At 45.0% G+C, this 223530-nt stretch overlaps 3 protein-coding genes and 1 long non-coding RNA gene across 8 annotated transcripts; 2 read left to right on the top strand and 2 right to left on the bottom strand.

Moving 5' to 3' along the window:
• Positions 1-13884: 13884 nt before the first annotated feature.
• On the bottom strand, positions 13885-132272 carry LOC127574551 (transcription initiation factor TFIID subunit 4-like). Of its 3 annotated transcripts, none has more exons than XM_052023627.1 (15): positions 131700-132272; positions 123131-123285; positions 122928-123044; positions 121154-121270; positions 118295-118417; positions 116708-116797; positions 110918-111121; positions 108395-108530; positions 104709-104826; positions 90927-91096; positions 87003-87133; positions 80891-81016; positions 68388-68444; positions 63635-63754; positions 13885-14337 (listed from the first exon to the last, which is right to left on the bottom strand). In XM_052023627.1, the coding sequence occupies exons 1-15, from the start codon at positions 132070-132072 to the stop codon at positions 14173-14175; spliced, it is 2202 nt and encodes a 733-aa protein (XP_051879587.1). In that variant the 5' UTR covers positions 132073-132272; the 3' UTR covers positions 13885-14172. The 3 variants fall into 3 exon arrangements, with proteins under 3 accessions (XP_051879587.1, XP_051879589.1, XP_051879588.1); XM_052023628.1 differs by lacking the exon at positions 13885-14337 and adding an exon at positions 35250-35809; XM_052023629.1 differs by lacking the exons at positions 90927-91096; positions 104709-104826.
• Positions 132273-133235: 963 nt separating this feature from the next.
• On the top strand, positions 133236-149337 carry LOC127574563 (uncharacterized). The gene is made up of 3 exons (XR_007956923.1): positions 133236-133348; positions 141753-141844; positions 149007-149337. It is a non-coding gene; the product is annotated as an uncharacterized LOC127574563 (long non-coding RNA).
• Positions 135713-152762, bottom strand: LOC127574559 (proteasome subunit alpha type-7). Its single transcript, XM_052023654.1, has 7 exons — positions 152603-152762; positions 151194-151320; positions 147848-147972; positions 146553-146675; positions 143860-143979; positions 139144-139206; positions 135713-137672 (listed from the first exon to the last, which is right to left on the bottom strand). The coding sequence occupies exons 1-7, from the start codon at positions 152702-152704 to the stop codon at positions 137580-137582; spliced, it is 753 nt and encodes a 250-aa protein (XP_051879614.1). The 5' UTR covers positions 152705-152762; the 3' UTR covers positions 135713-137579.
• A 683-nt stretch (positions 152763-153445) lies between these two features.
• ss18 (SS18 subunit of BAF chromatin remodeling complex) lies at positions 153446-201506 on the top strand. Of its 3 annotated transcripts, XM_052023648.1 has the most exons (11): positions 153446-154038; positions 166605-166681; positions 167999-168083; positions 170280-170418; positions 173215-173430; positions 175156-175320; positions 176692-176793; positions 189406-189498; positions 190266-190385; positions 194300-194427; positions 200196-201506. In XM_052023648.1, the coding sequence occupies exons 1-11, from the start codon at positions 153970-153972 to the stop codon at positions 200205-200207; spliced, it is 1206 nt and encodes a 401-aa protein (XP_051879608.1). In that variant the 5' UTR covers positions 153446-153969; the 3' UTR covers positions 200208-201506. The 3 variants fall into 3 exon arrangements, with proteins under 3 accessions (XP_051879608.1, XP_051879610.1, XP_051879609.1); XM_052023649.1 differs by lacking the exon at positions 189406-189498 and having other exon boundaries at positions 153451-154038; XM_052023650.1 differs by lacking the exons at positions 176692-176793; positions 189406-189498 and having other exon boundaries at positions 153450-154038.
• The last annotated feature ends 22024 nt before the right edge of the window (positions 201507-223530 follow it).

The raw sequence follows: 223530 nt of genomic DNA, 5'->3' as shown, positions 1-223530 counted from the left end.
TCATTACAACAGTGCATCAAGGAAGTACAAGGTAAAACAATAACAGAATGCAGAATAAAGTGTTACAGTTACAGAGAAAGTGCAGTGCAGGCAGACAATAAGGTGCAAGGTCATAACGAGGTAGATTGTGAGGTCAAAAGTCCATCTTATTGTACCAGGGAACTGTTCAATAGCCTTATCACAGCAGGATAGAAGCTGTCCTTAAGCCTGGTAGGAGAGGGGAGAAGAGAGAATGTCTGGGGTGGGTGGGGTCTCTGATTATGTTGGCTGCTTTACCAAGGCAGCAAGAAGCGTAGACAGAGTCCATGGAGGGGAGGCTGGTTTCCGTGATGCGCTGGGCTGTGTCCACAGCTCTCTGCAGTTTCTTTCAGCCCCGGGCAGAGCAGTTGCCGTGCCAAGCTGTGATGCATCTGGATAGGATGTTTTCTGTCATGCATTGATTAAAAGTTGGTGAACGTTGACGGGAACATGCCAAATTTCTTTAGCCTCCTTAGGAAGTAGAGGTGCTGGTGAGCTTTTTTGGACCAGGACAAGGCTATTGGTGATGTTCACTCCTAAGAAGTTGAGGCTCTCAACCCTCTCGACCTCAGCACCTTTGATGTAAACATAATCTACCTATCACCTCCCAGCCTCTTTCCTCTCTTCTCCATCTGTCGATCACCCCTCCACATCTGGATCCACCTGTCACCTGCCAGCTCTTGCCCCTCCCCAAATATTTTTTTTTATTGGGACACCGATTAGCTAAACAAGAGTGAGTGTAAATTGATACAAGATGCTTAATTCCATCCTAAGGTACGCTATTGATATCAGGGACCTTGTTTTTGCAGCTGTTCTGGTGATGCTTGACTGTACTCTGGCCAAAGGGGAATCAGATGGGGTGGATGTCACACAAAATATCACTGACATCATCCAGGTCTCCGAGTTAAATGCTCGAGGCTAGTTGTTACATCATCTCTGCAGCTTGCATTTCTGATTTATTGAATTTAAGCTGTTGAAAATAAGTTTTAGAAAGGGATTATCGGATTGCATTACCTTTTGTCCTGGATCTTCTGATGGTGGGGAGCAGAGGTTATTTTGGAATTGGTGACACAAGAGACGGCAGATACTGGAATCTGGAGCAACACACAATCTGCTGGAGGAACTCAGCGGGTCAGGCAGCATCTGTGGAGGGAAATGGACTGTCGACGTTTCGGGTCGAGACCCTTCATCTGGACTGAAAGATAGAGGGGAGAGAGCCGGCATAAGGGGGTGAGGCAAGAGCTGGCAGGTGATGGGTGGATCCAGGTGGGGAGGGGTGACGGGCAGAGGGAGGAGGGGGGAGTGGGAGCAGCGACAGACCTGGGAGGTGAGAGGTGGGGGTGACAGGGGGCTGCAGATGGTGGGATCTGATAGGAGAGGAAGGTGGAGCATGGAACCAAATAAGGTTGGAATTCCTTGTTGGGGGTGGAGGGAACAAAGCTTAGACTGCTGCATTAAATGGTGGAGGAGTGTTGGCAGCCTGTTGGAGTTGGGTTGACTTCGGTAAAAGTGAATGTGCGGATTTGAGTACAGGCTGTGGTCAATATTCTGCTTGGGGTTAGCAACTGCAGTCGGATTTCTCGTCCATTGTCATGCCCTTCCATCTATGCAGTAACCAAGGCACAATGACACGTAGTGAGGGGGGGAGTCGTGATGTTAACATGACCATCCACTGATGGGATCGGGGACACTGCTGTTTTAAGGCATTTAGGTAATAGATAGCCCCAATGACTCATAGAACAGTACAGCCTGGGGCCCACAATGTCTGTTCTGAACACGATGCCGACTTAAACTAAATCTCTTCTGCCTGCACATGATCCACATCCCTCTATTCCCTGCATATTCATGTCTCTGTCTAACAGCCTCTTAAACCCCACTATCGTATCTGCCTCCACCACCACCACCCCTGGCAGCACGTTCCAGGCACCCAACACTCTGTGTAAAAAAAAACTTGCCCCACACATCTCCTTTAAACTTACCCCATCTCACCTTCAATGCATGTCCTCTAGTATTTGACTTTTCTACTGTGGGGAAAAAAGATTCTGTCTACCCTATCTATGCCTCTCGTAATCTTATAAACTTCTATCAGGACTCCCCTCAGCCTCCGATGTTCCAGAGAAAACCCAAATTTGTCCATGTTCAGATGTTTCCACTAGAGGGAGAGTCTAGTGGAGGATAGTACAATGGGTGTCTTTAATCAAAGTCCATGTCCATTAAGACTGGAGCTGACAGTAGGGATTATTGAAGGGATGATGGATTTTTTGGAGGAAAATGGAGGTAAATCCAGCTTCAGAGACCTAATCTGGGCTGAAACTGCCCATGCAGTGCTGAAGGAGTATAGCACTGTCTGAGATGTTGGGCTTCAGGTGAAGCCCAGGTCTCTTTGTCTCTCGAAGGTGAATGTAAAGATCCTGATAGCTGTTTTAATGCTATCCCCTGCTGTAAAAGAGAAAATTCGAGAAACACTCAGCAGGTCAGGCAGCGTCCGTGGAAAGAGAAACAAGAGCAAAAGTTTGAGATCGAAGAACTCTGACAGTTTATCTCTTGATCAACATTGCCAACCTCATACGATCCCGACTGCATTTTGACCAAAGGGGAATGTAATGGGGCAAAAGTTGTCTTAGAAAATCACTCTGAACCAGATGAGGTTAGTGATAATTGCTCAAGGCTAGCTGTGGCATTTTCTCTGCGGATAGCAGTTTCTGAGTTATTGACCTTCAGATGTTGAAAATATGTTTCAGAAAGTTGGTGTGCACAAGTTGGCTGGAGTGCTCCTGCGTGAGAGCTTCCTTTAACTGGCTTTGAATTGTTTTGTGATGACTCTTTCGTGAAAGGTGTAATCAGAAATATGCAGTCAATCTTTCTTCAATCTTTCTCATTGAGGAGTTTAAAAAGACCAATACCTTCCCAGTTAGCACAGTGTAGGAAGAAGCCACACTGTGTGTGCACAGAATCACCTTTAGACAAAGCATGTTTCCCACAAGTCAAAGTTCCTTCTATTTCATGTTGTTATGCTTTCCTGCGCATCACTTAGGGTTGGCTTGCTCGATCAACTGTTTGTTGCCATTGTCTTAGTTGGAACGACTGGCATCTGGTTTTCAATTGAATGCAACGACACAGGATAAAATCAGGAGATGCTGGAACACTTAGCAGGTTGAGCAGCATCTGCGGAGACAGAAACCGGGTTAAGATTTCAGATCAATGACCCTTCATCAGAGCCGGGCAAAGCTAGTAAACAAGAACATGTTAAGTAGCGGGGAGGGGTGGGTGAACAAAGACAATATCTGTGGTAGGACAGGACCAGGAGAGACACTGGTGGTGCTGGCTGAGAGAGGGTGCAATTCACAGCTTCCCCATCTGCAGGAGAGGGGGGAAAGTCGTGACACTGGGACTGAGAAATATAGCGAAACAAAGGACCGCGGATGCTGGAATCCAGATGAAAAACACGCTGATGCTGGAGGAACTCAGCAGGCCAGGCAGCGTCCGTGGAGAAAAGCGGGCGGTCAACACAGTCTAGGTGACCGTTTCGCAGAACACCTGCGCTCCGTCCGTAACCGCGACCTGCATCTCCCCGTCGCCGGTCACTTCGACTCCCCCTCCCACATTGTCACTGATACGTCAGTCTTCGGCCTCCTCCACCGCCAGGAGAATTCCAAGCGCAAACCAGAGGAACAGCAGCTCACTTTCCATCTTGGAACCTTGCAGCACTGCTCTGCTTTTCCCTCCTATATATTGGGCTTCCCCTTTTCCTATCTTCAGTCCTGACGAAGGGTCCTGACCAGAAACATTGACCGCCTGCTTTTCTCAACAGATGCTGCCTGGCCTACTGAGTTCCTCCAGCATCATCGTATTTCTCATCTGAGAGATACAGAGCCCACTGAAGATATAAGACATTTCATGTAACTATTTTAAAACACATTACTTAGGCCAGAGCTGGAGGTCTAGTCAACATACTTTCGGGAGGATGCTGTTACACTGGACAGAGTGCAGAGGAGATTCACCGAGACATTGCCTGGGATGGAGCGTTTCAGCTATGAGGGGAGACTGGAGAGTCTGGGTTTGTTTTCCTTGTTAGCAGAAGAGGCTGAGGGGGGACATAACACTGTACAAAGTTATGATGGGCATAGATTGTAATGAACCTTTGAGGTGTTTAAGATCAGACGAACCAGGTTTAGAGGGGATCTGAGGAAGAATTTTTTCACCCAGAGGGAGCCGTGGAATCTGAAACGCACTGCCAGAGGGATGGTGGAGGCAGAGGCGCTCACAACATCAGGAAGTATCTGAATGAACACTTGAATCACCAAGGCAGAGAAGGCTACAGACCAACTGCTGGTAAATGGGATTATTGTGGATGGGTACCTGATGGTCCGTGTGGATGTGGTGGGCAAGAGGGCTTCATCCTGCCTCGATGGCTCTGTGACTGTTGAGTCTAGGTTAGCCAGCATCAAGATTATAGAGCAGTACCGCACAGGAACAGGCCCTTCAGTCCACCATGTCTGTTCCAATGTAACTAATCCCATCTGCCTGCACGTGATCCCTATCCCTCCATTCTCAGCCTGTTCACGTGTGTCTAAATGCCTCTTAAACATTGCTATCATATCTCTTACACCACTTCCCCAGGCAGCCTGTGCCAGGCACCTCCCACTCTCTGTAAAAGAAAACTTGCCTCGTAAACCTCCTTTAAACTTTCCCCCTTGACCTTAAACCTAGGCCCTCTAGTATTTGACATTTCTACCCTGGGGAAAAAACTCTGAATATCTACCCTATCTACGTCTCTCATAATTTTATAAACCTCTATCAGGTCTCCCCTCAGCCTCTGCCGCTCCAGAGAAAACAACCCAAGTTTGTCCAACCTCTTCTTATAGATAATACTCTCTAATCTAGGCAAAATCCTGGTGAACCTCTTCTGCACCCACTCCAAAGCCTCCACATCCTTCCTGTAATGGGGTGACCAGAACTACACACAAATACTCCAAGTGCAGCCTAACCAAAGTCTTGGAGAAGAAAACTGTTAGCATTATAAGCTGAGAATTCATAAGAATTGGCTGTTCAGCAGATGGAGACCAGTTCGATCCACATTCACTATTCTTCCCCATAACCTTGCGATACTCTCTCCATTAGAAATCTTATCCACAGTTGAATTTGTTTCCAAAATATTAGGCAGCTTCAAATTTTACCTCCACCTCCAATGATTACAACCCCCACCTATTCTCAATGAAGTACCCAAATTTAGTTGTGAATGAACTATCGCAAGGTTAAGGTTAAGACCATCTGATGAGCAATGTGCCAAATGGCTGTCCCTGTCTTGTAATTTTATAAATACACATTTCATAAGCAGAAGGGTGGGATTTTATTTCTGCATTTGCATTGAGGAGGTGGAAGGCTGGGTTAGAAAGATTGCAGACAACACAAAGGTCGGTGCTGTGGATAGTGCGGAGGGCTGGCGAAGCTTACAGAGGGATATTGATAGATTGCAGAGTTGGGCTGAGAAGTGGCAGATGGAGTTCAATCCAGAGAAGTGTGAGTCGGTACACTTTGGAAGGACAAACTCCAAGGCGGAGTACAAGGTTAATGACAGGATTCTGGGCAGTGTGGAGGAGCAGAGGGATCTGGGGGTTCATATCCACAGGTCACTGAAAGTTGCCTCACAGGTGGATAGGGTAGTTAAGAAAACTTATGGGATGTTAGCTTTCATAAGTCGTGGGATCAAGTTTCAGAGCCGCAAAGTAATGGTGCAGCTCTCCAAAACTCTGGTTAGACCACACTTGGAGTACTGTGTCCAATTCTGGTTGCCTCATTATAGCACGGATGTGGAGGCGTTGGAAAGGGTGCAGAGATTTACCAGGATTCTGCCTGGATTAGAGAGTATGGATTATGAGGAGAGACTAAGGGAGCTAGGGCTTTACTCTTTGAAGAGGAGGAGGATGAGGGGAGACATGATAGAGGTATACAAAATATTAAGAGAATAGATAGAGTGGACAGCCAGCGCCTCTTTCCCAGGGCACTAATGCTTAATACAAGAGGGCATGGCTTTAAATGTGTGGGGGAGTTCAAGGGAGATGTCAGAGGGAGGTTTTTTACCCAGAGAGTGGCTGGTGCATGGAATGTGCTGCCTGGGGTGGTGGTGGAGGCAGGTACATTGGTCAAATTCAAGAGATTGTTAGATAAGCATATGGAGGAATTAAGATAGAGGGATATGTGGGAGGAACGGGTTAGATAGTCTTAGGTGTGGTTTAAAGGTCGGCGCAACATGGTGGGCCGAAGGGCCTGTATTGTGCTGTATTTGTTCTATGGTTCTATGTGGAATTTTTTTTAAGCAATGTCAGATAAAGAGGGGAGAAATTGATCTTTGTCTACTGGTCATTGTGTGAGAATAGTGACTGTTGGGTTGAAGTCAGTGGAACCAGATATTGCAGATTAGTCACATTGTACAGCACAGAAACAGGCCCTTCAGTCCACTATGTCCATCAATTCCTATTTATACTGGTCCTATGTATCAGCATTTGGTCTGTGGCCTTTGTAATTTCAAGTGCTCATCTAGATGCTTCTAAAATGTTGTATATTCAGGGCTAGAGGCAGTGGCTTTAAGATAAGATATCTTTATTGGTCACATGTATATCGAAACACACAGTGAAATGCATCCTTTGTGTAGAGTGTGCTGGGGGCAGCCCGCAAGTGTCGCCACTCTTCCAGCGCCAACATAGCATGCCCACAGCTTCCTAACCCGTATGTCTTTGGAATGTGGGAGGAAACCGGAGCACCCGGAGGAAACCCACACAGACACGGGGAGAACGTACAAACCCCTTACAGACAGCGGCAGGAATTGAACCCGGGTCGCTGGCGCTGTAATAGCGTTACGCTAACCGCTACACTACTGCGCCTGCTGCACCACTGTTCCTGTGATTTCTTTCTCCTGGTATTTGGAAGGGATGCTGTCGAATCTGTTTCCCCAGTGCAATGAGGTTGTGCCTTCCAAATCCCAACCACTCATTGTGCAGGGCTGACTCAGCCCAATGCACCAGTGCTTCTTTCTCAGTGGCCTTTAACCTGAGCCCTCTAGTCATCGAACCCTCCACTTCGCGGAAACGGTTTCGATGGCCAATTGCAAATGCTTCATGATTTTAAATCTCCCCTTAATCTCAACTGATCCAAGGTGAACAACCCCGGCTTCACAACCTTGGAGAGATATCTTCTTCAAAACCTTTGTGCACATAGATTTAATACTGGAAATGCAAGCATTAAGCATGATTGCACTGATAACCATGAAGTGTCGGAGCTCCTTCTTTGTAGTACATTGTGTTTTGTTTGAGGGTCCTGAAATACATGGGTGTTTAAGTTTATCAGCCTAGTGAACGGGAAGCAGGACTGAAAGAATGTTCTGTTACCTTGAGGCAAAGGATCTTTCTTAATAATGGAGTGTGTTTAAGGGACCATGTGACCTAATGCTGTTCCTATTTCCTTATGGTCCTGGACTACTATTGACCAATGCTTTAGCTCTATTAGGTGTAGTCTTGTCCAACAATATCAAAGAGGTAAGGAATGAGTCAATATCTATCGGGGCTCCAATTTCATATTCATACATACATTAAAATGTAACTCGGGGAAACAAATATATGATCTTTATTGTATTAAGTATAACATATCCTTTCATCCTGAAACTTAGGTTAATTAGAAAGCTGGCTCCAAAAACATCATAAGGGGATCTAAGGAGAGCTTTTTCACCCAGAGAGTGGTGAGTACACGGACTGCACTGCCTGAGAGAGTAGTGGAAACAGAGTCACTGACAGTATTTAAGAAGTATCTAGATGAACACTTGAATCACCCAGGTATAGAAGGCTGTGGGCCAAGTGCTGGAGGATGGGATTAATGCAACTGGGTGCCCACTGGTTGGTGTGGACATGCTGAGCTCAATGGCCTGTCTCCATGCTGTATGACTCTACGACTATAAACCATTCTTGCCACTGTTGGATTAACATCAAATGCTTAGTCTAGTACGTCATACAACATAGAACAGCACAGCACAGGAACAGGCCCTTCGGCCCACAATGTCTGTGCCAAACACGATGCCGGAATTAAATTAAGTCCCCTTCTGCCTGCATATGAATCCATATCCCTCCATTCCCTAACAGATTCTTAAACAATCGCTGTCGTACCTGCCTCCACCACCACCCCGGTCAGCCCGTTCCAGGCACCCCCCACTCTGTGCAAAAAAACTTGCCCACACATCCCTTAAACTTTCCCCCTCTCACCTTAAATACATGTCCTCCAGTATGGACATTTCTACCCTGGGAGAAAGATTCTGACTGTCTACCCTGTCTATTCCAGAGATTCACCACCTTTGGCTTCATAAATCTAAAACATTTTGCAGTGAATGGTGGCAATTATGGCATTCAATTTTGATTTTACAAGGATTTTTTTTAAGATAGATATCTATTCTTTCAGGAAATCAAAGGTTAGGAGATCAGACAGGAAAGTGAAATCCAATTGCAAGTCCACAAGTATAAAAGTGGAAAGTCACGTTACAGCTGTATAAAATGTTGGTTAGACCATTTTGGAGTATTATGAGCAGTTCTGGTTGCTACATTACAGGAAGGATGTGGAGGCTTTGGAGAGGGTGCAGAAGAGGTTCACTAGGATGCTGCCTGGATTAGAGGGTATTAGTTATAAGGAGAAGTTGGACAAACTTGGGTTGTTTTCTCTGAACGTCGGAGGCTGAGGGGAGACCTGATAGACGTTTATAAAATTATAAGATGCAAAGATAGGTAGACAGAGTCTTTTTCCCAGGGTGGAAATGCCAAATACTAGAGGGCGTAGCTTTAAGGTGAGAGGGGCAAAGTTTGGAGAAGATTTGTGTGTCAAGTTCTACTGTACTATGATCAAATCATCTGTTGTCTTACGGAATGGCAGGCAGAACTCAAGGGGCTGAATGATCTCCATCGGTTCCTACATCTTGTGTTCTCATGGCAGCAAAAAAAGAAAGGTGCAAGGCTTCTCCAGCCAAAGCACTCCAGTCGCTAATATCTGCCATTCCAGTTGTAAAATAACAGTGTGCAGACAGACTGCAGACAGAAAACTGTGGGTGTTGGAATTACTTCCAAGTTGATGCATAAAGTGTTTATGTAAATCTCTGACAGATTTTTTCTCTTCTAAACAAGACTAAAACACTATAATATCTACTCTATCAATTTTGGGTTTAAAAAGCAAGTGGGAGTATTTCATCATCAGTCAATAAAGCCTTCGTGCTGTCTGTCACCATTGACGTTAGTTGTAATGTGGGACTTGTTCTTGCTAAGCATTGGCATCAAACCAGGCCCTTTGTGAAGACTCTAATGATGTGTAACAAATTACTTTTCTGTCACAAACAATACATATTCTAAATAATTGTTTCAGTTGTTTGAAATGTTTGGGTAACTGCACCAGCACTGATTTTATATACATTGGGTCATAGAACAATAGGATACAGGCCCTTCGGCCCAACCAGTCCATGCCGACCACGGTGCCCACCCAGCTAGTCCCAATTTCCTGCGTTTGGCCCATATCCCTCCAAGCCCCGCCCCTCCATGTACCTATCCAAGTGCTTCTTAAATGATACTGTTGTACCTGCCTCACCCACTTCCCCTGGCAGCTGGTTCCATATACTCACCACCCTCTGCGTGAAAAAGTTACCCCTCAGGTCCCTTTTAAATCTTTCCCCTAAACCTATGCCCCTTAGTTTTGGACTTCCCTACCCTGGGGAAAAGACTTGTGACCATCCACCTTATCTATGCCTCTCATAATTTTAAACACTTCTATAAGGTTGTCTCTCACTTTCCTGCATTCCAAGGAATAAAGACCTAGCCTGCCCAACCTCTCCCTGTAACTCAGGCCCTCTAGTCCAGGCAACATCTTCTGTTGTTCATTAATCTTTTGCTGATCGGTTGTTTTTTCTGTCATCTCTGTTCATTTATGTGCCACATTAGTTATTCACTCTACCACTGGTGGCTGTGCCTTCCCCAGCTCTTGAATTCCCTCCCTAAACCTCTCCACCTCTCTCTTAAGATGTTCCTCAAAGTTGACATCTTGGATCAAGTTTGGTTCACCCGTCCTAACACAACAGAATCATCGCTACGCAGAAGGAGTCCATGTGGACCAATTCCTTCAGTCCCATTCCACAGCTCCCACCTCATTGTCCTACAAATTATTTCCCCTAACGTCGTCAACCTTTGCTGGCTCTTTGATTCCATTTTAACCATCTTTACAGGCAGAGATCTCTGCACCAGGACCACTTTTGATGGAAGACTTTTCCATCATGTCCCTCTCTGTTTGGTTGCCTATCTCTCTACCTGTGTCCCTGAGCCCTTGGACCACCCACAACCTCCCTCTCTAGACCTGCCCTGACCTTACCATTTCTATCAACCTTCACTACTCCCAGGAGAACAACCTCACCTTCTCCACAGGAACCTAGGGCAACTTTTTTTTACACAAAGGGTGGTATGTATGTGGAATGAGCTGCCAGAAGAAGTGGCTGACGGGTACAATAACAACTTTTAAAAGGCAGTTGGACAGGTACATAGATAGGAAAGGTTTAGAAGGTTATGGGCCAAACACTACAAGTGGGACTAACTTGGATGGGGCATCTTGGTCGGCATGGACCAGTTGGGCCAAAGGGCCTGTTTCCGTGCTGTGTGACTCTTTGGCTCTACTCCGTCTCCTTGGCCTCTGTGTGACTCATAGACACAGAAAATAGATGAGGCCATTCAGCCCTTCACATATGATCATGGCTAATCATCCAAATCCTGTCCCCTGTTCCTGTTCTCTCCCCAAATCCCTTGATCCCGCTAGAAAAATGTCTAACTCTTCTGTGAATGTAGTTAATGATTTGACTTCAAGTTCTCTTTGTGAGAGAGAATTCCATGGGTTCACAACTCTCTGGGAGAAGAAATTTCTCCTCATTTCCATCTTCAACGGCTTCTGCCTTATCCTTGGATTGTGACCCCTGGTCTCAGGGTCCCCGATCATGGGGAATGTCCTCCCTCCATCTATTCTGTCCACATTAGACCTCTGCATCAGCTGTTAGTCTGAAAGTCCTGCCAGGGTCTTGGAACAATTCTCCAGTACGAAAGAAGCTATACCAATGGAAGTTGTTGTTGTAATTGGGAACTCCAGGAATATTTCCAGGGTGTGATACTAATCGGTTGCAATCAATTCACAGTTTGTTACTTAGGACCTGGTTAGACCATAAGATATAGGAGCAATAGGCCATTCAGCCCATCGAGTCTGCTCTGCCATTCAATCACAGCAGATTGCTTTTTCAACCCTTCACCTTCCTTCTCCCCATCACCCTCAACCTCCTCACCAATCGAGAACCTATCAATCTCTCCCTTAAATACACCCAATGACTTGGCCTCCACAGCCCTCTGTGGCAACGAATTTCACAGATTCACCACCCTCTGGCTGAAGAAATTCCTCCTCATCTCAATTCTAAAGGGACGTCCCTTTATTGTCCCGGACTCTCGCACTAATGGAAACATCCTCTCCACGTCCACTCTATTCAGGCCAGCCCTATCCAATATGTTTGCAATATCATTTCTGACACTTCCCACTGCCTCGAGAAAGCAACCAACATAATCAAGGACCCCTCTCACCCCAGTCATTCTCTCTTCTGCCCCCTTCCTGTCAGGCAGAAGATCCAAAAGCTTGAGAGCATGTACTACCAGAATGCAGGATAAAGTGTCACAGTTACAGAGAAAGTGCAGTGCAGGTAGACAGATAAAGTGCAAAGGCCACAACGAGGTAGACTGTGAGATCAAGAGTTCATCTTAGCATATGAGAGGTCCATTCAAGAGTGGGATAACAGAGGGATAGAAGCTGTCCTTGATCCTGGTGGTACAAGTTTTTGTATCTTCTACTCAATGGGAGAGGAGAGAAGAGGGAATGACTGGGGTGGGTGGGGTCCCTGATTATATTGGCTGCTTTCCCGAGGCAGCAAGTCCACAGAGGGCAGGCTGGTATTTGTGAAATGCATTCATAACTCTCTGATATTTCCTGCAATCTTGGGCAGACTAGTTGCCATACCAAGCCGTGATGTATCTGGATAGGATGCATCCTATGGTGCATCTATCAAAATTAGTAAGAGTCATCGGTGACATGCCGAATTTCCTTAGTCTTCTGAGGAAGTAGAGTTACTGGTGAGCTTTCTTGGCCATAGCGTCCATGTGGCTGGACCAGGACAAATTGTTGGTGACATTTACACCTTACAATTTGAATCTCCACATCAGCACCATTGCTACAGGCATCAGTTCCTGTAGATTGCAGGAAGAATGAAACATGGCACCAGAAAGAGTCATAGAGCAATACAGCACGGAAACACGCCCTTCGGCCCAACCAGTCCATGCCGACCACAGTGCCCACCCAGCTAGTCCCAATTTCCTGTGCTCAGCCCATATCCTTCCAAGCCCCTCCCCTCCATGGGCTGAAGGGCCTGTTTCCATGCTGTATGATCTATGATCCCTCTTGCTATTCTTTCCCCTCAGCTTTACTTTCCTTTAATCGGAAGGACGAGGCCATTCAGCCCCTCAAGCCAGTTCTGCCATTCTACTGGATCAGAACTAATTTGCTCCAGATCCCTCACCCAGCTTCACTCCTCTGGTACAGGGCGGTTCGCTTCTCTCGAGGAAGGGGAGCCTTGACCTGGCAGGGATCATAGAGTCATAGCGTCATGCAGCATGGAAACAGGCCCTTCGGCCCAACTGGTCCATGCTGACCAAGATGCCCCATCCAAGCTAGTCCTGTTTGTCAGTGTTTGACCCATATCCCTCTAAACCTTTCCAATCTATGTACCTGTCCAAGTATCTTTTAAATCTTGTTATTGTACCTGCTTCAACCACTTCCTCTGGCAGCTCATTCCACACAGATACCACCCTTCCTGTAAAAAAGTTGCCCCTCAAGTTCCTATTAAATCTTTCCCCTCCTACCTTAAACCTGTGCCCTCTAGTTCTTGATTCCCCAACCCTGGGAAAAAGACTGAGTGCATTCACCCTATTAATGTCCCTCATGATTTCCTACACTCTAAGGAATAAAGTCCTAGCCTGTCCATCCTCTCCCTATAACTCAGTCCCTCAAGACCTGGCAGCGTCCTTGTAAATCTCCTCTGCACTCTTTCCAGTTCAATAACATCTTTCCTATAGCAGAGCAACCGAAACTGAACACAATACTCCGAGTGTGGCCTCACCAGCGTCCTGAACAGCCACACCATGACCTCCCAACTTTTATACTCAATGCCCTGACCGACGAAGGCCAGCGTGCCAAACGCCACCTTCACCACCCTGTCTACCTTTGACTCCACTTTCAGTGAACCATGTCCTTGTACTCCAAGGTCACTCTGTTCTACACCACTCCCCAGGACCTTGCCGTTCACTGTGAAAGTCCTACCTGGTTTTGACTTTCCAAAAGGCAATATCTTGCATTTATACAAACTAAACTCCATTTGCCATTCCTCAGCCCACTTACTCAGCTGATCAATATCCCCCTGTAGTTTTTGAGAACCATTTTCCATACACTTTCCAGTGGTTTGAGATGCTTGTTGTAGATAGTTCAGGTGTAAGAAGCATATAGAGGGCAGGGATCACTTCTGCTCAGTAGATCATGAATCTTGTACCTGGTTTGGATCTTGACTTGCAAACACTCTTTCTCTCAGTTGACCAGCAGGTGGACATTGAACGCAATGGTGAACTTCATCATTGATGTCTACCTTTGACAGTAGGTGACCCACTGGGTAAATTAATTGGTAAAATTGGTTTATTATTGTCACATGTACCGAGGTACAGTGAAAAACTTTGTTTTGCATGCCATCCATACAGATCATTTCATCACAACAGTACATTGAGGCAGTACAAGGGGAAACAATAACAGAATGCAGAATAAGGTGTTACAGTTATAGAGAACGTGCAGTGCAGGCAGACAATAAGGTGGAAGGGCCACGACGAGGTAGGTTGTGAGGTCAAGAATTCATCCTATTGTACGAGAAGTCTGTTCAACAGTCTTATAACACTGGGATAGAAACTGTCCTTGAGCCCGGTGGTACATGCTTTCGAGCTTTTGGATCTTCTATCCAATGGGATAGGGAAGAAGAGAGAACGTCCGGGGTGGGTGGGGTCTTTGATTACGTTGGCTGCTTTACCGAGGCAGTGAGAAGTGTAGACAGAGTCCATGGAGGGGAGGCTGGTTTCCGTGATGTGCTGAGCAGTGTCCAAAACTCTCTACGGTTTCTTGAGGTCTCGGGAAGAGCAGTTGCCGTACCAAGCTGTGATGCATCTGGATAGGATGCTTTCTACGGTGCATCTGTAAAAAATGGTGAGGGTCAAAGAGGACATGCTGAATTTCTTTAGCCTCCTGAGAAAGTAGAAGCGCTGGTGAGCTTTCTTGGCCGTGGCATCATCATGGTTGGACCAGGGCTATTGGTGATGTTCACTCCTAGGAACTTAAAGCTCTCAACCCTCTCGACCTCAGCACTGTTGATGTAAACAGAAGCCTGTGCACTGCCCCCCTTCCTGAAGTAAACGATGGAGGGGTCCATGTTTTCCAGAGTGTAGCCTTGAACCTTTATTGCCTGAGGGTTCCATCCTCTCCCACCCTCTCCTCCTACCCTTGATTCCCTGTAATCAAGCTCCTTCTGTCAATCTCAGCTTTAATAATATGCAATGACTCTTGGGTAGAGAATTCCCGATTCAGGACCATCTGAGAGAAGAAATTCCTCCGTCTGAATTGAGTGACGCCCTTATCCTGAAACAATGCCCCCCCGTTCTAACTACCCCCACCAGGGGAAACTTCCTATCGGCATTCATTCTGCCGACCCTCCTCCAAATGTTCAATAAAAACAGAAAATGCTTGGAATACTCAGTAGGCCAGACAGCATCTGTGTGTGTTGCTCCAGATTTGCAGCATCTGCAGCCTCTCTTGTGTCTCCAGATCAGTCGGTTCCTCGGAACCTTTCAGGTTTCAGTTTACCTTTCCTTCATCTAGACTCCAATGAGTCATGTCCAAATTTGCTCAACCTCTTCATCCAAAGAATTAACCTACTGAGCTTTCTCTGCACTGCACCCAACACATCCTTCCTTATATGGTCCATAAGCAAAGGTACAGGAGCAGCCTCACCACATCCTGTAAAGTTGCAGCAAGATTTCCCTGTTTTAGACTCCATCCCTCTGACAATGAAAGCCAACATCCCACTGGCTGGCCTAATGACCTGCTGCACTTGCAGGCTAATGGTTTGTGTCTCACATGCAAGGAGCCTCCGACTTCCTTGCACTCCAACTTTTGTAGCCTCGCTCCGTGTAAGTAATAATTTGCTTTTTCATTCTTCCTTTCAAAGTGGATAACCTCACATTTCCCACACTATACACCATCTGCCAACCTCATGCAACCAATCCATATCCCTCTGGGAGCTCTTTGTGTCCTCACAACTCACTGACACGGCTGCCTTTGTGTAGAACATAGAACATTACAGCACAGTACAGGCCCTTCGGCCCACGATGTTGTGCCGACATTTTATCCTGCTCTAAGATCTATCTAACCCTTCCCTCCCACATAGCCCTCCATTTTTCTATCATTCATGTGTCTACCTAAGAGTATCTTAAATGTCCTTAATGTATCTGCCTCCACAACCTCTGCCGGCAGTGCATTCCACGCACCCACCACTGTCTGTGTAAAAAACTTACCCCTGACATCCCCCTTATACCTTCCTCCAATCACCTTAAAATTATGTCCCCTCATGTTAGTCATTTTTTCCCTGGGAAAAAATCTCTGAATGTCCACTTGATCTATGCCTCTTATCATCTTGTACACCTCAATCAAGTCATCTCTCATCCTCCCTCACTCCAAAGAGAAAAGCCCTAGCTCACTCAACCTATCCTCAAAAGACATGCTCTCCAATCCAAGCAGCATCTTGGTAAATCTCCTCTGCACCCTCTCTAAAGCTTCCACATCCTTCCTATAATGAGGCGTCCAGAAATGAACACAATACTCCAAGTGTGGTCCGACCAGAGTTCTATAGAGCTGCAACATCACCTCGCGGCTCTTGAACTCAATACCCCGACTAATGAAGGCCAACACACCATGCGCCTTCTTAACAACTCTATCGACCTGCGTGGCAACCTTGAGGGATCTATGGACGTGGACCCCAAGAACTATCTGAAGCAAATCTAGCCACACTATACTCAGCCCCTTCATCCAACCTCTTGTACGATAAAACAAAATTTTGGCCTCATAAAGACCTTGCACCTTATTGTCTGCCTGCACTGCACTTTCTCTGTAACTGTAACACTTTATTCTGCGTTCTGCTATTGCTTTTCCCTTGTACTACCTCAATACACTGATGTTTTGGAATGATCTCTATGGATGGCATGCAAAGTTTTTCACTGTACTTCAGTACATGTTACAATAATAAACCAATTACCAATTACCTTAGTATAGATTGTCTATAGTTGGAGACTCCGCACTACCCCTGTGGCGCCCCACTAGCTACCGATTGACAGTTTGAGAATGGCTAATTTATCCCAACACACTGTATTCTATTATTTAGCCAATCCCCTAATCATGCCGATATATTACCCCCAATCCCACAAACTCTTATCTTGCACGGTAACAATTTATCAGATACATTATCAAATGTCTTCTGGGAATCCCAATACACTACATCTACCGGTTGCCCTTTAGTGACCCTCTTTGTTGGACCCTCAAGGATCCCAAGAAAAATATGATTTCTCTTTCATAAAACCACATTGACTCTGCTGAATTCTCTTTCGATTTTCTGATCCCAGACCTCGATACCAATCACTAATCACAGCTAGGCTTCAATTCTCAACTCCAAGCCTACACCAACCCTAAATCCTAATAACTATTCCAAGACAAGAGTTGGCTGAAGATCGCAGTACAGGTCCTTATCCAGATCACCAACGTACTCACTGGTCCTGATCCACATCATGAACCTGACCCCTGGTCCTGATCCAAATCACCAATATATTCACTGGTCCTGGTCCTGATCCAACCTTAGACCTTTATCCCGGAGACCAATCCAATTCAAGTACTGTGTGCAATTCTGGTTGCCCAGCTATAGGAAGCTTGTCTTTAAGCTGGAGAGGGTGCAGAATCGATTCACGAGGATGTTACCAGGACTAGAGGGCTTGACATATAAGGAGAGGCTGGCTAGGTTAGGACTTTTTTCTCTGGAGTGTAGGATGCTGAGGGGTGACCCTACCGAGGTTTATAAAGTCATGAGGGGCGTAGATAAGGTGGATAGTCACAATCTTATGAAGGGCGTCGATAAGGTGGATGGTCACAATGATAGAATTCACCCTGCAGATTGAGAGGGAGAAGCTAAACTTGGATGTATCAGTATTACAGTTGATAACTACAGAGGCATGAGAGAGGAGCTGGCCAAAGTTGATTGGTAGGGGACCCGAGCAGGGATGACGGGAGAGCAGCAGTGGTAGGAGCTTGTGGGAGTAATTCGGAAAACACAGGATCAGTTCATCCCAAAGAAGAAGAAGCTTCTAAAGGGAGGACGAGGCAACTGTGGCTGACAAGGGAAGTCAAAGACAGCATAAAGCAAAAGAGAGGGCTATACAATATTGCAGAAATTAGTGGGAAGCTGGAGGATTGGGAAGCTTTTAAAAACCAACAGAAGGGAATAAAAAAGCAATAAGGGGAGAAAAGATGAAATATGAAGGTAAGCGAGCCAATGATATAAAAGAGGATACCAAAAGTTTTTTCAGATATATAAAGAGTAAAAGAGAGGCAAGAATGGACATCGGACCGCTGGAAAACTATGCTGGAGCGGCAGTAATGGGGAACAAAGAAATGATGGACGAACTGAATAAGTATTTTGTGTCAGTCTTCACTGTGGGAAAACACCAGCGACATGCCAGAAATTCGAGAGAGTCAGGGGGCAGGAATGAGTGCAGTCACTATTACTAAGGAGAAGGTGCTTGGGAAACTGAAAGGTTTGAAAGCAGATAAGTCACCTGGACCGGATGGACTACACCCCAGGGTTCTGAAAGAGGCAGCTGAAGAGATTGTGGAGGCATTAGTGGTGATCTTTCAAGAATCACTGGAGTCAGGAATGGAAAATCACAAATGTCACTCCACTCTTTAAGAAGGGAGGGAGGCAAAAGGCAGGAAATTATAGCCCAGTTAGTCTGACTTCAGTGGTTGGGAAGATGTTAGAGTCCATTATCAAGGATGAGGTTTTGGGGTACTTGGAAGCACATGATAAAATAGGCCAAAGTCAGCATGGTTTTCTTAAGGGGAGATCTTGCCTAATAAATCTGTTGGAATTCTTTGAGGAAGTAACAGGCAGGATAGACAAAGGAGAGTCAGTGGACGTTGTTTACTTGGATGTTCAGAAGACCTTTGACAAGGTGCTGCACATGAAGCTGTTAAACAAGATCGGAGCCCATGGTGTTACAAGAAAGGTACAAGCATGGGTAAAAGATTTGCTAACTGTCAGAAGGCAAAGAGTGGGAATAAAGGGGGCCTTTTGTGGTTGGCTGTGGGTGACTAATGGTGTTCCGCAGGGGTCGGTGTTGGGGCCACTACGTTTCATGTTATATGTTAATGATCTGGATGATGGAATTGAGGGCTTTGTGGCCAAGTCTGCGGATGATTCAAAGATAGGTGGAGGGGCAGGTAGTGCTGAGGAAGCAGGGAGTCTGCAGAAGGGCTTGGACAGGTTGGGAGAATGGGCAAAGAAGTGGCAGTTGGAATACAGCGTAGGGAAGTGTACGGCCATGCACTTTGGCAGAAGGAATAAAGGCGTAGAATATTTTCTAAACGGGGAGCGAATTCAGAAATGGGAAGAGCAAAGGGACTTGGGAGTCCTAGTGTAGGATTCCCTAAAGGTTAACTTGCAGGTTGAGTCGGTAGTAAGGAAGGCAAATGCAATGTTAGCATTCATTTTGAGAGGACTAGAATATAAAAGCAAGGATGTAATGCTGAGGCTTTATAAGGCGTTGGTCAGACCACATTTGGAGTACTGTGAGCAGTTTTGGGCCCCATATCTAAGGAAGGATGTGCTGGCATTGGAGAGGGTCCAGAGGAGGTTTACAAGAATGATCCCAGGAATGAAAGGGTTCATGCATGTTTGATGTCTCTGGACCTGTACTCACTGGAGTTTAGAAGGATGAGGGGGGATCTCATTGAGACCTACCGAATATTGAAAGGCCTGGATAGAGTGGACGTGGAGAGGATGTTTCCAGTAGTGGGAGAGTCTAGGACCAGAGGGCACAGCCTCAGAATAAAGGGACATCCCTTTAGAACAGAAATGAGGAGGAATTTCTTTAGCCAGAAGGTGGTGAATCTGTGGAATTCGTTGCCACAGGCGGCTGTGGAGGCCAAGTAATTGGGTGTATTTAAATCGGAGGTTGATAGCTTCTTGATTAGTAAGGGCGTCAAAGGTTACGGGGAGAGGCAGGAGAATGGGGTTCAGAGGGAAAAATAAATGGGGCGGGTACAGTAGTGTAGCGGTTAGTGTAACGCTACTACAGTGCCAGAGACCTGGGTTCAATTCTGGACACTGTCTGTAGGGAGTTTGTACGTTCTCCCCGTGTCTATGTGGGTTTCCTTCGGGTGCTCCAGTTTCCTCCCACATTCCAAAGACGTACGGGTTAGGAAGTTGCGGGCGTGCTATGTTGGCACCGGAAGCGTGGCGACACTTGCGGGCTGCCCCCAGAACACTCTACGCAAAAGATGCATTTCACTCTGTGTTTCGATGTACTGGTGACTAATAAAGAAACCTTACATAAATCAGCCATGATCAAATGGCGGAGCAGACTTGAAGGGCTGAACGGCCTAATTCTGCTCCTATGTCTTATGGTCTTATCTTTTTCCCAGGATAGGGGCGTCTAAAACCAGAGGGCGCAGGTTTAAGGTGAGAGGGGAAAGATTTAAAGGAAACCTGAGGGGAAAATTGAAGGTGGTGGGTGTGTGGAACGAGCTGCCAGAGGAAGTGGTAGAGGCGGGTAAAATTACAATGTTTACAAGACATTTGGACAGGTACATGGATCGCAAATGTTTAGAGGGAAATGGGCCAAATGCAGGCAAGTGGGACTAGCTCACATAGACACCTTGGCTGGCATGGACGAGTTGGGCTGAAGGGCCTGATTCCATGCTACATAACTCTGTGACTCAATTCAAGGCCAGAATGGGCCCTTTCTGTCCGCCAGGTCCCTGCCCTGACCTAGCCTCTTGTCTTTGACCAGGTTGCCTTTGGCCCATGGCTATTCCTATCACGTGGCCAACATTATCAGCATTTCCAGGACTGTGAGACCATTTTCGATCAGCTGGCCTTGAATTGCAATGAAACAATGTCAATAAACCTTCCTCCAGTTGGTTCATTAACTAATTCATGGTTAATGCACTGTTGGCAGCCCAGCTCTGTGGTGGAATCTGGCCTCAGGGTCTAAAGATCACAGGGATCAAGATTTGTCCTGGAAAAACCTACAACGTACCCACCTTGAACTCCGCTTCCAAAAATGGATTCCATTGGCCTCAACATCTCTACCCCATGTGGGGATTAGCAATTACAACTCTCCTCCCACATTGCTTTGATCTCCAGAATACATTGTATAGACCTTACTGCACAACAACAACCATTCCACCATTTCAGCTCCAAACGAGTCTCCTCCCACCCTCTCTAATCCTCCCCCCTTTCACCAATCTCCCATTCCCCTCTCCCTCATGAGTTTATACACCTCTCAAACCCATTGGCACGGGAGGAGACCATTCAGCCCATTGTCCATTCAAGGCCAGAATGGGCTACCAATTGCTGGCCCTTTCTGTCTGCCAGGACCCTGTCCTGACAGGGATATGGACCATGTGCAGGCAGAAGGAATTAGTGTCGTTAGCTTATTAGTTTGGACAACATTGTGGGCCGAAGGGCCTGTTCCTGTGCTGTACTGTTTTATGTTCTATTCCAGCATCTGTGGCTCACCTCAACTCCCTGTAGGAACGAGCTCCACATTCTCTGAGGAGAGATATAGCTCCTTAATTTCAGATTGAATTTATTAGTGACTGTTTTATAACATAGCTTAGACTATATCATTAGGACATGACCAAGGAACAGGATTAAGCCACCTAACCCCTTGAACCTCTCCTGTTGCTCCAATTATCTCAATATGTCTCGTTAAGGTCACAGTACACAGCGGTAAATTGCAAGGGTCACAAAAGAGAATCAGAATCAGAATCAGGTTTATTATCACTGGCATATGACGTGAAACGTGTTGTTCTGTGGCAGCAGTACAGTGCAAAGACATAAAATTACTATAAGTCACAGAAGTAAATAAATTGTGCAAAAAAAAAGGAATAACGAGGTGGTGTTCATGGGTTCATGGACCGTTCAGAAATCTGATGGCGGAGGGGAAGAAGCTGTTCCTGAATCATTGAGTGTGGGTCTTCAGACTCCTGTACCTCCTCCCTGATGGTAGTAACGAGAAGAGGGCATGTCTCGGATGGTGAGGGTCCTTGGTGACAGATGCCACCTTCTTGAGGCACCGCATCTTGAAGATGTCCTTGGTGGTGGGGAGAGTTGTGCCCATGATGGAGCTGGCTGAGTCTACAGCCGTCTGCAGCCTCTTGCGATCCTGTGCATTTGGAGCCTCCATACCAGGCGGTGATGCAACCAGTCAGAATAGATTTTAAGGAGGAGAAAGGCAGTGATGTTTAAGGACGGACTACAAGAGAGAGACAGAAGAGGCTAAAAAGTGAGAGGCAAACATATCTAAAAAGCAGGACTTCTGATTCCCTCATCCAATCAAGCCTGACTATAGTCTCACCCTCAATGATCTGCCTGGTCCGTTTAATTTTCCTACTTACCTCTTGCAAGGAAAAGAACACCGAGATCACCGAGGTCAAAAGGGCACTGTACAAATAATAATTCTAATCTTTAGCCCCAAGGTGGGTAATAATAGTAAATGTTAAATGAATAGATTAGAAGAAATGGAAAGCCCGGAGATGTACACAGCAGAATGTTCTGCGGGGGAGGAGAATATCCACTTTAGAGAAACGAAATGGAGAAATCTATTCTGGCAAAACAATGCTGTGATCTCTGACCTTTAATCCCTTTCAAGTTAGTTTTAACCTGGGATAAAGTTCTGAGCAGCTAACAGATCAGAGCAAGACTCGAACAGACCGTCTTAATAGTATCTGCAGGAGGCGCTGCCTCAAGAAGGCAACATCCATCATCAAAGATCCCCACCATCTGGGCCATGCCATCTTCTCACAGCTCCCATCAGGCAGGAGGTACAGAAGCCTGAAGTCCCACACCACCAGGTTCAGGAACAGCTACTTCCCTTCAACCATTTGATTCTTGAACCAACCTGCATAACCTTAATCACTCCCTCAGTATAGCAACACTATGACCACTTTGATCACCTTGCACTAAAATGGACTTTTTTTTGTCCTAAGTGTGTTCTTTCTTGGAAAATGGTGCATAATTTATGTTTTTCTTGTGAATGCTGCTTATCTGATGCTATGTGCCTGTGATGCTGCTGCAAGTAAGTTTTTGATGCACCTGTGCACACATGGACTTGTGCATCTGACAATAAACTCGACTTTGACTCAGTCTTGAGAGCATTTGCGAAGAGTTTCAAATACTAGAGGACATGCACTTAAGATGGAGGGGAGGGGAGGGGAGTGGGTGGGAAGTTTAAAGGAGGTGTGCGGGGGCTTTTGTTTTTACACAGAGAGTGGTGAGTGCCTGGAATGTGCTGCCTGGGGTGGTGGTGGAGGCAGATACGGTAGGAAGGATGTGGAGGCTTTGGAGAGGGTGCAGAAGAGGTTCACCCAGGATGCTGCCTGGATTAGAAGGCATGAGCTATAAGGAAAGGTTGGACAAACTTGGGTTGTTTTCTCTGGAGCAGCGGAGGCTGAGGGGAGACCTGATAGAAGTTTATAAAATTATGAGAAGATTGATACGGTAGACAGTCGGAATCTTCTTCCTAGGGTGGAAATGTCAAATACTAGAGGACGTGCATATAAGGTGAAAGAGGGAAAGTTTAAAGGAGATGTGCGGGGCAAGTTTTTTACACAGAGAGCGGTGGGTGCCTGGAACGGGCTGCCAGGGGAGGTGGTGGAGGCAGATACGATAGTGGTGTTTAAGAGGCTGTTAGACACGTGAATGTGCGGAGACTGGAGGGATATGGGTTCTGTGCAGGCGGAAGGGATTTAGTTTAATTTGGCATCACGTTTGGCACAACATTGTGGGCCGAAGGGCCTGTTCCTGTGCTGTACTGTTCTATGTTCTATGTCCCATCTGCCTTGTTCTCAACCACTTCCACTGGAGGGACCTGCTGAAGAGACTTGAGCGCAGATGAAGATTCCCGTGTGTCGATCCTCACCACTGCTCCTCTCCTACCGTCCCCTTCTCTGGCTATGCCAGGATACTGACAATGTTACACATCAGGTCCCATGACCAACACCGGTGCCCTCACTAGAGGAGATGCATGGACAGTCACATGTTCTATAATGAACAACTCCTCTGCAACAAACTCCAGGATTCAACCTTGCAAAAGTGCAGAAGGTTCCACGTCAAACATTTCCATGATATGCCGATGTGTCCATAATGTTATACTGCAAGCTTTGAGACCTTAAACAGAAAAACTTGCTTTATTTAATTTCCATATTTTCTTATAAAATAGGCCATTCAGCCCATGGAGTCTGTGCCAGCTTACAGAACATTTCCATTCCCCCCTAATTTCTGCTGTAATCCATTCTCCCCAAATTCCCATCAATTCCCCCTCAGATTCTACCCCTCATCTATGCACAGGAGGGTGCAGAGGAGATTTACCAGGATGCTGCCTGGATTGGAGAGCATGTCTTATGAGGATAGGTTGAGTGAGCTAGGGCTTTTCTCTTTGGAGAGAAGGAGGATGAGAGGTAGCTTGATAGAGATGCACAAGATGATAAGAGGCATAGATCGAGTGGACAGTCAGAGACTTTTTCCCAAGGCGAAAATGGCTAACATGAGGGGACATAATTTTAAGGTGATTGGAGGAAGGTATAAGGGGGATGTCAGGGGTAAGTCTTTTACACAGAGAGTGGTGGGTGCGTGGAACACACTGCCGGCAGAGGTTGTGGGGGCAGATACATTAGGGACATTTAAGAGACTCTTAGATAGCCACATGAATGATAGAGAAATGGAGGGCTATGTGGGAGGGAAGGGTTAGATAGATCTTAGAGCAGGATAAAATGTCGGCACAACATCGTGGGCTGAAGGGCCTGTACTGTGCTGTAATGTTCTATGTTCACACTAGTGACAAATTGCAGCAGTCAATTAACCCACCAACCTGGGACGTGGGAGGAAACCGGAGCACCCGGGGGAAACCCACAAGGTCACAGGGAGAACGTGCAAACTCCACACAGACAGCACCGGAGGTTCGGATTGAATCCGGGTCCCTGGAGCCGTGAAGGTGTGGCTCTGCTAGCTTCCCCTAATTATATGTTTTGTTACTTTAAGAGATTAGCAGATGTTTACCACAGAGATTGATGCGGTTATTTGTCACACAATTTGGCAGAGAATGTAAGTGGTGTGATTAGCGAGTTTGCGGATGACATCAAACTTGGTGGCATGGTGGACGGTGAAGGACGTTGTCCAAGGTTACCACACGATCCTGATCAACTCAGAAAAATGTGAAGTGATGAATTTTGGGAAGTTAAACCAGGGCAGGACTTACAGAATTAATGGCAGGGCCCTGGGGAGTGTTGCAGAACAGAGAGACTCAGGGGTACAAGTACAAAGTTCCCTGAAAGTGGCAAGAGAGTTTGATGGGGTGGTAAAGAAAGTATTTGACACGTTGGTCAGGGCACTGAGTAACCAGAATCAGATTTATTTTCAGTCTTATCATGTGCAATTTGTTGTTTTGCGGCAGCAGTACAGTGCAGGGACAATAAATTACTATAAATAGTGCAAAAAAAAATCAAATAACGAGGTAGTGTTCATGGACCATTCAGAAATCTGATGGCGGAGGGGAAGAAGCTGTTCCTGAATAGTTGAGTGTGGGTCTTCAGGCTCCTGTACCTCCTCCCCGATGGTAGTAACGAGAAGAGGGCATGTCCTAGATGGTGAGTACAATAGTTGGGATATCATGTTATAGCTGTACAAGACATTGGTGAGACAACACTCGGAGAACTGTGTGCAGTTCTGGTTGCCCAGCTAGAGGAAGGATGTGATTAATATAGGAAGGGTGCAGGAAAGATTCACAAGGATGTTACCGGGACTGGAGGGCTTGAGTTATAAGGAGAGACCGGATAGGCCGGGACTGTTTTCCCTGGAGCAAAGGATGTTTAGGGGTGACCTCATAGCATAGATAAAGTGAAAGGTCAGTCTTTTTCCCAGGGTAGGGGAGTCCTCAATCCCTATGGCCTGACTCCCTATCCTGCCTTTCCTGCATATATTCCAGTGTTTCAGGAATGAAGGTTAACAGCACCTCTCCAGAGTGAGTGGGGCTGAAGAGCTGTACACCACAGGAAACAAGCACTGTGACTCTACATCCCCCAGTTGCCAAGGTGGGACTTTTGGATTGGGTTTCTTCACATTATATGCTCTTTTGTACCATCTATTTATTTAGTGATTTATAGCAATTTTGTGTCTTTGCACTGCAAAACAACAAATTTCACATGCAGAAAAGATTCATAAGGATGTTGCCAGAACCTGAGGGACTGAGTTATAGGGAGAGGTTGAACAGGCTCGGACTTTATGCGTAGGAGACTAAGAGGTGTATAAAATTATGAGGGGCATAGATGGGTGAATGCACACACTTTTTCCCAAGGTTGGGGAATCGAGAACTAGAGGGCATAGGTTTAAGGTGGAGGGGGAAGGATTTAATAGGAGCCTGAGGGGCAACTTTTTTTTTACAGAAAGGGTGGTCCGTCAATGGAACGAGCTGCGAGAGGAAGTGGTCGAGGCAGGTGCAATAACATCTTTTAAAAAGACACTTGGACAGGTCCATGGATTGGAAAGGTTTAGAAGGTTATGGACCAAACACTGGCAAATGGGACTAGCTTGGATGGGACACCTTGGTTGGCATAGACCAGTTGGGCCAAAGGGCCTGTTTCCGTGCTGTATAAATATGACTCTGTCAGTGATAATAAATCTGATACTGATTCTTGGGAATTACCTTGGGTGGGATCCTGGACACAGGTTTTACTGGGGACCAACATTTTTCAGAGAGTGGGTTCCCTCCATCCTTGTAAACTTCTCAAATGTGCTCAGGGCAGTGGCAGTCTGGAACCTGTCTGGGGGCCTGAAAACCAAGAATAATGGCTGCTGTCAAAATTCTCTGATCTGACCTCATGCTGTTAAATGAATTGCAAGTTCCAGCACTCCCACTGCTGTTGCACCGTAATGAGAAGTGATCCAGCTGTGTTTGACTTCACTTTGGGACTTAAATGTCCGAAGATTTTTCTTCTTTGCAAAGTTGTTATTTTTAGACTCAACCTTGACATTTATGATGTAACAGAGAAATAAAGCATCAATTCCTAGGCCTAATCATAAAAAGGATCTCAGACTATTTCTTTGGGCCCTGTATCTAAGGATCTGCTGGCCCTGGAGAAGTTCAGAGGGGGTTTACAAGAATGATCAAAGGAATGGAAGGCTTAACATATGAAGAGTATTTGATGTCTCTGGGCCTGTACTCGATGGAGTTCAGAAGGATGAGAGCGGATCTCATTGAAACCTCCCGGATACTGAGAGGCCTGGATAGGGCAGACGTGGAGAGGATGTTTCTATCAGTGGGAGAGTCCAGGATCTGAGGACACAGCCTCAGAAATAAAAGGAGGTCCCTTTAGAACTGAGGAAGAATTTCTTCAGCCAGAGGGTGGTGAATCTGTGGAATTTTCTGCCTCAGAGGACTGTGGAGGCCAAGTCATTGGGCATATTTAAGGCAGAGATTGACAGGTTTTTGATTGGTAAGGGGGTTAAGGATTACAGGGAAAATGGGGCTTGGAAAAATAATCAGCCAAGATTGAATGATGGAGCAGACTTGTTGGTCCAAATGGCCTAATTCTGCTCCCATATCTCATGGTTTTAGCTCATCTATGTGCTTCTGGGACCAAAGAGGTGAGTTGATAAAAGTTTAAAACCAAAACTGTAATTGCAGGGAATCTGAAATTAAAACAGAAAATACTGGAAACACTCAACTGGTTGGGCAGCATCTGTGGAGAGAGAAACAATTGTTCAGGTCAAAGACCCTTTGTCAGCTGTGTTCTAAATTGAGTTACCACTGATGGAAAGATCGAGGACGACAAAATGTTAAGGTGATTGGCAAAAGGATCAAAGAGACAAGACTTTCACAAAGATGAGAGATTCATCTGCCTAAAAACCAGCCAGCAAGGTAAGATTAAGATATCTTTATTAGTCACATGTACATCGAAACACAGTGAAATGCATCTTTTGCATAGAATGTTCTGGGGGCAGCCCGCAAGTGTCGCCACACTTCTGGCGCCAACATAGCACGCCCACAACTTCCTAACCCGTACGTCTTTGGAATGTGGGAGGAAACCGTAGCACCCGGAGGAAACTCACGCAGTCATGGGGAGAACGTGCAAAATCCTTACAGACAGCGGCCAGAATTGAAGCCGGGTTGCTGGCGCTGTAATAGTGTTACGCTAACCACTGCACTACCATGCCTGAGCTGGGTAGGAACCAATTCAACTGTGGCTTCTTGCAAAAAGGAATTGGACGAGCATGTGAACTACCAGGGAAGAGTGGAGTTTTCAGAGTTTACACAGGTTAGATGTGCTGAAAGACTTTGTCCTGGAAAGGAACATGGATGTGGAAGGTCACATGGCAAATTGTTTGGAAGTGTGACTACAGACCATGGAGACGTGCACAACTACTCAGTTCCAAGTTTTACTTGTTTTGCTTTAGAATAATATTTCACCTAAATGGTGCCTGTAGACATTAGTATGGGATGGGGCAGGGGGTGGAGTGTACTTATGATGCCTCCAGATTGGTGGCTTAGGCAACAGCTTTGTGAGTGTTCCAGTATCTGCTTCTGAAGGCCAGAGGTGTGCACCATAGGAGCTTTCTCTTTGTTTGGACAGAATACCCACCACCTCCATGGGTTGTGCAGAGTGGTTCAGAACTGCCCGTAACCCACATGGAAAAGACCTTGGTTCTTGGGATTTTTAAAAACTGATTAATTCTTGGAGCTACCACCGGGCAGGAGGTACAGAAGCCTGAAGTCCCACACCACCAGGTTCCGGAACAGCTACTTTCCCTCAACCATTCGGTTCTTGAACCAACCGGCACAACCCTAATCACTACAGTTTAGCAACACTATGACCACTTTGCACTAAAATGGACTTTGTTTTGTTCTAATTGTGTCCTTTCTTGTAAAAGTTGGGTATAATTTGTTTAGAACATAGAACAGCACAGTACAGGCCCTTCAGCCCAATGTTGTGCCGACCTATATAAACCTTATCCACATGCTATCTATCCCCCTCTACTTCACCTCCCATAACCCTCTATTTTTCTTTCATCCATGTTCCTATCTAATAGTCTTTTAAATGACATCATATCAGCCCCCACCAGCCCCAGCAGTGCATTCCAGGCACCCACCACTCTCTGTGTAAAAAACACTTACCTCTGACATCTCCCCTGAACTTTCCTCCACGCACCTTAAACTGATGACCTTTAGTATTAGCCATTGCTGCCCTGGGGAAAAGGTGCTGGCTGTCCACTATGTCTATGCCCCTTATAATCTTGTACACCTCTATCAAGTCTCCTCTCATCCTCCGTCTCTGCAAAGAGAAAAGCCCTAACTTGCTCAGCCTCTCCTCATAAGACATGCTCTCCAATCCAGGCAGCAGTCTTGTAAATCTCCTCTGCACCCTCTCAAAAGCTTCCACATCCTTCCTATAGTGTGGCAACCAGAACTGAACGCAATATTCCAGATGTGGTCTAACCAGGGTCTTATAGAGCTGCATCAGTACCTCTCGGCTCTTGAACTCAATCCCCCAGCTAATGAAGGTCAGCACACCATATGCCTTTTTAACTACCCTATCAAGTTGTGCTGCAACTTTGAGGGATTTATGTACTTGGACCCCAAGATCTATGTTCCTCCACACTGCTAAGAATCCTGTCATTAACCATGTACTCTGCCTTCAAGTTAGATCTTCCAAAGTGCATCACTTCATACTTCTCCAGATTGAACTCCATCTGCCACTTCTCTGCCCAGCTCTGCATCCTGTCTAAATCCCATTGCAACCTACAACAACCCTCTGTGCTATCTACACCACCAACCTTTGTGTCATCTGCAAACTTACCAACCCACCCTTCCACTTCTTCATCCAAGTCATTTATAAAAAATCACTAAGAGCAGGGGTCCCAGAACAGATCCCTGTGGAACACTAGTAGTCACCCACCTAGAACCATAGAACACTACAGCACAGAAAACAGGCCATTTGGCCCTTCTAGTCTGTGCCGAAACTTTATTCCGCTAGTCCCATTGCTAGACCTCCAGGTCAAATACTTGCCTTCAACAACCACCCTCTGCCTTCTGTGGACAAGCCAATTCTGAATCCACTCAACCAATTTTCCATAGATCCCATACCTCATGACCTTCTGGATGAGCCTTCCGTGGGGAACCTTGTCAAATGCCGTGCTAAAATCCATATATACTGTACATCTGTGATACTATTCCTGATTAGTAATGCCACCCACCCTCCCCTTCCACCTCCCTCCCTCTCTTTTGAGAGATCTAAACCCCAGAACCTCAAGCAGCCACTCCTGCCCTTACATCAGCCAAGTCTCTGTAATGGCCATAACATCGTAATTCCATCCATCGTGATCCATTACCCTTATTCTGAACACTTCTCGCATTAAATACATTGCAGCCCATCTAATTGACTGCATTTCTGCCCGTCCCCTGCCTGTCTTTCCTCACCTTCTCTGTACACGTCTCATCTACTTCTACACCAACTGACCCATCAACGAATCTAACACTCTGGTTCCCATCCCCCTGCCAACCTCGTTTAAATCCCCCCCAACAGCTCTAGCAAACCTGCCCGCAAGGACATTGGTCCTTCTCAAGTGTAACCTGTCCCTTCTGTACAGGTCACATCTACCCCAGAAGAGATCCCAGTGATCCACAAATCTGAACCCCTGCCCCCTTCACCAACTCTTCAGCCACTCATTAGTCTGCCATATCCTCCTATTCTTTCCCTCCCTGGCACGTGGCACAGGCAGCAATCCAGAGATTACTATGCTTGAGGTCCTGCTTTTTAGCTTCCTTCCCAACTCCCAAAACTCATTCTTCAGGACCTCACCCCTTATGCACCACAACTTCTGGCTCCTTCCCCTCCCCCCGATCCGAGATATCCCTGACCCTGGCACCTGGGAGACAACAAACCACGCAGGAGTCTTGTTCTTGTCCACAGAATCTCCTGTCTGTCTCCTTAACCAAAGAATCCCCTATCACCATCGCACTCCTCTCTCCCCCTTCCTTTCTGAGCCACAGAGCCAGACTCCGCTCAAGAGACCCTGCTGCTGTGGCTCTCCACCAAGTGAAACACCCACCAGGGTATCCCATACTGACCGCCTATTCCTTCTTCCTCCCCTAACAGTCACCCAACTACCTACATCGCACACCCTAGATGTAACTGCCTCCTGGTAACTCCTGTCTATCATCTCCTCAGCTTCCCCAATGATCCAGAGTTCATCCAGCTCGCTCCCTAACACGGTCTGTAAGGAGCTGCAGCTGGACACACTTCCTGCAGGTGTGGTCCTCAGGGGCACTGGGGGTCTCCTTGACTTCCCACATCTTACAGGAGGAGCCAACTTCTGCCCTGACTGCCATTCCCACTGTTCTGTACAAAGAAAATTACAAATAATAAAGAATGAGAACCTACCAGAAGCCTCCACTCACCTAGTCCACCTCTTTAGCCGAAGCCTCAGCTCCCTGCTCTAATACTGTCCACTCACACAATGGCTGCTCCATTTCTTTTTACTGGCAGCTGCCGCCTAATTATCCAATTAACTAATCAACAGGTCGATTAACTCACCACAGCAACAATGACAGGCCCACCTTTTCAAACTGCTTCCCACTCTCATTCTAGTTCTCACAGTACTTACCACAGCAAACGAGACTTCCCACTCCTGTGCTCACATTACTCACCACAGTAATTCATATTTCTCTTGTGAATGCTGCTTATCTGATGCTGTGTGTCTGTGATGCTGTTATGAAACAGATTCGAGGTCTTGAAGGACAAGGACTCTGAACAGTCTTGGAGTTAAATGATTTATGAAGACAAACACGGGAAAAGGTAAAGGGGCAACACACACACACGTGCACTGGTGATAGCGAGCGTGGGGAAATCATAACAAGGGTGAGATGCACACACGACAAACTGGGTACAAACGATCAAGGAAAAACAATATGATGCCTGCCACCCCTCAACTCAGTGCTGGCATAGCTCTACGCTACTGGGAATATTAACTTAGGACGCTCCTAACCCTGTGCAAGTGCACTCTTACCAATGGTCTCTCCAGCGTTGTTTCACGATTCCTCGGAGCAATCAAAAGAGGCAGAACCAAGCACACGTGGCACTCTTTATAGTGCTGGAGGGTCCGGTCCAGGTGGTTCAAAAAAGGCCAATGGCCCGAGGCCAGGTACAAAGGTGCTAAAGGGACCAATGGTCAGGTGTGCACTGATGGGTGGGGTGGAGCCAAACCTTGAGTGGCAGTGGTGTGTCTTTCGACCAGGTAATGGGCAGTGCTGTCACCTGACAGCCACGACCCTCCACAATACAGATGCTACTGCAGGTTTTTCATTGCACTTGTGCGCACACATGTATTTGTGCATCTGACGATAAACTCAACTTTGACTTTAAGAGGTCCCCTAAGCTGCCTTTGAAGATGAGCACAAGAGCTTTGAAGAGGCTGCATGGTAGCAGGAGATGGAGGAGGTAGGGAGGCTCGTTGAACTGGTTTTCAGAGGGTGACAACAGTCGGAATGGGCTGCCCCCAGATTCTACCACTCATCTACACACTAAGGCCAATTTACTAACTTGCACATTTTTGGGATGTGGGAGGAAACCAGAGCACCTGGGGGAAAGCTCAGCCAGTCATAAGGGGAACATACAAACTCCACCCCGACAGCACCTGAGGTCAGGATTGAACCTAGGTTGCTAAAGCAGTGACCAACAGCTCTGCTAGCTGCACTACTGTGCAAATTAATTGGTAAAAGCATCTTTGGAGGCCATTTCAATAAAAAGAATACAAGTGCCATCATATTCATCTGCATTTTTATGATTTTTAACTTTGATGTGCAAAACCATATACAACATACTTAACATTCTTCCAAATGCTCAACAGAGGATACTTTAATATAGGCACATCAAAACAAAAATGTCATACAAAATGGGTACAAAGCTCCAACACAGTTACCAAAAAAAATGCATCTTATATACAGATTACTTAATAAAAAATGTTTTCACAGCCTGTGCATCAGCCTATATACAAATGAAAGAACCTGATATCACTCGATGCACATGGGTCAAAAATTCTCTTTTAATATATACACTGTATTTATATATTTTTGTCTTGCATTGTGTGTTACTATTTACACCTGGGTCCAATACCAAGCTCTGTCAGGTTCAAGGAGTTGTGTGCTGTACAAAACACAGACAATATTATGTTGTCCAACACTCACCTTCTTCCTAACCCCAAGTGTTCAAATTAACCACTTCACACAAGGCTGCCTGTCCTTGTTATAGGAAACTAAGTCAGTTCGCTTTATATATTACTCAAAATGGCATCAAAATTATACTTTTATTGCAGAATACCCCCAGGAGCTTTTTAAATATATAATATCCACCAACTCGACAGAAAACCCTCAGAACACTGCCAAAGTAGGCAGAAAATGCTTTGAACGTCTGGTTACCAGCAGGTTTCAATGTGATTGCTGCAGCTATTTCTTTTGTCAAGTTCACTTGAAGGGAGTTTAGGTAGCAAGGAAAAGGAAGTGTACAAGGAACAGAAGTCAATATGGATAACACACAGGGTAATCTTTAAATCCTCAAATGATTGTGTTCCACAAACATTTCTGTGGGTGGAGTTGGGCTGTGGGAGAGGAGGGCAGGCACAGGGGAAGGTCACACCTGAAGAGGTCCCAAGATGGTCAAGATACTTGAGATACATTCACCATGACACCCACCTACAAAGGCTTCTTCTCCTTGGTGTACCACTCTGGTGCAGTGTTTTAACAACACTTCCTTCCCCCATCAGGAGATACTCTGCATTATTAATAACACTGGGAATTTGAATTCTCCCAAACAAACTGACAAGCTAAGATCACAAAAAAAACCAGCACACACTGATGGGTCCCACAAGTGGTGCAGACTTCCAGTGATTATAAGCAGGAATATCCCATGTTTCTGCCTCTCTGATGCAGCAATTCCTTCTTTGTTCACCCACCGAACTTGGGACACAGTTTTAAGTATATGCCACTTTCTGATGTTTGGAGAGTCCCATTCATTTTGCTACGCCTCATTTTTAACCAACAGGTTTGGAATTGAGCACAGCAGGACCTCACTGGCCAGTGGGACGTTAACACGATGTTAGGGCAATGGAGGCAATCAGTTCCCGCAAGCAATTAAGGCAACTGTTTACAGTGTTCCTTGGCATTTCCAAACATGGCAAGGACAAGTCTTCAACCACCTGCTCAGGGAAATACAAATCCTTCAATCTTTAGAATGGCTGCCAAACATCCCAGAATTTCCTGTTTGAGAGAAGGAAACCCCACTGAATTCCTTCCTCAGCAGGGATCTCACAAAGAATTGCGGTAAAGCTATACTTAGGACTTTTCATTAAGTAGTCCACAAAATCTCAGCCCAACACAAACTCTTATCTCACACTGCACCACTCACACCCTGGAGATATCTAAAAGCATTTCATCCTGCAGTCACTGATGTTATGTGATCACTGATGTTCCTTATACACAAGGTCCTGCCATAAATATCCACATCAATGTACCTTCTCAGTCAAGCAATGTGTGAGTGAAAAATAGTCAGTGGCTTGTGTACTTTTAACAGCCAGCTGGAGAAGCATTACCTCATATCTACAACCCGACTGACTCCATCAGTAACACAGCTTCAGATCGCATGCTTAACTCCCAGTGTTGGATTCCATCTGCACACTTCTGAGAACCAGATGTTGCAGCAAACACATACCTAGAATCTACAACAGACCAAGCCCTCACTTCTGATCTGCCCCTAGAGGAACTGGCAATGAGACAGACGATAAAGCTAGAATTCTCTGCACAAGTCCAGAGGCAGTAGGTGTTCTGATCCAACAAGTTCACATGTGCTTTTATCTTCACCACCAGAGCCTAGCACCCGACTTGACCCCAAAGGGACCCATCAGAAAATTACAGGTTCAGGATGGGTGTACATTCTTGGGCCCAGCACGTAATAAATAAATGCACTAATTAAAAGCATTTCGGCAAGTCTGTGTGTACAAAGGTCTCTCGAAATTTCTTCCAGCTTCATTAGAATTACACAAATGAAAGGCCAAAAGCCTGAGAGGGTCTCCAAGTGCATCTCAGATATCTATAGTGATGGATAGGTTGAGGATGGGAAAAATGGACTATTTCTTGGGCTAAGATTGAGCAGCGTTTTGGTTCTAAACTGGAGCAGACTGCTAATCACCACTGCAGAAGTACCTGGCGTTGGTGTTAACCTTTCCATCATAATCGCTGATCTAATTCAGAGCGAAGGATGTGATTATTTTTGAGGGAGGGGGGTGGTGGTGATGGGGGAGAGAATTCAGCACGATTGACAAGTTGCTCAGGCTGAGACATTTAATCTAATGATGTTCAGCAGTGGCCACCACTGACTTGGCTCATTCTGGGAGGAAACAGGTGGATTAAAGAAAGCAATTCTTTAAAATTTCTTGGCTCTCCTGAAAGGTTAAACTCCACTTCTTGGAAGATAAAGTTGTAACCGAGACCCTGAGAAAGGAATAAACACAAGAACAGCTGCAGGTAAGTGATGCCATGTTTGTCGCTGATAGAGGAAAAAAAAAGCAACAGGTTTAACAAGTCATGGAAAATTAACCAGTTTGAACCTGACAAACTATATTCGCCACAGAGACTCAACTCTCAAACAGGGGTGTGACAATGTCAGCGCAAAGAAACAGATTGTTTAAACTCAAACCTCAAAAGAGTTGCTAATCTATCCTGTTAAATGAGGAACAAATACCACAGCAGATGTATTTAATGAAAAAAATGCACGCCATTTACATTTTACAGTATCAGAAGGGAGTGTTAACTTAGAGATGGATCAGATTTTTTTTATTTTTAATTATACAACCTTGAAGCATCTATAACATCCTGGTTTTCCACATCTTTGAACTGGAGGGAATTCATTTTCACAAGTGATACTGGAAGTTCAACTGAATCCAGTTTTTGCCTTTAAGAATTTTAACAAAACAAAAATTGTACCCGTCAGTTTTGTTTTTTTTAAAAAAAAGTCTCAAGAGTAAACAAGGACGATAGGGTCCCGAGTCTTGCTTCCTGAAACAATGCATCAGTTACCACCACTGTCTATGCAACCAGTTTTCTTCAGGTCCTGTGCACGGATCCAGTTCATACCACTTATTTCATTTGAGATAGGCTCGGTACAGGAGCAGGGAATGATTGGTTGCTCGGTCCTGCTCCAAGCAGAGGAGGAGATCCCTGAGATTGACTCGTGTTACTCTCTGTCGCAGGAAGGATGGGGGTCGTGTAACACCAAGTGCATTCCCACCACTGCTTAATCCCTGCAAAAGGGAGGGGAAAAAGAGAAAAGTTTTTGAAATAATTTACACTTGAAGACTAAACTCTGCAGCCCATGTCCCAACACCAAGTTTTGTTCACCCATTGCCACCACGTTCCCAAACTCCTCCTCAATCTTAAAGTTCCAACCTTAGTTTGTCATTTCACCCATGGCCTCATCCCTTCGCATCTCTTCTATCCTAACTCCAAGGTCTTTGCAGGCCTTCTCATTATTCTCAAATTTGTGCCCATGCCTTCAGCTCAGAGTTAACAACCACGTGTCTTTATGTTGGCAGGGACATCAAGCCCAACCCAATCTTCCCTGAGGACCAATGTTTTCCAAACCTGACCTGGAGATGTTTGCAATAAAGTGCAATGGATGACTCATGCTACTGCTAGTTATTGATCAAGAGGATACCAAGCACATTGCCCTGACTTGGGTCAAATATCAAGATGGGGCCACACCGACCTTAAATATTCCACTCAAGCTTACACCTGACCTAGCTAGTCAGGCTTGGCACCATCCTGTAACAGCACTGAGCTTCCTGGAGCAACTGCATCAATCCATGACAGCACTGAACTAAACAAGCATCAAAATGCAACATCACAGAGTTACTCATCAACCTGGGTGACTGTAGTGAAGCACCCTCAGTTCCAGTGAACTGAGTTCAATGTTGACCTCGGGTGCTGTCTGTGCGGAGTTTGCATGTTCTCCCTGTGACCATGTGGGTTTCCCCTGGGTGCTCCGGTTTCTTCCCACGTCCCAAGATGTGCGGTTTGGTTAGATTTGGTCACTGTAAAATGCCTGTAGTGTGTCAGTGAGTAAAACGTGGGAGTTGTCAATAGGAATGTGGGGGAGAACAAAATAGGATTAGTGTAAACAAGTGCTTGGGCTGAAGGGCCCTGTTTCCCTGCCATGTGGCACTGTGAAACAAGCTGAACTCCAATCAGTGCAGCCGCTCAGTGAACCAGCTTCTCCAAAGCAGTTGAACTCCAGGACGCAGAGTGCGGACTGGATCAGGCCAAAGGATTGAAGTTCTTCACCAAGGGATGTGTACCGAGGAAAAGGGCCAAGAGACACTCCTCTGATTTGATTTAATGGGACATTATAAATGGTTCAAATATAAAGGGTTGCTATTTAAGCAGTCTTAAAATTGCAATCACAGCAGTTCCTTGGATTGAAACATCAAACCACATAAAGGGCCTTATCCAGCTGTGGGGTGCAAACGATACAATTCAAGCTGTGCCCTAAAATTTGAAATCTTGATTCTCATCAATTCACAAAAATCATCTCTCAAACTTCAAAGGCTAAAGATGTCCCGTGCAGTGGGAAGCTGCACAGATCTAATGTTCCTGAAAACCTTCATGCATTTTTGATCCAGAAAACACATGTGCATCAAGTGGTACAAGTATCCACAGCCAGGTTTTAAGTATGTAAATTAGCACACTTTACAACCAAAACTCAGAGAACCAGTGCTCATCAACCAACTACTAAGCTGTAGGCTATAGCTGTACTGTTAATTCGATATGGGATACTGCATAGTGTTTGCATTTTGGTAGACTTAATTGAAAGCTAGAATGGTCCACTTCATTCACTAGACCAAAGTCTATGGGTCAGTGGCTGTTGGATTGGGAAGTGGTGTCAGAAGTCCGACTTCTGGACTATAAAACTGAAAAGAGGGCATGCATTTAAGGTGAGGGGGGCAAGTTCAAAGGAGATGTGTGAGGCAAAAAAAAGACTAATGAGAGCCCGGAATGCACTGCCAGGGGTGGTTTGGAGGCAAAATAGAAGAGAGGCATTTAAAAGGCTTAGATAGAACAGAGAACAGTATAGCACAGTACGGGCCCTTCGGCCCGCGATGTTGTGCCCAGCTATATGAACACCTCCCTCCATGATCAAATCTAACCCTTCCCTCCTACACAGCCCATAACCCTCCACTTTTCTTACTTCCATGTGCCTGTCTAAGAGCCTTTTAAATGTCCCCATTGTATCAGCCTCCACAACCACCCCCGGCAGTATGTTCCAGGCACCCACCACTCTGTGTAAAGAACCTACCTCTGACATCTCCTGAACATTCCTCCTCTGACCTTAAATGGATGTCCTCTGGTTTTGGCCTTTGCTGCCCTGGGGAAGAGGTGCTGGCTGCCCACTCTATGCCCCTCATAATCTTATACACCTCTATCAAGCCGCCTCGCATCTTGCATCGCTCCAAAGAGAAAAGCCCTCGCTCGCTCAACCTTTCCTCACAAGACATGTTTTCTAATCCAAGCAGCATCCTGGTAAATCTCCTCTGTACCCTCTCTAAGGCTTCCACATCCTGCCTACAGTGACGTGACCAGAACTGCACACAATATTCCAAGTGTAGTCTAACCAGAGTTCTATAGAGCTGTAACATTACCTCATGGCACTTGAACTCAATCCCCCAACTAAAGGCCAGCACACCATACACCCTCTTAACCAATTGTGCTGCAACTTTGAGGGATCTATGGACTTGGAACCCCAAGACTCCTCTTTTCCTGCACACTCAGAATCCTGCCATTAACCTTGTACTCTGCCTTCATGATCATTCTTCCAAAGTGTATCACTTCACACTTTTCCTAATTGAATTCCATCAGCCACTTCTCTGCCCCACTCTGCATCCTCTCTATGTCCTGTTGTAACCTACAACAACCTTCTACATGATCCACAACCCGTCCAACTTTCATGGCACCCGCAAACTCACCCACACTTCCTCACCCAAGTCATTTATAAAAAGCAAAATCACAATGAGCAGGGGTCCCAGAACAGATCCCTGTAGAACGCCACTCGTCACTGACCTCCAGGCAGAATACTCTCCATCTACTACCACCCTCTGCCTTCTGTGGGCAAGCCAATCCGAATCCACAGAGCCAAGTCTCCATGGATCCCATGCCTCATGACTCTGTGGAGGAGCATACCATGGGGAACCTTGTCAAATGCTTTAATAAAGTCCATACACAACACATCCACCGCTCTTCCTTCGTCTATTTGTTTTGTCACTTTCTTGAAAAATTCAGTTAGGCTCGTGAGGCACGACCTGTCACTCACAAAGCCACGCTGACTATCCCGAATAAGACTTGTGTTTCTCCAAATGCTTGTAAATCTTGTCCCTAAGAATCCTCTCCAATAGCTTGCCCACCACTGACGCGAGACTGACTGGTCTATAATTCCCAGGATTACCCCTATTACCTTTCTTGAACATTGAACATTAATGTTCAGAGAATGAGGGATATGGGCATTGCTGCTGCAAAACAACTAACATCATAAGTCAGTGATCATAAATCTTATTCTGATTGTGTAGTCAGAAGGGATTAGTTTAGTTAGGAGTTTAATTACTAGTTTAATTAGTTCGGCACAACATCGTGGGCCAAAGGGCCTATTCCCATGCTGTACTGCTCTGTGTGCTATGAAAACATTGTTCCAAGCCCCTCAAACAACAGAGGACATCACAAACATCACAAGGCTAGTGTTATCGGCACACACAGACACACACGTACACCTGTGTACATGTAATACCAAGCGAGCCAGAATACAAAACCACACATTAAAGGTTAAAGTTCTGTCGGGGGTGGTGGGGAATGACATGGCTAACTAGAAAGCAGTCAAAAGAAAATTGCGCTCTGTACAACAGTCAGTGCAGGGTTGAAAAGGAGGTCAATCTAACAGGATGGAGTGGAGAGCCCGGGGCAATGTTATAAATGAAACACAACCATTGGGGATTTTCTGTGACCCATCAGCACTGTCCTTTAACAATTCACAGTCACTGCTTGAATAAGAGGGAACTGACAGTAGTGCTTCTTCTAAATGCAGCCATTAAACCTGGTAATAATTTCTCTCCGGGTAAGGGGAAGACAATGATACACTAGTCTATCACATGAACCACTTTAGCAGTCAAAAATAAAGACCATCTTTTAAGATTTCTTTCATGAAAACATAAGAAATAGGAGCAGGAGTAGGCCATGTGGCCCGTCGAGCATGCTCCGCCATTCAATGAGATCATGGCTGATCTGGCTGTGGACTCAGCTGCCTTTTCCCCATAACCCTCAATTCCCCTACCATGCAAAAATCTTAAATATATTTAATGAAGTAGCTCTACTGCTTCCCTGGGCAGAGAATTCCACAGATTCACTACTCTCTGGGAAAAGCAGTTCCTCCTCATCTCCATCCTAAATCTACTCTCCCGAATCTTGAGGCTATGTCCCATAGTTCTAGTCTCACCTACCAGTGGAAACAACCTTCCTGCCTCTATCTTATCTATCCCTTTCATAATTTGATATGTTGCTCCAAGATCCCCTCTTAATCTTCTGAATTCCAGTGAGTAAAGTCCCAGGGAGGTTCTGTTAATACTAATATTCAGCCATCATGTACAACTGATACTTGACCCTGATGAGGTGGCTACAGAAATCCAAACTCTGAAGACATTCCCTTAAATTATCACTGCACTTGTCCTTCACTAGGGACCCTCACCACCCGGGACATGCCCTCTTCTCGTTACCACCATCGGGGAGGAGGTACAGGAGCCTGAAGACCCACACTCAATGATTCAGGAACAGCTTCTTCCCTTCTGCCATAAGATTTCTGAACAGGCCATGAACACTACTTCATTATTTTTTTTTGCACCATACCATATTTTGCAATTTACAGTAATTTCGTCTTTGCACTGTACTGCTGCCTCCAAACAACAAATTTCACGTCTTACAAATCAGTGATAATAAACCCGATTCTGATAGTGTCCAGGAACTGCTGTGTTAATAGAATCAGTAATTTTAGCACAGAAGGAAGTCATGTAGTTCACTAAAGTCCATATTTGCTCAATGCAAGAGCAATGTAGCTCGCTCTGGTCCCCGAGCCCTCTCCCCAGAGCTCTGAAAATTCTTTTCTTTCAGATAATTATCCAGCTCCCTACTGAACAATGCAATTGAATCCACAACTCCTACCCTCCTGGCAGTGCATTCCAGTCCCGAAGCAATCACTGCAGGAATTACCGCACTGCTGAATAAGTTCAATGCAGTATAGAGAAGGGAACCTCGTAACCACAGACCAGTCCATTTAACCTCTGAGGTGGGGAAGAAACAAGCAGGGACAGAAGTAGCAGCCATTTGGATTAGAGTCAGGGTCATAGTTTTCCAGCATGGAAACAAGCCCTTCGGCCCAACTTGCTGATCTGAACTAGTGCCATTTGCCTGTGTTTGGCCCAAATCCCTTTAAGTCTTTCCTATCCATGTACTTGTCCAAAAGTCTTTTAAGCATTGAAATTGTACCTGCCTCAACCACTTCCTCTGACAGCTTGTTCCATATACCCACCACAGGTGTGGAAAACCTTGCCCTTTATGTCCCTGTTAAATATTTCCCCTCTCACAATCCTATGCCCTCTGGTTTTAGATGTCCCAACCCTAGGAAAAAGATTGTGACATTCAGCCTTCTTGAATTTACAAACATCTATAATGTCACCCTTCAGACTCACAAGCAGCAGTTTGATTAAAAAAAGAAAGCATGGATTTTGCTAAAGGCAAATCAGGTTAACTAAACTGATTTTTTTTTCGTAGTAATGAAGGTTAATGAGAGAAATGCAGTTGATATAATGCATGCAGACTTCCAAAGGCATTTGATAAAATGCCACACAACAGGCTTTTCAGTAGTGTCATGGGTGAAAAAGGATCTGTAAGCAACAGAAATAGAAAATTGGCCAAGTAACAGTGATGGGTTGTTTTCACACTGGAGAGCAATGTACAGTGGGGTTCCCCAGGCGCCAGTAATAGACCCACTGCTCCCCTCAATATACATTAGTGAATTGTGTGTACCAGACACAATTTCCAAACTTGGAGGCAGAATAAACCCAGTGCAGGATGGATGGCTGTATGTTGCTGGAATGGATGGGTAAATAGATGAATTTTAACGGTGAGAAATGAAGTTTTGAGTTTTGGCAGGGAGGATAAGAGGCAATATTGGAACTGGTAAATTTATATTTATCATTGTCACATGTACCAAGGTACAGTGAAAAACTTGTCTTGCACACCATCCATACAGATCAATTCATTACAAAGTGCATTGAGGTAGTACAAGGGAAAACAATAACAGAATGCAGAATAAAGTGTTACAGTTACAGAGAAAGTGCAGTGCAGGCAGACAATAAGGTGCAAGGTCATAACAAGGTAGATTGTGATGTCAAGAGTCCATCTTATCTTACTAGGGAACTGTTCAATAGTTTTATAAAGTGGGACAGAAGCTGTCCTTGAGCCTGGTGGTACGTGCTTTCAAGCTTTTATCTTCTGCCCGATGGGAGGCAAAATTCTACAGTGTTTTCAAGAACAGTTATGGGGCATAGTTTGAGAAGTGGAAGGTGGAGGAAGTGGCTTAAAAAGAATATGGGTTCCTGGGCTCTATATAAAAAGGAGGAAAGTGCAAGAGCAAGGAAGCTTTTTATGCACCACTTGGCTATAACTGAAGTATCGAGTCCATTTCTGGGCATCTCACTTTAGGACAATGTCTGAGGGAGGGTGTGGATGAGATTTACTAGAATGATTCTAAGGATGAGAGACTTTGTTGAGAGACTGGAGAAGCTATGGTTGTTCCCTTGGAAAAGAACTTGGAATGGTAGTATTGGATAGAGAAATTTTAAATTTAAGATATGGATAGAGCTGATAAAGAAAATTTTTTCCTACTGGCAGCAGGGTCAAGAACCGGGGACATGGACATGCCCTTTGTTCAATTTGTTTCATTCCAGGATAGGGTGGAGATGAAGACTGAATGGCACAGAAGGCAGTGGCACTGCCTGCTCAGGGAGGGTGCTGAAGGCCTGTTAATTGTAGCGGATGTTTATGGAGGAGATGCAAACAGATGGAGAAGAACGAGAATGGAGGGAAGATGGAACCATGTGATGTAGAAAACTGCAGTTGCTGCAAGACTAAAACTACTGGAGATATTCAACAGGTCTTGCGGCGTCTGTGGAGAGGAAAGACAATGCAGGTTGATGACCTTTCATCAAAACCAGCTAATTTTGACTAACTGTAAAGGCTGGTTATTGAATTCAGTGTCAAGTCCCAAGGGTTGTAATGAATCCAGTTGGAAGATGGAACAGTGCAAGAGGCCAAAGCTAGCAGTCAGAGCGAAAGTGGTTTGGAGGGTTAAAGTGACAGATAACTGGGAAGCAGTCACACAACCTGCATTTGGTTTCTCTAATGCAGAGGAGATCATCAGACACCAAATGCTGCAGTGCAGATTGGAAGAAAATTCGGTCATTCGCAAGAGGGAGAGGGGCCCTGATGAAGCTTAAAGGATCCTGAGTGCTTTTGTTAGGGTGGATGTTGAGAGGATGTTTCCTTTTGTGGTAAAATCTCAAATGAGGGATCACTGTCTAAAAATAGGGATCCCCCATTTCAGACAGACAAGACAATTCTCCGAGGGTTGCGCAGGTTTTGGAATCCTTTCTTAGAGTCATTGAATATTCTTAAGGCAGAGATAGCTAGACAGATTCTTGATAAGGGTGGGTACATGGGTATGCAGAGATGACACTAATCAGCTGGGACCTTAAATGGCAGGGTAGGTTCAAGGAGCTGAGTGACCTACTCCTGTTCTATAGGATCCCCTGAATTCCAGCAAATATAGTCCCAGGTGACTCAATCTGTCCTCATAGGCTAACCCCCTCATCTCCAGAATCAAGTTGGTGAACCTCCTCTGCACCGCCTCCAAAGCCAGTACATCTTTCCTCAAGTAAGGAGACGAGAACTGCACGCAGTACTCCAGGTGCAGCCTCACCAGTACCCTGTACAGTTGCAATAAACCAACCATTTGCAGATCATGCACAAGCACTCCCGAGTCCCTCTGCACAACAGCATGCTGCAATCTTTCACCATTTAACTAATAATCTGATCTTCTATTTTTCCTTCCAAAGTGGATGACCTTGCATTTACCAACATTGTACTCCATCTGCCAGACCCTTGCCCACTCACTTAACCTATCTATATCTCTCTGTAGACTCTCTGCATCCTCTGCTACATCTATTTCTTGGTTTATTGCCTGTGCCACTATAATGTTATTATTTGGTGGCCGACAGACAACTCCCACCAGTTACTTTTTCCCCTTTACTCAGACACGGTAGTGTAGCGGTTAGTGTAACGCTATTACAGTGCCAGCGATCTAGGTTCAATTCCAGCCATCGTCTGTAAGGAGTTTGTACTTTCTCCCCGTAACTGTGGGGGTTTCCTCCGGGTTCTCCAGTTTCCTCCCACATTTTAAAGACGTACCGGTTAGGAAGTTGTGGGCATGATATGTTGGCGCCGCAAGTGTGGCGACACTTGCGGGCTGCCCCCAGAACACTCTACACAAAAGATGTATTTCACTGTGTGTTTCGATGTACTGACTGATAAAGATGTCTTGTCTTTTCTTGTCCTAATTTGTATCTATGTTAAACTGCATTCAACATTTTATCCATCCACACAAAGAAAATCAAGGGGAATAAATTAGAACATTACCTCAACACAGAACACTAGAAATGGGAATCACTGGTTTATCTTCATCCACTGGGTGGGCATTGGCAAAGGAACAGGACAGATGTTCAAGAAACTACAACATGGAATCCAGGCTAACAAACAATTGAGCACTGACCACATCATGCAGTTATCATACAGTATCCACCTTGGACTGGACTTACAAGGCTTGTTCAATTAGCTAAATGTCCCAGACAAGAAAATCAATTTTTTGTAGCAAACCTATCCTTTGGGCAAACTGGAATCCATTAAACAGCAAAAAGTTGGAATATTCTCAGTTACCTCGAGATCCAGCCGTGAAAATGACTTTGCAGTCTCCCCAACACCCAAAAGAAATCAATAAGATACCTTTATTAGTCACATGTATAGTAAAATACATATTCTGCGTAGAATGTTCTGGGGGCAGCCCGCAAGTGTCACCACGCTTCCGGCACCAACATAGCATGCCCACAACTTCCTAATTCATACGTCTTCGGAATGTGGGAGGAAACCAGAGCACCTGGAGGAAACCCACGCCGACACGGGAAGAATGTACAAACTCCTTACAGACAGTGGCGGGAATTGAACCCAGGCCGCTGGCGCTGTAATAGCGTTACACTAACCGCTACACTACTGTGCCTGCCCAATAGCCACTGACAGGAGATGCAAGCCCTATACTCAATTAATTTTATACTTGTGTTTTTTCATGTAAAGCTCCAGCTATTTGCTATACGGCTATTTGGAAATCCCACACTACTGGGATCATTGGAGAATTTATTATAGTATTATGTAACATCTAAGAAAGTGAATTCAAAGTGTTGAGGTATTAATAGGAATAACACCCAATAGTGAAGGAAACCTGCCAGTCTGGCGTGTAAATTATTCGAGTTTTACTGTAAATGGGTGTTTCAGGAGATTTCAGCCCATTGGATCAATAGCTTGCATTAGAACAATCTCAATCATTCCCCTGCAAATAATTCACCCTCAAGTGAATCTTATAAAGCACAGAGATAGGAAGACTGATGGGTTTCAGGTGCTTTAATTAGTCATTACATCTTTCTGCATTTCTGAATAAAAGGTCCAATTTTCACCAAGTTTTCCTTATACCTCTGTAGCCATTGGTCTTCAAAACATGGTTTCAATAAAGTGGAGGAAGATAAATTGTTAAATTGTACAAGGATTAAACAAATTAATAAATGACATTTAATGCGCAGGGATTAAGGATTACCAGAAATTACTATGTTCAGGCCAACGTCTAATCACATCCCAAGCTCAAGGCTTCAGGGAACGTGGGAAGGAGAGTGCAGTTGTAGATATTACTATTTGCGTTCTGCAAGCTAGGAATAACACTTGCACAAGGAATCGGCACGTTCCTCTGGTAAAGGCAAACTTTTGCCAGAGGACAATAAGAGCACAGAAATAGGGCAATGTTGGTGCTTCAAGTTTCCTCTCAATCTCTTACATTTATCGAAAACCACTTCCATTACACTTGTTTTTGTCCTTTACCATCTCTTCAACACTCCTGTGCTGTTTATTTGGTTTATAATTCTATACAAAGTCTATTTTAGGATGTCAATCCCTCGAGGCTCATTGCCAAACTGCTGAAGTAGACGGTGAACAGAACCCCGAAGGCACCAGTACCCAAAGATCGAGAAACCACCCTCAATAACTTTCTTCACGTCCAATCTTTAAAATCTAGCTTGCTGTGTGCTCAAAGTACCTTTTGATTTTTCTCCCTGTAACTACTTGGGTGACACCCTGGCAAAAAAACTTCCTTAGTCATTGTTCACCACATCTACAGAGTTTCCCTTCAGCCACCAGCTCGTAAGGGAACCTTCGGATTGTCAAGTTTAGACTTCCTTTCTGTGATCCATGTAGGATACTTCAGATCATCTTTTCTTGGTACTTTGTCATTTTACTTTTGTAGGTTCCAAAACATTTAGCTCATGCTGGTCATGCACAATCCAATTAGTGTTAAGTAATTATGAACTCTTGGTTGCAAGGCAGTTGCCAATAGTGCACACTCTTCCAAGTCACTCCCATGTACTCCACATGCCACTTGTCATGTCAGAAAAGACCAGATACAACTGCCAGTGAGAATACAATGACTACCTGCAATTGGATGCACCCACTCAGTTAACAAAAACAAACTAAGGCTCTCAACAGAAGCCATCAACAAGAAAAAATATTGACACCAAGATACGAGTTTAGGACAGAAGACCAAACGCCTGGTTGAGAAGCATCTTAAATGAGGAGAAGGGATGGCAAAGTGGAGAGATTTTTTGAGATAGTTTCTGAAATTGCATGCCAAACAACTGAACACATGGCTGCCAATGGAGGATTGATTTAAACAAGAGACAAGAATTTTGATTGGGAAAAAAAAATCAGTGGCTAAACAAATGCTGGATAGGTTTGTGCATCCTCGACTTGCAGATATTCAAAAGCAGATTTATTATCCTTACTTATTATGTTGTGAAATTTGTTTTGCAGCAGCAGTACAGTGCAAGACAAAAATTACTACAAGTTACCAAAGATAAAATAGTGCAGAAGAGGTGTTCATGGACCGTTCATTTCCATTGTTTTAATAGCATGACAACAAACTCAACCCTGAAATCTAAGCTCTTCATTAATATCATAGCAATAAAGATTCAGATTAGTTCAGTATTGTGGGGGATGCAGGGGAAAACATTCACTTGAAATTACTCTGGCACTTGAACACTTTCATTACACCTTTACAACAAATACCAGCTCAAGTTTGTTGCATGGGCACAAGTTGAAATGTCTGAAAACTCCAGTACTAAAGCCCAGAGTTGCTCAGACCTGAACAAGCCAATTTGAGGGAGTGAGAGACTGGCTAAAAGCTGATATAATAGAGCAATTATATACTATACTTACCTAGTTTTTCATTAACATGTGCTATTCACTCCCTGTGCAACATTCCAGTCTCTAGACACAGTAAAGAAATTTCTCCCTTGCAATTGAACAGCACCTTTCGTAACCTCCCCATGTCCAAAAGCTTTTCACAACCAATTAAGCAATTGTAAGCACAGACACAAGCAGCTAATTTACACTTTGCAAGTTCCCACAAAGTGCACTGGTTTAGGCACCAGGGGTACAGTCATGTAGTGGGCAAGTTTCTGGACTACAGAGACACAAGAGACTGCAGATGCTGGAATCTGGAGCAACATACAAAGCACTGGAGGAACTCAGCGGGTCAGGCAGGGTTATTGTTTTTTACCCTGTACTACCTCAATGCATTGTGTAATGAATTGATCTGTATGAACAGTATGTATGCAAGACAAGTTTTTCATGGTACCTTGGTACAAGTGACAATAATAAACCAATACCAATCTGTGGAGGCAAATGGACAGTTGACATTTTGGGTCAAGACCCTTCGTTTGGACTGAAAGATAGAGGGGAGATATCTAGTACAAAAAGATGGAGGGAAGGGGTGGAGCAAGAACTAGCAGATGATAGGTGGATCCAGGTGAGGGAGGGGGGCACTAGTTTCTGGACTAGTTTTCAGAGTTCTGGACCACCATTTCAGGGACCGGAGTCTACATTCTGCCATGGAAACAGGAATTTCAATTCAAGTAACAAGAAATTAAAACTCTAGCCTTTTAAATAATAATCAAACTGTTGGTTATCATTAAAATTCAAAAACATATGATCCACTTGTGTCCTCAAGGGCAGTAATTCTGTCTGTATACAACCTGCAAGTTCAGAACTACTAATGCAGTCAATTCTTAATTGCTCCACACGTCAGAGCAAACAGAGATTGGACAATAGGTGCCGGCATTGCCCGAGACTTCCACATCCCATGAAGAAAAAAAACAAGTCCCCTGTTTTCCTTCCAAATCACATCATGGGATCTTTGAAACTGAACAGTAATAACAAACTATGTATTAGTTTAACTACTCATGCAATGATGCTAACAAAATTGTAAGCATCTTGAAAACTAACACTGAGCAGATGCTCTGAGCTCAAATCTGAAGGATTCAAAAATCACACTTACAAACTTCATCTCCAGAGATTATTAAATTGGAATATTAAACAGTTCCTTGAAACAACCACAACTTCCGTACTAGGATGGAAAATGGGAAAGGTCTGATGAACAGAAATTCAGGGAATCGCCCTTATATTCTTGAACAGTAGCACCTCTAAATACACATAACCAAAAGAGATTCCTGCAAATGTTTAAAATATTTCAGGATTTGCAGGATGATAAATAACAGGAGCTCCACCACCGACCGAGATTTTAAAAAAATAAACCTTAAAGTAAATGCTATGCAACACAGTTTTCCACTGAGGAATTCTCCCATTAAAGTATACATTAATGATGAATATTCAACTAAGCTTCAAGAATAATTCTCAAAATTACTGAAAGCTTCATCTAGCATTCTGAAACAGAATAATTGGATAAATTTATGGTTGATCCATTTCTAAATACAACAGCAAGTAACATTGTGCTGTAGCTGGCCGGACACAAATTCTACACCTGTGGGAACCCACACTGAATACTAAACACCTCTATCTGCTAGTCAGCAGAAGGTAACATTGCCCATCCCAGAGATCCAAGACAGGGGGAAAACAAAGCAGGAATTCATTCAGCAGAACCACTCCCATCTATCCAAAGCCAAGGTCAGCCCCTTTATTTACACACTATTTAATTAGAATGGTTGCTAATTGATTCAACAAAACCATAGCAATAGGCAGTCACCAACTCCTCCCTCCTGGCCACCAAAACTCCAATAATCACCAGAGAACCAGAGAGCACGTGGAGACACAAGAGACTGTCGATGCTGGAATCTTGGCACGTGGAGTCTTGGTTGGGGTGGGAGTGTCGTGTTGTTGCAGAACAAACTCTTAATTATCTTTGAAACTCCACAAAAAGGATACTGTGGAGGCTCAGTTGAACAATTATAGAACAACAGACCCTCAAGGTTTACCATGTCTATGCTGAACATGATGACAAATTAAACTAAATCTCTTCTGCCTGCACATGATCCATATCCCTCCATTCCCTGCATGTTCATCTGTTTATCTAACAGCCACCATCGTATCTGCTTCCACTACCCCTGGCAGTTGTTTGAGGCATTCGTGTGTAAAAAAAATTGCCCTGCACATCTCCTTTAAACTTTCCCCCTCTCACCTTAAATGCATGCCCTCTAGTATTTGACATTTTCAGCCTGGGAAAAAGATTCTGACTGTCTACCCTATGCCTCTCAATTTTATAAACCTCTATCAGGTCTCCCCTCAGCCTCCGACACTCCAGAGAAAACAACCCAAGTTTGTCCAACCTCTCCTTATTGCTAATACTCTCCAATCCAGGCAGCATCCTGGTGAACCTCTTCTGCACCCTTTCCAAAGCCTTCACAGCCTTCCTGTAATGGGGCAACAAGAACGGGACACAGTACTCCCAAGTACAGCCTAACCAGTTTTATATAGTCTAAAATAAAATTTTGCAGACATTTTGGGAGAGCAGTCAGTAGCTGATGAGTTAAAATCCCCCCAGACTTTATCCCAAGTCTTCCCATGTGTGGCAAGGAACAACAACTGATCATTACTCAAGCACAATATAGGAGTTAAAATCTTGGCTGTGCTTTCTGCCTCTATTCTTCACCAGTGATGCCAATTAAGACAGCCTTCTTTATAAATGCAAGCTTCAATCATCTTTTAAACTGGTTAGCTTCACTGTCATGTAAATTGATAGATCTGTAACACTGAAATACCAAGGACTTCAAAAGCTAGCTGACAAAGTCAAGGGAGCTAACAGCACAAGTAGTACTTTGAACACCACATGATGAAAAAAATAAAAAGGACAATTTGAAGCCTCTATGGGTCAACCTCAATTCTATATCTTCCTTATCAGAATTTGAGATAATTACTTAGCAGGAACATGGGAACAGGGGAGGACATTCAGCCCCTTGAGCTTGTTCTGCCAATTAGATCACAGCAGATATGTTAGTCATCAAGCTATGTGTCTATTAATAACCCAATAAAAAGGACCATGGTACCATCAACCCCCATCACCCATAGAAAATAGTGGGAAATTTAAGCCTTCCCTTGAGAAAAGTGGTGCCCAATTTCACATAGGAATTACTGAGTTAACTTTCAGATAATGCTCCCAGTGGTCAATTCCCAGGAGGAAGCAACTTAATCCTATTTCTTACATCAGTTAATCTTGCAAATTCAAATACCAATCATCAAGCCTCAGTAACCTGTCAAGTTAGACTTTTAAACTGAACACACACCACGTTGTCTTTCAAAGTCAGTATTTCTTTAGTTTCAGATAATTAAGGCTCATGACATGATCCTCGAAAATTAATCACTTCCCACGTTTTGAGATCTACCTCTCGGAAAGGTATTCACCAGGCCTAGGTGACATTCACCATCGCAGCCTTCGGTCAATTAAGGAAATGGGAGTTTGAAGATCAAGATCTCAAACCTGGCACAAAGCTCAGTCTATGGGGCAGCAGTAATTTCTACCTTAGACCTGGATATCTACAGCAGGCACCTCAAGGCACTGCAAAAAACCTCTCCAATTCACTGGAAAGGTAGTAATCTCTGCCAGGGTAACATCATAGGCATCAAGGCTCTACTTGCACCTGTTAGCATGTTGGCCAGGCCATGTTATTTACATATGTTACTTAGGGCAGGCACGGTAGTGTAGCTGTTAGTGTAATGCTTTACAGCACCAGTGACCTGGGTTCAAATCTGGCCACTGTCTGTAAGGAGTTTGTACATTCTCCCCATGTCTGCGTGGGTCTCCTCCGGGTGCTCCGGTTTCCTTCCACATTTCAAAGACATACGGGTTAGGAAGTTGTGGGCATGCTATGCTGGTGCCAGAGGCGTGGCAACACTTGCAGGCTGCCTCCAGAACACTACGCAGAAAGATGTATTTCACTGTGTGTTTTGATGTACGTGTGACTAATAAAGATACCTTAGCTTACATGCTCAAATGCAGACTAACAAATCATTCACTAGTCTGATCCATCAAGGGAACAGACTACCAGATGGGTAGAGAAAAAGATTCAAGGATTTTCTCAAAGCATTCTTGGAAAAAATGCACCATTCCTTCCAACCCTTGAGGACTGGAGACACAAGAGACTGCAAATGCTGTAATCTGGAGTAAAAACAAACAAACTGCTGAAGGAACTCAGTGGGTCAGGCAGCATCTGTGGAGGGGGGGGGGGGGGGAAAGAGGGATAGTCCACATTTTGGGTTGACACCTCTTGGGAATTCTTTGTGTATAACTGCACAAAGTAGAGAATGAGCATTTGGAATGGTATTGAGAACCTCGAGTCCATGCACTGGGAGCACAGAAGCCCTGCATAAATAGGAGTGCACAATCTCATGAACTATCCACCCACATCCACCCTTGGCCACCTCCTGCCCCAAATGCAGAGGAAGCAAATCATCCTTGATCCTGACAGACTGTGTGTAGTTCAGCAACAACTGAGGCACTGATTTTGGATGCCGAACCCTTGAGGAAAAAGGCATCAGTCATTGTTGTTTGCGCACAAGGTCCAGAAAGCAATCACAAGTTCGATCACCCTGTCATTGGCATCAGAGCTGAAAGCACTTCAGTTTGGGAAAGTTAAATCCCCTCCTGCCATCTTTAAGATATTATCCAAAACCTTCTTCCCAAGCTAGCTTTTGGTCACCTTTCTCCTCGTGTCAAACACTCCCGCCTTAGGATATTTTTCCTCATTAAGAAAGTCATAATACAAATGCAAAATCGTTAACTACAATAAAGTATTGAGAGGCTCCTGGTCAACTCAATTCTATGAATGTCATCAACCAATGTCCAACAAAGGAAGATAGATTAGATTGTACCAAGTGTGAAATGGGATCCTTATTGCACAGAAGGGTGCCACTTCAGTTCATGCACGCTCTCTGTAGTGTAATCTGTTTTATCCCATTCCCTCATAGTACTGATGTCACACACTCTCCTCAACACGATTAGGGAATCATTTATACAACACTCAAACCGGCAAAAGTTTCACATTTGATGATAAAATGCGAGAGGACTGCAGCAGTGGTAAACGATACTCAACAGCAGCAGGTGAATACAAGATTACTGGAGTACATTCCACTGCCAATTTTCTAAACCTAGCCCTTCACTAACAAAGACAGTCCTGTTCAAAGTCTGTAAGCTATTTCTTTTGTTGGCATGACAGCAAGCTACAGAAAGATGCAAGGCAAGGTGACTGGCACATCAGCATTGCCTACATAACAGACTCATGTTACAAAGAGCAGATGACAGGAATACCATGGATACACTTGAAGGGAAGCCAAACAAAGGAGGGAGAATTAGGATAGGTGGATGGGAACGGATAAAGATAGCCTTTCCCTTTTCCTTTTATACATCAATGCCAGCATTTATTGTGCATCCTGGTTTACCCTTGATCTGAGGCAGCAGTTAAACCTTGGCCACATTTCTGGTTTTTGAATCACAAAGGCCAGACTAGGCAAGGATAGCAGATTTCTCTCCCTGAAGGAAACAAGATTTTTTTTAAAATGACAATACAGGAGTTCCCCCCTTTACCATTAGGGAGATCAGTCAGAGTTTTGCATCACAGAAATTGGTCCTTCGTCCAATCATGTCCATGCTGTTTGTTGTACCCAACTACATTAATCCCATTTGCCCACATTAGGTTTGTAGCTTCCCATGCCTTGGCTACTCAAGGGTTTGGCCAGATGTCTCAAGGTGGTAGGGATTGTGAATGTACCTTCCTCTATCACATCCTCTGGCAGTGGGTTACAGATACCAACCACTCTGAAAGCATTCTTGTTATTAAAAAGTCTTAACATTTGAATTTAAAATTCTCCTCTGCCACGGTGGGAATCAAACCATTATCTTCCGACAAACTCAAATAGAAAATACAACATCACAGTGTATAGTAAGCTAGTGCTATAAATACAATGTAATAGATTTTAATATTGTGTTAAGAGCAAGTGAAAAGTACATTCCCCACAAGGAGATAAAAAACAAAGTAGCCGACTACTTAGTTTTTTTTGTTAATGTTCACCTATTGGTTATTAAATACATGATATATCACCAAGCCCCGATTGCCAGCAATTTTATTAAAGATGTTATTACACTGCAGGGGAAGCTGCAGTAATTTGCTCTTATTGAACATCAAAGGTAGAAGAACTACCTTGTGGAATTTACCCTTCATCATTGTATAACAGCTTGCAAATAACCAGACAAGCAACAAAATATTTTAGGGCTAATTTTAAAATATTAAGAGGGTTATAAATGCCAAATTGTGTGTGTTAAATTCCCATTCTGGAAAACCATCAAGGAATTTAATCATTAAAAAGGTGAGCACTAGTTATGAAAGCTGGATGGAAGTGACCCATAAATGCAGTCAGTTATTCTCCATCTTAATGTGGCACAATTTAGAATTTATGAAACAGTATCTGGTTGGTCAAAGGTTGATTCCAGTACATTTTGGAATGCAAGAAAAATCTACAAATCAAGTACAATTACCATGAAAAGAACTGAAAACAATTTAAATTAAAATGATTATGGTCTTGATTTATATCTAAACTATTCATGCATTAGACAGAGGTAAGTGAAGTAACTAAGATCCCCTTTGTGCAGAGTCCCAGTGCTTAGTGTGTGAAGCATGAAAGGTAACATGTCCAGAGTATATTACAACATGGCCACATTTGTAATTTTATTTCAATGGTTGATATTTTATAACCTCTTTTCCTTCAGCACATTAAATCAGAAGCGTATAGATCTCCAGCAAGAAAGTCAACTTGGAATCAGAGTCACGATATGTTGGAAAACAGGTGTTTTTCCAAAAGTATGAACAACTGGAAGATGCAAGTGACCCAACACCATTCATTTGATAAATGTTTAACAGATATAGACTGGTAAAGTGCCAAAAATCTCATTAACAGAAAAGCATAAATATTGCATCCACACAAGATCACACTTAACCGCCACACACAGGCTTCTTAGAAGCAAGAAGTCATTCACGACCATGCCATTTGCAGCAACTTGCTTTATGCAGCTAACTAAACACCAGATATTAACATGGTATTAACCTTTACCTGTACTCTTAGGCACAGAAGCATGCCAAGGAAAAGAACAGGTGCAGGGGGAAGAGACACAAGAACGAAGCACCAAACCTTGGCCAGGAAGTTGGCTTTGAGGAACTCTAGGACAATGGCAAGAGAAGACTATAGGAAAGACTTCAGGTTTTCCAATGTGGTCTTGGTAAGAATGTCACCAGTTAGGATAACAGGCTTTCTACATGTGAACCAATCTGTGTTAGCATTAGTTTCAGGAGTATTGCATTTGAGGAATGGTTATCAGTGGGGATAGGGCTGTTGCCTCACAGCTCCAAGGACATTGGTTCGATCACAACCTCTCATGACATCGACAGAGTCTGCATTTTCTCCGTGACCTTGTGGGTTTCTCCTCTGTATTCAAGTTTCCACATCACAAAGGGTGCTGGAAGGTTAATTGGTCACTGCAAATTACCCCTTACTGTAGCTAAGTAGGAAAGAACACAGGAAGTGTTGATGGGCATGTGAAAGAATAATATCAGGGATACAGGGAAATAAGCATCAATGGGACTAATAGGGATTGTTCTGCTAGGAGCTAGGAATAGACTGGATGGGCCAAAATGGCTTCCTTCTATATTGCAGTAAGAAAGAGGTAGTGGTGGGGAGTAGGGAAATTGTTTCTTTTAAATACTAGAGTGTAAAGTTAGAATTTATGCAATTGGGTATTAGCAGACTTAAGAGAACAGGAGTGCAGATTAAAGAGAGGGAAAAAAATGAACAAACTGTACAATCTATTACAGCTGTGACAGGATGCTCCCAAAAGCAAATGAACAATGAAGTGTGGTCACTGCTGCAAAGAATGGAAATTTAACAGTCAACTGGCACACAGCAAGGTCAAAATACAGCAGTGAAGGAAAAACTGGCCACGTTTGAGAGTTAAATATTGTGCAGCAAAAGGAAACCACCCTTGTTCTTCATTTTCTTACATTTGAACAGTAACTGCTTTTCCAAAGTACCTCGTTGGCTGTTAAGCGCTTTACAAATGTCCCCAAGTTGTTTGACACACAAAGAAATGAAAGTTTTTGTCAAAGAGTGCCACGAGACCATTTAATGGAATCCCTAAAAGATGTCATAAAGAAACAACTGGTAGAAGAAAACACAATAGTCAGCATGGATTTCAAAAGGGAAGGTCACACTTGGCCAGTATTACCACATTCTTTGAACAGAGATCAAGGGTGATACAATAGAGGGATTTCTATTAGACCCTGGACATGGTATTAAGTCGCAGATTCATGACAAAGCTCAGGAGTTGGAATCAGGGGACCAATAGCAAATGGATATAAAGCCGATTACAAAACAGAACACAGTAGGTATTGAAGGACAGTATCTCAGTGACAAAAGCAGGCAGCTGGAGTTCCACAAGAAAGGAAAGCTTTTACCAAGATGCTGCCTGGATTAGAGGGTGTGTGCTATGAGGAGAGGTTGGACAAACTTGGGCTGTTCTCTCTGGAGTGGGGAGACCTGATAGAGGTTTATAAGATTATGAAACAATGACATTAATCTCAACTGACTTTGAGGTGGCTGGATGTTCTTAGGAAAGTGAATGCAGTGATGAACTGGCAAAGCCTACTCTGGAAGAGAGCAACTTATTTATTTTGCATATTATGATATAGGAGGCCATTTGGCCCAACATGCCCATGTTGCTCTTTAGAGCAATCTATTCTCTCTGCTGCCATTAACTCCCGAGCCTTCTACCATTCACTACACCATTAGGGGTAATTTACAGTAACCAATTAACTTTCAAACCAATATTTCTTTGAGAGGAAATCAGAGTTAGAACAGGAATAACGGTCAAATACCAGTCAATAATGAATAATGAAAGATGTGGAACAAAGACCCGATTTGTATACAAAATACAAGATATTGAATTTGAATTCTTGTTGCAAAAGGCAGAAAAGAAATGAGATAGTGATTGAATTATTGATCCTCAAAAGCATTCTCTTCAACAAAAAACCAGTAAGAAATCTAATTGGGATGGGAGGTCATTTTAAAACAAGTTATTCTAACCTCGATGACATCTTTGCTAAGGTAATGGTGATTATTATCCAGCAACCTTGCTTTCAAAAGCACTCTGTTCCCACAACACCAACTACCCCATCTGCCAATCAGGATAAAAATAATTCCAAGATTTAGGTCCCATTTTATGGAAAGAAAATAGACCGTTGGAACTAAATGGTTTTCCCTTTGGATTTTGAAAAAAGCTGGAGAGGGGTGGGGGGGGGGGGGGGGGGGGGTGGGGAGAGAGAAGATGATCGAGGTCTTTTGAATGCCGAGGGGCACGGATAATGGAGATGTAAGCAGGTTATTTAATTTGGACTGAGCGCGCAGAACGAGAGGACGAATATAAAATTAGTTGGCCTTGGGCAAGAGAAGAGATTAGAAAAAAAATATTTTTCCCACAGAGCAGTGGAAATGTGGAACAGACCGCTGGCAAAAGCAGTTAATGGTTTCTCGATTAACTCTTTCACAATGAAGAGAATTTGCAGAAGGTTCAGTATCGATTGGAACTTGAGAGGGGATCAAATGACTTGTGGCGTGAAGTTCCCCCCACATTGATGATGCACCCAAGGGTGATGATATTGGAAGCAATGCCATTTCAAAATGTCGAAAATTCACAGAAGATATCCCAGCAGTATGCCATGCACTCAAGAGCTGTGGATCAAATATAACAACTACTTCATCTCCAAGGGTTAGATAAAGAGTGACACTAGCAGGTAGATTTTTAAAAAGCAAGCTTCCAGTTTGTAATGAGTAGAGTTGCCAATTCTGCAGGAATCTCCTTGTCTTTCCAGAAATTAACCACAAAACATCCTTGACAAGACTGCAAGAAGGGGGAGTAGGGGGAGGGAGACATCGAGGTGGACATCACGTAGGCAGAAAGGATTAGCTTAGTTAAGTGTTTAATTGGTTCAGCACGACATCGTGGGCCAAAGGGGCTGTTCCTGTGTTGTACTGTTCTGTGTTCTATGTGATCACTCGTGATGAAAGTTCCAGCAATAGGTCCAATGAGAGTTGGCAAACATTTGGATTCAGATTAATATTTGAATATTAATTGCTGGTCATGGAGCTGAAAGTAAAGAACTCCACTAACCATCATAGTCCAACCGGTCAATGGACCAAAGAGTAGATGGAGGACTAAATCTGTGTAAACTAGCCCTCAAATTCTCAAGAGCTAGCACAGAGTATAAGAATCCAAGAGAGTCATGAGCTGAAACACAGTGAGTGCTAGTTGGAAGAAACATTAGGCACTAGTAATTCATGTGGAAATTGGAACAGAAACTGCTGTAAATAAATCAGCAGGCAACCAGCATCTAGAGTGCAAGAGAGATTTTTGATTCATGATCAATAGGTGCTACAAAGCAAGCAGCCAGGCTAGTCCTGGAGAGCAAGGCAACATACAAGGTGATTGGTGTCTCTCTGCATGAGGTAGCAGCAAACCAGTGCTGAAGGAGTTGGGAAATACATTACTAACCCAAGTCGGGCAAGCATGAATTATACAAAATTACAACAGCCCGGAATGTTTTCAACCGACTCCTCTTCAGTTGCCTGACCCAGAGAAGGAAGAAGGTGTTAAACAAATAGAAGTCCTTGGGAAACGCCACTGAGTTGGCTACAGTCCAAGATGTATCAAATATTCCACCTGTGGAAGGAATGGACTAAATGACTTTTGATCTATCCTTCACATGAAGCAGCAGCTGGTGTTGAATATACCACAGCACAAGGCAAATTTATTTAAAATGAATCTCAGTAGTTATTTAAACAGCCAAGAAAAGAGAAACATATTGCAATTGGATTTGTGTGACCTGATTCTTTTTCTTGTATGTTCTCAATGTTAACATAAAACTTGTTTTCAAAAAAAAGGAACAAGGTACACCAATTTAGTTATTTTTAGCAAAATGCTGTACAAAACTGGTCAGAAATAGAGTGGGAAATGGAACACAAGACTAAAAAAAATTACACAAGAGGTCAAGTATAAAATGAAAGATTTCAATCACACAGAAGGAACCCTCCTTTGATTTTGTTTGCCAATCTATTAAGTCTCATTCAAGATGTTTTATCTTGAAATAAACTTGACAATTTCAAAGTACTGTTTTAAGAGATTCTGGTCAATGTAAGACAGACCCAACCATGAAAATATTGACATATAAGACACACTTCAAGTAACACTATTGAGGAAGATCACTTGAATAACTGCAAGTTCTCAAAATATTTAGGGCAGTGAACCAGTTACATTCTCAGAGAGGTCTGCAAAGCAAATTATAACCAATGCAATCCCAACATGAACAATTGATTTCTGAAACACTTCTACTGCCATTATTCCTTCAGGAAAGGCTTATTCAGGATGAGCCAATGACAAGACTGGAAAAGAGGAATCAATTCCTAAATATCACATCAACTCAAAATTTTATTCCCATCTGAAACATACATTGTATAATGTGAAGACCAGTGTGTTGAGAAGTCAATGATGGAACGGGCCTATCCTAGATTGGGGACAGTGCAATCTGAAGGGGTTAACTAATATATTGTTGTGCAGGCTCCTTTACAGAAGAGTGATATTAACATGATACTCAGATAGTCTTTTTCTCCTCGGGGTGGAAATGTCAAATACTAGAGGGCAGAGCTTTCAGGTGGAGGGTGGGGGTGTGTGTGAAGTTTAAGAGATTTGTGAGGCAAGTGTTTTTTTTTAAATATACACAAAGAGTGGTAGGTACCTGGAATACACTGCCAGGGATAGTGGTAGAAACAGACACAATAATGGCATTTAAGAGCATTAGAAAGGTATATGAACAGGCAGGGAATGGTGGGACATGCATCACGTGCAGACAGATCGAATTAGTTTAATTTGGCATCATGGTCAGCATAGACATCGTGGGCCGAAGGTCCTGTTCCAGGTTCCAATAAAACAAAATGCTGGAAGCACTTGGGTGAAGGGTTGATCAGATGAAGGGTCCCTGATGAAATGTTAATGGTTTCTCTTACCACAGATGCTGCCTGACCTGCTGACTATTTCCAGCATACTCTATTTTTATGTTCGGATATCTGATTTTTTTTTCCATTTGCTTAACATGAACAATTATTAAGAAGTGAAGAAGTTCAATCCAAGGCAAGGGTCTGAGATATAAAGAAATGAAACGATGAGGGAAAGACCAATTCATCCATGATAGATTGGAGAACTTCATTAACAAGGTATTACTGTGGAGAGACAATAGCTAACAATTAAGGAAAGCAGTAGTTATACTTTCCTTCCTGAAGGAATAATATAAAAGAAAAGCAACCCAATCTTGGCTTTCAGGAAAGTTAAGGGCTGTCTCTTTGGAAGGGATGGGGAGAAATGAGGCTGTGGTGCAGCGAGTAGAGCAACTGCCTGACAGTGCCAGAGACTCAGGTTCAATCCTAACCTCAGGGACAGTGCGGGACAAATTTGCATGCTTACTCTGTATGGGTTTCCTCTCTCATCCCAAAGATGTGCAGGTTGGTTTGTTAATTGGTTGCTGTGAATTGCCCCTAGTGTGTAGGTGGGTGGTAGATTCTGGGGGGGGGGGGGGGGTGGATTTGATGAGAAGGTGGACAGAATAAAATGGGATTAGTGTAGGGTGAGTGTAAGTGGGTGGTTGATAAACACTGTGGGCTGAAGGGCCCGTTTCTGTGCTGTCTCTCTCTATATTAGATGCAAAGAGGAAGCATTGCAAGGTTACTGAAAAAAAGGATCGAGAGCTTTTAAGAATTCAGCAAAAAGGTCCAAGTTTGAGAGGGAAAACAAGACGAGAGCAAACTTTCAAAAAGACCGTAAAAGTGGACTGCAAAAGCTTCTATATGTAAAAAGAAAAAGATTAAAGACAAATATAGGCCCCTTACAGTTAGAATGAGAATTTATAACGGGGAAGAAATAACTGAGGAATTAAAGAAATACAGACTTTGACCAAGGAAAAAGACATAAATACATCCCAGAAACAGTAGAAAACCAAGAACAATGAAAAAGAGGAATTGAAGGAAATTAGTATTAGTGGAAAAAGAAAGTGCTGGTGAAATGAATGGAACTGAAAGCTGATAAATCCCCAGGGCCTGATAATCTGCATCCCAGAGGACTAAATGAGGTAGCCATAGAAATTAATGGATTCACTGGTTGGCATTTTAAATATAGAATAAAGTTCTATAGATTATGAAGCAGTTCCTGAGAGGAGAATGGCAAATGTAACTTTGCTATTTAAAAAAGCAGAATGAGGAAAATCCAGTGAACAACAGATTGGTCAGCTGAATGTTAGTAGGGGAAATGCTAGGGTCTATTTAAGACTGATAACTGAATACTTGGCACGGGGGCTGGGGGGGGAGCTCGCAATAGAATTAGACAAAGTGAACGCACATTTACGAAACAGAAAATCATGTTCAACAGACCTACTGGAGCTCAGAATCTAACTGGTAGAAAGGATGAAAACTAGTGGATGTGGTGTACTTGGATTGTCAGAAGAGCTTTAATAAAGTCCCACATAAGAGGATAGTGGGCAAAATTAAAACACATGGGATTAGGAATAAAATACTTGCATGGATGGAAAGTTGGTCGACATGACAGGAAGCAGCGGAAAAAAGCAACTTTTTAGGTGGCAGGCAGTGGCTCATGGGGTACTGTAGGGATCAAGGTTTGGGCCCCAACTACTCACAATATACCAAGACAGCTGATGACACAAAAATGGGCAGGATTGAGAACTGGGAGGACAACACAAGAGACTTTAGTGAGAATCAGATGGGTTGAGGAGTGGGCAAAAACATGGCACATCAATGAACATGGATAAATGCTGAATACAATATAAGTTATGAGAGATTGGGAAATGCTGACTCAGAAGGGACCTGGGTGTCCTTGTACACCAATTAAAGCAAACATGCAGCTGCAGCAAGTAGTTCAGATATTGGTATGTTGGCCTTCATTGCAAAAGATTTTGCAAGTGCAAGGATGTCTTGTTACACTTATATTGGGCTTCAGCGAGATCACACCTGGAATACCATGGGCAGTTTTGGTTTTATCCCAAGGACATACCTTCCAGAGAGGGAATGCAGCAAAGGTTCACCAGACCGATTCCTGGGACAGCAGGACTGTCATGAGGAGATACTGAGTCAACATAGCCTGTATTCACTCGTTTAGAAGAATGACAAGGAACCTCATTGAACCACACAGAATTCTGACTGGGCTAGATAGACTGGATGCAGGGAAGGTCCGACATAGGTGACTGGTCCAAAAAAACTAGGACCATGAGGAGCCAGTGCAAGTTAATAAATTAGACCCCAAATTGGCTTGGCGATAGGAGACAGAGGGCAATGGGAGAGGGTTGTTTTTGTGATTGGATGCCAGTGACTAATGGAGTTCAACAGGGATCAGAGCTGGGACCCTTGCTATTTATAATATAGTCAAATAATTTGGACGTGGATGTAGAAGGCATAATAAGCAAGTTTGCAGATGACATGAACATTGATGTTGTTGATAGTGTGGAGGCTAGCCTTGGGCTATAGGGCACCATTGATGAGTTGGTGAAATGGGCCAAGAAATGGCAGATGGAGTTTAATCTAGATGAATGTGAGGTGATGTACTTTGGGAACACTAATGAGGCTAGGACATGCACCATGAATGGTAGGGTCCTAGGGTGTATTGAGTATCAGAGGGACCTTGGTGTACAAGTCCAAAAATTCTTGAAGGTGGCAGCGTGGTTAAGGCGACATTTGGGATACCACCCTTCATTAGTTGGGGTACTGAACACAAGAGCAGGAAGTTTGTGCTCCAACTTTATAAAACCTTGGTCAGAACTCAGCTAAAGCCTGCAGTTCTGGTCACCACACTGTAGGAAAGAGGCAAGAGTGCTGGAGAAGTTGCCTGGAATGTAGTGTTTTAGTTATGAGGAGAGACTGGTGAGGCTAGGCCTGTTTTCCATAGAGCGGAGGTTAGGAGGGGACATGATTAGGTACATCAAAGTACGACGGGTACAGATAGGATAGACTACAGGAAACTATTCTCTCCCCCCACCTACCCACATCAGAGAGATAGAAGAGGGAATCTGAGGGGGACCTTCATTACCCAGAGAGTGGTGTGTACCTGGAATCCAATGCCTGAGAAAATGATGGAAGCAGAGTCACTGAGAGCATTCAAGTGTCCAGATGAGCATTTGAATTGCCTGACACAAAAGGCTATGAACCAAATGGTGGGAGATGGGTTTAGTAATGGGTGGGTGCTCACTGGTCAGCATGGACATGGTGGGCCAAATGGCCTGTTTCCATGCTGTACAACTATGACTAAGATGTTTACCCTATATAAGTAATTAGAACAAGTGGTCAGTCTCAGGCTATGGGCAAGACATTTAACACAGACAAAAAGTTTCTTCAGAAAGAGATCAGAAACGTGGTATTGGGATAAATAAGGAGCCGTGATCTTATTGAATGTGGGAAACAGGGTTGAGGGGCCAAACCACCAAGTTTTCAAATATCTTAGATTAAGCAAATTCAACCAGAAGTTTGAGTGTTCTACAAGTCAAGAATTAAAAAGTAAATTGTTCAATTGTAAGAATATGGCAAGTAAGCTGACCTTGGCTGAACTCAAGTTGTTAGGTTATTCTATTCCATCTAAAAGGCACTAACATGGCAAAAATGTCCCAAACCAAATTCAATGCTCAAGCTCAGGCAACTGCTCTGCCTGTGACTGTAAGAAACTGCAGAGAGCTGTGGACACAGCTCAGCACATCACAAAAACCAGCCTCACGGACTGTTTACTCGCTGCCTCGATAAAGCAGGTAACAAAGACCCCACCCACCCCAGATATTCTCTCTTCTCCCCTCTCTCACCGGGCAGAAAATACCACCAGGCTCAAAGACAGCTTCTATCCCACTGTCATAAGACTATTAAATGGTCCCCAAGTAAGCTAAAATGGACTTTTGACCTCACAATCTACCTTGTCATGACCTTTCACCTTATTGACTGCCTGCACTACACTTTCTCTGTAGCTGTTACACTTTATTCTGCATTGTTTTCCCTTTTACTACCTCAGTGCACTGTGTAATGAAGTGATCTGTATGGATGGCATGCAAAAAAGTTTTTCACTGTACCTCAGTGCATGTGACAATAATAAACCAATTTACCAATTAGGTGGGAGACAGATACCAAACAGGGATTAGAAATAGTGACAGCTGACAGAGGGTATGGCATGAAGGTAAACCAAAGATTTTAAATGGCAAGGGGTGTAGCGTGGTGAAAAAAACAGGGTGCCAAATTCTATTCTGTACCTCACTTCCTGTTCCGAGACTCGGTGAATCAGGAGTTTTTCTTTTCCTTGGTCCGATGGCTGCTAGTGCTGCGAGATTCGCTTCCCGCTGTGCCAGCTGTGCAAGTTCCAATTGTTGCATCTGGTCAAAAAGACAAGAATTGTGATTTACTAATCAGAAATTGTCAGCTTTTTAAAAACACGATGTAGAATTGGGTCATTTGGCAAAATGGGTCCGTATTGTCTTAGTGCACCAAGGGTCTCTTCTATCCTCCTTGGCACAAGAGCTCTCTCTGTTCACTCTCCCTTGAGTTTATTCAGCTTCTTTGAACTCTGCTACCCGCCTGAAATCAATCACAGACTGCAGAGGTGTGTGCCACATTCTCTCAGAGGCTGTTCCTGAATTCTTCATTGGATTTATCTGTGACCATTTATGACCCCTAGTTTTGGCGTGTCCTTTCCCCAAATGTGGCAATATCTCCACTTTAGCCACATCTTAATCTTAAAGGCCTCTGTCAAGTTACCCCAAGTCTTGGAGTCCCACCTTGCTCAGTCCCTCTCATTTACAGCAGAGTAACACTCCACTGAAGATAACCTGCTTTTTTTTTGAGAATGTTATCCACAAATCTATGTACTTGCAAGGTCAGCCCCAGGTCACATCAATTTTTTTTCCCCCACAAAAATCTATATACACTTTCACATTGAGGAGACCATTATTGTCTGTATAAATACAGTGATCAGTTTCCCGGCCACTTGAGACAGGTGGTTCACTGCTGTGCACCTTTCTAACAGAGGGCAGTCTCTGCATACACAGACACACGAGATTTTGCAGATGCTGGAATCTGGAACAACACACAAAATGCTGGAGGAACTCAGGTCAGACAGCATCTATGGAGAGAAATAAATAGTCGACGTTTCTTTCTCTCCATAGATGCTGCCTGACCTGCTGAGTTCCTGCAGCATTTTGTGTGTGTTGCTCTGTATACACAGCTGCATCTTGCCATTTCAAATCACCGTTAAGTTTCAAATGTTAGCTAATACAATTTCCTTTTAGGTAGTTAAATGTTTTAATGTTTTAAAAGCATTAATGTATTATTAGGCATATTCATGTTTGTTGGGTACAAACTGGCAACTGTAAAATATATTGGCCTGAGTTGGCATCTGTGCTTTTGGTTTCTACCCAAGTCTGCACCTTTATCCCATGAGGATAACAAGGATTGTGTACTGAAACATAACCTAGCTGTTTGTGAAGAGTAGGTTTCTAATGGTCTTCAAGGTGGAACTGAAACTCCAAGTAGTACGAAATGCCAATCACAGCACCTCCATTCGAAATGTCTACTGCCAGTATAGATTACTGGGCTTTAAAAACACTTTCAACTGTTTCAGGAAATCCCAATCACTTCATTAGTTCATACTTGCTAAAGCACGTCAGATTCACATTGAATTTCCATCCAATGTTTAAAGTAATTTGCATTCAAAAACATTAACTTGGTCTTGGTACAGACTATCTTTTCATAAACATGCAGCACAGGGCAGATGATTTCTGCTTTGAAGGGCTTATTTGGAGGCGATATTGCAAGAGGGGCTTAACCCAGGTTGCAAAACATGGCACAAAAATCCAAATTTCAGATCTGAACTGTGTCAACAAGTCCAAGATGAGCATTCCCTCACATCCCCACTTCTCGTCATCAGGGTACAGATGAGTCTTGTTTCAGGCAAGTTCCACAATGGGCTGTTCAGAATGGGTGCTTTTTTATGCAACTACTTTGGGTAAAAGGTAAAGGGGGATCTGAAGACATTAAATAAAAAGAAATGGAAAACCAACTGCAGATTCTGGAATCTGAAATAAAAACAGAAAATGCTGGAAGAATTCGGTCAGGCAGCATTTGGAAAGAAACCATAAGACATAGGAGCAGAATTAGGTCATTTGGTCCATCATGGCTGATTTATTTTTCCCTCCCAACCCCATTCTCCTGCCTTCTCCCCGTAACCTTTGACGCCCTTACTAATCAAGGATCTACCAACTCCTGCTTTAAATATACCCAGTGACTTGGCCTCCACAGCCGTCTATGGCAATGAATTCCATAGATTCACCACCCTCTGGCTAAAGAAATTCCTCCTCCTTTCTATTCTAAAGGGTCGTCCTTTTATTCTGAGGCTGTGCCCCCTGGTACTAGACTCTCCCACAACTGGAAACATCCTCTCCACGCCCACTCTATCCAGGCTTCAATATTCGGTAGGTTTCAATGAGATCCCCACCCCCATCCTTCTAAACTCCAGCAAGTACAGGCCCAGAGTCATCAAACGCTCCTCATCCGTTAACCCTTCAACCCCTGGGATTATTCTTGTAAACCTCCTCTGGACCCTCTCCAACGCCAACACATCCTTCCCTGGGTATGGGGCCCAAAACTGCTCAATACTCCAAATGTGGTCTGACCAACCCCAATTAACATCTGAGCTCAGATATACTTTCCATCATCAGTAATTCACTGCCTGTCAGAGCAGGGAGAGAGAATTAGTGCCTCAAAGGGTAATTGGCTTAAAGAATGATTTGCAACGTTGTTGGAAAAGGTGGGTGAATGGGATTGCTTTACTATGAGCACTTTACTAGGAGCTGGCACATACTTGATTGGCTGAATGACTGCTTCTGGACCTGTGGCAATTCTGATCCATGCAAATGGAATTGTATTACCTATTTTAATGAGAGAACATCCTGTTCCATCCCTCCTGTGTTCCGTAGAAGCCTGTGACAATAGAAGACAAGCGGGGAAGATTGAAAGGACAGCAGTAGAGCTGCTGCGTCAGTTCCAGTGAGCTGGGCTCAGTCCTGACCGCGAGTGCTGCCTGTGTGGAGCTTCCATGTTCCGCGAGACCATGTGGGTTTCTACCGGGTGCTCCAGTTTCATCCCACCTCCCAAAAGGTAAATCCATTACTGTAAGTTGCCTCATGTTAGTCGGTGGCAGAATCAGAGACAGTTAGTGGGCACAAGAGAGAGAGAGAGAATAGGTTGAATGGGAAATAAGTGGGGAACGGGATTGCTCTAAGAACTTGCATGGATTTGATGGATCGAATAGCCCAAAAGTCTTGAGGAAAATGAGAGAAACGATACTGGACAGAATAAAAAGCAGTACAGCAGGAAGCCACTGGTGCCTATACGGGGTCTTTGAAACAGCAGCAGGTTTAGTTCCACATCCCTGCCTTTTAATCCACATCTCTACAAGTTCCTCATCCCATGATGTCTGCAACTCCCTTTTAGAATTCTGAAAATCAACTTCTAGGGAGTGCGCAAGATACCTTAATAGGAAATAGCCTTAGCAAATCTGTGACCACTGGTGTTACAGGTTTAGATACAAAAAGGGTACACCACACCTTGAAGACATCAAGGTGTGACACCTTGAAGACATCAAGGTGTGACACCTTGAAGGTCATCATTTGACCTTCACCATTCTGGAAAGAATGGTCCCAACTTCCCCTTCCTCTCCTCAGGTCAGAGTCACAAGCTTCAGAGGGAAGTTCGACAACATCCAATTAATGTGGAGATCAAACTGATCGGCCTTCCAGAAGTGGCAGTGGTTTTGTGGGAGATGGTTCTCAGAAACATGCAGAGAGCAAGCAGCTCTTGAATAAAGAGACATATGTCTCAGCTACTCAAATGAAGAATCAGTTTAAAGAAAAGAAAGCTCTCCATCTGAGACATGCACTTCCCATGGAGAATATCAAAACAGAAACAGCTACTTAAAAAGTTGCTTTATTAGCTGGGGGGCTGGTGTTAGTGATGGAGGTGGTGTCCATGGAAACTAATTTCTTCAGCTCCTTGGCTTTCAAACACTTGCATTGTCTTTATTAGCATCTGTCATCAAATCTTTAATCACGAAACGCGAACAGTCTTGATGATTTATTCAGCAGGGAAAAGAATCTGTAGGTCAAGTGAAAAATTTCACACACAGCACGAACATTGGGTACTTTCATTTGTTTCCATTCCCTGACTGCCGGGAGCAAACACTAGTGAGCTCCAATATTAAGGCTCAATTAAAATTGGGTCCAATTAGTGGAGGTTTTCCTCCCGGCAAGCAGAGTCAGGAAATGGATATTGGGAAAATGTAAAAGTGGGCTACTGTGCATCGGCAACAGCAAACATGAAATGAACTTATTTGTTGGTTTCTTCAGTTGCTGTGCAGGACCCTCTGGGAGTAAAAGCTTAAACCAGTCTAAGCTATAAAATAAAAGGCCCTGGAGCTAAACATGAACTGTGTGAAACAAGGGCTCCATCACAGAACAGAAAAAAAAACTGCTGGGCTTAGAAAATTAAAAGCCAGAGGCCTTTTCCATTTACAACTAAATCCCAGTTCCGCCTCTGAGCTAAAGAATTATAAACAGCAACAGATTTACAAAATGAGCATTTATCCAAAAATATGTAACCCATTGTGATATTCCCAAATAACAAATCCTAAACTTTAATGCAAGAATTAAATTCAGTTCTCAATTATACAACGTACAGCTGGAATCCTTAAGATAACTTTTTTTTAAAAAAGGACAAAACAAAGGAAGCCTATGGCTGCAAAGAAATACCCGCTCCCTCCTGCCTGATGTGACCTTGCTTCATAAGTCGCCCTTGCCTTCAGCAGTCCCTGTCCTTGCCCAAGGCCTGTGACCTCCCCACAGAAAATGGCACGTAATGACTATACAAATCATGACCTAAATACCAGGAGATTGATGCCCACTGCAAAAACAATAGGAAAAGAAAAAGCGAAGAGGCTAGTTGCACTAAGCTCACCTCTTTGGCTCTTTGCTTCAATCGAAGTTGTTCCGGATCTTCATGTTTGGCTCGACTCTGGTGATTGAAAGGAGAGGAAAGACAAGTCAGATTTGCAGCAAATTTTCCCCTCACTCTCCATATATCACCTCCATATTACCCATTAGTATTTAGCAACTTCAGATTCCAAGTAACAGGGTTTCTCATTGGTACATTGGTCAAAATCCTTCCACGGACAAATTAGTAGCTCGGTCCTTGAAAGTGCAACATCGGATGGATTCCTGTCATTTCAAAACATCCCAGAATAAGATAGCAACATTACATTTACTTTCAAACATCCATGGATAGCAACATCCACTGTTGCTTCTCTGTATCCTAGGAGATACTAGAACAAAAACCTCATTGTGAGAAAGTCATCCATTCCCGAAAAAGTATTAAGTGGTTAGTTGGGTTAAAAGTAGTCACTGGATCACACCGTGGAAACATCCATGTAATTAAACTGCATCACAACAAACTTAACTAGGTAATTCTTAGTGAACTCTGCTTCAATATTCCCAGATAATACATGGTGTAGATTTTAAACTATGCCAAAAATGGCAAGGAGTAATTAATGGCTGCAAAACATCTCCACAAGTACTGTTCCTTGTGCATTATATTACATCTGTGGACACATGACAGATTCTGACCACTAACATGAAGGCAAGATTCATTCAGAAAGGTACATTGCTATTATACATATTTACAAGGATTCTTCACAAGATTCACGAGGACAGGCACGGTAGTGTAGCAGTTAGCGTAACGCTTCACAGCGCCAGCAACCCGGGTTCAATTCCCGCCACTGTCTTTAAGGAGTTTGTATGTTCTCCCTGTGTCTGCGTGGGTTTCCTCCGGGTGCTCCGGTTTCCTCCCACATTCCAAAGACGTACGGGTTAGAAAGTTGTGGGCATGCTATGTTGGTGCCAGAAGCGTGGCGACACTTGCGGGCTGCCCCCAGAACACTCTACACAAAAGATGCATTTCACTGTGTGTTTTAATGCACATGTGACTAATAAAGATATCTTAAGGATTTTGCGTGGACTGGAGGGCTCAAGTTCCAAGGAGAGGCTGGTTAGGCTGGAATTTTTTCCCCTGGAGTGAAGGAGGTTGAAGGGTGACCCATGAGGGGCATAGAAAAGGTGGATGGTCACCATCTCTTTCCCAGGATAGGGGAGTCTAAAACTAGAGCGCATAGGTTTGAGGTGAGAGGGGAAAGATTTAAAAGGGGACCCGACGGGTAGGTGGCTACATGGAACAATCTGCCAGTGGAAGTGGTACAGGCAGGTACAATTACAATGCTTAAATGACATTCAGGCAGGTACATGGATAGGAAAGGTTCAGACTGAAATGAGCCAAACACAGGCAAATATGATTAGCTTACATAGGCATCTTGGTTGGCATGGGCTTAAGGGCTCGTTTCCATGCTGTACAACTCCATGAATCTATACACACACACATTGAAGTTAAATAATAGCAAAGGACAAATTCAGTTTTCACTGATAACACAGACTTTTATTGGTCTTGTAGTTATTTGAAGCACAACATTAGTGCCAACCATTTGGCCATTAAGGCTATAGAAGCTCGTTCAAAGCTTTCTTGTGGGGATCAAGATTCTCTTCTGAAAATTCATTAATCTACTGCCATTGTCCCTTTAGGCAGAGCCTTCCAGATCTCACAGCATGTCGCATTTGGGGAAAAAAAATTCCCAATCACCCATCTGGTTCTTCTGCAAATGACCATGAATCTATATCTCGAGTTACCAGCTTCTGCCCCTGAAATGGTTGCACCTCACTAAGTCCAAAACCTTTCACGATTTGGAAACAATTTTAGAAAATCTCTTCTGCCCAAAGTGATCCTCTCAAAGGTTCTAAACTTTGCCTCTGAGCTTGGACACCTCAAACAAGCCTGGAAATGGTCAGAGATGCTGGCATTTGTACGAGATAGGTACAAAAAGCTTGAAGTATGCAGGAGATGGCATGCTAACTAGCACTGATGGGCTCCTACAGGGATGACTGACCTCCAACAAACACAACTATCTTCCTTTAAGGAGGTTACAACTCAGGATTTTCCCCCAGTGTTCATCAGGTTCAATTGTACCAGTGATGCAAGTCCCAGGACAACAAATAGAACTGGGAAGTGGAATTAATCCATTGAGCTGAAAGTTTAAGATGTGGTTATTTTAAGCAGTTTCATGCATTTAAATATTGTCCAAAGCAATACTTCAAACAAGGAGATTTGCAGAGCAGTAGAAACTGGAAGAGACCACTAGCAATGTATTCTAATTAATCCTTTCACATTGAAGGGAATTTGGACAACTTTGGATTGGGACTGAAGATGACCAAATTATCAACGACATAAAATAGTTCACAAATTCATGAGCTTGCCATGGAAGGAGATTGGAAGCAATACCAGTTTTAGTGTGGAAAATTCCAGCTGGTTATCCTGGTAATACACCATGCATTCCAACACAGAATTATTTGATTTCCAAGGTTAGATAAAGAGTGACAAACCAATACAGATGTTTAAGATGAGCAGCTTCCAATTTTTGTGTGGAGCTGCTAGCTTATCTTGGACTGCTGTGAAGTCTTTAGGAATTCAAGACCAAATATTCTGGACAGTGTTGCAAGAAAGTTAAAACTGACATTTAAAAGAACATTTTTTCTATTTTTTTTATGAACAACTTCAGTTGCTAGAGCCAGCGTCAGCCATCAGAAACAGGTCTTTTGGCCCACTACGTTCATGCTGACCATTAATTATCTATTTATACCAATGCAATTTGCCAGTGCTTGGTCCATAGCGATCTATGCCCTGACAATTCAGATACTTGACTAGACACTTAAATATTGAGTGTACCTGCCCCCACTACTCCCTAAGGCACTGAATTCCAGATTCCAAGCACCCCAAGCCCCGCAAACCCTCTTTTTCTCCAAGGGGAAGAAACTCAATCTAGTCTCTTCTCCCAGCCAATGTAGTGAATCTACTCTGCACCCTCTCCTGTTCAATCACCTTGGCTAATAAAATGTTGGATGTGGGGAGGGGAAAACGTGATGAAACTTCAAAGAATAGGTCCAGTGAAAGTTGGCAACACTTCTGATACAGATTGGAAAGTTAGATTGATGTTCTGAGATTAATTATTGCGCAGGGAGAATGGAGTAAAGAACTAAATGAACCGGTCAACAGACCACTGATTGCTTCTGAAAGAGCTATTGCAGTGAAGGTGAATCCAAGCCTGATGCCTGCCTGTCAGCTGAAGTGATAAGACAGTGCTGACTGGAAGAGACATTATCCACTACTGATGAAGAGATTGGAACAGAGTGCTGGAAATTTTCAGCTAAGGCTCAATGTGAACAAGAGTTAACATTACAGAACTTAGAACTCAAGAAAGGTCATTGGCCTGAAATGCCAACTCAATTTCTGTCTTCACTGAGAAAGCTTGATCCACTGAGTACAGGAAAGAGTCAGAGAGCTTAGTGGAATGGTGTCATGACAACAACCTTTCCCTCAATGTCAACAAAACAAAAGAGCTGGTCATTGACTTCAGGAAAGGGGGCAGTGTACATACACCTGTCTATGTCAATGGTGCTGAGAGCGAGAGGGTTGAGAGCTTCAAGTTCCTGGGAGTGAACATTGCCAACAGCCTGTCCTGGTCAAATCACGTAGAAGCCACAGCCAAGAAAGCTCACCAGCGCCTCTACATCCTCAGGAGGCTAAAGAAATTTGGCATGTCCCCTTTGACCCTCACCAACTTTTATCAATGCATAGAAAGCATCCTATCTAGATGTATCACGGCTTGGTACGGCAACTGCTCTGCCCAGAACCGCAAAAAACTGCAGAGAGTTGTGGACACAGCCCAGCGCATCACGGACACCAGCCTCCCCTCCTTGGACTCTGTCTTTATCTCTCGCTGTCCTGGTGAAGCAGCCAGCATAATCAAAACTCCACCCACCCAGGTCATTCTCTCTTCTCTCCTCTTCCATCGGGTAGGAGCCTGAGGGCACGTACCACCAGACTTAAGGACAGCTTCTACCCCACTGTGATAAGACTATTGAACGATTCCCTTATATGATGAGACAGACTCTGACTTCACGATCTACCTTGTTGTGACCTTGCACCTTATTGCACTGCACTCTGTAGCTGTGACACTTTACTCTATGCTGTTATTGTTTTTACCTGTACTACATCAATGCACCCTGTACTACACAGTGCAATTACATTGGGTTAATGAATTAATCTGTACGATCGGTATGCAAAACAAGTTTTTCCACTGTACCTCGGTACAAGTGACAATAATAAACCAATACCATTAAGCTCATTTTAGACTTAAAGCACCTTCAAAATAACTAGCTAGCAATAAGGTGGAGAAGCAACAATTCACAGACTATAAAGGATAAATGCAAGTTATAGTGTCCTTACCTATACCAATAAATTTAAGGTGTAATGAGAAGCATACTTAATTACAAAGGATTAAAACAATATGGCACAGTAAAGACCTATCCACACTGGTGTACATGTTCCATGTGGGTCTCCCCTCATTCTGCTCAAATTTGGATATCCTTCCACTCCTTTCTTCATCAGTTAACCTTCTACTCTCTTCCAATACACCTTGCATTGTGGATTCAGTGGCGGAAAGGGAACAGCCCAGGTATGGACTCGTATACGGGCAAGAAAACAAGTGTGAGCAACAATGACTATATGTGTATTTGCAATGGCTCAGCTGGCAGCGCAGTTATTTGGGATAAAAGTTGTGGATTAAGAATGGAAGTTCAAAGCCTAGTTCAGAGATTTGGGTGCAAGAATCTGCAAAGAAACTCCAGGGCAGCACTGAGGAAATGCTACGCAATTGACAGTTATGTCTTTCTGATGAGGTCCCCAACTGTAGTTACAAGTAAAAATTCCCATTGCAACACTTTATCCCTCTTGGCCAACAGTTAACCCTTGACCAGCATTAGGGATGAATTACCTGTGGGAGCTTGCTGGGCACACATTGACTTCTGTATTTACTTCATTACACAAAAAGCAACATTTCAAAAGTATTTAATTGGCTAGTAAAATTTTGCAGACAGCCCAATTTCATTAAGAGTACTATAGAACTGCATATTATCATGAAATTAACTGGGCATCCAAACATACATTCACCTTGCTGTGAGAACAGTATAGCACAAGAACACTCCCTCAGCCCACCACATTGTGCCAAACTGATTAAGCTAATGATGCCAAACTAAACTAATCCCTTCTGCCTGCACATGTTCCATATCCATCCATTCTCTGCATATTTGTGCCCTAGAGCCTCTATCGTATCTGCCTCCACCACCACCCTGGAAGCACATTCCAGGCACCCACCACTGTGCAAAACAAAACTTGCTCCGCACATCTCTTTTGAACTTTCCTCCTCTCACCTTAAATGCATGCCCTCTAGTGTTAAACATCCGACCCTGGGATAAAGATACCAGCTGTCTCCTCTATCTATGCCCCATATAATTTTTATAAACCTCTATCAGGTCTTCCATCAGCCTCCACTGCTCCGGAGAAAACAACCACAGTTGGTCCAACCTCTCCTTATAGCACCTGCCCTCTAATCCAGGCGGTATTCTGATAAACCCAGACTCATTTGATTACTATTGCAGCCAAATTCAGAGCAATATACAAAGTTTGGTTCTGTATGGATACAAGATAGGAGCCCTGTGGAATAACTCAATCGTTGGACAAGTCAAGTCAACAGACAACCAGAAAACATTGGGCATCTGTGAAGAGAAGCAATTCATAGAACATTACAGCACAGTACAGGCCCTTCGGCCCACGATGTTGTGCCAACATTTTATCCTGCTCTAAGATCTATCCAACCCTTCCCTCCCACATAGCCCCCCATTTTTCTATCATTCATGTGGATATCTAAGTCTCTTAAATGTCCCTAATGAATCTGCCTCCACCACCTCTGCTGGCAGTGCATTCCACGCACCCACCACTGTGTAAAAAAAACTTACCTCTGACATCCCCCTTATACCTTCCTCCAATCACCTTAAAATTATGCCCCCTCATGTTTAGCCATTTTCGCCAATTCATGTGGATAATCTTTCACTGCAACTGGGATAAGTTCTATAAGGAGCTTGAAATTAAGATGGAAGGGGAGTGAACAAGGACTGCATAGGGTGGAGAGCAGGAGATACTATGTGACAGAGGAGAATGAGTAAGACAAGAAGGTTGGGAATGAGACAGGTAGAGAAACAATTGTTCGGCACAGAGGTGTAAATGAGAACTGCAGCATTATGTGAAGTGACCCAAGGAGAAGGGGTTTGTAGGGATTCTGAAAAAACCAGAAAACGCATGGAAGTGCTCATTAGCTGAAATTGTTGAATTCAATGCTAAACAATGTAATGAGTCCAGTCAGAAGATGAGGTGCTGATTATGTTGAGCTGCATATGAATTGCCAGGAGCTCTCTGTATCTGTTTAAAAACCTCATGGACATTTGGAGAAGTTACCCCTTGTGCCAATCAGCCCCACTAACGGTGCTCTAGTTTACTGGTACACTCCTAGTTCTAATCTGCTCCTAATGCAGTTTTCAACATATTTAAAAAAAATACTGCAAGCAGAAAGTAGAAACAGAAACAAAAGGATTTGTGAGAATTAAATATTCCTTGCAGCCAGATTTTTAAAACCACTGCAGTTCTTTCAAGATAGTCAGTAGTTATTTTTGTTCAAAAATAATAGAATGGTTTTTACCCGCCAGACAGAAAGCCTCAAGGCAGGAAGAGGAACAAAACTACAGATGCATTTTGGATTCACATTGAGCAAAGACAACAAACAGTCCAGTGTTATGGCAACAAGAAGCAGTTTGTAATGAGGCACAGAGCCCATGGAACTCCAGGACTGAGATATGCCAAACCACATCGGGACATTATCTAGCCCAGCCAGAATCTGCAATCAGAATCAAATGGTTAGATGCTTTTAATTTGTTCATTGGCTGTGGCACTGCTGGTATAGCTGCTGTTTTTGGCCCAATTCTAATGGCTTCTTGAACACAGGGAGATTTTGAAAAGCAGAGTCGCCCACATTGTTAGAGGTCAAAACCAGCATGGACTGCAGGTCGCTCTCTCAATGAGTGAATTAGATGGATTGCTTGGGAAAAAAAACACAATCCAGTCATTAAGGTAATAAAAGCAAGAAGTTTTTTCTGTAACACAAGCCCTCGAGAAACCTTACTGACTTTTCCAATGCTGGCATTTGGAAAAAGGTACAAAATTCCAGAAATCAGATCTATGCAAAACTAGAATACAAAAGTTGGGAATGGAGAACAGCTTCGGTTGAAGTAGCTAGTGTGGTCAGGCCCATTACATTACTGTTGGCCATAGTACAGCTCGTCCTCAAAATAAAGCACAGAGCTGGATCGGTCATGACCTATTTTCCAGGATTTAAATCCAGCCACGAAGGGATTATGCTTTAGTTCCAAGTCAGGTGATGGAGGGGAACATGCACATTCAAATCTATATTATCTAGTTGTGGCGGTTAGCATAACGCTATTACAGCACCAGCGACCCGGGTTCAAGTCCCGGCTGCTGTCTGTAAGGAGTTTGTACGTTCCCCCGTGTCAGCGTGGGTTTCCTCCTGGGTGCTCAGTTTCCTCCCACATTCCAAAGGACCATATGGGAAAGGAAGTTGTGAGCATGGCTATGTTGGCACCGGAAGCGTGGCGACACTTGCGGGCTGCCCCCCAGAACACTCTACGCAAAAGATGCATTTCACTGTGTTTCAACGTACACGTGACTGATAAAGAGATCTTCTCTTCTCTCGGGCAGTGCCTGCAAGTTTTGTTTTTTGAGTGGGCGGTGAGCACTGTCTAGAACATTGATCTCTGTTCCTTCTTCTTGGGTTCTGGCAGAGAAGTCAATGATGATAGTGAGGTGAGCCTTACATACATAACTGGTGTTTAGGGAAAAAACATTGAATTGCACATGGATTGATTTGTACTCACCCCTAGAAGTAGGTACCTTAAATTCCCACTGCACCAGAATGACCAGTAGCACTTGTACTCAAACTGCTTCAGTCAACATTAGGCAAGAGTGTAAGAAACAATAAGCTCAGTTGTGGCAACACACACAAAATGCTGGAGGAATTCCGCAGCTCAGGCAGCATCTATGGAAGGAACTAAACAGTCGACATTTCAGGCCGAGACCCTTCATCAGGATTGGAAGGGAAGATGGCAGAAGCCAGAATAATGTCGGGGGAGGGGAAGAGACACAGGCTGACAGGTGATAGGTGAGTCCAGGTGAGAGGGAGAAAGTAGGTGGGGGGGGAGGGGGGATGAAAGGGAGTGATGCAAGAAGCTGAGAGGTTATAGGTAGTAAGAGGCAAAGGGCTAAAGAGGAAGGAATTCTGGTAGGAGAGGGCAGTAGACCATTGGAAAAAAGGGAAGGAGGTAGGAAAGGGAAGGAGGTTGTGGCCTGTGCAGGACTGGACTAGCCGAAGCAAACCGAGGGTTACCTTTGCCCACACTAGAATACAACCAACTCAAAAATCACACACACTTTTAGGGGCTTGGAAATGTTTTGCCTGTTGACCCACTGTTGCTGGGTCAAAATTCTTACAGCGTTGTGGGAGAAACCTTTACGTTGGACCGCAGTGGTTCACGATGACAGCTCACCATCACCTTAAAGGACAATTAATGCCAGACGCCCACATCCACAAATGAGGGAATGGATAGGGAGAAAAAACAAACAGGTTTGAATATAATTTTGCATGCGTACAAACCCACAACTTAAAATTTCATTGTTTAAAACTTGTCATTCCTGAATAATAGATTCCTACGGCAGTTACCAGATCGATTGTCATGTTATAGCTCAACACATCATTTTCACCCTTGCATGTATTTTTATTTCCAACCTTTGCAAACAGCCCTCTAGCCATTTTCTTTCATCTACAGCCATCAAATCACAGGAGAGCAGAGATTCTGACCAGGTAACATTCTTCCCCTAGTTTCTGCCTTCAGCTCATTGGTTACTACAAAACCCTCAAGCAAGGCTCCTGGGTTGTGACCTTGAAACTGCTCTGCTTTTGTTTCAGAGCCGCATACAAAAGGATAGAACATAGGACAGTGCAGCACAAGTACTGTGGGTTGGCACGGTAGCGTAGCGGTTAGCGTGATGCTATTGCAGCGCCAGCGATTGGGGTTCAATTCCCGTCGCTGTCTGTAAGGAGTTTGTACGTTCTCCCGTGTCTGCGTGGGTTTCTTCCGGGGTGTTCCGGTTTCCTCCCACATTGCAAAGACGTACAGGTAGGTTAAATTTGGGTTCAAAATGGGCGGTGCGGACTCGTTGGGCCGGAAGGGCCTGTTACCACGCTGTAAGTAAAATAAAATTTAAATTTTAAAAAACAGGCCCTTCAGCCCATAACGTTGGGTTGAATTAAGTTAGTAATCCAAATGCCATCTAAACTAATGCCTTCTGCCTACACAATGTCATATCCCTCCATTTCCTGCACATTCATGCGCCTGTCTAAGAGCCTCTTGAACACCTCTTATCATATTTGCCTCCACCACCACCCTGGCAGTGCATTCAAGGCACCCACCGCTGTGTAAAAACTTACCATGCACATATTCTTTGAACTCGCCCCCCTCTCACCTTAAATGCATGCTGTCTGGTGTTAGACATTTCAACCTGGAAAAAAATACCAGCTATCTATTCTATCTATGCCTCTCAATCTTATAAACCTCCAACAGATCTCCCCTCAGCCTCTCCCACTCCATAGAAAACAACCCAAGTTTTGTCCAACGTCTCCTTACAGCACATGCCCTCTAATCCGGGCAGCATCCTTACAGCACATGCCCTCTAATCCGGGCAGCATCTTCCACACCCTCCACATCCTTCCTATAATGGGCTGACAGAAATAAATGCAATAGTCAGCTGTCACCTAACTAGAGCTTTACAAAGCTGTAACATACTTTGACTCTTGAACTCAATTCCTTCACTAATAAAGGCAAGCAACCAATACGCTTCTTTGGCCACCCTATCAACCTGTGTAACCACTTTCAGGGAGCTATGGACTCGGACCCCAAGATCCCTCTGTACATCAACACGGTTAAGGGTCTACCATTAATAGTGTATTCACTCTTTACATTTGACCTCCCTATGTGCAACACTTGACATTTTGGCTGGATTAAACTCCACCTGCCAATTTCTCCGCCCATATCTGCCACTGATCTATATCCTGCTGTTTCCTTTGGCACTCTTCCACACTATACACAACACCACCAATCTTTGTATTGTCTGCAAACTTACTATCCCACCCATCTACGTTTTCATCCAGGGCATTTCAGCAGAGGTCCCAGTTACCGATCCTGTAGAACACCACTAGTCACAGTCCTCCAGCCAGAGAAAGTCCCATCGACCACTAACCTGTCCTCAATGAGCAAGCCAATTTTGAATCCAAATAGCCAATTCACCGTGGATTCCATGCATCTTAATCATTTCGATAAGCCTCCCATGAGGGATCTTGTCAAACGCCTTACTAAGATCCACGTAGACAACATCCGCAGCTCTACCTCCATCGACACCTCAAAAAACCCAATCGTTAGTAATGCATGACTTAATACATAGACTTGCATCTGGTTGTTTGCAGGCTCAGCTGGTCTCAGTGTTTCATAGGTAATGAAATACTGCTGAAGTGCAACCACCGTAGAGATCCAAGAAACATGACAACTGATTTGCACACAGTAATCTCCCACGAACTACAATGTGTAAAAGACCAGATCAGCTGCTTTTGTGATGTTATCAACACTCAAGTATTGGACACCAGAGCTCCTGTTAAATAGTGGCACTGGATCTTACTTCCATCTGAGGGTCTGTGGGTTAAGTGCTTCAGTGGAAAGCAACCGGGTGTAGAGCCAAGTGGGACACAGGTAATTTTTTTTACCTTCAGACAGCAGAGTCAATAATTTAGCACCTGTTTCAAGGGTGGGACAAACCCATGATGAGAACTACAGAAACCCATAAATGGACACTGAATATGTGGCTTATTGATGAGAGAACAGAACACACAATATGGAAAGGTCTCACCTGTGCTCCATCTACTGTGGCCATCTTGAGTTCCCAGTTACCTGTCATTTCAACTCCCTTCCCTATTCCCACACTGTCCTATCTTTCCTCAGCCTCCTCTGCTGCCAGGATGAGTCCAAACAAAAACTAGAGGAACAGCACCTCATGTTCCACAACCCACAGCATGAACATTGAATTCTCCAGTTTCTGGTAACCTGCACCCTCTGTTCCTTTCTCTCTCTCCTAATTCACCCACGTCCTTTCACATCCCCCATCCCTTCTTTCCAACTCACAGCCCCCCGCCCCCAGGTTCTTTCCTCTCCCCCAACTGGTTTCATCTGCTGATCACCCACACAATCAATCTCTAACTCTGCCAGGGTCTAACCACATGCCGGTGCAGGGACCAGGCCAGGCTGGTATGGCCAATTCCTCGGTCAACATGCCAATGAGTAGCCACAGCTCGATGGGAGGCTACAGTCACTCGGTGCCATCGTCACAAGGAATGCCAGTGCAAACCCAAATGAACATGAACCAAGGGCAGTCGATAGGGAATTATGGACCTCGGCCAAACATGAACATGCAGCCGAGCCAAGGTACTTCAAACCTTGAGTAAAGTTTATAGAATCGAGAGGCATAGGTACAGTAGACAGTCGGTCTTTTTTTCCTCAGGGTAGAAGAGTCGAATACTGGATGGCATAGGTTTAAGGTGAGAGGGGGAAAGTTTAAAGGGGCAAGTTTTTTTTTACACAGATAGTGGTGGGTGCCTGGAATGGTGGTGGAGGCAGGTACAATGCAGGTGTTTAAGAGGCTGTTAGGTAGACACATGTATGTGCAGAGAACAGAGGGATGTGGACCATGTGCAGGCAGAAGGGATTAGTTTAATTTGACATCGTGGTCGGCACAGACCTGGTGGGCCGAAGGGCCTATTCCTGTGCTGTACTGTTCTATGTATGTTCTATGTTAACCCACTTGGTCCCTTATCTATTCCCCCCACCCCGCAACTGTTCCCATCTGCCCAGCATCTCTCCTTTTCTGGTTCTACTTACCACCATCTCCCAGATTCATCTGCAACCCTTTGTCTCTGCCAATCACCTCCCAGCCTCTGTCACCATCTCAACCCCTTCTTCTCCCTCGTGCCCATCAACCCCACTCCATCTGGATCCACCTATCACTTGCCAGCTCCTTCCCTACCTCTTTACAATGGCCACCTCCCCTCTACACTTAGTCCTGATGCAGGGTTTTGACCCAAAACATCAACTTATCCTCTGCCTGCACAGATGCTGCCTGAGCTGCCAAGATTCTCCAGCAGCTTTTGAGCATTTCTAATTAACATGGCAAAGGCAGATAACATGAGATGCAGCAGCAGTACAGATGTTCCATGCTACAAACAGGACTGTGGCATCATTAAGCTGCCAGCAGCCACCTGAAGTACCCAGATGAAAGTTAATTAAAAAATTCCTTACCTTTGCCAATCGCAGCATTGTTTCTCTCTCATCCTCATCTTTCCGCTGCTTCTCCAGCCGATCCAACTGCTCAAAGAACTTCAGCTGTGATCGAGTATCACTTGATAAGCTGTATTGGTCATTGTCCTGCAGGACGAGAATAAATAGACTGAGATCCAAGCTGGAAAATGCAGCCTGTGTCAAATTTGGTTACTTCAATTTGACAATGAATTCCACCAAAACGAATACTTCAATGTGTTACCACAATTAAGTGCCAATCCATTTGACAGCGACCCACCAATTTAAAGTGCACTTAACTACTTTTACTACAGAAGAGTTGTTTAGATGCAGTTGGAACATGTTCTGTGTAATGCTTTGGACAACAATCTCACTCCAGGCTCAAGCACTTGTTTATAACACTAATTTAGGTTCTGACAAGCTTTACCAATTATGTAAATGAAAGTTTTTCAAAAAGCAGACTGCTATTCATTCAGAAATCCAGGAAAGGCATCCCTGGCCATTCACCCCCAAACCCGCTCAGTGCTTTGAAGGTTGATGGTTGAGTTGCATTTCATCTTCACCAGTTTTGGCTCTACACCCAGGGAAGCAAAAGCATAAACCATGTTTAAGATTCTTCAGCCAGCGAGCAAAGGCCCCCCTGCCCCACTCAACAAATTTAACAACCATGGGCTGAGTGGGTTCCCAAATACTGAATGTCCTAGCTCTGATTTTAAGGTAACATCTCCTCGCCCTGGATTCCACCAGCAAATATACTCTCTTCATCTAATCCAGAAACTCATGTCAATATTTTATAAACATCTTAGTGTCCTATTCTCAAGGGAATCTAATGATGGGCATAGATAGGATGAATGCACACACTTTTGAGGGTTGAGGAAATCAAAAACTAGAGGACATAGGTTTAGGGTAAAAGGAGAGAAATTTAATAGGAATCTGAAGAGTAACTTTTCCACCCAGAGTGGTCAGTATACAGAATGAGCTGCCAGAGGAAGCCATTGAGGCAGGTACAACGACATTTGAAAGATACTTGGACAGTTTCATGGATAGGAAAGCTTTGGAGGGATGGGCCAAATTCAGGCAAATGGAATTAGCTTGATGGGAATCTTGGTCAGAATGGACCAGTTGGGCAGAAGAGCTCGTCTCTGTGCTGTACGACTAATGGAGTCATGGAGTTAGACAGCACAGAAACAGGCCCTTCATCCCAACTCATCCATGCTGACTAGGATGACTATTCAGCTAGTCCCATTTGCCTGCGATTAGCCCATATGCCTCTAGGCCTCATCTATCCATTTACCTGTCCAAATGTCTTTTAAACATTTTAATTATACCAACTTCTACCACTTCCTCTCATTCCATATAACCAACACCGTGTGTTAAAAAGTTGCCTCTCAGATCCCCTTTAAATCTTTCCCCTCTCACCTTAACCCCTATGCCCTCCAGTTTAGAGTCCCCTACCCTGGGAAAAAGACCATCCACCTCATCTGTGCCCCTCATGATTTTATGTACATCTGGAAGGTCACCCATCAACCTCCTACACTGCAGGGAAAAAAGCCCCAGCCTATCTAGCCTCTCATCATAACACAAGCCCTCCAGTCCTGGTAACAACCTCATGAATCCTTTTTGTACCCTTTCAGCTTAATGACATCCTTCCTATAAATGGTTGACCAGAACTGCACACATACTCCAAGTGTGGTCCCACCAACGACTTGCACAGTTGTAACATGTTCCATCCATTATTTTCCCATCAATTCATTCCCAGGATGTGGGTGTTACTGGTAATGTTGACAGTTATTATTCCTTAATTGTCACTGAGCAGGCAGTTAACAGTCAATATTGATGAACCTCAAGTTGCACTGGGCAAGTTCAGCAAACATTCTTGGAATGGCATTAGTGAACCAGACATTCTTGCGTGAAAACTCAGTAGTTTCACGGATGCCATTACTAAGTGCATTTTTTTTCTCTAATTCTGGATTAATTACTTGAATTTACATTCCCCAGTTGCCATGGTGAAATTTGAACACTGGTATCTGATCAATGATCCAGAACTCAAACCAAGCACTAACTATTCATTCTCAATTGACATTTCCTCCTTGGTGATGTCTTATAATTTGTTTGCAAGTGCTTTCTTTCTTTAAAATTGATTACAGTAGAAATTTAATTATAACTTATCATTACATGGAATTATTTGATACTGGTGCAATGTTCTACATTTTTAATCATTTTTGGAGTCAACTTCGATGCAACAAGGTTTGTACTTATCTCTCAGTTTAAACTGGAGAGCCCTAACAAAATGTGACTGAATGTGTTCCGTACTACCTGTGCACATTGCACATACAATGTAGAAGGGGGAAAAGTTGCCTGTGCTCAGGTATTTCAACAGCAAAATTATTTCCCACCCCCATTTTGTAATTATGTCCTCTTGTTTGAGATTTTTCCACAAGTGGAAACATCTGAACATCTAACCTATTATGCCTCCATCGGATCTTTTGTTTCAATAAGATCACTCCTCATTCTTCTAAACAAAGAACATGGATCTAATTTCTTTAGCCACTCATTACAGGACAACCTCTAATCCCAGCAATTAGCCTAGTGACTCTCATTTAGAGTCTCAGAGTTAGGATTATACAGCACAGAAACAGGCCCTTCAGTCCATCATCCATGCTGACCAACATATCTGTCCAAGATCGTCCCATTGGCCATCTAAATGTCTTTTAACCATTGCAATTGTATCCGCCTCTACAGCTTCCTCTGGAAACTTGTTCCATACACCCACCATCCTCTGTGTGGGAAAACTTGCCCCTCAGGCCTCTTAAATCTTCCCCTCTCACCTTAACCCTATGCCCTCTAGTTTTTAGTTCCCCTTTCCTGGGGAAAAGAAAACTGATCATGCACCTTATCTATGCCCCGCATGATTTTATAAACCTCTTTAAGGTCACCACTCAGCCTCCTTTGCTCCAGAGGAAAACAGTCCCAGACTATCCAGCCTCTCTTTATAACCCAAGTCCTCCAGTCCCGGTAATACCCTCATGAACCTTTTCTGCACCTTTCCAGCTTAATGACATCCTTATACCTCCAATGCCAGTAAATTCTTTTTTAAACAAGGGAACCAAAGCTTAGCATGGTATTATTGAGTCACTCTACAGAGTTTAGAGGCAGCACAATCCAGATTTAAACTTGATTAAGAAAAAAAAATTCTCCACCTTGGCCTTCTTTCCCACTTGCTCAAATCTGTGCTTTCAACTCACAGTTCTGTTCATCTTGGGGAAATCTGATATTTCCTTACATTGTTTATCTTAGCAAGTCATTCCCAAAAGCTATAATTAGCACCACAGAATTTCCACCAAAAGATCATCGTCACATGGAGAGCATGGTTAAATTATGGAGTCACACAGACCAGAAGGTCTAGCATGCAGTTAATAACTAGAGAGAGTTCAACTCATTTACCCAGAAACTTGCATCAGTGATACCGTGATTTCAAGGGAAGGAGGGTTTGGCAGAGGGGTAATGAGAAATCTGAAACCAAAGCACATTATCAACTTTCAAAAACAAAAATTAAGAACACTTACAGGTCTGTGGGATTAAAATAGATGAGATGTGGGATTAGTTATCTGTCAAGTCCTTGAGATTTTAGATACAACCTCAGCAGTGATAAAAAAAGACATTCACCACCTGCACACATAACTGAGACAAAGATATCCAAAGATGGTCAGAAATCACCACCTTTGGGAGTGGTAAGAGACAAGATATTTGAGGCCTTGGAATGTACAGATGCATTTCTAACATAAAGCAAGACATGTTGCCCAATGAGTCAATGGTTTCTAAAAAATTCTTGCTCGATGTAAGTGTCACTGGCAAGGCCAGCATTTAATTGCCCTCAAAGTGGTGGCAAAAACAACCCTCTTGAATAGTCACAGACCGTGCACAAGGTTCTTCCACAGTCCTGTTGCTGAGGATTCCAGGACCCCTCTCTACACAAGCCAAACTTGCGTCTACATCCATCCAATTAGCCCTGAATGTTGACAGTTTTGCTCCGGGTCATCACCGGAAGCAAATACCATCAACTCCCAATTTCTCTCTTTGGCTCAGAATCCTTTGCACTCAATTTCTCCATGGCCTTCATTACCAATACTTGCCTCCATCCCACTCCACTTTCCTTTAAAGCAGGCTGATAAACTCTCCCCTCAGCCCAGGTAACTTTATGCTTAACCACAGGACCTGCATGTTATTTTCATTTCTCTCTGTGGGAAAATGTGCATAAAACCCACACCACTCATGCTTCACACTGTGGGCTTAGGGTTCTACAGCAACCTTTCCAATAAGGAAGGAGAAGTGTGGCCAGATCAGTAGATAATTATTCAGGCACCACATGATCAAAAACATCATTGATGAATTTCACAGCACAGAACCAGCCTTTCCCTCACTCCATTTAATCTTATGCCACTGACAGATCTTCCTACTCTTTCTGTTGAATTTATCCAGCTTCTCCTCAAATGCATTCCTATGGGAGCAGGTGGCATATTGTCCCCACTAAAGCTCCTCCTGAATTCCCAATTGGATTAATTAGCAATGTCTTATATATACGGCCCCAAGTGCTGCTCTCCCTCACAAAATGGATACATCATCTCTACACGTACCCTATTGAACTTCGCAATCATTCTGACAAATTAGCGTCACTGTATTATAAACAAGAGCTCATATTTATTTATCCTTTTCCTGGCAAGGTCAGCCTGCAGAGACGACAAACAAATACATGACCAGCCCTGGTTACATGTGGCAGTATTCATGAACTGCTTAAAAGGTTCTTAAAATAAATAGCTCCATTATTTAAATTTTACTAATCTTTTTTTCTTTATATTTTTTTCCAGCAGTATGTCATTATTATTTTGGCATTAGACATCTAAACTTAAAAGCAAATTAGTTTGTATTTTGGGGACTAAGATTGGTGATGGAGGATACTCGATATGTTGCTGCCAAAACATCAAAGTACTGGAATAAAGCCCGTCAGACATAGAAGTACAGGCTTTAAAGACAAACTGAGAAACATGGATTAGGAATCTTCAGCAGAGGAATTCCAGTCCTTCCATTTATGACCTCGAGAGAGAGTGGAGGTCGGTGAGATCTTCATAGAATCAAACATTTACAGTGCAGGTAGGGGTCATTCCACCCATCCTGTCCATGACAGCTCTAGGTTGAAATTATCTGCTAATTCAGCCCCCAATTAGCCAAGAATCACAGCTCTGCACCTTGTATCAGCACCTCTGGCTTCCTCATAATCCCAATTAGTATTTCCTCACCAGCGAAAGCCATGCCTTCAGCTACTGACACCCCATACTCAGGGAATACCTCCTTGCAGCTCCTTCCTCATTTACCACACTGCTCAAATAGTTGTTTGGCAAAACGTTGCTCCAACCTCTGATATGCTTGATGTCCTCATTATCTTTGTGTTAATCATGTTCAAGGAACAACTTACAAGTACAGAAATCAGCCTACAATCTTTCATACAGTACACATCTAATAACACAACAACCCTTGCAAGAGTAATAGCAACAGCTCATTGAGTACTCTGGCTTAAATATCTCCCACGTGCTGAAAGATGAACTTTTAATCTCCCAATCTACCTCGCTGTGGCCCTTGCACTTTGTCTACCTGCACTTCTCTCTAACTACAACATTATATTCTACATTGTTTTCTTTTTACTACCTTGATGTACTTAAGTATGGCACAATCTGTCTGGATGGCATACAAAACAAAAGCTTTTCACTGTATCTTGGTACATGTGATAATAACAAACCAATTACCAACTCAATTCCCAAGAAGAAAATATGCTGAAACAACAGGTATCCAGAAAGTGAACACCGTTTCATGGAAGGGCAAAAGCCATTCTGAGAGGGTAGCACTGGCACCAAACTAGTCCAAAAGCCACCTACACCAAATTCAGAGTACATGAATTTTAGTTTGACCATGCCAGATGCTTCCAGCTTTGTTTCATTCTAGTGTCTTCAAGGGCTTTTCCTCCTCCTCCGCACCCCCCCCCCCCCCATCCCAATCATCAACACCTTCCAATCCCATAAATTCTCTGGATTCCTCATATTCAACTTTAAATAGCATGACAAACCTTGTACACCTTCATCCGATGTTGTGCAATCACAGTGAGCTTTTCCACGAGTTCCCGCAAGTGTTCTTGTGTTGCATGAGATATGGTGCTCAACACGTCAGAATTCACCTCCGTCACACCGTGCTTCTTACCTGAAGAGAAGCAATAATTCATTCGTCACTGACCCTGCACAATTCAAAACAGCTCTAATAGTTCCCGGAGTCCAATATGCAGAAGCCACCCAATCCACACTTGCAGCTTATTGTGGCATATGCTGATGCCTAAACTTCTTTGGCTGAATAGTTTGCACTGTGCCACAAATTTGAGATTCTATTAAGCAACATTTATTTCATCAACCTCAATATGCTGCAATTCAAACCAAGTTCAGGCCCTAGTACAAGCTGGTAGGGTTCAGAGAAGATTTACGAGGATGATTCCCGGAATGCAAGGGCTTACATACGAAGAGCATTTGTCAGCTCTTGGACTGTATTCATTGGAGTACAGAAGAATGAAAGGGGACCTCATAGAAACATTTCGAATATTAAAAGGATTGGACAGTGTAGATGCGGCTAAGTTGTTTCCCCTGGTGGGTGAGTTCAGGACAAGAGGTCACAGTTTTAGAATAAGAGGGTACCCATTTAAAACAGATGAGAAGAAATTTCTTTAGCCAGAGGGTCCGTGGATTTATGGAATTCTTTGCCACATACAGCTGTGGAGGCCCGATCATTGGGGGTGTTTAAGGAAGAGATTGATAGGTACCTAATTAGTCAGGGTATCAAAGGATATTGGGGGGGGGAAGGCAGGGAACTGGGGCAAGATGGGAAAATAGTTTAGCTCATGTGAAGTGGTGGAGCAGACTCGATGGGCCGAATGGCCTACTTCTGCTCCTTCATCTTGTGATCTTGTGAAATTAGGAGCAACGCACAAAAAGCTGGAGGAACTCAGCAAGTTAGGCAGTGTCTGAGGGGGAAAAATGGACAGTCGATCAAGTCCAGATGAAAGGTCTCGACCTGAAACGTCAACTCCACATTTCCCTCCATTGATGCTCCCAGACTTGAGTTCTTCCAGATTTGCACCTGCAGTCATGTCTCCATGGTAGGAAATTAAGCTTCCCTGGAATGCCACTTTGGTTCAAATATTTTTGATGCAGTTTTAGCAGCCACAAGTCTATAATGATTGTGTAGATGGCTGATACCTCCAATAACATCCCAAGTTGAACACCAACTTTTATTTAGCAATTTAAAATATCCCAAAACTCTTATCAGGAAGATTGTCACACAAAATGTGACACTGCTCCGAAGGAATATCAGAAGGTATGACAAAAGTTAGTCAGAGATTGGTCTAAAACCAGTGGGTTTAAGGATACGAGATACAAAAGCTTAAAAAATTCCCGAGTCTAGTAATAAGGCACAGCTAGTAGCTAACATTGAGATGATAACTTGTCTAAACTGCAAAGTATTGGCAATGATTGGATATGCAGAGGATGGGGATTTTTATGATACAACTTCAAATAAACAGCTGGCAAAGCCAAAGAGCTGGGCACAAGCACTTGGAGATGTACGCATTATATTTTACTGTAAAGGCCCTCACTACTGAGATCACAGAAAGGCAAGTTGGAGATCACAGGCAGGTGCAGAAAGGTGGAGAGTACACATCAGATATGGTCTTTACAACTTGCTTTTACACTACAGTACACTTACCTTGCTACTGGCGAGAAATGAAATAAAAGATAAATTTTGAAGCAGAACAGACAAAATCTAATTTGAGGTGGGAATTTGGACATTTAAAAAACAAGTTGCTTTCTGAGGCACCAAAACTTTTTGCAAGTGAACAATCATAATATTACAGTATGCATTTAAGTACAAGGATGGTGTATTAAACTCCAGTTTTAATTTACTACCGTCAAAGCTGATTTGCAACATTTCACTGTATTAAAAGGTGCTACACAAATCCATGTTGTTTTAAAAGTACTAACAATTAAAGAAGGAAGAGAGAGGGGTTTATAGAGAGGATTTCAGAGCCTAGTTGCTGGAAGATGAGAACCCAGTGATGGGCGATTAAATCTGGGGAGGAATAATGTCGCAAGCCAGGATTAGGGGATCAAAAGAGATGTTGGATGGTTACCTGACAGCAAAGATACCAAGGGGATACAGAAGCAGTCAAAAGCAAAAAGGTGAGAACATTGAAATTGAGGCAACAGTGGGTCAGGAATCCATGCCATGTGAAAAGCTCCAACCCATTTGACCAATCAAAATGGGAATAGATCATTTAACTAACAAAGTTGAACAGCCAAACAGCACAGGCAATGTGTCTTTTGCACATGGCTCAGGATGCCCTCATACAAATTTGAGGGTAGGAACCCCCACCCAATATTCAATAGCAGAAAAATGTAGAACCTTTGAAGATGCTCACAAACTGCACAGGACCAAATCTGTTGGACTGGAGGAGTTGTGGAAACAAAAGGAAACACCGTGACAAGGATGGAAATGAATGCAATGCACCACAAACTGTCAGAAATCTGTGTCACTTTCCGTTTGAAACACTACTCAAAAAACCAGTGCAAATCAGGTTTCAAAGTACACTGAAAACAGATAAAAAGTTCACTTTTTCCTCCTTTCCCAAACCAGTTACACAGTTTAGCAATTACATGAGAAATGGTGTGAAAATGAGAACAGTAGACAGGAGGGAGTCATGGAGAGGGGAAAAAAAATGTAACTCATTAATCCAGCACCTCGGGCGTTTTGCTGTTTTTCCAGTCTCCAGAAACTTGCTCAGGGGGAGAAATAAAGATCAAGCTACAGACATAGAAAAAAAAAGCCACTGAATATACCAGAAGTAATCAGACCTCTATTCTGGTACTTTCACCAAATCCAACTATACAAGTTAAAAAGCCCAGTACATTTAATGACCTTCTAAGTCTGACTGGAAAGAAATCAAAAATTCAGCCAAAGTGTCAAATTAACTTTTGACTAGAACTGTCCTTTGAAATGACCTGTTTTGTTTCTGATAATTCAGAAAAGGCAGGAGACAAGTGATTACAGCAACTCAAACTGAACCATTTACAGGGGAAAAGTACAGCCAAAATACATTTAAATCTAAAATAAAATGGAAACACTCAAACATTAAAAACTATATTGTGTTTTTAAAAAACTAAGGATTTTATTGACAAATTCTCATAGGAGAAAACAGTTTAAATTAAATTAGTTTCTGTTACAAGGGCTACTTTCCATGCACTAACTTGAAGCTTGGAAAGACAGCTCAGATGTTGCAGTCACACCCAGAGGATTTTAGGAATGTTACTGAAATGTACAGTAGCTCACTATGTACATCAAGACTTGTACTATGGACTGAAGGCTTTGCACCAGCACTTTAGAATGTACTAATTCAGTGTGCAAAACAAATTCTATATTTACCATCACAATCTTCGGAAATTAGACTTGGATGCGGTGGTTAAGCAGTGGAAAACCTGAGCAGCAAAGAGGCACTAGGCAAGGTGCAGAGAAGATTTACAAGCACGAGACCAGAACGGAAGAGATTATGCTCACAGGGTGCTTTGTAGTCAACACCGAACTCTTAAGAGTACTCAATCATGTAGTGTATAAAGCGTGTATAATTTGCACACTGCAACCTTCCTCAAACCACAAAATTGACCAGGTAACTTTATGCAATTTTTTTGCTAGCGGGAGGATAAATATCAGAATGACCCAAAGGAGAACCTGCAATCTATTTATTCATGTCTCTTTGCCACTAATTTTCAGAGAAGGGGAAATGAAGTCTACCCTAGACAAGGCAAGTGAATTTGTTGGACTATCGCATTTCCATTGAAGGAAGTTACTTATAAAGGCAATTAGGTTGAAACTGCTCACCTATGAATCTACTAAACTAGAATTTTTACCAACTATTCCTTTAACAATTAAACTGTGCACACTGGGACTTGACACCTACCTATTTCTAAAGTTTTTTTCTGTAGGGATACAGAGGACAGGAATGTTTCTTCTTTACAAGACCGGATTACAGCACCCACCAACTCCGAATTTGTAGCAAGGATGCGGGCATTCTCTTCATTGATGTTGACCCCAGCCATAGAGGCCACATCATTGATGTCGTCCTCATCCCTGGAGAATCAGAATAACCATTTAGTAGTGTAGGGGGAACACCATTCACTATGCACGCAGAAGCAGAACAATTTTGAACTTAGTAGTGAACAAAGAATTACGTCAATTTGAAATACAGAAAACAGGCCATTCAGCCTATTTAGTCTGTGCTGGGGTTTATACAGTCAGATCTCCTCCTACTGCATCTTGTTTCAGTCTTTCAGTAAGTTTTCTCTACCCCAGTAGCATAAAACAGACAGACTAAGCAGAGGCCTGGGCTACTGATCCAGTCAAAGAAGTTCAGATCGTACTTTGGCAGTTAGGGAATTAAATAAATCAGAAATTAAAAGGCAAGTCTCAGTAATGGCAATTGTAAAAGCATGAGATTATTGCAGAGGCTCGGATGGATCATCAACTTCCTTCAACAAAGGAAATCTGCCATTCTTGTACCTGTAAAACACAATCCCAGACTCACTACTGTGATCAACTCTTAGCTGCCCTCTGGAGTGACCCAGCAAGCCACAGTTCCAACAGCAGGAAGGGATGGATAGTTAATGCCGATGATATCAATAAACCAATTAAAATTAGTTTCCTTTGTAAAAGCAACCTGGATATTTTCAACCACTGAAATAATATGTGCCACATTTTTCACAATGAGTAATGACAGTTCTTGTTACTTCTCTATTTCAACAGTAACCATCTTGTACTTATAGTCTACATAAATTTTTGCCTCTTGCCCAAATGGAAAGTTATCCCACCCCATACACAATACAAGACAAAACTCTGGCCAATCAGCATGATAATCACATCCATAGCTGTTACTCGCAGAACCAGGACATCCCAAAGTGCTCCAAGAATAGACGCTGGCAGACAATTTGCACATACCAAGAAGCCACAAACAGCCACACAATTACCATTAGACAATGCTCTTAAGTGATGCTGATTACATGCTAAGTTTTGACTAGGACAGAACCATAAAATCTACTCTTCATGCTGCATTGAGTGCTTCAAAGTTTGCTGATGACATAACTTTCCCCACGAGTCTGACAGCTCCTACAAGAAAAAAATCATTGCCTTAGATGCACTAATTGGCACACACCAAGGATGTGGAGATTGTTTCAAGAGTGGTGGAGCTCAGAATGGCACCCTCCGGATCCTGTAGTCCCTGCCCACTGACAAATCAACACCCCTGCAAAGATAGGCATGTGCAAAGCCACTTAATGCTCAGGACAGAATCCATTTTCAGTAGAGAACATACAAACACAGTTGTTTACTCTATGAACAGTGCCATTACAGTTGTTGGCACTCCTTGTACTGCAGCATGGAACCCATTACATGACAGATCAAGTCTCACTCACAGTTCTCCATCCTCCCATCTCCATCTGGGTACACAGCACATCATTAAAATGCAACATAAATGATTAGAGATTGAATTGAGCTTGAAATATTCAAAGTAAAAATGTTAATTTTACTATTCTAAGTGGAGTTGAGAACTAACAGAAGAGTCAGAATCTGCAGCACAGAAACAGGCCCTTCGGCCCAACTCGTCCACGCTGACCATGTTGCCCAGCGAGCTAGCCCTATCTGTCCGCGTTTGGCCCATAGTCCTCTAAACTGCTCCTATCCACACACTCACCTAGGTGGTTTTTGAATGGTGCTAATGTGCCCGCCTCAACCACTATTTCTAGCAGCTCATTCCAAACATGCACCACCCTTTGCGTGAAGAAGTTTCCTCTGATGTCCCTTTTAAATCTCTCACCTCTGACCTTAAACCTATGCCCTCTTGTTTTCAGCACCCCCTCCCTGGGAAAAGGACTGTGTGCTTTCACCCTATGCCCCTCACGACCGTATACTCCTCAATCAGGTCACCCCTCAATCTCCTACGTTCCAGGGAAATAAAGTCCTAGTCTACACAACCTCTCCTTGTCTGAAGGGCCTGAAGCTTTAAAGGAACAATGTGGTACAGGAAGCCACCCCAGTCTGGCAGCTCTGAGAAAGGTGCCTAATTATATCCTGAAAGTAGCTCTCACTTCCAGTAGTCCAGGAAACAAAATCGTCCCCAAGTATCTTTTGAACATTATTGCTGAACATTCTTGTATTTGCAGGCACTGCATTGCACATCATGGTTGAGTACATTCAAAAAACATGCTTTCCCCATGGCTCTGAACAGACCAATAGCATTGGTTCTCAAAGTCTAAGTGGCCCCATGTTTCACTGCTGGAATAGTATGCAAAAGTCATTACTTTGCCAGCACTGCATACTGTGGCACCCCTTGCTGGTTTATTATGGTAAAGCATTACTTGTCAGCAGGAGCTACTGCTATACGTCCTTTATTTTCCTTCATAGAGCATTGAAGTAACTATGCTCGTGGAGAGTTGGCAGAAAGCAAAGGGGAAAATATACAGTTAATGCATTTTCCACAATCTCACCAAAATAAAAATAGTGGCTGCTACTCATGAGGATCATAGGAAATTATCCAATACACTTGACTACAAGTTGCATTAGAATGCCAAAAACAGTATTTATCTTTCCATTACAGCAAAGAAAAGCACGGTCGTGTAGCGGTTAGCGTAACACTATTACAGCACCAGCGACCCAGGTTCAATTCCAGCCACTGTAAGGAGTTTGTACGTTCTCCCTGTGACTGCGTGGGTTTCCTCCGGGTGCTCCGGTTTCCTCCCACATTCCAAAGACGTATGGGTTAGGAAGTTGTGGGCATGCTGTGTTGGCACCAGAAGTGTGGTGACACTTGTGGGCTGCCCCCAGAATACACTATGCAAAATACGCATTTCACTGTGTTTCGATGTACATGTGACTGATCTTAAAGGCCACTTGGCCCAAATAATCCATCCTGCTGTTGATGCCCCACACCTCCCATTTCTATAGAAAACCATTTCTCTCTCCTTCATAGGTTTATCCATTTTGCCTTTAAATGCTACTTGCTTCAATTACCCCTTGTTATAGTATGCTCCACAAAACTTAAAGGTGGGTATTGCACTCCCACAAAAGGGTATGCATCAAGTTGCACAATAAAAATCAACTGGTGCCGAGGCAAAGTAATACATCCCAAGATGCAACATGACAGCCCAATATTCAGCGAGGTGTGAACTTGCAATGGCACGTAAGTGTTTCCTATCAAGTGCATCCCTAAAAGCCAAGACTTCAAAGCAAATCATATTGTACAACACCAAAGCAAAACCATCAAAGGATTTAGAGTGAATTAACTGGATGACAAGATGGTTCAAAGTTTGACACAATTCATGTTGTGCTGAAAACATGATCACTGCAGTTGCCTGGTCTATAGTCAGTGTTACTTCTATTTGTTGCAAAAAATGGCATTGTTCAGCATGGTGAAGCCATTCTCCCTCTTGAGCCTTGCCCACTCTGTGAAAAGCTATCCTATTAGTTGTCCATCTCTTTCATTGCCATGGACTTTCATCCCCTCATTTTTAAATCTTAGTGGAATTCTCCACCCTGCACCCCCAACTTAAGCAGAGAACCCATATAACTTAGCATGTGGAAAATTATTCTTCTGCATCTTCCCCCACTTTTGCTAATGAACATCAATCTTCATCATGCAGTCAATGACCCTTTTGGACATGCTTCTGTGTGTATCAAGGGTGCCAAGATGGAGATGGTTGAGAGCTTCAAGTTCCTAGGTGTAAACATCGGCAATAGCTTGTCCTGGTCCAACCACAGACACTATGGCCAAGAAAGCACACGAGCACCTCTACTTCCTCAGAAGATTAAGGAAATTTCGCATATCCCCATTACCTCTCACCAATTTTTATAAAATGTACATAGAAAGCATCCTATCCAGATGCATCACGGCTTGGTACGGCAACTGCTCTGCCTGAGACCCCGAGAAACTGCAGAGTTGGGGACACAGCTCAGCGCATCATGGAAACCCGCCTCCCCTCCATGGACTGTCTGCACTTCCCACTACCGTAGTAAAGCAGGCAATATATTCCAAGGCCCCACCCACCCCAGACATTCTCTTTCCTCCTCCCTCCCCCAACTCCTTTCATCAGGCAGAAGATACAAAAGGTTGAGAACACGTACCACCAGGCTCAAGGACAGCTTCTATGCCAATGTCCTAAGACTCTTGAATGGTCCCCTTGTACAATAAGATGGACTCTTGACCTCACAATCTACCTTGTTATGGCCTTGCACCTTACTATCCACCTGCACTGCACTTTCTCTGTAACTGTAACACTATTCTGATTATTTTCCCTTTGTACTACCTCAACCTATTTATCTATTTGTTTTGAAAATGGCCTGCAAAAGTTTTCCCACTGTATCCCAGTACATGTGACAATAATAAATTACACTTTACTTTGCAATTTTAAGTTGCATATATAATTGTGACTTGAGTCTTTTAGAAAAATTACATCAAAAATACAGCACAGAAACAGGCCCTTCGGCCCTGAGCCTTCATCAACCATCTGCACTAACCTGAATCAACTCATTAACACTAATTCTACATATATTCTTAGATTCCCCACATTCTACCATTCACCTACACACTTGGGACAATTTACAATGGCCAATTAACCCATCAACCCATACATCTTTTAGATGTGGGAGAAAACCAGAGTACACAGTCACAGGGAGAACGTCCAAACTCCATGCAGAGAGTACCAGAGGTCGGGACTGAACCCAAATCTGTGGTGCTGAGGCAGTGGCTCTCACGAGCTACACCACTGTGCCACCAAAAACTGGCACATTTACAGCTATTGTTTATATGTGATCAGTAGTAGTTTCTGGAGAACACTTGGAAAGCTGACTACCACTAAGTTCAACATACTGAAAAACAAAACATACCTCTAACCTACATTAGCAACTATGTATAATGACTTAGTAACAATATCCAAATTCAGAATTCTGTCAAAAATTCATTGTTCAGTTGCTTCAGGAGCTTTGAAAAATGCTTTACATTGTGATGTCACATTAGTGAGATTAAAAGAGGCTTACAACCAATGTCGGAGAATAGTCACAGAAAGATACAGCATGGAAACAGGCACTTCAGATGTGGACAGTGAGCTGATGTCGGAATAAAAATTTGTGTACAAACTGTCCAAAAAAGAAGTGTAATAATGACCAGATGAATTCTGTTTTCACGTTGTCAATTGAGAGGTGAAATATTAGGCAGGGCACTGGACAGAACTAGCCCTGCTCTCGTATAAATTAATGCCATGGCATTATGCGTATCCATCCAAGACAGGAGCTTGAAAGATGACATCAAGGATGTGTGCTCACTTAACCAGAGTTTTGTGCTGAAACCTCTAATGGAACCCACAACCTAATGGAAACCACAACCTAATGGCATTAAAGATTGCCAAAGTTAAATAAAATTATTCCATTGAGTCAGAACAGTTTCCCCAGATGTAATGCAAAGGTTCTTGACTACCTACTGCTTCAACAGCATTTGACACCTCTCCCCACTAGTCCCCCAAGGGAGGAGACTCAAACCTATTGTTTTTTTTTAATAATAATGTTTATTCGCTAAAAGCTCTACAAAAGGACAACCAGTGTCAATACACAACATCTAACATAGAAAGAAGAAACTAAGCAACAACATAACTACAGTAGATATAGCAAACTAATACTAACGGAACACACACGCAACACTACACCCACTCACGCAACACTTCAAATAAGAATCGCGTTTGTACTACCCATGACACACGCGATCCCGAGGGGGCCCAGCGATGTGCGGAACTCGGCCAGGGGTGCCCGCAGAGACAGCGTGCTCCCTTTCCAAAGGACACCCGCGCGCACATGTAAGCATGAAAGATGGGCAGGCAGGCCAACCTGCCGGAACCCTCGGCCGCCCACCGCCGCGTCCCATGGATGGCCCAGCTTGGCCAGGCCCAGCAGAAGACCCACCAGGTGATCCTCCGCGCACCCCGCACCGGGTGCCCGTAAACCAAAAGCGCCGGGCTGAAGTGCAGCCAGAACTTAAGCAGCAGCCCCCGCAGATACACAAAGAGAGGCTGCAACCTCTCGCACTCCACGTACGCGTGGTACACCGTCTCCTCCTGGCCGCAGAAGTGACAGGCGGCCGGGGTGTCAGTGAACTGGCTCAGAAAACGGTTTGCACGGCACTGCCCGGTGCAACACCCTCCACCGCAGGTCCCCGATGTACAGCGGGAGGACTCCCGCGTAGAGAGACCTCCACCAAGGACCACACCCCCCCCCCCCCCCCCCCCCCGCCGCCAAGACAGCCCGCCACGGCGTGTCCGGCCAGCAGACCAGGGCGAGGAAGTGAAAGGTGTGCAGGAGCAGCCCGTACAAGAACCACAAGAACCACCTCGGCACCTCGTGGAATGGCACCTTCGGCCTGGTCCTCTAGGCGGCTCAGTTTGTGCTGCGCTGCCTCCCACGTGAGACGCCGGGCCCTGGGCCCAACCAGCAAATCTCCGGCAGGGTGAGGGCCGGTGTGGCCGGGACCCCCCCGGCACCTGCCGCGACTGGAGGGGGAGCAGCCACACACTCGCCGCACGACACCACGCCCCACACCCGCATCAGATCCTCGGTAGAACCCTGGGCAGCTCCCACAGAGTGGCACGGCTGACACCCGCTGCCGGGAGGCGCGCCCCGGCGGAGGAAACTCAAACCTATTGTTCAAGAGCTGAGACAATTCAGCACTATACTAAAATAGGATTCAGTTGTAACCTCAAGAATTTGAGCTTAAGTGAATCATTAAGCCGCAGAGCTTTTCACTTTACAGAGCTCTGTAGTTGGTACAAAGCCTTGTGGAAACTAGGTTTGATTAGCTTCAACACATTGTTCATCAGCTGCTGGCCCAGTGGATGTTTACACTATGTTACAGGCACTGGGTTGGCTTTGGTACCACTGCCCTCATTAACTCAGCCTGTACTTTCAACAACCCAAAGCCCATGAAGCAAGTGACATAGAATACATTGTGGAGATTCCCAAGTCCCCCTTGTTTTTTTAGGATGAAAAGCTAAACATTGGTTAAAAATAACAGGAACTGCTGGAAACTCAGCTCATTGAGGAATTCCATTTATAACCATCAGGAACTGAGGTAATAGGAATGCCCAAGACGGCTGATCCTCATCACCTCTGCTCACTGGAGGGGTCAGTCAGGTGATGCTGCATCTGCTCTGGATAACCAGAAATGTACCCACCATCTTCCCAAACAACTCTTTGCCACACTTCAAAGCCTTAAATGCTACGATAGCTATCCAAACGATCAAAGGAAACCTGCAGGCACACAGGCATCTTCTCAAAACAAGATGCAATCCTTTCAACAATACCATCCTTCAAATTGAAAGGGCAACTAGTCAGGACACACGTCAGTTTGGCAGCATTTCACAGGACTGATCATTCATTTGATTCACAGTTGATCAATTTGATCCCACCTCAACGCATTAACCCACCGTTGTTATGTTGTGTTTCACTGGCCGTGTGTTAATCAGCACCAATTGCTGAACTTTGACTCCCAGTCTCAGCAGCTTTTTATTGCGGAGATAGAGATTAGGGGATGTCACCCAGATTTCCATCTTCCAAAACATGGTTCTGGGACTTCACTCTTTCATACTTCTCATAGGAGATCATTTGGCCAATCAGGTTTACACTGTATCAGAGAAATCCCCCAATTACTAGATTTCTGTAACTGATTCTCAACCAAAGGACTTATCGACTCTCCACCCCCCAGTTCTCCGACTACCCACTTACACAAGAGGTAATATAGTGTGGCCAATTAGTCTTCCAACCAGCCTTGTCTTTTTGTGTTTCCTTGTTTTGGACTCTACTACACTAAGTCACTCATTAGGTGTACTCAACACCTCAGTGCCAATTGGGATGGGAGGCAGTTCATGTGAAGCATAAACACCAAAGCCCAGATGGATGGAATTGCTCGATTCCATTTTGTAAACTCTTATATAATTGGATGATCCCTTAATCTTCTCTACAGTATTCATCTTTTCAAACTGTCCTCAATCTTTCAGGTGTGGTATCATAGTGGTAAATCCATGTTGAGTCCACATTCCAGAACAACTATTCTCCTGGAAATGTGTGTCCAGAATTGAATACAACATGCCTGTCGCACTTCCAGGAATTCTACTGACTGTATTCCATCCTTCTTGAATTGAAAGGTAACCATCCAATTAACTTTTTAAATATTTGTGCATTTGCTTTGTATAGCATCGCAAGAGGCTGCAGGTGGTACACTCAACTAGTTCCATTGTGAGCACAACCCTCCCACCAGAGGACATCTTAAAGAGGCGGGGTCTCAAGGAGGAGGCATCCATCACCAAGGACCCTCACCATGCGGGACATGCGCTCTTCTCATTACTACTAATCAGGGATGAGGTATAGGAGCCTGAAGACCCACACTCAACATTTCAGGAACAGTTTCTTCCCCCCGCCATCAGATTTCTGAACGATCCATGAACACTACTACTTCACTATACCTTTTTCTGCACTACTTATTTTTGTAATTTGTAATTTACTGCTGCCACAAAACAACAATTCCATGACATACAAGTCAGTGATAATAAACACAATTCTGATTCTAAATTTTTCTGTAAGAGACTTAAAAAAAACACTGCTATTCTACATTTCACAACTGCTCACCAGTATGAACACTGACTCCAAGTACAGACCATTGGCTCAAATGCACCACAGTTCCTTGAACCCACAAGCTCCCTGCACCCACAGGGATAGAGAAATATTGCAATCCATGGTCAGCAGGTACCCAACCACAAATGTGCACCAAACTACCAATTCTACATTTTGGTAGATTGTCAATTTCCATTGCATCTAGCTTTCTAGGTCTTAACCTATGAAATCCCTTCCTTCAACAAATCTCTTTGGAGGCTATGTCAAATTATTTTTGCTACTGTTCCATAAGGATCTTGGAACATTCTACTATACTAAAAGGTTGCCAAGTTGTTGCAGTTAATCTCAGTGGTTGTCCTGAGTTTCAAAGCTTATATGCCTGGTGCTCTGTCTACATTTCTCACTGCCTCGGTAAAGCAGCCAACATAATCAAAGACCCCACTCAGCCTAGACATTCTCTCTTCTCCCCCTCCGGACCGGGCAGAAGATACAAAAGCCTGAAAGCACGTACCACCAGGCTCAAGGACAGCTTCTATCCCTCTGTTATAAGACTATTGAATGGTCCTCTGGTACAATAAAATGAAACTCTTGACCTCACAATCTACCTCATTATGACCTTGCACCTTATTGTCTGCCTGCATTGCACCTCTCTGTGTAACTGTAACACTTTATTCTGCATTCTGTTATTGTTTTCCCTTGTACTACCTCATGGCACTGTTGTAATGAGATGATCTGTATGGACGGTATGCAAGACAAGTTTTTCACTGTACCTCTGTACATGTAAAAATTATAAATAATTTACCAATTTGAATTTGGTTGGTGGACCCCCCAAAGAAAAACTTCCCCAGAATCTACAGCCAAGACCAATGCTTGACTCACCGCCACTTTCACCTGTATAACCCCACCTTCCACCAAGACACAACAGAAGATAGAGTTCAATGCCGAACGATGAAAAATAAAAATGGTGACCTCTGTCTGTGTGCAACTTCTTTGGGTTGTGATCAGAGCAGAAATCAGGTCAACACTCCAAATCAGATTGCACTAGTAGAAAAATTTATGGAAAAGGGCAAACGAATGCTTGCACATACACTAACTGCAATACCAACCAAGCAGTCAGCATGGTAAGCACAAGAAACATGTGTAAATAAAAATATTAAAATAAATACCTGTAATAATAGCCTGTCCTGGTCCAACCACATAGGTGCCACGGCCAAGAAAGCTCACCAGCGCCTCTACTTCCTCAGGAGGCTAAAGAAACTTGGCATGTCCCCTTTCACACTAACTTTTATCAATGCACCCATAGAAAGCATCCTATTTGGATGCATCACGACTTGGTACAGCATCTGCTCTGTCCGGGACCACAAGAAACCGCAGAGAGTCGTGGACACAGCCCAGCACATCACGGAAACCAGCCTCCCCTCCATGGACTCTCGTCTATACGTCTTTGCTGAAACAGCCAGCATAGTCAGAGACCCCACCCACCTTGGTCATTCTTTCTTCTCCCCTCTCCCATCTGGCAGAAGATACAAAAGCCTGAAAGCACATACCACCAGGCTCAAGGACAGCTTCTATCCCATTGTGATAAGACTATTGAACGGTTCCCTTAAACAATATGGATTCTTGACCTCACAATCCACCTTCTTATGACCTTACTCCTTATTGTCTACCCTTAAGTTGTGACACTTTAGTTTGTATTCTGTTATTTTTACCTTGTACTACCTCAGTGCACTGTGTAATGAATTGATCGTATGAAAGACAAGTTTTTCACTGCATCTTGGTACAAGTGACAATAATAAACCAATACCAAATACCCCTCCTCCTAATACTACACTTAGTTTGGGGCCAGATGAGAAACTACCAGTGAGCAGTGATAGGATAGTTACTCAGTTATCTTCAAATAGTCAAGATGATCCATTAATACAAGTTACAATATTTTTTGTATCTTTTAATTAAGTCATTCAATTGTCTAAGCAAGTTATTCATTAATAACCTGATTTATTCTGCCATGTGCTTTCTTACACACGTGCAAGAGAACAACAGATTCAGGTCACAAGGTTCTGTCACACAGGCAGGCAGAGTCTCAAGCCCAGTCAGGACAGAAGATAGAACTCACCCTATAGATGAACCATAAAAGAATTGGATGTGCACACAAAATAAGGAGGACTATCCTATGACCCTCTGAGACAGTTCTGCAATTCGATGATTGCAGCTGACATTTTTCAACCCTCCTTTCCCAACAAATACCAATTTCCTTTCATTCCTTCAGTGTCCAGAAAGTATCCAGCTTGAATATGACCATCTATTGAGGTGAACTATGCTCACAGGTTCACAGTCTTGAGTGAAAAAGCTCCATTTGTTCCTACAACCCTGCCTAATCCTTGGTTCACCAGCCAAATCCAAGCATCCGCACTGCAGACCATGCAAGGATTAAATGAAATGAAGATAAAAGTAACCAGTTTTAGAACTGAAAAGCAGTGCAAGGTGATTAATTGAAGAACTCTTAAGTGACGTGGTCAAATGGGTTGTTTTTCTAGTTAAGATTCCAAGTATTGAACAGTTTACAGTGCCAATCTTTTAGTCTAATGGGTCGGACTCTGTATGGCACACGTTTGTGGGCTCACCCATTAAAATCTTTTGGAATTAGTTTCATGCATGTAGTCAAATCTGAGAATTAATTAGCAGTTTCATATTTCAAGCAGAAAATTTCCACACAACAGCTTCACGTATGGAGGGTATGAAACAATCAATTGCAAACACGTGTACCTGAAGCACAGTGTGCTCCATAGATTAAAGGGCTGATGGAGGCAACCACAAACAGAGCTAAAAGAATGGTTCCTACAATATGTAATGATGCAGACAGCATTTTAGTCTCAAGATTACGTCCTCCTGCTCTACAATGTGCCAGGTGTACTAACCACACAATTCCATACATGGGAACTCATTCTCTTAACAAGGCTCTGCCTTCAGAAACAAATACTGAATATACAGTGCTACATTTTAAGCACTCAAGGCCTTGATGGGATTTACCCCATTAACAATTGCAGACTACTCAGCAATTAACTTGGATGAAGTTGTGTGGTAGTTATCTTGAAGTATTTACCTCTCATTCACCACACTGAATTGATTAATGATGCCCTACAATGTCAACCAAAGCTTGCTTCAAATCGTCATTAGATCACAAACATCCATAACCAATGCCAACAGCTGACCACAAATAGGTCTGGTTCTGTCTATTGTATAGATTAGTCCTCCATTACAGTCTGGGTGAATAAGTACTCTTCCAAGAAAAAAGTGCCATGGATTATTTTACTTCTAATTGGGGGGGGATGAATGCAAGAAAGGCAACTGTTTATTCTTCAGTGTAACTGGACAGTGTGGTCCTGTACAAGTTCCAGCCTCGATCTTGAAGTGGGGCTCAAACTCCAATACACACACACACAGAGCTCGGATCAGTTTGATATTTCCAAACTAATGTTTCAGAGATCCAAGGAGCACAAGAAGCAGTGACCTGTCCATAAATCTCCACAGTCCAGGTCAGTGCCTGGTGTGAAATAACATGAAAGCCCATTCGGAAGTAGCAACTCAGTTAAAATCAAGTTACCTGGGAACCATATTTCAATTACTGTTGAATGGAGGCACCCAAACTTCAACCTTGCCTTTCCATGTGAGGGATAGTTGCTCAGGGATACAGAACTCTGCTCATTTCTTAAGAACAATTCTTATGTTGCTATTGCCCAACTCCCTACCACAAGCTACCTGAATCCAAGGTACATTTTAAGTCCATTGTAAAACTTTGTGTTGAATTTTAACTCCTGGCTTCACATTGTTGGAATGCAGTCAAATTTTCCTCATTTGTTATGCACCTTGAGTTCTAATACAGTTGACAGTAAAATACTAGCTTAATGCTGCAGTGAAAACATCTGTGAAAAAGAGAAACTCTATTAGTGTTTCAAAAGCCCACTTCTCTTTCTTCAGATGCTGCCCGACCTGCTGAGTCCAGCAACTTTTGCTTCAGATTTCCAGCTTCTGCAGTTTTTTAAAAAACTTTCATTATATTAATGCAAGTTGCTGATAACATCCCAAAGATTATGGCTTACAATACCACCATCTTCAAACTCCCCTCCAGGCCACACACTGCCCAGACCAGGAAACACACAACCATTGTTTTACCATAGCCAGGTTAAAAGCACGCAACTGCCTAATCCAACTGCACTCTGGGTGCACCCGCACCACATGAATGTGACCCACCACCTCCTTCAAAGAAGAATAAATGCTGGGATTATGGACACCACTGGGAAAGCAAATTAATTACAAAAGCACTTTTGTGCTCCGTACAACTTTTCAATTGGTTTCCAGTCTTTGAATAGGCAAGTAGAATTACACAATCAATCTAGAATCGGCCAAGACTGGAGGCTCAATGAACTGCGTGGCCAACTTGCAATTTTCTGCTTGTTTAGCCAACTTCACTCAGTCTATCCAGCAAACCTTCTCACAGCTACCATCAGGCAGGAGGTACAGGAGCTTGGTCCCACACGACAAGATTCAAGAACAACTACTTCCCTTTAACCATTTGGTTCTTGAACCAACTGGCAGAACTCTAATCATTGACTCAGTACAGCAACACTATGATCACTTTGCACTACCATGGATTGTTTTTTTTGTTTGTTTTGTGTTCATTCTTGTAAGATTTGTGTACAATTTATGTTTCTCTTGTGAATGCTACTTGTATGATGCTATGTGCCTGTGATGCTGCTGCAAGTAAAGTTTTCATTGGACTTGTGTATAAGGTAATAAATTTGACTTTGAAAGGAAATTAAAATGTCTCACAGGACTACAATGCACCAATCGCACTGGGTTCCCACAGGCTGCTTATGCCTTGCTTCTTCTCACCAGTCTACAATGACCATATTTTAGTGCTGTCCTTCCCAGCACAGTTTATTCAATGAGTGATACACTAAGGCTGCACAAAATCGAAATGGAACCAAAAAAGATGCACAATTCTGCGAATGATCATTTTCATAGCACTTGTATTAACAGCTTTTACCTGAAAGAAGTGCCTCCAACTTCCTTTTTGAATCTTTCATCAGTTGAGGCATGCACGAGAACACTTGAATTCCCATTTGCTTGTACAGTTGGTACTTTTACTACTGAAGTCACAGGGCCTGAATGTAGAAAGCAAAGTTTTCTCTTGAAACTCAGTCCATCCAAACCACATTAAAACTAACAAAGCACTTGACAGACAGCATTCACTCTGGTACTGTAGAAAATACAGGACAGGGATACAGCCAGTGACAATGGCAGCAATTATTGTCCATCCAGGATTGCCCACAAACTGGAGGCAATTACTCACCAATCACATTAGATTGGTCAGTAGATTTCCTTCAAAGGATATTAGCAAGCTAGAATTATTAGAAACGTAGAAAACCTACAGCACAATTCAGGCCCTTTGGCCCACAAAGCTGTGCCGAACATATCCCTACCTTAGGGATTACTAGGCTTACCCACAGCCCTCTATTTTTCTAAGCTCCATGTACCTATCCAGGAGTCTCTTTAAAGACCCTATCGTATCCACCTCCACCACCATTAGCAGCAGCCCATTCCACGCACTCACCACTCTGAGTAAAAAAACTTACCCCTGACATCTCCTCTATACCTATTCCCCAGCACCTTAAACCTGTGTCCTCTTGTGGCAACCATTTCATTGCATTTTAAAAGATAATGATTCAAAGGAATTTGGCAGTCTCACTTTCAGACATTGGAACATATTAGGAGATATTAGAATAGATGACAAAAAGCTAAATAAAAAGGTGCATTCTTACAGGGATCGCACATTTCCCCTGGGTGTTCCAGCTTCCTCCCACATCCCCAAAATGTGCTGGTAGATTACCTGGCTGCTGCAAATTACCCCTGTTGTGGGCAAGTGACAGGAGAACCAGGAAGGTATGGATGGGAACGAGAGAGAAAAGGCAATAGTGAAATAAGTGGGAGAATGGAATTGATGCAATTACTCAGGGCCCATGTACCAAAGTAAATCAAATACAAGAATTCAAATACTACCATCTATAAAGAGGCTAATCCAGCCAAGCTTTGGATACGGGCATTGAATTAATCCCATAACTGCTTTTCCCATAAACATTCAAAATTCCCCAGTTCTCCTTTTCAAGCATATGCAGTTCTTGTGGACCTTAAGGCTGAACCAGTTTAAGAGGAATAGATAGAGTGGACAGCCAGCGCCTCTTTCCCAGGGCACCAATGCTCAATACAAGAGGGCATGGCTTTAAAGTAATGGGTGGGAAGTTCAAGGGAGATATCAGAGGAAGGTTTTTTACCCAGAGAGTGGTTGGGGCATGGAATGCACTGCCTGGGGGTGGTGGTGGAGGCAGGTACATTGGTCAAATTCAAGAGATTACTAGATAAGCATATGGAGGAATTTAAAAATAGAGGGATATGTGGGAGGAAGGGGTTAGATAGTCTTAGGCGAGGTTTAAAGGTCAGCACAACATTGTGGGCCGAAGGGCCTGTATTGTGCTGTACTGTTTTGTTCAGCGTTCATTATACATTAGGTGGTGAATTCCTGATCACAGACTCACTGTACCAAAATATTTCACGTAGTTTAATTGCTTTCACCAATTAGTCTTCCCTCCATTATTTGTTCCCCGACTCTTAAAAATCTTCATGATCTTCAACATTTCTATTCCATATCTCCCCACATCTTTTCTCCAAGGAAAACAATTCCAGATTCTCCTGTTGAACACAAATGAAGTCCCTCAATACTCAGCAAATTCTACTAAAGCTCCTCTGCACATGCTCTCTAATGCGTGACAAACTTCCCAAACCGTGGAGTCCAGAACTGGACAAGTGTTCCATCCACGGGAGATCATGCTTTATGAAATATCACTTGCTTGCTTTTGAATTTTCTTCACTAGTAATAAAACCGGAGATACAATATGCCTCTTATAAAAACCCTTCTCAACTAGACAAAGACTTATGTATGTAAAACCCAGGTCTCAGATTCTGCCCCATCACATCTTTTTGTTACAAGTCACTCGTGGGCTGTTAGCATTGCTGGTGATTATATCACTTATTGCCAAATTGATGCTTTGAAACAAGTGAAGTCGCAAGACCATTTAGAGGGCAGTTTTGTGGCAATCACACAGCTGTGCATTGGTACACACAGGTCAGACTAGATAAAGACAACAGATTTTTCCACCACAGGTCTTTACGACACTCTGGTTGTTTACGGTTTCGATGATACTAGCTTAACCGAATTTCAACACCAGAGTGGCCTGGTAGGATCTTGACCATCTTTCCATCAATAGTCCACTGTCACCATACCCTAGTTTGGAGCAACACACAAAATACTGGAAGAACTCAGTGGGTCAGGCAAGATGTATAGAGAAGTGGACTATCGACATTTCAGGTTGAAACCCTTCACCTGGACTGGGCGCAGTGCAGTGGCACGCGCACCTGTAATACGGCTACTCAGAGGCAGTGGCTGTTGGATTGCTCGTGGCCAGGAGTCCTCTGGGCCTGCGGGCTGTGCAGATCGGGTGTCCTCCTGAACTTGGGCATCAGCGTGGTGCCTCCGGAAGAATCAGGGTTCACCAGGTTGCGTAGAGTCCTGATGAAGGGTCTCAATCCAAAACATCAACTGCCCATTTCTCTCCACAGATGCTGCCCGATCTGCTGAGTTCCTCCAGCACTTTGTCTGTTGCTCCAGATTCCAGTATCGGCAGTCTCGTGTTTCCTGTATAGTCCAAAGTTTGTTACTTTCACTATTCCTCCTAAAAGTTACTACTTCACTTTGTATTAAACTTGTATCTCCAATGTATTTGACCATTTCAAATAATTTTTCCATTACTTCCTCGTGTCTTCTACAATCCATTCCACTTATTACCCTTTGGGCTTATAAAGGCATCATCAGCAAAGCTTGAAAGATTTGATTTCACAGAACACACTAAGTGAATGACAGGTTTTAAAATGCCAATTGGATGTTAGAATCATTCATACTACAATAAAGCATTAATCTAGTCCAATCCAAGGATCTGAAGGATAAAAACAATCTGGAGGAAAAGTGAAAAAACATTTAAGGAAAGATTCCAACTCCTTCAGCCTGACTCATCTGTTCCTTTCAATTCCATAGCATCCAGGACTAGTTTAGCCCAAGACCATAGTCAATGCAGCTCTTCAGTTGCTCATCTCTCTGCTACCATCGCTGCAATTGTCAGCATGCCAACAGCAAACAGAATGGGCTTGGTGGAGCACAGAACAAGTCAAGGGGCAGCAAACCCTGGTGGGATTGTCTCTATCCAAGATGTCTGTGGAGGCTCCGTCACTGACTATATTCAAGACAGGGTTTGATAATTTGGATATCAAGGGATGGATATTGGATTAGTGCAGAAAAGTGGCAGATGTAAAAAGACCAGCCACGATCTTATTGAATGGTGGAGCAGGCACAAGGGGCTGGGTGGTCAGCTCTTGTTCAATGCCTCTTGATGATATTGGAGAACAGTTGAGAATTAAGACCCAGGTAATGTTGCACCCAATCACAACTCCAACTTCATCCCCACTCCATATACCTAGATTTTAGAAACCTACACTAGTAGCTATCAGTATTCTAAGTAGCTGGCAGAAAAATTCAAGTGCACAACTTGATCTCTAACACCACCAGCAGCCACACGTCACAATTTGGTTAAATTATTACCCAACAGCTTCTGCACACGTCCTTACCTCCTTGAATCGCTTTGACTTGGATTTGCGATACAGGCACAGTGATGTGGTTTAGAGGTCTTTGCAAAGTCACTGTTTGTGTCCTTGGCAGTATGCTTTCTTGTGTTTTGGTAAGTGCTCCAGACTGCTGGACTACCTGCAAGTGAATCGAATCAGGGTGAGGCAAGTGGGCTGTACTCTGGAGGATAAAACCCATGTTGCAAACTCTGGCTTCTACATAGGAATTTTTTTGTATACAATTCTTTTTCTACTTAAACATCAAAAGGCACCCAACACTGTTCCTGTTGCTTGAAACATGGCCACAGCAAATTTTCCCAATACTAAACGTAAAAATACAGATCAAAGTTGATCATTGATAGAATCATCCTCAGGAGACCATTTTAGGGGTATGAAAAACAACAGCTTAGATTAACATCTGAAACCAGGGTTCAAATTCACCACTGCAGTGACACAGAACAGGCATACCATCTCTGCACCAACCATGATGCCAATCTAAACTAACCCTATCTGCCTGCATATTGTCCCTCTATTCCGTTTGTTCAATTATCTAAGTGCCTCGGATGTTGCTACTGGATCTGCTTCTACCACCTCCCCTGGCAGCACGTACCAGGCATCGACCACTTTGTGCAAGGGAATCAGTATTCAGTTAAATAATCTGGAATTAAGCTCAGTTAATTAAATCTGGAGTAATTGCAGTTTAGCTATTATTGGGATGTCAAAGGACAACATTTAATGGCCATCCCCATTTGTATTTGAGGAGATGATTCATTCGCTGAAGTTAAGGAGCTCCCGCCTTGTTACTTGGGTGGGGTACAGTATTGACTTGTTATCACCGAGTAGTTTGCTTGGTCATTTCAGAGGTCAGTTAGGAGTCAAGTCCAGCCATGTAGACTTAGACATGGGCCCAGGTAAATGAATTCAAAGGGCTTGATGAGTTAAGTTTTACAAGAACCTGATAAGTTTATAAATGGTATAGGTGACAAGGAACCTAAGTTCCTGTTTGATTCCATTAATTGAATTTAAATTCCCCAGATACCACTATGGGACTAATACATCCAGATCTTTGACTGCTTCTACTGTTACTACGACCTTCAAATTAGCTTGTCATCAGAAATTATCTGTGTCTTTCGGGGAAGGATAGTAAATCTGACTACTTTGCGTCATCTTCCCTACAAGCACCTTCAGACCCATACTAAAATATGGTTGACCTTCAAATGCCTGTTAGCCCTGGAAGTTCCTCCTGTATAAGAAACTAAGAACTTTAAAAGCTGGAGGTAAGCTACTACTTCAAAGGGTATTTAAGGATGGGCACTCAAAGATGTTTTACATCATTTATATAGCACGTGTGAGACAACATGAAATATTGCACTGATCTTCCAACTGGAGGGAGAATGTACTTGCTATTAAGGGAGTGCAGCAAAGGGTCACCAGACTTATTCCTGGGATACGGATAGGGGTGAGGAGTTATTCTTTGGAGAAGTCATTAAGCAGACTGGACCTACTCTCTGGAATGAGTGGTGATCTCTTGAAACACAGAAGATTCCTATAGGGCTTAACAGGGTAAATGGAGGGATAGCATTTTGCTCCGTTAGGGTATGTGGAAGTACAGATCAGTGTCTCAAAGCAACAGGTTGGCAATTAAGGATAGAGATTAAAAAAAAAATTCTTCACCAATAGGGAGTGGACCTTGAATTCTCTACCCAATAAGTCATGGAAGCTCTATTGTTGAGAATACTCAAGACAAATTTCTAAATTCTCCATCTCCCCTGAAACAGGCTGCCCGGGGTGGCACAAGCAGACATGACAGTGGAAGTTAAGAGGCTTTTAGATAAGGTGCATGAATATACAAGGAATGGAAGGGATATGGATCCTGTGTAGGTAGAAGGGATTAGTTTAATTTGGCATCATGTTTGGCACAGACATCGTGGGCCGAAGGGCCTGTTCCTGTGCTGTACTGTTCTATATTCAGATCATTAAGCAACGTGGGGTCAAGCGTGGGATGAAAAATTTGCCACTACCTTATCAAATGGTGGAGCAGGTACAAGGGGGCTAATACCCTGCTCTATTACATGTGCTTTTATCTGAAACACTGTCCTGGCCAACACCATTTCCCACAGAAGAATAAATAAGACCATTTGGCCTACGATACAGGATATATAAACATACAAGAGCTGGAGTCAGTCACTTGAAGCCAGCTCCACCACTAAGATCACATCTAATCTAATTGTGATCTCATGACTGCTCTTTGAAGCCAGCTAGCTGCATCCTTCCCAGTTCCTTTCCCAGTTCCTCTCCATGTGCGTATCACATTCCCTTTTAAAGTTACTATTGAATCTGCTTCCACCAGTCTTTCAGGCAACGCATTTCAGATCATGCATTGAAATTGCCATCTTCTCGCTTCTTTAGTCAAATACCTTGAAAGGTATGATGTTTCAGTCACGTATTGATAACAGTGATTTATAAATAGCCTTCCTTACAATTCCACAAGCAATTCTGTGCAACAGTAGTGTGGGTCATACTTACCATCTGTGCCTTGGCCTGCAGGGGTTTTGCCTGCTGCGCAGCACTAGTCGCTGTGACCGTCCTTACAGCCTGCTCGAGGTTGGGTGGCTTGGATAGTCCAGATACAGTGGCAAGCGTGGTGGCTGGAGTTGCAGGTTTCTGTAGGCACTGCTGAATGAAGGCCTGGGAGTTTGGCATCAGTTTCCGTAAGGCAGGTAAACTTCGCTGTGGGACGAAGAGTTGACACAAGAGAGATTATTGGTTCAAGTTTCAGAACAGCTGTATATAGCTTCTGGACTGCTAATTGAGGTCTGAACTAATGATCCACATAAACAAGCCGATATCTTCCAATGCAGCTGGGGAATTTAAATTCAGTTAATTAAGTAAATCTGGAACATTAGAAAACACTAATGATGTGACCATGAAACTATGAGATTGTCAGAAATCCCATCTGGCTCAGTTATGGGCTTCAGGGAAGGAAACTTGCTGTCCTCATCCAGTGTGGCCTACTTGTAACTTCAGGTGTCCGAAACAAGGCTTGTCTCTGGCTGTGTAGTCCTGTATTTTTGTTGCAACTTACTGAACCATTTCAGAGCACTTTCATCACACAAGCCACAGTAGTTCAAAAGGTAGTGGCAGTGAGCTGCTATCTCAAGGCAATTCAGGATGGGCAGTAATTGCTGGTCTTGCTAGATGTCCACAACCAGTGTATGAATAAGGAAGCTTGAAGCCTTTTTACATAAGCACAATTATCTTAACATCGATGCCTTTCCAATTAACTCAAGCTAAAATGAAACCACAAAGTTTACAATAGCCACAAGATATCAAGCAGCAGAGATTAAATTGATACACCAACTTCAGTTATTAGCTTTAGAATGAGTGAACAAGTCTTGGGGTACATTCGACATGTTAACTATTTTTTTCTTTCCATGGATGTTGCCTGATCTGCCTTATGTTTTTCACCTCAAGTTTTGCTACAACAGTAGGTGTAATTTGTCATACTTGTCCAATTTATTGGAATTCTTTGTGCTATGGATAAAGGGGAAAAACAGTGGATGTACGTAGAACATACAGGCCCTTCAGCCCACGATGTCTGCGCCAAACATGATGCCAAATTAAACTAAATCTCTTCTGCCTGCACATGATCCATCTCCCTCCATTCCCTGCACGTTCATGTGTCTAATAGCCTCTTAAATGCCATTATCATATCTGCTTCCACCACTGCCCCTGGCAGCCCGTTCCAGCCCAGGCACCAACCACTGTTAAAAAAAAATTGCCCTGCACGCCTCCCTTAAACATCCCCCCCCTCCCCCCCCGACTTAAAGCTACGTCCTCTAGTATTTGACATTTCTACCCTGGAAAAAGACTATCTACCCGGTCTCTCAGAATTTTATAAACTTCCATCAGGTGTCCCCTCAGCCTCCAACGTTCCAGAGAAAACAACCCAAGTTTGTCAAACCTCTCCTTACGACTAATACACTGTGAACCAGGCAGCATCCTGGTGAACCTCTTCTCCACCATCTTTAAAGCCTCCACATCCTTCCTGTAATGGGGCAACCAGCACTGCACACAATACTCTATGTGCAGCAAACCGAAGTTTTATTTTGCTGCAACATTAAGTGGATATACTATATTTAGAATTATTAGAAATTTATTATGGAAAACAAAACATGCTTCAGGAGGTAACATTTTGGATGGGTATAAGATTGGCTGGTTAATAGGAATCAACATGTAGAAATGGGAATTTTTCCATTTGGCAAGATGTAACAAGCAGTGTGCCATAGGGACCAGTACTGGGCTCTTTATAAAAATGACTTCGATGAAGAAACCCAGGGTATAAGATGCTAAATTTCCTGATGACTCAAATATTGTAGTAAATAAGCTGTGAATAAGGAGACTGCAAAAATATGTTAAGTGAATCAGCAAAGATCCGGAAAATGCATTACAGAAAAGGAAATGGAAAATTGTCAATTCAGGCACAAATAAAACACGTTATCCAAATGGTAAGTGACTGCAGAGTTCTGAAAAGTAGAGGGATTGGATTCCAATTCAATTATTCACAAAAGGCTAGTATACAGGTAAAATAATTAGGAAAATTATTTATTTATAGAACTGAATACAAAAGTAGAAGATAATGCCAAAGTTATATGGGGAACCAGCAAGAGCACATCTATAGTACTGTGAATAATGTTAATTTACTGGAAGCGGTTTGGGCAAAAAGCTTACTTGACCAGTACCTAGAATGGGCGAGTTACCTTTGCAGAAAGTAAATTGGTTTATTATTTTCACTATACATGTGACAAACTTGTTTTGCATGCCAGATCATTTCATCACATCAGTACAAAGGAAAAACAAAAACAGAATGCAGAATACAGTGTTACAGTTACAGAGAAAGTGCAGTACAGGTAGATAATAAGGTGCAAGGCCCTAACAAGGTAGGTTGTGAGGTCAAGAGTCCATCTTATTGTACTTGGGGACTGTTCAATAGTCTTATAATAGTGGGATAGAAGCTGTCCTAGAGCCTGGTGGTATGTGCTCTCAGGCTTTTGCATCTTCTGCCCAGAGTTTAGTTTCATATCTATCGATGTTAATGTTGGGCAGGCATGGTAGTGTAGTGGTTAGCATAATGCTATTACAGCGCCAGCGACCCCGGTTCAATTCCCGCTGCTGTAAAGAGTTTGTACGTTCTCCGTGTCTGCGTGGGCTTCCTCCAGGTGCTCCGGTTTCCTCTCACATTCTAAAGACGTACTGGTTAGGAAGTTGTGGGCATGCTATGTTGGCGCCAGAAGCTTGGTGACACTTGCGGGCTGCCCCCAGAACACTCTATGCAAAAGATGCATTTCTCTGTGTGTTTCGATGTACATGTGACTAATAAAGATATCTTTAAAACTAAAGGGCTGCCCATTTAAGAAATGAGGCAAAAAAATTCCCTCTAATGGTTGCAAGTCCATGGAAATCTCCTCAAAGGGCAGGGAAAGTAGTCTTGAAATACTCTCGAGGCAGAGATTGATGGATAAACAAGGGAGTGAAAGGTTAGAGTGTAGGGAAGATGCTAAATTTGCAGAATTGAGCCTACAATCAGAGAAGCTGTCGTTTTATTAAATGGCAAAACAGGCTCAAGCAACTTATTCCTGCTCTGAATTTCTAGGTTTGTAAAATCCATCAAATGTGACTTCACAGTTCATTGTGGTTCCAGCTACTTGCAAGATCTGTCCTACCCCACTGCTATTGCCCGATAGCTAATCAATATTCCCTCCCCAGCTCAAGTCTATATCCAACTCTCTTGAAGCTTCTATTGAAGATGTGTTCATTATCCTTTCAGGCAGCACATTCCTGATAACATCCTTCAAACAATCAGCAGAAGAAAAACAGCAAGTCTCTCTCCAGCTGTGCGGCGTACTTATTACACCACAAATGCTCTTCAGATCATTGAAGGTATTGCAAGCAAGGCAGCACACTTCAATGACTGCAGAAGCTTTGAGGTGATTAATGTTGCAGCCAAGTGAAAATGGTGAAACTATTGCTTTGAAAGGCCAACTACAAACACATTAAGTCAACTGAAATCTAATACATTCATAGAATGGCAAATTAAAATAGAAGGGACTACAAGTTAAGAAACAGAGTGATCAGATTGTGGACATTTTCAGTCTCACTGATACAAAATTGATGATTAGGGTTTCGACAGGAAGATTTGACTGCTTTCTAAAATGAATACATTTAGGGATACAGAGGGCTGAGTTTTAATGTTTTACTGGCCAAAGGATATGAATTTAAAGTGATAAGAGTCATAGAGTAATACAGCATGGAAACAGGCCTTTTGGCCCAACTCGTTCATGCTAACCAAGATGTCCGTCTAAGTTAGTTCCATTTGCCCGCGTTTGGCCCATATCCCTCTCAATCTTTCTCATGTACCTGCCTCAACCACTTCCTCTGGCAGATCATTCCATATACTGACCACTGTCAAAAAGTTGCCCCTCAGGGTTCTATTAAATCTCTCCCCCCTTAAACCTGTGCCCTCTAGTTCTTGATTCCCCAACTCTGGGAAAAAGACTGAAAGGCAAATGTTGGAGGAAGCAGAAGGTATTTTCTAATAAAACAAACAGCAAGCTGTTGTTTTCCAGAATGAACGGTTTGAAATGGTGGCAAAGGGGGAAATCTTTGCAGGGTTGTGAAGAACGAGTAAGGAAACCAACTAATTGGAGTTGCATTCGCAAAAAGCTGGTTCAGCCATAATGGGCCAAATGGTGCTTGGTTACTGTCAGTCCACCATGACTTCAAGGACATTTTGTACAAATTTTAACATCGAGCAGCGACTGCAGTTTTGACAACAATTCAGGGGGGTGGTGGGGGGGGGGGGGGGGGGTGGGGAAGAAAAAACAAAACAGGATTGTGCACAAACCATCTGGCACATCTCTCCATCACATCCATTCCTTGCAATCACACAATTTTCATCCCTAGGCCACTTCGTTTGCCACCTACAACTCTACAAACCTTTGTGTCATCAGCAAACCTACTTATCAAACCACAGACATTCTAATCCAATTATTTACGTGACAAACAAAAGGTCCCATCACAGATCCACGAGATACATCACTGGTTACAGATCCAGTCAGACAAACAACCCTCCACCACTACCCTCTGCCTCCCATGTTTCCCCAAGTCTCCTGGCACCATGCATTTTCCAACTCCACACACATTATTTGCTTATTCTTACCCGTGTTTTTAATCAAGCTCTTGAATGGGGTATGCAAGAATGATTTTAAATTTTAAAGAAAAATATGCTCTAGCATTTGTGCATCAAAGAATTCATCCATGTTGTTCACCTCAAATTCACACAGCAAGCTTAACGTTCTATCCAGTATATCCCAAATTCCTTACTGCATTTATGAGTGATGTTTTACATTTGTGGTGTGGCCTGGGATGCCAAACTAAAGCCATATTCCTCTTCAAAACAATACAATGGGATATTTTATCTTTCAGTGCAGATACCACAGCACTCCCTCAGTATCCCACTGTAGTGTCAGCTTATATGTTGGGCTCAAACGTCTGCAAAAAGACTCAAGTCATCTATCTTGAGCCACAACTGATGTACAAATGCTGGAGTATATTTTTTCTTTAAAAATTTAAAATCACTCTTGCATACCCCATTCAAGTGCTTAACTCACATCGATGCCAGGGAAATAAACTAGTCTGGATCTCCACATCACCTAACGTTTTAAATAAATCAGTGCTTATTATTACAGTAATACAGAACTGGATTTGCACCAACTGTTCTCAGTAGATGCCAGTGCTCTCTAGTGGTTCTGAACATGCACTGAAGCTCTATTTAGGGCTTAAAATTTTCAGTTTGTAATGAAGATTTTAATGCTTTTAATTCCTCTAAGGACGATGCCACACATACATCTTTCAAAACAGGTATTGCCTACAGACCAATTCACTTTAAGGGACAGAGATAAGAGACTCCAGATGCTTACATCTGGAGCAACAAACAATCTAGTGGAGGAAATCAGCAGGGTTTAAGGGATGGACTGATAAGTGGCTTGACAGTGGCGAGAAACAAACCATAGGACAAAATAAAAACAAAGGTGAATTTGTCCAGCCCGACAGATTTTACCTGGCAAGACTAATGTAACTGGTTTTCAGCAGGTGCCAACCTTTTAGGTAGCACATTCTACAACATAAAATTATTTGTTTATTGAATATTTACTTGAGCCAATTGCCAAAGTAGTTAAAATGAAAGCATTCCTGCACGTGTGAAAGTACTAGTTTTTATATACACTAACGGTTGCAAGGTCAAGGTCATGCAGTTACCTTGAGAAAAGGCACAAGGTAAGGCTGTGGGGAAGACTTGAGCTCTTGGTACAGCTGGCTTGTGAATTCCTCTGCTTCCAACTTCCCATCCTGAAGGAAAAAAGCATTTCAACACTAGAATTGTCAAAATAATTAATAATAAAAACATCAAACGATCACTCAGCCCAGAGTCCATGCCAGCTCTATGCCAGCTTGTCCCACTCCAGCCACTTATTAATCACCAATAGATCTGACAGCAAATTACTCAGCAAACTGCACTCAGCATTCCCAGATGCTGGAATCTAGATGAAAAACACTATGGTGCTGGAGGAACTCAGCAGGCCAGGCAGCATCCGTGGAGAAAAGCAGGAGGTCAATGTTTCAGGTCAGGTCTATACAATTGATCTGCTCTACCTCGGCCTTATTTGCCAATGGTTATGCAAATGCTTTTTCCAAATATTTATTTCAATTTGCTTTTCAAAGTTATCACAAGATCTGCTTCCACCCTTTCAGTGTACTCCAGATCAAAATGACTCACTGTGTTGTAGTTATATTGCTAATGGACCCTGTGTCTAACATTTCAAATCAGCAAAACCACTTCACTTCTGCTTGGTCAACTTCATCACCAAGAAATTCAACTTCATCACCAAGAAATTCAACTTCATCACCAAGAAATTCAACTTCATCACCAAGGCTTCTCGGCTGCGATCTACATATATTTTAAAAAGTGCAAGGATTTGTTCCACTGCATACCCTCAGTTCCACCTTCAAACATACAGTTTACACATCAAGTAGAGCTCCAACATTAAACAATGTTGACATTTGTTTAGACAGTAACTAAGTTTTAGGAATTGCATTCCCCAAATCATAGAACAGTAGAGCACAATACAGGCCCTTCGGCCCACAATGTTGTGCCGACCTTTAAACCTCGCCCAAGACTATCTAACCCCTTCCTCCCACATATCCCTCTATTTTAAATTCCTCCACATGCCTATCCAGCAATCTCTTGAATTTGACCGATGTACCTGCCTCCACCACCGCCCCAGGCAGCGCATTCCATGCCCCAACCACTCTCTGGGTAAAAAACCTTCCTCTGATATCTTCCTTGAACTTCCCACCCATTACTTTAAAGCCATGCCCTCTTGTATTGAGCATTGGTGCCCTGGGAAAGAGGCGCTGGCTGTCCACTCTATCTATTCCTCTTAATATTTTGTACACACAGCTTTCGTACACACAGCTTTCGTACACAGCTTCACAAACTGACACCACAGATGGAAGCCACCAGGACATCCCATCCTCATCAATTTGAGGAATCACTCAGCCAAATCCTACTTCCCAGCTCTCAGTCTACAACCTTCTGGGTTGCAGTCCATCAAGTACTCATCCAGTTTCTGCCTCCAGCAGATTTTTTAGGCTCAAGTTCCAGACAATTTTGAAAACTTTTCTTCCACTCTTACTTTCCTCCCCATTACTTCAAACCTATATCCCTTGAAGTTTTGACGTATCAAATAACTTCCTATGCTTGGTGGTCCTGTTCAAATACAATTGCCAAAAAGCTTTGAGGGCTTCTTTGAATGATGTACAATGTTTAAAGCAAACAAATCTCACCAGTAGATTCTGCACCAGAGTTTTCACATTGTTGGACATCTGCATTGACTGGGACCCACTGGAAGCCAGTTTAATTAATGTTGCAAGAAAGTTCTTGCATTTCTTCACATTTTCCAAAGTTTCCTATAATCGAATTATAAACAATACGAACACAAATTGGAGAAAAAGAAAGGCATTAGCAAAATAATCTCGGTTTCCCCACCAGTGGGAAGTGTGTACAACCATTAGACGCATTAATCATCACAAGCACCAATTAGAACACAGATCTTCTGCAATCAGTATAACAGAACCCTAGTCAGCATAACCTTTCCGCAGAATAAACTTGAGTCCTCATGTCATTCTGATGTATCAAAGGAAACTATTTATTCTAATATGCAGACCAGAAATCACTCCACCTTCAATGGGAATCAATAAAACAATATTCATAGAGCTGATGAGATTGGAAAGCATTCATGAAATTAGATGCCAGAGGAACCTTCAGATAACAATTACTTGGAGTGAAGGGAAATAGCAACTGGGAGAAGGGACAACTGTTTCAAAACAGCCAAAACCATCACGAATGGCCACTTTCCAGTGCATGATCCAGACTATTTGGTGTTGTCAACATACATGGTTACACAGCTCTCTACACCTTCATCCGAGTTTCAAGCATTTGCTGGCAGAGGCCAGTTCACCTCCCACTCCATGCCTTCTCATTTGTCACAAATGCCAGGATTGAATATATTACAACGGATGGACTCTGGCAGAAGGTTTACATTGGAACTAAAGAAGGGTCAGCCACACAGCCCCTCCCCAGCCTGCCCTGCCATTCAAAACTTGGCCTCGGCTTCTGCCCACTTCTCCTGTACCCCAACCCATGGCCCAAAATTCCTCCAATCTCAGGCTCAAATACAATCAATGATTTAGCCTTGTGACTCTGCGGTAGAGAATTCCAAAGTATCACAAACCTCAAAGAATTCATCATATTCACCCTCAGAGGACAAATCCTTATTCTCAAACTATGCTCCCCCTCCTCCTACATTCACCCACAAGCGCAAACATCCAAGCATTTAGGAGTGCAGTGGTATTGCCCTTCATTATAAAGCACTTATCTGTAGAATCTAGGAAGGAGTGTGAAGTGTACCAGGTGATGCAGCAAACCAAAGGGGTAGAATTCAAAGCAGGACATTATTCTGACAGACGTTTAGGGCAATCCTACATTTACAGATTTGAATGGGTGCTAATGTCATAGCAAATGGTACCCACTCAGTAAAGTTGCAGAGAGATGGCTGAGAGCTCTTATAAAACTACCAAAGTCAAGCTCAGATATTTAAAGGCTATTGCAAGGCTGAGAGAAACTACTGCAGCTTTTGGAAGGACTTCCAGAATCATATACTGAGAACCCGGCTGTTTAGATACTAGCTCAAAGGACAAGCTAGAGGTCAAATCGCTGTTTAAGCACCAAAAAAAAACCTCACCAATACAGACATTGGGCAGAATCAGATAGAGGAAACTAGATGAACTAAAAACAGAAAACAATTGAAGTAAATGGAAGTATCCAGCAGATCAAAGTCTAATAATACAAAGAAAATATATGAGAATAGAAGACAAATTCAGAAGATAACCCAATTTTCAAGGCATGCTAAAGACTACCTCTAATCATGCAAGCTACCAATTCACATGGAAAAGGATAACAACTTTCTCCATTAAGATCAACACAACAGTAAGATTTAAATCAGATATGTACAAAACTATTTGGAGTCAGCTAAAAACGCAACTTGTCAATGGAAGAACTCAAGAATGACTCAAGACTTGGAAGTGTTGAGTAACAAGTCCCAAAAACACAGCAAATATTCCTTGTGTTTCACGCCAGCTACCCTTGATCAAGGCATGTATTCCCAAATTTTCATCAAATGCATATCAAGTACAAGCTTAAGATAGTTTACAACTGACATTGGATTAAGTACCCCAAAGTTCCCTGCCTCACTTCGCAAATTAGTGCGATATCAGGGAATGGGAACAAGCATTAGTACAAGAACAATTCAAGTTTCTAACATTGTATCACTATGAGATTCAGATCAGCTCAAGAAGTTTTACCAAGATTAGAACAAGGTCAATGGAATGTTACGGATTAAGTCACTATTGGTGAATGACTTTGGAACAAAGCAGTGAAGATCATCAGTGACTGAAGTGTTGTATGGGTTCCATCGTGGAACATTTGGATTTCGTAATTTTTCTCAATTCTCTCTCTACATCTTCTCTTCAGTCAGTGGTGGTTTTGCAGAAGCCTTTGCTGACGTTTCACCTTATGGCTTGCTGAACTGAACTTTGAGAACTATTCCTGGACTTGGGGTTTGGGAATTTGCCACGCACACACTTTGAGTTTAGTTTTGGGGTTAATATTTAATATCTAACATTTTCATTTTTAACATTCTAACATTTTTACTTTTATTTTTCTTATCATAAGTAGTTATTAATAAAATAGTTTCTAACACTCATGACTCGGCGTGTTTCTTTTGTTGCTGATACGTGACAGGAAATTTTTTCTGCAACACTGAGTGGGGAAGGAAGAGAAAACAAAGTGGAAATAATTAGACAATTTTCCCAAAGACAAAGCATGGCAACAGTAGGCTGAATGGCCCACTTATGTTTTCAACCAATGCATCCACTATCAAGTGAAACGTGCTGTAAACAATGTGACAACCTTTACTAATGGCAAGGATAAATGAGCAACACCAAACAGGGGCAAATGGGAACAGCCATACAAGTCAGTGATAATAAACCTGATTCTGAAGAGACCCAGACTGTTATGCGATCACCCACCACCCACGTCTCCAGGATAACCCAATCAGGGAATACTTTTTAGTTCAATCATCTTACCGGTGAAGCACTGGTTTGTGCAACTTGCGCAGGGGCAGAATGATTTGCAGGCGTTGATGGTTTCAGAGAGACAGTCGTTATGGATTTTCCTGTAATGGCCCCACTCACAGGCTGTGACTTAATGACATGAAAAGGAACAGTTATAAGCTGATGCACTGGCCTAGTCATGTAATTAATGTTTCTTTATTTCCTTAATAACCTATAATTTATTGTTAGCATTAACTTTATTTTACAGCTTATAAAGTTGTAATTTCTTGGTTCTGGGTGTTGAATGGCAAGGGCAGCATTTGTTGCCTCAAGAAGTGGTAATCTGCCTTTTTGAACTACTGCAGCCCTTGTGGTGAAGTTACTCCTATAGCCCAGTTGAGTAGGGTTTTCCAGAGTTTAGACCCAGCAACGAAGAACTGCTGGTACATTTCCAAGTCAGGATAGAGGACGACATATTCAATTGTAGAATTGTTACAGCACAATAGAAAACCATTCAGTTCGCCAAGTCCACGCTGCTTCAACGAGGGCAATTCTGTCAGCCCCATTTCCCACCCAGTGTCATACCCTTTCAAAAGCTACTGTATGTTCAGTTCTGTTGCACAAACCTCAGGCAGCAAATAACAGCTTTTAACCACAAAGTAAAAGTTTTCTTCCCCCCCCCCCCCCCCCCCCCACCAATCAGATTCCCCCTTGTAGCCTGCACCCAAAATGTCGAGTCGCAGTCCTTGAACCATCCACTTATAGGGATCTGTTTCCCTCATCTATCCTGCAAACCAATCATGCACTTGTATCCCTTTATCAAATCAATCTTCTTTGCTACAAGGAGCACCTACAGATTTTGCTACAATCTTCCAGGCAAAAATCTCCCCCTCCTAGTACCATTCTTGGAAACCTTTTCCACGCAATCTCTAGGACCTTCACATTATTCCCCCAATGCAGTTGCCAGAATTGAAGCAATGTTCCAGGTGTAATCATACCAGTGGCAAGTTCAGTTCAAATGATTTTTTTTCCATTGCTACTCTATACTACCATGTTCAAAAGCCAGGGATTTTACAAACGCTTTACTAACTGCCCTCTCACACACTGCCATTCGCTGACAGCACTTAAGTGTCAAGGTGATTACATGAATTAGCTGGGCATAGAAAGCTATGGTCCAAGTGCTGGGAAACGGGATTAATGTGGACAGGTGCCCACTGATCAGTGTGGATGAGTTGGGCTGAATGGCCCATTTCCATGCTGTACAATTCCATAACTATGACTGCCATTTTAGGATTTATACCTATGTATTCTCAGGTCCCTCCATCCCTGTACACCCTTTAGAAATGTGCCTTTTAGCCAAAATGGTCTCATATTTTAAGTGCATGACCTCATTTATCTGCACGATTGAAAATTTCATCCGAAAAAGTACACCTCGGCTGCCTTAGCACAGCACCATGGAAGGCGAGGTTTTGTGTGAGAAAGTGGCTCTGAAACCCACAACGTTCTGGCTTAAGCCAAATGAAACCCCTAAAATGGCAAAGGCACAATTCAAATCTAATTACTGAAGTTGAAAATAACACAGAGCTTGGGTAGAATTCAGAATTTTTACACGTTTTATTACAATTTTAAAGAAAGTGATCGACATCACAGACTGAAGTTTGTGGACTGGCTTTGGCCCACCATGTCCATGCCAATCTTTCTGTCCATCTACATTAATCCGACTTGTCTGCGTAGGCACCATACACTTCTACGCCTTTCCTATTCAAATGTAAAGAATACTTAATATTCAGCAAAGTAACTTTCTTACCTGCACTAGAGTGATGCGCTGTGGTACAGTATTTGTCTGGACTGGGGCTTGCAATTGGTTCACCTGCTGGACACCAGGTGGTTTCACTTGACTGGCAACTGTCGGTGTTCTATTTGCCTGGCAGAAGACAGAGGGAAACACAAAATATTAAAATGGTCAATAACAGCAGTTCAAGATGCATTACTGAAATGTTCGATCCCTACCTGCACATTAGAAATTCGGACTGTGTGCGTACTCGTAGGTGCTGCGGTTGCGGTGTTGCCTTGTGCTTGTGCTCGAGCCTTGGCCTGCGCCTGAGCAAAGGCCTTCTGTGGAACCAGCACCAGCTGTCCACTGTCGCTCCGGACAAGGACCATACCTGCAACGACAGGCGTGGGTTGCACAACATGAAATCCCACTGTGGTGTTAACTGTCCAAAAGTCAGTTTCAAGGATGCAAATAATTAATCACAGGGATTAAAATGCTGTGTGCCAAAATATACCACCCAAACAAAACACATCTAGCAGAGACAATTAAAAATAGTTTTAAGCAAGGTCACCTTGGGGTTAAAATTAAAACTGGAAGATTCCTCTAATCCAATTTCGAATGAAAGTGACACTTTGTCCAAGATTGGTGGTGGTGTTGGATAGTGTAGAGGACTGTCGAAGATTCAGAGGGACATTGACAGGATGCAGAGCTGGGCTGAGAAGTGGCAGATGGAGTTCAATCCGGAGAAGTGTGAGTTGGTACACTTTGGAAGGACAAACTCCAAGGCAGAGCACAAAGTTAATGACAGGATTCTTGTTAGTGTGGAGGAGCAGAAGGATCTGGGGGTCCATATCCACAGATGCCTGAAAGTTGCCTCACAGGTGGCTAGGGTAGTCAAGAAAGCTTATGGGATGTTAGCTATCATAAGTCGAGGGATGGAGTTTAAGAGCCGTGAGGTAATGATGCAGCTCTATAAAACTCTGGTTAGACCTCATTATAGGAAGGATGTGGAAGCATTGGAGAGGGTGCAGAGGAGATTTACCAGGATGCTGCCTGGTTCAGAGAGTATGCATTATGAGGAAAGACCAAGGGAGCTAGGGATTTACTCATTGGAGAGGAGGATGAGAGGAGACATGATAGAGGTGTAAAAAATATTAGGAGGAATAGATAGAGTGGACAGCCAGCACCTCTTTCCCAGGGCATCAATGTTCAATACAAGAGGGCATGGCTTTAAAGTAATGGGTGGGAAGTTCAAGGGAGGTATCAGAGGAAGGTTTGTTACCCAGAGTGTGGTTGGGGCATGGAATGTGTTGCCTGGGGGCAGTGGTGGAGGCAGGTACATTGGTCAAATTCGAGAGATTGCTAGATTAGCATATGGAGGAATTTAAAATAGAGGGATATGTGGGAGGAAGGGGTTAGATAGTCTTAGGGGAGGTTTAAAGGTCGGCACAACATTGTGGGCCAAAGGGCCTGTATTGTGCTGTACTGTTCTATGTTCAAGATCCCCTGCTTTCTCTGCAGGGGCAGTTACTCCCTCGGTCAGGATTAGGCCGATCTCCCAAATGAAGGGATTCACCATGTGACAGAGTTAGAACTCAATACAATAGGTCCATCTCCCTCGAAAGGATCACCAAGGTTCCTTTAATGGCTACAGGGTGGATTTCTTCACCTTTAGCCCACTCTGACAGGACACAAATCATGTGTACGATGCACTGACAGCAATCTGTTGTGTCACCCAATCTATGACAACATTCCCAAAATGTAAACAACAGCTCTCAAGGTTTATCCCTCAACCATTATAAAAGCACTATAGCAAATCATTGTCAATTTTGCTTGCAAGACCTTCAGGTCCACAAATTAGCTGCCACGTTTCCTACAGCACTTCAACATCAAGCATACAGGACATCAAGGCAGCTGAAAAATGCAGGATACAAGTCCAAGTTTCCTCCCCTCCCCCCATTTAGATTACTTACTTATTAACAAAAAGTTGGGCAATCACATTGTTGGTCAAATAGACCTCCAAACAGGTTAAGGGATATTGAAGAGGCAGCTTGAACCTGCTTGTGAAGCATGTTTATCCATGCTTATCAGCTAAGCATGAACTTCAAGGCCACAAGGAGGGCTGTTTGTGACTGTCTGTGAAAGATATGTTAACCTGCCTGGGACCAATGGAAGCGTGAGCTGGTCAAGCATACCCAAATATGGGTATGCCAGTGCAGTAGGTGGACACCCACCGAAGAACAATGTACTTAAGTCTGTTAGCACCCTGTATTCCTTGAGTCAGGCCACATGCAGGGAAGAGCAACACTGTTTGTTCTTCCATGTACTCCCACTCCAGCTTGCATTAAACAATAAAGGACTTTTTGTACGCTCCTTGGTTCTGCTGTAGTCTGATTTATTACAAAGCGCGGGTCAACTTTTACAGTTTCTCCACTGTACCTCAGTACATGTGACAATAATAAACCAATTTATCACTCATTCTACCTCCCTTAAACATGAGATCAATTAAAACTCTCTGCCCTCACTCATACTTCTCTATTCACCAGCCTGCACTCATGTCTGGTTTAGCAGCATCATAATTTTATAGTTGTCATCCTTATCTGTTCCATTACTGGCAATGATCTACTGCAGTCACGAAACCGACATTATTGCACTCCACCAATTATATCCAAATTTAAAATTGCTGCAATATGGCAGCCATATGTGCTGCTCCAAAGGCACCAAGTTCTGGGACTGCCTCCCTCACTTTCTGCTCTTCGAAATGCAGTCTTTATCAAGTGCATATCCAAAACAGGATGCTTATTTACTAATCACAACAGGATTCATGAAGAGATGCACAGTTGCGGCCATGTGCAACATCCACCCTTGCAGACACACACAATCCCCACACTTGCACCCATGGAAAGCACAAAGTAATGTAGAAATATAGAAAAGAAAATCTGGAAAACAATGCGTAGTCTGGTCTGGCAATCAAAGGAGCAACACATTTGGGGTGGCAGGGTGACGCAGCGAATAGGCATGCTGTCTCAGTTTCAGTGACCAAGGTTCAATCCTGACCTCTAGTACATTCTTCCTATGACCATGCGAGTTTCCTCTGGGTGCTCCGGTTTCCTCTCACATCCCAAAGATGCACGGATTGATAGGTTAATCATCCACTGTAAATTGCCACTACTGCAAAGCAAGTGGTAGAACCCAAGGGAAGTTGATGGGAACACAAGGAGAATACAATGGGATCAGTGCAGGAGTAGTGTAAAGGGTACATGGTGGTGAGCACATTGAAGAGCCCGATTCCATGCTGTACGACCATCTACAACTGTCAAAAGTTAAGGTCTATACTCTCAGAATTTATACGAATGAAAGACGTTCTCATTGAAACATAAAATTGTAACATGGCTTGACAAGGCTGATGCAGCATGATGTTTTTCCACTCTAGTGTGCTGAGAAACAGGGGTTGCTGTCCCAAAATAAAAGGGATTTTAAAATAAAGAGAAATTTCTTCACTCAGATGGAAGTAAATCTTTGGAATACTCTTCCCAAGAGGGCTGTGGGTGCTCAGTTACTCAAATATACTCAAAATTGATGGATAGGTTTTTTTCTAAGATATTAACTGAATCAAGGGATATCAATGCAGGAAAGTGGGGTTGATCCATGATCATGTTGAGCCCCGGAGAAAGCACAAAGGGCCCCTTACATCCTTGCGTCTGCTCAGCCTTTAAACAAGATCATGGTTGATTATCTAACTCAAACATCATCTTCCAGCACTATCCCCAGACAACACAATTCCTCAATATGCAGAAGTGTACCGATTTCAGTTCTGAATAAGCCTCCACAGCCTTCAAACACTCACCAACATCTAAGTGAGGAAATTTCTCCTATTCCTGTTGTAATTGGCCTCCCCTTTATCTGAAACTGCAACTTCTACTTCTAGGCTGTTTGGCCAAAGGAGGCATCTCTGCATGCACCCTTTCTAAAATAAAATATTCATACATTTTTAGGAATGGCTTCATACAACAGCCGGGACGTCAAATACTGGTAGGACACAGAGTAAATGGCAGGGACCCTGGGAGCACCGATGTGTAGAGGGACCTTGGGGTGAAAGTGACAAGACAGGTGGATAGAGTAGAGAAGGAGCATCTGGTATACTTGTCTTCATAGGCCAGGGCACCGAGAACAAGAGTTGGGACGTCATGTTGCAGCAGTACAAGACATTGGTTAGGTGGCATTTAGAATACACAAATTCTAGTCACCACACTACAGGAAGAATGTGATAGCAATAGAGAGTGTGCAGAAGAGATTCACCAGCATTTTGCCTGAAATGGAGGGCTGTACTTACAAGGAGGGGTTGGATAAGCTGTGTTTATTCACACTAGAACATTGGACACTGGGGTGACCTTGGGGTCACATGGGGTGACCTTAGACATTTATATAGACAGGAGATATAGTCAAATTCTTTTTCCCAGGGCAGAAGAGTGGAGAATTAGATGGCACAGGTTTAAGGTGAGTGGGGGAGAAATTTAAAGGTGTGGCGACTCACCGTCTAGTCGGGGGCGAACCGGCTCGGCAGTCGGGTCGCGCGGCGTCGGAGCGACGAGGCCCAAGATGGCGGCGGGCCTCGTCTTTCCGAGCGACGGGGAGAACCCGCGCGCGGGAAAGTCCTGATGACGTAGGACTTACGTCATTGCCGGTTTTTTTGGGCGGGAGTTTTTCTCCCTTAAAGGGCCCGCACAAGGCGGGAAAATAAACCAGTTCTGTTTGGCAATCCTCCGAGTAGAGTCTTGTTTTATTCCGCGGTAGCAACCGCTACAAAGGAACCCTATTGGGTAAGTTTTTTCACAAAGGGTAGTGGTTATCTGGAACGAGCTGTCAGAGAAAGTGGTAGAGGCAGATACAATTACAATGTTTAAAAGGCATTTGACAGGTAATTGGTTTGGAAAGGTGCAGAGGGAGACCACAGGACATAGGAGCAGAATTTGGCCATTCAGCCCACGAGTCCGCTCTGCCATTCGATCATGGTTGATGTATTATTCCTCTCAACCCCATTCTCCTGCCTTCTCCAGGTAACCTTTGATGCCCATACTAAACAAGAACCTATCAACCTCCGCTTTAAATATACCCAGTGACTTGGCCTCCACAGCCGTCTGTGGCAATGAATTCCATAGATTTCCACCACCTGCCCCCCCCCCCCCCCCCCCCCCAGCCAAAGAAATTCCTCATCTATTCTAAAGGAATGTCCTTCTATTTTGAGGGCTGAGGTTTCAATGAGATCCCCCCCTCATCCTTCTGAACTCCAGTGAATACAGGCCCAGAGACATCAAACGCTCCTCACAGATTAACCCTTTCATCCCTGGGATCATTCTTGTAAACCTCCTCTGAAGCCTCTCCAGGACATCCTTCCTTAAATACGGGGTCCAAAGCTGCTCACGATACTCCAAATGCAGTCTGACCAACAGCTTATGAAGCCTCAGCATGACATCCTTGCTTTTATATTCTAGTCCTCTCAAAATGAACACTTAACATTGCATTTCAGGCCTAATAAAGCTGGGCCCCAAGAACCCGCTGCTGTACAGTACAATGCTACAATTTTAATGAATGGCAAGATGTATTGAGAAACAGAGGGATCTTGATGTACAAGTCTAAGAAACCACAAAGACAACTGCTTAAGTATGCAAGGTGCTTAAGTCTTGGGCTGTTTTCTCTGGAAGAGCAGAGGCTAAGGGGAGACCTGATAGAGGTTTATAAAAATGTTACAGCTAGTATCTTTTTCTCAGGGTTGAAATGTGTAATACTAGAGGCCACACATTTAAGCTGAGAAGCAGAAAGTTTAAAGGAGATGTGCGGGGCAAGTTTTGTTTTTACAGAGATCGGTGGGTGGCTGAAATGTGCTACCAGGGGTGGTGATGGAGGCAGATAAGACAGAGGCATTTAAGAGTCTTAGAGATAGACATATAAATATGCAGGGTATGGATCATGTGCAGGCAGAAGGGATTAGTTTAATTTGACATCATGCTTGGCACAGACAGCGTGGGCCAAAGGGCCTGTTCCTGTGCTGTACCTGTTTCATACAGGGGACTGCCTTCATTGACCGGGGCACAGAACACAAGTGTGTTTCTGGAGCATTTGAGTTAGGAAGAGAGATTGGATCTGCCAGATTTGTTTCCCTTGGAATGAAGGGGGTTGCTAGGATTGAAGTCTATGCGATTATAAGCAGATTTGCGATGAGGAACAGGAGATTTGAGGAACACTTTATGCCGTCTGGAGGGCATCTGAAACCCGTAGCACGGCGCCCGATTACGTGGTGTAGGCGGAGACTCTCACCACGTTCAAACAACGTGCAAGGCAGAGGCTGGGCAATAAGAGGGACACGGGCAGAGTGGTCGATCGCCAACACGGACAGGAGGAGCCAAAGGGGCGGCTGCCCCCCTCCCCCACCCCCACTCCCCTCGACCCCCAATCCCCCCACCTCCCTTACAAGCCCTCCCCGACAATCCACCACATACACCCTCACGACCCCCACACCCCCCTCCCCCACCAGCCTCCCTCCAGACCCCCACACACCCCTCCCCCACAACCACCACCCAACATACCCCTCCCCCCCACCCAGCCCCCTACACCCACCTCCCCCCCACCTCCAGCCCCCAACACCCCCCTCCCCAACACCACCCACCCACACCCCCATCCCCTCCACCTCCAGCCCACCACACACCCCCGCCACCTCCAGCCCACAACACCCACCTCCCCCAACCTCCAGCCCCTCACACCTCTCTCCCCTCTCACGCCCCACCTTCAGCTCCCCAACACCCCTCCCTCTCCCTCCAGCCCCTCACACCCCTCCCCATAACATCCCTCTCCCATCCAGCCTCCACACCCACCTTCCCCCCTTCCAGCCCCCCACACACTTCTCCCTCCTCCAACCCACCACAAACCCTCTCGCCCGCACCCCACACCCCTCTCACCCCCCACATCCCTCTCCCCACCTCAAGCCCACGACACCCCCCTCCCCCCAACCTCCAGCCCCTCACACCTCTCCCCTCTCACCTCCACACCAAACCCCTCTCCCCGCACCTCCCCCCTCCATCCAGCCCCCACACCCCTCCCCATAACACCCCTCTCCCCCGCCCAGCCCCCACACCCACCTTCCCCAACTTCCAGCCCACCACACCCCCATGCCCTCCCACCTCCAGCCCCCCATACCACCCTCCCTCCAGCCCCCCACACACCCCTCCCTCACAACCACCACCCAATACACACCTCCCCTCCACCAGCCCCCTACACCCACCTCCAGCCCCCGACACCCCCCTCCCCCCAACCTCCAGCCCACCACACCCCACCTTCCCCCCAACCTCCAGTCCACCACACACCCCTCTCCCCCTCAACCTCCTGCCCACCACACCCACCTCCCCCCAGCTGCCCACCCCTCTCCCCCACTCTCTCCAGCCCCCCCACACCTCTCCTCTCCCAGCACCCCCACCCCTCTCCCGACCTCTCTACAGCCCCCCCACCCCTCTCCCCACCCCTCTCCAACCCTCTCCCCCATCTCTCAAGCCCCCACTACCCCTCTCCAGCTCCCCAACCCCTCTCCCCACCTCTCTCCAGCTCGCACCCACCGCTCTCCCCACCTCCCGCCAGCTACCCCCCCATTCCTCTCCCCACCTCCCGCCAGCTACCCCCCCATTCCTCTCCCCACCTCCCGCCAGCTCCCCCCCACGCACCTTCCGCCAGCTCCCCCCACCCCTCTCCCCACCCGCCAGCTCCCCCCCACCCCTCTCCCCACCTCCCGCCAGCTCCCCCCCACCCCTCTCCCCACCTCCCGCCAGCTCCCCCCACCCCTCTCCCCACCTCCCGCCAGCTACCCCCCACCCTTCCCCACCTCCCGCCAGCCCCCCCACCCCTCTCCCCACCTCTCCAGCCCCCCACCCCTCTCCCCACCTCTCCAGCCCCCCCACACCCCTCTCCCCCCCGCCAGCCCCCCACACCCCTCTCCCCCCCTCCAGCTCCCCCACACCCCTCTCTCCCCCCTCCAGCCCCCCCACACCCCTCTCCCCCCTCTTCAGCCCCCCACACCCCTCTCCCCCCTCTTCAGCCCCCCACACCCCTCTCCCCTTCAGCCCCCCACACCCCTCTCCCCTCCTCTCCCGCCCCCCCCACACCCCTCTTCTCCCGCCCCCCAACACCCCTCTCCTCTCCCGCCCCCCCACACCCCTCTCCCCACCCCCAACACCACTCTGCCCCTCTCCAGCCCCCATCTCCCCTCCTCTCCAGCCCCCCTCCCCCCAACACTCCTCTGCTCCCCTCTCCCGCCCCCCCACACCCCTCTCCCCTCCTCTCCCGCCCCCCACACCCCTCTCCCCTCCTCTCCCGCCCCCCCCACACCCCTCTCCCCTCTCTCTCCGGCCCCCCCCACACTCCTCTCCCCCCACCCCCCTCTCCCCCCCTCCAGCCCCCCACACCCTTCTCCCCCCTCTTCAGCCCCCCACACCCCTCTCCCCCCTCCAGCCCCCCACACCCCTCTCCACCCCTCTCCAGCCCCCCCACACCCCTCTCCCCCTCCAGACCTCCCCACACCCCTCTCCCCCCTCCAGCCCCCCACACCCCTCTCCCACCCCCAACACCACTCTGCCCCCCTCTCCAGCCCCCCACATCCCTCTCCCACCCCCCACACCCCTCTCCCCTCCTCTCCCGCCCCCCCAACACCCCTCTCCTCTCCCGCCCCCCCACAACCCTCTCCCCACCCCCAACACCACTCTCCCCTCCTCTCTCCAGCCCCCCCACACCCCTCTCCCCCCACCCCCAGAGCCCTCTCCTTACCCGCCGGCACCTGGATGTTCTGCAGGACGGGCAGCGACGTCTGGGCGAGCCGGGGGGCCCTCATCTGCGAGGAGGCGGCGGTGCTCACCTTCAGGACGGCGGCGGGCGGAGGCGGGTTGACGGCGGGGGCGGCCTGCGGGCCGCTGCGGGGCTGGGCTCCGGCTCCGGCTCCAGCTCCGGCACCCGGGCTGGGGTTGGGCCGTACGACCAGACTGGGCCCGGGAGGGGTGTCGGAGGCGGCGGGCGCGCTGCCCTGTGGCCCGGCGGCTGGTCCCCCGGCGCCGCCGTTGAGCGCCGGTTGCAGCCCGTGGGCGGCGGCGGGCGGGGGTGGAGGAGGCGGCGGCGCCGGGCTGGGAGAGTCGGGAGCCGGCATGGTGGCGGCGGCGGAGGCCCGGGCCCCGGCAGTCGCCTCAGGCCACGGCCCTCGGACCCATGCCGGGGTATCCGCGCCCTTATCTCACCGGGGCGGGGCCTGCTCCCCGGCCCATAGCCTCGGCCTCTCGTAAGTCGGCTTCACTCGGTCGGTGCCCGGGTTCGGCGGACCGGCGCCACCATCCTCACAACGACGCTCGGGTCCCGCTACTGCGCCTGCGCCGCCGCCAAGGCGCATGCGTGCACCCGCCGCCGCGCCGGGTCCGGGGCCCAGTGCGCACGCGCGTGCCTTCCCCGCGGGCCGAGCGGCCGCGCCATGTGTGGCGAGCCGGCCGCGGCGGTTGGGCGGGCGGGCGGGTTAGCGCGCATGCGCTGCTGGCTTTCGATGACGTCACGTCGCCTCGGCAGGGGGAATCCCCGCCGTCTCCAGGGATTCCCCCGAGCAGCTGTGCTTGGGGGAACGGAGAGGGGAAGAGGCAAGAAACCTTTCGGAGCAAGCAACAACATCGTGGGGGTAACGAAGGGGTTTCCAGTAGCTTGCATTTAAATGGCACATTCAATTACTAAAGAAACAAGAGCACTGGAAGGAAGTTCAACAGCTCAGGCAGCGTCTGTCGTCTCCGTTAGCATTTTAAGCGGGTGACCTTTCATCAGAATTGGGAAAAGGTGGTATTAAAATAGGGTTAACAAAACGTGGGGATAGAGGAATGAATTTTCTGGTGAATTTGATTTTTTTGGTCACAATTCGTGTAACTATCCTTCACGCACCAATTTTTTCTCAGTGTTAACGGAAAAGTTTACTTTCCAAAAATATGTATTAAAAATATATACAAAAGAATAAACAGAGTGCAAAACTCTGTACATTCTTAGTGTCATTCGGTCAATACATTCAGTAGTGTTAGCACACCTTTGATCTCCTCTGTGCTTTAACTAGACTGTTAACTGAACAAATTCGTTAGTTTTGTTGAGTCATGAGCCCCGCCCCGCCCCGCCTCCGGTTCATTGGCTGATACAACGTTGGCACTGCAGTGCTTCTGTTTATACTGCACACATACACGTGGTCAGTGCTGAAATAGCATCCACAAAACAATTTGCATTCATTAAGAAGTACTGCAGACTGCAGCTGATTGTTTCTCACATTTTCTTTTGCCTCTATGACTCCCGGTTCTGAACTCCTTTCTATTTTCAAGTCTTTTAACCGGGATCTGTTTCACCTGAAGTGGAGAAGGAGGGAGGCTTGCTCACGCTGCTCGGGAGAGTTTGGATGATTCTGGCAGGTTAGTGGGAAGTAATATAGCAATGAAGCAGAGAAGGATTAAAATTAAAAGATTAAACAAAAGATAAAGTTCAGTCCGCAGAGAGAGCGAGGCAGGTTAGAGAGTGTGAGGGCTGGCATGATCAACTGCGTTTACTTCAATACAAGGAGCCTCACAGGGAAGTCACATAAGTTTAGAGCATGGAGCGGTTAGCGTAACGCTATTACAGTGCGGGTTCAATTCCGGCCTCTGTCTGTAAGGACTTTGTACGTTTTCCCCGTGTCTGCATGGGTTTCCTCCCATATTCCAAAGATGTACGGGTTAGGAAGTTGTGGGCATGCTATGTTGGCGCCGGAAGCGTGGTGACACTTGCGGGCTGCCCCCAGAACACTCTATGCAAAGATGCATTTCACTGTGTGTTTCGATGTACGTGACTAATAAAGAAATCTTATAAGAGTTTCAACATGAAATGTCAACTGTCCATTTCCCTTCACAGAAGCTGCCTGGCCTCCTGAGTTCCTCCATAATTCCAAGTGCAACATCCAAGACGCGGAAGTCATTGAAATCACAGAAATGTAGTTGAAGTCAGGGCAAGACTGGCAGCTTAATGTTCTGGGTGTAGAAGTTTCAGACGTGAGAAAGCGGAATGCAAAAGAGGAGGGAGCCTGGAGGGATTGTCCAATGAGGGCATATGGGTAGAATTTAGGAAAAAGAGAGAGATCACTGAGCTAGGGTTATACTGTAGGCCTCCCAATAGTTAGCAGGTATTAGAGGAATAGGTACATAAGCAAGTCACAGAAAAATATACAATCAATAAGATTATCGTGGTGGAGGATTTTAACATTCCCAGTACTGACTGGGGATTTCTTTGAATGCAAGGGGCTTAAATGGGACAGTTTGCTAAGAGCATCCAAGGATGTTTTGAAAGAGTGGGTAGAGAGTTCTACTAGATATGGGGCTGTACTCGACTATAGGAAATGAAACTGGGCAGGTGGGGGAAGTTTCTGTGGGGAAACACTTTGGAAAGAGTCATTATCATTCTGTGGGTTTCAAGATAATTGTGGGATGGATTGAGGTTGGTCCTCAAGCTACTAAATTGTGGGAAATCTGATATCGATAGCGTACAAGGGGACCCGATGCAACTATTGGGAGCAGACGCTCGGAGGTAAAACAGCAGCTGACAAGTGGGAGTCTTTTTAAAAGAGTTAGGATCAGCATATTCTGGTGAGGGTGAAAGGCAAAGCTAACAAGATAAGGGAACCTTGGATGACAAAGGATATTGAAGGTTTGATTAGAGATTTTTTAAAAAAGGAAACATATGGCAGGGTACAGGTAACTGGGATCGAGGGAATCTCAAGGAATATATAGTGTGTAGGTGAGAACCTAAGAAAGAAATTAGGATGGCAAAAAAATCAGCTAAGAAATATCCTTGCCAGGTAAAATTAAGGGGCATCCCAAGACATTCTACAAGAAAATCAGGAACATGAGGGTTGCTAGGGAAAGACTGATCCTCTTAGGGACCAAAGGAGTAATTTGTGTGTGGAACCAGGTGTTGTGGGTGAGGCCCCAAATGACTACTACTCGTTTGTATTCAGTGAGGAGAACACTGAAGATAGAGTTCAGGGAGAGGTACATGGATAATGTTGAGCAGGTCAGTATTAAGGAGGTGGTGATGTTGAATGTCATGGGATGCAGAATGGTCAATAATTCTGCTGGGCTGGACGAGATCTAGCCCAGGTTGCTATGGGAAGCAAGGGAGGAAATAACTGGGGCCCTGATAGAAATTTGTGCATTAGATGACACAGAAGTTCGTCGTGTTGTGGAAAGTGAGGAAGGTTGTCTAAGGCTGCAGCAGGGTATAGATCAGCAGGATAAAGTTGGGCAGAGCATTGGCAGGTGAAACTTAATCCAAATAAGTATGAGGTGATGCATTTTGGGAAGTCATATAGGGGTAGGATATATACTTGTAAATCAGAATCAGATTTATTATCACTGACATGACGTTAAATTTGTTTTGCAGCAGCAGTACAGTGCAAATACAAATCTATAAAATTACAAACATAAATAGCGCAAGAAAAAAAAGGATTTGCTGCTTTAGGATTGCCTGCCGTTGGCCACTGAACATTGCAGACTTTGAACTTCATTCCAACTGCACACACGTCCTCCACTGACAGCTTTATGCTCACATGCGTACACTCCCAGCTTCAAGTGAGCAAATGCCGAAAAAAAACCAGAATGCACACTTCATACACCACACCTGCCCTTCTGGCGTTGAATCCACTTCCCTTCAATGTTAGCAGTCATTCACATCATGCAGTAGATCTCACATTGCTTATTCATCTCACCCAAATGCACAGAGGATTGTTTAAAGAACACAAACAGAAGTTTCAAATACTGCCCCAGAGTTTATTTGACATTCTCAAGCAGAATATTTTTTTTCAAACCAAGGCACAACTGTAACGATAACCTCAATTGTGCAAAGAAAAAAGGTCTAACTAAATTAACATTTCAGGAAAAAAAACTAAGAACACATTAAATCATACAACAGCTAATTTGCAAGATACAAAATACTAAATGCCCTTCTGTAAACAACTTTGTACTTTCTCTTGACACACTAAAGTGGTGTCATAGTGTTATGTTGTTCTGTACCTCCTCCAATAAATGGCAGTGCTTTAGGCAAACACACTTCCAGGCCATTGGTGTCTCTTCCTTTCCTATGCCATATAAATGCTCTGCACAACAAATCGCTGGTTGTCCATTTGTGTAGCACCTTCAATCATTAACATCCCAAATAGCTTCAGAGGCATCAGTTTCAAGGGTAACTGTTTCCTTTACCCCTGTTCTTACTGACCTACACTGACTCTTAAGCTTCACCTTAGAAAGAGTTCTCACACTCCTTGTCTTTAAGTCCCCTACCCCACCCTCGAATCTCCTACAGCCTTACAACCTCTTGAGATCTCTACATCAGTTCTGGCCTCCAGCACCCCAAATTTAATTGTTCTATTGTAGGCAGTTGTGCCAAAGCTTTAGAACCGTGCTCCTAAACCTTTTTACCCACCTTCACGAAGTTTCTCGAAACCTCTTGCTTTGATCAAGCTTTAGTTCATCTTGCATAGTATTTAAAGTGGCATAGCACTAGTTTTGGTTAAATGATATTCTTGTGAAGTTCCTTGGGATGTTTTGTCAATGCTGGGGTTACATAAATGGAGGTTGCTGACCTGGTCTAACGTGAAACATTTTCAGCAGGTATATTTCTTCTCTCTCGACAAAAATCACTGTGGAATAAGAGATCAGATATGGAGTGTAGAGAGCTTAAAATTTTAGTGCTCAAGGAGATTAGCAATGTTTATTTTGGGGAGTAAATGTGAGATTGGATACAGTACATCTTTCAGTGCAACACTTCATAATGCATATGATGGATCAAGAAAATCATACCCTTTGTTTTGCCAGCTTTTCTCCCTCATTTTGGAACTGGTTTGTGCCAAACTCACCTGCAATTCAGTCAAGGAAATATTTAGACCATTTATTCTTGGCAGGCTATTTAACTGCAAAGGCAGTATTCCTCTCCAGTGATCCTGGACTCGCCTCCTTACTCGCCGGAGGGTTTGTTGGAGGAGTTTGGCATGGGACCTCTACCCTGCTTAAACCACAGACAGAGAATCTAAATATATTGCATCAATCACCTCCTCCCAAATCAAACCATCAGTCACTCACACAACTGAAAAGGCAATAACAATTCATTCCCCCTCAACCTTCGCTTCCATGCTGAGTCACAGACAGTTTAATTTCTGTTCAAGACTTTTGATCAATTATTTGTGCCAGGACTATTATTCATGCAAATCGAAGGAAACTTGCATCCGTACCTCGTCTTGGCATTGCTAACGTACGTGAATAAATAAAATTAATGTTAAGCTACAATATCCTGGGTGATTCAGGTGTCACCTTGCTGCACCTTTCAACCCAGACTTCATTGCCACGGAATGTGGATCCCAGTGTTGTTTAGATAAAGGCAGGTCCTCTGCTGACCACATTCTCTGAGCAGCCCTGTTAGTGTCTTGGTGGCAGCTTCACTCATGTCTCCAGTCAGAAGTGTAGACAGCACCACAAGGAAAGGTGGAGCAGGGAAGAGGAAAAACTCATCAAGAGAGAACATTCAGCCTTTTAATATTTTGTATCCCGCCATGGAGCTTTGAGTGGTTGTAAACTATGTCTATTTGCAGCATTACTATTACTGTTTGTGCACGTTCCCGAACTAGGTCTTCTTCTGTTTCTTTTTCTCAGTCTCTTCCTCTTTTTCCTTCTCAATTTCTGCGACGAGTGATTCAATTTCTTTCGCATCGAGGAGCTGTCAGGGAGGAAGATTATCCTTTCAGTGGCAATTGGAGAGAGTGGCAATTCGGCCCTTCTAGTCTGTGCCAAAACGTTATTCTGCTAGTCCCATTTACCTGCACCCAATCCATAACCCTCCAGACCTCTCCATTCCACGTATCTATCCAATTTATTCTTAAAACTTAAGAGTGAGCCCGCATTTACCATGTCAGATGGCAGCTCGTTCCACACACCCCCACTCCCTGAGTGAAGAAGCTCCCCCTAAACCTTTCACCTTAAAGCCATGTCCTCTCATACTTATCTCTCCTAATCTAGGTGGAAAGAGCCTATTCACATTAACTCTGTCTATACCCCTCATAATTTTGTAAACCTCTATCAAATCTCCCCTCATTCTTCTATGCTTCTACCCTGGGGAAAAGATTCTGACTGCCTACCCTGTCTCTGCCTCTCAATTTTAAAAACCTCTATCAGGTCTCCCCTTAGCCTCCGACACTCCAGGGAGAACAGCCCAAGTTTGCCCAACCTCTCCTTATAGCTCATACCCTCTGATCCAGGCAGCATCCTGGTGAACCTCTTCTGCACCCTCTCCACATCCTTCCTATAATGGGTGACCAGAACTGCACACAATACTCCAAGTGCAGTCTGACTTCTTTTCCTGCAACATCATACAGAGCCTCACCGTTTCCGCAGGTACTGACTGAATCACATCTATTAACCCCCTCCCGTCACGTTTCCTCACAAACCACTGGCACTGCACTGCAGCAAAATTTGGAGTCATAGACTGAGTAAAACAGCAAGGAAAGAGGCCCTTCAGCCCAACTTGTCCATGCTAACCATGGTGCCCAACAAGCTATGCCCATGCTTGGCAGCCCATATCCCTCTAACCCCCCCCACCCCCCCCCACCCTTATCCATGTACTTATCCAAATGTTGTTAGTGTACCCGCCTCAACCACTTCTTCCGGCAGCTCGTTCCAAATACGCAACACCCTCTGCATGAAGAAGTTGCCCCTCATGTCACTTTTAAGTCTTTCACCCCTCACCTTAAACCTGTGCCCTCTAATTTTTCCCTTCCCTGGAAAAGACTGTGTTCATCCTATCTATGCCCCTCATGAGTTTATAAACCTCTACAAGGTCACCCCTCAATCTCCTACATTCCATGGAATAAAGTCTGAACCTGTACAAACTCTCCCTGGCTATATTCACTCTAAGTCAACCACAAATAAATGAGAGAAGTAGACCGTACAGCTCTCAATATAGTCAGGGCCAACCATCTACTGCAAATCTAAATTCCTTCCTGATCTTCAAAACCTTGTCAAAAATCTACTGATATCAACTTTGAGAGGATGTGGCTGAGCATCTCTGCTTCTAAACACTGCTCTATTTTTTCTGTATAAACAAAACCCTGCAAATGTAATTTATCTTCATTTCTTTGCACAGGTAATGCAGGACCTAAACAGACTGCAAACACACTTTTTTTTAAACCCACCTTCAAGGCCTGATCCCTTCTAATTATGGCCAGCTCGATGTTTTTCCCACCAGACTGTACAACCTAAAACGAAAATTTACAAACAATAGGTCACAATAAAAGCAAAAGTTATAATGCTACGGAGAACGTTCAACCCACCAAGTCAATGCCAGCTCTCTGTAGAGCAATCTCGTCATCCCATTTTGTTCTGTTCCCGCGTTTATGTCCTTCAACTGCTGGTCCAATTTTCTTTTGAAACCATTGATCATCTCTGCGTTAGTCAGTCTCATAGGCAGCAAGATCCAGGTCTCTACCACTTGCTTTGTTAACTTATTTTCCTCCACTTCATCTCGTCCAAAACCACAAGTGGAGCTGTTGCCTCACAGCACCAGAGACCAGGGTTCAATCCTGACTTCAGGTGCTTTGTACGTGGAGTCTGCACATCCTCCCTGTGACTGCATGGGTTTCCTCTGGGTGCTCTGGTTTCCTTCCACATCCCAGTGACATGCAGGTTGGTAGGTTAATTGGACACTGTAAATTGCCCCTAGTGTGTGGGTGAGTGGTAGTATCTGGGAAGAGTTGATGAGAATGTGGGGAGAATAAAAATAGGTTTAATGTAGGATTCGTGTAAATAGGTGGTTCATGGTCAGTGCAGATTTGGTGGGCCCTGGGGCAAGTTTCTGTGCTGTATTGCTCTGTCAGTGCAGACGTGGTGGGTTGAAGGACCTGTTTGTGCTATATTTCACTATCAATTCTGCAGATTTGTAGTAAAGCTGACAGCAACTTCCAGTATCTGTACTTCTGACATTAAACTGAGAAATCCAGAACTTGCCAAGGGATATTCCACTGTTCCACTGGATGCAACATGATGGTCCTTGCCAGTAAGTTCAACACTAAAATCATTGCAATTGCCAGGGTGAAGGAAAGCTTGCTTACCTGTTCCTCGCTAAAGGCTGGAAAAAATTAGGACAGAAGTAAATAAACTTGCCCTGGTCAAATTTGAGATTACTAGATGAGCATATGGAGGAATTTAAAATAGAAGGATACGTGGGAGGAAGGGGTTAGATAGTCTTAGGCGAGGTTTAAAGGTTGGCACAACATTGTGGGCTGAAGGGCCTGTATTGTGCTGTACTGTTCTACGATTCTATGATTCTATGTAACATCAGCTAATGGGAACAAATGGTCTATCTTGTCTAAACCTTATACAGCTATCAACTCCGTACTCAACCACGGCCCCAAGGGGAAAAACCTCAGTGTTTCCAATCCAATTTTGCAGTTAAAGTCCCTCAGCCCTGAAACCAATTCTGGTAGATCTCCTCTTAACTCTTACCCAAATTACCATCATTTACCCAAAGTGTGGTGACCAGAACTAGATCAATACTCTAGTTGTGGCCAAACCAGAGCTTTGTAAGAGATCAGTGTAACCCCACTCTCAAAACCCCTTGTACCTGCTTTGCTGTTCAATTGAATCATGGACGATACATTAGCTCAAAGCCACTTTCCTGCATTAACTCCATATCCCTCAATTCCCAATATCCAAACAGCTATTGATCCCTGTATTGAATATATTCAGGGCCCCCAAATCTCCACAGCCCACTGGTTAAGAAATTCCTATTCATCTCCATTCTATACGCTACCTTACCTTGAGGTTAAAGCCCCTCGTTCTTAAGACCCTAGCTGGGAATATCATCTCCCCTGAATATACCCTATCGATGCTCTGTAAGAATCTTGCTTCAATGAGATCACCATTCATAATTCTAAACTCAAACATCAGCATAGACCACTTAAACTCTCCTCAAAGGACAAGTTCATCACCCGAGGAATCAATCCAATGAACTGTTGCCTCTCTCGAGAGTTTATCCTTTCCTTTGATGGGGAGATCAGACCTGTGTATGAAATTCCATATGCAGTACCACATAGCTGTAAATAACGAGAGCAAGCCATCTCTAACCTTGTCCTCTAAAACTTCTTGCAATCAATGCCAAAGTATTGTTTACAATCCCACCATCTACAAGGCTCAAGCAGGAGTGTGATGGAATACTCTCCACCGTGCCTGGATGAGTACAGCTTCAACAACACTCGAAGCTCGACACCATGCCGGACTTAAGAACCCACTTGATAGGCACCCCATCCACAACCACTCACTCACTCCACCACTGACACACAGTAGCAGCAGTTTGTATCATCTACAGGATGCACTGCAGCAACTCACCAAGACTCCTTAGACATCACCTTCCAAACCCACCCCCTCTACCAGCTACAAGGACAGCAAAAGTATGGTGAACAACCACCACCACCTGGAAGCGTGGCACGGTACAAGGGCAGGCACAGTAGCATAGTGGTTAGCATAACGCTTTACAGCACCAGTGACCCGGGTTCAAATCCTGCCACTGTCTGTAAGGAGTTTGTACGTTCTCCCCGTGTCTGTGTGGGTTTCCTCTGGGTGCTCCGGTTTCCTCCCACATTCCGAAAGTCGTACAGGTTAGGATGTTGTGGGCATGCTACATTGGCGCCGGAAGTGTGGCGACACTTGCGGGCTGCCCCCCCAAATCACTATGCAAAAGATGCATTTCACTGTGTGTTTCGATGTACATGTGACTAATAAAGAAATCTTAATCTTATCTTAAAAGGTTGCCCTCCAAGCCACACACCATCCTGACTTAGAATGCACAATAGAGCAGTGCCAATGGAGCAAAGCAGCAGTGTACGATCATCCATGATGGTGAGTTGACATCCAGCCCAATTTTTATTTTCAGACTTACCAACTCCTTAAGGCTCCACTTCTGCCGAAGTTGTGAAGATGGGATTTTGGATTCAATCCCCGATAATTTCTCTGCCCTCTGGTTCATTCTAGCCATTGTTCCACTTTCAACTAGATTCAAGAACCTGGCACCCATTACTTGTGTACATGTTTCAATGTGAATGCTGGAGCTATGTGACTTGCTGATGCCTGAAAATATTTAATATTTTACAGCAGACTATGATTATATTCCTTTCCCCCAAAGGAGCATTTTCAATTTTTTTTTCCGTTGGAAGAGATCAGCCAGCCAAATACAGATTGTTACACTGCCTCATCACAGAAACCAGCCTCCCCTCCATGGATTGTGTCTACACTTCACTGCCTTGGTAAAGCAGCCAACATAATCAAAGACCCCTCCCACCCCAGACATTCTCCCCCCTCCCATCAGCCATAAGGTACCAAAGCCTGACAGCACATACCACCAGGCTCAAGCACAGCTTCTATCCTACTGTTATAAGTCTATTGAATGGTTCCCTAGTACGATAAGAAAGACTTTACCTCACATTCTATCTCATTATGACCTTGCAGCTTATTTCTGCCTGAACTGCACTTTCTCTGTAACTAACACTTGATTCTGCATTTTTAAAACCTTGTACTGCCTCAATGCACTGTGTAATGAATTGACCTGTATGAACAGTATGCAAGCAAGTTTTTCACTGTACCTCGGCACAATAATAAACCAATTCCAATGCACATGGAGCCATGTACAAGATCATTGGACATTGAGCAGATGGAGGAATAAAAAGCAGACAGTTTGTACTGGTGTTCACTGGAGTAGTGAAATAATGGAATTATCCTGCTTACCACACTGAAACTCATCAGAGCACTTCATTCAGTACTAAAATAAATGAGATGCAGGGTCAAACAAGGCAGGCAGAATGGCCCTGTTAGCAGAGTCGCTACATCACAGCTCCAGTGACCTGGGTTCGATCCTGACCTCTGGCACTGCGTGGAGTTTGCACGTTCTCCTTATGACTGTGCGGTGCACCGGTTCCCTCAGGTGCTCTGGTTTCCTCCCAGAACCCAAAGTTGGTAGATTAATTGGCTGCTGTAAATTTACCTTTCGTATGTAGGTGACTGGCAGAATCAGGGAGAGTTTATGGGAATTGGGGGGGTGAGGAAACAAAATAGAATTCGATGAATGGTTGCTTGATGGTTGGCAGTCAGGTGGGCTGAAGGGCTTGTTTCTGCGCTGCATGGCTCTACAGCTACAAATCTTAACATCTGTCAGGGTGGGCAACCTTGCAGCACCAGAGACAGGATGACAATGACACCCACCTTAACCTGAACTGCAACCAGGGTCACCAAACTGATTGGTATTGGTTTATTATTGTCACTTGTACCGAGGTACAGTGAAAAACTCATCTTGCATACTGATGGTACAGATCAATTCATTACACAGTGCATTGAGGTAGTACAGGGTAAGAACAATAACAGAATACAGAGTAAAGTGTCACAGCTACAGTGGAAGTACATTGCAGGTAGACAATAAGGTGCAAGGTCATAACAAGGTAGGTTGTGAGGTCAGGAGTCTATCTCATCGTATAAGGGAACCGTTCAATAGTCTTATCACAGTGGGATAGAAGCTGTCCTTGAGCCTGGTGGTATGTGCCCTCAGGCTCCTATATCTTCTGCCTGATGGGAGAGGAGAGAAGAGAGAATGACCCAGGTGGGGGTGGTCATTGATTATGCTGGCTGCTTCACCAAGGCAGTATAGTCCATGGAGGAGAGGCTGGTTTCAGTGATGTGCTAGCACAGAAGAGGAGACAAGGCCTAGTGCAGATCAGCCATATTAATGGCCCAGTCTTATGAAGGAAAATGGTTGCATGTGCCCAGTTTTTGCTATCAGATTCCAGCATTTTTGCTTGGTCATGTGGAACCTTCTGATGGTTATGCAAAGAATAAATACCATATTGGCAATGACCAACTTCACTCACTTCCAGCAGAGCCTTAATTGCAAGCTTGATAGTGTCATTGTCTGTTGCGATAGCCTCATCGGTGTAGTTCTTTTCCAGGAACTCTCGGACTGTCTTGGCACTGCGACCAATAGCGTTCGCCTATTTGTACACAAATTATATTGTTAGACATGCCATCGCACATACACAGGAGATTCCTTTTGATATCGCATTTTCACATCAATAATTGCCTTCATGGCAAAAGGAAGAATTGGGTCAGTGTTCAGCTTCCAAGAAATCTTTCGTACTCCAGGAATAATAATTATAAAACACAGCAGAAACTACGTGTCTAAGCAGCAAAAAAAAAACTGCATACAAATAGGAGATGCACCGTAAGTGGCAGCGCACCATGTTCCAATGGCACTGCAGTCTAAGGTGTTTTGAGGTTTAATTCACAGAATTCCACTTACATCATTTCAAGGCAGTGACTGACCGTTATTATCTCAAGGGTAATACCGGGTGAACGCTGACCTTGCCAGTGACAACCAGATCCTATAAATGAAAAAGAAATTCAAAAACCACCTTCTTTGCTTGCGTTTGTTCAACCAATCCCCAATAATGTGCACCAGGCTAGAAAGGTTCACGATGCAGGGGAACCCACTCCTATTAGGCTCCATATAAAGCAGCCACTTGTCAAATGCTGAGGGACTGAAACATAGGAGTTGGACATTCGGCCCTTTAAATCTACTCCTACATTCAAGATGATCATCCAAATTCAGCGCCATGTTCCAGCCTTCTCCTCACATTCCTCCACCTTATTGTGAATATGTCACACAGAGACACAATGTCTATACCTCTCACTGCCTTGGTGAAGCAGCCAGCATAATCAAAGACCCCACCCACCCAGGTCATTCTCTCTTCTCCCATCAGGCAGGATACAGGAGACTGAGGGCACATACCACCAGGGTCAAAGACAGCTCCTATCCACCAGCGATAAGACTACTGAACGGTTCCCTTCTGACGAGATGGACTCTTGACCTCAATCTACCTCGTTATGACCTTGCACCTTATCGTCTGCCTGTTCCTCTGTAGCTGTGACACTTTACTCTGCATTCTGTTATTGTTTTACCCTGTACTACCTCAATGCACTGTGTAATGAATTGACCTGTACGATCGGTATGCAAGACAAGTTTTTCACTGCACCTCGGTACAAGTGACAATAATAAACCAATTTCAATGCCTTCAGGCTCTCCCCCTTCAGCATTCATACTCAGCCTAGCATTACTCTGCTCCATGGCCCTGCCTTCCTCTTGCCTCTGATCTCTCAGTCCTTCATCCTTGCCATTTAACTTTTGGTCTTTCATTTCTCCTCCTCACTCTGCCCCCTGCCCATCCCTACCATTCTATTTCAAATCTGCCCCCATGGGTAAACAGAAAATCACGGAAACATTCAGCAAGTCCGGCGGTCTCTGTGGAAAGAGAAACAGAATTAACGTCTCAGGTTGGAACAAAGGGCCTTCGACCTGAAACTTAATCTCTTCTTCCCACATATGCTGACTGATCTACTGAGCATTTCCAGCATTTTCTGTTTGCATTTGAGATCTGCATCTGCAGTTTTTTTATTTTTCAGAAATTCGAAGTTGTTGGTATTCAGAGCGACTTGGGTATCCTTACACATGAATCACTGAAAGTTAATATGCAGGTTCACTAAGCAATGTGGAAGGTAAACTTTGGCCTTTACTACAAGATGAGTGAAAGAGAAACAAGTCTTGCTCCGATTATATAGAGTGCTTGAGGGGCTTCATCTGGAATATTATCTACAAGTCTGTTCTCCCCATGGAAGAATATACTTGTGGTGGAGGGAGTGCAGCAACAGTTTGCCACTGACTCCTGGGAAGGACCATCTGTCAAATGAGGGATTAAGCAAACTGGGTCTTTCCTCTCCAGAGCTGAAAAGAATGAAAAGTGATCTCATTGTAATAAACTTTCTACAAGGCTTGACAGTGTAGATGCTTCTCCTGACTGTGGTACCAAGAATGAGGGGGACAGAATCTAAAGGGGTCTACCACTCAGGATAAAGATGAGGAATAATTTATTCACCAGAGGGTACCAAATCTCTGGAATTCTCAACTCAAGGCAGCTGTGGAGGCTCAGTTGTTGAATATCTTCAAGGGAGAGGTCATACATAATATTGTGGGAATCAGAGGATATGGGAGAGTGCAGGAAATTGTTGCAGATCTTCATCTTAGCATCAATCTTGTTGAAAGTCAGAGCAGACAAGAGACAGAATGGCCTACTCCAACAGTACCAGCACGTCAGCTGAGAGCCAACTTAACTTTGTCTGAATGATAAACTGTAGTGCTTAGAATGGCAAAACTCCAGTGCAGCAGGAAGGGGATTGTCTCCATTCTACTTATAGATCAGACACTAAAGCTGAGACCCATCTGGTCTCCCAAGCCTGATGCAAAAGATCCTTTGACACTTTTGAAAGGAAACGGGAAACTTATTCCCAGCGTCCCGGCAACTATTTGTACCTCACTCAACACCACGAATAAAAAGATAGATTTGGTGGGTCCAGAATGAATAAGATTAGCAAATCTCCTTTACTGAAGGAAAGGAGTCAGTATCCACAGCAGAAAAAAAGAGTTCAGATCACCTTTAGAGCAAGTTAGCCTAATCACACCTTTATAAATATTCTAATTCTGTCAGACTACAGTAGGAAGAGAAACACCTACCTTCCAAGCTTGGTATGTCCCTGATGGGTCAGTTTGGTACAAACGTGGTGTGCCATCATAATCAAATCCCACAATCAGAGCAGAGATTCCAAAGGGTCTCCGACCATTGCTTTGTGTGTAACGCTAAATAAAACAGAATATAAACTCAGAAACATGTTGCTAAACACATTAAACAATTCCACTGGTGAATTATTTCTCACTGACTGCCAGTAATCAATGAAGAACGAAGTGGTTCACTGCCACATCAAATACACAGTAAAGGAATTTTGACTGAACATGCAGATTGAAATGACTAATGACAAGGACTATAAAACTATACTAAGGGAATACGGTGCAACTTTCAATCTGTTACTTTCAAATGCTATGTACTATTATTAAATATTTCAATCCAATAACCCCTCTGGTTTTCAAGTTTCGTGATAAAAGGTTCCATGTACATTTTACAGATTTATGGAACTCCACTGGGTCCATGAATTATAGTGACAATATCATAGTCTATTCTATAAAGCATACAATTTGCTTGTTCGAATTCACACCACTGCGGATGAGGGAAATGCTCAACAGGTCAGGCAATGTGTGCTGACTGAGAAACAACAATTAATCTGAGTTGATCGTCTTTAGTCTGGAAGCTATAAAGTTATACAGCATGGAAACAGGCCCTTCGGCCCAACTGGTCATTGCCAACCAAGTTGCCCATCCAAGCTAGTCCCATTTGCCAACGTTTGGCCCGTAACCTTCCAAACCTTTCCTATCCAGGTACCTGTCCAGCTCTTTTAAAAGTTGTTATTGTACCTACCTCAACCACTTCCTCTGGCAGCTCGTTCCACATACAGACCACCCTCTGTGTAAAAATGTTGCCCCTAAAGTTCCTATTAAATCTCTCCCCTCTCCACCTTAAACCTATGCCAACTAGTTCTTGATTCCCTAACTCTGGAAAAAAAAAGACCGTGTGCATTCACCCTACTTACACCCCTCATGATCTTATTATACACCTCTCAGTCTCCTACGCAACAAGGAATAAAGTCCCAACCTCTCCCTAGAATTGAGTCCCTCAAGCCCTGGCAACATCCTTGTGAATCTTTTCTCTGCACTCTTTCCAGTTTAGTAACATCTTTCAGCTAGCAGGGCGACCAAAACTGAACATGATACTCCGTGCAGCTTCACCACTGGAGCTCTGCCATTCTAGTTTGCCAAAAACACACAAAGCTAAGTTACCTTCAAGACCCAGTGATGCTTTTATAAATTCCATCTCAGCTTGCACTTTATTTTGAGGCAGAAATACAATGAACCTTTACCTGCTTCAAAGTTGCAATGAACCGTGTTATGTATTCGACAGTGACCGGGTCTTCCACAGTGAGTTTGTGGCTCTGGCACTCCACTCGAGCTCTGTTGATTACTATTCGAGCATCAGCTGTCAGACCTAAAATTGAAAGCAGATGTAATCAGTCAGGCAAACCTCTTGATTGCATGGCAGTCTCAACACCACCACACAAGTTTCTTCTTTGGGCACAATTGCTAATCTGCGCGCACCCTGAGCTAGTTAGAAACATAGAAAACCTACAGCACAATTCAGGCCCTTTGGCCCACAAAGCTGTGCTGAACATGTCCCTACCTTAGAAATTACTAGGCTTACCCATAGCCCTCTATTTTTCTAAGCTCCATGTAACTATCCAAAAGTCTCTTAAAAGACCCTATCATATCCGCCTCCCCCACCGTTGCCGGCAGCCCATTCCACGCACTCACCACTCTGATTAAAAAACTTACCCCTGATGTCTCCTCCATACCTACTCCCCAGCACCTTAAATCTATGTTCTCTTGTGGCCACCATTTCAGCCCTGGGAAAAAACCTCTGACTATCCACACGATCAATGCCTCTCAACTTATACACCCCTCAGGTGCCCCCTCATCCTCTGTCTCTCCAAGGAGAAAAGGCCGAGTTCCCTCAACCTGTTTTCATAAGACGTGCTCCCCAATCCAGGCAACATCCTTGTAAATCTCTTCTACGCCCTTTCTATGGCTTCCACATCCTTCCTATAGTGAGGTGGCCAGAACTGAGCACAATACTCCAAGTGGAGTCTGACCAGGGTCCTATATAGCTACAACATTACCTCTCAGCTCCTAAATTCAATTCCACGAATTGAATTGAAAAGTGACTCTGCTCTAGCCAAGTTCCCCCCCAAAAAAAACCCAAAACACTGCAGGTGTTGGAAATACAAATAGCTGTGTTGGAAACATTCAGGCCAGGCAGTGTCCATGGAGGAAAAAATAAAGTTAACATTTCAGGTCAAGGCTGTTTAGTAAATTCAGCACTTGGATTTATTCCCGCACAAACCGCTGTTCAACTTGTGCAATTATTGCTATAGAACAGGAGTTTCATTAATGAGGCTGAAACTGTGCAGAATCTGAGGGAATCTTTTGGATTCACATTCTGTCTTCAAAATTCTCAATGCACAGGATCACAAGAGGCTGCAGAGGGTTGTAGACTCAGCCAGCTCCATCACGGGCACAACCCAGCCCATCATCAAGGACATCTTCAAGAGGCGGTGTCTTAAGGAGGTGGCATCCATCACTAAGGAGTCTCACCACCTGGGACATGCCCTCTTCTTGTTACTACCATCGGGGAGGAGGTACAGGAGCCTGAAGACCGACACTCAATGATTCAGGAACAGCTTCTTCCCCTCTGCCAGATTTCTGAATGGTCCATGAACACTCCCTCATTATTTCTTTTTTTTGCACTAATTTTTGTAATTTATAGGTTTTTATGTCTTTGCACTGTACTGCAACAAATTTCACACCATATGTCAGTGATAATAAATCTGATTCCTTTCTCTGTCCTCAACCCTTCCACATCTCTGCAAACGGTGCTGTGATCCTCCCCCATTTCCAAGCTGCTTCGGTCCAGCTTCTTGCACCTCCCTCATATTCATCACCACTTCTGATCGGCATGCCAAGGTTCCAGGGACTGACATTTCTTCCCTGAACCTCTCTGGAGTCCTCTCTGGTAAGTTACCTCCTTGATGAATCATTTGGTCATCTACCCCAATATCTCTGAGGCTCTTAACAATTTTGTTTGACAATACACCTGCAAAATGTTCTGGGACACATTTGTATACCACCTGGTAGGGAAGCTTTACTGCGCAGATTTTCTGAATGGTCCATGAACACTACCACGTTATTCCTCTTTTGCACTTTTTACTTCGAGTTGCTGCTTGTGATCCTAGTCATAGAGTCACACACAGAAACAGGCCCTTCGGCCCAACTCGTCCATGCCGACTGGGTTGCCCAGCGAGCTAGTCCCATCTGCCCGCATTTGGCCCAGAGCCCTCTAAACCTCTCCTATCCATGGACTTATCTAGATGGCTTTTAAACATTGCTAATGTGCCCATCTCAACCACTGTTTCTGGCCCCTCATCCCAAATACGTGTGAAGAAGCTGCCCCTGATGTCCCTTTTAAATCCCTCGCCTCTGATCTTAAACCTACGTATGCCCTCTTGGTTTTAGCACCCTCTGCCTGGGAAAAAGCCTGTGCTTTCACTCTGTCTATGCCCCTCATGATCAGTACAGACACCTACATTAGACTATTGTTTATTGACTACAGCTCTCCCTTCAAAACTATAATTCCAACCAAACTCATCACCAAACTCCGAGACCTGGGACTCAATAGCTCCCTCTGTAATTTATCGTAATTTTTATGTCATTATGTCTTGCACTGTACTGCTGCCACAAAGCAACAAATTTCATGACATACGTCAGTGATAAACCTGATTCTGATCATAAGCTATAAACAATGCAAAAATACAGGATGAGGGCTCGTGTATGTGCATGCATCACCACTGCACTTCCAGAACTTCACCCGCTTGTAACTACATCCCACTACTGCAATTGGAACACAGAACATTAGAACACGACCCACCATGTCTCCGCCAACCAAGATGTCTAAGCTAATTCCATCTGCCTGCACATGGTCTGTATCCCTCTATTCCCTGCCTGTTCAATTGCTGAGACTTTGAAATGATTTTCAATACCTTGAAGAATTACTTAAGGACACGGGATTTAGAAATAGAAACAGAAGGCCTTTTCAGCCTTTCAAACCTGCTGCATCATGCACAAAGATCATGGTGGATCTTCTAACTCAAATGCCATTTTCCTGCCCTATACTCAACCTTGTGCATTGCTTAATAGTCAGAAACCGCGCTTTGAATGCAATCCATGTCCGAAGGAAAGAGATTTCCAAGATGTACCACACTGAGTGAAGAAATTTTCCCACAAGACGTTCTACAGATCATTTTGCGAATGTAACCGCTAACATAACATCAAGTAGTCCTTTGAGTGAGATTTATTTTCCAAATGAACAAAGATGAACAAATAAATAAAGGGTGCCTAACAGTAACAATGGTACCAGTCAACATCAGGCCAAGACAAGCTTTTCATGGAATCACAAGCAAAAACAGTTAACTATTAGCGGGCTGCCCCCAGAACACTCTACGCAAAGAGATGTATTTCACTGTGTTTCGACATACACATGACTAATAAAGATACTTTATAACTACAATGCTCTGCAGTTCATATCTTTATATCCGTATATATAAAAATCCAGGCAATTATTTTGTACCCAAAATCAAAATAAATTCATGTACACACCTGCAAATGCCATGCAGACATGATCATCAAGGGCACAGATTTTCCGCACTGTTCTCTCCTCCTGAAGTTTTGCAACAGACTTTTTCTCCACACCCAAAACAACGATATCTTTACCTCGTATACCAACCTTTAAAGAAAGATTGGATCTTTTATTGCAAGAATAAACTAATACTAAGCTACGACAATAACAATGCTTGAATGAAAAAAAGTATTTGTTCAGCGATACAGAAAGAGTAGGGACTGGGCTTAATTGGGGTGGTAGCGGAGGGGAGGAGGGGCGACGGAAGGGTGGGGAGTGAGGGGAGGGGGGAGGTGGGGGAGGAGGGGTTGGGGAGGGGGAGGTTGGAGGGGACGGGAGGTGGGGTGGAGAGGGGGAGTGGGGAGGGGACGGGAGGTGGGGTGGAGAGGGGGAGTGGGGAGGGGACGGGAGGTGGGGTGGAGAGGGGGAGTGGGGAGGGGACGGGAGGTGGGGTGGGGAGGGACGGGAGGGGGTGGGGAGCAGGAGGGGACGGGAGGGGGTGGGGAGCAGGAGGGGACGGGAGGGGGTGGGGAGCAGGAGGGGACGGGAGGGGGTGGGGGTGGGGAGGAGGAGGGGACGGGTGGGGAGGGGGGTTGAGGGGAGGGGTTGGAGGGGGAGGGGGGAGGGGTTGGAGGGGGAGGGGGAAGGGGATTGGGGGTGGGGGTGGGGAGGGGGAGGGGACGGGAGGGGGAGGGGGGTTGAGGGGAGGGGAGGGGGAGGGGAGGGAAGAAGGGGAGGGGTTGGAGGGGGAGGGGAGGTTGGAGGGGGGAGGGGAGGGGGGAGGGGAGGGGGGGGAGGGGGGGAGGGGAGGGGGAGGGGGGGAGGGGGGAGGGGAGGGGGGGAGGGGAGGGGGGGAGGGGAGGGGGGAGGGGAGGGGGGAGGGGAGGGGAGGGGGGGAGGGGAGGGGGGAGTGGGAGGGGGGAGGGGGGGAGGGGAGGGGAGGGGGGGGAGGGGAGGGGAGGGGAGGGGAGGGGGGGGAGGGGAGGGGGGGGAGGGGGGAGGGGAGAGGGGAGGGGGGAGGGGGGAGGGGGGAGGGGGGGGGGGAGGGGGGAGGGGGAGGGGGGGGAGGGGGGAGGGGGGAGGGGGGAGGGGGAGGGGGGGAGGGGAGGGGAGGGGGGGGGAGGGGGGGGAGGGGAGGGGGGGGAGGGGGGGAGGGGGGAGGGAGGGGGGAGGGAGGGGGGGAGGGGGGAGGGAGGGGGGGAGGGGGGGAGGGGAGGGGAGGGGAGGGGGGAGGGGGGGGAGGGGAGGGGGAGGGGGGAGGGGGAGGGGAGGGGGGAGGGGGACTGGGTTGGGAGCCCTGGCGGGTTGCGGGGCCGGGCGCCGGCGGCCTTTCCTCCCGCAGCCCGAGGCCTCGACCAACCACTCAGGGGCGGGGGCAGCGGACACTCACCGCGGTGGATCCCTTCTTCACCGCCTCCTGCGCGTACTCCACCTGGAAGAGGTGGCCGTCGGGCGAGAAGACGGTGATGGCGCGGTCGTACCTGGCCGCCATGGTGCAGCCCGCCCCTGGCCGCCGCCGGCTCGCCTACCACCACTGCGCACGCGTCGGAGACCGGCTGCCGTCCCTGGCGGCACTGCGCACGCGTCGGAGACCGGCTGCCGGAGCCACACGCATGCGCAGATAGCTCACTGCTTTCCTCCAACAACGAGCCAACAGTGAGAGTTGGAGGGAGGGCAGGAGGAACATTTATTTGTTATTCAGTGGTGGGGATAAATAACAGTCAATATTGGACATACACCAAACTCTTTTATAATTTATACATAATTTTTATTGGATTTCCCCGTTGTCTTTTGCATCTACTGTGATATTTATTGGTTTTCTATTGACGTCCACCCCCACCCCTTTCCAGAGGTTCGCTCCAGGGGCCGCTGGTTGGGTGCAACCATCAGCACAGACCGGGGGGGGGGGGTACGATGTGAGGATGTTTTATAAAAGTGGCACAGTTCGGTGCCAGCCCACGGATACTTATATAAAAATATAAATATTGATACCTTAAATCAGAATCTACCGATTGGAAATATCCGAGGCTAAAAACAAATTGGATTCATGTCCGCAATCGCCGGGTATTCTCCCCTCCTCTCCGCCCTGGTTCCTGAACCGAGGATCCACCACCAGCTGCGCCCTGCGGGGGGAGGGGGTGCATTGCCTGCACCGTCCCTGGGTGCTGCTATCAGCTGATTCACGACAAATGCACCACTGCATTTAAACCATGCATGCGAACCTTATTTTCTCCCTCCGGTTTCTGGGGTGATATTTGCTGCCTTTGCACTTTTGAGGCTGAAATCCAGAGGCATCCCCTTGCGAAAGTGCTTGCAAGAGGGGTGTCAATTGCATTATCCATTGAGAGGCAGGAGATAGCAACTCACTGATTTAACAAGAAGCAGCAGGCGAAAACCGGACTCAGCAACTCACACGCTGCAAAATGCATGCTTCCTAATATTGAATGTACGCTTATCTCCCCTCTAGTTTTCCTAATCTGCTTGGTTTGCATTCACACACACACTCCACAGTTTTCTGGGGGAGGGGAGAAACCCTTTCCTCTCCTCTCTCTTCCTCTTACACAGTTGTCACCACCGCACAGTGTGCAGAGTTTGGCAGGAAACCCACCCACCCTCCTGTGTCAGAGAGGGGGAGGAGTTGAGAGACATTTGTGTTCTCCTGAATTGTGCGCGTGTGTGGTGGTGGAAAAAGAGAGGGAGGGGGGTGTTCATTAAAAGGAAAGGGGAAATTCCACACTCACTCACACACACAAGACGATGTCCGTGGCGTTTGCTACTCCGCGGCAGCGCGGGAAAGGTGAAATTACACCTGCCGCCATTCAGAAGGTAAAGTAACCAGTACTTGTAACATTGTGGCAATGTATCCGCTCTAAGTGTTACATTGTAGCGGGAGTTGCAATGTTTCAGAGGCCTGTAGGTTCATTTTAATTGTTCGCATTGCAATCCTGATTTACAGTGTTAAACTTAAATCCAGAGGCGGGTTTTAAAATTCTGTCTGTGTGTTTTTATTCTCAAACCTACCCTTCTGGCTTCTTTGTATTGAATGTGTTCATTGTACAAAGAGAGAGAGGGGAATTCAACTACAGCGGCCATGATGAGAGTTGGCTGTTGTAGAACATCTCTTTCTCTCTGAATGTTCGAGGTTTGAATGCGTTTCTCAAACTGCATTTTTTCCCCCTGTGTATCTTCCTCGGTAGTAAACCATAGGCGCGAATGAAGATTATTGTCTGAGTGACAGAGTTGGCCTTATAACTTTTTAATCCAACGCTACTTTCGTGTTGTAGAATGGCTTGGTTTGAAGTGAAATGTTCCCCTTGCGCGGTTTTGATGGCGTGGAGTATCTTGCTTTCCAACCTCTTTCTTTTTAAAGAAGAAATTTGCTTAAAAAGTTTTGTGTATGGATGAAACAAAATGTGAGACTTTCTGTTTTAATTGCAAGTCTGAACTGAGGTCAATCGCCGTCCTGTAGGGGATTCCCAGATGTAATGTATCATAACACTAAAAACGCAAGTAGGAACTTATGTTTCAGGGACACGAGAAGTTCCATCCACGTCTAACTGGTGAAAATCCGCTATGGGATTTGATGACTTTATTTGTGTGAAGTCTTAACAGGACTATTCTCGCCAAGTGTGCTCACGTTGGCTTTAAAATATAACTGACTAATTTCTGCTCCCAGTAATTTCACAGGAGGGTTTGTGGTTTGAGCAAGTCTTTCCTTTGGCATTTAACAGTCGCAGTTTCTCTTGTAGTTCTTACTTTTGACAAAAGACCCCCCCCCCCCCCCCCCAATCTCAGCACAAAAGGATAAAGTGAGGACTTTTTGGAGGCAAAATGGGAACAAATTGGGCCAGAAGATGGGTTTGATGGTGTAAAATCTTCACGTGTAAGAAATTCAAAATTCACTCGCACAACGTGGAGGAATGGATCCACATTTAGAATTGCAACAATGACTGCAGTTCTTAAATGTTAGTTGCCGTCATTTGGGGCCATTTAAATGTAACTTTTCCCTTAATCTTTTAAGGTTTTTGATTAATCCAGGACTTTGCAAAGAGGGTTTGAGTCATACAAGGTACTTTTGGTGTGCCAACTGTTGTAAAGTAAATGCAGCGGCCATTTTGAGTGCAGCAAGATCCCAGGAATAGCAATATGAAAGTGAAGAAATTTGTTGGTGTTGCTGATTCAAGGGTTATAAATATTCAATTCTGATCTTTGGATTGGCTAATAATATTTATAATTAAATGAAGTTAGTAAAATGCATGAAATAGCTCCTGATTGTTACTTCCTTACCCTGTCACCCATACTCATGCATTTACTTATTATCTCCATCAACTGAAGGCTAGAGATAGTGAAAATGCAATTGATTTTTTTAAAGAATGTTCCATAGCACTCATTTCTCAGCTTTTTCTAATAAACTCAAAGGCAAATCATTGGTAATACTGGGTATTATTCAGAGCAGATGAATGCAGTTTGGGGAGCATCGAAACAAGAGCAATCACAACATAAAATGATTACATAATATAGCTAGAATGAAGAATAAGGTAAAAAGAATAGAAATTATATAGATGCAAATGGAACATTAACAGGATAGAACAGGACAGCACAGAACAGGCCTTTCGGCCCACAATGTTGTGCCGACACAGCTAATCCCTCCTATCTACGGAATACCCATGTCCCTCCATTTTCCTCTCATTCATCTGCCCATCCAAGCCCCTCTTAAAACTCCCCAATGAGTTTGCCTCCACCACCCTATGAGGCAACGTATTCCAGGGATAAATTCTTTGCCAAAGAGAACATCTGTGGCAAATGTCAAAATGGTATTCTACATGGGCGGCAAGGTAGCGCAGCGGTTAGCGCAACGCTGTTACAGCGCCAGTGATCGGGGTTTGATTCCCGTCACTGTCTGTAAGGAGTTTATACGTTCTCCCATGTCTGCGTGGGTTTCCTCCCACATTCCAAAAATGTACGGGTAGGTTAATTTGGGTTTAAAATAGGCGGCGCGGACTCATTGGGCCCGAAGGGCCTGTTACCACGCTGTAAATAAAATTTTAAAAAAATAGGATTTACGAAAACAACAATCTGGTAACAACACCTTGATCAATAGAGCTGTGTAAATTTGAGTTTTAAATGTACAGTAAAATATGTAAAAAGCAAAGCTGATGCAAAGAACAGATGATTTTGTTTTAAGAATTGAGAAGGCAAAGAAACTACGTAAGGTAATCCTTTGATGAAAAAGGTGACTAGAGATAGAGAAAATCTACAGCTCTTCAGTCCATTTTGCATCAAAAGATCACCTGTATTTAGCAGAGTCAACAATGTGGGCTTAGAGGCAATCAAATAGGATGTCTGGACATGTAACACACACCAAGTGTTGGAGGAACTCAGCAGGTCAGGCAGCATCTATGGAGGGAAATAAACAGTCGATGTTTTGGGTTGAGACCCTTCAACTAAGTTCCCCCAGCATTTTGTGTGTGTTGCTTCAGATTCCAGCATCTGCAGAATCTCTTGTGTCTGGACGTGTACACGGGCTTACAGAAGTTAAGAAATGTTATTGTAGATACATTAAAATCATTGCAAGAACTGTGCTGGCGGGCATTCATTTATCTGACTAGACGAAAAGAACATGCCCACTGAGCAGTGCACACAGTTAGCTGGGCATCTGTGCTAGGAAGGATATTGGAAGCTTCATTTGGATGTGCAATTGAAAGTTCAAGAAATCTGAAATATTAAGCAATATGGGAAGGATGTGGAGACTTTGGAGAGGGTGCAGAAGAGGTTTACCAAGATGCTGCCTGGATTAGAGGGTATGAGGAGAGGTTGGACAAACTTGGGTTGTTTTCTCTGGAGCAACAGAGGCTGAGGGGAGACCTGGTGGAAGTTTATACACTTCTGAGAGGCACAGACAGTCGGAATCTTTTGCCCAGCATTGAAATGTCTCGGACTAGATGGCATACATTCAGGGTGTGGGGGGAGAGTTCAAAGGAGATATGCGGGGCAAGTTTATTTTTACGTAGAGAGTGGTGGGTGTATGGAACGATCTGCTTGGGCTGGTGGTGGAGGCAGATATGATGGAGGCATCTAAGAGACTCTTAGATAAGCACATGAATATGCAGAGAATGGAGGGATATGGTATTGGTTTATTATTGTCGCTTGTACCGAGGTACAGTGAAAAACTTGTCTTGCATACTGATCGTACAGATCAATTCATTACACAGTGCAGTTACATTGGGTTAGTAGGGAGTGCATTGAGGTAGTACAGGTAAAAACAATAACAGTACAGAGTCAAGTGTCACAGCTACAGAGAAAGTGCAGTGCAATAAGGTGCAAGGTCACAACAAGGTAGATCGTGAGGTCAGAGTCCATCTCATTGTATAAGGGAACCGTTCAATAGTCCATATCACAGTGGGGTAGAAGCTGTCCTTGAGCCTGGTGGTACGTGCCCTCAGGCTCCTGTATTTTCTACCTGATGGGAAAAGAGAGAATGACCCACGTGGGTGGGGTCTTTGATTATGCTGGCTGCTTCACCAAGACAGCGAGAGGTAAAGACAGTCCAAGGAGGGGACGCTGGTGTCCGTGATGTGCTGGGCTGTGTCCACAACTCTCTGCAGTTTCTTGCAGTCCTGGGCAGAGCAGTTGCCATACCAAGCCGTGATACATCCAGATAGGATGCTTTCTATGGTGCATCGATAAAAGTTGGTGAGAGTCGAAGGGGACAAACTGAATTTGTTTAGCCTGTTTAACCTGGACCATGTGCAGGTAGAAGAGATTAGTTTAACTAGATATCATTAGCTTAATTAGTTCTGCAAAACATTGTGGGTTGAAGGGCCTGTTCCTGTGCTGTACTGTTCTATGTTCTAGTAAGCAACTTCTAACGGGGAGGACGTGCTTTCCCACTATTATCGAATTCTTTGAACTGGTCAGAGAGAGGGTAATGCACTCTGTGTTATGCAGAGCTGTAATGGAGAAGCTGAGCTCCTCTCTGGGACAAAGGAGGTTAAGAGGAGATTTGACATGGTGGACAACTTAGTGATGGGTTTGGACAGAGTAGAGAGGGGGAATCTGTTCCCATTACATAGTTCACAAACAGGAGGCATGGGTTTAAAATGGTGGAGTGTGCAGTAAACCATTTTTAAGTAGAGTGTAATTATTACCTGGAACTCTTAAATGGTGGAAACAATGAATCGGAACCGTGCGGGCAAGGGTTAATTCAATGCGGAGGAAGATGTTGACTAACCAGCATGACTTTTGAATTGTGGCAAATGAATTTCATATCTTGATGACTTTTGTTTGAATGAATCAGGCCACCTACTCTCTCTGTTGATGGTTGCAAATAGTGGTCATCTTTATTACACTTATCAAAGTTCAAGGCATGGTAAAGAGGATCGGTATAATGAACACCGTGGATGTAGTGGGCCAAAGAGCCTGTTGCTGTACAGTATTACTCTAGGACTCCAAGTATGAAGAGTTCCAAGGCTCATTTCTGGTGGAACTGGAAGGTTAAGTTGAATGTGTATTGATCCTTTGCAACGAACAATCTGCTGGAGGGACTCAGTGGGTCGGGCAGCATCTGTGGGACCTCCTCCTTGTGTTGGTCCTTGATTAGATCCTACTTGGAATATGTCATTTTAGTCTCGTGTTTGGGAGAGTGGAGGGGGAAAGAAACTAAAGTGGCACTGGGGAGAGTGCACAGAGATGCAAGATTGCAAGAACTGAGGTTATAACAGTCAGACAAGGCTGATCTGCCTTGGGAGTCTTTTCCTTGGATATCTCAAAATTATCCGGAGGTTTGACATGCCAGAGCTAAAAGAAAAAAGACTCAGGTCGAGCAGTAACTGTGGAGAGAGAAACTGTTTCCTAGTTCTTGGGGAAGGCCACCAACAAAACATTAACAATTTTCTTTGTCATAATGGAAGTATTCTACAGGTTGGGCCACATTTGCTGGTTTTATTTTGGATTTCAAGCTTCTGTGGATTTTAGGACAGATACTTGTTAGATTCTTAAATTTGTGGAGCTATAAATAGAAAATGGGGAATTTAGGAGAAAAATGGTTCCGTGCAGTGTGTGCTGAGAATGTGGAACTTTCTCCTGAAGGGGGAGTAGTTGTGGGGAGGTGGGAGGAGGGAGTGCAAGGGGCCAGTTTTGGGTTTACCTTCTGATGATGTGAACTGCTGTGGAACCTAGAACAGTACAGCCCTTTGGCCTACGATGTTTTGCCAAACTAATTAAATGCCTAATTACACTCATTCTCTTCTGCCTACACAATGTCCAAATCCCTCCATACCCTGCATATTCATGTGTCTATCTAACGGCCTCTTAAACATCACTATCGGATCTGCCTCCACCACCACCCCTGGCAGTGCATTCCAGGCACCCACCGCTCTGTATTCCTACAAAAATCTTGCACCGCACATCTCGTTTGAACTTAGCCCCTCTCACCCTGAGTGCGTCCCCTCTGGATATTAGATATTTCGACCCTGGGGACAAAGATACTGGCTGTCTCCTCTATCTATTGCCTCTCATAATCTCAAATCATCTGAGATCTCTTGCTTCTGCAACTTCCGGAGCCCCTGGAATTGCCCGCTGTGCCAGCCTGGTTTACATTGTGTGTCCCATTTTCTGGTGAGCTGCTTCCGTGAAGACGAGCTGGACAGTTTCCAGGGGTGGTGGGTTTGCTGTACGAGGAGAGATTGAGCGGATGGTGACAGTATTCTGTTGAACTGAAGCCTGCAGAATCTTTACAGGTTCAGGTTCAAGTTGTACACTATTGTCATGTGCTGTAAAACACATGGAGGAACGAAATGTCGTTTCCCCCAGACTCTCTCAACAGAGGACATACATGGAACAGACAGAAAAATTGTGCAAGCACAAATAGTGCAAAAAATGGTATATACAGGATACAAAATTAGTGCAAAACCGAGTTGGACAAAGAAAATACCGAACTCAATGTATTGCACTAAGTGTATAAACTTGTTCAGCAGCAGCCGAAGTTCTCGTGCGCCGTTGTGCAAACCAGGGTTTTTGACGCGGCATTTATCTGAAACTGCCTCCAGGGTATTCAGGAGCCTGACAGCCTGTGGGGGGGAAATACTGTTGTACAGTTTAGTAGTTCTGGCCCGGTTGCTCCGGTACCGCTTGCCAGACGGCAGTGACTGATGCAGGGACGAATGTTTCCTCAGGCTGAGGAGTCGAGGACCGGGGGAGCAGTTTCAGACTGAGATAAGTGGTGCGTGTTTGGAATGAGCTGCCAGAAATAGTGGTTGAGGTGGGCACATTAGCAACATTTAAAAGCCATCTAGGTAAGTACAAGGATAGGATAGGAGAGGTTTAGAGGGCTATGGGACTAGCTCACTGGGCAACACAGTCAGCATGGACGAGTTGGGCCGAAGGGCCTGTTTCCCTGCTGTATGACTCTATATGAGGAGTAATTTCTTCACTTGGAGGGTGGTGAACCTTCAGAATTCAAAAGGGCAGACAGGAAATGTGTCCATTTTCACACCAAATCAGAACTCTGCCCCTGTGAAACACGAACATCAATAAATCCAACAGCAAACCCATGAGGATTTGTTTCTAGTCTCTGTTGAGTGGTAAAGCAGGTGATTCACCCTCAAACAAGATCCTGGGAGGGACTGACGCAGAGCTTGCTAAGAGTTTAGAACCAGAGGCCATTGACTCAGAGGTTTTGGACTGAGTCAAGGAGGAATTTGTGCTCTCTCGGCTGTTTGTGTGGGATGGGTGGCTGTGGTGGGGAGGGTAGTTCAGGGTGATGTGAGTGGGGGGAATGGGATTGGTGTGGGTAGGTGCTCATCGGATAGTGTACACATGGTGGAGCGAAGGGCTTGTTTCCCTGCTGTATGACTATTACTGTGCTCAGAAACAACTCTTTCAGCTCATCGTGTCTTCCCTGACCAATGGCAAGATGTTGGTGAGGCCCCACTTGGAGCACTGTGCACAGTTTTGGTCGCCCTGTTATAGGAAAGACGTGGTTGAACTGGACGGAGTGCAGAGAAGATTTATGAGGATGTTGCCGGGACTCGAGGGCCTGAGTTATAGGCGAGGTTGGCCAGGCTAGGTCTTTATTGCTTGGAATGTAGGAGAATATGTAGAAGTGTTTAAAATTATGAGAGGAATAGGTAAAATGGACGGTAACAGTCTTTTTCCCAGGGTAGGGGAGTCCAAAACTGGGGGGGGGGGACCATAGGTCTAGGGTGAGAGGGGAAAGATTCAAAAGGGACCTGAGGGGCAACTTTGTCACGCAGAGGGTGGTGAGTATATGGAACGAGCTGCCAGAGGAAGTGGGTGAGGCAGGTACAATAGGATCATTTAAGAAGGACTTGGATAGATGCATGGAGCGGTGGGGCTTAGAGGGATATGGGTCAAATGCAGGAAATTGGGACTAGCTGGGTGGGCACCGTGGTCAACATGGACTGGTTGGGCCGAAGGGCCTGTATCTGTGCTGTATTGCTCTGTGACCATCAAGCACCCAGTTACATTTGATCCCATTTTGTTCTCTCCTCCTTTCCATTAACACCCCCCAGATTCTACCACTCACGTACACTCCAGGGGCCAATTAACCCAACCCACACATCTTTGGGACGTGGGAGGAAACTGGAGCACCGGGGGGAAACCCACCTGGTCACAGGGAGAATGTGCAGATTCCACACAGACAGTGCCCAAGCTCAGGATTGAGCCTGGGTCGGTGGAGCTGTGAGGCAGCAGCTGTGCCACTGAGCTGCCCCATTCTGTTTATGACAGATTCCAGATTCCCACCACTACGTGCACAAAGAAACCTTTCTTCCTGCTGCCTCTGGTTCCATCTTAAATCAGTGGTCTGCTGCTCCCAATCATTCAGCCATCGGGAGGAATTCCTTATTAGTTACACCACCGACACCATTCACAATGTTGAACAGTCCTGATCCTCTGACGACCCAGGCTTCTCCAGTCTCGGCCGTGCCAGGCTTCTTCCCTGGAACCCTCCAACCTCTCTGACGAGGTTTTTCTACAGTCTTCGGTGCAAGCAAACACAAGGAGTTATGAGAACTCGAGGGCCTGAGTTACGGAGAGAGGTTGAGCAGGTTGGGACTTTTTTCATTGGAGTGTAGGAGGGGGTCCTTATTAGAGGTGTATAAAAACATGAGGGGCATAAATAGGGTGAATGTACTCAATCTTTTTCGGAGGGTTGGGGAATCAAGAACTAGAGGACGTAGATTAGGGTGAGAGATTTAATAGGAATAGAGGGTGGTCCATATATGGAACGAGCTGCCAGAGGAAGAGGTTGAGGCAGGTACATTATCATTTAAAAGGTACTTGGACAGGTACATGAATAGGAAAGGTTTAGAGGGATATGGGCCAAATGCAGGCAAATGGGACTGGCTTAGATTGGCATCTTGGTTGGCATGGGCCAAAGGACCTGTTTCTGTGGTGTATGGCTCTGTGGCTCTTAAGTAGGAGCACATTCAGTGGTGGTGGCAGATATGACAGATTCATCTTAGATAGGGACATGGATATGCAGAGAATGGAGGGAGATAGACCATGTGCAGGCAGAAGGGATTGGGTGTGATTAGCTTAATTAGTTCGGCACAACACTGCGGGCCGAAGGGCCTGTTCCTGTGCTGTACTGTTATATGTAGAACAAATAGGTTTCTGGCCATTAGAGGAATCGAGTGATTGGGTAGGAGAATGGGATTGAGATCAGAGGTCGCCACAAATTGGTTGACTGGGGAACAAGCCCGAGGGACTGACTGAACCCCTCCTATTTCTTGTGTTCTTTAATTTATTCACCAGATTTTTTTCCCCGGTGTATCTGTCTGTTTTGACACGATGGCAGTGCAGTGCTGCAGTAGGTGTTGTATCGCAGCACCAGAGACCTGGGTTCGATCCAGACCTTTGGTGCTGTCTGTGTGGAGTTTGCACATTCTCCCTGTGACTGTGTGGGTTTCCCCCCCGGGTGCTCCAGTTTCCTCCCACAGCCCAAAGTCGTGCAGGTTGGTAGGTTAATTGGCTACTGTAAATTGCCCCTGGGTGAATGGTAAAATCTTTCGATGCACCGCAGAAAGCACCTTTCCGGATACATCACAGCTTGGTACGGCAAAAGCTCTGCCTGGGACCACAAGAAACTGCAGAGAGTTGTGGACACAGCTCAGTACATCACGGACACCTGCCTCCCCTCCATGGACTGTCTACCCATCTCGCTGCCTCGGTAAAGCAGCCAGCATAATCAAAGACCCCACCCACCCCAGACATTCTCTCTTCCCCCTCCCATCGGACTGAAGATACAAAAGGCTGAAAGCACGTACCACCAGGCTCAAGGACAGCTTCCATCCCACTGTTATAAGACTATTGAACAGTTCCCTAGTACGATAAGATGGACTCTTGACCTCACAATCTAGCTCGTTATGACCTTGCACCTTATTGTCTGCCTGCACTGCACTTTCTCTGTAACTGTGACACTTTATTCTGCATTCTGTTATTGTTTTCCCTTGTACTACCTCAATGCACTGTTGTAATGAATTGTACGATCGGCATGCAAGACAAGATTTTCACGGTACCTCAAAACTTATGACGCAAATATTCCAATTCCAGAATCTGGAGGGAGTTGATGGAAATATTATGGTATTGGTGTAGAATTAGTGTAAAATGAGTGCTTGATGGTTGGTAGATTAATTGACTGCTGTAAACTTCTCCTGTTACCCACTACGCTCAGAAAATCAGCAGGAGGATGATGGGTATATGAGAGAAAATGGTCATAAGTAATGCAGCATGGAAACAGGCCCTTCAGCCCAACTCATCCATGGTGCCCACCAGCCTAGTCCCATTAAATTAATTATTGATTAGGTTGCAAGGAAGTAAATGGAGAAATGGGATTGCTCTGAAAGCCAGCACAGACTCGCTGGGCCAAATGGCCATTTCCTCTGTTGTATGGAAATGTGAGCACCTCACCCTGAATGACTGACAGTTCCTGTGTTTTGATTCCTTCCGTGGGCTCACCCTCTGTCTTTCTAATTTTTTGCTGCATGTTCCCATGGATCTTACATTTCCCCTTTTGAGTACTTATAAAATTCCCTTTCACAAGTTGACCAGAAACATTAACTCTGTTTTCTCTCCCCACAGATGCTGCCTGACCTGCTGAGTGTTTGTGTTTTTTGTGGCAGATCACAATTGATTCTGTTACTTTTTAATTGAAGTACATTCTCATCTTTACTTCCCGCACCCCCCCCCCCTCCCCCCCCCCCCACCATTCCTTGTTAATCTGAAATCAGCCCACAGCCTTCCTGCTGCTGGACCGTTTCTCTTATTTACTGTGTGGAAGCCCTTTCAATTTGAACTTAACAAATCTTAAACTAAATCGCCGCAGCATCTGGTCAGCACCAAGGTCCTGAAATAAAATTCAGTCTCTAACCCCTTCCTCCTCTTTTGAGGTGATCCTTAAAACCTCCTTCCTTTTGGCCAAGGGTTTGGTCCCCTGATTGAATATCTCCCTGTGAGACTCAATGTCAAATTTGATCATTGCTTTGCGACAATTTGCTCTGTTAAAGATGATTTTTTTTCTGCAATTTCTTTTCTTTAAGACTACTGGAATGCTATTTGAGGATTACTATTATTAGTTTGTTATTGTCACATGTACCGAGATACAGTGAAAAGCTTTTGTGTGCATGCCATCCAAACAGACAGATATTTATTTATTAGTCACATGTACATAGAAACACACAGTGAAATACGTCTTTTTGCATTGCTAAGAATGTGCTGGGGGCAGCCCACGAGTGTCGCCACTCTTCCGGCGCCAACGTCACATACCCACAGCTCCTAACCCGTACGTCTTTTGGAATATGGGAGGAAACCGGAGCACCCGGAGGAAACCCATGCAGACACGGGGAGAACGTACAAACTCCTTACAGACAGCGGCGGGACTTGACCCCAGGTCTCTGGCGCTGTAATAGTGTTACGCTAACTGCTATGCTACCGTGCCACTCATTCTGTACATTGAGGTAGTAAAAAGGAAAATAGAATGTAGTGTTACAGTTGCAGAAAAGGTGCGGTGTAGGTGGGCAAATAAAGTGCAAGGGCCACGACGAGGTAGATTGAGAGATCAAGAGTTCACCTTTTAGCATATGACAGGTCTGTTCAATAGTCTAATAACAGTGGGATAGAAGCTGTCTTTGAGCCTGGTGGTCCGTGCTTTTGTCTTCTGCCCAATGGAAAGGGGGGGGAGAAGAGAAAATGTCTGGAGTGGGAGGGGTCTTTGATCATCTTGGCTGCTTTCCTGAGGCAGCGGGAAGTGTAGACACTCCTTTTGAGGAATGGATACTGATAGTGGATTGTGGTGTTGATTCTGAAAGCTCACAAACTACTGCAGAAATTGGAAGCCAGTGGTGAGGATACTCGGCTCATCACGAACATCTGTGGGGAGAAAACCATAGTTAATTTTTCAAGTTGATGACATTGTATTAGAAGTGAAGTATTAACTTGTGTACCACGGTGATACCACTTCCCTGCCATGAGTATTTCTCTTCAGAGCTTGGTGCATTGAAAATGGCAAGATGCAATGTATTGCAGTGGGACGTCGCGATGTCGGGTGTGTTGTGAGCACTTGGTTAGTTAACAGCTGTGTGCACTGGATTTGATATCTTGACACTACTACTTAATGCATTGTTCCCATCCAGTTCAAAGTCAAAGACGAGTTTTTATTGTCATGTGCACAAGTCCATGTGTGCACAGGTGCAATGAAAAACTTACTTGCAGCAGCATCACAGGCACGGAGCGTCAGATACACAAGATTCACAACAAAAATATACATAATTGTTACAATAAAGAATACAATTGGAACAAAAATAAGTCAATTTCGGTGCGAAGTGGTCCTAGTGTTGGTATACTCAGGCAGTGATTAGGGTTGTACAGGTTGGTTCAAGAACCGAATGGTTGAAGGGAAGTAGCTGTTCCTGAACCTGGTGGTGTGGGACTTCAGGCTTCTGTACCTCCTGCCCGATGGGAGCTGTGAGAAGATGGCACAGCCCGGATGGTGGGGATCTTTGATGATAGATGTTGCTGCCTTGAGGCAGCACCTCGTAGATACTTTCGATAGTGGGTAGGGATGGATTGGGCTGAGTCCACTACTCTCTGCAGCTTCTTGCATTTCCCACACATTCGAATTGCCGTACCAGACCGTGATGCAACAAGTCAGGATACTTTCAACAGTACATCTATAGACATTTGTTGGAGTGTTCGGTGACAAGCTGAACCTTCTTAACCTCCTAAGAAAGTAAAGACGCTGGCGTGCCTTCCTTGTGATTGCGTCTGTGTGCTGGGCCCAGGAATCAACTGATCAGCAAATGAGCTGCATTCATTTGCTCTGGAAACACTTACACAATTGCCCTAACCTACTGTCTTCTTTCTTTTGTTAGTTACTGGATGAAAACAACCAGCTTATCCAATGTATTATGGACTACCAGAGCAAAGGAAAATCTGCTGAATGTTCTCAGTAAGTTGACTTCTCTTCTGTGTCTTATAGATTGTAAATTAATGTGCAGACAATGGGCCAGATGTTTGTACCTTTGCTGTAGCAGTTCATTGAGTCTGTGGTGCCTGGCTGTCATAGAGTCATACAGCATGGAAACAGGCCCTTTGGCCCAACTCATTCATGCCGACCATAGTGCCTGTCAAGCAAACCTGTCCTGTCCATGTACCTATCCAAGTGTCTTTTAAATATTGCAAGTGTACCTGCCTCAACCACATCCTCTGGCAGGTCGTTTCATATACCCAGCACCCTGTGTGAAAAAGTTGCCCCTCAGGTTCCTATTAAATCTTTCTACATCTTAAACCTAAGCTTTATAGATTGAGAAATGGCAGATGGAGTTTAATCCGGGCAAGCATGAAGTGTTGTACATTAGGAGGTCAAATGTAAGGGGAAAATATATAGTTAATGCTGTACAATCTAATTATTATTAAACTTGTTAAAAATTGGTTATACAGTGACTGCTTATTCCTCCTCTGGGAACAAAATGCAAAGGGTGGGGTTCTCTTTGAGAAAAGAGAATAATGAGGGGTGGTTCTCAGAAAAGATTCAAGTTGGTCAGAGTAGAGTAACCGCTCCCACTGGGCGGGGGTTTGTGTGGGACTGTGGGCGAGTGACAGGAGATGGAAACATAAATAGATCTGTTGGAAAATTTGAGAGGAACTCCTGTTACCATATTTACCACATCTCCTTGTGACCTAGAAGGAATTCATTTCAGCCCATTTATTCTATTCCTCATTAATTAATTAATTAGTTCATTGTTGCCACATGTACAGTGGAAAAACTTTGTTTTGCATGCCGTCCATGCAGATCAATTCATCACATCAGTTCATTGAGGTCGTACAAGGGAAAACAATAACAGAATGCAGAATATATTATTACAGTTACAGAGAAAGTGCAGGCAGACAATAAGGTGCAAGGTCGTAATGAGGTGGATTGAGAGGTCAAGAGTCCATCCTGTACATGAGGTCTGTTCAAGTGTCTGACAGTAGGGTAGAGTCTGGTGGCACATGTTCACAAGCTTTTCTATCTTCTGCCTGATGGGAGAGGGGAGAAGAGCTACTGATCGATGCCATTCTCAAATCACGTCATTGGAAATTTGTGACAGAGGAAGAGGCCATTCAGCTTGTTGCAACAGTGTAGGTCACATTACAATATTTACTTTGGCCTGAATCTTGGCTTGCAGAGGCAAAACACTCAGATGATAACAGACTGATCATGATATTATTAGTGAAAGTGCAAAGTAAGTTATCAAGCACAATAACGTTTTGTGTTCACTCCTAGGTACCAGCAAATGCTTCACAGAAACTTGGTCTACTTGGCAACAATAGCAGATTCCAATCAGAATATGCAGTCGCTGTTGCCAGCTGTAAGTGTCCCTGCTAAATAAAACAAGGCCTCGGAGGAAGTGGCGGCCATGGTGATTTCACTCGAGTGTAGCTGGAAGTTAAGGACTTAAATTGAGGGCAGGAGCTTGACGATAGGCTCTCGCATCTTTTGGGTTGAGGTATTTAAATTGGGAAATGGATTGGGCACGTTCTCCTGTTGCGAAGTCACTTCCAACTTGGATCGTTTTCTCTAGAGCATCAGAGGCTGAGGGCAGACCTGATAGAAGTTTATAAACTTATAGGAGATGTTGATAGGGTACAAAGTCAGAATCTTTTTCCAAGGGTTGAAATGTCTAATACTGGAGGGACGTGCATTTAAGGTGAGACGGTAAGTTAAAAGGAGATGTGCGGGGCAAGTTTTTTTTACAGCGGTGGGTGCCTGGAACAGGCTGCCAGGGGTGGTGATGGAAGCAGATACAATAGTGGTGTTTAAGAGGCTGTTAGACATGAACTTGAAGGCAGAGTACAAGGTTCATGGTGACCTTTCACCAGAGACATTGAACGATTTGCCCAGAATTAAATATAATTTTAACCAACAGTTCACCTTGCTCTCCACTCCTCTGTATTTACTCTGCATTTCTGCCAGAGCCTAATAGGTAACGCGGCAATCTGCAATTGTTCCACTGAGGAAGTTCCAGGATTTTAAGTCGTTTTGTTTTAAGGGAAAGTTTGTCTCAATAACAGTCCTGATGCAGGGTCTTGGCCCAAAACGTTGACTATCCCTTGGGCTCCACAGATGCTGCCTAACTGGCTGAGTTCCTTTAGCACGATGATGCATTTGGCATGAATATTGAATTCTCCTGCTTTAGGTAATCCCCACGCCCCTTCCCCACAACTGCCCCCCCCCCCCACCATGCTTCTTCTCTTCTTCCCTTTCCTAGCCTTTTTTTTAAACCCCTGTGCCCACCCCACCTCCCCTCTTTTGTCCACCTATCACTGCTCTGCTTTTCCCTCCAAGATATTGGGCTTCCCCTTTTCCTATCTTCAGTCCTGAGGAAGGGTCCTGACCGGAAACATTGACCGCCTGCTTTTCTCCACGGATGCTGCCTGGCCTGCTGAGTTCCTCATCTAGATTTTTCATCTAGATTCTAGCATCTGCAGTCCTTTGTTTCTCGAGTTTCTTTAGCAGTTTGTTCTTTTCTCATTGTCTCTGTAAAGTGACCTTGAAACAATGCGGACTTTGTAAAAACCCACTCATGTCCTTCACCAGAATCTGCCATTGTTACCTGGTCTAGCCTAGACTTGACTCCAGATCACTGAAGCAATTGACTCAACAGTTATCTGAACTGTCCTAGCAAGGTGCATAGTTCAGCAGCAATTGGGGATGGACAGTAAATTGCCTGAATGAAAGATTTTAAAAAAGTGAAAGTTGAGTCTGTCATCTGTGCAAGTCCATGTATGCACCGGTACATTGAGAAACTTACTTGCAGCAACGTCACAGGCACATAGTGTCGTACAAGCAGCATTCACAAGAAAAAAAATATGTAAATTAAACAATTTTTACAAGGAATAACACAATTAGAACGAAACAATACAAGGCCCATTTTAGTGCAAAGTGGTCATAGTGTTGCTAAACTGTAGTGATTAGGGTTGTGCCGGTTGGTTCAAGAACCAAATGGTTGAAGGGAAGTAGCTGTTCCTGGACCTGGTGGTGTGGGACTTCAGGCTTCTGTACCTCCTGCCCGATGGGAGCTGGGAGAAGATGGCATGGCCTGGATGGTGGGGATCCTTGATAATGGATGTTGTCTTCTTAAGGCAGCGCCTCCTGTAGATGTTGCTGATGGTTGGGAGGGATGTGCCTGTGATGTATTGGGCTGCGTCCGCTACTTCCCACAGCTTCTTGCATTCCTGTGCATTCGAATGCAACTACCAGACCATGAGGCAACCAGTCAGGAATGGTTGACATTTTGGGCCAAGATCCTGCATCAGGTTTTGACCCAAAACGTTGACCATTCCTCTGCCTCCACAGATGCTGCCTGACATGCTGAGTTCCTCCAGCAGTTCTTAGCTCCAGATACCAGCATGTAGAAGATGAATGGTGATCCTGTTGACATGCTGGGTCCACAGAGGTGTGTGACGAGCTCTGTGATGTTGGCCTGAACGTTGGAGGTGAAGTGAGGGGTTAGTGGGAATCGTTGAGCTTTGCTGCTAATTTTGTTTCTGCTCCTGTGTTGCAGCCTCCCTCGCAGACCATGCCGATGGGACCAGGGTCGATGAATCAGCTCCCTCACACGCACAACATGTCGTCAGACGGCATGGTTGGAGGGGGTGCCCCTGCCCCTCACATGCCAAACCAGATGAACGGGCAGATGCCTGGTGAGTTGCCCCGTGAATTGTTTGGACCTTGTTGTAACATTAGCAACTGAGTGACTCTAAAGGCTGAACAACATGGACAAGGTGTTACAGCAGTTAAGTTCAAGTTACTTTATTGCCATTCACCCACATGCTATAAAAACACACGGAGGAATGAAATGACATTTCCCCCAGACTCTCACAACAGAGGACATACATAAAACAGAAGACATACAATAAACGCAGACAAAAAAATTGTGCAAGTACAAATAGTGCAAAAAATGGTGTATACAGAATACAAATTTAGTGCAAAACTGAGTTGGACGAAGAAAATACAGAACTCAGTGTTGCACTGATTGTTTAAACATGTCCAGCAGCAGCTGAAGTTCTTATACGCCGTTGTGCAAACCAGGGCTTTTGACGCGGCATTTGTCTGAAACTGTCTCCAAGGTATTCAGGAGCCTGACACTTCTGCTTTACTGCTCCTGATCTCTGATGTGTGTGGATCTGTGTGGAGTTTGCACGTTCTCCCTGTGACCGTGTGGGTTTCCCCCGGGTGCTCCCACATCCCAAAGACGTGCATGTTGGTTAATTTCCTGTATATTTCCCCTTGGTGTATTTAAGTGGGTAAAGAATATCATAGAGCACTACAGCACAGATACAGGCCCTTCAGCCCATCTAGTCCATGTCAGTCTGGTTTTCTGCCTAGTCCCATCTACCTGCACCCAGACCATATCCCTCCATTCCTCTCTCATCCACGTAAGTACCTATCCAAACTTCTCAATGTTACAATTGAACCCGCATTCACCACTTCCTCTGGCAGCTCGTTCCACACTCGCACCACCCTCTGAGTGAAGCCTTCTGGCCTTGGATGAGTGGTGATTGAACTATCCTCTAAACGTTCCACTTCACAGAGCTGAGGAGTTTTGGGACAGGGACCAAGATGTGCTTCCCAGAACTGTATATCACCTGGACTGCAGAGAAAACACCCCATACTAGTGAGAAACCACTTCCTCTGGCAAGGGGCACCCATAGTACTGTTGGGGGCAGGGGAAGGAATAACTTTAATTGGAGTAAGGCTGTCCTGAAGCTCTTCACACAGAGGGTGGTGGGGGTCTGGAGTTTAGATCTCAAACACTCCAAGGCTAGGGTTATTGGAGATGTCAAAGCAAGAGTGGGCGGCTTTTGTTCGAGGTCTTGAGAGTTGAAGAGAACTGAGGGGCTGGTCGGAGTTGAGTAATGATCTGATCAAATGTTCCACTCTGAACTGGAGAACCTGGAGTGACTGAGGTTATTCTGAGGAGTGCCTCAGTTATTCTATGTAATGAATTGACCTGAATGAATAGTGTGCAAGACAAGTTTTTCACTGTACCTCAGAACAAGTGACAATAATATACCAATACCAAAGGTTAGGAAGAGATGGGTAGAGTTGAAGTAGATGAAAGGAAACATTTTTTCTGTGGCATGAGGGTCAATAATGAGATTTGGGAAATGGTAAAGGGACTAAATGGGGCATGAAACATTTTTTAATTCAGTAAGTTGCTATAATCGGGAACATGCTGTCTGAAAGTGGGGCTGGGAGCTGAACTCTTGGAAGGAACCAGATAACCATCGGAAGACCAGTGGGAGTGGAACCAATCGGATGGAGCCATGGGTGTGACGGCCTGAGTGGTCACCACTTTTTTTAAATGTTGAGGCATTCCTTGTCTTGCAGTATGCAGCAACCCGCCAGCCAGCTTCTGTGCTGGTTTGCAGTGAATTGCTATCTCGCCGCCGAGCTTGGAGCCCCAGAACGCAGTCTGTACCTCAGTGGACACACATACATAACCCCACAGCGGCCAGATAGTAATCGAGAATAGATTTGATTTCTTTATTTAGTCGTACTGCTGCTTCACAGCTCCAGTCGCCTCCGGCGCTCTTTGTGTTGTTCTGTTCTCTCTGTTACCGCCTGTGTTTCCCCTGAGTGCTCTTGTTTTCCACCCCATCCTCCACGCATACAGGCTGGGAAGATAATTGGCTGCTGTATTTTGCCCCTAGTATGCAGATTGGTGGTAGAATCCGCGGGGCAGTTGATGAGAATGTGGACAGAATAGAATGAGCTTGGTGCATATGTAGGTGCTTGATGGGCTGAAGGGCCTGTTTCCATGCTGTATAACTCTGACTAGGTTCCACCATGACAAAACTCGCAGCCAGGGACCAAACCCAACAGGATCCCTGTCCAATCGGGATCTTCTGTTCACTCCCTCCCATCAGATACAAAAGCCTGAAAGCATGTACCACCAGGCTCAAGGACAGCTTCTGTCCTGCTGTTATAAGAATATTGAACGGTCCCCTAGTACAATAAGATGGACTGTTGACCTCAATCTACCTCGTTATGACCTTGCACCTTACTGTCTGCCTGCACTGCACTTTCTCTGTAACTGTTACACTTTACTCTGCATTCTGTTATTGTTTTCCCTCATACTACCTCAATGCACTGATGTAATGAAATGGTCTGTCTGGATGGCATACAAGTTTTTCACTGTACCTTGGTACATGCGACAATAATAAACCAATTACCAAGTATCGCTCTCTCACAAGATGATTATTTGCATAGGCACCAGATGCATCCTCTTATAAAGTAGCCACAAGGTGAAGAGACAAGGTATGATTAACTGGTGGTGCCCCCAAGCAACTGGGTAAATTTGGATTAAGTTCCCATCTGCCTTTGGCTAACCTCTGGTAGGAAAGTAGTTCAGCCACCTTGGGGAACCATCAAAGGTAGGAGAGCATGGTCGGTTTTGGTAATAGCTGTTCGTGTTTTATCTCTAACTCTGCCAGGGTCTAACCACATGCCGGTGCAGGGGCCAGGCCAGGCTGGTATGGCCAATTCCTCGGTCAACATGCCAACGAGTAGCCACAGCTCGATGGGAGGCTACAGTCACTCGGTGCCATCGTCACAAGGAATGCCAGTGCAAACCCAAATGAACATGAACCAAGGGCAGTCGATGGGGAATTATGGACCTCGGCCAAACATGAACATGCAGCCGAGCCAAGGTACTTCAAACCTTGAGTAAAGTTTATTGAATCGAGAGGCATAGATACAGTAGACAGTCGGTCTTTTTTTCCTCAGGGTAGAAGAGTCGAATACTGGATGGCATAGGTTTAAGGTGAGAGGGAAAGTTTAAAGGGGCAAGTTTTTTTTTTACACAGATAGTGGTGGGTGCCTGGAATGGGCTGCCAGGGGTGGTGGTGGAGGCAGGTACAATACAGGTGTTTAAGAGGCTGTTAGGTAGACACATGAATGTGCAGAGAACAGAGGGATGTGGACCATGTGCAGGCAGAAGGGATTAGTTTAATTTGACATCGTGGTCGGCACAGACATGGTGGGCCGAAGGGCCTGTTCCTGTGCTGTACTGTTCTATGTTAACCTGTGACCATTCAGTTTAACTGCAGCTTGCATTTTCATAATGACTTTTAAATCTCAGGTAGTGGTATTTGTGGTTTGTCTGTCACTACCAGCTAAATGTTTCATTCCGGTGTGTTTAAACAATCAATGAATTTGTTGCATCTTCCCTGGCAATTTACAGGAGAGATCCATCTGTCAAGGAGTATGACACCACGACTTGTAAGGGGTTGGTTATGTTGACTCAACGTATCAGAATCAGGTTTATTATCACTGACGCATGTTGTGAAATTTGTTGTATGTGACATTGTGGGCCGAGGGGCCTGTCCTGTGCTGTACTGTTCTATGTTCCTATGTTTCGGGGAGAACAGTCCCAGCCTATCCAGTCTCTCCTTGTAACTTGAGCCTTCCAGTCCCGGTAACATCCCTGTGAATCTTTTCTGTATCCTTTCCAGCTTAATGACATCCTTCCTGTGGCTGGGTGACCAGAACTACACACAATACTCCAAGCGTTGTCTCACCAGCGGCTTGTGCAAATGCAGCACAATGTCCCAAAGTGTGTAGTCAGTGCCCTGACCCGTGAAGGCCAGCATGTCAAATGTCATCTTCACCATTCTGTCTACCTGTGTCACTGCTTTCAGGAGGGACTTGAGTGGAGCATAAATGCTGTCACTGACTGCTTGGGCTGAATGGCCAGTTTGTGTGCTATATATCATGTGGAATTGCATGATCCATTGGGAGAGACTAAACAGTACATGAATTTTGGGTTTCCTTGCTTGTGGGATGTTGCAGAACTGGTTTCGAAACCAGCTCCATATCTACGAGGGGATGTGACAAAGTAAATGAGGATAGAGCTCCTTCCAATGGCACAGGGCATGGATTTAAACTAAATGTCAAGAAATTCAGGGTGGGGAGGAAAATTTTTGGCAATATGTTGTGAGCTGGAAGGGTGGAGGCAGATCCTAAGGGCGATGGACAGCTGGAATGGAATGAGTACTGGAAAAGGAACAAAGTCACGAATAGATCCAAGGGAGGAATTTGTGCAACACCTCTTCAGTCTCGGAGTTTAAAGTCATTTTCCTGAAATAAAAGTGGAGTCATGAGAGACTGCGGATGCTGGAAACCTGGAGCAGCACACAGACTGCTGGGGGAACTCAGCGGGTCGGGCAGCATCTGTGGAGGGAAATGGACAGTCGACGTTTCAGGTCGAGACCCTTCATCTGGACTGGTGAAGGGTCTCGAACCCAAAACATCGACTGTGCATTTCCCTCCACAGATGCTGCCCGACCCGCTGAGTTCCTCCAGTAGTTTGTTGGATTGGTTGGCTGAATTGTTTTGTACTTTGATTCTCTGTGACCCACTGAACTGCGTTTCAGGTCCAATGATACACCAGCAACCTCCTGCCTCGCAGTTCAATATGCCTCAAGGAGGTGCACAGCATTATCCGAACCAGCCACCCATGGCCATGATGAGTCCTGTTAACCAGGCGAATCACATGATGGGGCAGAGACAGATACCCCCATACAGGCCAGCACAGCAAGGTGAGTCTATTGAGGAACATTATCCCAGCTATAGTCGCTGTGTGCAGTGTACTCTGTCTGCTAGTATGTTTTAATGGGTTATGTCTTCTGTTAATGATTTAACTTGAAGTGTTAATTGATTGTTAGTGAAACTTGGGAAGTGCTGGCTGAAACCTTGTAGGAAAAGCTCAGGCAACTATGCACTTTCCCCTGCAGTTTGAATCAATAGAATTTGTTTAAAATCATCAGCACCTAAGGTTGTCATGCATTTCTTCAGCCCTCCCTATGGGCTCCATGCTGTTTGAAGTGTAGTTATTGGCAAGTTGGAAATATTGCACCCTGAGTTAATGCACAGCAGGCTCCTGCAATTACCTGTGTGATGATGAGCAAATAATCTAGTTCTGTCATTATTGATTGTGGGACAACTTCAGGAATGCCAGAGTGAGTATCCCTGGTTTTACCCCAGATATTATCATGGGATCTTTTACACCCATCTGGAAATGCTGACAGGGCCTCGGTTAACATCTCGTCTAAAAGACGGCACCTCCAACAAGGGTAGCACTCTCTCGGCACAGCACTGAATGTCAGTCTAGTTTTTCTACTCCAGTCACTGCAGTAGGATTTGAACTCTGAACTGCTGACCTCTGAAGTGACTGTGATGCCCACTGAACCACACAGATAGCAAGCCTGTTGCTACTTGGTCGATCAATGTCACTGCTTCAGGGTTTTGCCCTTCGCTCTTTTGGAGCTTAGTTTCACCGCATGAAATCTTGCACTATTTTGAGTGCAGATTCTAGTGTAGCAAGGTGGGTTTGGCTAATGATGTGAACTCCCAGAAGTTCTTCCTTGTGGTAAATTATCAAATCTTTCCCTTCCAATCAGTATCAGTGAGAAGTCTGCCATTCTAGCAGTTATGTTTGGCTGGTGACAGTTTTTCCAAAAACAAACTATGATACAATTGTCCAATTAAACCCAGCTTCATTAGTACCCAGCATCTTCAATAAGACCACTTGGCATGAAGATACAAGTGTTTTACCTGCTTCCTTCAGCAGTAAGAGATGAAGCCATCAATGCAGGACATGCAAAGAAAAGAGCTTGCTTTCCATGTTTGTCTGGTCATGTGAAAGTTCTTGTGTAAAAGTGAGCACATTGTTTGCTTTCTATCAAGGGTGGCAGTTTAGTATCAGTATTGCAATCAAACGCGTGTCTCTATGACAACAAGCAGGAGACAAATGTAATGTAATCCTATGTTCTGATGAAATTATCCTCCTTTTAACGAGTGTTAACTTTTTGTAATAACAGTTGATTCTGTGTTGTGTATAAATATATTGATCTATAAATAAATTCCAAAGAGCAAAGGCTGCACTTAACGTGAGACTATTACTTTTTTAGGTCCTCTCCAACAATTTGCAGGTCAGGAGGAGTACTACAGTGATCAGTTCAATCATGGACAGGGTACCCCAGAGAGCATGAACCAGCAGTATTATCCTGATGGTAATACATGCCTATGATTTTTTTTTTTTGCTTTTCGTTGCTCCATTCCGTCGCGTACGCGAAGCTACTGTTAGGTCTAGTCGCAGACTGTTGTTCATTCTTCCATTTTGGGCCAGTATCTAGGTCAGGACTGGAGCTTTTGGCGAGGGTTGGGTTGAATCTTTCTGGCTTGTCTGGCATTGTTGCTTGGGATCTATGCTCCACATGAGCTACCCATGTACTATCTCTACAACATGTCTCACTGTCTCAAAATAACCCCCTCTTTCCCATATGCACATAACACATCTGTGAACGAGAGAGGTAAAAACTTAGGAGATGATCAGGAAAACAAAGCCATAAGTATTTTCAAAGTTCCTGGATTGAGGTGGCTGCCTTCTCTGCAGTTAAATGTTCAAAATCCTTTTGGGATAGAGGGGGAAATTGAACTGCGGGCAATGTTGAGGCACTTTTATATGTCACAACTGGCTGTGATGGAAGTGTTCTGTAGGCTAATTCAGCAATAAGTGTTGGTGCATTTCTCTCTATCGCAAGGAGTAGACAAGAACCATTTTTATGTTGATCATTATGGTGGAGGATGAGTGCTGTTGGTAAAGACTGGTATTTGATGTCCATCCCTCTTGACCCTTGATCATAGAGTTGTACAGCACAGAAACAGGCCCTTCAGCCCACCACGTCCATGCCGACCCTTTTGCCCGTTTACCCTCGTCCCATTTGCCTGCATTAGGTCCGTATCCTTCTATACCTTGCCTCTTTAAGTCACTGTCTAAATGCTGCTTAAAACAAGTAATTGCATCTGATTGCTCCACCACCTCTGGCAGCACGTTCCAGATATCAACCACTCTCTTGTCCTTCAGATCGCCTACCTCCCGGCACAAACCTATGCCTCCTCCAGGGCGAGTCATCACCTTGAACTTGGCACAACTGTAGTTGGTCCCATAACCGTGAGTGAAGTCTTGTAGACAAAAGTCATCTCTCGTACTCTTTTTGGGAGATCCTGAAGCGCTAAATGACCAATGAAGTACTTTGGACGTGTGTCTACTATTATAGAATTATACAACATGGAGACAGGCCCTTCGGCCCAACTCATCTATGCCGGCCAAAATGTCTGTCTGAGCTAGTCCCATTGGCCCATATCCCTCTCGGCCTTTCCTATCCATATACTTGTCCAAATATCTTTTAAACATTGTAACTGTACCCACCTCTACCACCTCCTCTGGCAGCTTGTTCCATATACCCACCACCCTCTTGTGGGGAAAAACCTGCCCCTCAGGACCCCTTTAATAAGTCTTTTCCCTTCCACCTTAAATCTATGCTGTCTAGTTTTAGATTCCCCTACCCTGGGAAAAAGCCTGTGACCACCCACCTTATAGATGCCCCTCGTGATTTTATAAGCCCCTATAAGGTCAACCCTCAGCCTCCTACACTGCAGGGAGAAAGCCCCAGCTTATCCAACCTCTCCTTTTAACGCACACCCTCCAGTCCCGGTAACAAGCTTGTGAATAGTTTCTGCACCCTTTTTCCAGCTTAATGGCATCTTGTAGCTGGACGACCAGAACTGCACGCAATACTCCAAGTGCGGTCTCACCGACGACTTGTTCAGTTATGACATGATGTCCCAACTCCTGTACTCCATGCCCTGACCAGCAAAGGCCAGCATGCCAAACGCCTTCTGCACCACCCTACCTACCTGTGTCAGCACTTTCAGGGATCTATATACCTGTACCCCCAGGTCTCTCTGTTCTCCAACACTCCAGACCCTACCATTTACTATGCAAGTGCTGCCCTGGTTTAACTGACTATAATGAAACACCTTGCACTTGTCCGAAATTCCATCTGCCATTCCCTGGCCCACTTCCCTGGTTCATTTAGATCCCATTGTCCTGTCTAGATACTGTTTATGGAAAAAAAAGCACCCAACTTGTCCATAGCTCCCACCAATGGCAATTTGATAATGACGATTTAAAAAGAAAACTGCAAGTGCTGGAAATCTGAAATAAAAACAGAAAATCGCCAGGGGAAAACTGCAGGACAGGCAGCATCTGTGTAAAGAGAAACAGTTGGAGTTTCAGGTCTGGGAACCTCTATCAGTAATGCAATAACAACTTAGTAACCCACAAACGATGTTGATTGAGGGATAAATATTGGCCATGCCAAATGGACTTGGTAGTTCGGAGACTCTTACTTGAGGCAACTGCACACACTTCTCTGGGCAGTGGGTTTATGGGGAATGAGTCGGTTTCCGGAAGTTCTGACAGCATAACTAAGGAGATGGTGTTTCCAGCGCCGGGAGAGTCACTAACCACAGTAAAGGCAATTGATGCGGGAACGAAGGGGAAGTGCAAGTTGGATTTTTGTGTTGAAGCTTTGAGTTTCAGATTGAATTGTTTCCTTTGAACTTGATATAAAAATGCATCACACTTTTCCCAGAGGATTCCTTGTTGTGAGTTCATTTGCCCTGTCTCTTTACTCACAAGGTCCTGGGTAGGCACTTGATTCCATAATTCAGGAAACTATCTGAATGCTTTTTACCCAGCAAGCTGCTGTGAAGTGGAACGTGCTGCTTGAAGTAGCAGTGGAAATGGATTCAAAATGATTCTCAAAAGAGCATTGGATAAATATTTGGAAGGGGAAGGATTTAACAAAAAAGCAGGGAGAGTGGGACTGAGTGTGCAGGTGTTTTGAACAAGTTGTTCAGGTGCCATGGGCCATAAGACCTCCTTTGCTCTGATCCTGCAGGACATTAATGTGTTTCAGTATTTGATTAAGAAAGGATTAAGCTGCAAAGGAGAGATGAAGGATGTTTTGTGCAAGTTCAGAGCTGAGCAGAAGGAACTTGATAAAGATTTGCCACTTTTATGTCAAATAATAGACAACTTGGCTTTTAGGTGAGGGGGAAAGTTTAAAGGAGATTTACGTGGCAAGTTTTTTTTTCCACAGTGGTGGGGAATTGGAATGCACTTCCAGGTGTAGTGGTGGAAGCAGATACAGTAGTGGCACTTATGAGGCATTAAGACCAGGCACATGAATGTGGAGAGATATGGAGCATTTGTAAGCAGATGGGTTTAGTTTAATTTGGCATCATGGTTGGGACAGACCCTGTGGGCCAAAGGGCCTGTTCCTGTACTGTTCTGTTTCTTCCCGTTGATTTGAGGTTTTAAATGAAATGGAGTACTTTATATTGTGCCTTTAATGTTGTTAAATGGCCCAAAGATCATTGGAGGAGTGTCAATGGTATAATTTTCCAAGACCTTTTGGGACAGGTGTCCACAAATGTGGTCAAAGAGATTTTAGAGAGTTAACTTGGAAGGGACCTGGATCTGTTTAGATCCTTGGTGTGTTCCAAAGAGTATGTTGTTTATCTAGCGCCTTTTGAAAGGTGGGCTCCATCATGAGGCAACATGATCTCCTTTTCTCTCCGCTCGTCTCTTGACGTGGTGGGGGATGTGATCACTGAAAGGGGCAAGGCAGGTTGAGAAAGCGGTTGATGAGGCAGAAACTATTCTGAGCTTTGTCAGTGGAGGCACGGAGTGGGCAGTGGGAGGTTGTTCACATTGGTGAAGGGGTTGAGGATGAGAGGTCAGTTAAGAGGGACATGAGGGAAAATGTCTTTCCTACAGTGTGTGTTTGGAATCACGAGAACACAAGCTTCAGATATGGGGGAGGCGGTTCCATAGTGACTTCAAGACGGAATTGGATAAATTAGTGGAGAAAAATTTCCAAGACTGTGGAGAAGGGGCTGGGGTTGCATCTAAGAGTTTGCATGTGAATGTACAAGGTGTGGTTAGTAAGTTTGCAGATGATACTAAAATAGGTGGTGTTGCAGGCAGTGTAGAAAGTTATGAAAAATTACAGGGGGATCTTGATCAGCTGGGTATGTGGGCTGAGGATTGGCAAATGGCTTTCAATCCAGATAAATGTGAGGTATTGTATTTTTAGGACTCAAACCAGGTAGGAATTGTACAGTGAATGGTAGGGCCCTGGAGAGCGTTATGAAATAAGGAGACCTAGGAGTGCAAGTGTGCAGTTCACTGAAAGCAGCATCACAAGTAGACAGTGTGGTGAAGAAGGTGTTTAGCTTGCTGGCCTTCATCAGTCAGGGCATTGAGTATAGGAGTTGGAAGTTGTGTTGCAGTTATATAAGACATTGGTGAGGCTGCACTTGGAGTATTGTGCACAGTTTTGGTCACCCTGTTATAGGAAAGATGTTATTAAACTAGAAAGAGTGCAGAAGAGATTTACCAGGATGTTGCCTGGACTTGGGGGCCTGAGTTACAAGGAGAGGTTGTGTAGACTAGGACTTTATTCCCTGGAGCGTAGGAGATTGAGGGGTGACCTGATAGAGGTGTATAAGATCATGAGGGGCATCGACAGGGTGAAAGCACAGTCTTTTTTCCCAGGGAGGGGGTGCTAAAAACAAGAGGGCGTAGGTTTAAGATCAGAAGCGAGAGATTTAAAAGGGACATCGGGGCAGCTTCGTCACGCAAAGGGTGGCGCGTGTTTGGAATGAGCTGCCGGAAACAGTGGTTGAGGTGGGCACATCAGCAACATTTAAAAGCCATCTAGGTAAGTCCATGGATAGGAGAGGTTTAGAGGGCTGTGGGCCAAACGTGGGCAAATGGGACTAGCTCGCTGGGCAACACAGTCGGCATTGACCAATTGGGCTGAAGGGCCTGTTTCTGTGCTGTATGACTATCTCTCTGGTAGTGAGCTGGTGCAGACATGATGGGCTGAGAGGCCTCCTATGGTGTAACCACTTCATGGTTCTATTGAGAGATTTGAGGAAGGAATTCCAGAGCTTTGGGAGGGAGGGGTGGAGCCCAGGTGGCTGAAAGCATGGCTGCTAATGGTGAGAGAGTGGGTGCTGGGGAGGGCCGCAGTGGCACTGAGCGTGGGGGAGGTTTGAACATGAGGATTTAAAAATAAAAAAATTGAGTCTTTGTTGTCCTGGGAGTTAAAGAGCATCAGCTCGCGGTGCTAGCTGAGCTGGATGTGGTGCCCACCAGAACCCAGCAGAGTGTTCAAATGGTTTGTCTGTTCATCCCAATGAGTGATAATGAGAGGTGACTTGATGGAGGTGTATAAGATTATGAGAGGCATGGACCGAGTACACAACCAGCACCTTTTCCCCAGAGTGGCAGTGGCCAATACCAGAGGACATCAGCTTAAGGGAGACGTCAGAGGTAGATTTTTTTTACACAGTGTAGTGGGTGCCTGGAACACACTGCCGGGGGTGGTGGCAGAGGCTGATACAATAGGGACATTTAAACGACTCTTAAATAAGCACATGGCTGTAAGAAAAATGGAGGGTTCTGGGCTGTGTAGGAGGGAAGGGTTAGATTGATCGTGGAGTAGGTTTATATAGGTCGGCACAACATTATGGGTCGAAGGGCCCGTACTGTACTGTTCTATGTTCTAAAAGTAGAGTGAAAGGAAATGATTGCTGTGAATAGATCTCCAACTTTTGGATGGAACAGCTCAAAACCTCATAATACGTGCTTTATTTACAAGTACAAAATTCCATAGGGGAGGATTGGCATAGTCTATTTTTTTTCTAAAACCGAGTCAGCAAACTTCCAATTTCTTTTTTTGAGAGAGCAGTTGCTGTGTTGTGTTTTCCCAGTCTCGATGAGATTGGAGCTATTTTGGGAACTGTGGGTCCTTCAACATTCTCTGCAATAAATCAGTCTGCCTTAATCCTGGTGAGGGAAGGGTTGAAGGACATTGCGTTGTGGTCTTGTACTTTTGAGGCATTCCCGTGGCAGGGCTCACCACCTTGCTGCTTGGCACTGATGTACAAAGTGGCCGATAGAAGAACCCATAACTTATTGAAAGATTAAGTTGCTCCAAGTGAAAATGGTAGACAGTGGTGAATGTCATTCCACCCTCTAACCAAAGATAATTTTCACTGAAGTGTAGGAGAACGAGGGGTGATCTTATAGAAGTGCATAAAATAATGACCATGAAGACATAGGAGCAGAATTAGGCCATTCAGCCCATCGCGTCTGCTCTGCCATTCAATCATGACTGACTCCCTCTCCCTCCCCCCCCCCCCCCCCCCAACCCCATTCTCCTGCCTTCTGCCTGTAACCTTTGACACCCTCACTAATCAAGAACCTATCAACCTCTGCTTTAAATATACCCAATGACTTGGCCTCCACAGCCATTTGTGGCAATGCATTCGCATAGTTTTGCCGCCCTCTGGCTAAAGAAATTCCTCCTTATCTAAAGGTATGTCCTGAGGCTGTGCCCTCTGGTCTTAGACTACTGGAAGCATCCTCTCCACATCCACTCTATTTGGTAGGTTTCAATGAGATCCCCCTCTATCCTTCTAAACTCCATCGAGTACAGGCCCAGAGCCATCAAATGCTCCCCGTATGTTAACCCTTTATTCCTGGGATCATTCTTATAAACCTCCTCTTGCAGCTGAATTCACTCCCCCTTTATTCCTTCTACCAAAATGCATGACTGTGCACCTCCCTAGGTGTGTTCCATCTGCCACTTTGCCCACTCTCCCAACCTGTCCAAGTCCTTCTGCAGACTCCCTGCTTCCTCAGCACTACCTGCCCCTCCGCCTATCTTTGTATCATCCGCAAACTTGGCCGCAAAGCCCTCAATTCCATCGTCTAGATCATTAACACATAACGTGAAAAGTAGCAGACCCAACACCGACCCCTGCAGAACACCACTAGTCACTGGCAGCCAACCAGAAAAGGCCTCCTTTATTCCCACTCTTTGCCTTCTGCCAGTCAGCCAATCTTCTATCCATGCTTGTACCTTTCCTGTAATACCATGGGCTCCTATCTTGTTTGGTAGCCTCACAGGCAGCATCTTGTCAAAGTCCTTCTAAAAATCCAAACAACATCCACTGACTTTCCTCTGTCTATCCTGGCTGTTACTTCTTCAAGGAATTCCAACAGATTTATTAGGCAAGATCTCCCCTTAAGAAAACCATGCTGACTTTGGCCTATTTTGTCATGTGCTTCCAAGTACCCCAAAACCTCATCCTTGATAATGGACTCTAACATCTTCCCAACCACTGAAGTCAGACTAACTGGGCTATAATTTCCTGCCTTTTGCCTCCCTCCCTTCTTAAAGAGTGGAGTGACATTTGTGATTTTCCATTCCTGACTCCAGTGATTCTTGAAAGATCACCACTAATGCCTCCACAATCTCTTCAGCTGCCTCTTTCAGAACCCTGGGGTGTAGTCCATCCGGTCCAGGTGACTTATCTGCTTTCAGACCTTTCAGTTTCCCAAGCACCTTCTCCTTAGTAATAGCGACTGCACTCATTCCTGCCCCCTGACTCTCTCGAATTTCTGGCATGTCGCTGGTGTTTTCCCACAGTGAAGACTGACACAAAATACTTATTCACTTCGTCCACCATTTCTTTGTTCCCCATTACTGCCGCTCCAGCATAGTTTTGCAGCGGTCCGATGTCCACTCTTGCCTCTCTTTTACTCTTTATATATCTGAAAAAACTTTTGGTATCCTCTTTTATATCATTAGCTCGCTTACCTTCATATTTCATCTTTTCTCTCCTTATTGCTTTTTTAGTTCCCTTCCGTTGGTTTTTAAGAGCTTCCCAATCCTCCAGCTTCCCACTAATTTTTGCAATATTGTATAGCCTTCTCTTTTGCTTTATGCTGTCTTTGACTTCCCTCGTCAGCCACGGTTGCCTTGGCGTCTCCACCCTTGGGATGAACTGATCCTGTGTCTTCTGAATCACTGCCAGAAACTCCTGCCATTGCTGCTCTACCGTCATCCCTGCTGGGGACCCCTACCAATCAACTGTGGCCAGCTCCTCTCTCGTGCCTCTGTAGTTACTTTTACTCAACTGTAATACTGATGCATCTGATTTTAGCTTCTCCCTCTCAAACTGCAGGGTGAATTCTATCATATTATGATCACTGCCTCCTAGGGGTTCCTTTACCTTAAGCTCCCTAATCAAATCTGGTTCATTGCACAACACAAAATCTAGAATTGCCTTTTCCCTAGTGGACTCGACCACAAACTGTGCTGAAAAACCATCTCTTAGGCGTTCTACAAATTCCTTCTCTTGGGATCCAACAGTGACCTGATTATCCCAATCTACCTGCATACTGAAATCCCCCATGACCACCGTCACATTGCCCTTTCTACATGCCTTTTCTGTCTCCTGCTGTAATTTGTACCCCACATCCTGCCTACTGTTCGGAGGCCTGTATATAATTCCCATCAGGGTCTTTTTACTCTGGCAGTTTCTTAACTCTACCCACAAGGACTCTACGTCTTCTGATCCTATGTCACTTCTTGCTAAGGATTTGATTTCATTTTTTTTTTACCACCTCTGGCCATCCCACCCTCTCTGCCCACCTGCCTGTCTTTTCAACAGGATGTGTATCCTTGGATGTTTAGCGCCCAGCTGTGATCTTCTTTCAACCACGACTCTGTCCACAACGCCATACCTACCAATTTCTAACTGCGCTACGAGCTCATCTACCTTGTTTTGTATACTGCATGCATTCAAATATAACATCTTCAGTCCTATATTCACCACCCTTCTTCCCAACTTTGTCTTATTCTGGAGACCTCTCCTGCACTCTCCTGCACTCTCCTTCCCTTTTACTTTATCCATACTTTTCCAATCTGTTGAACCCACCTCCCTACTATTTAGTTTGAACCCCTATCTACAGCGCTAGTTATGCAATTCACCAGGACCCTGGTCCCAGCGTGGTTCAGGTGGAGCCCTTCCCATCAGAACAGCTCCTTCCTTCCCCAACTCTGGTGGGAATGTCCCACGAATTCAAACCCACTTCTCCCACACCAATCTTTGAGCCATGCATTTAACCCTCCGACCTTATTGACCCTGTGCCAATTTGCACGTGGGTCAGGTAGCAATCCAGAGGTTATTAACTTTTTAGTTCCGCTTTTTAATTTAGTCCCTAGCTGCTCAAATTCCCTCAGCAGGACCTCTTCCCTTGTTCTATCTATGTCGTTGGTACCCACATGGACCATGATAACTGGATCTTTCCCCTCCCGCTCCAAATTCCTTTGCAGGTCAGCTGAGATGTCCTGAACCCAGGCTCCAGGCAGGTAACACAGCCTTCGGGACTCTCGATCCTTGCGACAGGGAATTGTCTATCCCCCTGACTGTACTATGCTCAATCACAACTACATTTCTCTTCCCTGCCCCTCTTGAATGGCTCCCTGACCCACGGTGCCACGGTTCGGTTGCTCATCCTTCCTACAGCCCCCACTCTCATCCGCACAGGGAGCAAGAATCTCAGACCTGTTGGAAAAGCTCAAGGGCTGAGGCTCCTCCAACACTACCTCTTGGATCCGACCTGCCTGTCTCACTTGCAGTCACACTCTCTTGTCCCTGACCACAGACCAGATTTGAAGCAGTTAATCTAATGGGTGTGACTGTCCCCGAAACACAGCGACCAGGTAACTCTCCCCCTCCCTGATGCATCGCAGGGTTTGAAGCTCAGATTCCAGGTCTTCAACTTTGAGCCTGAGTTCCTCGAGCAACCAAAACTTGCTGCAGACGTGGTCACCAGGAAACACAGTAGGGTCCACCAGCTCCCACATCATGCAGCTACAACACATCATCTGATCCTGCATCCCTACTTTATTTAATTAGTTGTAATTTTTAGTTAACTACTATATCTAAAAAAAACCTTGCCTGTTCTTACCTGCTATTCACCTGTACCTCCTCACCAAAGCCTCAAATTCCCACTCCCACACCATCCACTGTCACAATGGCCCCTCTGCTTTACCCTACCTTCCTATTATTGGCTAAGTTGTCACACACTTAGCTAATCGTACAACTCTTTTTTTTTAAAAAAGACTGCTAGCTCCTCCCCTCTGCTGCTCAGGATGATGCAACTGGAGAAGCTGAGGGGCATAGGTAGGGTGAATGCACACAGTCTTTTCCCCAGGGTTGGGGAATCAAGAACTAGAGGGCACAGGTTTAAAGTGAGAGGGGAGAGATTTGATAGGAACCTGAGGGGCAACTTTCTCACCCAGAGGGTGGTCAGTATGTGGAACGAGCTGCCAGAGGAAGTGGTTGAGGCAGGTACATTAACAACACTTAAAAGACAGGTATGTGAATAGGAAAGGTTTGGAGGGATATGGGCCAGACAGAGACATCCTCCCTGCGTTCTGTCTGTCGAGCCCTATCAGAATTTTGTTTCGGTGAGTTCCCCTCTTGTGTTTATAACCTCTCGTGAAACGAGCACAGTCGATCCCTATCTCTCCACATTCCTGCCCTCCCGAGGGTTAACCTGTTGAGCCTTCACTGCATTCCCTCTCTGGTAACATGATTCTTCCTTGGATCAGGAAACTAAAGCTCCATGCACAACTCCAGATGGGGACTGGCCAAGGCCCTGTGTAGTTATAGCAAGGCATGCTTGTTCCTGTTCTCAAAGACCCTTCTGTCTACACTTCTCACTGCCTCGGGAAAGCAGCCAACATCATCAAAGACCCCACCCACCCCGGACATTCTCCCTTCTCCCTCCCTCCCATTAGGCAGAAGATCCAAAGGCCTGAAAGCACGTACCACCAGGCTCAAGGACAGCTTCTGTACTGCTGTTATAAGACTATTGAATGGTTCCCTGGTATGATAAGATGGACTCTTGACCTCAATCTACCTCGTTATAACCTTGCATTTTATTTGTCTACCTGCACTGCACTTTCTCTGTAACTGTAACACTATATTCTGCATTCTGTTATTGTTTTCCCTTGTACTACCTCGATGATCTGTATGGATGTCATGCAAAACAATTTTTTTTCACTATATCTTGGTACAAGTGACAATAATAAACCAATTTTCCATGAAATTAAGGGCAGAACTCCACACATTCGGAACCATCTGAAAAAAGAACCCCTTGTACTTGCGATGACACAGATGGAAGCCATTTGACCCATTAGATCCATAGCCAGCTCCCAGGGGAACCGTCCCATCAGTTCCATTTCTGTAATTGGTTTATTATTGTCGCATGTACTGAGATACAGTGAAAAGCTTTTGTTTATATGCCATCCATATAGATCATTCCAGTACAAAGGAAAACTATGCAGAATATATAGAACATAGAAAACCGACAGCACAATTCAGGCCCTTTGGCCCACAAAGCTGTGCTGAACATGTCCCTACCTTAGAAATTACTGGGCTATAGGTATAGTGCAACAGTTACAGAGGAAGTGCAGTGCAGGCAGACAATAAGGTGCCAGGGCCATGATAAGGTAGATTGAAAGATAGAGTTCATCTTTAGCGTATGAGAGGTCCGTTCTAGAATCTTATAACAGAGGGATAGAAGCTGTCCTTGAGCCTGGTGGTACGCGCTTTCAGGCTTTTGTATCTTCTGCCCGATGGGAGGGGGGAGAAGAGAGAATGTCCGGGGTGGGTGGGGTCTTTGATTATGCTGGCTTCTTTACCAAAGCAGTGAGGAGTGTAGACAGTCCACGGAGGGGAGGCTGGTTTCTGTGATGTGCCGAGCTGTGTCCACAACTCTCTGCAGTTACTTGTGGTCACTGACTCCATTAGTGTTGCTCCCTGTGCAGTTCAGAATTCTAACTTCTATTTTTGCTGCCAGTTTCCACTTCACTCTCACCTTCACAAAGTCTTTCACTCTGACTTCTCTTTTTCTGGATTTCCCCTGTCTCCATCTTGGGAGATAAGCTGGTCACAAAAATCTGATAGAAGCTTACAGACTCCCACGGCTAACTTGACTCAACTTGCTTTCTGTGAGGACTGCATTGCAAAGTCCCCGTTCCTCTATCTCTGCCAGGTTTGCTGTCGTGATGTGTTGTATTTCCTGATCAGTTGTCCCATTTTCCTGGTATTAGTCCCAATAAGTTAATCACTTTGCTACCATATTTTATTTTCTACTGTCTACAAAATGCACTGCAGGTACTCACCAGCAGTTAAACCCTCCACCTCTGCGTCACTAAGAAGGGCAAATGCTTCGGACACATGGTAACACCAGCATCTGCAGGTTCCCCTCTAAGTCGCGCACCATTCCGACCTGGAAATATATTGCCATTCCTCCATCATCACAGAGTCTGGGTCCTGGAACTCCCTCTCCAACGGCACTGTGGGGAGCACCTTCATCACAGGGACTGGAGCGGTTCATGAAGGGGACTCGCCCCCACCCACTCGAGGGGAAGTTTTGGATGGGCAATAAATGCTAGTGACATTCTGATCCCATGAATGATTGAAAACCAGAAAGGGCATTGTATGAATAGGAGGGGGCAGCAGTGTAATGAAGCAGGAGAAAGCTTTTACAGCAACAGAGATCCTGAAGGGCACTGGAGCAAGAGCAGACTTTCCAGCCCTTCAGCAGAGAAACGGGGGTGACTACTTCGGGGTTTATGCTTTGTGGTTCCCATTAATTGACAGCAGATTGTACTGTTCAACACTCTGTCACCTGTAAGTCAGGGACAAGCTGTGGTAACTAAATGGCATTTGACATATTAGTTTTAATTTCATTGGAACCCTACCTGAAGAGTTTTCATCAGAGAAAAGCGCTTGTTAAATTTTTACGTTGCGGGGTTTTTTTTTTCCAGATTTACTTTTGAAATATTGTAGGCTTGCAGTTGACAGGCCATTAACTGTTTTCCTGTTTGATGTAGGCAGTAATGACTACAGTTACCAGCACCCATCGTATCCTGAGCAGGCCTTTGAAAGGCCTTATGAGGATTCCTTACAACATTACTACGAAGGAGGTATATAAATATATACCTTCACATTACACACACATGGTTTGCCCTAAACCACTTAATCAAACCTCACCCTTCTCAACCTCTCCCTGCAAAGCTCTAGTAGAACATTAGTTGCTGATTGATCAAGGAACAATGTAGCTTCAGAATTAATTCCTTTACCAATGCTTATAATGGGTAGTTTTAACATTTCTAACTTCAATATTGCTTTGAAAACCTAAATACGTACGTGTTGCTTGTAATACAGGACCTTTAAAAAGATTAATACTCACACAGACCTTGAGTCAGTAACTCAGTACACAGCACCCAAGTGACATCTGCTTGCTGACTTTATTTTGTTTAGCTAGTCTGTGCTCTGTACCTGCCTTTTTTATATTGTCTATTCTATTTTCCCCTTAGTGTAGCTCTGCTAACTGTTCCATTACAGCAAGTGTAAAGCTTGGTGCCGACTTACAGGGTTGATGAAAGTGATCCAGTTTAAAAACGTAAAATGTTGCTTGGCTGCAGGTTTGTGTGGCCTCCTTTTTGGTTTGGTTTTGGTAGTTCGCCTGTCTCCCTGACCCCACCACTCTTTTGTTCCCATTTTACCCCCTTCTTCCCCCCCCCCCCAATCTTTCTCCCATTTCCCCCTGCCCCTCTCCCCTCCCCTCCCGCACCCAGCTCTCACTGCTAAAGGTCCATTTCCCTTTGCTTCAGCCATGAGGTTGAGCCCTATGATGTGTGCAGGTGGTCCCAAGCTGGACGTTAACGCCTCTGCCACTCGTCTCTTGCAGGTAATCCACAGTATGGGCAGCAGCAGGATGCATACCAGCAAGGACCACCACAGCAGCAGAGTTATCCCCAGCAGCAGTACGCAGCGCAACAGGGCTACCCTCCACAACAACAAGGTTATGGTAAGTAACTCGTCAGGGTGTGCACTTTCCAGGATCACGGCAGCTATTCTTTCTGGTTTGTAAATTAGGTGTTAAGTTTACAAAAGATCGATGCGGTGTACCGACCTTTGTTTCTTTCTCTCCTCCCCTGCTGTTGTGGCTGAAATCGTGTTGCCAGATTACTCTGGTGTGAAGTTGCGTGCAGTTATACAGCTCAGAAATAGGCCCTTTGGCCCAACTGGTCCATACTGACCAAGATTCCTGTCTATGCTAGTCGCATTTGGCCCGTATCCCTCTAAACCTTTCCTATTCACATACCAGTCCAAGTGCCTTTTAAATATTATTGTACCTGCCTCAACCACTTCCTCTGGCAGCTCGTTCCATATACTGACCACCCTCTGTGTGAAGAAGTTGCCCCTCAGGTTCCTATTAAATCTCTCCCCTCTCATCTTAAACCTATGCCCTCTACTTCTTGGTTCCCCAAGCCTGGGAAAAAGACGGCGTGCATTCCCCTTATCTATGCCCCTCATGATTTTGTACAAGATCACACCTTGCTCTCCTACGCTCCAATGAATAAAGTCCCAACCTGCTCATTCTCTCTATAACTCAGTCCCCCGAGTCTGAGCAACATCCTCATAAATCTCCTCTCCGCCCTTTCCAGCTTAATGACGCCTTTCCTGTAGCAGGGTGACCAAAACTGAACACGATATTCCAAATGCAGCCTCACCAACATGTTTGAAGTTGGTGTGTGTTCATTGGTAGATAGGGAATGGAGCTCTACATTCGTAGTTCTACAGCATGGAAACGGGCCCTTCAGCCCAACTTGTCCATGCCCACCTGAGCTAGTCTTTTGCCTGCATTTGGCCCATTTCCCTCTCAACCTTCCCTATCCATGTACCTGTCCAAATGTCTGTTAAATGTTGTAATTGTATCTGCTTTCTTGGCAGCTCATTCCATATACCCGCCACCCTCTGCATGGAAAAACTTGCTCCTGAGGTCCCCTTTTAAATCTCTCCCCTCTCTCTCCCTTTTAATCTGTGCCCTCTAGTTTTAGTCTCCCCCTTATCCTGGGGGAATAAGGACTGTGACCATCCACCTTCGCTACGCTCCTCATGATTTTATAAACCTCTTCTCTTCTAGAAGGCCACTCCTCAGCTTTCTCCGCTCCAGGGGAAAACATTCCCAGTCTTTCCTTGTAACTCAAACCTTCCACTCCCAGCAACATTCCCGTGAACTTTTCCTGTACCCTCTTCAGCTTAATCACATCCTTCCTATGGTGTGGTGACCAGGGCCGAACACAAGATGAATCAGCCAGAATATTTAACCCATGATGAATCAACATTGACCATACATTTTGTCCCAGCACGCTATGAGAAAGCGTGGAACGTTTTAAGAGGAACCTTTAAGAAAAAGTCTGTCATCTGAACAATCAGTAGGAATTCCACCCCCCACACCCCCCCCCCCCCCACAACACACACACATACAACTAACCCAACGGTAGACTTCACGTTGCTTAACTTCTGCAGTGAGTCTGTGTAGCTTTAAGAAGAATTTTAATAGAGAGAGGTCTTCTCGAGCTTGGGGTTCAGGTGAGGAGAGGGGGTTTTTGGGTGGGAGGGGTCTTGAGATAAGCTCGGAGCTCTTCCGTATCAGAACTGCTTTTTCCTGCAAAATTTCTGGCTGGTGCATCAACTTATGAAGATTAAACTGGGCACAGAAAGGATACTCTCAGAAGGAGGGGGTTTGCATCAGTTGTCACGGTTGTGACTCGACTCTTTAGTATGATGCAGAGAGGTTTGGGGATGAACCTTGTCAACTTGCAGGGAAGCCATGGACTGTGATGATCGAGTTGGGGACAGGCTTCTTCGATGGAATGAGCTGTGGTTTTGTTTTGGATGTTCCCTGGCATTCTGTGCTTGCTCTTTCCATTGCTTTCCTGCTCTCCTTTTGATTCTTTAGAGATAATTACATGAGAGTTGAAGTAAGAATTAGGAGCTAAAAGCTGTAATCAAAGGGTGCAGCAACATGTGGTATTGCTATCACATCAACCCATATCATACGTTTGTAATGTTGTTGTATTTATAGAACATAGAGGTAGTTTAAATAAATTTATAAAGGGCGTTTTGGATGGTGCTGCCGTATGCAGGCACGGTAGTGTAGTGGTTAGCATAACGCTATTACGACGCCAGCGACCCGGTTTCAATTCCGGTCCCTGTCTGTAAGGAGTTTGTACGTTCTCCCCGTGTCTGCGTGGGTTTCCTCGGGGTGCTCCTATTTCCTTCCACGTTCCAAAGATGTACAGATTAGGAAGTTGTGGGCACGCTATGTTGGCACCGGAAGCGTGGCAACACTTGTGGGCTGCCCCCAGAACACTACGCAAAAGATGCATTTCACTGTGTTTTGATGTACATGTGACTAATAAAGATTTCTTATCTTATTAGCTCTGGGCTAGTTTTATCTCGGACAAAACACAGATAATAGGTACAAGGAACAGAAGATTGGTGAAAATGCTCAGTTAGACAGACAGTATCTAGAAGGTGTGAGAGGTGTGTTAGGGACAGGAGGGGCAAGTCTTTAGTTATGATGCTGTAACCACTATGTACAGTGAAGATTTGGGCACACGTTGCCAGGATCCAGAAATAAGGGTTCAAAACTCATCATGGCCACTTGAATTTGAATTGAATTAGATCCAAGTGTTTCAAAAGAAGTGTCTGTATTGGTGACCATGAATATACTGTTGTTGTTTTGGAAACCCATCTGAGAAGGAAGCTTGTCGGCCTTACCCAGTTGCTATTTTGTGGATCTAGACCCATTGCAATTTTTAGCTGCCTTCTGAAATAATTGGGTCACTCACTCAAGGCTGAGCAGCAGGTCCAAACATAGTCCTTAACCCAATGACTAAAAAAAACTACAAAGCTCAGAGTGGTATCTAATACCAGTGGTGCTCTGTGGACTCAGTGCTCAATTTGCAGAGATTAGATTTTCCAGTTAATTCCCTAGTACAATAGCTGCCATTCTGTCACATGGTGTAGTAGTCAGGCCACTGGTGAAATAATCTGGAAGCTGACAAGGCAAATGCTGGGAGTTTTATAAGATATCTTTATTAGTCACATGTACATCGAAACACAGTGAAATGCATCTTTTGCATAGAGTGTTCTGGGGGCAGCCCGCAAGTGTCGCCAGGCTTCCGTCACCAACATAGCATGTCCACAACTTCCTAACCCGTATGTCTTTGGAATGTGGGAGGAAACCGGAGCACCCGGAGGAAACCACGCAGACACGGGAAGAACGTACAAACTCCTTACAGACAGCGGCGGGAATTGAACCCGGGTCGCTGGCGCTGTCATAACGTTACGCTAACCGCTACACTACTGTGCCTGCCCCGATGTCTGGACTAATAAAGGCAAGCACACTCTTGAAAGTAACGTGAGGATGAACTTGTTAATGCAGTGAGGCTTGGGCAGTAGAGGTGGATTCAACTGTAATGCTCCAAAGAGAGCTGGGGAAAGAATAAATTTGCAGGTCTGTGGGGCGAAGGCAGGGGTGTGGGGCCAATTGGGTTGCTCCTAGATTGAGCCAGTGTGGATATGCTGGGAAGATTGGCCTCCTTCCGTGCTGTAAGTTCTGACTCGCAGGGCTGAGATGTTCAGACTTTGCAGTCATCGCTGAGACCTTCTGTTTTGGACAGTAGGGGAATCAGAGATGAGGATTGGGTGGGAGAGTGAGGTGTGGGACCATCTAGAACCTTATTGACTGCAGCCATAGGTTCGATGGGCTGAATGGTCTCCTTTGCTTTGGTGTTCCACAATTCCACATTGCTGTGTGATTCCCAGCTCCTGGAAGTCTGCAGCTCACCCCTTCAACCTCTGACTGTGAGTTGGCTGAGGGTAACGTACAATACTTTGGTGTGTTTTGATTACTACTTCTGTCCCCAGGTCCTTCGCAAGGAGCTCCAGCCCAGTACACCAGCTATCCACAGGGTCAAGGGCAGCAGTATGGAGGGTACAGACCACCTCAACCTGGCCCGCCACAGCAACAGCAGCGACCCTATAGCTATGACCAGGTATGGGATGTGTGCTGTGCTTGTACAGATCGGTTGAATCAGACCTAGTGCGCATTACAGAGCTGACTCACTTTACTTGTGATGGAGAAGAGCAGATTCAATCCAACTGCTGTCAGCCTGGGTTAACATGTTGTACAGTAAAAGCTCTGTTATCTGGTGTCCTGTCGTACCCAGCACTTCAGAGGGCGTTCCCACTCGAGGTCACTCCATCTGTTCAGAGAACTGTGCCGGAAAATGGGGCCTGACGTCAGTGGTTTTTAGGAAGGGAATTGTAGGGTCAGAGGGAATGCAAAGGCTGCTGAAAAATACTTAAAATCGCAGAGGCACAGTTGGGGGCGGCACAGTGGTGCAGCTGGTAAAGCTGCTGGCTCACAGCCACAGTGATCCAGGTTCGATCCTGACCTCCGGTGCTGTCTGTGTGGAGTTTGCACGTTCTCCCTCTGACTGTGTGGGTTTTCCCGGGTGTCGAGCTTCCAGTCAAGTTTATTGTCACAAGTACGGTGAGGTACAGGTCCAATGGAAAATCTTGTTTGCAGCATCACAGGCACGTGGGCGCAGACAACACACAAAATATAAATTATACAAGACAGTGAAGGGGAGGGAGGAGAAACACACAGACCAATCCATGGTAGTGCCAGTGTTGTCCATAGTGCTCCATAACTGAGGTAGGGTTAGGGTTGTGCAGGTCAGTTCAAGAACTTGATCCCACATCCCAGAGATGTGCTGAGATGGTAATTGTTAAATTGGTTTATTACTGTCACGTGTACCGAGGTACAGTGAAAAAATTTGCACTACCTCAATGCACTGTGTAGTGAATTGATCTGTATGAATGGTATGCAAGACAAGGGAAAACAATAACAGAATGCAGAATAAAGTGATACAGTTACAGAGAAAGTGCAGTGCAGGCAGACAATAAGGTGCAAGGCCATAACGAGGTAGATTGTGAGGTCAAGCGTCCATTTTATCGTACTAGGGGACCGTTCAATAGTCTTATAATGGCAGGATAGAAGCTGTCCTTGAGCCTGGTGGTACTTGCTTTCAGGCTTTTGTATCTTCTGCCCGATGGGAGGGGGGAGAAGAGAGAGTGGTTGGGGTCTTTGATCATGTTGGCTGTTTTACCAAGGCAGCAAAAAGTATAGACAGAGTCCATGGAGGAGAGGCTGGCTTCCGTGATGCGCTGAGCTGTGTCCACAACTCTCTGCAGTTTCTTGCAGTCCCGGGCAGAGCAGTTGCCATACCAAGCCGTGATACATCCGGATAGGATGCTTTCTATGGTGCATCGATTAAAAATGTGAGAGTCAAAGGGGATATACCAAATTTTCTTAGGCTCCTAAGGAAGCAGAGGCGCTGGTGAGCTTTCTTGGTTGTAGCGTCTATGTGGTTGGACCAGGACAGGCTATTGGTGATCACTCCTAGGAAATTGAAGCTCTCAACCCTCTTGACAGCTGTAACTGGCAGCTGTAAATTGCCCCTAGTGTGTAGGTCAGTGGCAGAATCCAGAAGTAATTGATGGGAATGTGGGGAGAATAAAATGAGATCTGTGTACATTGGTGGTTTCTGGTCACCACAGACTCGTTCAACCAAAGGGCCTGTTTCTGTGCTGTATCTTTGACTTGATTCTTGCTTTGATCACATTCAAATGACTCCATGTAAACAGTGAGAGGTTAAGGGGTGTAGTGGTTAGGTCACTGGGACAGCAGCCAGAATTCTGAACCATTGATGCGTAGACAGGAGTTCATATCCCATGATGGCAACTGGGGAATTTACATTCAAGTAGCTGAATAAATGTGGACTTTAAAAGAACTAGTCTCTGTAAAGCAGAGCCACAGGTAGACAGTGTGGTGAAAAGGGCATTTAGTACGCTGGCCTTCATCAGTCAGGGCACTGAGTATAGGAGTTGGGATGTTATGTTGCAGCTGTACAAGTCACCGGTGAGGCCGCACTTGGAGCACTGTGCACAATTTTGGTCGCCCTGTTATAGGAAAGACGTGGTTAAACTGGAAAGAGTGCAGAGAAGATTTGAGGATGTTGCCAGGACTAGAGGGCCTGAGTTATAGGGGGAGGTTGGCCAGGCGAGGTCTTTATTCCTTGGAACGTAGGAGAATGAGGGGCGACCTTATAGAAATATTTAAAATTACGAGACGCATAGATAAGGTGAACGGTAACAGTCTTTTCCCCAGGGTAGGGGAGTCCAAAACGAGGGGGCATAGGTTTTGGGCAAATCTTTCCCCTCAAGATTTAAAAGGGACCTGAAGGGCAACTTCTTCACACAGAGGGTGGTGAGTATATGGAACGAGCTGCCAGAGGAAATGGTTGAGGCAGGTACGATAGTATCATTTAAAAAAACATTGGGATAGGTACACAGAGGGGAGAAACCTGGAGGGATATGGTCCGAACGGAGGAAATTGGGAGTAGCTGGGTGGGAACCATGGTCGGCATGGACTGGTTGGGCCGAATGGCCTGTATCCATGCTGTATTGCTCTATGAACGTCACAATGATATTCTTCACTCTCCCTGGATCAGGGGCAATAAATGCTGGCAGTCTCTGAGCAAGTTTAAAGCATAGATTTGAATTGGCTTTGATGCCCAAATAGTCAATTGGCCAGTCAGTGCAAGCCTTGCTCTCACCATCTGGGAAAGAAAACCCTGAGTGGGTTTGTGACTTAGGGATAAAGAGAGCATTTCTTCAATTGAAAGGCAGTACCTCCAACAGTGCAGCACATTCACGGCTCATTGAGATTGAGTTAGAAGCTCAAGTGGAATACTGCAGATGCTGGAAACCTGCCAAAAAAAAACATGAAAATGCTGGAAACACTCAGCAGATTGGGCAGCGTCTGTGGGGAAAAGACACAGTAAACATTTAATGTCTGGGATCCTTCATTAGAACTCGGGGGGGGGGGGGGGGGGGGGAGAGGAAAACAAGTTAATTTGCAGAAAGAGGGTGGGGGAGGGATAGAGAGATTGGAGGGAATATCTCTGATAGGGTGAGACCAGGTGGGTTAATGGGGGCACACTTTGCTGCTTGGTCTGTGTAGTTTTGTTAGTGGCAAGGCCGTGGGATGTGTCCAACAGGCCACTCTGTAAGTAGAATAAGTAAAACAGCCAAGATGATGGGATGTCTCAGAAATGAATAAAGTTAGAAATTAATCAAGCTGTGGAGAAGTTGGGAAGGGGTAGGACCGAAAATGAGGGTCTCTGATGGAGGGGAGAGTGAACACTGGTTTGGACCACGCTTGGAGTTTTGTGTGCAGTTCTGGCTGTCAGAGGAGATTCACCAGGATGTTGCCTGGATTGGAGGACTTCAGTTGTGGGCAGAGATTGGAGAGGCTGGGACTGTTCTCCCTGGAGCGAAGGAGGCTGAGGTCTGACCTGATAGAGGTGTACAAGATTAAGTAATAAACCCACTGGGTTTATTAAGCAAAGGCAGATCATGCAGAGTAACTTGGTTGCGAACTTGGGAGGGGGAGTGAGACTTGCATTCGTATAGCATCTGTCACCTCCCCTTTCAGACTTTCCAATGGACCTTACAGCCGTAATTCACAAAACGTGGTGGCCAATTCAGCCAATTTTTGCACAGCAAGATCCCATGTAGTGATATGATACTGACATGATATGCTGGGTCAATATTTAAGCATTGTTCAGGGCAGCAGGGAGAGTTATTCTTCAAATGCCACACAACATCTTGCATCCGCATGCTGCCTCATTTGGAAGCTAGCCCCTCGAATATTGCAGCACTCCTGGATGTGACACTGCAAGGGTTATCCAAGTTTTTGTGCTTGAATCTGAGGTGGGATGAACCCACAACCTTCTGGTTCATAGGTGAGAGTGCTCCCAAATGGCTGCTAATCTGGCACATGTTAGCTTCATCCAAGCTCTTGCTGCATAGAACATAGAACACTACAGCGCAGTACAGGCTCTTCGGCCTACGATGTTGTGCTGACATTTTATCCTGCTCTAAGATCTATCTAACCCTTCCCTCCCACGTAGCCTTCCCCATTTCTCTATCATTCATGTGTCTATCTAAGAGCCTCTTAAGTGTCCCTAATGTATCTGCCCCCACAACCTCTGCCGGCAGTGCGTTCCACGCACCCACCACTCTGTGTGGGGAAAAACTGATATCCCCCTTGTACCTTCCTCCAATCACCTTAAACTTGTGTCCCCTCATGTTAGCCATTATCGTCCTGTGAAAAAGTCTCTGACTGTCCACTCGATCTATGCCTCTTATCATCTTGTACACCTCTATCAAGTCCTTCTCTCCAAAGAGAAAAGCCCTAGCTCACTCAACCTATCCTCATAAGACATGCTCTCCAATCCATGCAACATCCTGGTAAATCTCCTCTGCACCCTCTCTAAAGCTTCCACATCCTTCCTACAATGAGGTGACCAGAACTAAACACAATACTCCAAAGTGTGGTCTAACCAGAGTTCTATAGAGCTGCAACATCACCTTGCGGCTCTTGAACTCAATACCCTGACTAATGAAGCCCAACACACCATACGCCTTCTCTGCATGCAGAGAAGATTAGCAGATTTATCCTTCAAATAAATTCTGTGCTTTCTGACGAGACACCAGTCTTGACTTCTCTCCCTTTTGAACAAGAATGGGAGTCAACAATAGATCTCAATAGATCAAGAACCCAGTATCTAAGGCAAAGAAATCCAAGACTGCTTCCTAAGTTTGATAATGCAAACCTTCAGCCTGAGACCCACCCTCAGATAATTGAGAGCAGAGATTGCAGAGTCTCCATGTAATAATTGTAAGTGGGATGCAGGAGGACAAGATGGATTTGTGTGACAAGCTCACTGAAACTGTTAAGAGTTGGAATGATAACAGTGTAAGTAAACATGCAGGCTACCAATCCATGTGTTATGATGCAGGAGAGGGCACAGAGGAGGGAAAGAGAGCATTTAGTGAAAGATCTGCTTAAAATTCCACAGGTAAATCATTCTTTTACTTCAGTTTATGCGGAATAATTAACCTCATCCTGTTCTGTGGAAGTAATGGTATTGGTTTATTATTGTCACTTGTACCAAGGTACAGTGGAAAACTTGTCTTGCCTACCGATCGTACAGGTCAATTCATTACACAGTGCACTGAGGTAGTATGGAGTAAAGTGTCACAGCTACAGGGAAGTGTAGTGCAGGTAGACAGTAAGGTGCAAGGTCAAAGAAGGTGGATTGTGAGGTCAAGAATCTCTCTCATCATATAAGGGAAACATTCAATAGTCTTATCACAGTGGGGTAGAAGCTGTCCTTGAGCCTGGTGGTACATGCCCTCAGGATCCTGTATCTTCTGCCTGATGGGAGAGGAGAGAAGAGAGAATGACCCAGGTGGGTGGGGTCTTTGATTCTGCTGGCTACCTCACCAAGGCAGCGAGAGGTATAGACAGAGTCCATGGAGGGAGGCTGGTTTCCGTGATGTGCTGGTCTGCATCCACAACTCTCTGCAGTTTCTTGCAGTCCTGGACAGAGCAGTTGCCATACCAAGCCATGATGCATCCAGATAGGATGCTTTCTATGAAAATTGCATTGATCAAAGTTGGTGAGTGTCAAAGGGGACATGCCAAATTTCTTTAGCCTCCTGAGGAAATAGAGGCACTGGTGAGCTTTCTCAGCCATAGTGTCTACGTGGTTGGACCAGGACAGGCTATTGGTGATACAGTATCTTTTTAAAAAGAAGCAATGTTACTGAATAGGTGCACACATTCAAGGGAAGGTAATCTGTTTTAGTTCTGTGTCTAATACTTGGGTGGACTTTGTCTCTGCAGAACCTGCAATGAACCAGCCACCGAGTATGGAAAGGAACTTCTCAGAAGATTGTGGCTCCTTCTGGGGTGCACCAGTCACAGATGACTCCATAACCAACCTTTTTCAATAAGTTTCAGAGATGGTGAGGAAGATCGGAATGGTGGCTTGCTTGGACCCTCAAGGAAGAGAAGCTTTGGTTGCTCTCCACTAGTGTGAGAGCTGGATTAACTGAAGAAACCAACACCTCACTCCCTTCCCGCAACTGTGTATTGTTTTCTGACAGTTATTCAGCCCTCTTTGCCTCTGTGCAGTCTTGCAACATTGCACAGTGGCAAGAACATCTTGGATAATTTGAGGAAAGTAGACAAAATGTCGTCTTGCATTTGCTAGCAGTGCAGCGGGAGTGTTGGAAAACCAGCCCTCCTGTAGGGTTGTCCTGTCCACCTGAGGCAACCAACCAAAAATTTTCCTCCTGGAGAGTTCTGCCTCGTGTGTTGAAGCCCTCTTCAGCACATTGCGAGATCTGGGCATAGGACTGCTGGATTTTCAATCTGCCCCATTCACCAGGCACCACGATCTTCCCATTTGGTCTCCTCACGACTGCACTGGGATTGTCTCCGAGGAGCTGAGATACTGAAGAATCATTGGTTGGAGATGTGAAACTTTTGCTAGGCTAGATGTGTTCCAGAGAGGACAAAGTCCAAAGCCTGGGGTCCAAATGCAAACAATTGACAATTGTAAGACAAGATTTTACTAAATATTATTGGCAAAGCTATAAAGGGTCATTTTCAAAATCAAACTGAGTGACTCCCATGCCCGAGGGGGAGTGTGCTCAACTGTATTTTCATTTATTTATATCAAAGGTTTTTTTAAATAACAACAGTGTTGCTTAAAACCCTTTTGTTTCTCACACTTTGGGAAACTTTAATTTTTATTAGGTGGCTAATTCCTATAACGTTAATGCAAATCAAATTTCTGCTGTGGGGAGGAAAGGGGGATTGCAACTTGTTAGATGCACTGAAGGATGTCCCCCCCACCCCACTCTCATTCCCATTTTGCCTCCCTGCTGTTAGTGTGGGTCAGATGGGCGACTTGCAAACCTTACTGGGGCTTGTGATTTAGCTGTCAGTTCCTCACCCAGCTTAACCCCTCTTAGCAAGTATGCATTCTCCACCAATGCATGATCCCGTACTTGGGCGTTGCGAGAGGAGACTTAGAAACCTTATTTACAATATGTTCCATTTTGTGCTGTGGGGGTACTTCAACCTGAGTTAAAACTTGTTAAAATTGCTTAAAAATAAAAGGAGTCTTGCTGAGATTCCACAAATCAGCTTTATTCAGAATTTGCTCTGCCTTCAAGTAGTCCACTAGCTATAGGTGTGCTAAATCATTTTTTTTTAAACTGCTTTAGTGATGTTTTCCCCTGCTAATCTGTTTCTTATTCCCAGAATGTGGGTATCACTGACGAGTCCAAACCTCACTATCCTCCCATTGTTGTCCTTGACCAGGTGCGTTCTCCTGATTGGAAGGTAGTTTTGGACCACGTCTGATGGTCTTCCTACTACTTAACCAGGCAAAAGTAGTGTCGTGTACTGTGGCTTCTGAACTGTTCCCCAGCTGCGTCTCACCATCGGTTGTTCTGTCACTGAGCATCAAGTGAGTACAGCAGTTGGCTTTTGGCAGTTTGGTGTGCCATGTTAGACGGGTCCCTTTTAAGAGCTTGCAGGCATGCACCACACTGGAGTTCTGAAATAAACACAGGAAATGTTGGAAACCCTCAACAGATCAGGCAACCAATGGAGTGGGATAAACTTTTCGAGTCAATGGCTCTAAACGAGAGGCCATCAACCTGAAATATTAACTGTTTCTTTTGCCACAGAAGCTGCCTTACCTGCTAACCATTCTCCTCTGGAGGACGTTGTGTTAACCCTATAGTTACATAGTTTGTCCCTCCTCTATCCTACAACCCCTTGATCCTTGATGCAATCTTTCCTGTGTTTTTTCCCATTCCATTGAACTAGCTTGAAGATCTGTTTGTTTACCAACCACTTCCTTCCCTCCTCTCTCCTGCTGTCTGCTCCCCTTGGTTGTAATAAGATTTCCTGCTCGCTTTTAAGATCTGCCTTTACTTAGGCAGTTCCTCCCTGATTTTTACCCTCCTGCCTAACTTCAGAGGTCCCTGGCTCTTCATGGGACCACTGTGTTACCCCAGCAGAGGAGGCTGTTCTGCCCATTGAATCCATGCTGGAACCTGATCAAACAATCCCATCGGTATTTTTCCCTGTAGCTCTGCGCATTTATTCTTTCCCCAGTTCCTTTCTGAAGGATCTGTTTTCCACCCTCCCGACAGGCAGTGACTTACAGATCACCACCACACTTGCTCGCAGTCCCTTGTTTCTTTTACCCAAGATGTTGAACCTGTGTCCCCACCCCACGAGCGGCCTCCCTCTCACTACCTTGTCCAAACCAGTCAGACTGCACCTCTCTCAAACCTAAAGTTTATCTTCAGAACAATCAAAGCTTAAACACGGGTGAATGGACACAGACGTGAAAACCCCATATGCAGGGTCACGCGTTTCTACATTGGTCCCAAGTCCCGCATTGTGCAGAGATGCCAATGCTGCCATTGTCAGAATGGGCAATTAATGTTCTGTTAATCACACATGGAGGTATGATCTTAAAGTGAAAAGCTGGTGATAATAGCGATGACCATATAACTATCTGATTGCTTTAAGATAAAATGGGTCTAATACACAAGACACCACCAGGGCAGGAAGTTAGATGTATGTGACTCAGTCAAACAGCATGGTAATAAGCCCACCCAGTCATACTAATCCCACTTTTAATCTCCCCACATTCCACCCCACCCCACCCCCCCCCCCCCCCCCCCCCCCCCCCAAGGTTCTACCACTCACCCACACACCAGGAGCAATTTAGTGGCCAATTAACCTACCAACCCGCACATTTTTGGGATGTAGGGGGAAACTGGAGCATCCGGGGGGGAACCCACAGGGAGAACGTGCGAACTCCATGTGGTACCCGGGGTCTGGATTGAACCCAGGTCGCTGGAGCTGTGAGGCAGTGGCTCTATCTGCTGCGCCAGGGAGCTGAGTCCAGACCTACGGTGAGCTGTTTGACTCTCAAGTGTTTGGCTCTTAAAAGGCTGTGCGAGCACCCTCTGAAAGGCAGTTAGGGATGAGGCAATGAATGTTGGTCTTGCCAACCTTGTCCTGGTCACGAGAATTTTATAAACATGCAAATTGATGGATGATTTCCAGCGATGTTAAGGGAATCTTTCATTTCTGTAGCAGCAGCAAATGCCCAGTCAGCCTCCAGGCAGAGAGAAACACAGTTCATACTTCAGATTGTTGATGTTTTCATCCAGGAGCACCTGCCACAGGTTTTTGTTTTCATTTCTGTAGCTGCTTATGGGACCTTGTGGTGTTCTTGAAATACTTCAGTCAGTGTAATAACTCACAAGTGCATGGGGGGGAGGGAAACAGAGCAGCCTCTGCACAGCAAGATCCCACAAGCGGCCATGTGATAATGACCAGATTGTCTTCAGTAATGTTGATTGAGAGAGAACATCCTCTCTTTGAAATAGTGCACTGGAATCTTTTCTGTCCACTTGAGCAGATAAAGAGCCTCTATTTGATATCTGATCTGAGAGGTGGCAGCTATAATACTGCAGCGCTCCCCAAGTACCACAGTTTGCCCTTTGCTCTTGGTTTCCCAGTTCCTCTAAAGGCATTGAATAGCAAGAGACAATTCAGCCCATCAACCCTGTCCTCCATTGAGAGAGGCCATTTCTGCTCTGTGACCGGATTCCATTTCCCCATTCTTTCCCCGCGTCCCTTAGTTAACAAAAATCCCCCAGTCTCTGTTCTGGAATTGGCAATTGACCTGACATTTGCAGGAGGGAGTTCCAAATTTCTACTACCCTAACGAGTCCCACATTCCCACCTGAAATCTCAGCTCTACTTTTTTTTAGGTTCTGCCCAGATTTCCAAACGCTCCATTCAGTGGAAAGAGTTTCACTGGGAAGGTGAGCAGCACAGAAAGGTACATCCCAGTCACTGATAACCCTGTGGCTTCATAGCTTTTCCAGCTGTAGTTACCAGTATCACATATGGTGGTCTTCATTGTACAAGTTTGAGTATTTGTCTTTTGGTGCTTCATCCAAAACTATTGCAAACCTGACCGTTTACCCTTATTTGTAGAACAGCACACAAGAAGGCATTGATTAGAGTAAAATGTGCAGCTCTAGTCTTGGCTGTAAAAGTGTTAATCAATAAGGTCATTCATTGCGTACTTATCAGTATTGATTGCTAATGTGCCACAGAACCTCACTTTGTATAACGTCCATTTGGTAGTTGAATTATACGTGTTTACAGTAAATGTGTTCACTTATTATTATTCTGCACATTTTCCTTTTTGGACAATTACATTGCAAGCCATTGCACTTTTGTAAAAGTGTGTTGAATATTTCTTGACCCAGAGGTGTGCTGTCAGTGTTGGTGGTAGCTTCTGTACCACCGTGAGTTGATGCATTGGCTTTGGCAACTTGCCACTTTCATTGACGGTGAAGTCCATTTCCATCTCCCCAGCCACTCTCCCGACTGCCTGCATCCTTGGAATGGGACGGGGATGGAATTGAGCAACGGTATTCCTGCTTTGGAACTGGAATGTACTCTGGGGTTGGGGGGGGGGAGGGGGGGTGGTTTGGGGGGAGCGGAGGGGAAGTGTCCTGTTAGGGTGTATGTGTTCTGGTAAGCCAACACCAGTCACCATCATGGTCCAAGTTTCATGAGGAACTTGTAATAGCAGTCACTCAGGACAAGAAGCTAGAAGGAATCTGGTGCTGGTCAAAACCCAAAACTTGGATTACTTGTATCATTTCAATGATTGGTTAATTGGTTTATTATTGTCACAGGTACCGATCAATTCATCACATCAGTGCATTGAGGTAGTACAAGGGAAAACAATAACAGAATACAGAATAAAGTGTTACAGTTACAGAGAAAGTGCAGCGCAAGCAGACAATAAGGTGCAAGGCCATAACGAGGTAGATTGTGAGGTCAAGAGTCCATCCTATCATACTAGGAGACCATTCAATTATCTTATAACAGCTGTCCTTGAGCCTGGTTTTACATGCTTTCAGGCTTTTGTATCATCTATGGGGCCTCTATAAAAATTGGTGAGGGTCAAAGAGAACATGTGAAATTTCTTTAGCCTCCTGAGGAAATGGAGGCACTAGTGAGCTTTCTTGGCCGTGGTGTCTACATGGTTGGACCAGGACAGGCTGTTGGTGATGTTCACTCTGGGGAATTTTGAAAATTTCACCCCTCTTGACCTCAGCACCGTTGATGTAAACAGGAGCATGTGCACCACCCCACCTTCCTGAAGTCAATGACCAGTGTTTTTGTTCTGCTGACATTGAGGGAAAGGTTGTTGTCGTGACATCATTCCACTAAACTCTCTTCCCGTACTCTGACTCATCATTATTTGAGATTCGGCCCGCTACAGTGGTGTCATCTGCAAACTGAGGCAGTTTGGCCAATCGAATTTGTTCTGCCTTTTTGAAAGCTATCCAGCTTGGCACTCTCCTGTTCCATCCCCACAGAGCAGTACAGCACAGGAACCGGCCCTTCGGCCCACAATGTCTATGCTGACCATGATGCCAATCAAAACTAATCCCATCTGCCTGAACATGATGCATATCCCTCCGTTCCCCGTCTGTTCAAGTGCTGCTTAAATGTTGCTAAGTATTACCATCTACTACCCTCAATGTATATGCCATCCTTTATCCTTCTCTCAAAAGGATCTCAAAATCCTTTTGAATTTCCCTTTGCAAGTCCCTGTTGAATCTGCTTTCACCACCCCTTTGGGCAACCCAACCCAGATCACAATTTGCTGCATTTATTTGGAAACTGGCTTCTCATTTCCCCCACTGATCTGTCTGCCAATTATCTTCAAACTTTGACTTCTAGTTCCTGACCTCCTATGTTGGAAGCAAGTTCTCCCTGCTTCTAACTTTAGGTACATCTTAAATCTCTCCCGCACCGTTGCTCCGAGGAGAATGACCCAGCTTCTCCGGTCTCTCTGCACAAGTCCCTCATTCCTGGCAGTATGAAAGGGCCCCTCGTGGTGTTACAGACACGCCAAATGGTCATTGCTGCTGAACAGGTGATCACCTCTTGTGATTTGGGCATACAAAATCAACTGTTGTAGGAAAGACGTCATTAAGCTGGAAAGAGTGCCAAGACGATTTATGAGGATGTTGCCAGAGCTCACTGGGGAGTGTTGTAGAACAGAGGGACCTCAGCGTACAAGTACATGGTGCCCTGAAAGTGGAGTCACAGGTAGACAGGGTGGTGAAGAAGGCGTTTGGCACGCTGGCCTTCATTAGTTGGGGCACTGAGTATAAAAGTTAGGAAGTCACTGTGCGGTTGTACATGATGCTGAAGAGGTGAAACGTGTTCAGTTTTGGTCGCCCTGCTATAGGAAAAATGTTATTAAACTGGAAAGAGTGCAGAAAGGATTTACAGGAATGCTGCCAGGACTTGAGGGACTGAGTTATAAGGAGAGGTTGGACAGGCTGGGACTTTATTCCTTGGAGTGTAGAAGGCTGAGAGGTGATCTTATAGAAATGTATAAAATCATGATTGGCATAGATAGGGGGAATGCATGGACTTTTTCCTAGGGTTGGGGTATCAAGAACTAGAGGGCATAGGTTTAAGGTAAGAGGGGAAAGGTTTAATAGGAAATTGAGAGGCAACTTTTTTACACAAAGGATGGTCTGTATGTGGAACGAGCTGCCAGCTGAAGTGGTTGAGCAGGTACAATAACTTTTAAAAGACAGTTGGACAGGTACATGGATTGGAACGGTTTAGAAGGTTATGGGCCAAATGCTGGCAAATGGGACTAACTTGGCTGGGGCATCTTGGTCAGCATGGACCAGTTGGGCCGAAGGGCCTGTTTCTGTGCTGTAGAACCCTATGACTCTATAACTTGGGACTGAGTAGGCTAGAACTTTATACATTGGAGTGTGGGGAAAATGATACATTTTTAAATTTGGGGTAAACTATTAATTGTGGATCTGTTTATAAATCTTAATTTTGTTCCATTGTGCAGGGGCTTAGGAAGGTGAGTACATTCATACTGGTGTTCAGTATGAAAGAAGGACAACTGTTGGGGAAGGGGCAAGATAACTACTCGAGACACGAGACTACAGATGCTGGAATCTAGAGCTAAAATACAAACTGTTGGAGGAACTCAGTGGATCGAGCAGCATCTGTGGATCGAGCAGCATCTGTGGAGGCAGAGGGATGGTCGATGTTTCAGGTCAAGATCCTGCATCAGGACTGAGAGTGTAGAGGGAGGATAGCCAGTATGAAGCAGAAAGGGCTGAGGCAGAGGCCAGTAAGTGATAACTACTAATTGGCTGGCATTTTTCAAAGGGATGGCATGGAAATAGTGGGCAGAATAGCCTTTCAACCATAATGGGCCAAAAGGCTGTCTTTGGCATAGGAGGAATCCATGGAACTTCAAGTTTGAGTTGGCTCCATATTCTGTTTCAAAATTGTCCATCTTCTGCTGAGGTTCTAGTAACACGGCACCTGGTGGTCTAACACAGTGTCTATTGGAGTGAGCAGTAATGCTGACGTGGGCTTCCTGCAGGATCTGAGCCCTGCATTCACCACATTCAATTAGTCTGCTTATATATTGCTTCAACTTAGCAGGAACCTTAACAGCATTGATGTACAGAGGGATCTTGGGGTCCATGTCCATAGCTCCCTGAAAGTGGCAATGCAAGTTGATGTGGCCAAGAAGACATATGGCATGCTGGCCTTCATTGCTAAGGGCATAGAGTATAAGTTATGATGTAATTGTATAAAACTTTGTTAGGCTGCACTTGGAGCACTGTGTGCAGTTCTGGTCGCCCCATTACAGGAAGGCTGTGGAGACGTTAGTGAGGATGCTGCCTGGATTAAATGGGGTTAGCTATAAGGAGTGGTTGGACAAACATGGGTTGTTTTCTCTGGAGCGTCGGAAGCTGAGGGGAGCCCTGATAGACAGACATTTATAAAATTGTGAGAGGCATGCATAGAGTACACAGCCAGAATCTTTTTCCCCAGGGTAGAAATTGCAAATACTAGAGGATATAGCTTTAAGGTGAGAGAGGGGTAAAGTTCAAAAGAGATGTGTGGGCCAAGTTTTGTTTTGCACAGAGTGGAAGGTACTTGGAACGGGCTGCCAGGGGTAGTGGTGGAGGCAGATATGATAGAGGCGTTTAAGAGGCTAAGCATATGAAGATGGAGGGATATGGATCGTGTGCAGGCAGAAGGGATTCCTTTTAATTTGGCGTCATGGTTGATATAGACAATGTGGGCTGAAGGGCCTGTTCCTGTGCTGTACTGTGTTTTATGTTCAAGTCTACTAGTGAATGATAGATACTAGGAGACACGAGAGACTGCAGACACCGGAAACTGGAGCAACAAACAATCTGCTGGAGGAACTCAGCGGGTCGAGCAGCATCTGTGGGGGGGAGGAATTGTCGACGTTTCGGGTCAAAACCCCGCATCAGAATGATAGATGTTAATTGGGCAACGTTGGGAGACACCAAAACAGGATTTGAGGATGGTATTGGTTTATTATTGTCACTTGTACCTAGGTACAGTGAAAAACTTGCCTTACAAACTGATTGTACAGGTCAATTCATTACACGAGTGCAGTTACATTGAGTTAGTACAGAGTGCATTGAGGTAGTATAGGTAAAAACAATAACAGTACAGAGTAAAGTGTCACAGCTACAGAGAAAGTGCAGTGCAATAAGGTGCAAGGTCACAACGAGGTAGATCGTGAGGTCAGAGTCCATCTCATTGTATAAGGGAACAGTTCACTAGTCTTATCACAGTGGGGTAGAAGCTGTCCTTAGGTCTGGTGGTCTTCTACCCGATGGAAGAGGAGAGAAGAGAGAATGCTTGTTCGTATCTATGGACTGTCCATAAGTTGGGCCTTCGTAACCTGGGGAGGTTTATGTGGGAAATGCATCAACCAAGTTGTGCACAGCAAGGTTCCACAGAAATGTGATGCTGATGAGATCATCTGTTTCTGTATCTTGGTTGATGGATAGATCTCTTTATCAGTCACATGTACATCAAAACACATGGTGAAATGCATCTTTTGCGTAGAATGTTCTGGGGGCAGCCCACGAGTGTCGCCACGCTTCCGGCACCAACATAGCACGCCCACAACTTCCTAACCCATATGTCTTTGGAATGTGGGAGGAAACCGGAGCACCCGGAGGAAACCCACGCAGACACGGGGAGAACGTACAAACTCCTAACAGACAGTGGCCAGAATTGAACCCGGGTCGCTGGTGGTATAATAGCATCACGCTAACCACTACACTACCATGCCTGCAGGTTCCTCTGCAGTTTGAAAGGATGGAACGGTTTAGATCCTGTTGAACAGACTCTCCTGTTCTGTCAATGTTCTATCTAAAACACTTCACCTCCTACACTGCAGCACTCTCAATACTGCACTAGAGCCTGCCACAAGTCACTAGGGTGGGACTTGAACCATCGATCTGCTGGCTTTGAGGCAGAAGAGTTATCCCTCAAAGGCCGTAAGCAATGGATGTTGAGAGCTGTGGGATTTGTGATTCTGCTCCTGTCCAACCACACTCTTGATGTGAGGGAAAGGCAGGAAAATCCCAGGGACGGGTTTAACCAGGCCTTTTGGAAAAAGCAAAATACTGCAGATGCTGGTATACCGGGATAAAAATCGAGAATGCTGGAAGCACTCGATGGATTGAGCAGTGTCTCATGGATATGAGGTGTATGAGTCATTCAGTATAGAAGCAGGCCCTTTGGCCCACCATGTCCATGCTGACCATTGAGTACCTATCTACACTAATCCCATTTACCAATGTTCTACCTGTGAAGAGCAGTTCAGCCAATGAACGTTCATCAGACTGGGAAAAGTTGGAGGGAACAGTAGCTTTAAATTGCAGGGAAAATGAGAGTGGTAGAGGGGTAACAGGAAGGTCTGTGATCGAGTGAAGATCAAGGGATATTGAATGACGCCAGCGGTGGTGCTGGTTGGGTAAGGGTGGTGAAGATGGGTAAATAGCAAAAGGGAGGTGTAACTAGGAGGGCATGAATGAAATCTGGGTAAAGAAAATGATGGTACATGAAGTACAACACTGGAATAATAAAAAGAGCTGCTGCAGGAACTCAGTAGGTCAGGCAGCATCTGTGGAGGGAGATGGATAGTTGACATTTTGGGGTTGAGACCCTTCATCTGGACCAGCCGAAGCCAGGGGAAGGGGCAAGAAAACTACTCAAGACATGAGACTACAGATGCTGGAATCTAGAGCTAAAAAACAAACCATTGGAGGAACTCAGCGGGTCAAGCAGCATCTGTGGAGGCAGAGGAATGGCCGACATTTAAGGTCGAGATCCTGCATCAGGACTGAGAGTGTAGAGGGAGGATAGCCAGTATAAAGCAGGAAGGGCTGAGGGAGTGGCCAGTAGGTGATAACTACTAATTGGATGGCATTTTTCAAAGGCATTTTTCAACCATATTGGGCCAAAAGGCTGCCTGACCCTCTAATGAGTTCCTCCAGCAGCCCTTTTGCTCCAGATTCCAGCATCTGTAGTCTTTTGTGTTGGCACAAGGCTTGAATGACTGACGGTCTGGAAGACGGTAACGTGCCCAGTCAGAAGTGATGCTGTCCCTGGGACTTGTGTCGGGCTTTGTTGCAACAGGGTAGGAGATCAAGGGAGGAGCAGGACGGAGAATTAATTGATGGTCATGGAGCAATACAGCACAGAAACAGGCCCTTCGACCCAACTCGTTCATGCCAACCAAGATGCCCATCTAAGCTAGTCCCATTTGCCTGCATTTAGTTGCTCTTGTGGATCCTTTTACCGATCGAGTACAAGCTGAGAGCAGCTCAACACTTGATTGGGAAAGGATTTAAAAAATGGTAATTTTTAATTTAAAAGGACAGTAAAAAAATTTTTTGGATGTGAAATATATACAGTTATTAAATATCCAGTTAAAACTTGTGTATTCTGTTCCAGTTCTATCCCAGAAAGAATTATTTTGTTATTCACTCATGAGGTTGGAACATCACTGCCAGGACCAACGTTTATTCTCCACACCTAATGTCCTTCACACTCCTGAGGGTAGTCAAGAGATGGTCATGTTGCTAAAGGGCTGGGCTCCTGTTTTGGCCCGATAGGATAAGGACAAGAAAATTTTGTTCCATGAAGAGTATTAGTGAGCCAGCTGGATTTTTGTACTGTTCAAACATACCTGGTCACCGGTGCAGTTTTGTTTAGTGCATTATGTTTGAATTCCCCTGCTGGGGTGGTAGGATTTGAACTTGTGTCTCTGGATGAAGAAGACCAATCCCTGATCACTCTGAGACCCTACTCTGGTCTCCTGACGTCTCTTTGTGTGGTTTAGCGTTGATTGTCAAGCTCCAATGAAGGAAATCGAAACCCTTCAGTGCATCAGGTCACTGCATTACCTCTAGTGTACCAGGAGGAAGCTGTTCTGCCAACATGTCAGGTGATTCCGGGGAGGAGAGGGCAGTTGGGGGAGGGGGTAGGGAAGGTTCTGTTTTTTGGAGGCTTGACGTCAGTGACAGTTCCTCATCTGACTGGAATCCGCCTCTCCAGCCCTCCTCTTTCCCCTCCTCCTCCCTCTCTCCTCTCCCCCTGCCCTTCCCACTCTTCCCCCCCCCCCCCACCTCACTGCTCTCCCCATCCCTCTGTTCTCTTTCCAGGGACAGTGTGGAAATGGTCAACAGTGAGGCAGTAGATTGCCCTCCACATCTTGCCATCTACTACGAGCCCATGTCATACCCTCCACGCTGGGACCATCCTCTGTGATTTGCTGAACCGTCCTTTTCCGCCTCTTCGTGCCTGGGGCAAACTCCTCGATGGTTGGCTGCTGCCGACGTAAGCCAGCGTTGAACTTGACCTCTCCGTGTCCTTTGTGGGAGGTGGTGTAAGGAATTGCCAATGGTGGAGGTGTGGACCACACCCAGAGGGGGAGAGCCCCACACTCCTTGCACAGGTGCATCAATGTTACTGAGAAGTTGATGGAAGGTTGGCCAGAGTTCAACACAAACACTTGTTTAGTTATTAGCTGGTGGTAAATGAGAGATTTCTTTTTTTTTTGTTAATCATTCTGAATTACCTGTTGGGGGAGAGGAGGTCCTTGATTACAACTGGGGAAACAAGTGCTTTATAGTATGTTGCTCCCTCTCCTGCTGGACTGACTCGATTTCATTAAATTGCATATAACATGTACAAGTTTGGTAAGTGTGGGGAAAGTAGATTTTCAGTTAGAAATGAGGTTACTTTTCGGTCGTCCTCAAGTAAGGAAAAATGTTCAGAATCAGATTTAAAATTGCTATAAATTACAAAATAAACAGTGCAAAGAAAAAGGAATAACAAGGTAGTGTTCATGGACCGTTCAGAAATCTGATGGCAGAGGGGAGGAAGCTGTTCCTGAATCATTGAATGTGGGTCTTCTGGCTCCTGTACCTCCTCCCCGATGGTAGTAACGTGAAGAGGGCGTGTCCCAGATGGGGAAGGTCCTTAGTGATGGATGCCGCCTTATTGAGGCACTGCCTCTCGAAGATGTCCTCTGGTGGGGAGGGTTGTGCCCGTGATGGAGCTGGCTGAGTCTACAACCCTCTGCAACTTCTTGCGATCCTGCACATTGGAGCCTTCACACCAGGCGGTGATGCAACCAGTCAGAATGCTCTCCACCGTACATCTGTAGAAATTTGCAAGAGTTTGAGGAGGTTCAATATGTCTCCAAATGAAGTAGAGCCACTGGTGTGCCACCTTTATGATTGCATCAAAAATTAAAAATAATTTGTAAATGATGATTAGCAGGAATTAAAATCCATGTGCAACTCGTCCTTACTGTTAACCGGACTAACCCTTTGGAGTCTGATACCAGGAAAGGTTTCTAATTTACGGACAGAAAATTGAAGGTATGAACAAAAGCTGGAAGTTCTCAGGCAGTGGAGAGAGAAACCAGTCAAGGTTTCAGGTTGAAGACCCTTCATCAAAGTCGAGTTTATTGTCATCTGCACAAGTCCGTGTGTGCACAGGTGCAATGAAAAACTTACTTGCAGCAGCATCACAGGCACAGAGCATCAGAGAAGCAGCATTCACGAGAAATTTGGCATAAATTATGCACAATTCTTACAAGAAAGAACGCAATTAGAACAAAAATGAACAAAGTCCATTGTCGTGCAAAGTGGTCATGGTGATGCTATGCTCGGATAGTGATTAGGGTTGTGCAGGTTGGTTCAAGAACCGAATGGTTGAAGGGAAGTAGCTGTTCCTGAACCTGGTGGTGTGGGACTTCAGGTTTCTGTACCTCCTGCCCGATGGTAGCTGCAAGAAGATGGCATAGCCCGGATGGTGGGGATCTTTGATGGACGTTGTCTTCTTAAGGGAGCGCCTCCTGTAGGTACTACTGATGGTGGAGAGGGCTGTGCCCGTGATGTGTTGAGGAGAGTCCACCACTCTCTGCAGCTTCTTGTATTCCCGCGCATTTGAATTGCCGTCCCAGACCATGATGCAACCAGTCGGGATACTTTCAACAGTACCTCTGTAGAAGTTTATTAGAGTGTTCAGTGACAAGCTCGACCTCCTTAACCTTCAAGGAAACCATCCTGGCAACATCCTCGTAAATCTTTTCTGCACTCTTTCCAGTTTAACCACATCTTTCTATAACAGGGCGACCAAAACCGTGTACAGTGCTCCAAGTGGGGCCTCACCAATGACTTGTACAACTGCAATATAATATCCCAACTCCTGTACTCAATGCCCCGACTGATGAAGGCCAGCTTGCTAAATGCCTTATTCACCACCCTGACTACCTGTGACGCCGCTTTCAATGAACTATGCACTTGTACTCCTAGGTCCTTCTGTTCCATTACACTCCCTGGTGCCCTACCATTCATAGCATGAGTTCTATGCTGGTTGGACCAGTTAACAGGTGATATGACGTAGCCATTAAAAGCTCCGTAGTGTAAAGTGATACTAATGTGAAGTCTGGGGGGATGTCGCATAGTCTGACCTACTGAGAAGTGTTGAGCAGGCCAGAAGATACAAATGAAAGCAAGATCGGGGAGAGGCATAGCAAGCAGAAATGGCCGGTTCCCGTAAAAACAGGAAGAGCGAGCGAGTTGGAGAATCCAATAGCAAGTGCTGCCTGCTGCCACGTGCCCAGATGGAAGATGAGTTGCTGTTCCCCAGGCTTGCATTGGACCTCATTATGACAGTCCAGGAGGTCACAGACGGATGGGTCAGAGTGAGGTGGGGAATTAAAGTGGCAGCACCCAGGAAGCTCAGAGTCACAAATAAAACAGGAGGAGAAATCTCCTGTTTCATGTGTTTTCTGAGCAAATTAGAGGGTTAACTTGTTGTACAGCTGTGTTTTTGGTTCTGGTAAATTAATGCTGTTGTACACCTAGTAGAATAGATGAACTCCCTCCTATTTCAGGAACGGTGCCATATTTAGAGAGAGCCATCTAATGTTCTTGACAAATTAGATTTTATTATTCAAAAGCGACACCCTCTCACTCCAGCCCTCCCTCTTCCCCACCTTCAAACTGAACCCTCTTTGAGTCCAAGGCATATTATGAAGGGAAGGAGGTTACCTTGAGGTTACCTCTGATGGTAGTTTGAACACTTCTCCGTGGATTGTCACCTTGTCGTGGTGGAGAAGCTTGTGTGGTCCTGAGATCCCGAGAGCGATGCCGTCTGGAGCTATGCTCCTGGTAGGATCACCCATGGCGGTAAGGTCGATGGTGAGGTCCCTGACAAAGAACAATCCAACCAAGACCTCAATGGTGGAATGGGCGGATGAAGTTACTTTGAACTCAACGGCTGTGAAGGCGGATGGAGGCTGCAACAAATCCATCAGCTCCGATCGTCGTGGTTTCCGTGCCAATGGAATCAGTTGGTTGATTTGTGAAGTATCGTGTGCTTTTTGTAGTACAACATCAAGTACACGTTAAACAAATACACGCACAGGCGTCTTCGGTCTGTGGGCTTAAATAGATGAACAGAATGAAGACCATCATCCTCGACCTCAAGGGATAGCCACCACGATGATGAGTGTGTACAGTGTGTGAGCAGTACTATTAACAGCCACACTGATCAACCACTTGTCGGTTCTTTAGCACCAATCTCCGCTCTGTATCTTCTTGCTATTTAAATCTGTCCGCAAATGAATTATTGTGACTTCACGCTCCTGTCTCCGTCAACTTGTTACTTCACAATTAGTTGTGCTGCTCGTGCAGTGACTCAGTCTAAGTGGAAAGAGGGAGACAAAACCATGCAAAGTAGCAAGGACGTTAGAATGCAGACCAGGCAGCAGACTTGATCTGAGAGGAAAGGCAGTGGGAAGTGGTGAAGGACTTCGAGGGCTGCATCGAACCTTGGTCGGATTGCACTGAGCTTTGTAAACAATCGGCAAAGAAGGTTGAATTGGATTGGGTCGGGAGGGGTAGGAAATTGGAGGGAGGGGGTGATAAGGTGATGTCAGGGCTGAGTTTTTCCCCAGTAGTTAAGTTCTCTCTTCAGACACGAAGGGTTTCATTCCCAAGGTTGGATGGGAGAAGACTGGGTTATTCCCTTTGGAACAACGGAAGTTGAGAAGCGGTTGGACGGAGGTGGACAAGACCATGATGTGTTTAGACAGGGTAGAGAGAGGGAAGACGATGGAATCTGGAGCAACACACAAAGTGCTGGAGGAACTCAACGGGTCAGGCAGCATCTGTGGAGGGAAAAGAACAGTCGACAATTTGGGTTGAGACCCTTCATCTGGACTGAGATAGCTGGTATAAAAAGGTGGAGGGAAGGGCCTGCAGGTGATGGGTGGACTTCATCACAGCCTTGGTCCAAGCGCGGACCAGAGCTGAACTCCAGAGGTGAGATGAAAGTAGGAGGCTGTGATACCAAGACAAGTGTGGAAGCAGGGAGCCCTGGTAAAACTGGTCAATGGGCAACACTCCAGTGGTTGGAATCAAACCTCACACAAAGGAAGATAGTTGTTGTTGGAGGTTAATCATCACAGCCCCAGACTGCACCACAGCAGTTCCTCAGGGCAGTGTCCATCTCCAGCGGCTTCAGCAATGACCTTCCTTCCATCAGAAGTGGGATGTTTAATTTAACATTTCTACTCTGGGGAAAAAGACCCTATCTATGTCTCTCATAGTTTTATAAACTGGTATTGGCAGTTGGTTTATTATTGTCACATGTACCGAGATACAGTGAAAAGCTTTTGCTTGCGTGCCATCCAGACAGATCATTCCATACATAAGTACATTGAGGTAGTACAAAGGGAAGACAGAATGCAGGATACAGTGTTACAGTTACAGAGAAAGTGCAGTGCAGGCAGACAATAAGGTGCAAGGCCATAACGAGGTACATTGGAGAATCAGGAGTTCATCTTTAGGGTATGAGAGTGTTCAAGAGTCTTATAACAGCGGGATAGAAACTGTCCTTGAGCCTGGTGGTACATGCTCTCAAACTTTTGTACCTTCTGCCCAATGGGAGTGGGGAGAAGATAGAATGACTGGGGTGGGAGGGGACATTCTCTCTTCTCCCCTCTCCCATCGGGCAGAAGATACAAAAGCTCTGATTATGTTGGCTGCTTTCATGAGGCAGCGAGAGGTGTAGACAGCGTCCATGGGGGGGGGGGGGGGAGGCTGGTTTACGTGATGCACTGAGCTGCGTCCACAACTCTCTGCAGGTTCTTGTGGTCTCGGGCAGAGCAGTTGGCATACCAAGCTTCCATCAAGTCTCCTCTCAGCCTCCACTGCTCCAGAGAAAACAAACCACGTCTGTCCAAACTCACTGCCATTGGCACTCTAGTGAGATGACGACTCATCAATATGGAAGATTAGGAAACATGTGAAGATCGCAGAATACAACAAAGGTTTACCCAAACAGTTCCAGGGAATGAGGGATCTGAGCTCCTGAATTAGCCTGGAAAAGCTGGGGTTGGAGCAAAGAAGGTTGAGGGGCGTTTTGATAATGGACAAGAACAGTCCAGGGTAGAGACAGAAGATGTTCCCTTTTATGGATGGTTCGAGCCATTTGATTTAAAATTTTGGGCAGAAGATACAAGGGGGAATTGGAGGAAAATGCTTTTTACTCTGAGATCATTGATGGCCTAGAACTCATTGTACGGGGAGTGAATAAAGACCCAATCAGGGGCTTCAGAAGAGAACCGGATGGGCACTGGAGGATATTCTGGAGGGGTGGGGAGTGGGACTGAGGACGTTGTTCTCGATAGAGATAGGCTTGGTGGGTTGAATTCTTCCTTAATACCTCTGTGATTCTTATCCAAAAATCACATCCTGTATTATCTACATCCCCAAGGCTTTTTCATGGAGTCATAGAGTCACACAGCATGGAAACAGGCCCTTTGGCCCAACTGGTCCATGCCAGTCAAGATGCCCCATCCAAGCTAGTCCCATTTGCCAGCATTTGGCCCATAACCTTTCCTATCCATGTACCTGTCCAACTGTGTTTTAAATGTTGTTGTACCAGCCTCAACCACTTCCTCTGGCAGATGATTCCATATAGATACCACCCTTTGTGTAAAAAAAAAAGTTGCCCTTTGAGTTCCCTTTAAATGTCTCCTTTCTCACCTTAAACCCATGCCCTCTAGTTCTTTATTCCCCAACCCTGGGAAAAAGACTGAGTGCATTCACCCTATCTGTGTCCCTGATGGTTTTATACACCTCGATAAGATCACCCCTCAGTCTCCTACGCTCTAAGGAATAAAGTCCTAGCCTGTCCAACCTCTCCCTATAACTCAATCCCTCAAGTCCTGGCAACATCTTATAAATCCTTTCTGCACTCTTTCCAGTTTAATAACACATTCCTATAGCAGGGTGACCAAAACTGAACACAATACTCCAAGTGCGGCCTCACCAGCGTACTGTACAACCGCACTGTGACCTCCCAACTTCTATACTCAGTGTCCTGACCAATGAAGGCCAGCGTGCCAAACACCTTCTTCACCACCCTGTCTACCTGTGACGCCACTTTCAGTGAACCATGTACTTGTACTCCTTCCTTAGCTTAAAAAATCAAAGAGGAAATAACGTTCTCCAGAATGCCCCGGGTGTAGATGGCATTCCCAAGGAATTCTAGTCATGAGGAGAGATGGGATGTTCGGAAAAGGAGACGGAAGAGATACAGAGTTATGAGAGACCTAAAGAGGAAGGGGTTATTGCCCTTCACCGAGAGGTCAATAACTAGGGGACACAAGACACTGCAGATGTTGGATTCTGGAGCAAAGAACAAACAGCTGGAGGAACTCATCGGGTCAGGCAGCATCTGTGAAAGCAGAGGAATGATCTGTGTTCCGGGTTGAGATGCTGCATCAGGACTGGGGCAGAGACAAGTGAGACAGAGGTTCACCTGCACCTCCCTTAATATCATCGACTGCATTCGGTGCTCCAAGTGTGGCCTCCTCTACATTGGTGAGACCAAACGCAGACTAGGTGACCGTTTCGCAGAACACCTGCGCTCCGTCCGTAACCGCGATCTGCATCTCCCCGTTGCCGGTCACTTCAACTCCCCCTCCCACAATATCACTGATACGTCAGTCCTCGGCCTCCTCCACCGCCGGGAGAATTCCAAGCGCAAACTGGAGGAACAGCACCTCAGTTTCCATCTTGGAACCTCGCAGCCTAATGGCATGAACGTTGAATTCTCCCACTTTAAGTAATCCCCCCCCCCCCACCATGCTTCTCTTCTTCCCCTTCCAAGCCTCTCTCTCTTTTTTCTACCCCCCTTTTTTTTCTCTCCTTCCCTGTGACCCATCCCCCGGTGGATCTGCTCTCACCTCCTCCCCCACACCTGCCCATCACCATCTCTTACCTGCATCTACCTATCACCATCCTGTGCCCACCCCGCCTCCCCTCTTTTGGCCACCTATCACTGCTCTGCTTTTCCCTCCTATATATTGGGCTTTTCCCTCCTATATATTGGGCCCGAAACGTTGACCGCCTGCTTTTCTCCACAGATGCTGCCCGGCCTGCTGAGTTCCTCCAGCATCATGGTGTTTTTCATCAGGACTCAGGCACAGCTTAAAGTTAATTAGTGGAAGGATTTGAGGGGAACACAGAACACAGAACAGTACAGCACAGGAACAGGCCCTTTGGCCCACCATGTCTGTGCCGAACATGATGCCAAATTAAACCGATCCCATCTGCCTGCACATGGTCCACATCCCTCCATTCTCTGCCTGTTCAGGTGCCTGTCTTAAACCCCTCTATCATATCTGCCTCCACCACCACCCCTGGCAGCGCATTCCAGGCACCCACCACTCTCTGTGTAAAGACTTGCCCCGCACACCTCCTTTAAACTCCACCTCTCCCACCTTAAATGCATATCCTCTTGTATTAGACATTGCTACGCTGGGAAAAAGATTACAACAGTCTGCACCATCTATGCCTCTCACGCCATATGCCTTCTTACCAAAGGAACAGAGGGGCCAGATGGCCTGATCTGTGCTGCAGAGTCCATGCATTCATTTATGGATAAAGTTTTTCTAAATGCATGAATCTTTTGTCGAGACTTCCTTTCCTTAAATATTTCTGGTCAGCAGTTGTCCTGACATAACACGTGTGTCTGCATTGTGGTTCATCAGTGAGACACCAGCAGTGGCAGATGCTCCGCAAGATGCGATTTCTCTGCCCACATAGAACATAGAACATGCCCTTCGGCCCACAATGTTGTGCCGACCTTTAAACCTCGCCTAAGACTATCTAACCCCTTCCTCCCACATATCCCTCTATTTTAAGTTCCTCCATATGCTTATCTAACAATCTCTTGAATTTGGCCAATGTACCTGCCTCCACCGCCACCCCAGGCAGCGCATTCCATGCCCCAACTACTCTCTGGGTTAAAAAAAAACCTTCCTCTGATATCTCCCTTGAACTTCCCACCCATTACCTTAAAGCCATGCCCTCTTGTATTGAGCATTGGTGCCCTGGGAAAGAGGTGCTGGCTGTCCACTCTATCTATTCCTCTATCACGTCTCCTCTCATCCTCCTCCTCTCCAAAGAGTAAAGCCCCAGCTCCCTTAGTCTCTCCTCATAATGCATACTCTCTAAACCAGGCAGCATCCTGGTAAATCTCCTCTGCACCCTTTCCAATGCTTCCACACCCTTCCTATAATGAGATGACCAGAGCTGGACACAGTGCTCCCAGTAATACATGTGTCTGCATTGTGGTTATCAGGATGACTTGCCCAGTGAGACACCAGAAGTGGCAGATGTTGGAAGGGGGCCCACAACCAACAGCAGTGGGAATCCGGGGAGCTCCTGGCCCTGCCTGCACACAAAGCCGCGAGTTCCTCATGCTCTTTCCTACGCACTGTGGTTGCATCTCCATCAGTTCCCCATCTGCCCACCAGATGGTGCACTTGGTCCAAGTCCTGGAGCCATAACAGGCACAGGCCCTTCAGCCCACTGAGTCTGTGCTGATCATCAAACACCTATTTACACAGATCCCATTTTATTCTCTCCACAACTCCCCCCAGATTCTACCCCTCACCTCACAGTAGGGGTAATTCATAGTGGCTGATTAACCCAACAACCCCCATGTGGGAGGAAACCAGAGCACCCGGAGGAAACCCATGCGGTCACGGAGAGAACGTGCAAACTCCACACAGACAGTGCCTGGGGTCAGGATCGAACCCGGGTCTCTGGCGCTGTGAGGCAGCGGCTCTACCCGCTACACTGTCCAAATCTCTGAATCTGATTCAGCTGGTACTGTGGGCTCTTACTGGTGACCTTGCGCCTAATTGGGAGGCATTTCTTCTTATTGATCTTACCTGATATTTCCTTTACATCTTTCATTGTTATTGGTGTCCTGATCTTCTACTTAAGCAGTCCCCCAAGATGACTTTGTTCCACTCCAGGTGTGAGGTAAGTCTACATTAGACTATTGTTTATTGACTACAGCTCTGCCTTCAATACTATAATTCCAAGCAAACTCATCTCCAGACTCCGAGACCTGCGACTCAACACCTCCCTCTGCAACTGGATCCTTGACTTCCTGAACGACAGAACGCAATCAGTGATGACAGGCAGCAACACCTCTGGCATGATTATTCTCAACGCTGCGTCCTCAGCCCCTAGTCTACTCCCAACATACTCACAACTGTGTGGCCAGATTCTGCTCTAACTCCATCTACAGGTTTGCAGATGATACCAGCGTACTGGGCCAAATCTCAAAGAATGACGAGTCGGGGTACAGGAAGGAGATAGAGAGCTTAGTGACATGGTGTCATGACAACAACCTTTCTCTCAATGTCAGCAAAATAAAAGAGCTGGTCATTGACTTCAGGAAAGGGGGTGGTGCACATGCACCTGTCTACATCAATGGTGCTGAGGTCGAGAAGATTGAGAGCTTCAAGTTCCTAGGAGTGAACATAACCAATAGCCTGTCCTGGTCCAATCAGGTAGACACCACGGCCAAGAAAGCCTCTACTTCCTCAGGAGGCTAAAGAAATTTGGCATGTCTCCTTTCACACTCACCAACTTTTATCGACCCATCCCCCAGTGAATCTGCTCTCCCCTCCTCCCCCGCACCTGCCCATCACCATCTCTTACCTTATCACCACCTTGTGCCCACCCCGCCTCCCCTCTTTTGCCCACCTATCACTGCTCTACTTTTCCCTCCTATATACTGGGCTTCCCCTTTCCCTATCTTCAGACCTGAAGAAGGGTCCTGACCCCAAACGTTGACTGCCTGCTTTTCTCCACGGATGCTGCCTGGCCTGCTGAGTTCCTCCAGCATCATTTTTTATAGACGCACCATAGAAAGCATCCTATCCGGATGCATCACGGCTTGGTACGGCAACTGCTCTGCCCAGGACCGCAAGAAACTACAGAGAGTCGTGGACACAACTCAGCACATCACGGAAACCAGCCTCCCCTCCATGGACTCTGTCTACACTTCTCACTGCCTCGGTAAAGCAGCCAACATAATCGAAGACCCCTCCCACCCCAGACAGTCTCTTTTCTCCCCTCCCATCAGGCACAAGATACAAAAGCCTGAAAGCACGTACCACCAGGCTCAAGGACACCTTCTATCCCACTGTTGAAGGACTATTGAACAGTTCCCTAGTACGATAAGGCGGACTCCTGGCCTCACAATCTACTTCGCTATGACTTTGCACCTTATTGTCTGCCTGCACTGCACTTTCTCTGTAACTGTAACACATTATTCTGCATTCTGTTATTGTTTTTACCCTGTACTACCTCAATGCACTGTGTAATGAATTGATCTGTATGAACAGTATGCAAGGCGAGTTTTTCACTGTGACGGTAATAAACCAATTCCAATTCCAAGTCATGAAGTCAACCTGGTGCCTGCAGGAGGTACTTGATGGGAAGGATGAATGGGTGTCGGTGTCAAAGTCGAGTTTATTGTCAGATGCACAAGTACATGTGTGCACAGGTGCAATGAAAAACTTACTTGCAGCAGCATCACAGGCACAGAGCATCAGATATACAACATTCACAAAAAAACCCATAAATTAAACAAAATTATATAAGAGAAAACACAGTTAGACCAAAAGATCCCCCACAAAGTCCAAAGTGGTCATAGTGTTGCTATACTGAGGTAGTGATTAGGGCTGTGCAGGTTGGTTCAAGAACTGAATGGTTGAAGGGAAGTAGCTGTTCCTGACCCTGGTGGTGTGGGACTTCAGGCTTCTGTACCTCCTGCCCGATGGTAGCTGCGAGAAGATGGCACGGCCCGGATGGTGGGGGTCTTTGATGATGGATGTTGCCTTCTTGAGGCAGCACCTCCTGTAGATAATTTCGATAGTGGGGAGGGATGTATTGGGCAGAGTCCACTACTCTCTGCAGCTTCTTGCATTCCTGCACATTCGAATTGCGGTTCCAGACCGTGATGCAACCAGTCAGGATACTTTCAACAGTGCATCTGTGGAAGTTTGTTGCAGTGTTTGGTGACAGGTCAAACTACCTTAACCTTCTGAGAAAGTAAGAAAGTTTGGGAGGTGGAGTGCTCCTTCCACTATTTTTGTTGAATATCCATGTGTACTCCCAACGAAAGGACTCAAGGTTCTCAGTGCCTTCCTGATGCTCCTTCTCCACTTTACTCAGTCCAGGTCCTGGGGTCCCCCAGAGTCAGTGTGAATGCTGTGTTTCTTCCAAGGAGGCTAAACAAGGCGGGTCTGTGTTCTTTGTTTAGACGGAAGAGGGGTGATCTTATTGAAACAGATAAGATCCCAAGGGGACTTAACGAG

Source organism: Pristis pectinata, chromosome 9, assembly GCF_009764475.1.
Source record: "Pristis pectinata isolate sPriPec2 chromosome 9, sPriPec2.1.pri, whole genome shotgun sequence".
Lineage (NCBI taxonomy): Eukaryota > Metazoa > Chordata > Chondrichthyes > Rhinopristiformes > Pristidae > Pristis > Pristis pectinata.
This window is presented reverse-complemented; position numbering and strand designations above follow the sequence as displayed.

What these genes read in the sequence shown, in the direction of transcription:
- LOC127574551 (XM_052023627.1), bottom strand. Translation starts at nt 132,072, where the DNA reads ATGCCGGCTCCCGACTCTCCCAGCCCGGCGCCGCCGCCTCCTCCACCC. An exon ending in GAACATCCAGGTGCCGGCGG is followed by an intron (nt 123,286 to 131,699) that starts GTAAGGAGAGGG and finishes CTGTCGTTGCAG; the next exon opens with GTATGGTCCTTGTCCGGAGC. An exon ending in ATCGGATGAAGGTGTACAAG is followed by an intron (nt 81,017 to 87,002) that starts GTTTGTCATGCT and finishes CTCGTCCTGCAG; the next exon opens with GACAATGACCAATACAGCTT.
- LOC127574559 (XM_052023654.1), bottom strand. Translation starts at nt 152,704, where the DNA reads ATGGCGGCCAGGTACGACCGCGCCATCACCGTCTTCTCGCCCGACGGC. An exon ending in TGTCTGCATGGCATTTGCAG is followed by an intron (nt 147,973 to 151,193) that starts GTGTGTACATGA and finishes TTTCAATTTTAG; the next exon opens with GTCTGACAGCTGATGCTCGA. An exon ending in TCATTGCAACTTTGAAGCAG is followed by an intron (nt 146,676 to 147,847) that starts GTAAAGGTTCAT and finishes TGTTTTATTTAG; the next exon opens with CGTTACACACAAAGCAATGG.
- ss18 (XM_052023648.1), top strand. Translation starts at nt 153,970, where the DNA reads ATGTCCGTGGCGTTTGCTACTCCGCGGCAGCGCGGGAAAGGTGAAATT. An exon ending in AAATCTGCTGAATGTTCTCA is followed by an intron (nt 166,682 to 167,998) that starts GTAAGTTGACTT and finishes GTTCACTCCTAG; the next exon opens with GTACCAGCAAATGCTTCACA. An exon ending in TGCAGTCGCTGTTGCCAGCT is followed by an intron (nt 168,084 to 170,279) that starts GTAAGTGTCCCT and finishes CCTGTGTTGCAG; the next exon opens with CCTCCCTCGCAGACCATGCC.